Raw genomic sequence first — 288358 nt, 5'->3', positions numbered from 1 at the left:
ATGACTGATAATCTATTTTATTAAACAAGTCTTGGTTCAGAAACAGAACAAGCTAGTCTGTAAAAATGCTGATGTGTTTATTTAAAAATTTCCTCTTTATTTTTTTTTTTTTTCTACAGCTAGCTATTGATTATGGAATCAAGTTCTTGGAAACCAGTGCAAAATCCAGCACAAATGTGGAAGAGGTGAGGGAAATGTTATATTTTTGTAAAGTATTTATTATGTGATGTTGAACCATTTAAATGAATTTTATTGAGCAAGATTTACATTCCTTTATGGATCTAATGTCATATCTGTTTTCTTCAATGCTAGGCCTTTGTCACTCTTGCTAGAGACATCATGACCAGATTAAACCGAAAAATGGTGAGAATGTTCATATTATGATCATATAGAAAATGTTTATAATCTTATCCAAGAAAATTGTTTAGCTTAGTATTACTCATATTTGATATATATGATGTTAATATTATTAAATTTCCTTATTGTGGGATACTAACAGTCAAGTTATTAAATTTTTTTAAATGTGGCTTTAAGTGTAACACTAATGCTAACTGGCTTCTTGTTTGCTTGTATCTTTGTGTTTAGAATGAGAATAACCCTTCAGGAGGAGGAGGAGCAGTGAAAATCACAGAGAGTCGGTCCAAGAAGCCAAGCTTCTTCCGCTGTACTCTGCTCTAACCCGGCAACTTCTGCAGCCTCAGTGTATGAATGATTTAATTTCTCTCCGTGTGTTTGAGCTCAGCGCGTGTGTGACTGTGTGAGGGTTTACAGTACCTCTGGTTTATTAGCTGTTAGCTGCTGCTGAGAGCTCTGGACTTTAGCCTGCCTCATCTATACCAACTGAAGGCCTGAAGATATTGTACTAGACTAAAGACACATGTGCTGTTTCCAAAACATTCCTTTTAAACTAAAACATCCTACAATCTACCCATTAACCAACTGGGTCAATCCCAATTTAGCGTAGCCTGATTTGAATTTTGAGAACCTTTTGTTATCCTCAAAATTATTAATTTCATATAGTTCATTTATAGGTATGTTGATTTAAAAGGGTTTGTTAAAGCACCATTTAATGAAGGAAAATATATGAAGAGATTACAATATATCGAACTCCTGCTAATATGCAGTTTTTGGCAATAAAGATTGTGGAGCTGAAGAATCTTATGGTTTGAGAATTAAAAATTGGTCAAACCGAAGGAGATGCAATATATATATATATATATTTATATATATATTTTCTGTAATTGTTGAATGTCATGTTTTGTTATATTTAAAGTCACCATTTTATATGTACTTAATTTTGTTTTAGTTACTCTTCCAAAGCCGCAAAAAACTGTGGAATAGAAAGCAAGGTTCACAGGTCTTCGTCTTCCCCCTTTCCCCAACTTTACCATACTATCTTAATTTTACCTAATATCTTAATTTTAACAGAGACCAAAGTAAAAATATTTTGAAGCTGTGATGGATACTTTCTTTTTTGTTTGTAATCTCTCATATATTATATATTGAGCTTGAAAAAGAAAGACAGAAGAATAAATAGAGAGGGCTAGGACCTGTTTCCTATTGCTTGTTGAAGCAGCAGCCAGCTAGGCCCTGTATATGAGTATATACAGTATTAGATTTACTTATGGTATTATATTTTTATACTCTATTGACATTAAGCATCTTTTACTCATCACTGCGTATGCAGCACCTAAATCATGTTAACCTGTGCTTATTTGAGATTGATTTATTTGTTAAAACTTATGACATTTAAATGCTGTCAGTATTCTGTACGTTTTTTTTAATTCCCTCTTTTATAAGGCTCTGAGTGTGAAGTTGTGAAGTGTTTACAGCACCACTGCAACAGTATTTTCTTTCAAGTCGTGCACTGTAATCTGTGTGTGGGGGTCTCTCGTAGTACCACCTCACTTCATAAACCACTTTAAGTCCTACTTGTGATGTCAGCCACTTAAAAAAAAAAAAGAGTGCAAGATTGTTATAGCTTGAATGTGTTCAAGTGTCCTCTGAGTTTACTGGGCTATTACCAGGCCCAATGGATTCTGCATACTTTTATAGCTGATTTTATTCGGGGGGAAAATACATGGAATTCTGCTGAAAGGATTTAAACACGGTCAAATGTGTTAACCAGAGCTGAGAGCACTACACTCTTATTACCTTGGTGTATGGCAAATGTTCCAATTCTGTGTAAATCTGCTGATTTTTCAGTTACAGATTCCATGGGCCTGTTATAAATTCAGAACACAAAATTCAAACTGAAACGGAGAATCAACATAGATCGATTCTCCCAAGTTATACCTAAGAATGAATGAATGAATGATTCTACTTCTGTTTAATGGTGTACAATTGAGTTTGGTTCCCATTGTGCATCTGTTCGAAAGAATCCCTGCTCATTTTCGTGAGGCGTGCCATTTCCACCTAAAGTGTCAGTTTACCCAGAAATGAAAATGAAAATTAATTCACCCTCAGGTCAGTCCAAACCTGGCTTTCTCTGGAACATGAAAGGAAGTATTTTTGAGGCGAAAATTTTTTTTTTCATACGATGGAAAGTCAGTGGTTTGGTTACCAGCAGCCATGTAAATATATTAATTTGTGTTTTGCAGAAAGTCATACAGGTTTGAAATGACATGAGCATATGATGATAAAATTATCATTTTGGGTAAACTATCCCTTTAATGGCCGAGTAGTCATGTTTTGAATATGCATGCAGGCACATTTGCATATTTGTCAATGAAACATTGACAGCACTCCCACATGAGCATAAAGTCTTACTGACCATTCAATGGAAGCTTTAATGTCCTATTTTATAACACGTCTTCCTTGATTTTGTTGTCTGTAATATGTCAGAGTTAACTGATTATGTAAAAAGAAATTAAAATATCTTTTCTAAGTTATTTACATGTGCCCGATTACTTTTTTTATGATGCTTTACCAAATGAAATAGTATATTATAAGATATTTGGAAAGATGTGAAGTTGTTGAATAATAAACAGCATAACTGAAGTTAAATTTCCCTTTATTTGGAAAAAAAGGCATACTAAATATCTACAGCATTGAGGTAGACCCTGATTTCCCTTTTTGCATACCAGGTTTTGTCACTAAAATTATGTACCTCATAAATATAAACATATGAAAATATGCCTGCTAGCTAAGATGTCACTGCACAAGCATAACTAGTGTTAGTTAGATGTTTTCCATATTGGAAAACAATGAAAATCAACTTCTTTAAGCTAGCACTACTGCGATTTATCTTGCCACAGCATTCCAGCATGAGCGTTCATGTCTGTGTGCCTGTCCTCTCTCCGGAGGGTCTGTAGTCATTGGTGTTGACTTCAAAGGCCCCAGCAAGGTCTTTCACGCTACTGGCTGCTCGAGGTTTCTCCAGGAGGTTCCCTGTGGCCTTCACCTTTCGTGGGTTAGTGTTCAGACTCTTAGATCTGAGTGAGGGGTACATCCTGTCCTCTGATACATACAAGTGATCGGAGTCGGTCAGCTCCTCTCGCTTCTCTTCTCCTCCCTCTTTTGTGGCACTTTTGCTATTTGCCACCATCTCATCCTCGTCTTTCTTCTCCTCACTTTCCCCTTGTTGCATATTTGTCCTCCTGGTCTCCTTAGAATCTCCTTCTTCATCTCTCTGTCTTGATTTCTCTAAAGATCTCGTGGGTGAAAGTCCAAATGGGGAGGGATGAACTTTGTCATCATAGCGTGGAGGCCAGCGACTTAACGTTGGTGATCTGCTTGCTTGATCCTGTAGGCCATGGGGCTCTGAAGCCCACGTATTCCCAGGATTGCCCAACCTCGACTGTGCCATTGAGACGTACAAAGTACTGCTTTGGGATCTGTTCTCGTATGAAAGCGAGTTACTTTGAGCTTCAGTTGGGTACTGCCTCAGGGATTGCGCCCTTTCCAGAGGATGTGAAACCACTATGTCTATCCCAGCTTCTAGAAGAGCTAGTGGGTCTTTAGGGTGCTGAGTGGAGGTGAGTTTTGGGGATTGAGAGTCCTGGCCTCTGTCTTGTGACTCGCAAGGTGAGATGAGGATGTCCACACTGGAGCTGGAGCATGCCCTCGGACGGAGGGGCACCACATTCAGCGTGGGACCATAGGAAGAAACTTGTGGGCTTAGGAGGAGGTCGCTGCTGCCAATACTGCTGCGTCTCTCTGCATGGCCCTTTCTGTCCCCTGACATCTCCTCACAGCGGTCCTCTGCATCCAGGTGGCAGCGGTACAAACTGAAGCCATCGGCGCTGTTAATGCTACCACGGCGAAGCAGGCCAGATTGGTCCACGGCCATTGAGCTCCCAGATCGAGCACGGACAAGCTCGGAGCGGTCGATGCCAGTCAGCCGCTCCAGTGCATGCATCATGCGGCCGGAGAACTCCTCTAGCTGAGCCAAGCGCAGGTCTATTGTCTGCACAGAGGCTTTCATTGAGTGCTCTCGTTCATTCACCTCCTCTAGACGCATGGACATGTTCTCAACCCTGCAACAACAGTTTTTCCAAATGGTTGTTTTTTGTTTTAACCTCAGAGGTTATTCTAAATGTAGGTCTCAACAATAAGGATGGACCCAAAGTCAGTGTGCTAGAGTTTCCAAGCAGATGACAGAAATGTTGCATGCTTTTTCAGGTCAGTGATGCATGGCCTCTAAACTTTTTTTATTCATTGATCCCATGCATTCATTAAATATTTGTTTTTTCTCTGATGTATTCTACATTGTGATTGCAAATTCTGCTAACTTGCCATCTAGACAATGTTATCTGTCTTGAAATCATCAGTAAGGACCTGTTCACAGAGAACACATTTTTTGCATTCCACTGGATTCTTTTGCAGTGTCTTGCACATTATGGCATTCTTAAAAGAAGTTCAAGTAAAAAAAAAATTCCATTCTACCGCTCAAGTTTTTGGACCCCCTAATTGAAAAACAAAAAACCCAAAGACATATTTTTAAAAGGTAGTCACACTACAATTTTCATTACACTAACTTCCATTCTAGCGCATGGGAATGCAGAAGATAGGAACTGCAAGCTCATGTGAATTTTTTTTCATTCCAATATTCAAATTTGGTTAATTCTAACATCTGAATTTGTATCATGTCAAGACGTGTGATCAATAGAAGATAGAAGTTTTTTTTTAGTTGGATTAAAGATTAAAGAATTCTAACTACAAAGATGCAGAATTACATTTTGAATGTATTATATGTTGAATTAAGGTTAATTAACCATCATGAGGAAATCCATATTTACCACATATGTACTTCAATGGGAATCGATCTGAAATGTTATTTTTCTCTACAAAGAATACAATGAATAAGTAAAAAAAAAAAAAAAACATTTTAGAGAAAAATGCATTGCTAACTATAAAAATTGATCATTCAGAACCACAGGAGAACATCCTTATTGTTGAGCCCCAAAATGACATTTGCAGGTGCAGTTGCTGTTTTTCACTCATTACTACCTCTGGGAAGTAATTCGGATTCGCTCATCGTTGGAAGACTGCGCCTCGTCCTCCTTCTCTCTGAAGTACTCTGCCACACACTGTTCCTCAAACTCATACAGATTCTTCAGTTCCTCAGGACTCAGAGTCAACTCTGAAAAAATAAAAATGTTTTAAAATAGGTTGCTAAAACACTGATGTATTGAAGCATTAAAAATGAGAAGCAGGAATAATAACTCAGTCCACGGTCTCGCTCATCCAGCTCCCCTTCCTGTTTCTTCCTGCAGCGACAGCACAGGCGCTTCAACACAATGTATATGTGGCTGAAGATGATGAGGGGCGGAGGAAGCACTGGTCGGTCATGAAAGGTCATGATGAGCTGGTAGCGTTGGAACTTCCACACTTGGTTGGAAATAGATTTCACCTCAAAGAAAGTGTTACTGTGAAAGCAAGTAGTACTCTCAGTGTTATACTGCTGATAATGAATCTATGAGAACATATAAAGTGTGCTACAGTACTATGTGTTTACTCTTTGACTCACTTGAATACAGCAATGAGCAGGTTGACCAGTAAAATGTTGGCTACCAGTAAGTAACAGGCCATGATGGCAGGTGTGAGCCAGGCCCCTGGTATGCATGGTGGGAGCTTCCTGCCATCTTCATCATACATGTTTTCACCACAGGGTGCTGCCATATATAACAGAAGTTATGATGCAACCATGATGACTCTACAGTCTTTGATAATTCTAATTAATTGTGGGTATAGCAGAAAAATGTTACACTCACGATTAATCTCCATTGCATAGACTGAGAGTATGTAAAAAGAAAGAGAAAGGCACAGATAAAGATTATGGTGAACTAAACAAATATCTGTAACTTCACAATCAGCCAGCCATCTAAACAGTATATTATTAAAGGAAGTTAAATATTTTGTTAAAGATTTTTGTCCACTTTACATTTTAAGTGAAGAATGGAAAGATACAATACCATCCAAAATTCTTTTTTTTTTTTTTTTAAGAAATTATTCTATTAAGTAAGGATGCATTCAATTGATCAAAAGATAACACAATAAAGACAATAAAGATAAAAATATTTTACAATATGTTTCTATTAAAATATTTTAAACTGTATTAATATTAATCAAACAAAAGCAGCCTTGGTGAGAATAAGAGTCTTTGTTTTTCCAAAAATATGACCCTAGACTTTTGAAAAGGATGACATTTGCACAATAAATTATGTATTCTTTCATTACACCACTTTTTACATATTTCTGTACACCTACAAGCGTTTTACCAAACATTTTTAATATATATCTATATCTATCTATATATATATATCTATCTATATAAATATATATATATTTTCATTACCATTTATTAATTTAGCAGCTTGCAAATTAGTATAATACAGGCAGCAACTTAACCAAGCGAGACAACAGTAGTGCTATGACACCCAAAACACCAGAACAGTACAAAGCTACAGCAAAGTGTAAAAGTGAAATAATTTTTTTTTTTGGGAAAAAATCAACCGCTACAAGACATAAATGCCTCACAAAACTCACAAGCAGGGCAGGAAAAGACCAGCACTGTCACACACTCAGTCCATCACAGATGATTCAGTAGGGGGTGAATGCCATGGCAGTGTGAATGGTCACATGGTCAGGAGATTCTACACAAATCTTTCTGTATAGTTCACAGATACAGAGAGGGTGGAATGAAGATGAGATGTACCATTCACACATGAATCAGGAAACCGAATCTTACTATGAATTCTAGTCTTACGGTCTATCGAGTCAGCAAACACTTCTCCATAGATCATCCAGTAGGGCATGTAGAAGATATTCCTCGCCAGGCGCCACGTCGGCTCCTCGTCTGGGTGCAGGATGGCCTGACGTGACACGCCGAAACTCATGAGAACCACCAGCATGATCACCACAAAGTACAGCATGTCAATCATCTGCACACACACACACACACACACACACACACATAAAAATATCATTATTGTTAGGAAAAGAGAATACAAAAGCTTTTGAGCTATTAATATATAATTATTTATCCTGTTAGTTCTCACCATTTTACCAATCATCATGACATACGGTCCCAAATACTTGTTAACTCCAAAGATGTCGAGGACACGAATGTACCAGAAGATGATGTCTACGCAGTAGATGACGCGTCCGTAGCCCATGTAAGGCTCATTCTGCAATCTCAGTAACAGTCCCATGAGGAACATGGTGATGGCAGCCAGGTCAGTGATGTTCCAGTACTCCTCAAGCCATACGTTTATCTTCTGTTTCAGCTTTCCTGGTTCTGACATCAGGATCTACACACAAGCACATGTGTCCAATGAGGGGAAAGAAACACATAAATATACACATATAGCAACACATTTTTGTGTTTGTGTTATTCACCTGTCGCACTTTCTCTAGTCCAAGAGTGATGATGTAGGAGATGACAATCCATTCCTGTAATGATGGCCATCTCTCCATTTTCACCAGGATGATGTAATTATACAACAGCAGGTACACCAGGTAGGCAGTCTGAGTAGATAACCGTTATGTTTTTGCAGTTTATGATTTAAAAAATGTGTGCTATAACATAACATTTTTAATAGTGTGTTTTGACTTTGATGTGTGTTTTTTTTTTAAGTATTACACATACCGTATTGAACCAGAACTTAGTAAATGGAGCATTATAGAAATAGTAAATCTTCTTCCCAATAGGCACTCGTTTCTGTTTCTTTTCATCTTCCTCATCACCTTTCTTAGATGCTCCATCCATGCTCATGGTGCCATCCTGAAAATAATTACCCACCCTGAGAGTTTTACTCACTTTCACCTCATAAAGAACCATGGAAAAGTTAAGAACTTTTGGGGGGTTTTAGTCAACAATGGTGCATTTATTTAATCAAAAATACAGAAAAACTGTAATATTGTGGAAAATTATTAAAATAAAAAAATCCATTGTAAAATATTTAAAAATGTAATTTATTCCAGTCATAGCAAAGCTGAGTTTTCAACATGTCACATGATCCTTCAGAAATTATTCTAATATGTGACTTAATATTGTGCTTAAGAAACATTTCTGTGTTGAAAAACATCTTGCTGCTTAGTATTTTCATGTAATCTGTGATAATGCTTTGATGAATATAAAGTTAAAGTAAGAATAGCATTAATTTGAATTAGATGTATTTAGATCAATTTAATTTATCCTTGCAAAATACAAGTATTCATTTCTTTGAAAAAAAAATCGCAGTGACTTCAGACCTTTAAACAGTAGTGCACATATTTTTACCTTGCCAGATTTGTTTTCATCCTCTTTGTCTTTGAGCTCTTCTTTGTCTTTGGAGTTTTGGTAAGACAGATCATCTCCAGTTCGGAAGTCTAGGAGAAGAATGGCTGGAGGAAAGATGATTCCAAGGATTACCTGGGAATATAAATTAAATGATGAAAATGTAAATATGCAATATTTAGAGTCAGAGACTTATTAATGTAGTGTTTATGTAGTATGGCAGACCTTGAGTCCATTGCTCTTGCCCACCCGCAGGCAGCCCATCCACATGTCGGTGAGCAGCATCTGGCTGCAGGTGTGGGCTATAAAGTCTCTGTGTTTGGCAGCTACAGCCAGTTTCAGACAGGTGGAGTTACTCCAGTTCTTCAACTCGTACGTCAACAGCTTCATGGCCACCTGTTCATCATGCTTGTAGGACTGATCTAGCAGCTCATACGCTAACTGACCAAATTCCCTGATTGTGAGAGGGAGGAGAGAGAGGCTTTATGAGAGGTGACACTGTGACAGCATGATTTGGAAACAAAACAAAACGAAAAACTATTCTTTTCTAGTCTAGTCTATTCAGTCACATGTAACCTAATACTGTTTCGACCTTCCTAAAAATAATTATACATAAATTATTACACTACTGTTAAAATTTTTGTGCAGTAGTGTATGTATATAATTCAGAATTCGTATACTACATATTGTATACTGTGTAGTCAGTAAGATAAAAAAAAAAAAGAGAGAAATCAATACTTTTATACAGCAAGGATGCATTAATTGACCAAAGGTGACAGTAAAGATGCTATAAAAGACTTTCCATTCATCAAAAATTCTTGGGAAAAAATAAAATAATAATAATCATGGTTTCCACAAAGATTCGACGATACTGCTGTTTTACCATATTTTGATCAAATAAATGCAGCACTGGTGAGCACAAGAACGTTTCAAACAATCTTAGTCTAACTATACAATACTGTAATGTAATATAATTGCGCACTTTGAATTATTGTCCAGATCCTGCGAGATGTCGTCCACTAGTTCACTCCGTGAGGATTCGTGCGCCATCGCTTTATAGAGTTTACACGCCACCAGAGCTTTGGCCATGGCCTCTTCCCCTCTCTGCCAGAGAAACAGCGCCATCTTCTGGCGCTTCAAGAGAACAGCCCACACCATCAGCTCGTGGAAGGGGTACTGGAATCGACTGACCTCTGGGTCATCAACGTCGATATCGATTTCTTCCTCTTTCTTCTTCTTCATCTTCTTTTTGCCTTTAGGTCTTGGGTCATCGTCCTGTCAAATACAGAATGGAGTGATTGGGTCTCTGTAAATACTTTCAGGTTTTAGTTACCAGTCAAATTTCTGTTGTCTGGTTTGTTTTAGTGGATTACCTCCATACCCAGAAGTTTCAACGCTTTGGGCTAAAAGAGAACAGAAAGAACATAAAGAATCAGATGTGTTTGAGCATATTTGATTATTAAGACACATTGGTATATAATTGGTTAATTGATTGCATTTTTTTTTCTTAATTTCCCAAAAGTGTGGAAGCTGAGAAACACATCACTATTAATAATTATCAGTATTTTTGCTAGACCATAGACCAAGCAAGGACAACTAATCGGCCCATTAATTGACAAGTCAGTAATTTTTGTTAAATATTTCATAATTCTGCACTAAATATTGGAGTTTTATGGCCACTGGAAAAATCTTGGTTGGCCACTATGATATTATTTTTAAGATAAGCTGTTATGCTTGGTATAATGTGTTTGCAGGAGGAAAAAACGACTTTGTATTTTCATTTATGCATGAATATATAAGGGTATAAGGGGTTGGTGGCAACTCACTCTTTTCAGTCCAAAGAGGTTATTATAAAGTGTGCGGAAACTTTTCCTAGTATAGTGACACCGATACGCTCCTCCCATGAGGTACTCCAACACCAGCCCAATGTCAATCAGCGTGATCTGGTAATCTGGTGGTAGGTTTCCCTGGAAACAATAATGTCATGAAACTACTGAAACTAAAGTGAAATAAACCTATTTATGCAATGCTCTTGCAATCAAACACATAAATCCAAACACACATGCATTCACACACTGTTAAGAAGATTAAAGTCTTATTCTTTAGAACAAAGGGCCATACAATTACAGAAAAATACAGTGTATGTTTAACTCATGATAATCTCAAAGATAAGAAAGATCATAGCATACATTCTTAATAATGAACTTTACCTTTTTTACATCTCTGACCACAAAGTGCAATGTGTTGGTCGGCCCTAATTTCTGAAAAAAAAAAAAAACATTATAAAACCCATATACACCCGTTAAGCTTCTTCTCCAATAAAACACACAGATGTTTGTGGACTAAGTGCTTTCTTTCCAACAACAGCTTATACTGAACACAAACAACATTTTCAAACCATATTGCATGGAAAGAGAGGAGAGGACAGCAGTGAAAGCTCTATTAACTGGACATGTGGGTCAGATTCATCATTGGTTTTATCATTAAGACATAAAATGCTAAAACACTGTAAAACACAGCGAACATACATGGCCCTCTAATATTACATAATACTATGTGAATGTGTGCCAACTGTGTTATAGAGCTCTTCTAGTCGCGGGATTGTCAGGAAATGGTGGATGTTGACGCCATTTTCAATAAGGAGCTTCACAAAATCCACTCTGTCAAGCACGAGTGCGTCCATCATGGCCTGCTCCAGAGAATTAACCTATTTTGCACATCAACACACACAGACACACATGAGATTGAATTGACCAGCAAGAACATACACACACACACACACACACACACACACATATAAACAGAATTACTTGAAAATATATACACCTCCAGCAGTGTGTTCAGCAGTGAGTAAAGCAAATGCTTACTAGCACAGCATTACTAAAGAATAACTCTCACCCAGTTAAGCAGTTCTAGTTTCCTTGGGTCTGTCTCCTCTGGAGGATCAGGCTTAGTTTTGGCACCTTTGCCCCTCTTGGCCCTAGCAGGTTTACGCTTGCTGGCACGGGTGCTGATGGGGCTCTTTGGTTTATCCTGCTGGGCTGTGGATGAGCTGGGCAGGGACCTAGCAGACTGATGATATAGAAATGTAAATATGTATTTAATAACATACTTTTTTACTTTATTATTCAACGTTCTATCTGTGATTACTGAGTTTATATAGGCAATCTCTGTACTATGTTCCCATTAACCCAGCTGTGCGTGTTATCGCATACAGGCCAGTGTTGTCCATGGACGAAGATCTGATTGTGAGCAATATCCACACGGTTCCAGGCCAAAGCCAGACTCAGCTGGTCTGGAGCTGAAGCATTTGTGCCTGATAAACCCAAAGAAACCGAATATGCCATTAATGTCAAAACCAAATGTTGAAGATTGTTAATGCAATCATAGATAAAATATATCTTGTAATAAATATTGATATAAATAATATTACTAGTCTGATACGAACAAATTACTTTTCAGGGAAGTAACATTTTAATATGAGAATTTATCCTAAACCGTGTGACCATGGTCTGAACGAGAGGTCACCTTTCAGCAGAGCGGTTAAGATGGCCATCTCAATATCCTGCTGACCCTCTGAGGCTGTGCGGAAAACTGTGATCTGTGACGGCACAAAGAGTAAAAACTGAGGAATGCCTGTAATAACACAGTACACAATATGTAGTATACAAATTATGAATTATATACATACACTAATGTTCAAAAGTTTGGGGACAGTTCATTCTTTCTTTTGAAAGACGTCTCATGTTGACCAAGGCTGCATTTATTTGATCAAAAATACATATTTTAAAAGGTCATTTATTTCTGTGAAGGCAAAGCTGCCTTTCCAGCAGTCCACTGCTTCAGTCACATCATCCCTCAGAAATCATATTCGAATTTCTTATTATTATCAGTACTGAAAACAGGTCTGCTGCTTCTTTTATTTTTATTTTTATTTATTTTTTGTGGAAACTGACAAATTTTTTCAGAATTTTTTGATAAATAGAAAGTTTAAAAGAACAGCATTTGAAAATCTGAAAGTCCTTACTGCACTTTTGATCATCTATAAATACATTTTTGCATTTAAAATAATTTTACTGACCCCAAACCACTGAGCAGTAGTTTAACTCTATGAAGGACAAGCAGAAATCAACCTACATGGGCACAATCCTTAATGATAAATAAAAATATGAAATAAACAATTATAGTATTTGTTTATTTATTTTTCCAAACTGTTTTTTATTTTCATGGTTGGTCAGAAATGTATTATGTATTTAGTGTTTATGTGTATGTTGACAGAAAAGAAATGATTAGACAGATCAAATGTGAGCATAGAGAGATCATAATGATTTGATGATCACCAGAGGGGGAAGTGAGTAATCATGCACTGTGTTTAAAACATGCATTTATATATTACATTGTGCAAATGTTCTTTTTTTTTTTTACAAGGCTCCTAAAGTTTGGTAACATATTCACAGCAACAGTGATGTTTTATTTTATTTTTTATTTTTTTATGAACTTCAGAAACTATCTACAACTTGCTACCGAAAACAGCCAAGATGCACAAACATGTTTACTGAGGTGTTTTCTAAGTTTCCCATTACTAAAGCATTTGTTCTGCACACGGTTTTGAGGAACATACCTCAGCATCCCTATGCTTTGGAAATCATTTAACCTCATGTCTATATTTTCATGAAGGACAAAACACTCCGTGGGATGACATGGAAATGCAATGGCAAATAATAAGAGCAACATATAATGTGAAGAAGGCAAATGAGGCCAAATGAATAACAGTCATGTTTATTATCATATCTGGGAAATATATAACACAATATAAAACAAAATGTTTATCTTAAATAAACAGTATATGTTATATTATGTCAAAAAATATTGAAAGAAAAAAAAAAGAGTGAGAAGTTGTCTTCACTCTGTTTTCTTGCCACCCCAACCAATGTTTAACTCACCAGCTCTCTTTTCTTCATGCACTCCATCACCATGAGATAAATCTGCTGTGCCTGATTCCGGTTGTAGTTGAATGTCTTCTGTATGGTTACTAGAAGTTGGTCTCTAATGCTGTCATTAACCAAGCTGCACCAAAACAATGTAATGGAGACCAAAAGAAGGAGTTTTCAGAAACAGTGAGACTGATGATTTTTATCAACAGCACAATAACATATCAGTAAATCAAAAAAAACTCCTGTCAAGTAGTGAATATGTCTCATAAAAAGGCATTTGCAGAACTGCACCTTTAAAATTCATTAATAATCACTGAATGATCAATGTTTTCCTCACCCATCCTCCTCAGAGTACTTGTGAGCGAATGAAATGATATCTGATGCTCGTCCGCTGCCGTCGCACACTACCACGGGTACAGGAGGGTCCTCACGCAGACTCTCCAACACAATGGAGATTACATTCGGCCCTCCTTCAAGAATCAGACACACCAAAGGGACCCCCTGACCCAGACCTGTACAAACACACACATAAAACACACTCATGTACAAATATGCACAAAATAAGCAGCGATTAGGCATGAAGAGATTCTTTTGAGCTTGATTAAGGTGGTCGTGGTTCTGACTGCAGTATGGGATGACATCTGGACCTCCCTTTGCTGTCCCAGCCTCATCAGGACTCCAGGCATAGGATGACAAAGGGAAACCCAGGAGGTCACAGACTAGGTTTTCATCACTAGTCCAACATTCATGTTTCGTCTCCTTTTGTCTTGATGGATTCATTACAATAGTTGAACTTACTTCAAAAAGCTGTCTTGACTGCTAAAAGCTCTCTAAAAGTTGACTTACGTGTGTTGATCTTCTGCAGAGAGATGTGTTTCTCCAGCTGCCTGCGCAGGCGGACCTCCGCACCATACTTTCCGTGAGTGCCGTTGTCAGCCAGAATGAAGTGGGAATGGCTGTTGTTAAGCACAGAAAGTTTGCTGAGAGGGTTAGACATGGTTTGGTAGGGTCGCGTCACCTGGACAAAGCAAAAAAACACTCAGACTGAGTGGTGATACATTACTCAAAAACCTTACAGAAGGCAAACCTCAAACAGTCACTTATGTTGATTAAAAACGAGTACATGCGTTCCTGTGCAATGACCCGAACGGCTTACATCACGTCCGATCAGATCCTCTTTATTTTCCACAATACCCCATGGTGCAATTCCGATGGCGCACACCTTCCCACGAGACTTGGAAGAGTGGTCTTTCAGCGCATCTCCTACATGCCGAATCACTCCTGTGTAATGTGAAAAGAGGGAACAAACAGTCAATTATTAGTGTGTCATGTGGTGGAGTCATTCGCAGTTTCTTGCTCAACAGGAAAGCAGATGATTCAGTATCTGAAGCAGGAACAGGTGTCCCATTTAAGTGATGTCACCTGTCAAACACACACCTGTACTAACTCCTCCAGTGAAAATCCAGGCCCCAGTGGTAACTGCTGCTTTTATCAGGCCCTTTCCAAACACTTGTTTGAGTTTGGGTTGCAAGTCAAAGTTCTGTAGGCCTCCGTGCACAGAGATGAGCAGGGTGGGTAGCTCCAATTGCCAGTCTTTCAACATCAGATGGAGAAGATTATCAGGCTTTGTGTCATAGGACACACGGATATACTGACAACAGACAAGGAAGAGAGGAGAAAAAAACTATATGATCAAATGTTCAGGACAACTTTTAGGATGACTCCCAAACTGTATGAGCACATTTTTGTGCAAAGAAAAACACATCACATGATTAGCTGAAAAATACCATGGCCTTGTTGACATGACCTCCTCCTTGGAATTCAATGATGCCGTATGCGTCAGTGGGCGTGGCTTGCGTGTGCTTTGCAACCGACCATTTCTCTTGTGGAGGCTCGGTCTGCACACCCTGGCCTTCCTCTGCGCTCTTATTGGTGGAACCAGGAAGAATAGCCACATGTTGGTTTACCAGTTGACCGCAACAACACCTACAACAGTTGGCAAAAAGGAAGAAGCCAACTTTAACCGCCATAGCACACCTCTTTATTTCCTACAAGTTTAAATAAATTGTCTTGAGTGCCAAAAGACTATCATGTTGCTCTAAATTTGATTTCTTGTAGTAATTAGTTAGTCTAAAAGTACTTGAGTAAATGAGTAAATCAGCTTGTTTTTTTCTCAAATTACAGTGAGACAAATTTAAATATTACTGACCAGTGTTTTCATTTTAATATTAGTAATTTTGTTGTGCTTTTATCATTTTTATTTGTTTTCATTTTTTAAATATTTTTTTAATAATTCTATTTGGCTTTAATTTTATTTCAGGTTTTAGTCATTTTAGAATTTCAACTTATTTTATTTCTGTAAGCTGTTATACAACATTTCTAATTTTTTACAATATTTCTATTTAGATTTTTTTCATCCGATATTTGTATTTTATTTCAATTAACAAAAATGATTTGTAATAGCTTCGGTTTTAGTTTTAGTTAACAATAACAACACTGTAACTCACTTGTTGGGCTCTCTGCTGGGGAATATGTGAATGCACTCCCTTTTTAGAAACGTCCTTTCAATCCATGTCCTCTGAGCCTGCAAGACACAAAACAGGAGAATATGTTTCACTCATTCTCAGTCATTTAAAGTAGAATGTCAAAAAACATTTCCTAAATCTCTTTCACAATCCAAAAATAAACAAGCTGTTTTGTTAGCCGTTTATTTCTGACTAACATTGTGGAAAAAAGGTACAATTTGTAAAACTATTGTGATTATATATAGCATACCTATACCTATACAGTGCACAAGTATGAGTGTGTGTGTTTAGGGTTTTGACAATGGCTGTTAAACACTCAGGGTAAATGAAATCACTTTAGACATATTAAAATGATGAAGTCAACTGAACCCTTCTAGGTCAATGCACTGTCACATGCCTATACAGCAATACTTTTCCACTGACAGTTATTTATTTTCTATTCATATATTTTATAAAAATATGAATTGCAAAAACATCCCCAACAATGCATGCTCCAATAGCAAGCCAAACACAACACTAGAAAGGAAAAATCCTTTAAGAGCAAGAAATCCTGCACTGGAGGCAAAAATTGTCTATAATGGAACAAACCAAGCCTGGCTGGAGGAATATGTTACAGCACATAAATAATACCCAAATACACGCTGCACCTTTTGCTTTAAAATACCTGACAATATTCCACCAACAAATATTTGAGGTATAAACCACCACTGACATTATCTCTTGAGCTCAAACTGACTTGCTAGAATAGCACTTACTCTTGAAGAGAAAGACAAAAGGCTTCCATAATGGCAGGCTTTTTACGAAGTCTTCCTCCAGCCTCCCTTCAACTGACTGTGGCCTTCTTTTATAGAGCAGAGTTATGGATCACGTGTGCTGGACCTCAGTCTCAGAGTCCCATGACCACTGCTGAAGATAATCCTGCTGGAACCTCATGACCAATCCACTGGAACATCACAAACTAAAGCCTGCTCTGAGACGAGGGGCTCAACATGCTAATCTCTCCCATTAGCCCCTCCACACTTCTTCTTAATACCGTGTGTTGAGGTAAACTGGGAAAGATAGTTATCATTTGAAAGATAAAAGTGGCTCAAGTGCTTACTAGAGTGCTGTCGGTAATTTAGGATTTATATTGGAGAGAGTAATCAAGATTTAACCTGTTTCAGAAAGGTGTTCTAGAAAACGGTCTGTTGATGTAGCTGCACCGTATAAAGAAGCATCGCACAGGTATACAGCAATAAAGCACAAACGCTTTCATTCACAAAAAGCAGTATGGCTTAAACATGATCCGGCTCTGTCCAAAGTACATATGAAATTTGTGATCAGACATCTGTCGAAAGCTTTTGACAACTTTGGATTTTAGAGCTTAATGTCTCCCAAATCCTAAAGGGTTTAGTCATAGAAACACACATGTGTAAATTGCCATGTCGAAGGTGAAGCCACAGAATCACACAAACCACACGCAAAAAACAATAATTTTGGAATTTGTCTTTTTGGCAAAAAAAATGTTTTATGTATATGTATATGATATTAGACAAAAATATGATATACTTCAGATGATAGTCAAAAAACAAACAAATAAATGACATTATTTTTGGTGGAGAAATTGCCTTATACATTATCTAAATAGTGATTATATCTATACATGATCCTTTTTTGTGTGCGTTTAATCTACATATACGCATAACCTCATATCCGACATTGTGCCCAGACAAAGACTTGCGTGAAAATTAAACAGAAAGAGAAAACCAGAAAAATCTGCTTCCACTGATCCATAATTACAATTTAGTCTCTCAAAGCTCTCAAATTAACACATGTCCACCCCGTGAGCAGCTACATAAAGGAGCTCTGTGAGAAGCTCAACTTTAATCCTCATCTAAGCAAATCGACTCTGTAGGCAAATAGGAAATGAAGACTAATAAATAATAAATAAATAATTTCACATATTCTACATTGCAACGGGATTCATTTCCAATGGATTTTGTAAAAGGGATCTGGGATCTTGAGTGAATCGATAAACCATTCCATTTCAGAAGGGCTCCTTATGATTTTCTTCATAACACGTGCTTTTGGGTGTTATTATATTCTAACATTATTACAGACGATTAAAGGTGCTTTTTAACGAACACAGAATTAACGAACATTGTCACAGAACATGTTGAGTTGCAAATGCTGATTATGAGCATGTTTGAATTTGATAAAGGAAAATGCAGTTTGTACCAAGACAAGGATGGAACATTTTAGTTTAGAAAGTTTACGGAGTTGGAAGGTCCAGTGAATTATGACATTGCTGGATTTTTCATGAACTCTAGAACACCATATTCCATTCCCTTGAAAACACAAGCTGATTTGAAACTATTTCAGGTCCATTGTAAGCCCACTATGTGTGTTTTTGTCCACTTGCGTTTGGACTCGTTCCACAGAACTCTGCATTAATCACATAAGATTGAGACTTAGAGAGAACAGGGGTTTAAGCTACCCTGGCCGGTGCTCTTTACTGGGCCATTATCAAAGATTAGAGGACAATGCTGAGAACAGATTTTGTATGTGTGCATGTGCATGAGTGAACACTCACAGATCAAGACTGGCACTGGAATCAATGCATTCCCCAAATAAGTTTACACAATGCCAGTGAAACAGTTAACCAAGAGAGACCCCAGTTTTTGTTAACATTAAACAAACCTGCAACTTTATAATGTTATACTGCTTTTTTTGCAGTGCAGAAATTAGTTGAATCTTCAAACATGTCCAATCCTAAACAAATTCAAAGTGAACTAGATACAATAATGTCCCTTCAGTTAATAAGCTATCACCAAGTGAAGACATAGTCGGTCCGGTAAAAAGTGGGAATGACTCTATGGGCTCACAACCACATACAATTGTTTTTTTGTTAAAGCTACCAGAATTCCTTGCTGGCTCTGCTCCCAAATATAATTCAGTACATGCATTTGTCTTCATCAACTCAATGCAGCAGGTGGAGATTTGAGGGGATTCAATGCTGGTTGATGTCTCTTACCTTCTGAGAGCCAGATGATGTGCGTTTAATAGATGCACGCTTAAAAGACCCCTCTTTGCCCTTTTTCCCTCCAAAGCCCCTGTTATCCATTTTTATGAGCTCCTAAAGTCCAGCCATCACCGCCCAGCCTTCAAGACTCTGTGACCAGCAGACAAAATGAACAACAACTGAAAAGGGTGATGTCCAGCTCCAGCATTCCACAGCGAGACAGAAATAGTATGACGCTGACACAAAGACCCCCTTCCCCAACTGTATGTGTGTATGTAATCAGGCTTAATGGAGTTGCCCTATGAGTGACGCGCTTTAATGCAGGAGATTTAATAAATGGTGATTGGAGGTAAATCTGGGTAAAAGTCAAACAAAAATGGCTCTAATGCTAAAAAAAACCACACACATAGTTAGGTCATGACTTGGGAAGTATTAAACCGAAATGCAGGGCTTAGCTGTGACAGTGCATCATAATCACTCATGTGCCATTGTTCAGGTGATGGAATCAGCTGACAAAACAATCTATTATTAATACAACTGTTCCTCATCATTATCAGTTAAAAACACAAGATTATCAAATAATAAAATAGTTTACATGTGGCTCAAAATGAAAATGCAGCCAATACCGGTTTGTTCTGCTTCTGCAGCTGATAGACAACGTAATAAAAAAATAAAAAGACGTAATTCTTCATATTACATTCCTGATAGCACTTACGCCTGATTTAATGTTCAGAATCACTGAATTGTGAGCAAACCTTACACACTCCATCTTAATTTTATGGTTTTTATACATTTAAGGTTTATAGGGTCAGATTTAATGAGAGTTAAACTGTTCAAAAATATTTGAAGAGGTGGCCAGGCACCTAGTGTACATTCAGTGGTGTTTGTGTGTGTGTGTGCAGCAAGAGACTGAAAACTATTTGGTTCATTTCCAGATTAAGTTATTCATCCTGTTCATTTGAAGGAAAAAGCCCACAAAAAAAAAAAAAAAGAAAAAAGAAAAAAAAAAATTCACTACAAAAAACATTTAAAACAAGTTTATTAGAGAATAAGCTAAATAGTAACAAACTGAAAAACATTGCCATTTCTATGAAAATTATATAGATTTATTTATAACAAGAAAAATGTAATGTGACGTCCAAGGCCTTATGTGCTCCATATGTGTGTCAGTCCTTCACTGAGCAGGTTGATGTTTGAAGGATGGAGAACGGTTTCCTGTAATAAATTATATATACACAGTCCCCACCGCTGTGTGCCTCGTCTTCAATTCTTCTCATCCTTCCCATCAGCCAGCAAATTAAGTTCACTTCTCGGTCTCTCTCCACCTTGATTTCACTCAGCTGCATTAGACCCAGTGTCTATAAGAGAAACGGTTCAATTAGGAGCACTGCATATCGCAAACACCAAAACCATGAAAATAGTGAATCAGATGACTTACTTTTGCCATCACATGCTACGATTTTTACTTTGTCCACCTTGACCAAATCGGTCACCTCTCGGAACTCAACGTCATTTAAAACAAATGTCCAAACGTTATCGCAGAATCTGTACGTGTTTAGAGATCCCTGTGGATAAAACAAAGAGCAGTGATTCTTAGGGCATCACACCTATGCAGTGTTAATTTTGACACGAAATTTTAATTTAGTTTTAGTCTTAGTCTTTTGACTATAATTCTTTTTAGTTTTAGTCAAGTTTTAGTCATCTGATTTGTTTTAATTTTAGTCTTATTTTAGTCGACTAAAATTGCTTGGTATTTTAGTCGACTAAAATTGCTTGGTATTTTAGTCGACTAAAATAAGACTAAAATCAATAACAGATTTACTAGACAATTTTTTACAGCTGGTATAGGAAACAAACTTAAACAAAATATATAAAACACAAATTCAACTTTATTTCAACACAACTGTGTCTTTATTTCGATTCAAAAGCTTTCATGCAGCAACAAACACTGTCATGATAATGTAAACAATAACTAGCTGCCAATTGACCATCAATAAAAGAAAAATAAAGTTAGGTCCAGGACCTTAAAGCTTACAGCTGAGCTGAACAATAAGTGCATACATTTAAAGTAAATATTTAATAAGTTGGCAGCTAGGTGGATAAAAAAAGTAACAAGATTTTATAAGGTATTCATTTGTCTAGCAATATTGTATGTTTTAAATACTACAATATTGCTAGATTTGTATGTATAATGATAGGATGTGAACATTCATGTTTCACATGACTAATATAGAAATATTTGTGATATTGTCAACAAGTAGAACATTATAAAATATACTAAACATTAGTATTAATCAAATGTATTTATCATGATATTACGTATTAGTATTGTGCTCTCATCTAACTTGAAGAAGGGGCTATTTTACAGTACTTTTCAGTTCGTAATATTTAATGCTACAACATCTACGCACTGCACTATTCCAATTTTGCTTAGCTCAATAAACAAAAGAACATCGTTGTAAAATTACATTTGAGAAAATGTCCGGGTGGCTCGTCTGTAAATGTCTTTTCAAATTGGTTGTGTTCTTGCCACGAATGAGCGCTCTGCGTGCTTTACACTTTGTTTTGTTTTGTTCGTCGTCAAACGTGAAGTGAGCTGTGGACATTTTGTCGCTCTTTTAGACAGTAGGGACTTTAAGCAACAGCTGCGAATGGAACGGCTACAGCGACCGGAAGTTTGCCGTCACACCGCTGTAGCCAAGAACGTAAAAGTCACTAAGCAACGGTAAAACAGAACAGCGCAACGCAGCATTAATTCATTTATTGAGATCCAAAAAAATATATAATTTAAAAAAGCAAGAGAAGGATTGCTTTTGGCGTTAAATGACAATCTTTTGTCAGAAGAGGAGTTTTTAATATTGTATGATGTAAATAAGTCTAAAAACATAACATTTATTTACCTAACCTCTCACGTTGTAGCGACTCCGGCAAATCAGCTGTTCTCCCGTAGTAGACCGTTAAATTAGAACGTCACAAAGTAGCAGTTAAATTCGCGCAGGCGCAATACAACGCCAGAATGGCGTTGCCGTTCCACCAGAGGCTGTTGCTTAAAGTCCCTATCACCTCTTCGAATGCCGACTTCCCGGGAGCTCATAAAAACTGAAAACCTTCGCTTCACGTCTCAATAAGTCAGGCTCTGATTGGTTCTCTTCTCTCATGCAGTCTGTTCTGTTTTGCCGGTTCTTTTGCTCATTCCTCGCATCTCTGCCGTCTGCTGATTTGATTTTCGTCACAGTCTATTTTCGTCTCGTCCTTTATTCGTTGACGATAATGTCAATCAATTTAGTCATAGTTTTAGTCTCCATCAGTGCCTTCTATTTTAGTTTTCGTTTCGTTTTCGTCGGCAAAAATATATTCGTGACGAAAATAATGACGAAAATATTTAGTCAACGAAATTAACACTGCACCTATGTCCAGTTCAAGACAGAGCTAGATAGTTAGCCAAGTAATTTATACAAGCAGACAAAACTCAAATTTTTTTCTTAATGTTATTGTAGAGCATGTTGGCTTACCCTAAAATTGACCCTGTTGCGGACCCGGTTGGCCAGTGCTGTGTTGATCGCTTTGTCAAACTGTAAAAGGACTTGGAGGGCTAACTGTGGTGTGATCTGTTGAGTCTGTGGAAGGAGGGAAAATTCAGTTTAATGCGTTCTGTTAATAAAATAATCCATACATATTTAACACTAAACTAAGCTTCACAGTTTATTTTATTTTGAGTATGTTCTCTGGTTTGTTGAGTGGACTGATTCAAGAATCCCATCTTAAATTAGGGTAAATATTATGAGACATAATCAAGAACATACAAAGTCTGCATGTATGATTGTTATTATTTATCACAGACAGGGATAACTGAGTGTTTTGTCAGTCTGCGCTAACGTGAAAACTATTTCACGTAAACATCTTAGAAACCCTAAAACAGTTCGCTTATCCATCGCTGTAACAGATCATTCATAACGTGTTCTGATAAAGAGCAGCTGAATAACAAACACAGCTGGCGTTAGCTAACACTCATCTAACTTCAATAATCCGACACATCACTAATCAAGATCAGAGCAGTTCATAGAATGTAACGTTAACCCTGTGATTTAATAAACCACTGAAGGTAGACGCCTGTAATCGTTTTTATTCCGTTATCTGTAACGTTATTTATCCATCACATCATTCTACGCTGGCTAGCAATCGAGCTAGTTAACTTCACTGTGATTCAACACTCTTACCTGAATAAGTTCATCGAGACTCTCCTGTAGACTGTTCCCGAGTGTCGTGTTTCTGTAGAGTTGATATGCCATAGTGTGGTTCCAGTGCGAACGCTGTACGCCGTTGTGTTTAAAACAACCGTCGGGTCTTCGCTGATGCTTTGTGATTTGCCCGCTGGCTGAGCACTTCCTCAAAATCCAAACTTAGAGCGATCGCGCTACGGAAACTCGCGAGGGACATACATCTTCGCTCATGAAGGCTGGAGGATACAAATCAACATAGTTACAGGGGATCGTTCAATTCCTCTTTAACATGAAATACGAAGATTTAAGAAAAATGTATCCCAATCCTAAAACAATATTTTTCTGTTGATTGCTATAATTGTTTTTCATTAGACTTAAACTTTGAGTTCAACGAAGTGTCCACTCTTTATTTTCCGTCTGTTAAGTGAGGGAGAAAATAATAATTTTGGCAAAGAGACTTATGACATTTTCTTAAAATGCCAGCAGATGGCAGCAGATGAAAAATCCAGCCATAATATTTTACCTTTTGACTCGCATGAATGTCCCGTTTGTTCTTCTGTAGGACGCTGTAAACTACATTTCAGAAATCATTTTACATAGATTTTTATTTTTAATTTATTTATTATTATTAATTTTTTTAATTTTTTTTTATTAAGACTAACAGATTTCATATTTCCTTTTTTATTATAAGAAGGTCACATATAAAACTGTCATGGAATTTTTTTTTAATGATGTATGAATATACACTGTTTTAGCAAAAATATATTTATTTAGCATAGGTTACACAAAGTGTTAGGTTCATATACGTTTGTCTAAGCAACACAAATGAGTCACATATTTAATTTAAAAATATTTAAAGTGTCATTTTAAAGTGTTAAAACACCTTTGAGATGTGGTGGAAATGACTTATGGGAAAGAAATTACAAAGACTATGATAGAATACTCCTGTGATATTCAAAGATATTAAACAGCTCATTTAAATCTTCTGAGCATCATCTGTGGGCTTGTGTACTTTTGTACATTTCTGTACTTTTCAACTTTGTAATTCAAGTTTTAACATTTTAATAAATCAATTCAAGTTAATTAACTAAATTCAATCAAGACTTAAGGGTTTGATCCAACCAGAGCCAAACAAAAGCAGAAGCTGAGCCTAAATACAGCTCTCCGTCAACATTTTACAAAGACAAATGAAGATGCACTGATAAATCATAGTTTGGAAGAAATTTGGTAAAATACTCACTGCGCTTTAGCATAATAAACTGATGTTGATAATGAATGGAAGTGTTTATAGAGATATTTGAAACGACACACCCTTGTAATGATTTCATTTTTAAGAGAATGCAAATATGGCACCTGGTGAATAGATTTTAAAAAATGGTTTGCAATTATTTGGATACAATAAGAGAATGTGGGCTCGACACAAACCAAACCATCAACAATGATCAATGGTTCTGTTCTCTCTGTGTTGGAAAAATGGCATTCGTTTAGCTTATTCATCTCCTCTTGAGCGTGTGTTTGTGTGCAGTGGAGGATGGAGGGTCTGAAACGATGATGGATACGAAGAGGCTGGCAGAAATGGGAGCTGCATGCTTCCTTCATTTAATTACTGTGTCAAACTGAATTATCAGTAAACAACACCATACAGCACAGATTTATTCCTACTTCATTTATGCTGGACTTTTTGCTTTTCCCCTCAGTCTGATGCATTTGTTTAGTTATTGGTTGCCATGCAGAATATTCCAACATTTATTTATTATTGCACTTTTGCTGGATGATGATTGTTTCAGCAACTCTTGTTTTGCTCTGTACAGACTCTTTTCAATGGGACTGCAAAGACATTTTTAAATAAGCAAGATTAAGAAAAATTTATCCCTCTTAAAAATGTTGTTTCTGTAATTGTTCCAGTGGTCAACAGACAATACATTTATTAAATAATGCTTTTTCAATTTTTTTTAGATTTCTTTCAAGAAAGAGATTATCTGTGATATATTAATTAGGATTTAGATGTGAACAATACAAGATAGATAGATAGATAGATAGATAGATAGATAGATAGATAGATAGATAGATAGATAGATAGATAGATAGTCTTTGAAGGTCCAAATTCCCACATGACCTCAGTAACCCATGTTGTTTACTGGGAACTTTCACCCTCTTTTGACCTCTGACCTCTGGAATTGAGGTTGGGTCAATGCGACTCATTACTGTGAAACACAAGGCAGTTTACTGTGATACTTCATTAGTCATTAGTTGAGCTGATTTTCATTAAGAGTCTCTCTCATTTTACAGCGCCCAGGCTGTTACAGACAGCACAGCTTATCACCAATCATTACACCATTCATCAGCAGGATTTTCAAGAGTATGCAAATGTGATCAGCAAACAAATAATTAGACAAGTCAATGAGAACAATTAACACAACAATGCCCCAGAGACTGGGATAAGCTTAATTAATTTTTGTATGACAGCATGATTAACCACAAACTGGATTTTTTCTCAAACAGCTCCAGCATTATGAATGCAAACTGATTCTGATGCTATTAATACTAATAAACTAAAAGATGTCAGGTGATGTAGAGCAAAATTAACTCATGCAATCACTTTTAATACTTAAAAAATATATATCATTACTGTACTGTAAATGTACTGTAAATAAAAGATAAATTAAAACATTTCTAGCAGCGGCTGGTATTATTTTAATATGGCATCTTGGGGAAGACCAGGAAAACCTTTATGAAAGGCCTCTATTTTATTGAAAAATATCCTGTTCAGTTCAAATAGAAAACAAAAATCAATATGACTCCAGTGACAGCTCATTGTATTTGATGGACAGTGTTTTCAGCGATATATTTCCATGTTTCAGATGACTGCCCGTCAGACCACCAGACACTAAAGCTCCTTCTCAACAGTCGCAGTGAAGATGAGTGCAGCATCCTCCCCCACTGCTGGAGCAGGACAGATTATCCTTCTCTGCCTTTATTCAGTGCCATGGCTTCATTGTACCTCATTCTGCGACTGTGATGGCATGGCATTAAAAAGAATAGTCTATATATAGTTTATGATTAGAATTAGTTTAGTGACAATGGTTAATTTTATTTAGTAGAATAAATTGAGTAATTATAATATTTAATAAAAATCAATTGAACTACCCCCCCAGCCCCTATTGACTGATTAGTATAATGTAAATAAACAATCAAACTATCAACAAAAATTATAACATAATATAACATAAACAATAATATGGTATATATCCACACCAGTTGTTTATTGATTTGAAATGTTTACAATATTGTTTAAAAGTTTAAGGTAAGTAAATATTTTTTTATGTTAAAAAAAAAAGTAAGGCTGCATTTATTTGATAAAAATAGAGTAAAAGCTGCAATATTGTGAAATATTATTACAATTTAAAATAACTGTTTTCTGTTGTAATACATTTTAAAAATGTAATTTATTCCTGTGATTCTGTGTCAGTTTTTCAGCAGCCATTACTTTTTACTTTTATTTGTTTTTCTTCTGTTCCACATATCCTTCAGAGATCATTCTAATATACTGAAAAATGTCTTTTCTTCTACTTTTGTTCAAATGATTATTCAAGTAATGTATTTAAAAAAAAATATTTTATCTTTCTGGTCTTCTACTGAATTTATTGTTATTCAAATATCTTTATACACATAAAATAGTTTTCTCTTGCAGCATTAGGTACAGAGAATCAGTGGTGTCAAAAGTACTGACATTCATTACTTGAGTAGAAGTATAGATACTAGGGTTTAAAAAGACTTTTGTATAAGTTGAAGTATCAACTCAAGCTTTTTACTCAAGTAAAAGTGTAAAAGTACTGGTTTAAAAAACGACTTAAAGTATAAAAGTAAAAGTAATGTAAGGGGGAAAAAATGCCATTAAGAACAAAAGCTTAGGCCGCACCATAGGGGCCTATTGTGCACTACCCCACCTCCTCAAAAAAATATTTTTCTAAAGGCCATAATGACTATAATGTTATATTAAAATGTAAATGTTGAAAAATTTGGGATGCACTAGGCTACCTGTTTCAGCCGCATATATGAAAATACAAAAATGGTGTGCACATCCCAAACATCCAATTAGGACGCAGGTGCCAGACAACTGAATGATATAGACAAATAAAGAACAAGTCTGAACACTGAAAACTACTGCTCCAGAGGAATTTAATCACGCAACGTTTTGACCTTCAGGTCTACATCAGCCGCATATATGCCCATTTAAAATGAACGCACTTTAGTACAATCCAAATACATTAAAGGACTAGAGATATGATGACTAGTTACCAATAACTATTGTTATGGTCCAAAAAGTCAATCTTTAGAGGCATGTCATCAGTAACCTTTAATGGAATGTAAATGTACACCCAAGCTTAGCTGCAGGAATCTGCGAGGGCAATGGACAAGAACATTGGTGCAGGCTTAGTAACAATTACACTTGTATGGTTGTCTATTTACAATAAACATTATAGTGCTTTCAAAATGAATGATTAATCCAAGTGATTAATCAAAAACTAAAACTGAAAAATAAGTCATAATCCTGATACCTTCTTGATTGATAGCTTCTTGTATTCGGTACATCTGCTATGTACCTAAACTGTGCCTGAACCGATACTTAAAAAAAAAAAAAAGTACCATAAAAAAAAAAAACTATGGATAACTTTAAAGAACATTACAAATATTTAAAATAAATCCATAGCTTTCACCTTGGATGCTCTCATTTCTCAAGTTATGCTTCCCTTAATCTAAGGCTAATAAATGCATTTCACAATCTGGGTCATTATTTAATACAAAACCACACATAGTGTTTCTACTGTATCTCTGTCAATCACTCTGATATTTAGTTAAGATGAGTGCTGTCTGTTACTGTCTTTAATCCGTTCTGTGAATTAGTGTATGCTCATTCTTTATAAAGTAGCAACAATTTCGTTTTTAAAATACAGTACTGTACAAATGTCTTATGAAAAAATAGTATTTTCACCCCAAAAAAGGGTTTTAAGTCAGTTATTTATAACCTTTGTTGTAGTGTGTCAGTAGGAAATATCAGTTTGCCATTAATTTTAATAATAATCTAGTGCGATTATGAATGCACAAGCAGTTTGACAATGGCAAAATTAATGTTTGGAAATGTAAACTGATATTTTATACTGACACACTACAGCAAAATATATAAATAACTGTCCGAACACCATTCTTTTAAGTGAAAATACTAACGTGTCTAAGACTTTTGAACAGTAGTGTATGTATAAAGTACGTATGATTAAATTAAGTATATTAAAAATAAGTGTAATTAAAGTATGTGGTCGTTCATATGTGTTAAGGGCTAGATTTTCGCTGGAGGAAACGGCTGTGGTGTGGTGAGCGAAAACTCTGGACTGACTCTGAGGCGATTGGATACAGGTTCCATACCCAACCCTATTTTAAAGAAATATATTTTTTCATAAACGAACCCAAAACTGGCTGTGTCCTTGCCGGAGTGTGATGTGATTTGTGTCATGTGCAGATGTGATGGATCGCGTATGGACCAATAGGGTGTCAGAATGGTATATGTTTATACTTCTCATCCAACCACAATCAAATTCACTCCATCCGGATGGCGCGATTTATCTGGATAGGTTTTTTTTTTTTTTATGATGACAAGCCGGAATGAAAACAAGCCGAAATGAAATAGCAGTAACGAAGCTATTTTTAAAATGTAAGGAGTAGAAAGTACAGATACTTGCCTGAAAATGTAAGCAGTAGAAGTAAAAAGTCGGCTGCAAAATAATTACTCAAGTAAAGTATAGATACCCTAAATTTCTACTTAAGTACAGTAACGAAGTATTTGTACTTCGTTACTTGACACCTCTGCAGAGAATAAACCTCATTTCGGCATGCTCTTGATTGTCAATAAAGACTGTTTTTTCTATGCAAATAGCAGTATTTTATTTAAACCAGAACAAACACTTTATGAAATGCGCTATAATATTACGAATATAATAAAATCCTGGTAACATGTACAGGATGTATGGTACTGTAGATGTGAGTACCATGCCATCAAAGAAGAAGTCCACCACCCACCAATAAAGCAGCTGTCAACTCATAGAAGAAATGAAATACTGTCTACGCACGTTCATTTACGTTTACACACACCCTTAATCTGGAGGGAGGAGCAAAAATAATAATTTCCTGTGGGAATACTGCCCCCCAAATTAATTACTGCGATTCAGCTTTTTTAAATGGACCACTTAATAAAGTGGCAGCATAATTAAATTTCCAGCCCTGTGACCTTGAGAGCACTTCCTAGATAATTAATGATAGACGCAGATAATCAATGCAGATAATCCATCTGTGCGCCATCTACACATATGATTATATACACACCACACAGTGATACACTGACCTGTGTATAAAAATAAATAGTAGGCAAATAAACTAACACAAAAAAGTGTCATCAAGTACAAGTACACACATTCAAGGTTATGAAAATGCACTGGCTGCTGATAAACAATCATTGAACATCTACATACAGTATTTTCATTACTTCATTGACGATTTCCAATTTCCAAACAATCAAAAAAAAAAAAAACATTTTTTATAAAAACTAAAAAAAAAATAAAAAAAATATATAATATAAGTTCTGATAAAGCCAAAAAATAATACATTTTGTGACCTACATTTTATCCCGTCAACCATTTCATTAATTGTTTTTTGGGGGGGACCAAAAATGCAAGTGAGATAAGTTACTGATATCCATTTAATTTACAGTGTCAAAAAGAATAAAGAATTTTCATAAATAATTCTGATTATCTCTTTATTCACGACTTGTTCAACCTCTGCTGAACAGAGAACACATTCCATTAGTGTCATATAGATTATCATTCATAAACCCTGCAGAAACTACATTAATGTGCTAATTCACACTGATGATGAGATTAAGCAGAGCATAGACAGATGAAGTCCAATATTTTTATAGAACTACACATCGTGTGAAGTTGGAGGTTCAGTTAAATCATGAGAATTTTAGATTTCGCACTCGCATTAAACCTTACACTTTCTCTACTTTAGCATATCAAATGAATTTAAATGCTGTACAGATCTGACGTATTTGACATATTCATGGCCTTTGGTACTACAGAACTGGCCTTTCTGCCATTGTAAAGTAATAACTTGAATTGAGCCCCCTAAACCTTGTATGTGTGTGTGTTTAAGTGATGCTACCTGATTTATGGTGGGCACAACAGCAAACAATCCATTTACTACAATTTATCTGCCTAATCCTCCTCTTAACCGGAATGCCAATACTGTATTGACGAAATGTCAACACATTCACACCAACAACACACAAATCCAGTACAGTCTCATTCATCTCTCCTGAAAATGCAGGCAGGAACACACACACACACACACACACACAAAGTGTATGAGAATGCAGAAGCAGCTCAGAACACAGACACCTGGAGAACAACATGGCTGAGGAAAAATGAGTGCTGTCAAAGTGGCTCATGATTAACCTTATCTGTAAACTAAAAAAGAGCTGCTGATCTCATACAAGACATATACCACACACAAGCACACAACGAACTCTGAAACCTCATGCATATAGATGACATGCAGCGAACACACAAACTGGGTTTTCACATTTTTAATGCCAGGGGCTCCCAAATATGAGGATCTCCTTACGAGGGATCCTTTCCTAAATCATAAAAGATATTTATAGAACTATGGCTTGTATGAGCTATATATTTTCATGTAAATAGACAAATTTATACTGTGGGAAACAAACAGTACATTTGATACATGTTTCTAAAATTAAAATATCAGCTTTTTATATACATTACATTTACATTTATTCATTTAGCAGACGCTTTTATCCAAAGCGACTTACAGATGAAGACAGTGGAAGCAATCAAAAACAACAAAAAGAGCAATGATATATAAGTGCTATAACAAGTCTCAGTTAGGTTAACACAGTACGCGTAGCATGGGATTTTAACTAATATAATAAATAAAAAGAAAACAGATAGAATAAAAAAATAAAAGAATAGAGCAAGCTAGTTAGGGGTCTTTACACATACACACACACATACATATACAATTGCATAATAAATGAAAAGAAAATAGAATACAAAAAGATTAGAAAGGTAGTTCGATTTTTTAAAGAATAGAATTAGAATAGTGAGTGTTAAAGTTAGAGGGTCAAATAAAGATGGAAGAGATGTGTTTTAAGCCGATTCTTGAAGATGGCTAAGGACTCAGCTGCTCAGATTGAGTTGGGGAGTTCATTCCACCAGGAGGGAACATTTAATTTAAAAGTCAGTAAAAGTGACTTTGTGCTTCTTTGGGATGGCACAATCAAGCGACGTTCAGTTGCAGAACGCAAGCTTCTAGAGGGCACATAAGTCTGAAGTAACGAATTTAGGTAAATGGGTGCAGAGCCAGTGGTAGTTTTGTAGGCAAACATCTATATATGTAAACAAAGCCAAAATAAATTATTGAAATATTATTTTATTCCTGAAAAAATATTTTTTATAATTTCTTTGTATTAGGTTAATGTCATATCTTTCTTCTACTAATTATTATAAGAGAAACATTATCAGTTAATATTGATTTGCATATTTGTATTCATAGTTGTATATTTATAATGTATCTGAGATACAATACAAATGCGCTAACATTTTCAAATCATTTAACAAAAATTCCTCTTTACTTTAAAAGTAAGAAATGAAAAGCTAAATTCACATAAATAAATGAAATATTTAAAATGTCTCTAAATATGTGATTATATTATATTAAATTATGTAAATTTTTAAGATTTAAGTGTGTTAGTGTGTTTTGTAAAGAACTTTCTCTCTAAGGCTACATTTATTTGATCAAAATACAATAAAAAACAGCAGTATTGTGAAATAATTTTCACAATGTTACATTTTTCCTATTTTAATATATTGTAAATATCTTATGTATTAAAAAATAATTAATTTCTGTGATGGCTAAGCTACATATTTATCAGTCTTCAGCTTTTTTAGGATACTCTTTCTTAAAAAGAACAGGATTTATTTGAAATAAAGTCATTTATAACACTATAAATGTCTTAACTATCGCTTCATTAGCAATTAAATTTGTACTCAATGAAAAAAGATTTTTATTTGTCACTATTAAAATGTTAAAATACCCAACTGTGTATACCCAATATGTCCGATTGAACACCCTGAAGATCTCTAAAGTCTGACACGCCACAAAACTACTGACTACCTCCACTCGACTCTGACACTAGCGTAGGTGATAAATGGTCACGATTATTAAAAGAAGGTTACTTTTAAACATTGTTCCCTGGCAATGAGAGAGAATAGCAGCTGCTAAATCACTGTCAGGGGAACTAATGACAAGATATCATAAGACACGCAAGACACAAGACAAGATGGAGTGGAGCTTCTCCTTCCTTTAATCAGCTTTCAGCTTCCACCTCTCGCCACTCTCACGTCTTTATCAAGCACACAAATGCACTTATTCCTGTTCACGATGGTGTATCCATCACCTCGGTTTGTGCCTCTCTTTCTCTCTCTATGGCTCGACTGTGGACTGGTTCTGTCACTCAAGCGATTTCATGCAGACAGCATGATTATGACAAAGAATGGACGATGTCTGTTATGTGCTTATACGTGCTTTTGTAGCAGATTTTTGTAGACTTTAGCTCTTAAAACATCAGGTTTGTAATGATATTTTCTTTCAGACCCTGAAGATTAACCCTTAAAGAGGTCCAGGTTTGGATAATTAATAAGAAGGACACAGAGGTCATGCTGTGACACTCATGTCAGAGCCTTAGCAAGGGGACAGATATGTTTCTCTGAGTTAATCACACTCTGCGTAAGGGCCTCTAGATTAATCTAATTAATAAATGTCATGGTCTGTCCCAGCATAACTAATATTTTAAGCTAACGATGTCATAAATCCACCTTGCTAATATGGCAGGTGAAGAGAGGGTGGTAGGAGGAGGTGTGTATGTGTGTGGGGGGGGGGGGGGCAATGATGGAGAGATAGCACAGTGTATTTATGTGTGTACTTAAGAAAGCGTGGGTCATCAGTGGAGGCAGGATCTTGTATTAACCACTCACAAATACTTGATAGCATAAGGTGGTTATCATTTCATTTAGATCCAGTTTTTTTTTTTTTACTTTTATATTTGTTTGATATTTATAATAAGCCTTTTGTGGCAGACCATTTCCACAATGTGCTATGTATTGCTTTATAACACTGTCTAATTATTATATTCTTTTCAATAATAACTATTCTAATAATTGTTATTATTATTATTATTATTATTTTACCTGAAATCAAAATAGTTAACCCTGTAAAACATATTAAATCAAATGAAATAATAATATATGAAAAAATATTTAAGAAAAAAATATATAACATGGAGCTCATATTCAAAGAGGAAGATAAAGCTCCATGTTATTCAGACGCCAAAACGAGCAAAAATATTACATTTGGTGCAGCTGCTAATATTTCTATGGGCAAAAATTAAGATCAATTTAGATCTATAAAATAAAACACACAACTTACAAGCACTGTAAAAAAAAAAAAAAAAATCTGACCACTCCAACTCAGATTTTTCTATTGACTGATCACATCTAAATGTTTCAATTGGCCAAACTGAATTAGTGTGAATTTAATTTTATAAATTCAAATAGGCCAATTGAAAAATTTTGATGTAACCAGTAAATAGAAAATTTGAGTTGGAGAGGTTTTAATTTTTTTCTGTATGAAATGCATATAGTTGTTACTTCATATATTCCAATTATATTGGTTTTAGTAAGATGATATTTAAATGCGAAGTTTTATAAACAAAGCTCTGTAGTTTTTATTGTGGGAGGCAAAATATATAATGCAATGCAAATCAATGATGAACAACATATAATATAAAATAAAATAACATTCAGAAAAATCTAGATGTGTTTGATACTCATGTTTAACATGATTTAAAAAAATAAATAAAATGTATGTATAAAACCGAACCTGTTTCAGTTTGCTTGCTTTCTATGCTTTCTAGGGTTAAAGCCAACACATGATGCATAATTATGAAATTTGAACAAATTTATAAACTTTTTTTTTTAAAGAGAACAAAACTATTATTTATCAGCAATGTCCATGATTACAAAAAGGAACAAATACTTGGATTGCACTGATATTTGTATTATCATAAAGCATATTAACTACTGATCAAATAGCAAAAACAGCATACGATTCCATCTTGGGCAATGACACAAATGAACATCAAGATAAGTGTCTAGCTGAGACATTGCCATAATTAGAGTGGTCCATTTTACAAGTGTTCTAATAAATCTGAAATCTGCTCTGATAAATTTGAATAAATTAACAGCGCATTACCACACTACCATATTCGATTTGTGTAGTGCTTTTACTGTAATGAATATGCAAGTGTAAGTGAAAAGGCTGCTACTCTGAATCTTCTTAATTAGAATAGCTCCGCCCAGTAAGGTTTCTGAAAGAGTCAGCTCATTAGCATATTACTAAGGAAGCATTATACCCTCAGACAGACTTGACTCCTGATTAAGGCTCTTTGATCATAGTGATACTGCTTTAACTCTCCTGACATCATATAATTCACAATGCAATTATTTATTTAATATTCATGATGCCCACCAAGTGGAAGGGAGGGAGAACTGTTGCTGCTTTACTTTATATTGCATTCACAATGGCTTATAATCAGCACAATGTATCTCTATTTCCCATTACATGTTTGCAGCTCCACTATATAAATTAACTGTATAAGTTTAGTTTTAAAATAAAATAAATAAATTCATTTTAAAGGCTTTTAAACATAAGAAGATAAATTACAGAAAAAAACTGTACTAATATGGATGAACATAGATAACCTCATGGTTATTTCAGGAACTGAAGGTCATTCTGTATGACACAAAAAAAAGGGAAATTCGTGTCCATAAAGACGATTCAATAGATTAAATTTTGTGTCCTCAATGACGAACTGCCGTGAGACTGGGTTGGTGGTTTCCAGAGACCCCGAAAACTACGAGTGTCACAAATTTTGTCACGCTAACATAAAAACAGATATCATTCCAATTTATTATTATTTTTTTTTTTTTTAGATCTAGAAAGTGTTGAGAGCTGTAGAAGGTTTCATACCATTTGGACAAAGGGAACATTTTTTTTTTTTTTATTTGAGCAAAAGTCATTTTGGGTCAAAAAGACCCCAAAGACCATCTGAGGGTTAATTTTAAATGACAAAGAATCTATGAACTCACTGACAGCGTGCACACAAATCTTAAATCCAGCTATTTAATCAAAAATCATCTCATTAAATAGTTGGATTTTAATCATTTGATTTAATGGTCTAAAGTACATCTGGTGATCTTAAATAGGTCTGTCAAAAACAAACAAAACAACAACAACAACAAAACAGTCAAAATTAATAAATTCATATCCTATCATTTTTATAAAGAACAAACTCAAGGAGGGGTTTCTTCACACACACACACACACACACACACACACACACACACACACACAGGAATAAATTTCATTGAAAAAAGAAAGCAATATTGTAATAATTTTCCACATTACTGTTTCACTGTATTTTTTAACAAATAAATGCAAGCACTTCTTTCAAAAAAAAAAAAGTGTATGGACCTCAAATCCTTGAACAGATTACTTCTACATATCATTATTACAGGAATCTTTCACCTATACAACACAAAACTGTCAGCCCTTTATCAGGGCTGTTGTCAAATCATTCAAATCATTGCCCTCTGCTTTAGATGTGGCCATGTTGCTGTAATGCTGACAGCCACAGTCAGGCAAACCGTGGTTATCTTCATGAACTCTTGGTGACCTGTCATAGATGCTCCATCAAGTTCTTACATAAAAGTATTAATATAAAAGTTAATTAGTATTGTAAGTCAATTCACTCTCTAATCCTAGTTATATTTGAACATGTTTTACAGTAACTTTCAGATCAAGAAATGTAAAAATACAGTTGAAACCAGATATTTACATACACTTAAGAAAAAAACACAAAAACTTTTATTTCTTTACTGTCATACATTAAATCTGAGTAAACCTTTTCTGTTTTAGATCAATAAATATTAACATATTTTTTGCATTTGTTAAATGTCAGAATTGAGCGAGGGCGTACTTTTATATATTTTTTTATCACTTTCATTAAAGTCAGAAGTATACATACACTAAGTTTAATGTGTCTTTAAACAAAAAAGAAAACTCCAGATGATACCATTCTGAGCTTAAGAACCTTCTGATTCATTGATTCCATTTGAGTTAACTGGTGCCACACCTATGGATGCATATAAAGGCACACCTTAAACACAGAGCCTCTTTCTTTGACATCATGGGAAAATCAAGAGAAATCAACCAAGACATCAGGAAAAGAATTGTGGACCTCCACAAGTGTGGCTCATCCTTAGGTGCAATTTCCAGATGCCTGAAGGTCCCACGTTCATCTGTTCAGATAATAATACGCAAGTATAAAAAACATGGGAGTGTACAACCATCATACCGCTCAGGAAGGAGACGGATTCTGAGTCCCAGAGAGGAACGTTTTTTGGTGCGAACTGTGTGAATCAACCCCAGGACAACAGCAAAAGACCTTGTAAAGATGATAGCTGAAACTGGTAATGCCGTGTCATTATCCACAGTAAAACGAGTCCTGTACCACAATGAGCTAAAAGGTTACTCTGGGATGAGAAAACCATTACTTCAAAACAACCATAAAAAGACAGAGTGCAGTTTGCAACTGCGCATGGGGACAAAAATCTTAATTTCTGGAGAAATGTCCTGTGGTCTGACGAAACAAAAATTGAACTGTTCGGGCATAATGATAAATGGTATATTTGGAGGAAAAAGGGCTAAGCTTTAAAGTCTCAGAACACCATCCCAACAGTGAAGTATGGGGGTGGTAGTATAATGTTGCGGGGATGCTTTGCTGCAGAAGGGACTGGTGCACTTCTCAAAGTAGATGGCATCATGAGAAAAGAAGATTTTGTGGATATATTGAAGCAACATCTGAAGACATCAGCCAGGAAGTTAAAGCTTTGGCGCAAATGGGTCTTCCAAATGGACAATGACCCCAAGCATACCTCCAAATATGTTACAAAGTGGCTTAAGGACAACAAAGTCAAGGTATTGAAATGGCCATCACAAAGCCCTGATCTCAATCCCATAGAAAATGTGTGGGCGGCACTGAAAAGGCAAGTGCGAGCAAGAAGGCCTACAAACCTGACCCCGTTGCACCAGTTCTGTCAAGAGGAGTGGGCCAAAATTCCAGCAAACTATTGTAGAAAGCTTTTGGAAGGATACCCGAAACGTTTGGCCCAAGTGAAACAGTTTCGGGGTAATTCTACCAAATACTAAGGAAGTGTATGTATATACTTCTGACTTTGATGAAAGTGATTAAAAAATACATACAAATTATCCCTTGCTCGATTCTGACATTTAACAAATGCAAAAAAAAAAAATGTTAATATTTATTGATCAAAAACAGAATAAGTTTACTCTGATTTAATGTATGTAATGTAATGTAATAAAAATGTTTTTGTTTTTTTCTGAAGTGTATGTAAATATCTGGTTTCAACTGTATGTATTAAGAGTAAAGAACAGAATACAAACACAAAACCAAGCACGAAAAGCTATAAGAATATCTGCGTCCTTGTGCTGGCTGAGATTGAGACAACATGTCTTTACAGACCAGTCTCATCTATCAGACACAGATGTGTCATATGTTCTCCATTAGGCTAAATATTATTCATTACGGCACATCATCAACCTGCTCCCAGTCTCACCCTGTGTTTTAGTGGTCGAGGGTTAACTGCAGCATCTTTGACACATCCCACACACACACACACACACACACAGGCACATACATGGGCAGTCCATCAGGAGCAGTTGGGTCGGAGAATGTACATTATGGATAATTCAGTGCTTCCTTCCTCCATCTGTCTATGCCTTTCCAAATGTATTGATTACAACATTAAAAGACAATAGTAATCATACAGATTAAATTTTAACTTGTCAATTAAAGCTATAAGCTAATAACGTTTACTTAATTTTTCATTTTTAATATTAATAAGTTAAAAAGAAAATTGGAGGTTGGAAAATATTTGACATTTATTTTTTCTTCATATGCATAGCCTATAATATTTATGGAATTACCAACTGTGGGTGATTTTTTCTCAAATCAAATAAAAAGATAAAAGAACTCCATAATTTGGTTTATGATTTGGAAGTTCATCCTCCAATCAAAGAGCCTTGACGTCATCCCTCCTCAAACCAGTTATATGACTCATCTGCTTCGGTTTAAGACTTGCACATACTCTTGCCGTTGTAATGCCAGCACTTCTCCACGACTGCAGATTTTGTATATCCCACCACTATATTTCTTTTTACAGTGAAGACTTACAATAAAAAAATTATATTTAAATTATTCCCTCTCTGCAAAGCAATCAAACTGTTTTTTACATGTCATAAAATATGCTTCTCTAAAACATATTCTTCGATTTATTGATGATCTGAAAAAAGTCAGTCCCTTTAACCTATGCTGTTAATTAATTAATAGCCTACAATAAAATACATTTGATCTGTTATAATCCATTATGAAATGGCTTATAGCAAACTATCACAAACTAATTTAATGTATAAATTATAACAAATATTTATAACAATAAATAGCTATAAAATATGTAGCAGTGATCCTCCTCAAGCTGATGCTCAAAATTGTGAAGATATCTACTATCACAAACCTTCACCCTGAGAATAAGGCATTTATGGATTTAGACTAATTCAAACTCATTTTAAATATAAACGCGTTCAATTATTAAAATAGGCTATATAAAGAAGCTACATTTCAGTATTGCAGTTTGAATGCACAAATGCGCTTGTATGCACATCAACTCCGTTCTTCAGCAGTGAATGGGAAGTTGTGCGTGTGGTCTGAGTCAGGGGCGTCGCACCCGTGGGGGATGTGGGGGTTTTAACACCCACACTTTTCCCGGTGAGAGGGTTCGACACCCGCACATTTTCTGCAGTTTTTCCGCAGTTTTGCACAAACGCCTTACTACAGACGTTCCTCCGTTTCTCTGACCGCTCTGTGTCTGCGCTCGCCGCGGCTGCCTCCTCCCCCTCCCTCTCAAACTTGACACCGGCTTTGAGTGTGATCGGCTGATGATTGGCTGTTCTGCCTTAAGTCCCGCCTCTCTTGGGGTGTTATCGGTCAGCTCGTGCTGAGGAGGCGGGAACTTATGGTTATTTACATCTCCCTTTTCCAGGTACTTTGAATGAGTGTTTATGGTTTAGAGGTTTTTAAATAAGCTTCATATGTGTTTGGGAAGATGTTCTGTTAATCGTTTTGTTGACATGTCGAGTGTTTTCGGTATTATATTTCGTTTTTTAGACTAATGCTAATTGCTATTATTGGGATATTGTTTGCATACCTGTTGAAAAACTATGAAATTAAAGTGTATATTAATTTAATGTTTAAAAACAGTAAATTGTTACATTATTTATACCACCAGAGAAAAAGCTTTGTGTGTGCGTTTTTTCTCTCCTTTTCTGATTTTGCGTTTTTTTCTCCCCTTTTCTGATTTTGCGGTTTTTTCTCCCCTTTTCTGATTTTTTTTCTTTTCTTTTTTTAATGTAGGATTATTTTTTTCCCAGCCAAACGCTGCAAGCCGGAAATCCCGCACAGTGCTAGAGAACTTTGAGCCCTGCATTTTGTACCCCTCTGTCAATGTGTTCATCATTTTTATTATTTATAAACAAACCACATCCATCCCCCACACTTTTGAAAAGCTTGCTACGCCCCTGGTCTGAGTGACTGTGTTTACAAAAGCATGACTTTAGCTTATACAGTCAAATTGCGCATCAGACCTCCTAAAAACACGTAGTTAATATGATAATATCTACAGATCATTACACTCTAAAAATGAGCTAATTAAAAGTGATTTTTTTGTTTAATTGGTGCCTTAAAATTGAAGGAAAACAAAACGGTGCCAGAGTTACGCAGTCGCACGTTTTAGATCACGAGATAAAGATGTTGCAACAAAAATAGCCTAGCCTATGTAAACATTTTTTACGTAAAGTAAATGTAACCTAGCCTACATTTTAAATAAATGAATAAATATAGACTATGTTGTAAAAGTTAATTAGGAGTCCAATTAGGAAAACAAGTAGAAATAATAAAAAATAAATGTTATGCTTCAGAAGAAATTCGGAAGAATGATGTCGATAAAATATGAATTGTGGTTGCTGACGCGACAGAAAAAACTCTCTTCCTCAAAGTCACTGCAGCCTTAACTTTAGCCGGAGAGCCACTGAGAAGACATTATTTCCCCCTGAACTAACAGTCCATTTGCTGTGTATGTTTACAAAGTTCACATGCACAATAGCCAGATTCCAAAATCTCACATCCAGTCACCTCTTGCAAATGCAGAGATGAATATTATTGGTTCAGCGGGTCGCGTGAAAGGTGTAAATGAAAACAGTTTAGAAGACAGTGCATGCGCCCCTCCTTCTGAGGAAGATTGTCTTGTGACAACACAGTGAGCTCTTGAAAAGAGGGGAAAAAAGGGGAACAGACGCTCACAGACTTCACACACAGGGAACTTCGGATGAGACCATGAGAGAAGACTTTGAGGCTTTGATTTTGTGCTGAAGTTTATTGGCTTATTGGCAACAAATCACAAACTCCTAAAACAAACGAATGAAACGCACAGCATAGGCCTAACTTGCTCAAAACTTTTTACAAGAATGGATATTAAGGGAGTGTCAGCTGAAGCATCTGTTTTAGGCTATATTTAATATGTCTGATTTTTCACCTCGGATTGTTCGATTTTCCTCAAACTCGAAGTGTTTTGAACGTATTCATCACTGATTGTGAACTCGAGGTAGGTAGTTCACTCGGGAAAATGCCTCGTCCTGGAAGAAACACGTACAGCGACCAGAAGCCGCCGTATTCGTATATTTCGCTGACCGCGATGGCCATTCAAAGTTGCCCCGAGAAGATGCTCCCTCTCAGCGAAATTTACAAGTTCATCATGGACATGTTTCCTTATTATCGGGAAAACACGCAGCGCTGGCAAAACTCCCTTCGCCACAATCTTTCCTTCAACGACTGCTTCATCAAGATCCCACGGAGACCGGATCAGCCGGGCAAGGGCAGCTTCTGGGCTCTCCATCCCAACTGCGGTGAAATGTTTGAAAACGGGAGCTTCTTGAGGCGCCGCAAGAGATTCAAAGTGATGATCGCCTCCGAGCACCTGCAAAACCGCTCTGACGCGACGCATTTCCTCCAGCAACAAGCGAAACTCAGAATTACCTCTTTAGGGACACATCTACCTCAGCTGACCAACTACAACTTAAGTGTGTCTCAGCCCTCCACCTTCAAACACCCCTTTGCCATCGAAAACATCATTGCCAGAGATTACAAAATGCCAGGAAGCCTTGCTTTCTCCACCATGCAGTCCATATCCACGGGTTATCATACAGGCCTACACAATCAGCTGACCACGGCTTGGCCCCACATGCATAACAGTAATAATGTCTATGGAGTACCACTCAAATCCCTGGGTCATGGAGCGCAAAGTTTACCTTCGATCCCTGTGCCAATCAAACCTGCTCCAGCTTCGGTAGCGTCCATCCCGGCGCTGCACGCGCACCTTCCAGCGTTCCTCTCCGGCTCTCCACAGTCCCTGAGTCCGACGTCTCCCGGCCAGAGCAGCCCCGCCACACCGAGCCAGACCTCGCTGCTCCATTCACTCGCCGTGCGCTGTCAAGAGGTCACTTAAAACTTTTAGAGGGACTTGAAACTTTCCGATACACACACATCCACGCTGATTCACTGGCACCGAATTTATAAGGCAAGACAAAAAACTGACCTTATCAGAAACCTGTGAAACGATATAAAGCGATTATTTCAAAACACAGTGGAAATAAATCATCTGTTAAGTTTATTTATAGCTCAATTTGTCTATGACATTATGTCAGGAATTTAGGCTCATATTATTAAAGGTCAAGAATCATATTGAAAAATGCACAGAAAATGTAAGAACGAGCGTAAAGAGTTTTGGACAGTAAAGTTTATTAGAATTAAAATACGGCCATTCTCCATGTATATCATTTCACTTGTAACTTAAAAATTTGGGCTATTTTAAAGCTGTTAAGGCTCATCGACATCAAGTAAAGAAACAGAAAAAGAATGAGAATCGCTTGCACAAGCACAGATGCTGCAGCCTTTCGGTGTGGCAGTGAAGAAATATAAAAACTGAAATACTTCGAATGCACTTTTGGTGTGACGTTACTCATATCGCAAGAGATCTTGTTCCGTGAACAATGCTCAGCCTAGTTTAGCCGCTTTCAAAGCTGTTGTATAAAAGTTTTCTGTATAATGTTGACATTCTCTGATGTTGCATGCTGCTTTTTACGTATACCTGAAATAAATTATAAACTTTTTGTCATCAAACTTCATTGAAGTATCTTGAGACTGACATTTTAAATTGTATGAATTTATAGATACTGTAGGCTATTGTTAATAGTACAGGTTAAGATGTTTCAATACGGAAAAAAAAGTATCAACCAATAGCAAAATTAAACAACATGTATGAATAATTAAAAATTGAAAGGAACATGTTGGGCCCAATCACGGTCTTTGGTTAGAGATGAAAGGAAGAACTTTATTTAAATTCCGAATCGAGATTCATATTTTAAGTAAGTGATGTGCAATATGAACAAAGCTGCTCTTGCACATTTCCTCAATTAATAATGAAATAAAAAATAGAATTAAATTATATATATATATATATATATATATATATATATATATATATTAAGAAGTGCCTTAAGAAAAAGAAAACCATTTCACAAAAACAAATGTTACTCTGCTAGGACACCAGCGTGAATTTGAAGAGAATTGACTTCATTCATCCACAAAAAAATGACAATCTGGCTACGGCTTAACTTAGAATTATTTCTTTGTTGCTTCTTGGTTTGATATTTTTGCAGTTTATATAATTTTCATATTTAGCTTTTTTTAAATTTTGAAGTGTTGTTTAAGTTTCCAAATATTTTGAGGCCACATACATTTTATTTATAATCTATCAACTGTAAATGCAAATTGTGAAGAGATCTTCATTCACTTACCGTGCATTTTATACTTTTACTTGAACTTGTATCCATCAAAATAAAAAGCAGCTATTATTCTATACATTTATTTTAATCATTTCAATTATTCAATTAGCTGATTAAAATTTCAGACAACATTCACAAACTAAATGTTAGTAGGTTGTTTGTTCAGTATATATAATTTCATTCACAATTTAAATTCAAATAATGCATTAAAATAATGAAACATCCAAGGTAATTAGCATGTGTAATTTATCCATTTCTTAATGCATGTGGGTAGTGTCCTGAGTAATGAGGCAGCCTTAACCCAGGACACAAAAGATGGAATGGACGGGAACCTGTTATTCATAATAACTTTAGAAAAAACAAAGTCATCAAGCTTGACATCAACTTACAGAACTTATTTGGAGGGAAATTTTGCATGCAATATAAATAGCCTTATTTATTTCTCTCTGTGATGTTATTAATTTGGGGCGTACATATTTATGATTAAAATACCTGAACATGCTCAGGCAGGGGATGGCAGGGATATTTATATGGCCATAAATCAACAAGCTGTGGAGCCTGGAGAGTGAAAATCAACATAAACAGACTATGTACTGTACACTCATAAGTCTTTGAAGACCTGTTTAAACAAAATAATGGTTACCAACCTTCAATAACTTCCTTATTTATCCAAAATGTATAGATTCCAAGAATCTTTTAAATATTAGCCGTTATATGAATAAAAAATACAGCACTGTTGTGTGCCTGATTTCTCTCCTGACAATGATTCTTGTACAGGAAGCACAGTGCAAAATTATTCGAGCTAAGTCAAGCAGCCACAAGTGCAGGGAAGACCCAGCCAAAAGCCTGTGTGTGCATGAAATCACCGTGTCAACTTTTAATTCATGCTCCTAAGCAGAGACTGTGAGACAAATGACACCACTGGGGCTGTCAATAGCTCAAGTGACAACAGCTAAATGGTCATCCAATGACCCCTGGACTTAAGATTTTTCTGGATTTATACTAATACTAAAAGTAAATACTGTCAAAGTCATCTAAAACATTTTATTAACTTATAAGGTTGAATAAAACACTGAATTTTGTTATCAATGTTTGTAGACTTAAATCATTCTGCTTTCATCATCTGAAGAGATGACTAATCACAAAATTCAAAGAAAGTACTGTGAGTGAACATTCTCAAGCTTTCAAGGACTGTTTGGTCAGCCATAAAACATCAGCCACTGGTCAGGACCATTGTGTCCCGTCAATGCACTTCAGGCCTTTCAACATGTTGCCAGGCGACTGGATGCGCTGACACAGCGATGCTGGTCTATATGTGATCAATCTCCTGCATGTCTGTGCATTTGCTGTTGTGATTGGGCAAATGCGTTTGCTTTGTCTCACTAAGAGACCTCCAGTGAGAGGAACAGCAGTTTTTTGTGTGTGCAAGTTTTTTAGTTTACAACACACAATGTAAAAGTGGTTGATGAATGCCCAATGCCAAAAACACTAAAAAGTACAATAGTTGAGAGTTTATGCCTCCTTCAGAGGAGTAATCATTACCGGGCAAGTGAACAATAACCTGAAACTCAATTGTCTTAATCTTCACCTTTAACACATTAAATTTGCAGTCTGCAGTTAAAAGGTTTGGGGTCAGTTAGATTTTTCTTTAATATTTTATTTAGTAAGGATTATACATTAAATTGAATGACATTGATCAAAAAGGAAAGACCTTTATTAAAAACTTTTACATTATTACAAAACATTGATTTTCAAATAAATCTTGTTCTTTTAAACTTTCTGTTCATCAAAGAATCCTGAAAAACAAAATATATCAGGGTTTCCTTAAAACTGCTAGGTAGAATTATTTTAAAATTGTTAATTTTTTTTTTTTGAGCACCAAATCAGCATGATAGAATTATTTCTGAAGGATCATGTGACACTGAAGACTGGAGTAATGGCTGCTGAAATTTCAGCTTACCAATCACAGGAATAAACTAAACACATATTTCAATAGTCATTTTAAACTGTAGTAATATTTCCTCGTTCAAAACCATTAAAAAACGTACATACCGCAAACTTTTGAATGGTGTGCACAATACTGAGTCATGCTAGAAAAAGAAGGAGCTTGTAATAAGAAGAATCCCTCAAGGAGTTTGGTGTCAGAACACTCACTAATACAAAGTCAGATTCTGATCTGATAAGGTGGCGCCAATGACCCATACCTTCATAACAGCAGATGAATGACAGCCCCCTGAAGATGACGGGGCCTCCAGCTGCTGCTCTTGTGCAATGCTGAGAACATACATGCTGAAAGAATCATGCAACAATAAAATTCTATGAAATATTAATATACCATATCAGTATGCTTTTCCACTGAAACTATTATCGCCAGTATAATAATCAACTATTAGCAAGCGGATAAAGACGGCTAATTTGACATGACAAAGCTTGAGGATGTCACTTTTTCCTAACAACCAGTTCACAGTTTCACAAAAACAATGCAATGATTAACACCCCACCTTCTCTAAAGCTCTAAGGCATCTTCAGCTCTCAGGTGCTGTGATGTTTTAAACATGTGAGTGTAATGACAGACTCAGCTCTGCTGTTTCCCCTGCAGCCGCTGACTGACAGCTTGATTTAGACCGAGAAGGAATCTTCCTTGTTTCTCATAAACTAACACCTCTGCGACACTTCAAAGGGTCAGTCACGCCGGAGGTGACAAAGGGCAGCATGTTTCTGTGCACACAGCGAGATGGACAGATAGAGGGCTGGGGTCAGGTGCTGCTTCCAGCTTCCAGTCACATTTTCAAGGAATCCCAGAAGAAACACAACCATGTCTATCACAAATTATGATTTTATGAGTATTAAAATCCTTTTTCATTACAAGGTGCCCAAAGGGATTTCTAAACGAAAATCAGATTCTGAATCTTAATTTAGACTCAGATGATTATAATACAGTCGTGCAACTAACAAAATATTAAATTAGATATGTAAACAAGGCAGCAAATTACTTTCAGCTATGAAATGGTTCCTACAAAATCTTCTCCTAATGTAGCATTAACAAGAAGTAAGAGAACATTTTCTTCTGACTCATAACAATGGACTACACTTCTTTGATCTGTGTTAAGTCCTTCCCAAAGTCAGGAGCTAATAACTGACCTTTTGTAATTGGGATTAACTCCGCTGTGTTTTGTTCATGTAGCTCAATTGGTAGAGCATTGCGCTTATCAAGCGCAAGGTTGGGGGTTCGATTCCCTGGGAACACCTGGTAAAAATTGATAGCCTGAACGCACAGTAAGTCGCTTTGGATAAAAGCGTCTGCTAAATGCATATACATTTATTTTTAACTAACCTGTGCTGATTGTTGGCTTAAATGATGCTGACACCGTCTATACAAAATACACTAAATGTTGTGTTAACTTTTGAGTCTTCAAAATGCAAACGTTATGTCTCTGTAAATGTGCTGATCTGACTTTACATCATACATGAGATGGTACTTGAACACGCAGAACCCTAATGATAATGTGACTGACACCTGGACGGCCAGGGAACGGTGTGGTCTTCCACAGGTGCGTGGCCTCAAGAAAGAGGGTGGGCTGATTATGTAGAAAACAGTTAGTCTGTGAGAGTGAATTACTTAAGCCTCCATAAAAGCACTCTTTTTAAATAAGGGTCAATTTGATTGCTCCCTTTTACCCTTCAGCCAGTTATCACACAGTGGATGAGGGAAACCCACTTGGTTTTTATTCCAACAAGTCAAGAGCAAAAAAGAGAACTAGTCAATATTACACTAATAACTAGTTAAAGAGCAGAATGTGTTAATTTCATTTAGCAGACCTGCAAAATCATGTTAATCATGTTAGAAGTATATGCAAAAATTAAGTGAAATATTCATTAATATGCAACGTCTGGTTGAGTCGTCACTATTTTAATAAATACACATTTAAATAAACAAATTTCACATTTACATAATAAATTCTGTAGATTTTTATGTAACTTTTAAATTAACAACTATTGTTAGCAATTCCTGACAGCAGGATATACATTTGGAGTCTAGGACCGATTTTTTAGCTCAAACAAACACCAGACTTATTTTTTTCCTAGAAATTCTGAGACGTACAGATGGATCCACACAAAGGCCAACTGTACCTCGATGTGAGCTGTAATATTTAGGTCAAAGCAAATCAAACAGAACGTGCTGTAGCTGAATAGAATGATTTATTCAAGCCATGGCAGCGGATTGCTGTGACAACAGATTGCCTCCTGGTAAAGTTCCATTACAACAAACAAAGCTCTCAGAACTCATAACCCGTCTGATTCATGGGACAGTGTTTGAATATAGTTCTTATTTAATTACACGCTCATTATTAAAGTTTACATTTCTGATCATTAGTGGGAAGTCTGGCCATTGATCAATTCCCAGTTTAAAAATAAATTGCATTCATTTTTTAACAATTGCCCTGTTAAAAGAATATCTTGCATTTTTCTGAATCCATTTCCACTGTGGAACAATTTTGTCCTGAATGTTGTTGCATTAGATAGCTAAGAGCTATTTTTCAATATATATTTCAGGAACCGATCCCAAAGGTAATTTAGTGGATGTTTAAAGTCAGTTCACATCAAGTTGACAGAAAAGAGTAACAGAATAAACACACATGCTTTAAAAGTGCGCACATGCTATTTCTATTTCTTTAAAATAAACACCACTTGATATTTTGATATCTAATGCATAACATGAAACATTTTAAAGAGTGGTTTAGGTATCTAAATACGTTCAGAGACTATATTCAAAATCATAAAATACTGTCTCCCCAAAGATACCTTTTTTTGGTATCTCAGTAATAGACAGTTGAAAATCAGTCCAAAAGAACCACAATTTCAGCCCCTTGTATTTTAGACTAAGCATGTTGAATATTTATTTCTGTACACTGTACTGTGGTCATCAACCTAAAATGTTCGATTTTTTTATTTAGGGCTATGGTGCCCACTCCTGACTCATTAAAACACTCAGAAAGACCCCAACTCAGAACAACAAGAGACAGTTATGAGGGTAAGATAAGACGGGAGTAAAGCCTCTTACAGAGAAAGAGAAAGTCTTCCACCCTAGAGCTCCACAGGATTGAAGAAGGGGCGGTGTCAACATCTCATTGTGTATTGGAGTGGTAATTCAGAGCTTGGTGGTCTAATGTGCTTTAGAAGCACTTTTAATTTCCCAAGTTTGCGTTTGAAAGGAACAACGGGTAGCTTTTATTCACAGGTAGCTTTGAAGTATACAAGAGGTTCTGACATAGTCAATCCCTAATAGTCTGACCACTAAGAAAAAGAAATAGAGGACAGAAACCTCTCAGCTTTCCTTGCACTTGCCACCAAGTGTAAAATCCTTATAGCTATCTTTTACCAGCTGTATGTTGGAGTTTAAGTGTGGATCAAAAGCAAAGTAGTAAATGTTTCTCAGTCTTTACAGAAATGTATGATAAAAATGTATGTGCATACACTTATAATATAAACTTTGTGTATCCCTGCTTTGTGACTTGACACAAATGATCATCTCTGGGATCAGATTAGACTATCTGAGCTTGTGTTCATTTACCAAAAAACTATGTTTTTATGAGTAATCTATGCAAAACTGATGATCAATGGTTTACAGATGTCATGTTACACCAAAGTAAGGTAGCATAACAAAGAAGGTAAACTATTTCCTGCAGCAGAGCCAGAACAAGCAGACTACTGGGTCTTATTTTATAAACCACTGATGCATTAATATGAATATATAAACTATTTAAACACATTCTGTCAATGATATTTGATTTTCTGGGTATCATCATTATTAAATGTTGTTTTTTATCAAGCTGTTTTTTATTTAATTATTTTCAGTTCATTAGAATATAAATGAACTGAAAATAATTAAACAAAGACTCACATTTAAGAAAATATTAAATGTGAGTCTTTGTTTAATTATTTTCAGTTCATTTATTCTATTTTTCAAAGTGTTCTATTTTTGTTGTAAAGTAAACCCCTTTGTACTTACGAGAAACTAACCTCCAACTGAGGAGAAAATAAATGGGATGTGTTCATTACATACCATAATTCTTTAAAGTTAAACAACCATAAAGGCTAAGAACTCTGACCTTCACCATCTAACTAAGCAAGAAAAGCCAATGATGTGTGCAAGGCCCCACTCTCTCGTCATATGCTGATTATGATAAAATATGTCTCAGCCTCACGAAAAATAACCGTATGTCATCCATGACAACACAGGGCCAGTATTTCAACAAGAGCCAAATTTCTTCAGCACTGAAATGCTTTACTGTCGGCTGGAAAGCTCACACTGAACTAATCTGGGACTGCATTCATTAGACACTCAACATTCTACAATTAATACAAATACACATAGCCTATACACATGTGATACATATAGTTTTATGAGTCTGTAATTAATTTTTCTTACCATTTACCCTGTAAAAACCATTCGTCAGGTAACTTAAAAATAAAATCAACAGATTAGAATTAAACTAAATCACTAAATCAGCTCGATTACAATAGGTTACTTAAAGTTAATGGTTGCTGGTTACACTGTAGATTACGCTAAATTGCATTGTTTAAAAAAAAAAAAAAAAACATTTTTTTTGGCACATTTTTTAAATTAGAAAAAAAAAAAGAAGCTTTTTTTTTATTTTATTTGTAAGATAATCTCAGCCCTATTTTATGTATCATTAGCATTTGGATATGTATCCAGCATTTCTATTTTAGCACTTGCTTGGTTAACAAATAACTGACAGACGGACGAAGCCCATAGGTTTGAAGCTTCTCCGGCTGTTTTTGTAGGAGCTATGATGCAGAGGGTGCCATGCTTGCCTGAGGCCATGCCTCTCTCTCCATCACTGCCATATGTTTGCATACTTACACAAACATATGAGCTTTGCACCGTTTGCATCTATCATTATCCATTTGGCAGGACAAAATATTAAGCTCACTCTGGCCTAATTTAACTGCTTGGTGGATTATGTTGAAATTAGAAGATGTTGCTTTAAAAACAAGAACAAGATTTGAATTGAATTGTATTGCAGGAAACAAGAGGATCTTCTTTCATTATCAAGGGTCATTTACATTTCTATAACGCATTTGGACACTATGGAAACTGTACCATGATAAATTCTTTGCCATGCCCTTCACAGTTGTCGTAGCAGGTCCATAAACAGCATTTATAATAATCTAGCGGGACGGCACTCCCAGCTCGCTGATTAGCATGCAGAAGACGAGAGGATTGGAGAAGTGACAGAGGCCACAGGGCTCATTGATACATCCTAATTGTTCTTCATCAGAAACACCACGAGAGGTGCAGAAGAGAAAACACACATCAGACATTAACACTTCTGGGGGTCGCAGAGTCTTTCTGGAACTCTACCTCATGTTCCAGTAGAAAGTATGTAAGATGTAATGCTGGAATCTGAATCTGATCCCAAATTAATTCATTGTTAAATAATACAGAAAAACCTCTCAGGAGGCACGATATTCTGTGTATGACTGCCTGAAAGAAGCTGTTGAGCTGTGAACATTTGTGATAAAGAATTGTGGTATAATATCAAAATTAAATCACACTTACCTCTTTCCAAACCTGTATGACTTTTGTTTTCTGCAGAACACACACATACACACACACACAGTCTGGTCAGCTATCCTTGTGGGGACTCTCCTTAGGCGTAATGGTTTTTATACTGTACAGACCGTATTTTCTATCGCCCTTCACCAACCCTACCCCTAAACCTAACCCTCACAGGAAACTTTCTGCATTTTTAGATTTTCAAGAAACTTAATTCTGTGTAATTTTTTTGCTTCTTTACCCGTGGGGACCTCAATTTAGGTCCCCACCGTGACACGAGTCCCCATGAGTCTGTGTTTATTCAGGTTTAAGTCCCCAATAGAAAAAACAAGTACACACACACACATTTTTCAAAATATCTTCTTGTGTATTTCACAAAAGTAGGAAATTCATACATGTTTGATCTGGGCGAGTAAATAATGACAATTATTGAGTGAACTTTCACTTTTTACGTTAATCAGATATGCTTATATGACATAAAATTATGGCTCTATTAACCTTCATATATAGCAATATAAAGATTAGAAAACTCATAATTATACAATATTAACTCATGAATCTTAATTAACATTCCATACAATTATTAAATCATAATAAATGAACTTCTTCCACGCTTTTTTTTTAATTTTGGCTTAGTTTTGGTCACTCATTAACCCATTAAGTAATTAATAAATATGCTTTATCACATTATGCTATTAGAATAGTTTTACATGATAATGGGCTTCAACCTCATTCTGTTCAGAGGATAATGCTGACTTTGAGCATCTTTAATTAATTATATAATTTCTTTCATGGATGGTAGAATGTTCACCTAAGCATTTCCTGAGATGTAATTCTGTTTGTTGTGGCAATACTGTTTCGTAAAGAAAACAAAGGATGAAAAAGTAATTAAGTTCAGTAATAAAATCTCAAGCATCGTAACACGCAACATTAAATGCCCATCCAACTCCATCAATTACTCCAAGTGCTCTCTCTCTCTCTCTCTCTCACACACACACACACACGCGCACACACACACACACACACACACAGCGCAGGCTTTTGTGTGGATATGAGGAGTCATCTCACTCGTAGTCAGCACTGTTTAAATACACAATATCATTCAATAAAAATTCAATAAGCATTGCCAACAGTACCTTAAAATATCATACTAGTCTTAAACATGCAGTTGGAGTTGATGAAAACTAAAAAATTATGAAAGCATCAAGACATGTCTGAATCTAAAATTTGCATAATATTCTGTCTGCTGAGACAGCTCCATATGCCCAATTTTTGAAGGAAGAATAGATGTATCCCTTTTTCTATTCGTAAAAGAATCCTGAGAAAAAAATATATCACAGTTCCCACAAAAAGTATTTTTTCTTAATCGAAAATAATAATGTTTCTTGAATATCAAATCAGCATATTAGAATAATTTCTGAAGGATCATATGACAGTGTGTCTTTGCCATCACAGGACTAAATGACATTTTAAAATAAACTGGCATAGAAAATAGTTATTTTAAATTGGATTAATATTTCAGAATATTTCAGTTTTTACTATGTTTGTAATAAATGTAGCCTTAGTGAGCATTAGAGACATCTTATATTTAAAAAATCTTTAAAAATCCAAACTTTTGATCAGATAAATAATTCCAAACAAATAATAATCTGAAAAAGCGCCATTAATATAAGCAGCTCTTTGACCGACAGGAACCAGTGTCTTTAACAGTGGGCTGACACATGAGAGGGACAGTGTGCATGGCCTCCGCATAAGCTTACTTTGTTTTGGTTTTGGAAGGAAGCAGGATTGTTCAGCGTGGCAGGGCATTTATCATATATTTATCAAAGGCCGCCCACATTACAAACAGCCGTACTTGTTGATTTGATAAATAATTGAAGTCCACAGGTATTCACATTGTTTTAGGCTTAAATATGTTGTTTACTGATAGCGTGTGTGTAACAGCACTGTGCAGTGAGTGTGTTTGGATAGAGATGGTGAATGAGACAGAGAAAAAGAAGGAAAACTCACCCAGGGCAGAAGCACTTGGTGCGGAAATGAAAGCATCTCTGTCTCTGTCTCTCAGGCTGAGAGGGAGAGCGCTGCACTCTCTTTGTGGCCGCGGGGCAAGCGCAAGTCCCAAAAGAGCACTCAACACAACGTCTCCTCATGACAGAGAGGCATTAAACAACCCATCTCAAACGAGAGAGTCATTCTGTCATCTCATAAACCTCAAATAAGACGCTAAACATAAGAAATCAAGATATTCCAATAACTTGTTTCTATATTATTTTTGTTCCTTCATGTGCAAGCTTTCATAAAGCCGTGGGGCAGCAGAGGGGAAATCATATATTCATCTAAGAGCTCTGTGAGTGAATGCTCTTGGCCAGAACAACCTGTGCAGAAATTTCAGTCTCCAAATCAATTATTAGCACTGAGGGGTTGACATGCCCAAGAGGAATCAATGACTAGCATTAAGAAAAATATAAAGTCGATATAAACAACAACAAATTAACTCAAGGCACCCCTGTCTCTTAATTATACATCTAGCAAAGGGCCAGGTGTCAAATGAATAGGGACAGAATCACAGCATCTGTACGTAAAACAGAAGAAGAAAACTCAGTGTGCTGACAGCATTGCTTTAAAGTGCACATTTGAGATGCATATTTCCCCAGTCTGTCTGCTTTTATTTAAATAATATTTAATAGTCGCCATATAAATATAAATGCATTCTGCCTTTTATTGTTTGCTTAGTTTTCAGTTACAGCTTAGTTTACTCTTTTTAGTAGGATGAATAATATATATATATATTATATATATTTATATAATAAATTTGGGTATTTGATGAATATAAAGTTCAAAAGAAATAATAAATTCATTAAATTAATTTGTAAAATGTAAAAGTCTATATTTTCTTTGGTAAATAGAAAAACAAATGACACCAACATTTTTAACAGTGATGTATCTTGATCTAACTTGAATCTTAACCATGTTTTTGCTGTTGCGTGGTTCCTATGACTGCTTTCCTAAGGCATTCACTGGCTGTCTTCACCCCAATTACTCAGCTAAATAATTGAAATTAAAATAGCCACTGCATTCAGCACTGCAAGGATGGGATCATTCACCTCCGATAGCACCCACACATCAATAATCAGATTATCAGTGGCCCATGGATAAACAGAAACAGCTGGCCTTAGCATATTTAAGAGCTACTTTAGCCGGCTGCTATTAACTCATCTCTCTGGTTATTTATGTTCCCTGCTTCTTAATAAGTCTCCTGACAGTATTATTATAATTATTTCAGTCCAATCAGCAGTATTGCATGTCTGGCCTCATTTCCATTTGCCAGTGCTTTGTCTTTCACACTGTGATACTAATTCAATGAGACGTCTAGCGTTTACGCTATATGGCCTGCAGAGTTTGGCCTCCTCCCTTCAGTCCATTAGAACCATTGTGTATGTGTGAGTGTGTTGTGTCTGTATGACTGGGTTTGTCTGGGAGCACATGACTGATTGATCAGGGTTGCTCTATGGCTCAACTGAGTTTGCTTTGTAATACAAATATCTGTTTAATATTCTGTGAGGGTGTGCTGGCGGGCTTTACTAGAATTCAGCCCATAGCGATAGCCTGTAGCTGTTGTAAACAAGTTTCATTTCATTAAAAATTCTCTTATCTTGCCTGTGAACATCTATAAATATCAGATGAATGAGTTATGAGATTTATGTTATGATTATGTGAAGCTGGCGATAACAAAATTAACTCACTTTGACCAGGTTTAAACTAATAAACTTACAAAATAGATCATATATAGGCATATATAAGCATAGCTTTCAGATACCAGAGAGGGGAAATGAGTGATTAGAGGTAAACCAGAGGAGAGGAGCAATGACAACATCACCCACACTGATCATTCTTTCCTCCTTGCTTCTGAGGAATGATATTAATCTGGAAGATTAAAAACTGTCACGTCTGATGATTTACTGCCATCCCACCTTCAGAAAACACACAGCAGTGCACACTCACTTTTATTCATGCACTTTCAGACTGTGATCATAGAAATATAGTTGGCCTGGAGGTCGCCATTACAATAACCAAGGAATGTCGATTCGTCTACACAAGTTCAACAATACATTATGAAGACACCAAATAGGCTACCTTATGTTCAAAAGACAAATACATCACATTATTTTCTGCCAATCATATCAGCATTCTTAGGTCCTATGATATAACTTGAAATTAAATGTTGATTATAAACTTTGATCATAAAGATTATGTGTTTTAAAAACATTATATATTACTGAAACATTGAAATATATGCTTTTTTCAAAATAAAAAGAAAACGTGAAGGTTAATCAAGACAGGACAAAATAGTTTATTGCCGTTTCAATTGTTTATTATTATCCATACTTCATTTCTATAGATATTATCATAGCCATTCAGTATGTGAATGTTAAGGTTTCTTATGGTTTGTTATTAAATCGCTTGTTAATTTACAATAAAATGACACCTGTAATTTGACATAAAGCAGTGGTTCATCTACTGCCCTCTTGTGGAGGGTGCCTATGTTAAGACAGCAAATACTTTACAGCAGATGTTCACAGGTTTAGATGTACAACAGACAGCTGTTTTTCTACAATGACCAGCTGACTGTACATGGTCACACTTGTACTTATACAACGTGAATAACAAACGCTCTAGCAACTGTTTTCGTTATCTTTCTGGATAAATACTGAACTTGAAATTTTTTAGTACATTTTTTGTAATTCAAGTCTTCATTTTAAGGTATATTTCACTAATTTTGTTGTTGACACAGTATTTGTTATCATAGGTCCATGTCACTTTCCAGTTAATATTCTCAAAATGTTTACTCCAATAGTGTTTAATACACAAAGTTGAAGGATAAAGAATCAAATGTCAAAAAAAAAAAAAAAAAAAAAAAAAAAATATATATATATATATATATATATATATATATATATATATATATATATATATATATATATATATATATATATATATATATATATATATTAGGGGTGTAACGGTTCACAAAATTCACGGTTCGGTTCGATACGATACACTGATGTCACGGTTCGGTTCGGTTCGGTTCGATACGTTTTAGATACAGCAAAATGTAAAAACATCTCAACTTTTCAGAATGCCGCAAGCGCACCGCGGGTCATGTGACAAGAACTAACCAATCAGCTTCATCCTTTCCCGTAACAACGTTGAGAGCTCAGCCAAGATGAAGGATCAGCTGATCATAGTTGTATATGGATTGCAATTTTGAAATAAATTTAGTAGCAGCGCTAATGCAAGCGATTTTAGAGCTGCAAATCCATTTATCCTTCGCTGAAATTTCCGCGTCTCATGGAGAGAGCACGTCATTGTTGCTTAGCAAAGACAGACGCCTCATGAGCGCTTCTGCCCGAGCGCTTTGGAAAGGAGGAGAAAGACGCGCTTAGCGTTTTCCACGCGTTTTTAGGCACGATATGTGAACGGCCCCTAAGGCGCTCGCTCACTCAGCACGCGCTGAAGGCTCGTTGCAAAATGTCGAATGCCTTTAACAGACCAGAAATATAAGATCCTAAAATAACCAACAGGTCTGGTGTTTGGGTTGGATTCCCTGTAAGCTATAGTGTCTACATGCTGCAGGGATAGTTTGCTGCGTGCATGTTTCTCCTTTTTTTCGTCTTTTCCCAGATAGTACTGACGCATATATCCCAGATATTCCCGCTGGTTTTTTTTTTTTTTTTTTTGTAATCCCGCTAGTGTACCCTGTCATGTTGCAGATGCAACATACCGTTGTTTTTTTATCCACCACTCTCTTGCCATCACCATTATAGCTTAAAGGGAATCCAAAGTGCACCCAAACACCAGACCTGTTGGTTATTGGGGGATCTTCTCATTTCTAGTCTGTTAAACGCATTGGCTATTTTGCAACGAGCCTTCAGCGCGTACTGAGTGAGCGAGCGCCTGCTGAGTAGCCTAACATAAACATATAAGATGGTGTTTTTTTCTTCTTCGGGAGTGTCAGGGGCGTTGCCTGTTACGTTGTTTGGGTTATTGGGCTACCTTGTTGAACGCATATCATTATATTTCTCTCTCTCTCTTTTTTTTTTTTTTTCAAATATAATTAATTACTCCAACGAACCGTTCGGTATACATAATGCGTACCGCGTACCGAACCGAAAGCGTCGTACCGAACGGTTCAATACGAATACGCGTATCGTTACACCCCTAATATATATATATATATATATATATATATATATATATATATATATATATATATATATATATATATATATATATATATTATTGTTCTATTAGTAATTGCTTTTCTATATTTTTTATTATTATTAGTGTAACTAAAAATATAAGTGCTGCCTGAGACAAATGATAAATTAGACACTAACACCAAGAATAATTGAATATTATGGTAATCCCGCACAAAACTAATAACACTTCTCTAGCATACAGTAACGTTACTGTTTAATCTTCAAAATAAAGTTGAAGTGTTTAATTTCCAGTAGATGGCAGCAAAGATCTGCTAAACTAAAGCCCTTTCTAACGTTACCGCCACAAATTAAACTGAGAAACGTACAGCTTTAAATTCACATCAAAGAACATTTTACAGAAAATTATGCTGTTTTTTAATAAGCCCAGTTATATACAAACATACCATAAAAATACTATAAATAACCAAATACTACACAACCATAGCCTACAAATATTATTAAAAGATTTTGAATCTCTGGAACTTCAGACATTATTTTTACCCTTTTTAACATTTTAACTAGACTACATACAGTTTGTTCACAAACTTTTACCTCATAGTTTATCTATCACATTACCTCTGTCTTTGTCCTGTTTCTTCTTCTTCTTTTCTTTTTTAATCTTCCCTGTGCACCAGAGTGCTTCGGTCTTTTTTGTAGTGTAGCAAAATAGAGATAGCCTTAACAAAAACAGAAGAAATCTCGTTCGTTCCCTTGAAATTGTCCTGACCAAAGTATATACTGGGCCTAATTTGTGTAGAATAAACATTTCTGATACACTTGAATTGTGGAAACAAGACAGGACAAACTGTAGACCCACATCACATTCAAAAACCATGTGTAATTACACGTTTTTATTAATATCAACAATATTAATATAAAATTCATGATTCTGTATTCCTTTCAGTGAAATGGGATCAATTTAACTAATATTAAACAACAATCATACAAGAAAACAAAGCATTCAAAACAAAGCATTCTTATAAACGAATTAGCCTTAAACGAATGTGTTTAACAAATAATTTAGTGTAAGAAATGTCTTAGATTATTGGCAGCATAAAAAAACGAAACGATGTGACAGCAATGGGCAGAACAATATAAGTTACCGCTAAAATCCATCGAGCATATGAACTTGTTGCCCGAAACATATCAACAAGAAAGATGAAAACTACCCTGTAAAACAACAAATAAAAATAATAAAACTTCAACCGTAATACTGCATTTTGAACTATTTGTTTCGGAAAGTCTTCATTGCTGGACATCTGTTTAGTCGTCTCCTCCACAGAGGTTCAGGAGAGCTCTCTGGTAGTCTCCCTTAGTGTGCTCCTGAGGAGAAAAAGACAATGCGGAAAAGTTTGGATTAAAATGCTTCTTGAAGCAAACAAAGTGGAGAAATAAAAGAAGAGGGTGGTAAATAACAAAACAAATGAGAAAGAAAGAAACATTTGGAAACTTACTAAAATTGTCTGGTACAGAGATTTTCCAAAATTCCTTTTAAACTCTGTGCGGACCTTCATGAGATCAACTTCACCGCGGGAGACGATGATGCGGGTTACGACCTTATCTTTAACACTTTTACTCTGAAAACATCAAAATCTAAATATTTAGTATAGACACACTTTTTTCCGTAGAAGAAACTGATCAATACAACTCGGCTCAGCTAAGGCACATAACATTCAGTCAAAATTAAATATTCACCTTCATGGCTTCATTGAGTCTGCTGGCAAAATACAGATGTCTGTTCTCCATGCACTCAACTGCAGAAAGACAGATACATTTTAAGACATGGTTAAACGTTTTTGATAGGATATTCTCTCTTCAGTTCTCCTCTAGATTCTTGCCACATACATTTCCACAGGGCTTTCCACAAAACGTTCCTCACCAAACAGTTGAAGGGATGCCCAAGGAAACAGTGAGAGTGTGAAAGATAACTGAGCGAATAGGCATAACCTTCAAGAAATCTGCCATACACATTTCTATATCCTGTGTTCTGACAGTTCATGTGAAGAAAGGACGGCTGATAGATACCTAGTGTGAGGAAGGATTTTTCCAGATCTCCCTTCACCTCCTTTTGAATGCTCTCCTTAATGTCATATGGGCTGTATCTCTTGTACCTTTTAAACACTGAGGAAAAGGAGGCTTTGGTTAAATTCTTGCAGAAATGATAAGGGGACCTGACTTCAAATACAGCTCCGTTCAAGTCTCACCTTTCTGCAAGTGTGGGACACTCCTCTCAGAGAAGATTGAAATCCAGGTGGTCACATCAGTTCCCTTTCGATTCACTCCAGCTTCATGGAGAGACTAAATATTTCCATAATTGACAAAGGATTTTGGTTATTCCAGCATTCCTAACATGAGTCACCTGAACGCACAGTTGTATACTATCATAATATTATTGTAATCATGCTGAATAAAACATTCATCAATTGAATCAATTGTAGTTCCTCAGTCAGAAGGGCTCTACTAACTCTGGCATCATTGTCGATCTTCTCATAGTCCACCACGTTACTCGGCTCGTCTCTCTTGGCCTGTGGACATGAAGGAAATCGTTTGAGTACAGTGATACAGAATCTGCAATATGCAAGTTATGTTGCCAGTAAAAAAAAAAAAAAGACCTGTTGCATATTGTGAAAAACTAAACAGAATTTGATCATAATTAACACAAATAACTGTTATAGTTATCTATTATGTTACCTGTACAAGGGCCAGTAGCAGCTTTGCAAAATCGCCAGATGTGTCTCCAGAAACATCTTTCTCCAACTCCTTCTTAAACACTGCAAAAAGAAAAAGAAAGGGATATGAATTCTAGTGTATGTGTGCATTTTATGCCTTTTAATGGCCAGTGTCACTTACTTTCTCTGTAAACCTTCTTGATTTCCATTAGCTCTTCTTTATTGCGGGAGCAGACCATCTCAATAAGACTCTCCTCATCAGTGCCCAGACCCTGCAAAAAACAACATACTGTCACTTGAATACGATGATATATAAATATAAAACTTTTGAAAAGACTGGGGCCAGTGTTACTTTTGTTTTGTTGAGTGTTGTTTTGAAGGAAATTAGTTCTTTTATTGGGCAAGGATGCATTAAATTGGTTTTATTTTCAAATAAATGCTGCTCTTTTGGACTTTAAATTCATCAAAAATACTGAAAAAATATTGTATCATGGCTTCCACAAAAAAAAAAAAAAAAAAAAAATAAGCAGCAGAATTGTTTTCTACTGCGCCAGAATAAATTTAAAGTAAAATTTTAAAACATATTAAATGGTTGAATAGTACAACAGTTACTTTGAATTGTAACAATATTTCACAGCATTACCTTTTTTACTGTATTTTTGTAAAATAAATGCCTTGGTGAGAATACAAGACCACGTTTTTGATGAGTAGTGTATGTTCTTTTATTCATATTATTCATGCATTATTCAGATATTTTAAAATATGAACCAGGAGTTTAATTTTGATACTTCAACAGAGAATAGCAGTAAACAATCATTTTTCAGAAACAATCAAATACACCTTCACAGATGATTTGAGCTCAGAGGCATCATACTGTGCGGTACTCTTCATCAGTCCCAGTATCAGATGCTCCAAAGAGCCTGAGAGCGCCCCCTTCAGGGCACTCACCAAATCCTACAACACAAACAGTGTCAGGTCGATTGGAACTTTGGTACACAAGATATAATATATTTTGTAAATTTAAGAAAATGCATATTTTAACAGATAGTTCACATTTTGATGTGTTATGATGTATACCTTCTTTGCCCGTTTTTCATACTCAAATGCAATTTCAGCCCTTTGTGAGCAACTGCATTTTGTCAAAATGTCAATGATTTTCTGCTCATCAATACCTGAATGGATAAATGAAGGTGAAAGTAAGAGGAGAAGATAGGGATTGACAAAGGATTGACAGGAGCACCATTGCATCCCATTTAAAGTAGCAAGCTGAAAGTCAAAGCTCAGTTTATTTGCTAAATATAAAGACACTAAAACAAATATTTCAGTGAAAAAAATTACGAAATGCCACTGTGGACTTTTTTTTTAACGTTCCACTGGAAATATAATCTGTGGTGCAAAATCGAATTGACATATTCCTATACGCATGTGAAGTGTTTATGTTACCATCCCATACCTTTGGTTTTGATGGCTGTCTCGATTTCGGCTGCATCCTCCTCTGGGTTAAACCCAGAAACTGGGACCACTGTAGGGCATTTAGGTTCTCTCTCCTGAACATATATCAAGAAATATAGATACTGAAATATAATAATATTCTGGATAGAATCAGAAAATATTTTTTTGGGGCCAAAACAAACAATGAATCTTAACAGCCACTTCAGCATATAAAGAAGTGTATTTTGTTTGTTGAGTTTGTGATAATACTACATTTTGTGTTACAACTGCATACCCCTCCTCCATTACTCAATGTGAGTTTCGTCAAAATCTCAGACACTAAAGCCATTTTCCTGCAAAGGACGGAGAAGAAATTCAGTCATTCAAGGCGAACAATGAGTAGTTATAATAGGCAATACAATCTGTGTTTTAAGCCGCTTTAAAACACAACCTCGCCCTTGGTTTCAAAGGTCTAGTGATGGTTGTCATAGTCTTTAGCAGAACTGTGTAGATAAAAGCCCAGTTCAGTGTCATCACAGGCAATTATCTAAGTCAATTAGCATTTTACCCCCCTTAAAGGTGTCACTGAGAAAGTTACTTCTCATGTCACTAAAAAAGACAGAAAAGAGTTTTGTTGTGCTATTATTCCTAGCAACACTACAGCGGTTCCCTGCAGTGCTAACAGGAAATCATTTTCTCGCTGCACAATACATTATGAAGTGAGTTGTGAAGAGTTTGCCGGAACTTTGTTCAGACACACCCGGACAAACACCCTGTACACATTCCACAGATCAGTGAACCTCTGACCATCTCACACACACATACACACACACACAAATAAAAGTGGGGACATCCCATAGGCGTATTGGTTTTTAAACTGCACAAACTGTATATTATATGGCCCTTCACCAACCCTACACCTAACCCTCACAGGAAACTGTACATTTTTACTTTCTCAAAAAAACTCATTCTGTATGATTTATAAGCGTTTTGAAAAATGGGGACATGGGTTGTGTCCTCATAAGTCACCCTCTCTTTAATATTTGTGTCATACCCATTTCATTATACAGAGTTGTGTCCTGATATGTCACAAACACACACACACACAGCAAGACCACTACAGCTCTTTCTGCAGATTCCACTGGAGTAGAAAACGAGAAGCTGTACAATCAGCAATAAAAATGTGACAAGGCTAGTCTTTTCATAAGATTCCTAATCAAGAGATTCAGTTTATGTTTCTTGGTCTAATCAATGGAGAATCACAACAGAGGACCAGAGTCTTACCTTAGATGCTGTGGAGTGTGAAAGTGTAGCTGTGGAGTTCCAGTAGTATCTCTCTGTTTATGGGATTCCCTTTCTCAGCCAATGACTCCTCCTATCTACCCACTCCTACACCCACTCAAGATGCAGACCCAAAAGTTGTTTAGTTAATTAGTTATTCTATTACTAGGATACACATTCCTTATAAAAAATTACTATGGTTAGCACAATTTCTGCCATGATGTCAAACAGTAAAATTGTGCATTTTCAAAGGGAACTTGATATTAATCATTACTGCGGTTCATCATAAATATAGATTTTTTTCATATTACATTTATTTTAATCATATAGACGGTTTCAACGGGTGCACGTGCTTGGCCCAAAGTTAACTTCCGGTCTGTGTTTGTTTATCAGTCTGGCTATGGCGCATCTACAAACACAGTTAAAGTTAAGCTGATTAATTAGTCTATTAAATTTTTGATGTCATTTTTATTTCATCTTTCATGTCATATGCCTGATAAAACGGCGATTGTGAGCTCAGAGCAGCTTTGTGTACATCAGATACTGGGGAAACCTGTTTCTCCTGCTTTAAAGCACCTCCTGCTGGCAGAGAATGAATTTGCATTTTCAGTAAGTCTGATTTACGCAGCAAATGTATTTTTAAAGCAAATGTCACTGATGAGACTGCTTCAGAATAAATAACATTGGTGCTGAAAAAAACAACAACAACAAAAACCTTTTTCCCCCTGGACAAGTTACTTTTTACTCGGACAAGTGAATGATTGATTTACGTGTCAAGCTCATGTCAAAGCTTAATGTCGAGATAAATATTCCACTAATCCCAGTTAAACATTCATCAATGTTCAATATATTCTACAAAGATATTAACTAGATACATGACAATGATAGAAATGGCAATGCACCATGCAGTTTAATTGATCATACAAGCAATGAGAATGAAAACACTCAGTGATTCATACCGTTATTTGAAAAAGTCAATTAATCAAGAAAGTAAACGCATCTTTCTTGCTATTAAAAATGTAGTGGAGTTAAAACCACCATTAAGTCTTTCTGTGATGTAAATATTACAGATTACAGATTAGTTGTGAAAAGAGTGAGTTAAACAGCTATTTCTAAACCTTTAGCAGGCTCAACGTGTTCCTCTGGATCTACTGTATGTTGCACTAAACTACTTTACACATGGTGCATGTGCAGCATTGGGAGAACGAGAGCGGGTTAGAGATTCAGAGGATGTATGTTTGCTAAAGGTGGAGAAATATTCCTCAATCAACAGAGTTTCTGCCAATGTCTGACTGTGCTCTCACTGATAACAGTGGGCTGGGTTTTACAGCGAGAGCAGACAGTACATTATTACCTTTGTGGGGATATTTTGTCCCCACTGTGTAGGGAATCTATTCTGCTGATTTTATTCTTTGTGTGAAAGCTAAATGCAAAACCCAGTCAAACTAAATGAGAATCACTGTAACAGTTGCTCAGAATAGATGTACAGTAAAAGTCCATCTAACAGAGAGCAAGAGAAAAATGACAAGTGTAATTTTCCTCACAAGTTGTGGGATTTTTTAAAATAGTTTTATTGTCATCAGCACGTTCAACACACTATTTGTCAATGTGTGACATGCGCCTTTAATAAAAGTAATTTAGGGGATTAAACCTCTAAATACAAAAATCACAACATTAGATGAAAACTGTATTTCAAAGAAAACAATACTTTTGCATTTTTGTACAGGTGTATATACAAAACAAAGGCAAAATACCTCAAAATGAACAAATAGGAAGAAACAGACTATTTAAACAGATCTACTGGTGAACTGAAGAGTGCTTGTGGATTAAATCAAAAGAAGAGCACTGGTTAATCGGTTCAAAATGATGGAAAACTATACACAGGAAAATCCCAGGTCTTCTAAACAGAAGGATGTTTTACTTCAGTACAAACCGTGATCCACTCAAACGATTAGAATTACTCACAAATTAGCATATTATGGTGTGTACAGTGGGGAAAATACTTGTTTGATCCCCTGCTGATTTTGTAAGTTTGCCCACATACCGGTCTTAGTCCACTCTTTTTTTTAATTTTATTTAAAAAAAGCTACTTTTACTTTTTTTTTTTTCAGGATTTCTTTGGTTGATATTCTGTCTCTATCCGTTAAAATAAACATACAGACCCTTCATTTTTTCGTAAGTGGGCAAACTTATAAAATCAGCAGGGTATCAAATCAATAGTTTCCCCGCTGTATATCATACAAAACATTTGGTCATTTGTTAGTGAAAATATGACAACCTTAAAAGGGACTGTGTTAATGTGATACACTCCTTAACATACACATACAGTAGAAAGATGAAGTATTCATGCCCCAAAACCAAAGCGAGAGAAGAATGCAATACTGCCTTAGTGATGGGCATCTCAAGAATAATTGGCAAATTAAAGAAAGAACATTCCAGGCCTCTGGACTAGCACACAGATAACACAACACATTACACATGTCGCAATGATAAACAGCTGTAATCCATACTGAACCTTGATTAAATCAGAAATCAATGTGTTTAATTGATGAGAGTCTAAGAAATTGCTAACCATTTAAGTGCCATAATACTTCTTTAACAGCCAACCAAACAGTTAGGTATATAACCAGCACAAACAGTGGGATTGAGGATTGCTAAAAAAATATTCACAGAGAACACACAGGCCCAATCAGGTGTCTAAAGAAACAGGAAGGGGGTAAAAACATCTGGACGTAGGAGAGGTCAAACCAAAGCAAATTTCAAACTAAAAAAAAAAACAAAAACAAAAATGACAAAATTCTGCATTTAAAGCATTTCCATGCATTTTTTGTTTTCAAAACATGATTATGCCATTATTATTGCTTTCTGCTCAGTATTATTTTCAATGATTCTTCATTTACACACCTGACCCTGATGCTCGAAGAGGACAATTTCACAATTATTTCACTACTTTTTACACTTTTTTTTTTTTTTTAAATCAACCTTAACTATAACGCCGTCTCCTTGCAGTTTCTGACACGTTCACTCTCCTCCTCAACTATAAAACAATAGTTTCCCTGAGCAGTCCCAAAATACCCTTGTAATGAGGTCAGATAATTGATGGATTGTCTTTCACGGAACAGCTACGAACAAGTACAGGTAAAGCAGTGCCAGCCCTTACAAAAAAACATTAAACAGAGATGTCAGATCGGAACATCTCCACTAAGGTTATTGCTTGTCCTTGTATGTACGCTGTGTGCTAAATGCATTCAAATGTGTGTGTTGAAGGGGCACAAAAAAGCTGACACTAAGATCCAACATCTTTTAAAAAAACAAGCCTGTGTACACAGCTGCAAATTAAAGAAAGAAAAAAATAAGCGACCATTTTTATTCTCTCCTCTTCCCTGATGAGCTGCATTACTAGGTGCAAAAGACGTCTAGACGTTATCTCAAAAAGGGTCCGTTAGGAACAACGGCAACCACCTCCATCCCCATGACATTTAATACAAGCCGCTAGATCCTCTGGAATGTCAACGCATGCCCCTGATCTGTCAATCATCGCTCACTTTGACAGAAATCTGATTACAGGATCACTATGGCACAACAGGGCATCACACTGCCATCTACACAACAACGCGAGCTGGCTTTAAAAGACCGAGATTGAACAAAACACAAACAAGTATTTCAGATCTCACAGATCTAAAATAACAGCATGTTCCTTCAGGCTTTTTCGACTAATTAATTTGAACTCGTTTATTGCTGGGAAAAACACAAAGTGCTACCTTTCGTTAGGTTCTGTACATCATACATTGCATGATTTAACTAACCATATAACAAGTATATATGCAAGTTTTTGAGCTCACTGCCTCCGAATGTGCCATTTGATCCGAAAAGTTTCAGTATGATAGTGATTCAGGTCTCATTGTTTGAGTCCCATGTCACGCCTTGTCCAATGTCTTTTCCTGGGGCAGTGGTTTCGCCAAATGATGTCCCTGCTGAATTTGTATATACTGGAAGAGGCCAGTAAAGGGCAGTGCTGGGATGTTAGCACCAACGTGGGCTGTTCATTGTGGCACCGGAGAGAGAAGACAGGGATTTCAGCCCCAGACGGTCATTTCCTGTCTTCGTCTACCCCAGTCAGACACCTATGACTGTCTACGGCCAGTAGAGGGCGCTGCTGGGGCTGTCAAATGCAATGGGCGTTTCCACTGAGATCTCATGCAGTCAGAACAGGAGGCTCAAAGATAAAGCTGTGGCATGGAGGAACGCTCTGAGGCATATTACAAGACATCAATCGTTTTTTTTTGTTTGTTTTTTTCTTGCATCTGAAGTTTCCTCTTCCTCAGACCGCCAGCCTTCTGGTGCACGACCAGTGGGGCAAGTTCAAAGTGTAGCTGGACTCCGAGAAGAGCTTTGTGAGAATGAAGTGTACGTGAACTGAGGCTGAAGTGAGCTTAGAGTTCGTGTCAGCATGTTAGTATTATCTTTCCATCTCTATTTTCTGAATCTGTGCAGTATTAGGATAAGTCTCTATCAGGCCTCCTGAGGCAGAACCTGCTCAAATTCGGAGCCAAACAGCTCCTTATAGAGCGGAGGGAAGCGTGTGCGGACCGTCTCTGGGTAAAGAGCTCTGAATGTGTTCAGTTTCTCCATATGGTGACGGCATAACATCCGAACGGTGGACACTGTACAGATAAGCTACAAGAGGAAGGAGGGGAGGGGGGCAGAGCAGAGCATCAGAATTGGTTATTATTGATCAGATAAAAGAAATTTGACTTGGAAAACAGTGATCAGATGAGTGAATATAACTAGTATCCATAAATGTAACCGCAATCATGGGTTTAATGTACCTTTGCGAGAATTCCCTCATCTCTCTGGTTGTTCTGAAAGAGGTTCTGGAGGGCAGTCTTGATCTTCTGCTGGAGTTTCTCCACTCTGGTCTTCTCCTGCAGCCAGGAACGATCTACAGACACATGAAGAGTTCAGCACCTATGCAGATTCAGCAGGATTGGGCTAAATTTTTTAATGAACTGAAAATAATAATTGATTTGGTTACACCCCACAGGAATTGTCATTTATTTTTGCTGAATTACTTCAGTCTTTAGTGTCACATGATCCTTCGCAAATCATTCTAATATGCTGATTTGGTGCTAAAGAAACATTTCTTATTATTATGAATCTTTTTGTTTATACATTTCTTCAAAATGCATTAATAAATTGAAAAAGTAAAAAGCAATTTTATATTTTTGTTATTGTTAGAATTTAAAAAAACCTATAACATTCAAATTCAAATTGCAATTCTCAGTTAAGTTTGCTACTTCAGTTTAAATTCAGGCATTCAGGAATTGAAAAGGTATTTTCATTTGAATGTCAGGGTTGTGTGCACCTTTTATAATTAGAGATTGTACATATAAAACCTCTGATGAAACTTCATCTCCTATCAGTGAATCTCTGACATTGTGCGTATTGTTCTTCCCTCACCTGCAGACATCAGCACGTATGCTGAAAACAGGCCAATCTCATCTTCACTGAGCTGTAGAGAGGTCAGGCTCTTCGCAAACTCAAACACTGAGCTGATAAGTTCATCACAGCCTAGAAAAGCATAAAAAACAGTGGTTAATGCTTTCCATTTGCTGTTGCCTTTTCCTTTAAAAGAGGAATCCAGCTCTTACCCAATGCTTTGAAGACTTCAGGCCCGGCATATCTGCTGTCAAAAAAGACAGTGTTGTTCTGGGAGTTATACGCCCGACACATCCTCACGAACACAACTTCTAAAGAACCTGAGAAGCAGAAAAACACGCTCATAATTCAGTGGTTCTGCCACAGTTTGTCACAACACTGATGCCGTTTTGTGAACCTGGATATGTTTAGAGGTTTATCGGAGGTGTACCTGCTTTGAGCAGCACGATCTGATCGTTCTGACACAGCTCCATGAATCCATCAATGCGCTTGGCAAACTCAACCACATACTGCACAGCTTCAGTGACTTTAACCGCACACAGCTGCCACATGTCCTCCTGAGACTAGATGGCGCAGAGAGAGGGGCTGTTAGTACACACACCTGATTATTCCCCTCAGGGATCACTCAAGTGCATCCATCCATCTTTCTGTCCATCCATTTACATAAAAACAACAGAGAAATGTGGGGAGAACTGATTTGAGACACAAACTAAGTTGAGCCACTGAGATGATTTGTCTCATCTGACCATTTGAGATGGTAATAGTCCCAAACAGACATAACTAAACACCTTCTTTTGGTACGCGTCCAGGTCGGTCTGTAAAACTGTCTGCCAGTTGCTGGGCTGTAGCTCTTCCCGAAGATACTGGCACGTCTCCATGTGAGACTTGCAGATGTTCTCTGACAGATGTTCTGTGTCAGAAACACACAAATAGAGTCAAACAGCTGGAGCGGACACGCACTCCTGGGTTTGTGAACATCAGTCATATCGAAGCTGTATAGCATTGCCACATTTTCTAAAACAAAACCATTGAGGCTCATTTTAATCCTGTGCTAGCTTTGACTGGTCTGTGTTAATGAGGCACTTCTTAATAATGACATGTTAAATGGGACATGGAGGAGAGTTCACAGAGCCCTGCTGTTTCAAACCCCACAGCTGTCAATCATGCCCATAATGGCAGCATCCCGTATAATTATGCAGGGCGGCACTATGTAATTTCATTTGACAATATTTTCTTTCTTTGTAATTACATGCCAAATGATGCCAATATAACTAATAGCTAATCTATTATAAAAAATAAAAAAAATCATTTATAATGTATTCAGTGCAATCTTGCATAATAACAAATATAATACATTCTAAAATGAAAAAATAATCCTTAAAGTAAAGTAAAATATAATTTTTATTGATATATATTTTTGCATGTGATTAGTACTTTATAATTGTTACCTAGGTCATTGTCAGGAGGAGAAGATTCTCTGCTGCTATAGCAACAATACTGATCTAAGCCCGAGTCTGGGCTGAGGTCGCACACTGGTTCTAGTTTGATGCCGTCCATGTCTAGACCTGACTGGTCTGGAGAGGGCTGAATGTCCAGGTAAAATCCACCAATCGCTGAATCCGCCTTTCTCTCCTCTGGGGTTTGACCGTTCATGTATCCACTGAGGTCATTGGGGAGTTCTGTGACGCCATTGGTGGACAGGGCGTAAGAGGGCGTGAGTGGCTCCGCCTCTCCAGGAGGTTGAGGTTCCCGCCCCTTCTCCGTCTCATCACCCGCCTTCTCCTCCTGCTGCTGTTGACGGTGTTTCTGAACCTCTGCGAACAGACTGTCCCTCTGCTTCTTAGACATCCGGCCGAACTTCACAGCTGTGAATGAACACACACAAAAAAGATGAATGCTGTTATCATTAAATTACATTAATATCATAATGCACGTTTCAATATCATTTAATGATATTATCAGATACAACTTCTAAACATGTTGAACGTTTTTAAAAAATGAACATTTTTTAAAAGTATTAGAAGTATTTTTCATTGTTAGTTCATGTTAACTAATTGAAACTTATTGTAAAATGTTACCAAAGAATCTAACTGGTTTGTTCATGGAATGAGTAACAAGGTTAACGAGAAAGAAGCCAAAGTCTTTATAAAAGGGCTGAACCACTCATCTCTTAAAGCACTGCAAAAGACACACATGAAATAAATTACAGAATATTCTAATAAATGCAATAACATTAGCATATGCCATTGCTTAATAGCACCAAATGGTAGAAGAAAACGGTCTATGGAGAAAATGAATGGGATTTTGACATTTTAAACCCTACTCTCACATTATAGATCTGAGGAGAATCAGATACCCCAGCAGTCACATGCACATCACTCAGACGGCTGTGAGAGTTGAGAGCCTACCATCTCTTGACATGCCCACTGCCAAGCATTTCTGCAGGCGACAGTGCTGGCAGCGGTTTCTGCTGGTACGGTCGATCAGACAGCTCTTCTGCCGAGGACATGAATATGACACAGTGCCCTGCTGACTCCTCCTGAAGAAACCCTGAGAGAGAGAACACAAAAATAGGTCACCTCAAGCTTGCATCTTTGTAGTTTGCACTGCAGCATGTTTCATAATGATTTATTTACTCGTGAATTATTACAGTAACTAAATAACACATCTTTCGCTACTTCCATGCAAACAAGGGAATTTTAAAGGAACATGTCATGAAATGTGCAATTTTATGCCTCTCTTTCCAGTGCAGTGGTGCGTTATGGGAGCTCCAAATGAACTCGTGTGCATGAAGAATGCATGAAGTGTAAAAGCCTCTCGAGCACACTGGTGTGTGTGTGTGTGTGCACCTTCTACAGTGGTTCACGCTACACTCAGACAAACGTATTAATAAGGCATTGATGTGCATTGTGAATGCAAAGCACTCTAGTTTTATTTATTTATTTTTCTTGTGTGTGTAAATGAGAAATATTTTGACCATTACAACATGACTAAAAATAAAACATTTGGGAGTGAAATATACTAAATATACAAATTTACTCTTTGTAACTGAAATATTAATAATCTACACTACCATTCAAAAGTTCAGGGTTAGGAATTTTTTTTTGTGGTTATGGCAAAGCTGAATTTTCAGCATCATGACTCTAGTCTCAGTGTCACATGATCCTTCAGAAATCATTCTAATGTGCTGATTTGGTTCTCAAGAAATATGTTTTCTCACGATCAATGTTTAAAACATTTGTGCAGTTTAATATTTTTATGGGGAAACCATTAATATTTTTGTTATGAATTGTTTGATGATTTTTTTTTTTAAACAACTGCATTTATTTGAATTACATATCTTTTGTAACATTATAAAATGTCATTACAGTTACTTTTGATCAATTTAATGCATCCTTGCTAAGTAAAAGTATATATTTTTATATTTTTTTTAAACTAAACCACAAACTTTTGAATGGCAGCACATAGAATAAAACTGCTTGATCAAGTTTATGACAGACCTAATTACACATTTTTAAAGAAACTGATTGATGCATTGGCATCTTACTGACAAGACATGACTATGAGATGTGTGTAAGTGTGTTTTTCTTACCTTGCATCCCTCACAGGTGATAACACCATAGTGAATCCCTGATGATTTATCTCCGCAGATTTTACAGGGAATACTCTCAATCTGAGCTACAAAGAGAAAGAAACACACTTTCAGCAAAAAACAAAAACAAAAAAAAACTACAATATTTACTCCTATGTCAGCTTAACATGCAAAGACAGCTTTAAATAAGACATTTGTTAGTTATATTCCTCCAGAACACTGTGATGCTTTTAACATTTCTCTGTTTGTTTGAGCGGTTCAACCAGCCAGCCAACATAGCAACAACGGCTCAACCAATGGCATGACTTTGTGTAGGTCCAAACAGCCAAAATCAGGCAGTGTGCTTGGGACACTTGTTTGGAAAAAGTTACAATTCAATTTACTGCTGCAGAAAAGACTAAATTAAGGATTTTGAATACAGACAAACTATTATCAATCTCAAATCAATAGGACGCGTTGATAAAAAAACGTTTGACAAAGCCCTTTGCAAAAACTCTTTTCTTCCTTTAAACTGATCAACAGAGACCATAATCACATCAAGACAAGTTCCACAGCTTGTTCCTGACCTTTGAGTTTGCTAATGCAGCGAGAACTAGGCCTGAGGTTTGCTGTGCAGAGGGTAACCTCAGGCTTTAGCCAGCAGAACAACAGTAAAAACTGTTTTTAAATCACATAAAACACTCCATTTATTCAAGCAGAAAATATGTCTATGACTGTTGAAATCACCCACGGGGCTGACATCATCTGGAAGTACAATCTGCTCTTTAAACATTCAACATTCATTTGGGTATCTACAGTATGACAATGCCATCCCCCCTCATCGCTTCACGAAAGTGCATTTCGGTGAACACTGAAGCCAAAATGCACTCCTAGTTGGAGATGGCACTGGTGTGTGCTGGATTGTGTGGGGTAGTCATCGTGCACGAGCCCCTCAGCATCTCGGCTGTGGTTGGTTGTGGGAGAGCACGCAGAGACGGTGTGCAAGGCTTTTTAGAGGGGTGCAGGGGGAATAGAGCAGGAGGAGAAATCCATTTAGAGAAGAGCGATGCAGTCGTTCCGGCAGCCCTGAGGCGCATACAGTACAGGATGAAAAAGTAAAATGCATCCCATCACCATCAGCGCACTCGCTTTTCTCTCGGTCAAATACGCTCAGACTCGTATGTTGTTTTTTTCCAGCTGCGGACTATATTTGCAAGGCCATCAGAGCAGTTTGAGAATGACTATTTTCTCATGATTACAGAAAGGGCTAATCCCCTTTGGTTCTGCGTGCCGTATTCATTAAGGGCATCCTCGCTCGCTCTCATTAGATGTGTAAAACCAATCGGCAGTAATTAGTTACTTCGAAGCACAAGACGCTAATCTAGTCTGAATTATGGATTAATACATCAAAGGCACATTCTCCCAGAGCTGCCGCTGAACTCTTGCAGCAGTAGTTACCGCTGTTCGGCTCTGATGCAAGAGCACGACTACAGAAGAGGAGCGTTCACGAGGATTGTGAACACATGAATTCTGCACAACACAAGGGTTTGCATGAAGAGTTTCGACTGCGGTGGATATTCTTATGTATATTATAGATACTGCCTACTATACTGAATAGCACAATCTGTCAACAGCCACATCTCTACATCAATATAGGAGACTGAAAAACCCTGGGCCCACCACTAGATTTGAATAATTTCTGAATCACTTTTACAGACAAGCCAACCAATATTTTACAGGTGTGTCCCATAATCGACAAGAAGACTCTCTTCTTCTTCTGTTTGCAAGCGTGGCCTCCTCCTCATGAGATGCTGTGGTTTAACATGTTTTTTTTTCCATCCCGGTGTGAAAGTGCTGATGTGCTGTCAGGGTAGGAAACATAAAACACAACACCCGACCAAAGTCAAAGCCTGCAGATACACACACAGACGCAGGCGCACGCATGTTCCCTCCCGCTTCTGTAATCTGTTGACAACACTGACTCACATGGGGTTGAGATAAACACTCCATCATAACAAAGGAGAAAAGAACATTCTGGTGCATATTAGCCTTAAACTGAGCCATCATCGAGCATAAATGTTTTTTTGCCAACACCTAGATATTATTTCATTATTATCTTATTACCTTGTACATATTCATTCATTATCTGCAATTAGAGTTAAAAGAAACACAAAAAAAAAAAGAAAAAAAAAAAGAGCAAATTATCTGGTCCAAGAACAAACTGAATGGCGAACAAGCCCTTTTAATTCTACATAATTAACATTCATGGTTAACCTTAATAAGACACTAAATGAACCCACTGTGTCCTCTGTGTCTGTGAGGTTCGGTCTATCCCATCCCAGCATGTCAGCTCTGAGTGAAACTCTTCAAACTCTTATTAACCTTTGGTCAAGATGTCAGCAGATCAGCCAAGAAAAAGCAGTGCTTTCACAACAACCTCTAGCTTTGTTCTTAGACAGAAAAAGATTGTTGATAACTGAACGTTTTTAGCTGAACTGAACACAGTGAAGTGCTGAAATAATCTCTAATCTGTCTGAAAGAGAAGCAGCAGCAGCTCGCACAGATGTTCCACTGGCCTATACTTGATCACTAATAGATAATGACAGCTGCCAGCAAGACTTTGCATTGCCTGTGTGTGTGTGTGTGTGTGTGTGGTGGTGATTCAGAGTGGGGGTGGGGGGATTAAGTAAGACAGCCGTTGGTGGAATAAACAGCCAGTCGCTTCTGTGGCAGTCCACCCCTGCCTGCCATAAATAGGTCAGTGGAACAACATTCTGCAATCATCCAGCATGGTAACATTCCCATGCCATGCCAAACACCCAACATGGCCGCCCATGTAGGAGCTGTCAGAAAGATGCCATCGCATCACATCACACACTTACTGACTTATTAATTATGCTCACGGCCGTTTCAGACTGACTGAGATGATCCCTCAAACCCGCACTAATGTGCATTACTTCAAATCACAAAAGATCTAATATTCACTTTGCAATTCAAAGTCATAGAAAACATGTAAATGAACATGCAAAACAGCACAAGAGACGAGTTGTTTTGAAAGCAAAGCAGCCACATTATACATGCAAGAGACATTAACAGCTCAACACATTAAAAAAACATTAACACAAGAGCTCAGAGACATTTCTCTCATGTGCATGCTCTCATTTCCCCGGCTATCCCAACATGGAAATCCCTCGCCTACCTTTCATGGCTGTGATCATTAAATACATCCTGAGGCTCTGTGGCCATGCAGAGGACCGTCAATATCCTCGCCTCAAGAGCGTGTGCAGGCTGGGACGTAAGTGTTGTGCTGCTGACTGATGGGAGCGCTGCTGTGCCTCCCTCTGCCTCGCGTCTCTACCGCATGAGAATCCATGTGACTGTGACATAAGGACTTAAAACCTTTCTTCCCGCCCCCTCAACCCATGAATGACAGCTTTATCATCCAATGGGTGAGTAGTTAGTGAGTTTTTGTGGTTTAAAGGGTAAGGGTTGGTTCTAACCTCTCACTACTCCACAACGTGTTTTCATGATACCATACTGTAAGCAGGAAGTTGTCTGTAGGTAAGGTTTCACAGTGTCAGAGCAAACTGAAACACTTTCTCTTCCTCCATGAAAGTGTTTCATGGTGACACACAGGGCATTGGTTGCCCTGTCGCTCTTATCACACCATCTGTAATGATCGACTTCTTTTCTGATTTGTCATCACTATTATTACTTAGCAATAATATAGAACTTAGTAATATAGAAAGGAAACTAAAGGCATATACATAATGATGAATAAATGTTTTGAGGTACACACTGGAGGTACTGGTGTGCCTCAATACACCAACATATATGTTTATATTTAACAAAAGTTTGTTTATATATTAAATATATTTATATATAATATAAATTATATGAATAGAAATGTATACATGAAAATATTTTCAAACTTCACACATTTTATGTGTGCATTTATATATATAAACATAATAAACATACACAGCACACACACACATATATGATGTAAACAAAAACTTTTATTTTGGAATGCGATTAATTGCGATTAATCGTTTAACAGCACTTATAATAACATTTCATGCCAAATGTAAAACAGACTAATTATCATTAGAAATTCTAAATGCATTTTTCATTCTTTAAATAAATGTATGAATTTTATCTGTATATTTTATATGTTAATATCACGTACATAATTATTTATACTATATATATTCATAATAATTTTACATATATACATATATATATATATATATATATATATATATATATATATATATATATATATATATATATATATATATATATATAGCTTAAATTTAAATAAGTTACTTTATTCAGGCTTGTGTTGATTTTACTAACTTACTGTAAGTAACTTACAAGTGTATATATGTTTTGTAATGCAACAATGTATGCTGAACACATTAAACATACACAATTTTGATAAAATTCATGCGAAATTCAATTATACATTTAATGTACATTATTTTTAATATAACAATACAATACAATCAATGAGAATATAATGTAAATTATAAGTTTTCATAAACTATGATTCATCTTTAAATAAATATATTTGTATTTTCCATATTTCATAGCCTATCCATATACACAATTATCAGCATTATAGCAGTCATAGATCATTATTTAATGAGCATTGTTATAGAATTATCTGCATTAGCTACTGAAAAAAAAAGCCTATATTGACTGACCCCTAGTTATAATCACTGTTTTTTTTTTTTTATCCCCACATAATACAGCCATATATAGTAAAGTCATCAGCAGCGCAGCAGTGATTTGAAATCGCATGTGTTTGCCCACAGGATAAGTGGCATATTTAAAAATCTACCCATATGTGTGTGTGAGGTACAAACACACACACACACACACACACACACGTAGCCTCACACAGGTCTGGCTGAATCGGAAGAGAACAGGGCCATCTGAATGCTGACGATCTGGCCAGAACCCAGCACAATACACAACTCCCTCTCCAATCCACCATGGCCAAAATGTCTGCTCAAACAAGAAGTCACACAGCTAACTAAACCAAGTACCGTGCAAAACCATCTCTGCGGTTGTGAAAATCACTATTATGCAACACACAAGCTCTAGGTAAGAACCTGCTGGCTAACCTCATCAGGCAACACGTTTAAAAGATGTGAACTCAAAGGGACAGTTCTTTTACTCACACTCCAAAGCTGTATGCTGTATATGTTTCTTCTACAGAAAACACAAACCATTAGAGATTGTTTCTTTATTTATATATCTTAGTTTCATAGTGTTTTTCCCCCAGCCAATCACCTCACAGACCATAGTCTGAGAGCAACCGCTCTAAACACAAGCCTCTCAATCCTGTTTCTTCTAGAAATATCTCCCACATGCTGTCCAACTGAGGGCGGTTCAGTTGAAATAGAGATGCTGGAGCTGCTTCTGCAGATCTCATGTTTCGCGGGTATGACAGCAGTGTGAGGATGGGGTTCTGTTGTGCGAGACACTTTCACAGAAAGATTCATCCCATCACTCACTGGGCTGGGTTTAACTTCAGCAGGACAGACACGCTAATACATGCTCCCAGCTGCTGCTTGTTTGCTTGGTGTCTCCACCACAAAACACACACGTGTAAACGCCCACAGTTCTCTTTTGAGAACGACTAAATAAAATCTGAATGCAATATGAAACTAAGCACTGGAATGGCACAGTGAATGCAGTACATCTTAAACCGTTTTCACACCCTTTCTAAGTATAACACTTTCCTTCCAGTACATTCAAGTACACAAGGGACAAGTCATCCAGTAAAGGAGATTTCACATCATTCAGTGCACAAACAGGAAGTCTCTGTTGGTAAACCACAGAAGCATCCCGCTAGTGTGCAGTTATTTTCTTAAAGCAGCTCCTCTCACCTTGACCAGCATTTTTCTATCATGTTGGCAAAACTTTTCAACATGAAGCCAATATATAAGAAATGTCTCTCTTCTGTTTCCATAAACACATACACGAATATGGATTCAGTCATATAATTAAAAAATGTTCAGAATAATCTTAAAATGTAAGCGTATATGTACATGCTGTATACATATATACACACACACACACACACACATTTTTTATTGTATAAGAGACAATGTATATTTATGACAATGACGGCAATAACAAAATGATTTATAAATTATGTAGAATAACAAATTGTATTTTTATATATACACACACGTTCATGTGTGTATGCATGTATGTTTGTATGCATATATATATATGCATATAATACTCATGTATTGTGTGTTTGTGTAAGAGAGGGTGTACATGGTAAACATGGTTTAGGGTGAGAGGAGGTGAGAAACATCAGTTACACCACTGACAAACTGGTAAACACTGCTTTGAACAAGCAGTTGCACAGCTATCTCACAATAATCTTACACTAGTTACAACTACTACATTCACCCTTTAACTTAAGAGATAAAACTACATCGGAAACTGATAGGTGTTGGTGGGAGAGCACTTTTTAAACCAGCATTTATTATCACAGTCATCTGATTCTAGCATGCTCACGTTAACACAAACAATCTGATTAAACCATAAATGAGGTGGATGCCAAAGCGGGCGTCAATATAGTTTCAGTTTCTTGAAACAGCCTCCTCCTTTCTTTAATTACTTTCGTAACCGCTTCCCCGATCATTTGGTCTTACGTGCAAACAGAGTGTTACATAAAGATCTGAGGCCACAGGAATGTACTGACATAAGACTATACTTACATGTGTGTGTTTTCTTGGCTGAGGACACATCTGAAAAAGACAAGAAATAAAAGAAATTTTAAACAGGGCTTGTGATAGAGTTCATACAGCCTTGTCTCTGAATGTAAAGCAGTACTTTTTTTTTATTTTTACTAAAAGCATAGACTCTTAAAAACATTTTGCTTCAAAACATGGAAAGAGAGTCCAGGTTTAAAGGGTTAGTTCACTCACAAATGAAAACTAGACTGAGTTTTTTTTACACTTAAAGCATCCCAGGTGTATTTGACTTTCTTCTCTCAGACGAATCCAGTCAGAGTTATATTAAAAATTGTCCTGGCTCTTCCAAGCTCTGTCATTGCAGTCAGCGTGTGTTGCAGTTGAACGGTCCACAAGTCGTCAAATAAATGTGCAAATTCATAATACCGTATTTTCCGGACTATAAGTCACACTTTTTTTCATAGTTTGGCTGGTCCTGCGACTTATAGTCAGGTGCGACTTATTTATCAAAATTAATTTGACATGAACCGAGAGAAATGAACCAAGAGAAAACATTACCATCTACAGCCGCGAGAGGGCGCTCTATCTTGCTCAGTGCTCCTGTAGTCTATACTGAAGACATAGGGCGCCCTTTTGCGGCTGTAGACGGTAATGTTTTCTCTTGGTTCTTGGTTCTAAATAAATGCGACTTATAGTCCAGTGCGACTTATATATCTTTTTTTCTCATCATGACGTATTTTTGGACTGATGCGACTTATAGTCCAAAATATACGGTAAACGTGCCTCCCACCACTCTGGGGGTGAATAAATGCCTCCTGTAGTGAATCCATGTGTTTAAGAAAAATATCCATATTTGAAATGTAATAAACACTTTTCTCATTCCGGCAGATGACGCAGGACGTATGCACAGAGCACGCGACTCAGAGATATGCTAGTCTCGTGAGTTTGTTTATAGCAGCAAAGGAAGCAATGTTTCCTTACTTTAGCTAAGGAAAACCAGTCACCTCTTTATCTTTGCAAATCCTCGGTTTGTACTTCTAATTCATGAACTGCGTTTTGTTCATGCAACGCCAATGTACTACGTCATCTGCCGGAACACCTTCTGCGTATGAGAGATAATGAAAAGTGAGAGAAAAGTGTTTATTACGTTTGAAATATGGATATATTTCTTGCAAAATACATGATGGATTCGCTACAGGCGGCTGTTATTCACCCCCCGGAGCCGTGTGGGGCATGCACATTATGTGGCGACTTGTGGACTGTTCAACTGAAACAAGCGCGGACTGCAATGATAGAGCTAGGAAGTTAGGACAATTTTTTATATAACTCTGAGTAGATTCCTCTGAAAGGAAAGTCATATAGGAGGGTGAGTAAAACACACAGTAAAACACAGTATAACTGTTTTTAGCAATTAATTGTCTACCATGAGAAAACCAACTAATTGAACATTTTTCATGAAAGACATAAGGTGGTAAATGACGGGAACTTACAGATGTTAGATTTAGGAATTCATTTCATCACGGATGTGACCGTGATATTGTTGAAAATCTCTGTACTTGTTAAATGACTGGAGGATCTTAAGAAGCTTATAATTGCTTGATGCTTAAACCAGAATATTCAATAAACTGATGATGAAAGGAGCTTTCTCTTTTCCATTTCTTATTTTCAGCTGGACCAGGACAAATTTTCTGGCTTGAGGCTTTTGAGGAAGCACGTTCATTCTTCCCCCTCCAGCTGAAAATCTGAATGATGAAAAGAGAAAATCTGATTGCGAACCTTTATTTATCCATTAAGTTATGAAACGAAACAAGAGAGGTGTTAAAAAAAAAAAAACTATCCCGCTTTGTCTGGTTCCCATCTTCACAATGTTAAGAAAGAAGCAGCTTCAGATCTGATGATGCTCAGCACTGGAAAGACAGCGAATCTCCTGTCATTGTTCTTTCCACTCATTTCTAATTGGTTTAACTACTCGGTCTCACTCGCAAACAGTCTCCCCCTGAGTCTCTTTGTTTCTGTCTGTTCACATTTCCCTGTAATTCTCCTTCCATGCTCCAAGGAACAAAGAGCATGAGGATGTGCATGGAAAAAAAATGGCTGAGGCTTGAGAGGATTAGACCGCAATAACAATGAAACATTACAGGAAGCAAAGGTCAGAAGGACAGCTAGTATCCAGTGAAATGCACTTGCGGTGAAATGTTTTGCCATCCAAATTGTTGGGTTAAAAAGATTCAAATCAATCATTTTAATCATCCATCTACACACACACACACACACACGCACACAATTATATACACTCACTGCATAATCAATCATACTAAAATGTAACAGCTACACAAAAAAAACAACCGGAGAGCACATGACCCACTGGGTTTCAAAATGCGTGTCAGTTGGCGGGATGCAGGGTGCATACTGGGTTATTAATTTTTTTAGGATGGCTTTTAGGGGAGTGTGTGTGCTTTCAATCTTTGAGAGATTAGTCAGAGCTGAAATCCCACAGAAACTGCCTCAGGATTGAGCTAAAACTACTCATTTGGTGATTTTCTCAATCCCGTTTAAACCGGACGCTGGGAGGACTAGCATCATCCAATAATGTGCCAAATAAACCTTGCATAATATCTCTAATAGATCGTTCACTTCTCAATTTTACTTTTAACAATTAATAAGTGAAACCACCGATGATGATTGTGTTGCTGAACAAACAGATGGCCTCTTCAGCTCAAAGCCTGGGGGTCTGATTACATCATTCACTGGTTTATCAAAGCTAAACACAACATGGATGTGTACTTATGTGATTTTGAGTTATGCAGAGTTGAATGGGTTTGTGCACGGTTGGTTGAGTTCATTCCCACACTGAATAGTTTTGAGGCCCTGCTCATATGAGAGGTAAAAGCTTGTCAAAGTCAGTTGGTGTCAGAAACTTAATGAGAGTTTGACACAGTGACTCTGTGAACCAACTGAAGAGCTTATGACTCATGGTTAGAGTTGCACTTTGCTTTTTTTCAGGTGAGCTGACCATGTTGGGGGAGATGTGAGTACATAAATATTTGAGGTTTTAACTTGGAAACACTTAGGAATCTGATATGTTTTATTCATTGTTCAGGCGTAATGTTTAATCAGATAAGGACAGTATTCTCACCATGTTTATGCTGTCCCTATTTATGAAAATAGCCTTTTTTTTAGCCTTTCATTTGAATGAAGTCCTGATGATGTGGAGTCTTTTGTTTGACATGACTGATGAAGTATTTATAGCGCTCAAAGAACAAATCCATGATAAGAAGGATCTTCAAATCAAAAACATGTTCCACAAGGATTCATTCCCTGAACAAACAACACAAATCCCAAAACCTTCTCCCTCATTCGCTGGAATTATACAGCTCTACAAGCTAAGCTGCTTACCAATGAAGGAACTGACCAAATCTGTATAAAATGAATATAGATTATAAATTCACTACCGTTGAAATGTAAAAATATTATTATAATTGTATAAAAAATATTATAATAGTAAAACTGTAGTATTGCAAAAAAAAAAATATATATATATATATATATATATATATATATATATATATATATAATTCTAGCATATTTTAACATGTAATTTATTCTTGTGATTCAAAGCTGAATTTCAGAAGCCAATAATCCAGTCCTCAGTGTCATGTGATCCTCAAGAAACATTTCTTTTTATTATTACTATGAAAACAGTTGTGCTGCTTAATATTTTGGTAAAAACCATGATGCATTGCTTTCAGGATTCTTTGATGAACTGAAAGTTCAAAAGGAACACTATTTTTTTTGACATGCTACACTTAATAAAAAAAAAAAAAAAAAGCATTTCTTCAAAACACCACACTATAGTAAGCATGTCTAAATTCTTCTTTTATTATGGGAAATTAAATGAATAAAAAAATAAAGAAAAAGAGGTAAGGTAAACTTTTGTCGGTATGTAATTCTCAATGTTTTTGCAAGATAAAAAAATAAAAAAATAAAAAAATATATATACACATACACGTGTGCGCGTGCGCGCGCACACACACACACACACACACACACACACACACACACACACACACACACACACACACAGGACCTGCTTTTCTTACACATGGTTTCTGGACCACGAGTTAAAGCTGGAATGCAGGCCATAATGTTGTTTCCACTCCTCTCTGTCTTGCACTCTGTTTGACTCTTGCAGTCCTCTTTAAACTCTTAACTATGTTCGCATCAGCAGCTGTCAGTTACACTGATGACAGGTATTCTCTGCAGTTTGAAGATCACACTGATATTCATGACAGGCTCTAGCACAGGCTGAACACACTCCCTGGGGTTCAGACATACTGATAATCCCTGGAATTCATTAACGTCAATCAAAAATTAAATATAAAAAAAATGGAAATGTTATATAACGGATAGTTCAGACTCTGTATCTTGATTGGAAGAGCTGCGTTGGAAGCTACTGTTAAATGCAGATAAACCTTTAACTGTGACCACAGACTATATTAATGTGCCAGGTTTCTACTTTATTTGGCAACTGTAAACAACAGCTAGCTAATCTACTTCATTACTTAGCAGAACAATGATTTACCTAGATAACTGATATCAATTAATGCAATTAGCTTTTATTCATTAGTTAAATTGATGAATTACTTAAATGATTATTTATTAAAATAAGAAAAGTTGTGCATTTGTACTACACAGTACACACTTACCAATTTATACAGCCTCAGACCGTGACTAAATAGATTAAAAATGTGACAAAAAATTGCAACCATATTTTAAAAGATATAACTGGCAATGATTGATAGATGATGTTCATTAGACATCATCTCGTTTCAGTGCCACTCCGCATTTTCTGCACGCAATAATAATGGGTTTTCAAAAACGACATCCGTTACGTGATATACAGTATAAATAAATAAACAAACAAAAGACTTGGGATATGAACTGATCAACTTTCTCGTTTTATCTTTGGCTGCATTCTAAAGATTTTCTATTTTGGAACATAATGAGATACTGAGCATGTGAACATGTACATGGAATTTATTGCTATTGAAATTATATTTTAACTCTGTTTAAATGGATGAACAAAATGATCTGAATAAAGAGGAGTTCATTTTGGTGAAACGAGATGTTTTGAGAACTTATAGCATAATTGAACTGTTTTTTTTTTTTTAAACCAGAACTCGAGCTCATGGTAAGTTTGGTGAGAGGTTTACATCTGACAAACTCAGTCGATGATTTGTTCACAACTGAGCTCAGAAATGACTCCCTCAATGAATAGCTGAATCGTGTTCTCCTGTTTTTCGTTTGTATTATATTACTAGCTTGTGAGAATAACATCAGCCTTTTTACTCACTGCCAATATGACAATGTGTAACTGAAAATATATATTCACAGTCACAACTTTCTGGAGCAATGGACCATTAAATAACTAAAGCGCAACATGGAATAACAAAGTTTATATGTCAACACAAAAACCTCTATTGTACAACCCCATTTAGCAGATGTTGTGGTCTTCTTTATACTGGCCTTCTCTTTATTTGAGCTCCACACAGTCAGTGCTGAATTAAGGCTATAAGATGACGGTCCAGAGGAAATGGAGAATGGCAAGCATCAGTCAGTGAAATGGCAGGTAGAGTTTCACATCATATTTAATTGCCTCTCCAGTCCATTTCTCTCTCTCTTTCACATCCTTCAGACCACTCTTTCTTTTGTATTTTTCCATCAGTCTATTTCTGGCTGACAAGCTTCCAAGAGATGATGATGGCATTTACGTAATAGGCACAGACGAGCACACACACACACACACAAACCCATGGAGATCCAGACAGCACTTACACAAACACTCCCACTGTGCATTACAGCACAGCACTGAGATTATGCCAAATTGGGTTAGTAGAGCAGGACTGGGTTACACAGAACAACAAACACACACACTGAGAAGGTACGAGAGGGGAGGAGAAGACAAGAAAGAAGTTAAAGGGAGGGGAACGAGTGGTCATGAAGTGGACAGCCAACATCAGCTCTGTTCATTGCTTATGACCAGCTTTGCATGTTAATCTCTGCGAGTAAAAAGCATGCTGATGTGCCCCTGCCGGGCGTAATGAGGGGGCTATCGGCTCCTGCTGTGGAGAGGAAAATAGCGGTTATGTGCCAAATGGAGGGAGAGAGCGAGAGATCACTGAGAGATCATGGAGAGTGTGTGTTAGCAGCAGGGTAACAGAGCTCAAACGTCCAAAGGGATTAATAAAACCTGGTTTCCAGGGACTCCGGGATATGTGAAGTTTAACCACGCACAACAGCCAGAGAACTGGAAAATATTTTCCAGAGTTTTTTTATTAGCACGTTTGTCAAACAATTCAAAAGATAAAGTGGGGTTCAAGAGTCCAATACCTCTTTGTGAAAATGCTTCTATTTGTTTTCAACATTGATAGCAATAAGAAATGTTTCTAGATAGGCAAATCAGCATGACTAAAGGCCGCTACTACTTAATAAATAAATAAATAACATTTTTATTTTAGAAAATAAATTACAAATTATTAAATGTATTTAAATGTAATTTTTTTTTTTAAATCCTTGGCATAATTAGTTCCATTTTTACTTTAATGAGAGTACCACCTTAACTCCACAGGTTTTTGATAAATAAATAAAAAGTTCTCCAGCATGACTTGAAAAATGGAATAAAGAATTAAATGGAAGAAAGAAAAACGGACCGTCTTTGTGCAGAGGAGTTCACATGATAGATGTTACAGCTCTGATTAATTACTGACAAACAAAACAGAATAAGAATAAAAAGTATCTTCATTTTAGGTCATAGTGTAAATATTTACAATTCCTCAAACATCCTGTTTATATCTTGAATGCCATGTTTTCAGCATGATCTCAGACTTTTGGCCCCCACTTTTGTTTAAACTATGACTAGGAGCAAATGCTGTTCTGTCAATAATCTATTCATAAAACCATTTGCTATGTCCAGATGCATAGTGAGCAGACGCCAGTATAAATTCTTACGTAACAGATTGCTTTTATGAATCACCCACGAGATGTCACTCTCAACTGCACTAAAAGATGTTATCACATTTAACAGCATGAGAAAAGGGTCATGATGTCTTTACAAAGACTACCGCCCCCTCATGGCACAAAAAAATGACACCAGATCAAATCCATTCACTACTGAACCTCCTTGAGCATCATTCTAAATAAACAAGCAAATCAACATTTTAAAATCTGTAAAACCTGCACGTTTCCTTCTTATTGAAAATGTCTCCTGTCTATAAAGTATTTCTTACATACAGGCAAGAAAATGAGAGCAGAGAAGGAGAGGCAGAAATAGTAGAAACAACTCAGAGAGAATAAAATGCTCTTTGAATGTAGACTTTATATAATCCCAATCACTAAGGATTAGCTTCATTTTACATAAGCCCACGGCTCAGCTCTCTCCTCCCTCCCATCCGGATGCTGCATCTGTCAAATTACTCATTTCAGCCATTGCCAGGTTTCCACGAACAACAAATCCACTAGCATCTCCTCTCCAAATGACTGCCGCTTAAAAAAAAAAAAAAAACATTGATGTGTATTGATGCATATTGCTATATTACTAATAGAACCCACATTGTGACACTTGTGAAATCCCAGGTGAATAACCAGAGTTTGCCATTTCCCCCACTGAAGGGAAGTGGTGTGACTGAGAGCAGCTAATGCATCTGAGTCACCAACACATACAGATTTACAGCCAGCCGTAACATTACAGGTCAATTCAAGTCAAGTCACCTTTATTTACATAGTGCTTTACAGACATGTTTCAGACATGATGACGAAGCATTTTTAAGAGCTGTTCTGCTCAATCAAACTTCAACTGGTTGCTGAAGGTGGAAGCGTGTGTGTTTATAAGTGCAGCGAGAGAGCTGCTAGATTCGGTCCTACTGCTGCGGTGTTTAACAGGATGGAGGATGAGTTTAATGGAAAAATGTAATGGCTTTATTGACGTCACCACCGCTTTAAAATTCCACATCGGTCTTACTCTGGATGCAGATTTCCCCGGGCCTGCTTCTTACGGCTCCGCTCACTCTCATGATCTCGAATTCATCAAAGATTGCTCATCAGCACAACGCCCTCTGCCTTTCATCTAATCCACAACACTACTGTCTTCACATAGGGGGAAGGCATTTCCTTACAGATGTTATCTCATGGTCCGCTCTCACTTTTCATTTATTAACAAATGCAAACGAAAAGCCTTACAATGCCACAGACACCTGATGAAATGAGAGATGAGAGATTTGCACACACAACGCCTAGTTTTAACTGATGCGTTTGTTGGGGCAACTGGTTTGCCCTGTTTGGATGTGGCTAGTGTCACGCCTAAAACTTTGCTTGTGTAATGTACACAGACGTACCATGCTCTATTGTCACTCACATTTTTAAATAAGCGGCAGAATTGGAGTGGATTCGAGGAATATCAGGGAGAAGTGAAAAATGGAGGCTACACTTTTATTCAGCAAGGATGTATTCAATTGTTTATAAAAGTGGCAAAGACCGTTGCATTGTTATAAATATTTCAAATTAATGCTGTTCTTTTTCTTTTCATCAAAGAATCACCACATAAAATATTAAGCAGCACAACTTTGTTTCTTGAGCACCAAATCAGCATAATAGAAAGATTTCTGAAGGACCATTTGTAAGGCTGAAGTAATGCCTGCTGAAAATTCAGCTTTGTGTTACAGGAATTAATGACATTTTAAAAACAAAAAACAGTCATTTTAATTTGTAATAATATTTCAAAATGTTACTTTTTTACTGGTAAGATTTCGTGAGCAAAGAAAAAAAAAATCCAAATATTTGAACAGTAATGTTTTTTTTTTTTTTTTTGTAAAAGTGGATTTGTATGTTAATTTAAAACATGTAGTTTTACTTAGAGTATTTATAGATTTATTTATTTTTGTTTATTCTAGCTCTCATATAAATTGTATTATCCAGCCAAGTTTATTTTTTATAAGTGTTTTACAAGACATTTTTGTAATCACCTTCTAGAAATAAAAGATGAGTTTGGTTAATTGTTTCTAAATTATATAATATTCTATTTATTTAGAGCTTCCCACTGTGATCACTTACCCTATTTACAGTAGTGTGACAACATATCCTACAGAACGTGCGTTCAATAAACTGAAACGTTTTTCTGGGCAATGGCAAAACAAGAACAGGAGAAGAGAACATACTGAACATTTATCAAAAGCTGAACTAGTACTTCTCTATGGTCACTGTGGTTACAGTATAACTTCAACAAGAAGGTCTGTGGTAACAACCCAGAGGATGTAAATAAGCCCTGTGAGATTTATGAAGTTACATGAATGCTTCACTAAATATTCCTGACACATTTAGTTGATCAAGATAAGACGGCCCATTTTAAAAGGTCTAACAAATGACAACACTGATCACAAGAAAAAAAGAATCCCAGCTTTATGAAATAACAGATGTTCTCCCGCTGTACTGTACTCACATTCCAGCTCATTTGCACATGTGCTGCGTCAGAATAGATCATTCACCTGCCTTAACCAGTGGGAAAACTGTCACTGAAGACAAATAGCCTGGTTTTAATCCAGCAGCTCAATGAATGAGATGATTACTCTTACAGGGCAGAGGTCAACTTGCTTTTTCAGAACACTGAGAAAAAAAGACACGTTCACTTGAATAAGACTGCATGTGTAATTAGAATTGCACAGGTAATTATCTAATTATCTCCGAGCAGAGATGATGTTGAATAAATGTGTTCATACCTTTCATACCCCACATAATAGACCTGTAATATACCCACAAAATAAATGCTACTAGGAAACATGAAAAGTTTAATGTTGTTATTGATTATAAAGGTTTTTTATAACTAAACACATGTGAAAGGTCATCTTAAATCCCCTCCTCCTAGCTAGAGTCCCCCCAGTGAATTTTGGCCATTTCCACCACTGCATTCATCAACAAGAGGGCCAAAAAGAAATTAATTAAGGCATGCAAGATAGATAGATTATTTTGTAATGAAAAACTTTCTACAGATTACAATGCTTTAATATTTAGTCACTACATCAAACATCGTGTGTCTATAGATTCTCATGTTTTTTTGTTGTCAAAATAAATATTTCCACATATAGCAGAATTCAGATAAAATACAGAAAAACCTGAAATAAAAGAAGTCATCTTAAAAAGATCAAGTGTTACTATGTTTTATAGAACAATGACTTCCATGCTGAAAGTGTACATGCATCAAAATGATGGATAGTCTGATTTTAAAACTGAAATAGTGAAACAGGCTGGATTTGGCTGCTATACAGTATATACTGTGCATTAATCTCATACTAGCACTAAACTACGAACACAAACTAAAAGTCTTTTACACATGTGTCTTTAGATGCACTGCAGTGGCCCAAACAGTAGAGCTCGGCGCTAGCAACAGCAAGGTCATGGGTTCAATTCCCAGGGATGGATTGGATGCAATCTTTGTCACTTTGGACAAAAGCATCTGTGAAACCCATTAAGCGCTGCCCTTGTGCAGGTATCACAGGCCACATTAAAGAAAACCAGATGCTCCCTGAATATTTAATTCACTCACTTCTCTGTGCTGAATTAACAATGTGCTGTTTGAGATTATGGTTTGTCTGCCAGCTGCTCTGACATCATTCAATAAAAGTGTAACTTCCTGCCAATGCCACGAATCATGCAAGCATCCAGGAATGCGTGTGTGTGTGTGTGTGTGTGTGTGTGTATTCCCCCAGCTGCACAAAACAAAGGAAGATGTTTTGTCCAGCTTGCCTGACATGACACTCTGATATATTGTACAGAGATTATCGCACTGTTTAGACTGGAAAGCAGCTCACTGGAAAATAGGATTCAACACAAAACATCTTCTCTTGGAAGGTCAGTGTGCGTACTGACAGCCGATCAGATTAAAGAAATGCTTCGACTAAACCCAAGCACTAAAGCTTCTGTCACAAGAATGTTGTGAACATCATCAGCGATGATGAAATAGTCACTCGGAGAAACGTTTCTGCAGAGGAGAGAACTTGGCTGCTTTAGCTGACCAACTGCTTGTTTGATAAGTCTTAAGGAAGCCCTGTTTAACTGGGATGGGGGGGTTTTCCAAGTAAATAAATTATTTGCAACACCTCCAGGCAGCTATTTCAGGCATCCAAGACCACCTCCCATCTCCTTGAGTGTAAAAATATGAAAAATTGCAACAATAAAGCTTAGCAAACCCACATTTAAAAGCTTATTTCTGACATGAACTTTTCCTTACATATTGTTTTTATGCTCAAATAGTATTAATAAGTGTATATTTCATGTTGGGACTGTATGCGCTCATTGCTTAGACCAAGTGTGCATCTCAGGTCCCTGGCTGTTTCTATGGGAACTGGAGTTTCTAATGGCAGCTGCAGTAATGCGATGACTTTACCAACCGGTGATTGTCTCTTTTTTTTATTTAGTTGGAAGGCAGGACCTATTATTATGCACATTTAACTTTCTCCAATTCATAGTACCGTAATATAAGTAAACTATCTGAAAATACTATGTCAAAACTATGCAATGTTACCTTTATTGTTATAGCCAAAGCACTTCATAAAACAGAGGTTGTTTCAAAGCAAATTTACAGAATTGAACAGGAAATTAACAAAATCAACGAAAAAACTTAAAAATGAGGTAAATCCAAATTTCTGCAAAAAAGGCAGCTGTAGCTAGACAATAGTGCCATTATTCAGCTCCCGTTCAGTTCAGTATAATAACTGTGTAATGTTAATTACCTATAATTAGTCCTTGTAATAGACCCCTTACTAAAACATATACACCACTTAATTTTTGATGTACAAAGATCAAATTATCAAATTACAAGTGTGCTTACTTTTTTTCACATATAAATAACAATAATTCAATAATTGGCTTTTACGTCTTCATGACTGTACTAAAGAAATGTAATAAAATATTATCTGGAACATATTTTACTTTTAAATTTTCAGTATATTAACGTATTATTTCTACACACTATTAGTGGTAGTCGTATAAACCTGAAAAAAAAAGTTTCTTTTATTTTGTTAAATATTAGGGCTGCCAGTAGAATAAAATTATTTCAGTTAATTTTATGATCTTTAGAAATCAGGACCGCAGTTTGAAAACCTCTGTGCTAGTCAGCATCACTGACAAATTAGCTCCACTCCTATGGAGCACAAACTTCAACTTTTTTGACCAACTATAGAAATCACCTGATTATTACACAATATATACCAGAATGGTTCATGAGGAACCCGCGAGCTGAAGCTGCTCTTAATGTAAACAATCTAGCAGCTTTCTGGTATATGCTGCAGGGGAAACATGAGGCCATCGATGGGACTCGAACCACGGTTACAGCCCAGCGGGGAGTACACAGAGTACAGTGCAGAGTATTCAGATAAACCCAACCAGAACGCTTGCACCCCATTCTTCTGGAATCTGACTGAGCAACAAGGTAAAAACAGCAAAAAAAAAAACACCTTTTCTAAGAATGTCAGCTTACCTACATGTTTCTCTCTGACTTAGTATAAGTGGTTTACAAAGAGAATCATTTTCAGCTCAGGTATGGAGATATTTCACTTTGCTGTAAACAAGTAAATCTTTGATTTTGTATTTGGCATTTCAAACAAAATACAAAACCTTGGAAAGAAATGGAAGCTTTATACATAACAAACGGACAATTTCCTCCAACTACCGACTTTGTTAAATGAGTGTAAAGTGAGATTCCATGCATCAGAGTGTATCATGCAATCAAATATTCCACCAGATGGACAACACGCTTCTACTCTTCTACTAAAAGCAGCAGTTAGTGATTAGTATCTACCTGAGACCTTGCCTTCATATCAAAAGCTCCTCAACAACCACATTTACAATCACGTCAGTGTTCTGTACTCTTGAACTTGTCTAAATCCACAGCAATTCTCAGGTTACTGTCAGGCCTGGTAGCAAAAGTCTATTAGCCTAGAGTGAGAGAAGATACTACATAACTCTCAGTTTGATGCAAACACCTACTCTAACCAAACATCATGCTATGGCCATTTTGCAACTATGATTTGGAGGGTGTGTAAAGTACTTTGCCTAGCAGCATTAGATGGGGCGCACCTGTAGCTGCAATTATGCCTGTCACCACTGCAAAAACCCTCTGTCACAGTGCAAAACCCTAGGCTAGGGTGTCTGCTCTCTTTCTGACAGTATGTTTCATAGGTTACATTCACACTGCGAGCCAAAGTGCTAAATTAACAATTTTTTTTTGTATAGCTGTTTACTAGATAAACATCGCATTAGTGGGGTTGCATCAACCCACAAACTTGAAAAACATCCCACAAGTCGGCTCAATCAGGCTCAATTTTGAGGCCCACTGCACAATAGCTTCAAGTGGACATTAGATGCTCTGCGATGGCCTTGCACATTTTTAGCAGAGTGCTAGTGTGTAGCAACTTGTCCACCCTGAAGCCCACCACCTCCACTGGGGTGAAGAATTTGCGGAAACCGAGTTATGTAACTCACATCAGTTTGGGTAGGTATTCCCTGCACTTGTGTAAAATATAGAGCTTTTAGAGAGACTGCTGAGAGGAAGAGTCTCAGCTGCTGAAGGGGAAGAAGACTATCTTAAAGCGATAGTTCACCCAAAAATGTCAAACACAAAATAAGATATTTTGACAAATGCTGAAGAAAGTCATTCAGGTTTAGAACAACATAAGAATGAGCAAATGAGGACAGAATTTCCATTGTTTGGGCCTGGGTGTGAGGAATAATATCAGAATAATTTTAAAGTTGCGATGTGACATATTTTCTTCCGTATTGTGATTTACATCCAAGTAAAACAGATTATTTAAAAAAAAGAAAAAATGTAGGGTGGAGACTAGTCTGATCCATCATTTGTTGATTGGATGGAGGCAGATGTGAATGCGAGCTTGAAAAGAAGAAAAAAAACCCTTACAAATGAAACACATTCATGGATGAATCATTCACAAGTTCAGCCAGATGACTTTAGGGTGAATATTAATTCCATGCTGACTTTATTGGTCTTCGTGTTTCATACTAACACCCTCACATAAAATCAGCCTATTTAACTCACATGGGTCAAAGACAGAGAAAATTTTTCATGAATTTACCAAGGAGAAATGGATTCATGTGGATCTTTTTTCTTTTCTTTTTTTTTTTTTTTTTTTGATTTAAACTATGTTGTAAATCTCAGCCAGTGTAAAAACTCAATAAATGAATGAATTAATTAATTCTCCTGCGCACCTTGAAATTAGTCTTTAATACTGAGCGACTCATTTGGCCTATCCTCAGGGACAGTTATCTTAACTAAGCAGGAGAATATGAGAATATAAGTTCGCGGGTTAGGAGTAGCCTAACTCTTTTCCCGAGTCTAACTGAAATTCCCCGAGCAGCCGGATCCATAACCGTAGCCTACCTGGCTCCGTCCTCTGGTTATGTAACAGGGACACTACACTAGACAGTGTGTCCGCGAAGAGAAAACTGTGCAACTGTGTCAAAAACAGGGAAAATATGGCCTGCTTTAAAAACCGAACTATGACATGAATCCCAATTTGTTTACACGAGCGGTAAAGACGTGAAAATACCCCTTCATTTCCTCTCCTTGTGTGTGTGACTTAACCTGTTACATAACAGCGCGCGCGCAAGCACAGCACAACGCCTGCCAGACACACGGGCGGAGTCTCAATACCGAATGAGCTGCCTATTTAGACTGCATATGAAGGCTACATGGTTGCATATGGTGCCCAAGAATGCTGCATTCATAGACAGCTCAACTAGGTTTTGAAGCACAGCCGCAGACATTTCTGCCAAAAGCCAAGCTGACCCGAAATCTGCTTTGACTGTGTCAATTATGATCGTCTACCGAATGACACAAACAGACATTTCTTTTGACTTACATCCACAAATAAGAGATACAAAAGGGGTGTGGCAGTTCCATGTAAAACAAACGGCTTTGTGCTTATTTACATGAAATCACCACTTTGCTATGCAAATGTAGTCTGTGCTTACAGTGGCCTAACATACAGTACATTGCATTTAAGTCTGTGTAGTAGTGCTGAAACACGGACACGTTGGCCACAGGGCTGTCTATAGACTACAAACACAATGAGAGCAGAAGATAAAGCTGTGACAGTCGTGAAAAACAACAGCACTTCTTCATAAACTACTTAACAGCATGTGATTAATATCAGAAATTACAGATAGCAAGTAGCTCTGAATGTTTGGGCTCGCCGACAAATGTGTATATCATTAGTTAATATGCTAACTTGACTTCCACCAGGCCTCCATATATAGGTAAAATAACATGATGTTTAATCTATTTAATCAATTGTAAATTCAGCGCAAGTATGAAACAGCTAACGTTAGTTCTAGCTTAAGCTAACATTTGATCTCCGTCAACTTGATTAAGCTGGAAAATAATTCAGAAGCAAGTTTCGGTTCTTTTCCTTCAAGCCTTACCCTTGTTGGTACTTGAGCAACTCTGTCGCCGAACTGGTGCTGGTTTGTCGGTTTCAGCTTTGCTGTCCAGTTTCACCGGGCTGTCCTCCACCGAAGCGTCCGCTTCAGAAGCGCTCTTGCGCGGCGACGCGACGGACTCTGGCGGAGACTCCATGTTCATCTGCGGGCTTCAGTTACTTATACAAAGGGATCGCTTTGTTAAACAACTCGGATTCGTTTTACATCGTCTTTTTGTGCGGATTGTACTTGAGCGTGTGACAGATCTGTTAGTGTTCATGGGAGCGGGTGTGGCCCTTCTGTCCACAGACAGCGCTGTTGAGCGCGAGACACGGTCACGGTCACACAAAACATACACTGACATGCTCCAAACATTCCAGCGAAGCCATAAGGGGCACATTTCGCTTAAGATTTATTTACATGAGTGTTAATTAGTTGCTTGCTTCATAATTGTGTTAGTTGCAAGTATGAATCAGTTAATACTAATGTAAATGTAGCCTAATTTAGAACTTAAATGTAATTTTCATCTAAAATGAACCACAATAACATTTATTTTGTACATCTCTTCGTTGTAAACGCAAAAATGCTAATTTTTATTCATTAAAATAAATAATTAAACTATATTGTATTTAAAATCTTCTTCATTTGTTAACGTTTACTGCAATTAAACATAGCCTACTTAAAGGGCTCAATGAGTCGGAGTTGTGAATTTATAATCACTGCGATTCTTTCCAACCCATTCAGTTAACGAATGAATCGTTTAGACAGACACACAATCAAATATAGATCAAAATCAGTTCAACCGGTTCGACTCATATTTGTTCATCGGTGCACTTTAATAATCTTTGGCAGGTACTGCTCATATGGACAACTGAGTGAGGCTCGTCGTTAATATTTGAGTTATATATATATTATTTTTTAGAATATGAATTTAACAATGATTGTCAAGTTCTTTGTATCAAGATGCAGGATGTTATTAATAAATGCCCGTATTTTCTCAGTGACTCAAATATTGTGTCGCCTAGACTCTTTCTTACACTCACACTCTCACACACTCTCACACACACACACACACACACACACACACACACACACACACACACACACACACACACACACACACACACACACACACATACATAGCATGCTTGACATGTGATGAGCGAACATGCTGCTGACGTACTTCCGCTAAACACCGTTCCAGAGCTTCAGACCCTGCAAGAATCGAGGCGCATGTGTGGTCGGTCGTGTATTAAGAAGTTTATCTTAAAGCTAGAATCACAATATAAGAAAGACAGAAAAACAACAGATTTATGACGAGACCAAAACATTTATTAGGTATTAGGTCTTTTCTAGTCAGTATATAAAATATAGATCTGCTAGATAATACTTAAGGTTTTTATGAGAATAAACATGACTATATTATATAATGCAAAACAGAGCTTTGTTAGAAATGTAATTATATTAAAATGTCTTGAAAATAATGTGTAATGTTATATTCCCTTATTTTTTAGCCAACTGGATTCTCTTAAGTTTTGAATTTTAGGTGCAATACTATAGTTTTAATTACAGTGGCATGAACCCATGATAGTTTTTACAATAGAGAGTACAGTCATGAGACTGATCTGAGATAATGCAGATTTACTGTGCTGCATTGACGTATGAGGTTGTGATAAGAGTTACAGTAAACTGAATGTTTCTCAGAACAGCTATTATGTAGAGAGGCAGATGAGATTGGGGAATTATTTTGTACCCCTGACATTCCCAGTGTTTGCAATGGATAAGTGGAGATTATTTATGACATTTGGTGTCTTTAGTTGTTACAGCTGTCTACACACGGTGGCATTGACCTGTGGGTGTATGTCTGGTCAACTGATGTATAGGAAATAAGAGGACATGGAAATACGGGCATGGGATAACCAACCTCTCCTTTCCTGCCCACACCAGGCCAACTTGCACCAACATACAGGAAGCCCAGTTACTTAGCAACATGGAGAGGATCTATTCACTGTACATCATTGTGGGAAAACTGTGGAATACAGCCCAATCTTTCATTGCCATATAGACACACACCCTTTAACAATTTCTTGGTTACTTCCAAAACAAACAAGTAACCATGAAAGGTAAAGCTTATATCATATTCTCCACCTCAAATAGCAGGTGTGGTCTGTAATTGTAACTTTTTTTCATAGTACACTATGACTTCCCTCTGCAACGGATAAAATACCATTATGTGTGTCTTTAAAACAATACGAGAGAACAATTTTGTAGGGTTATAATTTTTAAGAAGCTGAGAGCACCTTTTGTGTATTATGTGTGCTAAACTGCTCAAGACTCATATTGCACAGCAATGTATGTTTTTCTGGCAAGTGCAAGATAATCAAACAAAATATTTATAAACGAAATCTCTTTTCCATATTTGTTTTTTATCTCATCAAAAAGACCTCGAGCAAAACACAAGAGGAAGTGCTTAAAACATAAAAAAGTAGTTCTTACTCCAAAAATTCAAACACATTAAAAACTTCAGTGAGATTAACTAATACATTTGCGAACATATATTTCTATACATAATTGATGCTTTGAATGCTAGGCAGCATATTAAAGATGTGGGCATGCAATTACATGGTTCGACTGGCTGATTTAAATGTTGCCCATTTTGATGAAGCGCTGTGATTTCTGCCGTGCCATCCGATATTGCGTGCGTGCAAACTGGGCACTGTCAATTCCTTGTCGCAGTCTCTGTGGAGTGTGAAGCAAAAGAGGTCAAAGAAGCCACTGCTTCTTCTTGACAGAAAAATGAAGAGCAGTCATTTTGTACTTTTACTCAGCATAAAGGCATGTAGGCTTGAAAGAGATAAAACTAGTGCAACCTGTGGAACTAGCTTAATCACATCTTGGCATCTCTGAAACAGCAAGCTAAATGTACAGTGTCATGTTCAACACTGGGAATTGACATTTTGCTTGCCAGTGTCACATGAATGAAATTATAGGAATAGGTTACTCAAAAATGAGAAATGATCTTAAAATGTACTAGCCCATCCAAGATCTAGATGAGATTGTTTCTTCATTTAAAACAGATCAGTTGCTCACCAGTGGATTCTCTGCAGTGGATGGGTGCCATTAGCATGACATCTTATAAAAATATCACAATCCACAATGTTTTTTTTAGGCTTTCTGAACTCTCATTCTGATAGCGCCCATTCAGTGCTGAGGATTATGTTATACTACATTTGTCCAAATCTATTCCGATGAAGAAACAAACTCATCTATATTCTACATGGGCTGAGGGTGAATGCATTTTCAGCAAATTTTCAATGGTGATATATCCCTTCAAAAGCTAAATCATTTTCAAGCAGCAGTTTAATCTACACACACACACACACACACACACACACACACACACACACACACACACAAAAACCATATGTCTTGTGATTTTTACCTCAGCCATGTCAGCATGTCTCATGTGTATCACTTTGACAGGCGTCTGTCCATCCTTCCTAATGAGGTTTAATTTGTTGTGTTCCTGCGCCAACATCCAGATGGTTGTCAAGCAATGTTAATTAGTTGATCATGACTTTATCAGTATGTTTTAAATTATACACTTATCACGGTGCTGTTAGGAAGCATGTAAAAGGAAGCCATTTATATACCCGGTAATATATCTTCAAATCTCCTCCGTCTGTGCTTGGAGGGCTTTGAAAGTTCTCAAATTTACATTCCCATTCTTTATTGAAATGTCCAATCACGTCGATCTCCTTCACACACATCACTCTCCTGCATGATAAGTAAACCAAGACACAGCAAGAACATATGGAGGACGGAAAACTGGCAAAATGCCACCATTTCATCATTTTTCGGTTGTTGGAATACCTGTTGGTGATAATGATGTTTGTTTTTTTGCGCCCTGGGTACACATAGTGCTCTCTGAAGATCTCTCCCTTCAACTGTTTAATCTCAGACCTCTGAAAAACATGCACACTCATACAGCACAATACACAAAACACAGTAGTGACTGCACCCCAGTATTTTCAGCAATAATGACCTGAATCAAAATTAACTAAATAAATGAGAAAATGCATTAAACCGATCATGGCAAAGAGGAGTATTGATTTATTCCAGATTATTTGGGTCAAAACACAGGCCTCAAGCAACCTCTTCAATGAATACAATTACAATACAGTAAAGCCACAGTAAAACAAACAATCACATGACAGTTATGAACCATGTGTCTCATTTAAGATATAGCATATAAAGTATATAGGAAAATACATCAGACATTAATTCCAAACATGCTCTGTAAAATGCCTATTTAGTGCATATATATATATAAGTTTGCATATATTAATATGCATTTTTATGTATTCATAATTTTTGCATTATATTTTTAATGAATGACTTTTATATAGACTGTGATATTGTGTTAACGGACTTGAGATTCATGAAAATATAAAGACATAAATTCAAAGAAACTAAAATGAAGTTTAGAAAAATAGATCAACTTTGGAAGTTCCATCCTATTCCATCCTATTTCTAACAAATCTAATAATTGTTTAAATATTAATAATGAAAATCTTTTATTGTTTGCCAGTGTGTCTAATGTTGAATGTTTTTTTGTGAATTTCAAATAATAGAGTTTAGAAAAAAATATGATATTGACTTATGAGTTCATGTTTGGATATATATATAACTACTAAATACAATTATATACTGATATAAAACTGACAGAACTAACGAAAATGTCTGAGGTATAATGCTGAAATTATTTTCAATAAAGAAAACAAATGTTTTCTAGATAAGAAAAGTAGCACATTCATAAAAGTGCACAAGACAGACAACTTCAGATGCAGACTTAGGATAATATATCATTGTCTAAACACAATGATGTAGCATTCTACTGTAGGTGGACCAGGCTAGACTGAGTCCAGCACTTGATATCCAGTTTGGTTCATTTAAGTGCTACAATATCTCTGTGTTCTCACATGTTTTCAGTAACATATTTAAGGTAATAGTTCCAATCCCATCTCCCACCCCCAATTTACATTTCCTCAGGCTGCATTTGGGAAAGGACAGAAAAGAGAGAAAAAGGAAAAATTAAATGAGTAGGCAAACAGGAATTAATTTCTTCACAGCATGGCAGGAGTCAGTTCAACCTCCGAGAAGGTTTTACAGAGGGGATTTTAGAGAGAATATTTTAATCATTATTATTATCATTATTCCACAAATCAGAAAGTGCTGTTAACATTCAGGAGAAAGAAAAAAAAAACTACAATTTTTTAGGAATAAAATATTTCATAAATAAGGATGATATATGATATATATGAACGAACCCCTCTGTAAAAACCTTCCTAAATCTATTGCATGTAAGTCCTAATGAAGTTGTAATGACGACTTGATAGCTAGGACTGTAACTGTAGCTAGTTGGGGACAAGTGACCACTGTGGTGCATCGATAAGAATGCAATTGGATGCTGTAAATCTCTTCGATGGTTTTATTGACACTCAGCAGAGGATTATCTGTCTTCATGTACGTACAGTAGGTGTGTGTGGTTCTACAATAAACAATAAAAGAAAGAAAATATCAGAATACAAATAAACAACAGTGCTGACATGATTCAATTAGCAAAGGTAATAACTTGTAATTATTATACATTTCCCTTTAAGTAGCATTAGCTGCTTATACATATCAAATAACCAAAATAAAATACCAGATAAAAACATTATCTTCTTATTGCCTTAAAGAACTGTCTTCATACTGCTAGTTATCACTACTATCAAACCAAAAAACCTATGTCTCTACTTCTCAACCATAATTACACTCAGCTAATAACTATAAAGTGAGAACACATATAAACACAATATTAATATAAAAATAATATTAATAGGCATTAACATAATGCTAGCGAACTTTATGCTAACATACTGCATTTCAATAGAGTATCTCAGAATAAACTCTTAACAACCCAAGGCACCGAAATACACATGCGTAAACATTTAGATCAGGGTACTCACATGTCTCTGAACGCACACATGCACAGATATTGACATGGAAGACATCTATTCACCTCAGTAAATTCTACAATGCGTTTACCGGCCAATCTCACAACCAACTCAAAACGAAACTAAAACTGTTAGCGCTAAAACTGTGTTCTCTCTGTGACCCCGAAACGAAGCCGCTGATTGGCTAATCCCCATAACAGTAAGTCCTTCTTCACAGCCGCCCCCAAATTTGCAAAGTCAAATTTGCTGTCCCATAGAAGGACTGTTGGTCTCAGGTGCTGTCTCAGGTATGGCAGGAAGTTGAACAAGACGGGCAACTGGCCTGATGTATTTCCTGTCGTTCACCTGGATCTCCGCTGTCCTTATCCTCCCATCTGCACCTGGGATAACCTTTGTGATGCGACCAATAGGCCAGAGCGCCCTCGGGAGCTGCGGATCAATGATCATGACGACAGTACCAGGTTGTAATGGGGCCACGTCTTTCTGCCACTTGGTGCGCGTTTGCAGGGCTGGCAGATAGTGCCTGATAAATGCCCTCCAAAATTGGTCGGCAAGGACCTGTGTATGCCTCCAGCGGCGGCGGCTCAACAGCTCGGACTCAGGATACAACACCTGGGGCAGTGAGGGGTCGGGCCGCCCCATCACAAGCAAATTGGGGGTTACTGGATCAGGGTCCGCGACGTCACTGGACACATACCCCAAGGGCTTAGAGTTTAGGATGCCCTCGATCTCAATCAGGACCGTGCGCAGGACTTCTTCTGTCACCGTCTGCATCTGAATTGTTGCATACAGGGCAGCTTTGATAGATTTAATTTCCCTCTCCCATGCACCACCAAAGTGAGGGGCACTTGGAGGGTTAAATCTAAACTGGATCTGATGTTTGGCCAGTTCTGCCTGTAAAGTGGGGTGCAGTGCCTTGAAAGACTCATGGATTTCCCTCTCACCTCCTCTGAAATTCGTGCCCTGATCCGACAGAAGCTCCGCTGGTTTTCCCCTGCGTGAGATAAATCTGCGGAGGGCCATCAGGAAGGAATCCTGGTCGAGACTAGTCAGGACGTCGATATGGACAGCTCGGGTAGTGAGGCACTTAAATAGTATACCCCAACGTTTCTCATTACGCCGTCCGATTTTGACCGTGAAGGGCCCGAAACAGTCCATTCCGGTAGAGAAGTAAGGAGGCTTCATCAACCGCAAACGGGCGGGAGGTAAGTCTGCCATTTGTGGCACTGCAGGCTTCGCTCTCCATCTCCGACAATCAGGACAGGAGAACTGGTGCCGCTTCACAGCTTCTCTTCCACGAAGAATCCAGTATCGTCTGCGAAGTTCTGCAAATAATCGCTCTGAGCCTGGATGATGGAGGTCTCGGTCAGCATCTTGAATGATAAGTTTAGTCACCTGGTGAGCTGGATCCAGAACTATGGGATGAATGGCTTCTGTGTCCAGCAAGGTAGTCCGACGCAGTCTGCCTCCAACCCGAATCAGCTTCAGTTGATCATCATATTCAGGAGCTAATGTAATCAAACGGCTGGTGGAAGGGACGGGTTTTCTTTCTGAAAGGTGTTGAAAGTCTTCCTCAAAGCAGTCTAACTGAACTCGTCTCAGTAGGTCTATCTCAGCATCCTGATAGTCTCGTGCAGATGGCATTGACTGACTACCTGCCGCCCCATGGCGGAACCTCACAATTGCCTCGATCATGTCCCTGAAACCATTGAATTGGCTGGCATCAAATAAGGGTGGAAGAGGAACGGTGATGATGGAGCCGCAAAATGTGGCCTTGCGAAGCTCTGTGACATCCAACTGCTCAGCCTGTGGCTTAGTAGGCCATTGCTGAGGTGACAGGCGCAAAAAGGCTGGGCCATGGTTCCACCGGCTCTCTCCTGCCAGCTCCCTCAGGGTCTTCCCGCGTGTAATGTCATCTGCCGGATTACTTTCAGAATCCACATACCTCCATGCTTGAGCATCAGTCAGCTCCTGGATCTCAGCGACTCTGGTGCCCACAAACACCTTAAACCTGCAAGAGTCTGACTGAAGCCACGTTAGAACCGTGGTGGAGTCTGTCCAAAGCACCACTCCATGTAGTACCAGGGTTAGTTCACGCTGCAACAGCACTGCTAGCTGAGCTCCAGTCATCGCTGCACACAGCTCTAATCGAGGTATCGACTGTTGGCGCTTGGGGGACACTCTCGACCGTGCAGTCAGAAAGGCCACCTCCACCTTACCACCTGAACCCTCTGTACGAAGGTACGCAACTGAACCGTAAGCTTTCTCAGATGCGTCACAGAATATATGAAGGCTTCTGACAGAACTGGGGTGGTCCAGAGGGGGACTTGTGTAGCACCGTGGCAAGACAATCTCTGGAAGGTGTTGCAGCTCATTCTCCCAAGTTAGCCAGGCCTTGAGGGCATCATCTGGCAGCGACGGGTCATCCCACTCCCTCTCTTTGTTCCATAGGTGCTGCACAATGATTTTGGCCCGCGTGGCGAAGGGAACTAGAAAGCCTAGCGGATCAAAAAGCCGTGCCAGTGTACTATAGATGTTCCTCATAGTCGGTGTGGGACGGTCAGTGACGTTACACTTGTAGGCCAGAGTGTCTGAGGCGCAAAGCCATCTGAGTCCAAGTGCAAGCTCCTGTGGATCCTCCATTGACTCTGTAAGCCATAACTCGCTGTTCTGGGATCTTGCTCCTTTAGGAAGGTGACTGATAACTTCGGGAACATTACTAGCCCACTGACGCAGCTCAAACCCCCCTGAGGCCAATAACCTATTCAATTTGTCAACCAGCTGTCTTGCTGCTGTAGAGGAGGAGAGGCTCTGTAAGTGGTTATCCACATAAAAGTGGCGCTCGACGGCCACCCGAACATCCTCCTCTAGCTGGCTGTGGTCTGTCACATGCTTCTGCAGTGCAAACGTTGCACAGCAGGGGCTGCATGTTGTTCCAAAGGGGAGGACCTGCCACTCATAGACGCCGGGTGGTGCCTCTTTATTCATGTCCCTCCACACGAAACGAAGCAGAGATCTGTCTTCTGGCAGTAACCTGATCTGATGGAACATGCCTTTTATGTCGCTGCTTATAGCAACAACATGCTCCCTGAATCTCAACAGGACACCTAGCAGGCTGGAGGTCAATGTTGGGCCTGGCAGTAGAAGCTCATTTAGGTTGTAGCCCTTGTATACAAAGGAGCAGTTAAATACAAGCCTGTTTTTTCCATTATGACTCACCATGTGGTGAGGTATAAACCAGGACTCTCTTGATGTGCTCAGATCTTCCTCTGCTACCTTCTTCACGTACCCCGCCTGTTCCAATTTCAGGATCTCTGCTGCATAGGCTGATGCTCGTGTTGGGTCTTTCATCAGACGTCTCTCAGTGCTCCGCAGACTCGCCAGTACAGCATCTTTGGGGGCGTGGAGACACGGCATGTTATTAACACGAAGCAAGGGGGTGGCGTAACGATGTACTCCGTCGACTTCCACCCTCACTGTCTTGGTTTCCAGCATGCGAACTGCCTCTTGATCTTGCTTTGAGCGGACCACTACCTTCTCACTCCTGAACGGCAGTACATCCATTTTCCATAGTTTCTCCACGTGATAAAGGAGCTCTGCAGAGGGTGACTGTGTGGATATATGCAGACACTGCTGCGGCTGAAGATGCTGTCGGATGATCTTGGTTGGGCCCTGAATAGTCCAGCCCAACTTGGTCTTTACAGCAGCTGGTCCGCCAGGTGGACCCATACGAACCGGCTCTACTGGGGTGATCAGGTGCGTATAGTCTGACCCAATGAGGACCATGGGGTGAACGCATTCCAGTGTTTGCAAAGGAAGTCCCCTCAGGTGCTTATATTTGCGCTGAAGAGTCTTCACCGGTTGTGAATGCTCTGCAAGGCCCAATTGATCAGCAGTAAAGGCTCTCCGGATCTTGTAAGTCTTTTGGGGGTGCCTAGCAGGAGAAATTGAGAATGAGACCGACATTCCTTGTAGAACCCTAAGATCCTGGCGCACCGTCCTTAAAGCAAGGTTCTCTGACTCCCCTTTAAGTTTAAGCTCCTTAGCGGCGGCTGGAAGTAGCATCGTGCGCTCTGACCCATCATCCAGTATCGCGTAGGTCTCCATGGCATGCTGTCCATTGTGTAGCACAACCTTTGTCACCTTTAGGAGCACCTGACTGCTGCCAGACGGCCTATCAAGATAGAGAACTTCATTAGCAGTACTCACTAAGCATGATGTGTTCTCTGTGGCTGGTGTCACTATGGCTGGTCTAAAGTTAAGGTCATGGAGAGCTTCCAGATGTCTGCCATTACAATTCTTGCACCTGGCCTTAAGTTTGCACTGTGCGGCCTGGTGACAACGACCACAACGCCAGCACCGCCTGTTTTTCTTAACCCAGTCTCTCCGCTGCTCAGTGGTTAACCGGCTGAAGTTAGTGCACTGGTTCAGATAATGCAGGGCGTCGGTACAGTATGGGCAGGGTAGGGCGACTTTGCCTTGTGGATTGGCACTGGTAGATGAGAATACTGGGACAGTCGGGCAACTAGAAGATTGTTCAGCTCCATGGAGGACTGTGGTTAGCCTGCCAAACTTCGAGTCCTTCCGTCTATCCCTCTTACTGTCTGGGTTCTCTTGGGGTCGGGACTCATATCCATACTCCTGAATCTGCAGCTCAAACTCCAGCCAGCGGGCGAAGTCTAATAGCGTAGGGACACGGATGCTGAGGGGATGTAGGTATCTCATAAACCCAGACCGCAGATCTTGTGGAAGCTTGGACATAAGCCTAGTGACATGAGACCCACACTGAAGCTCAATATGACCTTTCTCTCCAAGCTGGTCGAGCATGCCAACCAAGGCTCTCACCCTGAGAGCAAATCCTTTAAAGGCAGTGATGTCCTGACTACGAATGTTAGGCGCCTCCATCAGGTCTGCGATGCGCCTTAATGCTAGCTGGTGAGGTTGCCCATAATGCTCTGTTAATGAGGCCATAGTGTCAGTGTAGGGTTGTGTAGAGTTGGTGTATGAATCTGCGATAAGGAGCGCTTCTTCAAATTTGAGATGATCAACTAAAATCTGATATTTAAACCTCTCCGTAGCATCATGGGGGAGTAGATTTTCCAGGGAGGTCTTCAGCCTAGCAAACTCACGAGGGTCCCCTCTATTAAAGTCTGGGATGGTGGGTTGAGGACCCCGATATATGTACTCTGTTGCTCGGCGAGTGTGAGAGTCCTCGTGTCTCGTTTCATTAGCTACGCCTGGCTCATGAGGAACTAAAGGGGGTGATATCTGTGGACGGACTTGTGGATCCGTTGGTTGGTGTGACCTCCCCATCTGACCTGATGCAACCCGATTATCATTGCCAAATGCCGGCATTCCAGGAAGCTGATCTTGAGTGATCCCCATCTTCTTAAGGCATGTCATTAGTTCTGCTACTAACTCTGTGGACAGTGTGGTAGTGGATAGCTGTGGCTTCTCCTCATCATCTGCCACTGGAGGGGGGGGAAGGGGCCAGTCTTCATCGTCCACTTCTACTTCACTGGGTACCTGGACAGGTGCTAATGTGTTATGGACCGTAACTTGTGTTGTGGGCCTTGGTGAGCTAATGGATGAAGCGAGCACTCCCGACTGCGCGTGCGGGCTGTACTCCTCGGGGGAAAGCGCAGTGTGTTGTGATGGATCTGGGCCTCTTCTTGAACTAAGCTGTGTTTGCATCTCCATTATGATAAGTTGAAGTCTTCGGTTATCCTCCCTAATCTTTTGCAGCTCATCTAATATTTCAGGTGAAGCCCCTGAGTTTACTCTGTGAGACAGTGGGTCTGGGGTGCTCTGATAATGGGGTCCTGAGAACGCTGAATCTCTGGGATACTTAGGGCGAGCACCAGTCTGATTCCACTGATCATAAAGCTGGGAGGTGCATGTTAACAGCTGATCGATCCTGTCACCACCATAGTAAGGCTCCTGCATCTGATGGTGGGGCTGTGAGGAGAGTGCTGCAGCCGGGGAGGGTCTCTCCACAACAGGCAGGGAGACTTCATAATCAGCAAACCAGGCTGGCGGACGTATCTGACGTCTCGGGCGGGTATCAGTAAGTGGCGTTGCCTCCTCTCTCGGATATGGGAACATCCTCACGCACAGCGGTCACAAACTGATCCGGCTCGAAGGACCAATTTTGTAATGACGACTTGATAGCTAGGACTGTAACTGTAGCTAGTTGGGGACAAGTGACCACTGTGGTGCATCGATAAGAATGCAATTGGATGCTGTAAATCTCTTCGATGGTTTTATTGACACTCAGCAGAGGATTATCTGTCTTCATGTACGTACAGTAGGTGTGTGTGGTTCTACAATAAACAATAAAAGAAAGAAAATATCAGAATACAAATAAACAACAGTGCTGACATGATTCAATTAGCAAAGGTAATAACTTGTAATTATTATACATTTCCCTTTAAGTAGCATTAGCTGCTTATACATATCAAATAACCAAAATAAAATACCAGATAAAAACATTATCTTCTTATTGCCTTAAAGAACTGTCTTCATACTGCTAGTTATCACTACTATCAAACCAAAAAACCTATGTCTCTACTTCTCAACCATAATTACACTCAGCTAATAACTATAAAGTGAGAACACATATAAACACAATATTAATATAAAAATAATATTAATAGGCATTAACATAATGCTAGCGAACTTTATGCTAACATACTGCATTTCAATAGAGTATCTCAGAATAAACTCTTAACAACCCAAGGCACCGAAATACACATGCGTAAACATTTAGATCAGGGTACTCACATGTCCCTGAACGCACACATGCACAGATATTGACATGGAAGACATCTATTCACCTCAGTAAATTCTACAATGCGTTTACCGGCCAATCTCACAACCAACTCAAAACGAAACTAAAACTGTTAGCGCTAAAACTGTGTTCTCTCTGTGACCCCGAAACGAAGCCGCTGATTGGCTAATCCCCATAACAGTAAGTCCTTCTTCACAGAAGTGGATCTTTATTGCTCAGTGCATGAGGAATAGTCTGAAATATGACAATGCTATGGAAGCAAAATAGTCCAAAATCTTGAAATTGACCAGTTCATGAAAAAAAAACAATGGTTTTGCCTTCATTTGTCAAACTGACTCCAGTCCTTCAAAACAATTTGGCTGTTAGTAGTTAGTGGTTGTAAATCAAAACGGAGGGTTATGCTGATTAAAATCCATCTCATCAGGGTCTAGTAGTCTGGTCAGTGGGGTCGACAGGTGACCTCACCTGAAAGAGGTCATAGCCCTCCGACTCATGGTGGTCGTAGGGCCGTATGATGCCATCCTCTTGTATGAGACGCACCGGCCTTAATTTAGTCACCTCTTCAGTCGATTCGGCCACTCTGCAAATCAAATCATCAGCAGCATGTTACATAACTCTCACAAAGATAACATCCTGGGATCTGGTGTTTTTTGTTCATATAAAATGTGTGGGCAATGGGTGAGTCATTCTTAACAACAGGTAGTGAACAAAATCTACTCCAATGAAGTTCATGCCCGAACAGCCTCGAACAAATACAATTCATCTCAAGAGTCATTTAAAAATCATCAAACTACAAAGTTTCTTTGTGCTATTGCGTGCAGTGTCTCGATTCCTGAGCCCTCTCTCACCTTTGGTTACTTCTACAGTGGGAGCATGGAAAAGCAATATGATTAGTTCATACAGACAGAGCAGATCGATTCAAGTGTATAAGATGGAGAGCAGAATGAATGGTGATGATTGAGTGCATATATGCTAGAGAATCACTGGAGGGGTTGTTGGGGGCATCATTGTTCGAGTCGTGAAAGGTTTGGCATGAAAAAGCCAGGGGCAGGAACACCACAGACTGGCCAATTAATTTTTCCAGGGCAGAATTAAAGGCGTGGGTGCACAATGTGTTTGGTTAGCCTGGTCATCGACTGCCTTTGAAATCATAATGCTTCTTTTGCTATTGGTTGGAGAGGGCATGGTCACACTAGGCAGTGCTGTATCATAGAGTCCAGCGCAGTGAGCTCATGCAGAGGACTTGGTCTGACAAGCAGAGCAGTCAGAAAGAGGGACATTATCCAAAGTTCACCCACAATTAACCTCATTTACACAACCCCATGTAACATTCTTCCTTCTGTTGAACACAAAAGATGAATTTGTCCATATAATGAAACTCAATAGATCCTTTTCACATTAGGTGTCACTGCAGGTGTCAACAGCAGAAGTCGAAAAAGTTTGGTCAATTTCGAAAACAGCGGCAAACTGACACAACCACAAATATCATTTTTGAATTTCCATTTGCTCCAATAGCTAAAGAAGAAAAAACTATGCATGATAGCATTTCTCCGACTTTATAAAAGAAGAAAAAATATAAAGAGACTGATTTCACTGGTCAGACGTGAAATGAAGCAAAAGTATATATGCTTTACTAGATTTATGATGTTAATTATAACTCGTCGTCACTTACAAAGGGTCCACGGAACATTTTTTTAAAATAACTTATTTTATGTTCCACAGAAGAATGAATTTCAAACAGGTTGAAGGTGAGTAAATGACCATTTTTATTTGTTTGAACTATTCCTTTAACTATGATTATAAAGACATCACACACCATTTGAACCTTTGGTTTCAAAGGAGCATATTACATGAGTATATGTGCTTATCTGTACTTAATTTGTACTGTGCTCTGCTCATCAGACTTTCCATTCCCCAAAATGCACCAGTGAAAGGGGTGTGGAGATCAGAAGCAAATGTAACAATGATGGGAAATAGGCACATGTTAATTACTCCAGTTATAAGGGGATTCTTGAACTGTAGATTATGGCAGAATGCTCTGCGCTACAGCTCACATCCTTTGCTTCCCATGATGCAATGCTTACCTTTCAACCATTCATTCCCTGTAGATTGAAAATTCTTTCATGCTGCAAAATTCACTTTTGTTAGACCCAAGAAAACAAGCAAACCCTACTGAGTGAATGCAGAGGGATCATTCACCGTCATGTCTTTGGGTAACATACATTCACACTTCAGTCATTCAGTCCTGCACATTTGTACACATTTACACGCATGAGCTTCCAAATACTCACTGAACTAAAAAGAACAAACACATCCAGGAATTAACTTATGAAAAAACATGAAAGAAAGAGTCACAAAATTAGTTGACACACAGAAAAACAAAAGCAACACAATGTGAGAAAAAAAAAACAGACAACATAGACACGAATTAGGACACCGACACTCAGTTGACAGCTGACAGTATATTAGAAAATTAATGGATATCATTAATCTAATTTTCTTTTCCAAAATGTGTATGTAAAGTGCACATCAGTACGAATGACAAGATTTCTACTCTGCAAAAATGACTAAACGTGTGCCCTCGTAAAACCACTTGTGGTATTATTATGACCACATACAAGATTTGGGCTCAAAATGTAGCTTAAACAAAAATCATTTAGAAGAAATAATTATGCGCTTAAATGTTTGAGGTCAGTAAGATTTTCTTTTTTGTTTTGTTTTTTAATAAAAAGTCTCTTATGCTAAACAAGGCAGCATTTACTTGATCAGAAGCAGTAATATTGTGAAATATAAAAATTAAAAATAGCTCTATTTGAAATATATTTAATGTGTCTTTGCTTAATATGCCAGTATAGGTAAAAAAAAAAAACCTTACTAACCCAAAACATTGGAGCGGTGGTATATGTGTACATGGCTGTCCGAATGTGTGAGTCTGTGTTGATATGTGTGGATGTAGATATAATATTCATCTGCATCTGTCTCACCTTTGAATGCCCTGAAAAGTACTGCTTGCCATGTCTATGATGCCCCCTGTAGGTCTGGCCACCACTCCAACCAGGCCTTTCCCAACGCCCTTGAAGAAGCCTGCAGCCCCCTCTTTCTTCGCCCCTAAACCAATGACAATATATTATGCATCACTGTGAAGGTCGGAGTTATATGTATTTGTGCATTTTCAACTCCCAATCATTTTTGGCATTACTGAATACACAAAAGATCAAAGTTATCCAAGTGAGCGTTGCATGAGCAGTAAACAGCCATACCTTCCACTGGTTTAGTCACAATTCCTGTTACTCCACCAACCACTCCCTGAAGGAGAACAGAGGAATGACAGAAGTCAGTTCATGCTAACAAACAATGGAGTGCTATTATCTATAATGCATAAAATGGAAAGCCAAATGCTTTGATGTCGTCTTGGATTCTTTTCTATTTGTGTACCTTCAGGAAACCCTTTCCACCTTTAGCCAGACTCTCTCCAAAGTCTTTAGTGGGTCTGTTCATCTCCTCCCTCCGTTTCTGCTGATACTCTTTGTCCATAGTGATGGCAGCCAATCCTTTTCCTACTGTGCCTGTTATACGAGACACCATGCCCGCTGCGCCCCCTAGAAAGATAATGTCGAAAATAATCATGTGCATTAAGGATCCTCTGTGTGTATACTGTATGTGGGTTTGAGAGAGAAAAGCAGGAAAGCAGGGAGTCTTACCCACGGTGTGGCCCAGTAAACTTCGAACACCGATAACAAAACCTTCTGCAAATTCCTCGGGTCCTTGAACAGCCCCCTACACACACACACACAAACAAATGTTATCAATCCACACAAATCACAACATGATAACCTTGTAAAACCTGACACATGAAAGAACTGTCAGAAATGTAGAAGATTTTTTAAATCGAACTGTAGAACCACAGGACAAAAAGCTTTTAATATATAAAAAATATATTAAAGTTATATAAATAAATAATATATATATACATTTAATTAATAATACAGCAGGCTGCATATATTAGAATACATGCAAATATCAGTTCCCACTCTAAGAATATCTTAATAAAATGGTTTTGTTTAATTTAAGGATTAAATGATTTAATGGTCACTTTAGTGGCCATAATACAGCATTACATGCATTACAGTGGTGACTGACATTTACATTTTTCCTAAAATTCCTGTGGTATCATATCTGACACACTCTTTTCTATGTAGTCAAAGCTGTACTTGTGTCTGTCATTTGAAAGACAACACACTCACATCTGTAGTGAATGAAATGATGTGGCCTGAACAGATAGATAGATGAACAGCATGTGTCAGACCTGGATGGGCTCGTAGAAGAAAGCCTCCACTCCTTCTGATAAACCTCGGATCAGTCCGAATGGATTTCCAAGAACATCCAGACCCAAAACCAGCACGTACATCTGCGTTAGGAACTATGAGGAGAGAAACAGACTCTGAACATCCTTCTGGTACAATGATTTCAAGTGGAAATGTAATTGTGTTGGAGAGCGTTTGCTCATGTAATGAACTCTGACATTGCACGAGGGTGTATTTAGATCACCCACTTGTTCAGAGTAGTGTCTGATCACCGTCCACATTAGTTTCTCTCGTCGGTAGAACTGATATTTCACCTCAAAGTAAGCCAGTCTGTAACAAAGAGTGAGACAAAAGGATGTCAGTCGACGCTAATGTGGAAGACATTATTAGGGTGCATGCACAGCTCAAAGTCTTACTTGAAAATCAGATCATCTACATCAGTTAGTGTGGCACCAATGCTTTTGAGCAGGAGGTTGACGGACTGGATTGCAACCATATCACCCTGCTCAGATTCATCTCCGCTGGAGCCCAGAGACAGACTCAGGTGCAGCTACATGAACACACACAGTCATAAACTATTACCTCTCATTTTACAGTTTGATGTGGCTACCTGTCAAGGAAATCCTTGAGCAATTTATCAATCATTTGACATTACTACAAAAGAATAAACGCATTTAAGATTTCTATTATAAATAAACCTGGTTCTTTTGAACCTTCTATTAAATCAAAAAATCAAAGATCACAGTTTTTCAGGATGTACAATAATAAGAAAATAATTAAGACATTTCTTAAGGATCATGTGACACTGAAGACTGGAGTAATGGCTGCTGAAAATTCAGCTTTGTCATCATTTTTTGTCAAACAATTATTTAAATTCAATGTTATTCAACATCTCAATAATACTGTTTTTCTGTATATTTGACAAATAAATGACTATGTTGAGAAACATTTTATCGACCCCAATGTACTGAATGGTAGTGCACTGTGTGTAACAGTCCTGCCATGCTATAATGCATGTGAGAAACTGAAACTAGAGAGCAGGTCTTATCTGAGATTTCTGTGACAAGTGAGCCTGAAGAGAACATGTGCTGGAGTGGACAGTGGTGCTGGTTCATTACTTTAATAGGAGAGATGTGGAAATGCTCAAAGAAGCTCAGGCCTGAGGTGTCTGTCATGGAGCTCTCCATCAGCTGAGCCTGCAGCGCCTCCAGATCCTTCTCTATCAGCTTATTCTGAAGCAGAGAGAAACACAAACTCATGTCTCCAGTCCCCTCTTCAGTCACATTACATAAAGCCACACCATATTACCACACAAGAACAAAAGAAAGTAATTATGGAGGAAGTGGTTGGTACTGCAATCATTATGGATTATTTTATTAGTAAAAAAATGTGACTGACAAAAACACATGTCAGAAAAAAGCAGTAGTTACCTTTTCTTTACTATCCTGGGAGTCGGTAGCTGGGGTAAATAAGGCGAGGATTGCTCCCAAGAAGCCTTGATCGATCTTCACTGCCATCTCCTGCACTAATGCCATAAAGTACCTACACAAAAACAACCAATGCCAGTCAAAGGCTGGATCTACTTATTCATTACTCTACTATATTTCTCAAATTAAAACAACAATCATCAAAAATAAAAGTCATCAAAACTATAAAATAACTGTGCCATCACTTACTTAAACTGCATGACTTGGCTGTGCTCATTAAACCTTGTGATGATGCTAACGTCGATAAACGGCTTCGGCTCTAAGGATAAACGGTAAGATATGGTGTGTTCATGTCCACTCACTCTAAATGTGCACTCAGAAGCGAATTAGCCTAAATGAAGCCTTCATATGCTAACTGGTGCTCGTACCTGAGTCTTGAACAATAGATTTTGGAAGAGGAACAGGATGAAACACGGTAGGAAATATAGCTCCCGGAAGCTGATTATCCACCTGGAATGGTGCACATAACAATTGAACAAATGCCAAAAATGATGGAAGTGTGATATTCAACAGGTACATTGTGTGTGGGCGTTACCTGTAGCCAATAGAGCTGTGCACGTAAACTCCTCTGGTGAGGCGACTGTTTCAACTCAATACGAATGCCAGGCAGGAAGTTTCTCCTGATAGGGCTGGAAAATGGCTGTCTCATCACCATGGGAAATCTTCCAAAGTTCACCTGTTATAACAAAAACAAAAAAGAGAAGACGGTAATGTCTCAGCATCATAATGATCTTACTAATCAAACTTTATTTCAGTAAAATCCTTTATTACCTCTAGGCCAGTTTCTAGTCTAGTCCAGCCTGGTTCACTCTTGCTGTTGATATGGTCCTGGTAGGCTTTCTCCAGCAGTCCAATGTTCTTGTGGTTAAAGGACTTCCAGCGGTTCTTTGGTCTCATCTCCCAAACCACACCAGAACTTAAAAACACAGTTCTTAACCATCAACAATTACAAGAGTGGCATTTATGTTCCCCTTTAAAAGTCCATAATCATTCTGAATGATTCATTTTACGGCTGCTGTGTGTGGGTTTAGTCACCTGGTGATGCCAACGTATGCGATCTCCTGCCTGATGTCATTGTTGATGAGTGACAGGCCCAGGTTCTTTAATGAAATGTTGACTTCTTGCTGGGACTGCTCCAGAGCCTCTGCCTGCTGTGCTTTTGAGACTATGCCAACATCCTCAGTGAAGATCAGCACCCGCTGTCGGCCGTCCAGGAAAGACACCCAGTATATCTGAACTAAGCTGCTGTAAGCAAACTGCCCACATTCGTCCTAAAGAAAACAACATGGCAATGACATGACCAGTAATATTAGCAGATCACGAGATTCACTAACCCAGGATTTCTCTCTAACCTTTACAAGGTCCAGTTCTCCGCTGTGGTCATCACAGCTCCAGCAAAGCTTCCGCTCCCCTGCTGGATCATCCCATGCAAAACGCTGAGCTTCACCTGGTCTCAGTGCCCAAGACTCCTCACAGCCTCTGCACAAGCACAGAGACACAGTCAAAAGTACCATTATTTTGGTACCACAGTTGATAAAAAGGAGCATTTGTGCCTGATAATCATACAGGTGTGCTTCTGAATGGTCAAAGGCACTTTGTCTGAATGCATGAAAACAGCCAAAGAAGTGTAAAAATACTGTACTGAATCTGCAAATTAGACTTTTTAAATTTGGGCTTACTAAAATATATTTTAATATAATTTCAAATTTAATGTATTCCTATGATGGCAAAGTTGAATTTTTAGTCCACTCTAGTACTGTATATCATTTCACATGATCCTTCAGAAATCGTTCTAATGTGCTCAGGAAACATTTCTTATTATTATCAATGTTGAAAACAGTTGTACTGTTTGTGTGGAAACAGTGATATATATATATATATATATATATATATATATATATATATATATATATATATATATATATATATATATATATATATATACATATATACATATATATATATATATATATATATATATATATATATATATATATATTTTTTTTTTAGGATTATTTGATGAAAAAAAAAAAAAAAGTAAAAAAATCAAACAATTTATTTATGTTTCTAGTAACCTTTTTTTGCCATGCTTGGACAAATAATAATAAATGTATTAATTGATAATAAAAAAAAATCTTATTTACCCCAAACTTTTGAACTGTAATGTATTTTATTTGTTATTATTAATTTATTTTGTGTGGAATTTCTTTCTTTCGTCTTTATTTTCCTACTGACTTAATAAACAATGCAATGTAGTCTTCAAGTATTTCTCATGTAAGTAAACATTGTTCTCATGTAATTATGTTTTTTAATAACAATTAGTTTTTGTTATGGTATCATAACTAGTAAAAAAGATTTGCGTATTAATTATGGTATTGATACTATTAACTACTGAAACATGGGTATCGTGACAACCACAGAAATGTTTTTGCAGGGACTTTCTAATCAGACATATTCAGACTTTTCATTCATCAAGTATATATGAAGTGAAATACTGGAGAGGTACTGACCTCTGTCTGAAGTTGACAGTGGCTGCAGTTGTGTGATTCAAAACCAATGCAGGTGCAGCTCCATCATAGTAATCAGCGAAGCTGATGACAGTGGAGTGGTCTGCAATATTCACATCCACTATCACGCCACCATACTGATGGGAACCAAGATTAGAATTAAGCGATCAGTATGGTTTGATAAAGTATATTTAGCATCATGTTTCCAGGCAGATCATGTTCACCTGTTCCATGCGCAGCAGAGTTCCGTTGTCCTGCTTGTTGAAGAAGAACGATTTGGAGCTAGATTCAGATCCCACAACCCGTACACACAGCTTCCCTGTGCTGGCCTCAGGCCAAAAAGGCAAACACTGTAACACACACAAACATACGCTAAACACACACATGGTGTAGGGATACTTCAGCCTTTAATAAAAGACGGATTCAGCACTGACCTCTGTGGAGGTGATGTAGTGCCACTTGCAGCTGAAACCGTTGTTGTTTTGCACCTCTCCAACCTCCAGCTCAAACGAGGACTTATTGACTAGCGTGTAGAAAGGACTCATGGTAACAATACGTGTCAGATTAAAGCTGCTCATCTGGATGCTAACCCCAACCTGGACATCAAAACAGATTCTAGACAAATGTAATCACTCTCAGAGTGCATCTCTGCTCTTATTTCATTAAATGTTCAAAGCATTTACCAAGTAGTCCCCGCTTTTGTTTGGACAACGCACACATCCGTAGCTACCAACGGTGTCCAGCGAGAAGCCATTGGACCATGAGCTGGTGGACACACAGAGCTGCAACTAAAAGGAAGAGCAGCATGTACATTCAAGTACAAGTACTTCCAGAACATTTCGCACCAAAATCTAAAACAGTGGAGTAAAACATTGGCTTTCTGAACATTACAGCCCAAACACATTAAGGTTCATGTTGACATTCATGATTTAATTGTTTTAGATATATGGCTTATATAGCTGTATAGGCATATCCATCAAACCTTAGCCCAATCCAACCTTATTCTTGTTGAAGAAATTCTTCTTTTTGAAGGAGAACAGAATGACGTCTCTGAAGTCAGATGGGTGTTTCACATATGTATCTTCTGCACGATACTGCAGCACACGGGACGTTTTATTGATGATCCAGTATGGACTGTAAACGGAGAGGACCATTTTGCCATTCACTCGAGACACATGCACACACAGGTCCACGGTCAGTCCTTCTTGTGTGTCGCAGGTGAAGCTGATGGACAAGAACTCAGGCATTTCTTTGCTAATCCTCATATTTCCATTCCAGTTGCGACCGTGGTACTTGATCAAAACAAGCTTCATTAATTCACCGCCAACATTCGAATTTAGCACATCCGCAGAACTGCCCTCCTGAAGCTCGGAGAAGTCGGCCGAACCCTGTGGGAGATGAGATGCGTTTTTAATAAACGACTGCTGGCTAATATTACACTGATTTTAAAATCAATACAAATGTGTCATATACAAATGTTTGGATGAGTATGATTTTTTTAGACTTTTATTCAGCAAGGATGCATTATATATTTTTTTTTTTTTTTTTATTACATGCATATGTATTTGTTGAGTAAATTAATAGAATGATTTCTGAAGAATTATGTGACACTGAAGAATAAAAATAGAAAACAGTTATTTCTAATTGTAACAATATTTCACCATATTACTGTTTTTTTACTGTATTTTTTAATTAAATTGATGCAGCCTTCCTTCAAAAACATAAAAAGTGTCAACAAGCCGCAAAATGTGTATCCCAAATGTGCTGAGGCATCTGTGTATCAAAACAGCAATGTTCTGCACCTCCAGCAGGTAACGTATTGAGTAAGGTAGCAGGTTTTTGAGAGTGACAGCTGGGTGCAGGTGGATGACGTAAGCAGGGTCCCAGTCCCCTTCCTCATGGCTGCCGATGTGGCTGAGGTCATCAGGCACTGCCAGTGTGTTCACCACCAGTGGCAGAAAGCTGCTCTCTGTCGCGGGACACTGCAGCACTGCTTGCACCTCTAAGCTCACGTGCACCTGCTCCTTCCATGCGATGCATGTGGTGGACGCACCATACAGATGTTCTAAAGGACCGACAGGCAGCAAGAACAACTGACTCCTGAAGTAATACACAGAGCACAGAAAGTTACATCATAAAGCACAAAACCAATAAAAACACACTGCCTGCAAAGAAAAGAAATCTATATATATATATTTCCAGTTACAGCAGGACAGAGTAGCAGAATTCTTTAATGTATTTATTTTGGACCATTTTTAGCTTTGTATTCATATTCACTCTAAGATGGCAAATTAAAGCTACAGTTATCCAACCAAGAGCAGTTATGTGGAAAAAATCTAAAGAATGTGTTTTTGTGTTTGTGTTTAATTTATATTCTCCAATTAGCAATTTCATATAATGTAGACGTTATCTAAAGCCCACCGGTGCATTAAATAAGCAACTAGCAAGTGTTTCCGTTTGGATTAGTTCATATGAAATTAATTCATAACAAAGCATAAAGTTGATTCTAGACTATTGTTCATCATGTGCTCCACATGTGCATGCCTAGGTTGAAAAACTTTAAGTTCGACACCTCTGATATAGTGACTGAATAGTCTTTAAAGTTGCTCCTCACGAAATTTGACTTATATGAATGCAAAATTCACTAAAATGAAGTAACCAATTACACTTTTCCCCCATTTATACCTGTAAGCTTCTAGAGGAACATGACACTCCTTCTCAGGCTCGGCAACCCCTACATTCACCATCCCTCCAAGTTCAGAAGAATACTTCAGAATGGCAAAAGGCACCGAGAAATGGTTTTTAATCTGTTAACACATAAAAAAGAAATCAATGTCACAGGGATTTTGACAGGGTCATTTTCACTAATGATTTCTTTATCCAGACAAGTAAACAGATGCATGCACTCTGTAGTTAAAGCGAGCAGACAAACCTGTAGGGGGGACCGTACTGTGATGACCTTGTTGCCCTCGCTGGCATCGATCTGAAGCAGAACAGACACAGCATCCCGTTGCATGGGTCCTCTGATATTATAGAGTCTACGGCCAGGCTTACCCAACGGGATATTTGGAATCTCACTGTAACCTGAGGGAACTGCACAGGGGACATTTATGAATTTACCTATAATCCATGACCTAAATATGATTAGACTATAGCTGAAATATTATAGGATAACATCAAAAATATATAAAGGTAATTTAACAAATAGAACAACCAGATCTGACTTCTTTTATTTTTGTATAGGAATTTAGATTAGTTAAAGACTTTAAGAGTGACCTGCCAAGACAGCATTTTTGGGGATTAAAGACCTGCTTGAACTTTCTAAGAACATATTATGCCCAAAAAATGCTGTCTAGGTAGGTTTAGGTGAGGCATTACCCAAGGCATTTGTAGAGTTTACGAGGTGTATGTTGTCCGTGTTACTGACCTATGCTGAGATTGAATAAGCAGCTTTCCTGCCTCTGCAGGGCAGACAGTGGTGATGAACGCTCAAAGGATGAATGTTCGAAATCCACACTTTTATCCACGGCCAATTCATGCAGTTTACCCAGCGAGGACGAGCCAGTCAAACGCAGGTTAGCACTGTGCTGAACAATGAGAGGAATGCCTAATGCATTGCGGATGGTGTAGGGAGATTTCTCCTTCAGAGAATGGTCAAACGTGGAGGCTGTGCTCTCTGAGAACGCCTGACGAGAGAGAAATGTAATTTTTAGACGTGTAGCATATATTACCATTCAAAGGTTTGAGGCTGATGAGGCTTTTTTAAAAGTCTCTTATGCTCACCAAGGCTGCATTTATTTGATCAAAAACACATTAATAAAAACTAAAATAACCTTCTTATTCCTCTGATGATAAAGCTGGCCAAACTTTAGTTTAGGGACCAATTCTTAACAGACTATTACTAACTAATTATTTATTACCTATGACTTTTGCCTCGATAAACTCCTAATTTGCTGCTTATTAATACTAAGTTAGCTGTTAGGTCTAGGTATGATAGGATTATGGGATCTAAAATATGCTCATGCAGAATTAAGCATTGATAAGTATTGATATTTTCCCGACTATAAGTCACAATTTTTTTCATAGTTTGGCTGGTCCTGCGACTTATAGTCAGGTGCGACTTATTTATCAAAATTAATTGGACATGAACCAAGAGAAATGAACCAAGAGAAAACATTACCGTCTACAGCCGCGAGAGGGCGCTCTATGCTGCTCACTGCTCCTGTAGTCTACACTAAAGACATAGAGCGCCCTCTCGCGGCTGTAGACGGTAATGTTTTCTCTTGGTTCTTGGGTCTAAATAAATGCGACTTATAGTCCAGTCCAGAAAAAAATACTACTAATAAAGATTCAATATGCTAATAATATGCATGCTAATAAGCATAACTAGTTAATAGTGAGAACTGGTCCTTAAAATAAAGAGTTACCGCAAAGCTGAATTTTTTACAGCCATTACTTCAGTTTTCAGTGTCCATCAGAAGTCATTCTAATATGCCAATTTGACACCATTAAAAAGAAAATGTAAAATAGCCAACGTATTAAAAAGATTAATTAATCAATAAAAAAACAAAAAGATTCAGGTGTAATTCAAAAATGGATTACCTTAGCCAGGTTGATGAAGACAGTGAGGCAGCACTTGGACACTGTGATGTTCATGGTGTCTTTGGAACATATGGTGATGGCTGTGCGAGGGTCTGGCAACATAATAAAATCATCCCCAGGAACTGGACTTTTATCCCGAACAGGGTTATTCTTCATCTACACACAGAAACACAAACAAATAATCACCAACAGAACAACCCGCAACATATCTGACAGGGTTGGAGCTGGGAGAAAAAAATAGATGCAATTCTACTTACATCTAATTTAAGGTTCCACCTCCGTTTGCCGTTGTCCACTCTCTCAAGCAGTGGCTCCCAAACTGCATGAGTCTCATTGAAGTAATTCACCTCCAGTGTCATATCTGCAGAGACACTGAGCAATGACGACCAGTTCTGAGCAGTACCGGTGAATGAGGATTCTGCAAGCAGCAGGGGAACAGTCCGATGCCCCAAACCTGACTCCAGCGTGACCTGCACCACCTTCACCTTCATCTCAAAGCTCTCTCCATCCTTACTGCTGTCCACATCCTTGAAGCTCTCGGTGACCTCGGAGGCTGTATCCACACCAAGGAACCAGTAGTTTGCATTAGCCACATTCATCAAAGACCAGAGGCTGTTTAGGTCACCTGACGTCTGCTGTGACGGCTCTTCTTTAGGTTGGGGCGCCATGGCAGCCGTGATGGTAATGACAGTGTTAAGTATGATAGGAGAGATCTAAGAGAGAAAAAGCATGTTAGTTCAACACAGATTAGATCATGTTTTCCTGGGATATGTGAAACATGAGATGTTTGAACAATATTGTACATATTTACACAGAAAATAACAATACAATACAGTTCAGAAGTTTGAGATCAGTAAGATTTTTTCAGAAAGAAATTAATACTTTTATTAGCGAAGATGCAATATATAAATCAAAAGTGACAGTAAAGTAATTTAAAGACATTTACAATAGATTTCTAGTTCAAATAAATGCTGTACTTTTTCAGCTTGAACTGTACTTTTTGTACCTCTATATTTCTATTCAGTCCTGAAGGAAAAAATATTACCACAAATTAAACAGCACAATTGTTTATATATATATATATATATATATATATATATATATATATATATATATATATATATATATATATATATATATATATATATATATATATATATATATATATATATATATATATATATATATATATATATATATATGTATATATATATATATATTTATTTATATTTATATATTATTTATATCAAATAAATGCAGCCTTGGTGAGCTTAAGAGACTTCTTTTAAAACCATTAAAAAATCTTACCAACCCCGAACGTTTGAAAAGGTGGAATACATATTCCTTTCACAAAATATTGATATGGCAAACAGATAACACCCACTTTCACTATGAACTCCTCTACAGTTACTGAACCAGTTAATGGGGCATCGGTTGGCATTTTGGTCTCAAGTTCAACAGAGCATGGTCTCAGCACCTGCAGTGAAACAAATTCATGATTTGAAAAGCATTACATACAATTGCAATTATTACTTCTGTCTGTAGAGACTCTCACAGCAATGCATCAGCGCTCTTCTCCACCTAATTGACCAGCTTCACCCTCCTTCACGGCCAGTGTATGTTCGGCACAATGCCACTTCTCTTTCACGGTTTTCGTGTAATTGCACAAACGTAACCTTCAATGCTGGCCACTCGTCAGTTGTAGTTATTAATAGCTTTAAACCTTTTAGCATACTGTATGTAAAACACGCACATCCTTGGGTCGCGTAGACTCATCCAGTCTGTATTTTCAGGGTTACAGTTTAGATTTGCATTTGCATTTGCAAGCAAACGAATATGATAAAGTGCTCACTTTACGAGCATTTTCAAAGGAAACTTTAAATGCATGTACTACGTGGAAACATGTTTTTTTCAGTAGAAGAAGAAACAAAACTAATGGCGTATAATTGAGGAGAATTGGAACAAACCCCAAGAACCCCAAATCCGAGGGATATAATACTGCCTTGCAAACACTAAAAAAAAACAAGTTTGAGGGTTGTTTGGATGACAAATGGATCTGGTTAGACGCATTACAACCAGAAAAAGCCTTTTTCAGGAAACAATGTCTCTTTGTGGAGCTTTATAGGATGGGTAATGAAGAACAGACACTTGAGTGATGGTGCAAACTCTACTGTATGTAGTTAATGCATGCACTAGGTGGTGTAGATACTCTTAGAAATGGAGGTTATTTAAACAATTACACAGCCTGCAAGACATTTTTCACTGCACCTCTTAAAGCGCAATATAAGCATCAGAATTGATTCCTGTTGTAAAAATAGATTTAAAACAGAAAAACAAGTAAGCATACGGTGGTCTCAGCTTTGTCACCCTCCGTCCTGATAAAGGGGCAGGCGAGCACTTTGAGGCTTCTGATGTTGGCCTTCATTGCCTGGCCCGTGTCTTCAGACAGGAAGCTGAAATCACACTGGAATGAGGCCACCAGCGCAGGAGCATCTGCCTTCATCAGGTTAGCCACAAACACAATCTCTGGGTCCACCACAATTGCTCGCAGTCTGGTTCTCGGAGCTGGTGTTGATGATAGATGAAGTATCAATTTACAACTGATCAGGAAAATATATATACTGACTGTAACTATTTCCATGACCATTCATTTTTTGTTAATGTTGACTTTTCTAGGACTCAAAATCACATTTTTCAAATTCCCTGACATTTCCTGGATTTCCAGAACTGCGAGAAACAATCATTATTTTTGCAGTTCTGTTTGATGCTTCTGGTGGCACAAAAATGGCACACTTAACCTAACTTAATCACATGTTTGGACGTCAATTGATTTTACACCCTCAATGACAAAAAGTTATTCACTTTTTTAGTGTAAATCTAAAATTTTTTAATGTGGCTTTGCTTAATCTACATACATTTAGCATGCAACTACTCATTCTTTCATACCTGCATTAGGTTCACTCTGGATTTTGGGCTCTGAGACATATCTGAGTGGCAGCTGATTGGTTTTCTCTCTCTGTGTAGGTGGACTTGAGGGCAGGGCTTGCACAAAAAAGTCGGCCACAGCCAACAGGAACTCCACGCTAGCGCACAAATAGAGCTTCTGCAGCACAGCGACCACCGAGCGCTCATCCGCACTCTGAGAGTATGTCATATCAATCATGGGCTCTGACGTCTCCTCATCACGCCTTCCCAGCATCCTACAGGGCAAAATAATACGGAGTGATCAGACCAGAGGGATGAGGCAGGACTGTAAAAGGACTGTAAAACTGTTTAGCAGATGCTTTTTTCTTCTGAAATGCTCAGTCCGTAAATCATTTTAAGTAATGTCATAGTGATTAAATGGGTTTCTTAGTTGTAATCTGTTATAATTGAGGGGGACAAAATCATTCATTTTTATATACATTACCAGTAAAACATTGGAAAATTGTGTCTTTTAAATTTAAGCTCACAAAGGCTATATTTATTTGATCAAAAACACAGTAAAAACAGTAATATTGTGAAATATTATTACAATTTAAAACAACAGTTTTCTATTTTAATATATTTTAAAAAGCACTTTATCTCTGTGATGGCAAAGCTGCATTTTCAGCAACAATTACTACAGTCACATGATCCTTTAGAAATCATTCTAATTTGGAGCAACATCTTAATTATACCAAACTTTTGACAAGAAATGTGTGTGTGTGTGTGTGTGTGTAAACTACCTGGATGTGACTCTCTGAATACCGCACCTCCTGTCATCTAGTGTGCATGTGGTGAGGATGGTGGAGACCTCCATGTTTCCATTAGTACACATTTTGCCTAAAGTCTTCATTTTACACAGCATAAATTCACCTAAACATGACTGCTCCTCATGAACAGAGGGCTAGAGAAAGCGAGAAAGATCAAACGATAGAGAGAGAACCAGCTATAACACCCTCTTTATGAATGGGCTGTAACCACTGGTCTACATATATAGATCAGTGGCTGTAACTGTAAACAGTCATTGATGTTCATGAATCTGTAGGCTCCATACGCACCTTTGCAGGATTTTTACTGTAAAGAGTAAGGCCAAGGGACTCCACATTAAAGCTGAATTTGACACTCTCCAGCAGCTCTGTGTCCCCCAGTTTACTTTCAGACAGCTTCTCCACAAGAACCTCAGAATCTACACAAGACACAAATAAATCAAGAGCATCTTCTAGGAGAAAAATCATAATACAGAATATTAGTGTGTGCGTCTTCCCTCACCAGTCGCTGCACGAGCTCTGACAAGCACGCTCTCTTGTTTGAGGGCTGTCTCTGAGCCGATCGGTGTGTCAGATCGATCACTGCTCGCCTCTCCGATGTTCTCCATCAGGATCCGCAGCAGGACAGTCAGGTCATCTTGACTCAGAGCCACCTGGAACACAGTCAGAAAATGTGAGAATCTTCAAATTTTCCCACAATCACTCAAACTATTTTATTAATTATTACCAGATCCAAGAAAAATGGACCAGCCAAAACTAGTAAACTCCACAGAGAGACAGAATGTGACGACAGATTCATTTCAAATGGCAATTATGTCAATAAAGTTGCTGTTACACTGCAACTCTAAAAAGCTGAGAATATGTCCTGGCATAATGTGAACAGACCTTCATGGGCTTCAGATCTCCATCCACCTCTATGGCTGCCATCTTCTGGTACCATGATGCCGCCAGGTTACGTTTAACAGACAGAACGAGGTTGACTGGCTCCAACAGTTTTAAACTTGGCTGATTTGAGTCCTGCTCCATTGAAATTCTGAGAATATTAAACAAGAGGATGTATAAGAGGATAGTGTATAATGGACAACTAGAATATGGATTTTGAAAATTGATTAAATGAATTCTGTTAATTATCAGATCTTTAAATGGACACATATTGGATATATATATAAAAAAAAATAAGTCTGAGAATCCTAGATAAGCTTTGAGGCATTGGGCTACCTGGAAAGTTTTAGCTGTGTGAGCTGTATATCCATATTATCGATGACAGCAGGCAGCGGACGACCTTCTACTGGGAGCAGAGAGAAGCTGTTCTCCACAGTAATGAGACCCAGGTCCGCCTCCACAGCATTATGGGATGTGGAGGACTGAGGGATTATGATAAGGGGGGCCTTCAGCCTGATGTTCATGGAAAGTCTGAAACTCTTCTGAGCAAAATCCCTCACACTGGAAGCTGCTTTCTCTGCGGCCTGAGCCGTGGCGGCGCTGAGAGCCTCTTTAGCTGTCTGGAAGTTATTACTGAAATTCTGTAGAGAAAAAAAGTGAGGTATGTTTGTGTGCTTGAATCAGCAGGCCATGTGTGCAATTTAAACTCACCAGTAATGACATGACGAATTTGTGAAGGTAGACCACTTGAATACAGCCCACGTTGAGTTTGACTTTGCCATCGACCTTTGAAGTATCTGTATACCCAGCCCCCTCGGTGGCTTTGGGTGTCAGACTCATGCTGAAGCTGAACACCTCGTCGCCTACGATGGAGATGGCCTGGAGAACCAGAAAAAACAGAAACTAAATAAGATGTCTTAATGCACTTTTGTTGTACCCTGTTTATTTAAAAGCCAAAGTAACAGGAAATTAAAATGTATCAAGAGGAGTAAACTGTAAAAGTGTACTGTAGCGGTCTAGCTAGCTTGCCTTCTTGTGGATTGTTTTAGGATCCACATTCATGATGATGAAGTCACGCAAACGTGCGGACATGTGCATCTGAGTTCCTTGCATCTGTAGAGAACCGTCCAAACCTACAAGAGGAAAAGATTTATATAAATACTAAATCAAAATCAAAAACAAAATTGAAATATATCATATAAAAAAAAAAAAAAACATATTTACATTTTAAAGAAGATTCTGCATTGTTTATTGTAGTTTCAAAGTAGCAGTAATGTAGTAATACACAAGAACATTTTCAAAGCAGGAATGCATTCTAACCCTGAATTTTGATGTCAGCCATGTTGCTCTTCTGGTCACAAACCAACACATTAAATGCTCCGAGCTGCATGTTCACCATCAGGTCAATGATGTCACCATCAGAGGGAGAGCTCAGTGCAGCTGAGACAGAAACAGTCCTTCATTCATACATCTTCAAAAATGTCACGTTTGTCCGTTTAAGTGATTGCGTGTCTGTGTTTACTGGATTTAGTTGAGGTAGTTCTAGTGTCTTCAGTCTTTTTGCTCTCTCTCTCAGGTGAGGGCAGACTGCTGTTGGACAGGGCAGTAGACAGGAAGTCCATGGTAGAGAGGAGAGCCTCAGTATGCAGCATCAAGTCTAAAGAAGAGAACACCACCTAAAGACACACACAGACAATATGAAGGTCTTCTGAAGTTAGCATCTCAATTTCCAAAACGGTTTATTATCTAACATCATTTACACGTGCTTACACTGATCTTCTGCTCAGTATTCTGGTAAAGGCTTGCAAAGTTGGGCCCATTTTGATCAGCCTACAAAGACATGAATCAAACAAGGTTAAGATCTCCATCCATGGGTCCTGGGAAGCTTAGTGAAGAATCTTAGAAGTAAACACTGTAATTCTAGGATTAATAATGGAGGATCTATAATCTATCACTATTGTGTGAAATATTAGATAGACAGCAAGTATACATTTAATCATAAATTGATTAGTATGCATTCATATCTCTAGACTTTTAACAGAACATTTAAGTGGAAAAGACACTGCTATAACATTTTAGAGAGAAAATACCCCTTAAGAGATAAAAGAAGAGCCACTCCACAAATGTTAAAAAAGCATAATGGTAAATGACTGGATCTAATTGTACTGATGTCACTTACCACTTAACACAAGAAGTTTTGACAATTACTGTACGGTATGTTTTATAAATAGTGCTTTTGTGCTCATATGAGTGTAATTCAGAAAGACACAGTTACCTTAAAGTACTTGACTTCGAGAAGATCTGCCCCCGACTCTGCTGAGGAACTGATTATACCGAGCGCTTCTCCATTTGAATCTGAAAATAAACAAATAAATAAAAACTCATTCATCTGAACTATTAACAAAAAAATGTGCTTTGTACGTGCCACAAACCAGTGAACTCGAGGGACTTCATGGAGATGGTTTTAATGTATGTTGTGGCCTCCATGTCATATTTTCGAACTTTAGTGTCGATTCCAAGCTGAGCTACATGGAGAACCAAAAAGGGACACTCTTTCCCATTTTTGGACTTTTTCAACTTCAGCATAACCTGCAAAGAGAGAGATACAGGATTCTGAGTCCACTCCAGATTCTCAGTCAACAAATGTGGAGACAATAAGAACTTAAGAGAGCTTGATTACCTCCTTGATTTCAAAATTGAGCAGCACATTGACAACATTCTCAGTGAAAGCACCATTGGTCAATGCAGGTTGTGTCTCTGTCCCTACAGGAAGTGTCTCTATCTGTTCTTCATCTACAGCTTCATCTATGGAGAAAAAGAGGGAAAAGTGAAGCCCTTGAGGACAAACTTTAATGGACAAGTTTACTGACAGGTTAAACCTTTTCATACTTTTAGCAGAAGCTTTTGTTTCCTCCACTGCAGCAGCCCTGCTTCCCTCGCCAATGTTCTCTGCTAGGATTCTCATGAGGACCCCAATATCCTCCTGGCCAAGAGCCATCTACAGAAGCCAGAAAAATACAAATCTTCAGTTTGGGTTCCATTTTAGATTTTACATGAAACACTTTCGCTTCGTGAGAAACTCACATCCATTGACATAAGTACTCCATTGAGCTCCATTCCGGGAATTGTGTTGTACCAAGTGGCAGCCAGATTACGCTTGAGTAAAAGCTCTAGATTTATGGGCTTCAGAATCTCAACATCTAGACGTGCAGCATCACGCTTCAGAACAGTCCTGAAGAAAGAAGGCCAAATAAATCAGTCAGAAAAAGTTAGAAGTCACCACTTAATCATTCTGTAACACCAAACAGGTTGAGAACTATTTTATTTTGATATAAAACAAAGATATTAGATTTTTTTTTTTAAAACATAAATGTTGCCATGTAAATAGAAAATAAGCTAAATTATTAAAATGACAAACTAAAACTGAAATAAAAATAAATATAAATAAAATAATTGTTTAAATAACAATAAAAATGAAAAAAGCACAAAACAATACTTAAGCATGACTTCTTAAGCCTAAAACTTAAAACTAAAATATTAAAAATAAGAAAAGTTCATTTAAAATATTAATATACTATAATAGTACATTAGTAATATTGAATATTAACACAGCTACGAAGAATGACCTCAACATGACACACAGTTCTTTATCTTGACTGTATAATCTGCTTTAAATCACATAAATTAATTTTGAGATTTCTGGGGAATATCTCCAGCTTTCTTTGCTACCTAGATAGTTTGAGCTGTGTGAGTTTTACATCCATGGTCTCCAAAACTGCAGGCAATGGGAAGCCCTCAGCTGCCAACAGTGAGAAGCTGTTCCCCACAGTAATGAGACCCAGGTCAACCACAAGTGCATTATGGGATGTGGAGGACTGAGGGATTATGATAAGGGGGGCCTTCAGCCTGATGTTCATGGCAAGTCTGAAACTCTTCTGAGCGAAATCCCTCACACTGGAAGCTGCTTTCTCTGCGGCCTGAGCCGTGGCGGCACTGAGAGCCTCTTTAGCTGTCTGGAAGTTATCCACAAACATCTATGGAAGACAACCAACAGTTAGTTTCGGCTTTGTCTGACGTGACATGGCAGTTTAGCAGAAGTGAGGGAAGGTCTTAATTTAACAGATTGAGATACACAGTAGGGAAAATTCATGCAGGGATGCTCTTGTACTTTAAAACGCCTGAGAGCGATATTTAACAAAAATGTGCAAATTCAGCAGGAGTGGAAAAAGCAGTGCTGGAGTGAAACAGTAGGAAAGTTGATGATTAAATTGTCTGGATATGGCAAGTGAGCTGTTTCTAGTAAGCATGTGGAGTATTAAAGTTAGAACCAGTAAAATCAAGGCATCCATATCGTGCGAAATTCCAGCTCAGATTTTGGTCATTTCTACTTTAATATATGAGACACAAGCACACATGCAAATCCACGCATTCGCAATCAAATCATTTAAATATGTTGTGCTATGTACTGCATAATCTAAAATCCAGTTCTTTAACAATATCTCGTAGTAAGAAGACTAATATCTCACAGTTAAAATTAAGAAGCGAATGCTAATATACTCAAGACATAAATCTAAGAGAAAACAGCATTGAAGCTGCAATATGTAATTTCTGCAACAGTAAACAGAAGAGTAATCTGTTTAGTAACACTGACCTCTTTCTAAAAAAATTTATATATATATATATTTTTTTTTTTACCAGTATTAATTATTATTATAAACTTACCACTAGAACAGTGGTTCTTAACCACCCATGCCACACCCCATTTTCCAACACAATTTCTTAAGGCCTCCCCATAAGGCACAGATAATTTGTATTGCTGGTGTGATTATGATGAAGCTGCTTGTTTTATTGTTTTATGTATGGTTTATTAGGATAAGTCAATATTTGGCTGAGATTCAACTATTTGAAAATCTGGAATATGAAGGTGCAAAAAAATCTAAATACTGGGAAAATCGCCTTTAAAAGATGTTCAAATGAAGTTCTTAGCAATGCATATTACTAATCCAAAATTACGTTTGGATATATTCACAGTAGGAAATTTAGAAAAAAAAAGGAACATGATCATTACTTAAGATCCTTATTATTTTTTGCTTAAAAGAAAAATCTATAATTTTGACCCATACAATGTATGCAGCAGGCACAATGATATTACGAAGCGTATGAAAATAGTCCCAGCTAGGCAACTTTCAATAAGACTATTTTCAGGTGCTGCATAATATCATTGTGGTACGGAAGCAAAGTTCCTTGATTATTAAAATATTGAAACTCTTTGGTCATTTTTGAGTGAGATGCTAACAGTCTAATCAGATTCAATGATCTATACTAAGAAAAGCTAAAAGTGCTACCGCCAGACCCAGAGATCGGCTGAATGGATTCAAAAATGATAAAACTCAACTGTTTAAATCTAGGGGAGCTGGAAAATGAGCCTATTTTCAAAAAAGTGGAATGTTCCTTTAAGACTGGTTTTATGGTCTAGGGTCATATATATATATTAAAATTAACTGTAAAAATGCAGTTAATAATCAATAAAAAATTTTCCATTATTAACTGCATTTTTACAGTTAATTTTGTAATAATTTTTTAAATACGAGAATATATATTAGAAGTTTGCTGAGGCCTAGTTTATCCCCACTGTACTAGAAATAAAAAAAGCCAGTCATAAACATTGCTTGTGAATGTTGTTAACCTGGATTAATGTTTCCATCTTACTTAAAAATGAAAAGTTTAACTGTGTGTACAAAACAATCCAGTAGAGTTTAATGAGGTGAGGACATATTTCAGTGTGTGCAGAGGTGCGTTTGAAGATAAGCTGCGAAGCAAAAGACATTAATGCTGCATGCCCAAGCCTGTACCTCATCAGCAGAGGGATACTGATAGCTAAAAGAGTCCTGAAAAGAGGAAGACACAGTTACCGAAAACTATGAGGGGGGGAAAGATGCTCGAACAAAAAGAAAAAAGAAAGAAAAGAAAAAGAAAAAGGGAGAGACATAATCATCTAGACAAAATACAAATGAAAATACTGGTTTTTAAAACTCCGTCCCTGTTTCTTTTGCAATTACCAAGAAGTGACTTTTATCATGGGTATACATTTTAGATGACTGAGTAATACAGACAGTATATGAAAGCAGATCCGATATGAAAGTTAAGTGGATTAACATGAATTCTTACCAATAAAGACACAAGGAACTTGTGCAGGTAGACGATCTGGATACAGCCAAGTCTCAGGATAACTCTCCCATCCACTTTGGAGGTGTCAGTGTAGCCTTCACCTTCAGTGGCCCCGGGATACAACGTCATCTTGAAGCTGAACACCTCTTCTCCGACGATTGACACCGCCTGGTAGCATTAACAAAAATAGGACTGGAGCACAAAAACCTGCCATCTGCAAACATGCCAAAAACAATAGAACTGATCCCTCACCTTCTTGTGGATGGTCTTAGGGTCCACATCAAGAACCACAATGTCACGCAGACGGGCACAAACCTCTGTTTCTTTGGCCTGGACCACCACTGACGCATCGATGCCTGACATAAATGAACGTATCATATTTGGTTAACTTGGTTTGGTTAACATATTTGGATAATTTTAAGATATTCTGACATTTAAGGACAGACATTTTCGTTTTTTCTACCTTGAACCTGGATGTCAGCAATGTTGCTTCTGTCATCGCACACAGACACTCTGAAAGAGCCGAGTACGGCAGACAGCTTAAAGTTCACAACCCCAGAGTCCTTCGAACCCTTAGACACTAATAAAACAGAGACACTCCAGTTAAAACACTCAAATAACACATAACGTGACATATCTGAAAACACTGCTGTCTGCAACATGCTTTAACACAAGCAAAGCAGATACTGATTCAGACCCCTGTTAGTACATGGCATGTCAAGACCAGTGCAGTGCAAAAATTAGTTACCCATAAAAAAACCTACAAAAAGTGGAGACAGAGACAACGTAGATGCATGAGCAATATTCAGGGGCTACCTTACAATTTGACAACAATCAAAACACATTAGTTTTCACACATATTCAATATAAAATGTGTAATGTTGTACCTGTCTTCCCTGCTGCTGCACTCTCAGCTTGTCTCTGGGTTTCTCTCTCTTTAGAAGCTGTGAGATCTTGTGGTATTGCTGAATTCATGTAGTTGATCGTAGACAGCAAAGCTTTAGTGTGCAGCAGGAAGTCTAGTGAGGAAAACTCCACCTGTGAAATGAAGTAGATGAAATTAAACCATTTTTTTATTTTTGTTTCTGAATGTAAAAATAATAATGTAATAATGTGTAATAATGAACATATTGTGTGTGTGTGTGTGTGTGTGTGTGTGTGTGTGTGTGTATATATATATATATATATATATATATATATATATATATATATATATATATATATATATATATATATATATATATATATATATATATATATATATATATATATATATATATATATATATATATAGGTAAATAAATATTTATACAAAAACATTTTCAAATTATTATTTTGTATTTAAGAAATAGTAGAATAATTAATTGAATAACTTAATAAACATATATTAAATTGATAAATATATTGAACAAATTAGCAGAAAAATATATACAGGTAAACGAATGCTGGGATTAATGGCATTCAGTTATTTGGTATTGTAAACTTAAACATACCTTCAGTGTCTGTTCTGTATTATTAAATAAGGTGTGGAAGCTGGGTCCACTGACATCAGCCTAAAGGACACAAAAAAGCCACAAATGAAACCACTCAGCTAAAACAACCCATTTAAGACAGTCCTCTATATTTGATAAGCAGAATGCTTGTGTTTACTTTGATGTACTCCACTTTCAATAGATCAGAGTCATGCTTGTCTGAAGAGGTCATTAGATGAAGTGGCTGGTTTTGCACATCTGAAACACATACACACAAGAACGACATCCCTGAAACAACATGAAGTACTTCAAACCACAAAACCTTGGTCAAACTATGCTTGTGTGTGTGTGTACCTTTTATCTCGCAGTAGTCTAGGCTGATCTTGCGCAAGTAAGATGTTACAGTGAGTTCGAAGGTTCGCATCTTGCCCTTCGCTCCCAGTTGAGACACATTAAGAGCCAATACGACATCCTCCTGAGCGGCCTGCCTCGTAAGCTCCAACAACACCTACACAAACAAACACACACACATATACATCACCTCACACTGAAATACACAATGGTCAACACAAACATAAACAGGAATCATACACAAAATAATTGTCATCAACTGATGGACTCCTGAATGATTTTTTTTATTGAATATGGGGGTCTTGCGAACCCTAATGACAAGTGTCAGTGTCATGGTGTGAACAAAGGGATGAAGAAGAACATACCGCTTTGACTTCAAACTGAAACTGCACTTCGGTCAGTTCCTCTAAGGTTGATTTGAGAGAGTCGTCATCTGCAGACTTCTCACTGGTGTCTTCATCAGAGTCTGAACAAACATTCACAGAAACGATGAGCATACATAATCAGCGAGAAACTGAGTATGATTATATGAATAGAGTCAATTAAAAACAAAAGACTTGTGTGGCATTCATTTAAGATTTTATTTTTTTTATCTGAAAGCAAGTGTGAGCATCCAGACGAATTCTGACCTGACTCAACAGTGTAGGACAAAACTGTGGGGTCTAAACCCAAGACCGTTGGCCTGGCATCAGACAGCGGCTTCCCCAATATCTTCAGACGAACATCATCATTATTACACAAACAACAGGAAATTACAAAGGAAACAAAATATACTTTTCTCAATCTGTTTGCTTTGTATACATAAGCAGATAGCTCACACTCTCAGCCAACATTTAATGTTTTTGTGGCATTATTGAGAAAAAAATAATATCTGTATAATTGATTTAAACATGGAAAAAGTGTTAAAGGAAGCTGATTATACTACAGTCTTACTGGCAAGTACAGTCTTACTGTAGTCAACAGGTGACATTTTTGTAAGTATTTAGAATAAGTATTAAGTATTATGTTTTTGAAAGACGTCCTTTGTGCTATGCAAGGCTGCATTTATTTGATCAAAAAATACAGCAAAACCAGTAATAATATTAAAATAGTATAACTATTACAATAACGGTTTTCTGTTTTAATACATTTTAATATATATTAATATATATTATAAAATATATATTTCAGCAGTCATTATTCCAGTCTTCAGTAATCACAAGATCCTTCAGAAATCATTCTAATAATCGAATAATCTAATACTCTAATAACCATTCTGACGTAGTGCCAAGAAAGATTTCTTATTGTTATCAATGACCATATTTTTGTGGAAACCATTCTTTTTATTTAAAATAAATGTCTTTCCGATCAGACATGTGATAGGTAAAGAGAGAAGAATGAATTCGGCAAAAGATGCCGCCATGCACTCTATGCCCTACGCCTGAGCCTTTTGTTCAGTTCACATCTTTTGTAAAGTTGTCAACGCCAACCAGACATTGCTGGGTGGAGCTAGTGTAAATAGACACTCCGGGTTTTTTTATGTTCTTGGTGAATATACATTAAAAACCTTTCAACATTTGCTTCACAAAGTAAACTAGTAAGGGCTTTTTCTTGTTTGTCGAGGCTTCAAGTTCACTAATAAGATACAGCACAGGGCTCATTGGGTAAAGAGACAGTGATAATGTCTTTCCTGTGTTGAGTAATCTGTGGAGACTGAAGCTGCACTGTCATGCTCACAGAGCAACTAAATATAAAACCAAGCAGCATTTCAGACTTAACAAATGACTATGAAAGCAATACTGCGATTAGTTTTAAAGTCTTGAAATACTCATGGCTTTCAAAAAACAAAACAAAAAAACAATAGTAAGTGCCAATGAAACCAAATACCTGTGTCATTCATGAGTCAAACATCAGCCAATACAGGATAACCTGTTGTTTCATTTGAAGAGTGTTTTCTGACCTTTTCTGTGGGGGTGCTAGGAGGAGATGAGGTAGACTGAGGCAGAGGAATACTGTCCACCAGCTCCAGAACTCCCTGGATCTTCTGATCAGAAATCTTCACATGAAGTAAAGGCAGCTCTCCTGACACTTTGAACCTGGAAATGAACAGACTTTAGTGCATGTATCATGATTAAGAGACAGATGCAATAGAAAGCAAGCGCTAACCTGGGCATACGGGAATCTTTATCCACCATACATTTAGCGAGTTGAAGTGTGAAGTCCATCGGCTGCAGGATGTGCTGATGGGAGATGCCTTTAAGACGAGCATTTTGCCATTCCTCTCCTTCAAAGAGAGCCACAGTTAAAAAGGTTGTTTGTGCAGGTAGTTTAGTTTCTGTGTTGCACTGTGTTTACCTGATTTGCTGTAGAGTATCTGGACACTGCGGAGCTCCAAGGAAAATCTTTCATATGCTCTATCCATGATTTCCTCTAGTGATGAGAAACTGGCAGATACCTGCTGATTGGTGCCCTGGTCTACACTGTTTAACTACATGCACACACATATATTTACAGTCAGGCATTATCGGCACATTTTACTTTTACATTTTACTTTCCTCTCTCACCTGCAGGTAACCAAAATCAACGATCATGAGGTCTGATTTGACATCGTGGAATCCAGACTTGGGCAGCAGCAGGTAGGAGGGTTTTAGATCGATCCTCAAGTCCAACACCTTACGTGTCTCAATAATGTGCGACAAGCCTGGGTTCAGATAAAGACACAGGCAAAGCGTTACAGATGACTACTGACATACGTTTCTTAATGTGACCATATCTCTGTGGAGCTGAAGTGAAATGAGGAGACAGTTACCAGTGGCTGTCTTCTCCTTGATCTCCTCAAGTTTGCTGAGTGTTGCTGAGGTGATGACCTCCAGATCAACTCCTTTCCCCGTCTTAAAGAATTCTGTGATGCTGATGACGGTCAGCTACAAACGAACAGTACATTCATTATTTTGGAGTCATTTTTACTGTCTAAATATATGCATATTAAATATATTCTATATTAGGTTTGTAAAAACAGTTTGCTTATATTATTTTAATGTATTAAATTAAGATTAAATTAAATTATGAGAAAAAATGCATTATATTTAATCTAATTATCTGGATACTTCGAACTTAATATAAAAAAGCAAAAAATATTACAATGAATTAAGTACAAACACGTGTAATAAAATAAATATATATTTATATAAATACACTATATTTAGTCTAGCTAAATGATTGAATTGTGTTTTCACTGCATTATTTTATCATATTAAATTTAGTACTATATCTTTTTTTGTAGATATAAACACATACTTAAGCACATATGACAGGTATATAAATTATTATATGAAATTTGTATATAATATTTGATTATATTATTATATGAATTGTCAGTTTGAAGTTATCTGCACAAGATGCAACTTGATTTGACTGCAAATGTAGACACATGAATGTGATTTCTGTCAAGGCAACTCACAACCTACCATATTTGTGCAACTAGATTAAATAAAATATATGATTAATTTTAAGATGCACTTAGTCCAAAACTCCAATAACTCTCTCTGAAACCAAGGGATAACTACAGGTTGTTTGTGTGTCTCTTACAGCGTCATAGATGATCTCTACAGGCTGTGAGTGGACTCTGAGGAGCTGGTCAGCGGTGCTGTCCTCTGGATTGAGCTCAAAGAGCACGCTGAGCAGAGAAGAGTCAGAACCTCCGACTGATGCTATGAGAGACGGCACCTTCCCCTGCTGCTGGAGACCAGTCACAGACCAGTGCTCCAGCTTAGCTTCCACCCTACACAACACATACACATCCATTTACATATATTTGTTGGCAGTGCTAAGGGTTTCCCTGCATGTATTTGTACTGTTCATACCTGATGGCCTGTGCTCCTGGTCTCTGTGAGATGGATGTACTGAGGTCAATCATTTGCACTTTGAGGATCTCTGGAACGCCAGGCTCTTCTCTGAATGTTACTGAGGTGCTCAACAGTTTAAAGTTGACGATCACAGCTACATACTGCACATATGCACAAATATACATAAACATATGCCTAAAATAAGGTATTTTACAAATGTTTAGTCAATGTGAAACATGTTTTGTGAAGGTGCGGTCACATTCGTGAAATCTTGTGGCCATTAACGGTCCATTGTCAACGGTGTAGTTATGTAAGAAGCACATCTCACACAAAAGTCACTGTCAAACGAAGGCCTTGGTGAAATTTATGATTGCTTGAATTCCTATAGAAATGACTGGACTCTGTTCGCACTAAATGTGACCACGACTGTACAGTTGTATGTACATATTTTCCACTCACATGTTTTGGTAAGGCAAGATTATGTGAGCTCCCACTGTAGCCGATGGCTGTGTAGAGTTTTGTTTTCTCTTCAGGGGTCATGATGGAATCAATACCTGCTAATACATGTGTACATCAACATGGATGTACAGGAAACAAAAATGCATTTATTCATAGCCAGCTTAGATAAAACTCTCACTCTCAGGCTCTTTATCCTCTTCTTCCTCTTTCTTCTTCCCTTCTTTTTTCCCAAAAAAGCTGCTGAAAAAGCCTCCTCCACTCTGTTTCTGAGTGGCATCCTTTTTAGCAACCAGCTTCTGTCCTGACCGAACCACCTGTGGAGAGAGAAAGTAAACTTACTACACCAGATTAAAAATATAAAAGCACCAGTGAGTAGGTTACTGTCATTTTGTCATACCTCCATCTGAACCTGCTGTCTGGCCAGTACAATGTTGAACACATCCAGAACTTTCTCCAGCTCCTGAGGGAAGCACAATAAAAAAAGAAAGTCAAACAAACAGTGAAAGATATGTTTTCCAAACTAATTTAAGAAAGACTAATCATTCATTTTAAAATAATACATGTAATAGCATTTTTTAAGAAATCATTATAAATTATTTGATTAGCATAAAAATCTAACAAAGTTAAACTAAAAACTGAACTGGAACTGAACCGGTTGTGCAAAGTAGAGCAAAACCTGATAGCCCAATGTATTTGATGCTATCTGGATAAACTCTTCATCTATAGTTAATACCTGGATCTGTTTCTCTGTGTCTTCTCGGACTTTACCCTGTGTGAGTTTGATTTTGTATGCAGCTTTGTAAGCCTTAAGTGTGTTCCTGTGCTTCTTGATGTTGTTCCAGTCCCACATCTGGTTAAAGCGCCTGATATGCACTTCCAGGATGCTGTTGATGCTGTATTTCCACCTGACCAATCAAAAAGGGCTATGTCATAAACACCAAGCTCCAATCGACCAGCCATACGAAACATTATCATATGAAGACATAAAGCACTTACCATTGCCTGGTGTTTCTGTGGACTGGAACATCAGGCCTAAACTTTCTGTAGGGGCCGTTCTTCACCATGCAGTCTATAGACTCCAACAGATCCACCATAGACAGGTACTAGAAAGACCCCAAAATCTTACTAACCCCAGACTTTTGAATAGGAGTTTATGCTTGAGACACATGATGGTAGCCATATTCTTATACCTGAGGCTTGGTCATCTCGATTGCAATGTTCTGAACCTCAAGGTGCAGGTTTGCTTTGGGTGATTTTAGCTCAACTTCAGCATTAGGGTTGATGCACATCCTTGCAGAGGCAAATATTGGTTTGAAAACTATATGAAAAAACAAATGAGTTCACCCTGATGCTGCCATGATTTATAATCCTTATCCTAAGTTGGTCACAAACCCTTTAACCATCGAAATCCTTTCATTATATCTAACTGACAAAAGCTCAGTGCTCTCAAAGGCATGTTCAACTATCAGCACTCTTACTGACACTTGTCAGTTTAATTTTGGGGCTGTAGAAGAAACACACTGTGATTACACTGGAGTTTGTGTGCAGTAAGGAGGTGTGTCATGTGTGCTGTTTGAGATCACATATCCTGTTTAAATAGCACATGAAATTGAAGTTGTGGAAGCTAACACACAGAAACACACACACCCAACAAATAATGGAAAAACAAAAGGGTTTGCAAAAGAGAAAGATAAATCCATCATTACTTTTTTTTTTCTAATTACATTTTAGTATTTAATTTCTAAGGCTTTCACCATCCATGTTGTTCTTTTTTTGTCTATTCTTATTATTCTTTTAGTATCTCTTCAGTTGAGCATGACGCCAAATCATACTAACAAAGCTATACTAAAAAGCTCCAGGCCAGGTAAAAATAAATATAGCCATGATCTTTCTGTGGATAATACATACTGTACTGATAGCCTTGCAGTTCCTCATTTTTTGTGCTGATTCCTGCTTTCAGATTGTCCTGAAAACACACACACACACACACACACACACACAAGCGTTTTTGAGATATGTTTCAATATGTTAAAATGTAAATACATACAGTGAGGTGCAAACGTCTGAGTACTTTACTTTTTCAATTCCTTTATTTTCATTGCAAAAAAACAACAACTTTATTTCTAAATTGTAATGTCTGAGTATTCAGTATGTTTCCATTTGTTTTAATCACAGCAACACTAGGGCTGCATGAACTCTAAATGTTTGTGTAAAATGTGATGATCATGTTATCTAGCAGGAATTGAGAATAATCCAAAGCTTCAGAGAGATTCAAGAAAATCCCCCACAAAGATCATGCAGATCACACCCTCAAACATACAGGGATGTGCATCGAAAACCGCTGTCACAGTGCTATACACACCATTTGGCTTAGCTAACTAGATACAATCTGCAAGGTACTGACACCAATTCCATGCCCATTTTAAGATACAGGTATTTCTACCTTTTGCTCATGAATAAATACACTAATTTACCTATTTATTTATTTACGTATTTGTGTATGTATGTATTCAACCTCAAAGCAGACTAGTTTAATGAAGGACCAGGAACACAGTGTGGATGTTTATTTAATAAAGTAGGGGGTTTAATAGCGGTTGGTCAGCACATTCAGTCCTGGACTGATACAGTGGATACAGAGCATGTGCAGACCACAGTTAGTTATGTCTGTGTTATCTGGTAGAGGCAGTCTATGTTAACATAACTGCAAAAACAAGTTCTGTTGCTGCTTTGAGAGACTAACAGATATAAAGCGAGCGATTAAAAAGTGTGAGCGAGAGATTAAAAGATAAAAAAAAGTGCTAGGAGCCAAGCAAACCCAACCATTACTGTGTTACATGGATGCCACAAGCCTTGATAAGAGATAAGTCAAACGCTTACCCAGATGCCTCAAGCTTAACTCACAGATTAACCGTTACAGCTTTCGGCTGCTGAGCTCACGTCAACAAGATCAAAGATTTTCAGTATAGCTGTTTACAATAAACTATAACGGTTCGTGATATGATCATAAATGAAAAGTGATCAAGCTATAAAATATTAAATACACACAAACTTTTATAACGTGTCTTATCAACGCTTATCATCAGCTTTTATTATGTGTTTTACTATGTGTTTCTTTCTAGTAGCTACAGTAATTGCAATGTAACTGCTAAACCATTTAAATTGCAAACTTTTCAAAATACACCTTCATTGACTAAAGAACATTTTGTACTAACTGTCTGTAAGCACCTTCAGATCTTCCCACACTTTGTCTGTACAAGTTCACACTTAAATAGAAGCAGGTGGGTTGTTTCCTTGTATCTTTGAGGCATAACAGGATGAAAAAATGTAATTTTAATGTAATTAAAGGGTAAGTTCATCCAAAATTGCAAGTGCATGAAAGCTTCTGATAACCATAGTTTGATGTGCTCTTATATGTTGATGTATATGCATTGATGAATGAATATATGTGAATAAAAGCCTAAATTAAATCAGTTTATCATAGCAATTTAGCAATTATGTCTCTTCAGAAGACTTGGAATAAACCACTTGATTCCTTTAACAATGTATTTACTGTAGGAACTTTATGAAGCATGACATTTTTGGTGTAGTGGACAGAGGCCCAGAAATCAAATATGGTTGAAACAACATGAGGGTGAGTACATGTTTTGAAACTTTTTAATGTGGTGCACCATTACAATGACAGCATAGTAGTCTTCAACACATTACCACTATTTCCTTCCATGAGCCTCTGTAGAAGATTGGGCTGTTCACGTTCCAATAGGCACAAAAACACTCCAGACGGCATAGCTTATGTAGAGGACACACAGAGAGACACGTGTTAAAGACACAACCCCAGTTGTGCCTTGAGATCTTATTATTACTACGGAAAATAAAACATATACTCTTGTGGTTCACCTTGTAGATGATCTTGGCTGCTTCATTCAGAATGCATGTCTTCCAGTTCTCATCTGCTGTCTATAAGAGAGAAAAACTAAAGACGTACTGAAATACCAGTGTGCAAATAAGAACTTCTTATTGCATATGAATTGTATTTGCAAGTGATCTTCACTTTGTGACATTTATATAAATGTGTTTTGAGAGAGCACCTGTAGACTGAGTTCTGAAAGAGTCATGCCCATAGCAAGAGGCCTTTGTGGATCTGACACCTGAAGCATAGATGGGAAATGAAAACATAATCTAATTACATAAATAAAATAAAATCTGCATCATCATTTATAGGCAACATATACATTCAAAAATGCCTGTAACTGAAGAGCTGAAATGTATGGAGAGTCACCACTTACATCATCCTCATATCTGATGTGAATGCTGGTGATTTTGACCTGAAGGTTTTTGATAACTTGTGTAGCCAGTTTCTCGGCAAACGTGTCCTTTTTTTCTTCCTGGGGCTTCTCTGAGATTAAAAACCAAAAGAAAACATAAAGGGTTTATTGTAACTCCATCCCATTTGTCATTCTAATGCCTTAAACAATCTACTGCTTATGCAAACATATTTACTCCAACAGACAGAATAAAACTAATTAAAATATTTGCATATATTTGCCACGATCACTGTCGATCACAGTCGCCCCAGGCCACCCACCTGCTTTATGTTCATACTTTTTAGATCTCCTAAATGGTTTTTTATGCTTTTTAAGCTTACGTCCTTTGTCTTAAAGAGCGCAGCATTGGGAGAGAGAAAAAAGTTGGTGAGGTAGAAAAGAACCATAGCGCAGCAATAAACACACGCACTTGGATTAACAAACATAGAACTGCACCAAAGCACACCAAGTAGTGAGGAAGAAAAAAATGTCTAGACATATACACCTTCAGGACTGGCCTGCTATAGGAATGGGTCTGTACATACCCCGTGGTGGATTCTTATACACATAACTCTCCAGACTAAACACAAACTCTCCAGCCTGAGAGCCTGTCGTCCATCAGATGCAGCACAAAGCAAACACACACAGCTGTCAGGGATAGAGATCTGAATGTATGGATGAATAAATGGATGGATGGATGGATGGATGGATGGGTTGATACATGAATAAATATGGGGTTTATTGTAAGGATGCACCAATATTTAAACTGTTATTTTGAAATTATTTTCATCCTGTGGCCATTGATAGATTAATCTATTTAAAACATTACAATTAAATGAATTAATTTTTTTAATGTCAATTAAATATTACAATTTAGAATAACTGTTCTCTATTTTAAAACATTTAAAAATGTAATTTATTACTGATGGCAAAGCTGAATGTTCAGCAACCATTTCTCCGGTCTTCAGTGTCACGTGTTCCTTTAGAAATCATTCTAATGGTGTTTTAGAAAGATCATTATTTTTATGTTAAAACAGTTGTGCTGCTTAAATTTTTGTGGAAATCAAGACTTTTTTCAGGATTTTACAAAGAATAGAAAGTTTAAAATGACACCATTTATTTGAAAAAACATATTTGTTCTAACATTACAAATGTATTTACTGTCACCTTTGATCAATTTAATGCATAACTGCTGAATTAAAGTTAAAGGGGTCATATGATGCGATTACAATTTTTCCTTTCTCTTTGGAGTGTTACAAGCTCTTGGTGCATAAAAAAGATCTGTAAAATTGCAAAGACTAAAGTCTCAAATCAAAAGAGATATTCTTTATAAAACTCTGTCACGCCCCCCTAAAATGGCTCGTTCTAACACTGTCTATATCACGATGTGGGAAGATTTGCATAATGCCACCCAAATGTTCATACAAAGAAAGAAGGCATAACTTTTATTCTTACTGTTGTTGCTGCCGCCATGCCATGGAGATACTTTGATTTCTTTGTGAAAGCAAAACTACTTTGTTTGGTCTTCCAAAATAGGACACAACTTGAAATCAGTGGTTAAGTTGTATTTACAACACTGTTCCAGAACAGTTCAACACAAATATTCAGATGTGTGCAACGCATTTTATGGAGGATGCGGACTGTTTCCTGAACCTGCAGACTAGCCTACAATGCATCTGTAGCACAAAGGCTCTTTCTATAAAGTGGGGCCGTTCCAACTTTGCAAGGACAGTCTGGCACTTCTGACTCACAGCCTGTAAGTACGTTTTTTTTTACATTTAAATAATTTGCCAATGATGATTCAAACGTGAGTTTTGAGCAGTGTAGAGTAACACTTGTTGTTTCTCCGATCACAAATGCAGACATGGTTTTATGTTTACGCAGAGCGATATGCAATGCAATTAATAAAAAGATAGTAGAAGTCATTAAAATCAGTCATTTTGTCCCAAATGGATGCAACAAATGTTTATAATAGGTTTTATTGATTTTGTCTCTTCTAGTGATGTCCGGATTGCGAATGAATCATTCTATTTAACCAATTTGATCTTCTTCAAATAGAACTGAATCATTTGAAACGGTTTGCATCACAGTGTTAAGGGGCGTGACATTTCCAGTACATGCTTGAGGTATTCGGCCAATCACAAGGCACTGGATATCTGGTCAATCAACATGCACCTCACTTCCTAAGAACGATGAGCTTTGTAAAAATCAATGCGTTTCAGAAAGGCAGGGCATGGAGGAGAAACAGTAATGTTCGTTTTTTGAAGCTTAAACCGCATAAACACATTGCACCAAATACACAAAATAATGTTCTTTTTTAGCAACTTCATATTGTCAAGTTTTGCTGACACCAAACTTTTGAATAGTTTTACTTGAACGTCATAACAATATAACGTTCAGTATAAAAGATGGATAAATATTTATATTGGAATATGCTATAGAAAAATAATACGGTTTCTATTAAAAAGAAGTGCTCGTAATAATAGGGACCTCTGGGATGCTGGTCATTCCCTGAAAAAGAGTGTTTGTGTGGTCTGGAACAAACTGTCTTTGTTTTGTTTGCTTTTTCTGTGTGGGTTTTCCCTCTCACAGCTTTAATATTGTTACACGCACACAGCAACTCACTTCACATGCCCACTTAAAGAGAAAGTGCTCTTAAATGTTTACATTTTTGACATATTATATTGCTATCCATTAAGTTAGTGCTAGAAAAGGATCTAAACCTTAAAACCGGCAGAAACAATTACACATGCAACACCGGCTGAGGAAATAAACTGATACAATACAGAATTAATGTGCAACCTCGATTAAATGAAGCAATGAATGACGAATGAAGTTGAAACAGACTGATTATGGTATGAATGGATGGGATTGAATGAAATGATGAACATCCGTTAATAAAATAACACTTCAAATAGCTGCATACTGTATGAATTGTACAGAGCGCATGACTACAAACATGACTGCACATACAAACAGACAAGGGGTTTCCTCACCTCTGCGTGCAACCAGCTGCAGGGTTTCTTCAATGCGCTGAAGCTCCTTCTGTTTGGCCTCCTGCAGGTAACGCTCTTCTTTAACTGGATCATACTTAATCGCTTTAAAAACACAATACACACGCAGTTAGAGGCAAACACCCATTTATATCATTTACACCTCAGAAGTCTTTTAATTTATTACTAATCAAGACTTTCACTGTGGCTTTGTCCCGTGATTTGGAATCCACTGGTGAAGCTCTATCAAGAAGGACTGATTCGGACCAATTCATATGAGAAACAAAAACCATAATGCCTGCTATTGTACATGCTACCACTGTTTATCTCTTCACTAGAGTAATAAAAGAGACAGTTATGAAGTAGACCAAACACAAATGTCATATAAAGAAATTCCCAGTTGATATTTTTAGTCTATAGACACCAAATGGGTCTGTGGAGTTCCTGTGGATTTCAATTAAATCCATTAGAGATACAGTCTATTCATCAGAAATAGCTTTACTGGAGAGAAAGATTGCACACACAAGGAGTTTTTCTTGGTGTTAAAGCTTTTCAATATACCCATAAATGCAAAAACAATAATAATACATAATAATAAAATTAAAGACTAAAAATATGAAAATTATGAAGACTGGTTACGTCAGAATATAAATAATTCAAGGTTATGTACATATTGACAGTATTATGGATAATAATAGTGAATTTACAGGATATTGCACTGCACCCAGTGCATTATATCATTCTGAAGCAATCCAACTTCACAGCACATCTTTGAGCAATGTTGTTTAGTCTACTGTATGTGGATGACACACATTTTCCCAAAGAAAAAGCTTTTCTTTTGATTGGCATGTAGAAGCTGACAGAAAGGAGCATGCTTAATTTTTTTTACTGCATTTTACTTACAGAAAACATGCATAATTACATGCAATACACAGAATTGATCAGATCCCAAAAGAAAAACTTTTTTAAAAAGTTACAGAGATCAATACCAAATTTAAACAAACACTCCCAAAACTCTTGACTGATACCCTCTCAATACATGCTATCAAAGGCTCTCCAAATATGATTAAACATTTCCATGATTAAACATTGTGACCATAGGTAAATATAACATTTTCCATAATAATCAAAGAGTCATATACACACAAGAGCAGCTTATCGGTCCGGGTCCCAAGCCACCACCCTGCTACCCACCTTCTACACCTGGCTTACCATTGTAAGGTGAGGAAAATATCTTAGACTCAGCTGCAACATGTAAAAGACAATGTCAGTCGAGGCAGCCCAAGTGATGTATAGAAGATTTATAATGCATCAAAGAAATTCAGTTATTCAATATATTTGTATTGTACATTATTACATCCACACATAGCTTTCAAATGGGTCTATGATAATAATGATGCAAGTGTTTTTTTTGTTTTTTGTTTTTTTTAAAGAGATTGTTCAGTGTCGATGCATAACATCCCAAATTATTATCAGGACTTTTCAGGGATCTGTACATTTTATCTTAGTAATTAATAAAAAATATTATTTATAACAAATGTTTATATATTACTTATTATAATTACATAGTAATTTGTGTCTGGTGCATGTTTTCATAAATACGATTTATTTTTCAATGATAATTGCATTTTGTTTGTTTAGTGAAATGTTGTATAATGCAATACACTACACACCCCTCAATAAGAGGCAGGAACCCATATAGGTTATAAATAAATCATGCAATTATTCCTTAAGAGGAGGTTATAACAAAAAATGCAAAAAAAAAAAAAAAAACAAGTGCCATGAAATAAATAGCATGGTGCTTCAAAGTAAGATATATAAACAATTTAAACTTCCAGATGAAAAAAACATGTTGCATTAAGGGAACACACACACACAAGAAAAAAAAACTATAAGCACTCACTTGCACCGGGAACCACCAGAAGGTATAATCCATCTAATGTGGCCACCACCGCCTCACTGTACAGGTTTTTCCAAGGGATCTTCAGAGTCAGTTTACCTTAAGAGCAGACATTTTCAATTTAATGTGACTATATGAAAGATAAAAGCACTTGAATTACACAAATGTAGATCCTCTGAAATCATTAGCATTATGCTTTTCCATGTGTCTCAGTTACAAGTAAGACACATTTACAAGTAAAGTACAATACAAAAATGGTTATTTTACAGACTTTTGTTGAAGAATGAGAGCAGACAAAAAAAAAATCAGAAAATAAAACTTGGGCATTAGGAATTTTGAAAATTTGAATTTGTTGCATTACATATCAAGGTTCATTGGTTAATTTATGGCTAGATATCTTATATACAATCAGCAAAACAAGTAGGTATTTTTTTAAATGAAGATTTTGTAAAATGCTGAAACTATGGAAGGAATTTCACAGAGCTAATCAGAGTAGCATGTTGTCCTTGTTAACCAATTACTTTTTACAGCTTGACATCTCAGCACACTGTCCAGCTGATGTTTAAAGTCATCTGACTGGATCATGTGATAAGATGAACTGATTTCAGCAAGTTCCCGCTTACTGACAAAGACATCTGTGCTGTCATGTTTGCTGAATTTGCACAAAACAGGAAGTGTGATTCATTCAAACTGAAACTTTTTCGCCAGAATATTAGAAAACAACACATTTGACATTTTTCCATAACACTACACATGCGTCAGCACAATTTGCCGGAGAAAGTGAAAGTTGGATACTCACCAATCTGACCAGCCTTCACTTTAAAAGGGACGTCGAACTCGCTCTAAAGAACAAAGATAAATTGGTGAAATGGGTCTGAAATGCAGATTTCAAGCATACAACATTAGAAATCTCTTTTTGTGCACACATACATAATAAAAGTCTAGTAACATCAGCAAATCTTGTGTTAGCACGTTCGTGATTCAGCAGATGCTTTCGAGTTTTTAACACTTACCACAGTGTTAGACACAAGACACACACACTCTCTTATCAAGATAAATATGGTTATTTTATGTGTGTGTGTTTTACTATGTTTCATAATTTCATCATGTTAATAAAAACACAAATCTACATTAAAATAACACCTAAAATGTAATTAAACTTAGTATTGTCCAATACATTCTTACCAAAGCATTTTCTTTCACCCTCAGATTTTCTAACACCACATTTCCTAAAAAATAAATAAATAAATAAATACAGTACATTTTATATCATGAATACTATATGAAAATATATATTTCAAACTGTACATAATGTATAATGCAGTCTATATTCATTTATCTCTCAAAGGCATCCATACAAACATCTGAGAAGTGTCAAAGATAAGAAATGCTACTATGAAATACATTAACAATTGAATCCAGATATGACCGGTCACTTTTGACATTGACTATAATTGGATTGGCATCGCAAAAAAAATAAGTAAATAAATGTCAACCAAAGCAGCCTATCTGATGCTGGGATGAAGATGTCACCATATCAAACAGCATGCTGTCACACCTATGAAAGCTGACTGTTTAATATACTAAAACATTTTGCTCCTCTCCTTCTCTCATTTTAAAAAACAGCTGACCATTTTTGCCATGAAATGACATCTTTAATTCTGTGTGGTGTAAATCCAAGTGCAGCAGATTATCAAAACAGAAAATTGAAGGACGGGGACTTGGTTCTATGCATTGGCTGTTGGTTGGATTTTCAGATGTGAACTCAAAACCAGAGGCAGATGAATGGAAGCTTGCAGGGGCGAGTTTAAGCAGGTTTGGAGAAGTCCTAGATACATCACTAGAGAAAAGTCTTTTTCATCAGAAGATCCGTTGAAACCGGCATGTTAAGACACTTTGATAAAAAATTATGAGATTTACAAAAGGACTATTTGTTCACAGTAGGATCTATGACTTGCATTTAATAAACAGATGGGGTGAATTTTTGGTTTCATGCCAACATAAGTTTGTTATGATTCTAATGAACGTGGCTTCCAACTATCCTTGGAATTTATCTGAAAGAATCTAGTCGGAGTTGTTCCGGCCTTGACACATCCTGTAAAGTGACTACATCAACACAGCAGAATGACAGTAATTTGATCAGGAAAAAAAACACATATTTCCCATCAGTGATTGTGTATGATCCTGTTTACACAGACTGTTTATACTCTAAAATGGAGTTATAAGTGTTGATAGGAGTAATGGGGGATGTGAGTCACAGGGGCCATCAAGTTAAATCTGTAGTTATATAGATTAAGGTTTTTCCAAAGATATTTGACATGGAATCTGTTCCTAATTGCCCCAACAATGCGACACTCTGTATTCCCAGTATAATGTAAAGAGTAAGTGTAGAGCACTTAACATTTTCCGGAATATTAAAGACATGATTATTATTATTATTATCTATGAAATTGTGGTCCACTTCACCTTGAGCTTTACTTGCAAAAATTCAACAGAACTAATTGTTGAGAAGAGAACCATTTTCTGTCTCATAAAATATAAATGTAGGCGGAAAGTAAAAGGCTTGAGTAACGATGATGACTGCAATCCTTTTAACATATTAAAGGCGGAAAGCAAACAGTATAAATGATGAGCGTCTTTTCATCTCCTCCGAACGACTTGACAGACTGCCAGTCTTACAGAACAGAACCCGAGAGGACCGAGAGACCTTAATGGACACGGTATTCAAATTACAACTAGCTCGCACTGCATATCGATATAGGACGTTTTGCAAGACAACAAACCAGAACAGATTACGAGCGTTTCTCTGCATTAATTCTGACAGGCTGTTTAGACGAATAAACGCTTAACGTTACCTCCCCATATGCCGATCTTGAGCTGCGACTTGTCCAGGTTTTCCACATAATCTCCTATGAACCTGTTCAAGAGATCACTGACTAAAGACTCGAACACCATGTTGAGCAGAGATCGACAGCGACCCTGTCTTAGATAACGTGCTAAGATGTCACGATCATCATTTGATAAGGTAACTTCCCTCCCGGGATGACAGGCGTACACAGCAGCGACATCGACTCATTCGGTGATCCGCTCGCGCTGTCTGCAGCATCAACTGCGATTACTGGATTATTAGCAGGCTGGCTAGTGATTAAAGAACATGGATCGAAAAGTGAAAGAGTACTGAGACGATGGCCGATGTTCATTTGTTTACCAAATGAGAGACACATAGAGGATATTCGTTTATTTTATGTGCAAGATATAAAATTACTGTTTACTTTAATTTGTCACTTTATGATATCCACATTCTACAATTTACCTAAATGTAAATTCTTCCGAAATAGTTAGACATATGTATTTATCATTAACGACTTTTATTCGCTGATCTATGTTGAAGTCATAGGAAATACTTTGATATAGACACCATTAATCTGTTATCTGAAATAAAGATGGATGTGCCTGACTGTGACCGTGATGGGATTTTCTCACCACATGCCCCCATCACACTAACCCCTGTGTCCCCTAGTTGTGGTTTTCCTTTAGGAGGGAGTTTCCGAGCTCTTGAGCTCTTCATAAGGACTGGTCCACGCGGTCCTCGGGGAATCCAGCTGCAAATTGATCTTGTGATGTTTGAACACGTGGATTTTTGTCTTTGTGCTGAATGTTTTGAATCCAAACATGTTGTCTAGAATCTCAAGCCTGTGATCAGATACTGAAAGACATAAGCTGCTGTTGTTTGTAGACAAACCATCCAAACTTGGTACAGTATCCATATTGCATGTACAGATGTTCAATGACAAAATATAATTTAGCCAAAACCCTTTATAATAGATGTAGATAATGAATCATCAAATTAATAAACAATCTAATAACTATTCCTATTGTTAGATATAAAAGAAAAAGGTTATACGCAGGATGCTGTAAGAAATCTGTTTAATAATCTGTTTAATAATGAAAAAATAGCTCCATCTATGGGTGAATTGCTTTAAGAGCTTTTACTGTCCAGCTTGAAAAATAAAAACTAAACTCATATGTTTCAGAGAAATATATCAAACAGTCATTTTAAAGATATTACAAGTGCACAAAGATGAAGTCAGCTGATGGGCTCATTTCCTACAGCACACTATGGAACGGAATATAGTCTACTTTATTGTCCCATATGGGAAAATTTTGGTTTGGTTTGTTCATTGTTTCTACTATGAAGTCATAATCTGGTTCCTAGTCTTCCTGACCAGCACAAATGGGACCTCAGACACTGTCATAACAAACATTGGTAACTCACAAGAGTGTGTTTTCAGTCCCATCCTCTACACACTGTTCACACATGACTGTGTTGCCTCCCACAAGGACAACATCATACTGAAGTTTGCTGATGACACCGCAGTGATAGGACGGATCAACAGCGGGGATGAAGCGGCCTACAGGAGACAGGTGTCCAGTCTTGTGACATGTGAGGACAACAATCTTACCCCTCAACACGGACAAGACAAAGGAGATGATGGTGGATAGTTTGAATTTTGAAAAAGAGAAAAACTCACCATCCATTGATTATCTGAGAACTTGAAGTGGAGAAGATGAGCAGCTTTAAATACTTGGGGGTCCACATCAGCAAGGGCCTCACCTGGAAACTCAACACCCCCCAGCTGGTTAAGAAGGCACAGCATCTCCTGTACTTCCTGAGGAGGATGAGGACGTTTGGCATGTCGCCTAAGATCCTCAACAATTTCTATAGCTGTGTATAGTTGAGAGTGTCTCAACCAGCTGCATCACTGCGTGGTATGGCAACACCATGGACCGCAAACGTTTGCAGGGAGTGGTGAAGACCACTGAGAAGATCATCAGGACTCCACTGCCCTCTCAGCAGGCCATTTACCATCACACAGAAGTCCACAGAAGAGCTGCATCCATCGGTCCAAATAGTTTCATCTCATTTGCACATTTGTAATGTTGGTATTACTACTATTGCATATTTTTTTAAATTACTCATGTTGAGTCATCTCAATTTATAATGCAGTTGCACTCAATTTGCACATCGCTGCAATATTGTTTTTTGCACATAGGTTAATACTGTACATTCACATATATAGATATACAGTACATAGTCTATATTCCTATTTTCCTATTCCTAAACTTGATTTTTCTCACTTGGGCATATGAAAATAAATGCTTTGAATCCTTGAATAACTATACCAAAATTAAGTGATATTCATACTGTAGTATAGTGGCTGTAGACCTGTTCTCTGAAGCCTCTGGTCTGCACTTTCTATATTCCTAAAATAGATGTGAATAAATGTGAATTATTGATTATTCAGAAATAACATTCTTTTAAACATTAAACCCCTAGTAATCATTTCAAACTTTTTGCCCATTTAATGGTGTAGATAGAATAACAGTATGAAGGAGCCATAGATTATACAATGGTAACATCACAAAACACACTGCAAACAAAATGACCATGCTGTTATACCATACTTTAATCCATAGAGAGCAGCATTTAAGCACTTACAGACAAAAGCTAAAGTGGTCTGATGGCTGATTTGATCCCCTAAAACCGGGAAGACGATGTACAGCTGCACATCAAAAACAGAGAATGACACTGGAAATGTGTAATAATTGTAATATAACAAATAACATTATGGTTATCAAAATATGAGGTTCCAAAGTAAACTGGCTATTAATAAATGTCCAAGCTAATGTTTGTGTGGGGAAAATGTGCGGCGTTTACAGATAGGTATTCCCTACTTTGTGGAGTTATTGTATGTTATATATTAATCATGTTATGTATGTTATAATTATTCATATTAATTATTACCATTACATAGTAATGTTTATATGGGTTGGTAGTTTATGTGAATAAATACTGAATGTAGGCTAATACAAATTTACAATAAAAACTGACTAATACACAGTATACATCTAATTGCAAGAAGAAGAAGAAGAAGAAGAAGAAGAAGAATACACAGAAGAGGATATCAGGACTACAATCCCCTGAATCCCGGTCTGCATGACGCATTTCCTCCGCATTCCCTTCAGCAATCGGATGAGCTCGGTAAATTCCGTAAATCGAGAAGGGATTACTCCAAAGAGGCAGGACAAGACCGTAGTTTACTCTGCATCGAAGCGGCTGCGCGCTTGCAATGAAACTGCGGTAAGCAAACTCACCGGTAAGACACAGTGTGCTCAGATTCCAGCGTTTTGTGAATTGTGCACAGAAATATACACGATCGCTGTGTATTTTAATGTGTTATGTATTAATACGGTAAAACCGAACGCACATGCAGTGTTGAATGGATTGGGATTTAGAAGTGCGTGGAAATAAGCAGTGTGTGCTGGACAGAGACGTGCACAGAGTCCTTATATCTCATCTGACACAATACACACGCTTCACCAGTTGCTAATGAGGAGAATTAATACACGCGCACACTAATCGATGGGAACACTGTGGATATCTGCATTGTAATTGGTAAGTTAAACTATTAAACGTTTGTCTCTGAAATGCACAAAGACGGATGATGACTGATATTTGCATTATAAGGCAATTGTTCGTGTTTGGTGGTTTGTGTAAGCAATAGTTTTTATTAATTGCCGAATTGTTTATCTGAAGACGTGATGCTTATATTTTTGTGGAGTGCAACTAGAAGCCGCCTTATTCAGCCCATAGCCTACTGTGTTTGATAAAACTTTGCCATTTTCGAAGTCCATTTGAAAATAGTGGACACTTTATAAATAGCGGAGTTTTTAATATTTTCCTTGTTTTAAGAGTAGACGTAAACTTTTTTTTTTTTTTTTTAAAGAATGATTCATTTGTAGTGTGTTTAAATCGCAATAAGCACAGACTCGAGGAATGAATCCTAATTAAATGTATTACTTCCAGGCTTTTCTCTCTCAATCCGCATTTCTGTAACCATTCCATTCCCGCAAAAGTAAATACTCTTACGTTGTTTAAAACACTCTTAAAACAACTATCCACATTAAGCCGCAGCAGTGGGATGAAATGCTTTTGTGATGTTCGAGACACATGGAGCCCATGCTGACGCCACACCCCTCTGTGTCGTCACATCTATTAAACATCCCCTCAGAGCTTCGTTGTGTTCTTCGAATGTTTTGTTTGTCTTTGATTACATTCCTCATCTTTTTCCCCCATAATTTACTCGCTATTCATTCATTTGTTAGATTTGAGTATGTTTCGAGTTAATCAAACATAAACCAATGTTTGTTGGAAACAAAATCAAGCTGTAGGGGAGATAGATACCTTGGGTTTGGAGTAAAAGTTTACAGAAAACTACAGTTTCTTTTGACCAAAACATTGTTTATGAGTTTTTTTTAATAGCTTAATTTTAGCTGAAAATCCAATTAAAAGTTATGTTTCAGATTTCCATTGTGACGACTTACCCCATATAGTGTTACCACATGTCTCAAATGCTGCTTTTGTATTTTTATGCTTTGTTATTCTCTTGGCCATTTTAAAACTGAAAATGACTTTATGAAAAGGAGATGTTACGCAAAGATGAGTGTCCTCCTTTTCTGGTATTTATGAGAGCTTTTTTGCGTAGATAAATCATCTGTTTTGTAACTTTTCTGAATATTTGCTACTGAGTTTAATCCTTTTGCATTAAGAATTCTGTTCATCTTTATATTGTTCATCAGGGTCAAGAAACTTCATTTTTAGATTTTGTTTTAGAAGGTTTCTCCTCTGTTACATCAGGGCTCATGTATCCAGCACATTCTAAAGGTTTTTATGCACTTTTCTGAGTGAGTGTAATTCATCCTCCTTGCTCTACATGCCTTGGCACCCCACCTTGTAATCTCTCTTTGAGACACATGGTTTTGCAGGACTGTGTGTTTTATTTGTGTTGTTTTATTAGCACTGTAGATGTCCTTTTGCTTTTAAAGTCCATCTTCCAGTATTCAGTGTTTGACGTGAAGGAGACCGACAGGTCTGCTTACTGTGTATGTGCTGATGGACTGCTGGTGCTGATGAATCCAGTAGCTTAGGAAAATGCATCAAGTAGAGTACTGTCTGCGGCCCTCTTGACAAACTGCAGCTGCTTCTTAACACAGCTGTCACTTTTATTAATAGCTGACCCATGGGTCATAACTTATTGGCAAGGCCATTTGGCAATAAATGTACACTGTATAGGTGAACAAGCTCATTGACTTGCTGTTAGCAACTCATCACTTGGCAATGTCGTCATTCCAACAATGTCCCACATGTTCTTTTTTAAAATACCATTTACTTTTCCAAGGCCAGAACAAGATGAGTGTGAATGTGAATTTTCTCCGCTCCAAACATGACTGTAAAAAAAGAAAAGGGTTCTCTTAATGATATGGATCAGTAGTTTTCTATGGGGAGAATTAGATGTCATATGAGACCAGTGAGTAAAGTGTGCTCTTTTATATTGGAACCTTAAACAGTCCATTTAATATGTTCTCTTTTCTTTAAATTATGAATTGTCTCTTATCATGAAAAGTTCTTTTTGGAGTTCAGATAAGCCTGTTGCTTCTGTGAACAATATTACATGACAAATGAGGCCTGTCTGCTAATTGTACCCTTCGTTATATTGATGTTGACCAAGCTGTATGTCAGCCCACAAAGCTATGAAAACTCTGACGCGTTTCAGCATACAAGCCTTCTTCAGGGAGTCGACGAAGGCTTGTATGCCGAAACGCGTCAGAGTTTTTAAAGGTTTATGATGACCAAGCCATAAAATAAAGTCTTTTTAATTTTTCTTAAAGAGAGTGCCTTGGAATTTCCTATTTGTTCTATCTTATGATTATCTTATCAAAAGAGCACCTCAAGCTAACATTTTGAGTCCTGGAAGCGCCCCTCCTATAGACATTTGATGAACAAACCTAACTGTTTAGTTTAGCTTCATAAGTTTAAGTAAAGCTTAAGGTTTGGTTAGCTCGTGAAAGACAGAACAGGAGCCTTGGAGTTTGAGCTTGGCTCTGGGGGCCTGAGGCTGTTTCTACCCCCACATTCTCTGTGCTGAAAAAGGATCCAGGTCTGTCTGTTATATCAGGAGCTCCTGCTATTGCTGCCTCCCCTTCGGCAGAATGGTTATCTGACCTGTTGTGATCTTTTGTGCACACTGCAAGTTGCTTGCCAGAAAGGGCAGGTACAATTCCTATCCAAGCTGCTGTGAGGGTTCAAGCAAGCTTCTCTCACGTGAACACATTCCACTGGGGCAGTAGATGAGGGATCAAAGAATTGTGTTGAAGCAGTAAACAGTGGTCTGATGGATTGTTGGGCAATGTGTTAGGTAAAGGACATGTCTCAGGTGTTCCATTGTATTCCAAGGTAAACCATTGTATTTGTCCTGTCACTTTGAATGGAGTGTTTCTTTGGCAGGTTTTTTTGGGAATACAGAATATGTTTGCCCTTTGACATGAGGCTTAATATGGTTACTTGAAATCAGAGAATGGAGAAGGGCTTTTCTGAGCCAGTCTGCAGCTGACTGGGTGGCATATGCTGCATAGATCTGATGTTCACAGAGTCCCTGTATTGTAACTGGAACAGACGTGTAAAGGAAGGGCTGCATCCTTATTTAACAAAGAGTCTATGGTACCTAAAACATAGTATATGGACAAAAAGCATTGGGGCATCTGATCATTACACCAACCGGGACTTTAATGATATTGCATTCTAAATATTTAGACAGCCACTGATGTTAGACAAGAAGACCTGGCTAACGATCTCTGTTCCAGTTTACCCCAAAGGTATTTGAAGGGGCTGAGGTCAAGGCTCTGTGTGAACCAGTGAGATTCTTCCACACCAATTTGTGCAACGGGGCACAGTCATGCATTTTTCAAAAATGTTGTATTTAAATATTTGGGCTCATTCAAATATTTTTTTATTTAAATGACATTTAATGAGAAAGACAATGTTTTTAACAATCAAGTTTTTGTCATCATTTCGGAACAAGCTTATGATTAGGCATTATACACCATGATGTTCTACAACACTACGTACACTACGAAGACTGATCAGTGTATGACAACAAAGTATCACGAGAGGGGTTCTAGAGCACATCTTTAATAAAGCGGCGTGGAGATTGGAGAGGGAGCTGGTGATTCCAACCGACTAGATCTAATTTACACTATACAGTAAAGACTATGCAGTGCTATTTCATTTGATTTATTCAGTTTCTGTACCTGGACACCTACAAATTTGAAAAAACGTAAATATTGTTTAATTTGTATATTTGTTTATTTGTGCTATTTACACAATTTCAAACAGGGCCTTCAGGTAAAACCTGCACTGGACCACCGCAAACCCCAGCTGCTTGTCAGCTTCAATCACCAATAAAATGTTGTTGCATGTTTTTTATTTTTTTTACAAAATAGCCGTCAATCGGCCTTGGTCTGGAGCTCCGTGCAAGATCTCACCTCATGGGGTAAGGATGATCGTGAGAAAGGTGAGGGATTAGCCCCGAACTACACGGGAGGATCTTAAGGCAGTTGGGACCACAGTCACCAAGCAAACCACTGGTAGCGCACTACACTGCAATGGACAGAAATCCTGTCTCACTGCTCAAGAAGGCACATGTACAGGCCCTTTGTCTAAGTGATTCAGAGAATGCTTGGGATAAAAAGTGCTGTGGTCAGATGAGACCAAAATTGAGCTCATTAGCATTAATTCGACTTAATGAGGGAGAGAAATGCTGATTAAGACCCCGAGAACACCATCCATACAGTCAAGCACGGAGGAGTAAACAGTATGCTTTGAGGCCTTTTTTCTGCTAAGGGTACAGGATGATTTTGCCACATTGAGAGGCAAATGGATGGGGCCATGTACTGTAAAATATTGGACGAGAACCTCCTTCCTTCAGCCAGAACAGCGAAGATGGGTCATGTATGGGTTTTCAGCATGACAATGACCGGAAACATACCACCAAGGCAACAAAGGAGTGGCTTAAGTAGAAGCACATTAAGGTAATGGAGGGGTCTCCAGACCTCAATCCTATAGAAAATCTGTGGAGGGAGCTGAAACTTCGAGTTGCCAAACAACAGCAAATACATTTTAAGGATTTAGAGCGGATCTGTAAAGAGGAGTGGACTAAAATCACCCCTGAGACGTGTGCAATCCTGGTGACCAAATACAAAAAAAAAGTCTTACCTCTGTGCTTGGCAACAAGGGGGTCTGCACCAAGTACTAAGCAATGTTTTGTTTGGGGATCAAATACTTATTTCACTCACTGATATGCAAATCAATATCTAACCTTTACATACATTTTCTGTATTTATTATTATTTTTTTTTTTTGGTTTTCTGTCACTCTCTGTTAAAAAAAAAACCTACCATAAAAATTACAGACCCTTCATTTCGTTGTATGTGGGCAAACTTACAAAATCAGCAGGGGATCAAATTAATATTTTCCCCATGTATTATATTTTATACATATACAGATGTATGTGACCTTGGACCACAAAACCAGTCTTAAGTCACTAGGGTATATTTTCAACAATAGCCAAAAACACATTGTATGGGTCAAAATTATTGAGCCAAATACAGTACAGAACATACCAACACTGGAGTCAGCCTATGCTTATCGTGTTTGTGTTGTCTCGCATCACGTAAATGTTGAGAAAAAATATCCACATGAAAGTTGGCTCCTCCAACTTATAACAATAAGATAACATTTGATCAAAAATAATTCCATTTACCATAATTCCATTTACCATCATCCCTCCTCACCAAATCTTACATTTGGCACAGTGCAATCAGGTAGAAAACATTCTTCTGCTATCTGCCAAACACAGACTCTCCTATCAGACTACCAAAAAGAGAAGAGTTATTGGTCACTTGACAGAACATGTTTCCATGTTACTTGGTGATGTGAGGCTTGTATGCAGCTGCTCAGCCATTGAAACCCATTCCATGAAGCTCCTGCCACACAGTTTGGTGTTGAGAGCACTTTAGGGACATAAGCCTCCATTTGAGAACAACCTTGCAGTCACATGGCCAAAATTCATGCAAGAGTCATTGACTGAAAGAGCGTGTATGTCGCCCACAAGTGCTGTCAAAAGTAGCATCTTATAAGAGAGCATTTTTAATGAAATCAACTGCAGTGGCTCCTCAGAGTGAGGTAGCTTATTCCTCCGTTGCCCAACATTGGCAGTGGAGGACAGTGGAGTGACACAAATCCCCACTGCCCATTAGGACAATATCATATTTAAGACTACGAGGGGTTTGGGGCCAAATGTTACCTCCCATATATCCTGCAGGCGATTTGTGTGTTTTTATTTGTGAGGACAACACCAGTGTGATTGCAGTCGAGATCTAGTGTTGTGTTGCAGATATGAAAAGCCACACCTGGGTGTCCTGCTCCATGGCAGCAACACCCCCCCTCCACCTCCACACACATACACACACACTCACTTTCTCCCTTCTCAACGTGGAGTATTTTTTTAAAGGGAGTCATGAGAGCTCCAGCTGGATTCAATTACACCTGGACAGCTCTGTGTTAATCAAACGCTTGGAAATAGCCTTTTATTTGTGCAGCATATTCTTGGAGTTCCTTAATGCATAACTAAATGGATACAGAAGACTAGAGCAGATTATCCAGGCATGTAACCCCTGACTGGCATGTTTAGTGGAAGGCTATGTGGTTAAATCCTCAGAGGTGAATCTCGTAGTGCGGGACATTATGTCCATAACCAGATCTGTGATCTGTCACAGCTGTGCACTCTGAGGTCATAGTTGTGGCTCAGGAAGTCATATGATCCTTACCTTAGATGTGGGCGGCATCACGACTATATGGTTCTTCCTGGCAGTCCATAAGTAATTTGTTAAAGTATGCAGATGCAGCTCTAGTGGCTGTAAATTGTACCCTGTTTTAGAATGGAGCACTGCTGGGTCTACTAATATACATACATTATAAGTAATAGCCTCATTAGCTGGCAGTGGTTTTAGTTGCTAATCCCTGTAATCTCAGTAACCGTTCAGATGCAGCTGTCTAGCGCTGCTCATTTTTCACAGGAATAGCTGCTTTATGAAAGTGTACAGTGTGTAAAATGTTGCCTCAGTCTTGTTAAACGAGCTGGATTGTCAGTGAAAATACAGTCATTAAAGCAGCAAATGACTAGCAGGAGACTGCTGATTGGTTGCTTGGCTGCAGCAGGAGATGTTTTTTCAGATGTTGGCATTGAATGAAGTCTATTTCTGTTTGCTAAATGTTTATTTTATGTGCCAGTTCTGAAAAGCTGTGGAATGGAAATAGTCTTTATTAACAAATATCTATATAATCATGGTTATCATTATATTTCCATATATAAGTGTTCAAAGGTTTGCTGTCAGTAAGAATTTTATTTAGGTATTTATTTATTGATGAATTGATACTTTTAAGCAAAAATACATTAAGTGACATTAAAGACTTTGCAATATTGTTTCAAAGAAATGGTTTTCATTTGAACTTTCTATTCATAAGAGTCCTGTCATCAAAATATTATGAAGCACAACTGCTTCCAACATAGTTTATAACAACAAATGATTCTTGAGCATAATAAATGATTCTTGAGCACCAGATCAGCATGTACTGTAAGTAGGCTGATTTCTTAAAGATCCCGTTTTTTTTTTTAATGCTTTAATTGTGCTTACAGTGTGCAATATAACATGTTCATGTTTCGCGTGTAAAAAAACACAGTATTTTTTCACACAATTTACTGTCTACACTGTCATAAAAACAGGCTGATGACTTCCTTGTTCTATGAAGTCCCACGTAATACGTAACGAGTTCTGATTGTGCCAGCGGTTCCTGTGTTGTGATTCGACAGCAGCTGAGCGCACGCTGCACGGAAAGGTCACGGTGGCCGCAGCTAATCCAGCATGTGGTTAAACAGTAAACTATAGATATAATCAACAAATAATTTAAACTGATCATTACAAACACCAACAATCGATGGTGTCCGGTTGAATTACTAATCTTTTAAAAAAGATTTGTCAGATTAGTTTTAATTACCATCTAGTTAATAAAGCTAAACAGCGTTGACCTTTGTGTAATAAGTTACAGAAACTTTTAAACACACCAACTTAATAAAATACACTTACAGTTTGTTTTCCATAAACAACGCCTTCTCCAGACAAAGAGGGAACTGCTCCATCTGGCCGGCATCTCAGAGCCGCAAATACCAGAACAGCAAGGCACAAAAACAGTTTCTTCCCCCAGGCAATCTACCTCATGAACAGTTAAATGTTCCCCACTTATGCTTATGCAAACAAAAGTGCAACATCCTTATATTTATTTGTTACCCCTCCATCCTAGTACATCCCTGCATCTTTTTCAATCCTATTCCATTATCATTTATAGCACAATTGTTTATACACTTATGTATTTGACTACCTTGGTTTTTTTTTTTTTTTTTTTGTTTTTTTTTTTTTGTCTGTGTGTTGGTGTCTCTGTGTACTGGAAGCTTATGTCACTAAAACAAATTCCTTGTATGCGCAAACATACTTGGCAATAAAGCTCTTTCTGATTCTGATTCTGATTCTGATCTTTCAAGAATAATCTTTGTGCGAATCCAGCATTAAACTGATTGAGCAAAATGTGCTGCACATAGTTTTACATGTGGATTATAGTTTTTGGGAATTGAGTAAAACATAAATTGTAACCATTGATCTCGAAGTACAGCGTCCCTGGGAAGCCCAAACAAAGATGATTGGACTCCGAGATGAAAATAACAACGTTTCGACGACATGATGACAAACACAAACGCAACTCTTCCTATTCTCTGTGTGAGGGCAACAAGGCCATGCCCCCTTTTTTTGTGTATTCATTTGGGCAGAGGTTAGTCAAAAAACTGTTCTAGTGATGTCATTAAATAAGGAAGTAGAGGGATGTAGTCCAAACTGGCCGTTTGATGTAGACGACTTCTGTTAAATAAAATATCTCGCTTGGCATTGAACTTTGAGCTTTAGAATTGTACAGATATTATTTATACTCTAACAACAACATTACACACTAACTAAAGTTCAAAACATGGGATCACGAAGAAGGGGACCTTTAAGGACCTTGTGACAATGAAGATTCAGCTTTGTCATCAGAATAATAAATTACTTTTTAACATATAAAAATATTTCACAATATTTTGTCAAAGGCTCAAAACACAAAAACCTTAGCAACCTGAAACATATTAATGTAGTGTATGAAGAAAATATTTCAGATATTTTAGTAATTTTGTTTTTAAAAACATCTCTGATTCTCTGCAAGGTATTTTAATCTAATCAACAATGATGAGATGTCAAGATGAGTGTATTTAGACACTTGCAATGTTTTGGAGTTTTGTTATTGTCTACTGTATATAAAATGTATTTCCTGTAGGGTCCTTTACTATTGGGGGATTTAATAATGGTCTGAAACATAATCTTTGTACATTTTTATTTATTTATATATTTATTTTAACCAACTGCATTAGCGATTGAAAGGATTGGGCATAATTCAGTGTATGGATGCTCTGCTAGTCTCCTTTAGGTTTTGTGTGTTTTAAGTACTTTAAGCAGATTATAAGTACATCAGGTTGATTTCTTCAAAGTGTAAACTTTAGTTGAATAAAGAGTAATAAAATTGCTCTACTTGTTTAAGCATGCTGTCAAGGCTGACCGATAAAAGACAGGGAAAGTGTTCAGGAAATAAATTGTGTATGCCTGTGCAGGTTTTTTTTTTCAATAACATCCATTTACCCGTATTAAATACTTGTAGATGTCACACTGTGTGGATGTTCCAGTTGTGTATAGCCGTGTCAGTCACATCATCCACGTGAGGTTCTATGCATATAGATTTTTTATTTCTCTTATAGTTTAAAGTTACAGTTTGTTTTTTGAGTACATTGAACTCTCATCCCAAAAGACCAAGAACAATTTGATTTCTCATGATTCTTTAATGACCAATTTCTGTGTTGTTCAATACATTATATAACTACTCTCTGCTTTAATGTGGGCTGAATATGGAGTGAATGTTGCTTTAAATGAACGTGTTATCCTGCTTGGTCATGCTGCATGTACAGGGGGGGTATTCATTCTGTCTGTCAGTAATGGTGAGTCATTGGGAAGCGGTGTGACACACTGATGTGTTGCCAGTATGGTCATGTGAACTTCACTGCCTACACATGCAAGTCAGGCCAGTGATGGCTAGGGTTGCACGATTAATAAAAAAAAAGAAAAAAAAGAAATAGATAAATAAATCACCTCTGTTCATACATAAATATGATCTCATTTCTAAATGACGGTGATTCACTTGCATGTATTCCCCTGCATTCAGATCACGTTGCATTCATGTGTTGTGGAACTAAACGTGCGATTACCTGTGTCTGTCCTTCTTCAGGTCAAGTCATATATTAGTTTATATTATAATATAAAAAAAATCTAAATGTAGATCTCATTCTGTTCGCCTTCAGTGTTCATTAGAGCATTTTCAGTACATTCATAAGACAGACATGAGTACCTAGTGTTTAGAGAGTTTGACTCCTAATCCTAAGGTTGTGGGTTCAAGAGTCTCAGGCCTACAACACTACGAGTGAGGTGCCCTTGATCAAGGCAGCGAACCCCCAACTGCTCCCAGGGCACCACATCATAAATGGCTGCCCACTGCTCTGGGTGTGTGTTCACGGTTTGTATGTGTTCACTGCTGTGTGTGTGCACTTTTAAATGAGTTAACTCACTCACTCACGTCACTCACTTACTTACTGTTATGTACTGAAGCTTTGGAAACAAAAACCAATGGTTCCAAAACATAAATATTAAAGGTGAAGAGAGAAATGCTACACATTATGCTGCCTTCTGTGTTGTTATTACTAAGCAACGGGTAAACTAACATCTGCTGGATTGAGAACCACGGTTTGGACCCAAATAAAAATAATATGAACACAGTCCAGTGGTGGCTGGATGAGGGGGAGCAACCGAACTGTGGTTCGCACCAGGCAATCGAACAAATTGTGAAAGCACCCTTAATGATGGCTCATTCATAAAGACATAATGGGTTCACATAATGGGTTGCAATTTTGTTGTGTTTAACATCAAGTATTATATGCTCTTTAACAAGCCAAAGTATACTAATATAGATAGTGTTTAGGAAAAGCTCAGTTTTTAAAGGCCTATTAAGATTTTCATTGTAAAATTAATTTTTTGCTCATTTATCATTAAAACAACAGAATTACTCTGAATAATACAATGATCTGTGGTATTTTTTTAAAGTGTAAAAAAATGTTAGAGCATTACCGTATTTTCTGGACTATAAGTACTTTTTTTCATAGTTTGGCTGGTCCTGCGACTTATCAGGTGCAACTTATTTATCAAAATTAATTTGACGTGAACCAAGAGAAATGAACCAAGAGAAAACATTACTGTCACCAGCCGCGAGAGGGTGCTCTATGCTGCTCACTGCTCCTGTAGTCTACACTGAGCAGCATAGAGCGCCCTCTCGCGGCTGGAGACAGTAATGTTTTCTCTTGGTTCTTGATTCTAAATAAATGCGACTTATAGTCCAGTGCGACTTATATGTGTTTTTTTTCCTCATCATGACGTATTTTTGGACTGATGCGACTTATAGTCCGAAAAATACGTGAATGTAAATGGTCAGGACCAATATCGGCCAATCATCATGCTAGTTTTTTTTTATTAGTTATTTTTATTAACATTCTGTTACATTTATTTAACATCTTACAGCTTTTACGTTATTCACTTTAAGTTGTCTGTTAAATTTTTGTTGTTGTTGTTGTTACTTTTAAGTCTAACACTTTATTAGAACAAAATAAATAAATCCTGTTTTTTTTTTTGTTTTTTGTTTTTGTTTTTTTTAGTTTTTTTTTGTTTTTTTTTTACTTGAGAGCAATAAATGTTTTGGATGGGAAAAAAGAGAGTCGGTGTGAGAGAATCGTGCTTTCAGTTCCCATGGAGAAAAATTTTAATTTACATTTTAGCAACAATCGTGCAGGCCTAGTGACAGCCATGTCTGCTGTTCATCACTTCACTGGCCTTTCCGAACATCATACTTTAACAGTCACTCATTTTTTTTTCCTCGATACATATCTCCTTTTTCCAGAGTGCTCTTGGCAGAAAAAGGATGTCTGAATATTTGTAATTATGATTTAATTAAAATGGCCACTATACTACTATTTCTGTATTTTATTATGGTGCTATGAATATGATGGTGATTTTATTATCTTCCTTTTGTGATTTAAATTCATTCAGAAGCTTGGCGTAAATGATGAAGAGCTCATTTTCTGTATATATTTAAAGTTGTCTGGCAGAGTAGGTGCTATATTTTTAGTTTAAAAATGATTTTCTATTTAGTATGTGGAATGAATGCAATCTGAGCTAATTAAATCTGCATTGTCATGTAACATACATTCACTTTGCTTCCCTGCCATTCATGACTACACTCTTGTGACCTAATAGAGCAGTAAAGTGTCCATCAGATGTCCATTTCAGAATCTTTGTGGTAAGGCTGCACGATTAATTGAACGTGATTCTGTGATTAGCAGTAAATCTCCATCACCTGCTTCCAGGTGGAGCACAATTTACTACACAGAGCCATAGTTCTCTGACAAGCTATGCAAAATCACTTTCATAATCGCAGACAATCAATGAAAGCAGTTAAATCTTCTGTTTATTCAGCTGCAGCAATGGCCTTTGGATGGATATTTACTGCTGATCACAGAACCAAGCTTTACTGAAAGATACGCATGACAATCACGGCTTCTGCCTAATCACGATTTATTGCCTTTGCGATTTAATTTCAATTAATTGTGCAGCCCTACTCTGTGGTAGTGGTAGATCATCCAGGTACTTTTCAGCTACTGTTTTTTTTTTTAGCACAGTAGGAATTTTTGTTTGCATGATGTTTGTGAGTGATTAATCAGTGCTGCAGAGTAAATGGTCTGTGCTGGACTCTTGTCGACCTCTGTAGTGGTTGAATGGCAGCAGCTGCTGCGCAGATGTTCCTACCACTCACTGAGGTCACTTACCACACACACATAATGCAACTCAATACAGCAGCAGCTCTATGACCCTCATCTGCTGTCTGGGATAGTCACACCAGTCTCACGGTGAAGTGTGTGTGTGTGTGTGTGTGTGTGTGTGTATAGTGGTTGATGACTTGTAGACAGTGTTCAAAGGGAAAAAAGTCATGAGGTTCTTTCATATGCAGTTGTTTTCAGATTTACAGTAGAAGAGCATGGTCCTTATCTTCTGATTCTCAATATTTCTTCTTTAAGCTGCTATTTTTGTAAGATGCTGTATATGTGTTAACATGTTCTTTTTAAGCTCTAACTTGATTTGCTGTCAATTTTACCTTTTATTTATTAGACTGATTTGTTAGTTTAGCAGTTTAGTGTAAATACTTGACTTTTAAGAGTCTGCTCCAAAATCGTGAGATCATTAGTAGATAGACCAGAGTTAATTACTGTGGCTTTAACTCATTTCTCATCAGGCTCTAACACAGACACACACACACACACACACACACACACACACACACACATGTCTGGTCAGCTATCCTTGTGGGGACTCTCCATAGGCGTAATGGTTTTTATACTGTACAGACCGTATTTTCTATTGCCCTAAACCTAACCCTCACAGGAAACTTTGTGCATTTTTAGATTTTCAAGAAACTTAATTCTGTGTAATTTATTAGCTTGTTTACCTGTGGGGACCTCAATTTTTTATTTTTTTATGCATTTTGAAAGTTTTCTTGCTCCATTATTTGCTTGTCTAATCATCACTCTTTCTTATGGTTTCCATAGCTGTGAAGATCTGCAGTGCTTCAGAGTTGCATACATCTCAAATTTACAGTAAGACCAAACCCCCTGTATCTCCTTCAAATTTAAGAAAATGCTAAGAAAATAACAAAGCAAGTTTTGTTGTGAAGCAGTGTAAATGTCGACTAAAACTTGCTAATAACAAATGAAATCTGTTTAAGTTAAAGGACTTAAATTACTAAAACTTCAATAAAAAATGAGTGCTTCATAGAAATATTTAGAAGCAAACTACAAAAAAATGTTGCAGAATGACTAAATGTGAAAACATAAAATAAAAGTTAATTAAAAAAAAACGAATGTACTAATAAGATCATTCATAATTTACAGGTTTAACTAAGCTAAATTAAATATTTTATCTGGACTATTTGAAGAGTTCAGATGGTTAACTTAGTGGAGTTTAGCGGTGTAATCATATTTCAGTAGCCCACAGTTTGTATAGTGATACTGGTGACAGACATGACTCATGTCTACATGAGTGTATGACTCTGAGAGAATACAGCTGCTGAGTCTCACTGATATGAGGCCGTGGAAATTAATTGGCTGGCGGCATGTGTTTCATTACTGTAAGAACTTGAGAGAGTAATCAGACTTTAGTCAGACTGCTATCCTGAATGCAGCATGTGATCCTGTTGAAGGTCAATAAATGGAAGGACATTCTCTGGAGTGTTGTGATTTTCAGGCTCTCTAGAGTCTCCGGTGGGCTGGATGAGTTAGCGCTTGTGGATCTATATGATGGAAACATTGAATGCAGAACTCTGTGCTGTGCAAAAGCAAATAAATTGTTTGTGATAATTTACTGGAGAAGCTGTGGCTGATCAGACAGAGACTTTAAGAACTTTGTGTTGTTCCAGTGGCACTCAACAACAAGTGCTGGTATAAATCGGGTGTTATCGAATTGAGGTGTTGTATTAAAGGTAAAGTGTGTCATTTCTGCAACACCAAATGGAATTGCATTAATGAAATTTAAATAAAATAGTTTGCCGCTAACTGATAGATAACAGCAATAAAAATGATATTTTGCTATAAAGTTTTAATAATCATTTATGTTATGCATATGTTTTTCTTCAATGTTTTTCGGCATTGTGTAAAAAATCATATTTTAAATGAGTTTTGATTGAGGTAGCAGTCTGAATTGAATGTGGTTAGATAAAAAGGTTGTTTACTGAAAAATGATGGCAACAAATATCTTTCTATTTAAGATGCTCCTAGGGCTGCACACAAACCGTGTGATCAAAGTAGTTTTGATTCATAAGAAAATGATTCTAGTGAATCTTTTGTTTTAATTCATCTTCCTGAAATGGTCACAGACTTCAGCATTTGTGAGTTTGAAGCAGTCTGATGAATCCTTCACTGAGTACACCAAATCATTTTAATGAATTGAACCCCAAGTTATTCCTTCAGTGATGTCCCTTAAGCAAAGCAAGTCCTTCTTTACGTAATATATGCATATCGGACATTTTGACTGTTGCATCTCCAACAATGCACTTCCCAATCTATATATATGCTCAGCGCTCTACAGCTTGTCCCTGACATACTGGGTCAGATCACACTGCCAAACTCATGCCTGTGTTCATTGTGCCAGCTGTGCTCAACGGCATCCTCAATCCCACAGACACATATACAGACCAAAGATTAGCTAGATGCTAAGAGAAACTCTGACTTTAAGGTAATAATTCTGCTTCTTTATTGTTTATGGATATCATACTGATTTTGAAGTGGGGTTAAATGGTGTTATAATTATCTTTCTGTTCCAGTAAGATCTGTTTGAACCACAAAGTGAAACCATATCCCCTGGCTAGTATTATGTGTGTTTAAACTAGTCAGTGTTTCATTAATGGCAGTTTGGATGGTGCTGAAAGAGTGAAGGCAGCTGACTGGAAGTTCAGGTGATAACAGTAAAGACTGTGTGTGTGTGTGTGTGTGTGTGTGTGTGTGTGTGTGTGTGTTCGAGAGAGAGAGATGGACAGAATCCAAATATCTTTCTTATAGCACACACTGCGTCACACAAGAAAATTAGTAAAAGAGACTTATTATACTATGTGTATTAGAGGACTAAGACTAAATTTGAAGCCAAAAGTGTAAAAATGTGATTGTTAATGTTTGTCCTGATTCAATGATTTCCACCAATTATTTTAATTGTACAGTACCATCCGAAGTAAGTTTTTATAAATACTTATTTAGCATGAAAGCATTACCTTCTTATTTTACATTGTTGCAAATAGTTTCTGGTAAAAATAATTTTGATTTCAAATAAATGTTCTTCTCACAGATCCTCGCAAATATTACGAGAAGTGTGTGAGAAATGTGTCTTAACACCAATGATTTCTCAAGGACCATGGGGTACTGAAGACCTCACATGAATAAATTTAATTTTAAAACCATATTGAAGCAGAAAACTGTTATTAAAAAAATTCTATTTCACAATATTACTGTTTTTGCTGTATTTTTAAATCAACTAAAAGCAGCCTAGATGAGCATAAGAGAAATAACGAAAACATGAAAATCTTGCTGCAAACTTTTGAACAGTAATGTCTATTTAGATTTATATTATTTAGTAAAGGAACACTTCACTGACATTCAGTTTCTTAGAGTATCTGCTTTTAGTAACACCGAAAATGGTTAACAATAATTATGAGGGTGTTGATTAGGTCTAAATCAGTATCATTCAAACACACACACGTTCTCCAGCTTGTTGTCTTCAGTTCTCGATCACTCTCATTTCCCTCCTTCTCTCCACAGGTGCAGAGTGTGTAATACATAAGCTGGCAGGATGGTGGCGCTGTCTCTGAAGATCTGTGTGAGGCAGTGTAATGTGGTGAAGACGATGCAGTTTGAGCCTTCAACGGCTGTGTACGATGCGTGCCGGGTCATCAGAGAGAGGGTTCCAGAAGCCCAGACGGGTCAAGGTGGGACACCTTTCTTCCAGTGTTCATTGAAGTATAGTAATGTTTACATTGATTGCAAATCTGGTTATCATTTTCATATTATTTTGGCAAATTCAAGATCTAACAGAGTGTAGGTTGTGTCTCAGCTTCAGAATATGGACTGTTTCTATCAGACGAAGACCCCAGGAAAGGCATCTGGCTGGAAGGAGGCCGGACGCTGGACTATTACATGCTGAGAAATGGGGTAAGGCCTTTTGATCTTCGGTCTGTCTCTATTTTACAAGCTCCTGTCAAATGTTCTGTGACATGTCTTTGCACTCTTGTCTTGTTTTGTGATGTGTCTTTGCCCACTTTTTTATGCTGAAAGATGAGAAGAGGTCTTAACCCTGCTCTTTGGTTACTTTTATAGTCTTCGAGTATGTGAGAGTAAGCAAAGGCTCCCCTTGGTGTCTACACTTACGGAGACGAGCTCCAGTGCTGTGATTAAAGACTTTTGTCACTGCAGCATGTGGTTTTTGTTTATATTTGTTTACACTTGTGAGTCTCTGTGCTTGTGTAGAGGAGTGTTGTATATAAAGACAAAGCTGAATGCTTGTTCCCAGGAAGAAATCAAGATGTGTGTGTACAGTGTAAATTGAGATGTGTTAAATGAAGTTTTCATCAGTAGCGTTTCATCTTTTGTTGATTTAAAAGCCCTTTTTTTCCCTCCCTCATACACGTTCACAGATTGCATTAAAAAAAATGCTTCACATACGGATTCCATTTAATCTTTGTTTTGTAGATAATGTCAGTCTTAGGTGTGTGGTCTATTTATTTTTGTAAGCTTTTTACTTTAAAAAGCTATGTCTTCCTTGCATACTCATGCCCATTTATAGTCTTTTTTTTTGCCTTCGTACTGCACAGATCTGATTATTATTTTAAAAAAAATTGCAGCTGGGTGATGCTAAAATCCAAGACGATGTCAAAATGGCTATGATGCAGAATTTAATTCCGAACCAGTGCCTACAACCTAAGCTTTCCTTAAACTTGAAACTATTCGTTTGATGCAGTCAGGAAATGCTGGTCAAGTCCCTCTGTCTCTCTTTCAGGACATACTGGAGTATAAGAAAAAACAGAGACCTCAGAAGATAAAAATGCTGGATGGAGCAGTGAAGACCATCATGGTGGATGACTCCAAAACTGTGGGAGAGCTGCTTGTCACCATCTGCAGTAGAATAGGTCAGTGATGCTCTTTTAATATCTGATATAACTGTCATATACAGTTACTTTCTCAGGTTTTGTTGAGGGGGCATGCATGGTAATCCTGACTCACTTGGTTATGCCATAGACATGTTTAAAAAGAAAAAAACCCAGTAAACTGTTAGTCTAGTGGTCTAGTTTTAATTTAAAGTGCAAGGTGACCTGGATTCAAATCCCAATGGTTTGCGCATACCTGTAGGTGCATTTCCATTGGACTGACCAAATATAGACATGGGCACAGTTGCATAAACATAGACACTATGTTAAGACTGTGTCTTACAAACTAGTTTGACCAACTAGGCAGTTAGCCAACGGGTAATCAGTTTAACTTTTTGGATTAACATTAGACAAATCTATCTTTTTGTAATTGACTATGAAATGTTATGACCTTTCTTAAAGAAAATAGATGACTAGCTTTTTAAGACGACTAAGACTAGTCGAAGCAGTTTATGCAACACACCCATGGTTTCTGCCACTGCTTTTCAGACCAATACATTTTTCTCCATATACTCTACAGTTCAAACATTTGGGGGCTTTTTTTCTTCAAAAGAAATAATACTTGTTTTATTCGGTAAGGATCGGTAAAGACATTTATAATGATGCAAAAAAAAAATGTTTTTTTCAATGAAATGCTGTTCTTCTGAACTTTCTAGTCATCAAAGAATCAGAAATTCTCATTACTTCTCTTTCCAGGAATCACAAACTATGAAGAGTACTCTCTGATTCAGGAGGTGGTGGAGGAGAAGAAAGATGAAGGGACTGGCACACTGAAGAAAGACAGAACTCTACTGAGGGAGGAGAGGAAGATGGAGAAGCTCAAAGCCAAACTGCACACAGATGATGACTGTAAGTAACAGATGGACACTGATTTCTTATTCAGCGGTGGAGCTGTAAATGGGCCACAATAAGTCAATAAAGTTGAGGTTTAGAATTGTTTCAGGATTTATCTTTGCTTCCCGTCCCCATTACTGTATTATATATTATTTTCTTATTACTTTAGTCTCTTAAGTACTTTCTTATTTTATTTTTATCTAGGTAAAATTTATATATCCTTCAGTATGCATATACATGTGCTAAAATTCTGAAGTTTAGTGTCAGCAGCAAAATTCAAGATTTCAAGGGTACTTGAAACAGTTTTACTTTATAAAAAGTTTCTGTTTTTCTCACAGTAAATTGGCTGGATCATGGGCGTACATTTAGGGAACACGGAGTCGAGGAAAGCGAAACTCTGCTGTTGAGACGAAAGTTTTTCTACTCCGATCAAAACGTTGACTCACGAGATCCTGTGCAGCTCAATCTGCTCTACGTACAGGTTCGGCTCACCTCTGGTCACTTATTAAACTTTGGTGAAGGCCACAATGAGCACCCAGCACCCCTGGCTTGGCTTCACATTCCTCCCACAGTGATATTGCCCTAAATGATCTGTTTCCATGTATATGGATTGAAACGCTGTAAATCTCTTATTGACAAATAGCTCTAAAAGCCTCTTTGAGTGGTGGACTGTATGCTGTTGTACACATCGTATTGATCTGCAAAGCAGTGTAGTCCCTGTTACCTCCTCCTGTCAGGGCCTCGTTTACAGATCTGGATCATTTCTGCTGTGTGATTTCCAAAGGCTTTGATAACGGATGTGTCTGCCTGCATGTGTCTCCTCAGGCACGTGATGACATTCTGAATGGTTCTCATCCCGTGTCGTTTGACAAGGCTTGTGAATTTGGTGGAATTCAAGCTCAGATCCAGTTCGGGCCTCATATAGAACATAAACACAAATCTGGATTTCTGGAGTAAGACCACATCTTAATACTTTCAGTTATGGTGCACAGTGTTTACTGGCCCTCTGCTTCATATTGCTGTGAAATGATGTGTAAAATCCAGAAGTTGCAATGAATATATGGTCCATTTAGTTAATGAGCTTAACAAACTCCAATCAGAAGATGCATTTTAATACTTTATGTATATCGTATAACTCTAATGCCTGTTTGCATTTGTATATTGTCACTAATGAGCTTGCTTTGTGCATTTCATTTCTCTAAGCTTGAAGGAATTTCTACCTAAGGAATACATCAAACAGAGAGGTGCAGAGAAGAAGATCTTTCAGGTGGGACAGTTTATCCTGCGCTTTAATAAATGCATATTCCTTTTTTGTCCACAGTTGTCTTTTTCTTAAACTTCACTATTTGTAAGCAAAGATTTATGAGATAAATTCATTGGTTAGACGAGTAAACGCTTTATGAATTTTACAGGAACATAAGGCTTGTGCGGAAATGACTGAGATTGAAGCCAAAGTGAAGTATGTGAAGCTTGCGAGATCCCTCAGAACATATGGAGTGTCTTTCTTCTTGGTGAAGGTAAAGTGTTTGTGTGCTTTTTGTATTTCTTATGTGTTTGCCTTCACATCCTATTCCCGAATCAACTCATGTATTGTAAAGGTGTTTTTGAGATCAGCAGTCCTGAGTCACTTTTGTACCCAAGTCCAGAAATGTTCTAGTCTTCATGTTGCCAATCAGTGTTCTCGTGAGAGCTTTCATCATTCACGAGGAATTCCAGCTCTAGGATGATCCCATGGCTTCAGTGCAACCCCCCTCCCTCTCCTGTTCCTGGCCGGTGGTGGTCTGCATGACTCATGCACTGATTACAGTTCGGCTCTGCTTGAGTTATAAAGTTAAGGTGGAGCAGATGTGCTTGTACCTAAAATTAAAGATCATATGTTTCTGATTTTAGTTTTGTTCTGGCTTTTATTTATCGCATATGGCCAATATAATTATTCTCTGTATTGATAAACTCAAACTGTTTCCATGTTGTTTTTTTATCTGGGAATTAATAGTAAATACATTTGTGCAAAAAGCTAAAGTGAAAAAGCTTTGGCAATGATTGACTGTCCAACTTAAAACAGTTTGAGCTCGGCCTATCCATCTACTGGCAGCTCAGAGAGAAATGGTGTGGAGACAGAAGAAGGATGATAAGCTTAAGAGAATCGGAGAAGATGCAGGAGGAATTTTATTGTGGATGAATATGTGGTGTTATACATTTTGGTGGACTATTTTTATTGTTCTGAACATAGTGAATTAATCTCACTCTTTTTTTTTTTCTTTCTTTCTGTGTTTGATTTTGTTTCTCAGGAAAAAATGAAAAGTAAAAATAAGCTGGTCCCAAGGCTGCTGGGTATTACCAAAGAATCAGTGATGAGAGTGGATGAGAAAACCAAAGATGTGGTTCAGGAGTGGCCACTTACTACAGTAAAAAGATGGGCCGCCTCACCTAAGAGCTTTACACTGGTACTTGCATAACATACATATTCTTACGGACTTACATTCGACTTTCAGATGGCTCAGATATCTCAGGTGCACCTCCTGTGCATTATTTTACTGTCACTTTTGTTCAATGTAGTCTGTGTGTGTGTGTGTGTGTGTGTGTGAACTCTGTTCCCATATGCAGGATTTCGGAGAGTATCAGGAGAGCTACTACTCTGTTCAGACCACTGAGGGGGAGCAGATATCTCAGCTTATAGCTGGTTACATCGATATCATTCTCAAGAAGGCCAGTATTTACTCTTTTAACTGCGTTTCCCTCATGAAATATTCATTCATGTTCTTTCCTGAAAGAGATTCTCCTGGATTACGAATGGTTTTTGTATTAAACATTAACAGTGTTCAGATAACAGTATGCACAGTGTTACAAGATTAAACCTTATGTGAGAGTTTGTAAAAAGTGTTTATTCACTTCTGTTTGGCCGTACAGAAACAAAGCAAGGACCGCTTTGGTTTAGAGGGAGATGAGGAGGCCACCATGTTAGAGGAATCAGTTTCTCCGAAAAAGTAAGACATGCACAAATTGTGTCGTCAGCGATAAGAACCATATTTCCTTTCAAGGTTTTGTCATTTCTTGCCAAGTTGTCTTTTGGAAATACTTGTGTAATCAGACCAGTACAGCATTACAGAAAACCACCTTATCTCATATTCTGTTAATCTAGATGGAGCTGAGGTTACCTGCTCCACACTGTTTCTATACTGAGCCTGTTTTAATGAGTGCTGGCATCATCTCTTCTTGAATAACTGCTGAATGCTGTAGTACAAACGCTAAAATCTCTTTACTTTGTTGTCATTCCTTTTATCTTTATATGTCCCTTCCTCTCTCTCTATCTATCACAGATCTACTATATTACAGCAGCAGTTTAACCGTGTCGGGCAAGCAGAGCAGGGCTCTGTGGCACTGCCTGGGATCTTGAGGTCTGGTTCTGCTGGCATAGAAACTCTGAACATGGGTACCATGCCATCTCCACAGCAACATATCACCACTGGACAGATGCATCTTGGACATATGCCACCACTGGTGAGTCTACATATACAAATGCTCAGGATCATGGACCAATTAATCCGCAAAGTTCATTAAAACCACCTTGCTGTCTAGCAGCATTTTAGCATCAGACCCTACATAACGCATAGAGGTTGACCATAGAGCTGTCACAGTTTAGATCTGTTGGTGGATTAATGTGTGATTTCTGCCATCTTTAATTGGGCGATCAGAGTGCAGCCCAGCAGGCTCTTGTGGGAACCATTAACACCAGTATGCAAGCGGTGCAGCAGACACAGACAGACCTAGAGGAGATGGAAGAGCTGCCACCACTGGGAGATGATATGGTGAGAAAATGTGTACATGACACTTCACATTTACTTTCCTGTATCCATTACCAATTTTTTAACTTTAATTTGTACTTTTAAAGTTTTAACTTTTTACATTTAAATTTTTTTTATTATTATTTCAGGCTTCTAAATTGTGGATTCAGAACAAGATGGATGAGTCCAAGCATGATATTCACTCTCAGGTGGATGCCATTACTGCTGGAACTGCCTCTGTGGTTAATCTTACTGCTGGTAAAGTCTTGGCTGTATTAAAATGTATTTAATTAGTAAGATGTTTCACAACACTTACTATACTTTTTTTTTTCTACTGTCAACACAAGTGAAAACCTTGACTGGATTTTCAAAATGTAAAAGTTTACGCTTCATCTGCACTGTAGTGATTGTAGAGTTTTCTTTTCTTGTTCCCAGGGGACCCGACAGACACCGATTATACAGCAGTGGGATGTGCCATAACCACCATCTCCTCTAATCTGACGGAGATGTCAAAAGGTGTGAAGCTGCTGGCGGCTCTGATGGAGGATGAGGTTGGCAGTGGGCAGGACCTCATGAGGGCCGCCAAGACCCTCACTGGAGCTGTATCTGACCTGCTTAAAACTGTGGAGCCTACATCGGGAGAGGTGCGAGCAAAGAATGTGCTGCGATTTATCATTCTAGATTTTCCCAAAATGTATATACTTATGAATGCCGTTTACATTTCTGTATCCACTGTATGGTTTCATCTTGAGGTACGCAATTATGATTCAAATAATTATTTTCCCATTTCCTATGGTAATATTTCTGAATATTTTCTTAATTGTCAAGATTTTGAGTGACATGTCTATGTTTAATGGCGTGTGTGGTGTGTTTTTATTTTATTATTTTCATGCAGCCACGACAGACGGTTCTGACTGCAGCCGGCAGCATCGGTCAAGCCAGTGGAGATTTACTTAGACAGATTGGAGAGAATGAAACAGACGAGCGCTTCCAGGTACGCAAGTGTCTTTTGAGGTAAAAGGTAGATTTGTGTTTTTATAGCCCTGAGCATTTGTGTGTGTGTGTGGTTTTTAGGATGTGCTAATGAACCTAGCTAAAGCCGTGGCTAATGCAGCAGCCATGATGGTTCTGAAGGCCAAGAATGTGGCACAGGTTTCTGAAGACAGCGTCCTGCAGAACAGGGTTATTGCAGCTGCGACCCAGTGCGCCCTCTCCACTTCCCAACTAGTGGCCTGTGCCAAGGTGGAGTGCACAGACACATGTTTATACAGACTGTTTAAGATAAACCTGTGCATGGCATTTTTACACTCATATTTTTGTTTTATCAGGTTGTGAGCCCTACTATCAGCTCCCCTGTGTGTCAAGAACAGCTGATAGAAGCAGGGAAGCTGGTGGATCGTTCAGTGGAAGGTTGCGTGAAGGCCTGTCTGTCAGCTACCAGTGATGAAGAGCTTCTGAAGGCCGTCAGCGCAGCGGCTGGTATCGTCTCACAGGCTCTCAGTGACCTACTCGCACATGTGAGGAACTACGCCACACGCGGGGAACCCATTGGACGCTACGACCAGGCCACGGACACCATCATGACCGTTACAGAGAGTATTTTCTGCAGCATGGGTGACGCTGGTACGATGAGTGCATCATGTACACAATCATTCAAAAGTTTGGAGTTGAGGTTTTTTAGTGATTCGGAAGGAAGTATATTATGCTCACCATAAAATTTACAAAAACTATTTTCTGTTTTGAAAGTCTTCAGTGTCATATGATCCTTCAGAAATCTATCTTATATGCTGATCTGGTGTTCAAGAAACATTCTTATTATAATAAATGTTAAAAACTGATACAGTGGTATTTGAATATTTATTTGAAATACGTCTGTATACAGTAAATGTTTTTACTTTCATTTAACTTTAATGTGTCCTTTTTAAGAATAAATGTCTTCACTTTTAAACAAACAAACAAAAAAAACCCTATGGACTCCAATGTCAGTACAGTGAATGGTAGTCTTACTTGTTTATTTATTTGCATAGCTCCTTTATGCTATGTAAATGTAGAGATTTACTATTCTGTTCCGTAGGTGAGATGGTACGACAGGCACGGGTTCTTGCCCAGGCGACCTCTGACCTGGTGAATGCCATGAGATCAGATGCTGAGGTGGAAGTGGATGTCGACAACTCCAGGAAGCTTCTCACGGCTGCCAAACTGCTCGCAGATGCCACTGCTCGAATGGTTGAGGCTGCAAAGGTGTGTGAGCAAACCTTGGCTCACATTAAAAGTGCATTATTAGACTATACGTTAACTCTCCAGTTCTCTATATCAGTAGATCTCTAGATCTTTTTTTTTACTGTAATCCTGCTGTAATTCTGAGAAAACTGCTTGTTTTCTAACTTTTTTTAATTAGTAAAAACTGATCAATTAATATTCAATTGACCATAATTAATTTTTGTTACTTAAAATGTTTCAAGAACTGTTTGTAAAAAATAAATAAATAAATAAAGAGTTAGATTAATATTCACTATCATCACATTGTTGCAGTAAAACTAAGAATTAACTTATCTAATTATTTGTTAACAAGAGTTAAAGTTTTCTCTCAGTTAACTCCTAATTACTGCTTATTGATAGTGAGCAAGGTAGTTGTAGTAGTTAGTTTAGGTTCTAGGGATCTAGAATATGGTCTTGCAGAATAAGGCATTAACATGTGCTTTATAAGTTGTAATAAACAGCTAATATGCTAGTAATATACATGTTAATAAGCAACTAGTTAATAGTGAATAGTGTTCACTAATCTAAAGTATTAACAAAATAATTTTTTGTGTGTGTGTGTGGGGGGGGGGGGGGGGTTCTTCAACTTTCTATTTATCGATCCATTCTTATGCTACTTTTAAAAACCTGACTCTGGGCCCCTGGTTGAGAACCACTGTCCTATATTATTAAACCTAGCTCATACCAATGCTTGAGTTTGTTTGAAAATTGGAGACATTTTTGCACTAATCAAGTTATTTTGAGCATCTTCACTTTAGCGTCTCTCGGTTTAATAATCTGGGTTCTAATAGACCACCAATAGACTTGTTACATGTCTTTGTCTGTGTTTGTGTTTAGGGAGCTGCTGCATACCCTGAAAATGAAGACCAGCAGCAGAAGCTCCGGGAGGCTGCGGAGGGCTTGCGTGTGGCCACTAATGCTGCTGCACAAAACGCCATTAAGAAGAAACTTATAACAAGACTGGAGGTCAGTGACTTGCTTATGATTTTCATTATGAGAAAAGTAATTGAATTTAGACAGGATGGTGCGAACTAAGCCAGTAAAACACTGCACTGAATGTCTGCTTTAAATGTTTTCAGAACGCTGCTAAACAAGCTGCTGCTGCTGCAACTCAAACCATTGCAGCATCCCAGAATGCAGCAGCCTCTAACAAGAACACTGCTGCCCACCAACAACTTGTTCACAGCTGCAGGGTTTGTAGAAGTATTTTTTAGAGAATTTCCAAAGTGTTAGTAATGTTAGTCCTCCTATTGTGTTTACTGTGTTGTGTATTATTGTGTGGTTAGGCTGTAGCTGACCATATTCCTCAGCTGGTACAGGGAGTGAGGGGCAGTCAGGGGCAGCCAGAGGATGGTAGTGCCCAACTTGCCCTCATCATTGCCTGTCAGAACTTCCTTCAGGTAACCATCAATCCATAATCACCTGTCACTCATCTGATAACATCACCATTCTATAAAAGTGCTCTTTCAATACTAAAACCTCTAATTCTATGTTCCAGCCTGGAAGTAAGATGGTGTCTTCAGTGAAGTCGTCTGTGCCGACTGTGACGGATCAGGCAGCATCCATGCAGCTTGGACAGTGTGGAAAGAATCTGGCCACCTGCCTGGCTGAACTCCGCACTGCTGCACAGACGGTACTGAATCTGTCTTCTCCACACATGTAATTTATGAGTCAAAGATACAAGAGTGTTTTTTTTTTTTTTCTTTTTTTTTTTTTTTTTTAACTGTGAAAGGACAGTTCATCCAAAAAAGAAAATTCTGTCATTTTCTCACCCTAGTGGCATTCCAAACCTTGATATCTTTCTTCTGCGAAAGGCAAACAATATTTTTAAGAATGCCGGTAAACAGTTTCGGTTCCCATTGATTTCACTGTATGTACAAAAATAGAATGGAAGTCAGTGGGAACCGGAACTGTTTGGTTACCAGCATTCTTCAAATTATTATCTTTCCTGTTATGTAAGATTCATTTTTTGACTGGACTATACCTTAATCAGATCCTGTCATGTGATGTCTAGGCTCATGAGGCGTGCGGCCCCATGGAGATCGACTCTGCCCTTATAGCTGTGCAGACGCTGAAGAATGAACTCCAGGACGCTAAAATGGCAGCATCCGAGAGGCTGCTGAAACCTTTACCTGGGGAATCGGTGAGTTGAGAGCCAATTTATTATCTGTGATGCTATGATTATTTTGTCCTTGGAAAAATAGACATATCAACAACTATACATTCATTTTGTGGTCTAATTTGTGTGGTTTAGTTGGAAAAATGCACTCAGGATCTGGGTGGCACATCTAAGGCTGTTGGTTCCTCAATGGCCCAATTGCTTACCTGTGCAGCACAGGGAAATGAGCATTACACAGGTAATACAGCTCACCCTCATACGCAACACATTAATTTGGCTAAATTGGGATATGCTTTGCAGCTCCGTTATTTTATGTAAAGCTAATTATAATCACTTACTTCAGCCCTAATAATTATCATTTCTTGGGGAAGAAAATAAAGCAAACAAAATTATTCATTTTATTTTTATTTGAGGATGTGTGTGTCAAATTAAGTAAACTTCCAGGAACCTTTAAATATTCCTTTAAATATAGCGAAGTGAACTCAAACAAACATATATTCTGGCTCTCTCACATACACATACACATATTAACTCCAAAACATGAACTGTATGTGTTCACAGGTGTAGCTGCCAGCGAAACTGCCCAGGCTCTTAAGACATTAGCACAGGCTGCGAGGGGTGTTGCTGCCACCTCATCAGACCCCGCTGGAGCCGCAGCCATGTTGGATTCTGCTCGTGAGGTTATGGAAGGATCAGCTAAATTAATTTCTGAAGCCAAGGAGGCGCTGGTTGCTCCTGGTGATGCAGAGGTTCAACAGAGGCTAGCGCAGGTGAGGGCGGAAGAGATGTCTTTTTTTTTTTTACATTACATTAAATTGAATCATTTAGCAGTTATTATTAAAAATGTTAGCTTAAAAAATTAGGAATGCATGCATCATTTATCACTGAGGAACCACCAATGTTAACAATGTTAGTTTATTCAAGTATAAACTAATTTTGATCAATTTAATGCTTCCTTACTGAAAGAAGTAAAAAAAAAAAAATATATATATATTGATATGTGTGTCTCTGTTTTGTGTGTCAGGTAGCAAAGTCTGTGTCCCACTCACTGAATGCATGTGTGAACTGTCTGCCTGGACAAAAGGATGTTGATATGGCTCTGAAAAGCATCGGCGAAGCCAGCAAAAAACTACTTGTAGAGACGGTGAGCTACAAACAAGGACTTTTTGTTTTCTCTTATCATCACCAAATGTGCTAAATGCTAATGCTTATAGATAAATATGCTCCACATAATTTGTACCTTGGAAATTTGTTCTATAGCTTAATGCACACTCACTGTGCATTATAGTGCATGCAATTAATAAATGTAAACAGTTCTCGTGTGTGTAGTTGCTGGGTGTTGTAAAAAAGTTTCCATTTTTATTTAGATTTATTTTATTTTTACTTTATTTTTGCAGCTTCCTCCCTGCAGTAAGAGCTTCCAGGAGGCTCAGAGTGACCTGAACCAGACTGCAGCCGATCTGAACCAGTCTGCAGGTGATGTGGTCCATGCCTCTAGAGGGACCACTTGCCGGCTTGCAGATGCTTCTGGAAAGTTCAGTGAGGACTTTGATGAGTTTCTGGATGCTGGTATTGAGATGGCTGGCCACACTCAGGTATTACGTGTGGAGCTGCAGGACAGAACATGAGAATGTGAATAAGTCTTATTTTTACTGAAATAATAAGTAATGTTTGGTTGTTTTAGAGTAAGGATGACCAAATGCAGGTGATTGGGAACTTGAAGAACATCTCAATGGCCTCCAGTAAGCTTCTGTTGGCTGCCAAGTCTTTATCTGTGGACCCTGCAGGAGGCAATGCAAAGAACCTGCTCGCTGCTGCTGCCAGGTACTTCACCCCGTGTTAATTCATGCACGTTTCATAGATGCTGCTCTTCCTGTATTTTTAACTTGCCTGCGTTGTTTATTCAGAACGGTGACTGACAGCATCAATCAGCTGATTACGCTGTGTACCCAGAATGCCTCAGGACAAAGGGAATGTGAAAATGCTCTAAGAGAGCTTGAGGTATTATATACAAACAATGCACACTATAAAAATGTATTTTAATATTTAGAAATTGGGATATTGTCTATCTTTTTTGGTTTACAGGCTGTTAGGGGCCTGCTGGAAAACCCAAATGAGCCAGTCAGTGATCTCTCTTACTTCGACTGCATTGAAAGCGTCATGGAGAACTCTAAGGTAACAGAAACATGATTATTATTAACTATTGGAGGTTTTGTTTGGAATGCTATCCAGACCTGTATTGCAATTTTTTTTATTTTATTTAAACCTCTGATACAATTGCAAACAAATAAATATTTTAAAGTTTTATGCCGAATCAGCATTTTAGGAGGATTTCTGAAGAGTCATTTCATGGCTGCTGAAAATTCAGCTTTGCAATCACAGGAATAAATTACATTTTAAAATTAATTAAAATAGGAAGTATTTTTTTTAAATTGTAAAAAAAAAAAAAAAATTACTGTTTAATCATCTACCCTGCCTTAAGTGTTAATTCATATCAATATGCATTTAACTGATATGTGATAACTAATCCGTAATCTATCTCTTTCTGATATATAGATACTCGGTGAGTCTATGGCCGGGATCTCTCATAACTGCAAGACAGGAGATGTTCCAGCGTTTGGAGACTGTGTGGGTGGAGCCTCTAAAGCTCTGTGTGGTCTGACCGAAGCAGCTGGACAGGTAAGAAACTAGGTCCTTCCATGGCATATTTCGTTCACAACCATTATGCATTTTTTACCTTTGAACACTTTGTCTTTATGTATTTACTGATAACACTTGTTTTTTTTGTGTGTCATTAGGCTTCTTACCTAGTGGGTGTGTCTGACCCCAACAGCCAGGCCGGACACCCAGGCTTAGTGGATCCTATCCAGTTTGCTCATGCTAATCAGGCAATCAAGATGGCTTGCCGAAATCTTGTTGACCCAGATAATAGTCCTTCACAGGTAGTGTCATCGGGACATCGGGCATTTAGTGTTTGGACTTAAGCCCAGAGCTTGTCTTTCTGCAACATCTTCATCTGTACTTTTAAGGCCAAAATTATAATAAATATGCATGTTGCAGGTGCTGTCAGCTGCCACCATTGTTGCAAAGCACACTTCATCACTATGTAATGCTTGCCGACTGGCCTCTTCTAACACTGCCAACCCTGTGGCTAAAAGACACTTCGTGCAGTCAGCCAAAGAAGTGGCCAACAGCACAGCCAGCTTGGTCAAAACAATCAAGGTTAAATCAATCATCTTTATAAATGAATTCAACTTTTATCCACTCCAGTGACATCAAATGATTGTTCTCTGACATCATTTCCCCTCTTCACTCCCACCATAGGCACTGGATGGAGATTTCTCAGAGGAAAACCGCGAGAAATGTCGGATTGCAACAGCGCCCCTCATTGAAGCTGTTGATAATCTAACCACGTTTGCTTCCAATCCGGAGTTTGCTAGTGTTCCTGCACAGATAAGTAAAGAGGTATGAAGTTCTTCTTCATTGTGGATGTTATTCACAATTGTGTCCTTTTTGTTGGTAATGGTTTATATTTTTCTACTCCCAATTTAGGGTTCAGCTGCACAGGAGCCAATCATCCAGTCAGCACGCTTCATGCTTGACAGTTCCAGCCATCTTTTGAAGACTGCTAGATCTTTGGTTGTGAACCCTAAAGATCCACCTACCTGGTCATTACTGGCAAGCCATTCACGCAACGTGTCAGACTCCATCAAGAGCCTCATCATGGCTATCAGGTAACATACAAATTCTCACATTTTTGTAGTTTGTGTGAAACATGCAGAATAAAAATGAGCTACTATAAATGTTCTTTTTTTATACATAATTTAATAATTCTTAAAATTTTAGAAATGGATCATGTGATTTTATATTACAGGAATAAAGCCCCTGGCCAGAAGGAATGTGACTCTGCCATTGAAAATATCAATAAATGTATTCGAGATATTGAGCAGGCCTCTCTTGCAGCTGTCAGCCAAAGTCTTTCTCGTAGAGACGAAGTTTCTTCTGAGGTAAAGTTTCACCTCTGTATTTTCTGTAGTATTTTTTTCTGGAAAATCTCTTAATTAATGTAGAAACAACATAAAAACTACAATTTTCTTTTGATGGCATCTAATTTAATTAACAACTTTAAAGTTCACTTAAATTTAAAAGTTCACATAAACCCATTGTAATAAATGTCACATTTAAATGTGGCTTTAATGTAATGTAGTGTGTTGTTCTTAGTTTGTGTGACCCTGGACCACAAAACCAGTCTTAAGTGTCAGTTATTTTAAATTGAGATGTATACATCATCCGAAATCTGATTTAATAATCTTTCTGTTGAGGTTTTTAGTTTTTTATAATTGGACAATATTTGACCGAGATACAATTATTTGAAAATCTTGAATTTGAGGGTGCAAAAAAATCTAAATACTAAGTTTAAAGTTGTTCGAATGTATTCTTAGCGATGCATATAACTAATCAGAAATTAAGTTTTGATATATTTATGGTAGGAAATTTACAAAATATCTTCATGAAACATCTTTACTTAACTTAATGATTTTTCACATAAAAGGAGAAATCAATCATTTTGACCCATACAGTACACGTTTTTTTTTTTTTTATGCTATTGCTAAAAATATACCCAAGCTACTTATGATTGGTTTTGTGGTACAGGGTCACATATATAGTAATGTAGTGATGTTTCTATCTTTGTCAATATCAGTTCTCTTTGAATGAAAGCTGTTGGTTCATTTTCCCCACATACTAAGAAAATAATTACATAAAGCATTTTGTAGCAACATTCTTATGTGAGGATAGAAAAATTAAAGTGTTTTTTCTAACTGGGAGTCTTTAACTATTGTATGTTTCAGGCTTTGCAGGAGCAGTTAACATCATCTGTTCAGGAGGTGGGTCACCTGATTGAGCCGATTTCCACAGCAGCAAAAGGAGAAGCATCCCAGCTGGGACATAAGGTGACTATCGTTAGAGAGCCTTTACAGTCTAAAAGAATTTGTCATAAAGTTTTCAACTATGCCATAAGTATTAACTCAAATGTACGTCTGTCCCTCAGGTCTCTCAGTTGGTCAGTTACTTAAATCCTCTGGTCTCAGCTTCTATGGGCATGGCATCCAAAATCTTGGATCATCAGCAGCAGATGAACCTTCTGGATCAGACCAAGACTCTCACTGAGTCTGCTCTGCAAATGCTGTACGCTGCCAAAGAAGGTGGTGGAAACCCGAAGGTACTTCTTTCATTCATATGTGCGTTTTCTGCACATAATTTCAATCTTTCAACAGATCTATTAACTCATTTGTCTTCAGGCGGCTCATACCCATGATGCCATAGAAGAAGCTGCACAGTTAATGAGGGAAGCTGTTGATGACCTCTTGCTGACCCTGAATGAAGCTGCTTGTGAGGTTGGCTTGGTCAGCGGCATGGTGGATTCGATTGCTGAAGCCATGGGCAAGGTTATAACCCACGTATTTTCACATTATAAACTGCCTTGATATGCTTTATAATTCCATTAAAATTTTAAATAAATTTGACATTTTTAATGTTTTACATTATTTAAGCCGTGTAAAACCATTCAACGGTCTTGTCATCCTGTAGTTAGGTGAAGGTACCCCACCAGAACCAGACGGTTCATTTGTGGAGTATCAGACCTCCATGGTGAGACACTCCAAAGCTATTGCTGTCAGTGCACAGGAGATGGTAAGCACTCATAGTTTTCTACATTTGATGTGCTCCATATATATTTCTTTATATCATAATGATTTATTAATGGATTTTAGTGTCCAATTTCAATGTATCCCTTCATTCTCCCTCAGATCACTAAATCAGTGAGTGCTCCGGAGGATCTGGGCAGTTTGGCATCTCATATCACTGCAGACTACAGTCAGCTTGCCATTCAGGGACGCCTGGCTGCCTCTACTGCTGAACCAGAGGAGGTATACGACACACAAATGCACGGACACTCTGTATTTCTCTCTCACTCACACACGCTGACCCTTGTGTTTGTTGGTGATTGTAGATCGGCGTGCAGATAAAGACACGAGTGCAGGAACTGGGGCATGGCTGTATTGTGCTCGTTCAGAAGGCTGGAGCGCTGCAGATCAGTCCATCTGACTCGTTCACCAAGAGAGAACTTATTGAGTGCGCACGAACGGTCACTGAGAAGGTATTGAAATTGCATTACTCACAGCCTCCCATCTAAGAGCTCATGGTGTTTTCTGTTGAAATGTCAGTATCTCCATATAGTAGCATTATATATATATTGTGGGTTTATTTTCTGTAGGTGTCCATGGTGCTTTCAGCATTGCATGCTGGTAATAAGGGCGCTCAAGCCTGTATCACTGCAGGCAGTGCTGTATCGGGCATCATCGCTGACCTGGACACCACCATTATGTTTGCTTCTGCTGGCACACTCAATGCTGAGAACGATTCAGACTCCTTCGCTGATCACAGGTATCACACAAACATATAGTACAATGGGGTAATTTACAGTCTGCAGACATTGGTGATGCACTAAAATAAAAATCATTGGCAGAATTAATTTTTGTTCTAAGAAAAGATTGTTTTAAAAATAAAGTTAAATTTTCTGAAAGCAGAACAATAATAATAATTATATATAGCCATGTAATATGGTAATTACAGCATGCCAATATACAGCCATATCGCATGGCTACGAGTGGAATATTGCGTTTATACAACAGCTCAACAGCATGAGTACATAAATAGGTAAGAAACAACAATGGCGTGTCTTTAAAGGGATAGTTCAACAAAAAATGTACTCACACCCAAGACATCCTAGGCATGTCTGACATTCATCTTTCAGACTAACACATTCAGAGTTATGTTCAACATTTTCCTGTCTGTTCCAATCTGTATTATTTCAGTGAAAGGTGACCCTGTTTCTGAATCCTAAAAAACTATCCATTATTATAAAACCACTAACACGACTCCGGGGTGAAGCTGAAGAGAAACAATATGTTAGTTTAACAAACATGTCGGTTGTTAAAACTTTATCACTTGTAATGTCCAGCTTCTGGTCACTCATGCAGGCTCGCTTACAACAAGGCGGTCGAGCATACGACATAGATGTAATGAAAGGCGCAATGTTTTTTTTTTCAAATACTTTTTACATTTTAAGTTGACAGTTTAACAGCAGAGTTCAAGACTCTGCTGAACCAGTAACGAAGGAACGTTGAGTTTTTGTATTACTGCATTAAAAGTTCACTGTATTATGCATCCGAGTATTATGAGAGAAAGATGGACTGAGGAAGTGTGATTAATTGAATTTTCAATTAAATTCAAGTTTATTTGTATAGAGTTTTTCACAGTACAAATTGTTGCAATTATATATATATATATATGTATATGTATATATGTATGTGTGTATGTGTGACTCTGAACAACAAAAACAGTATAAAGTGTACATTTTTCGAAATTGAGATTTAGTAGAGATAAGTTGAATAAATAAGCTTTCCATTGATGTATAGGTTGTTAGGATCGGACAATATTTGGCCGAGATACAACTATATGAAAATCTGGAGTCTGAGGGTAAAAAAAACAAAAAAAACATCTAAATATTGAGATAATCACCTTTAAAATATGTTCAAATGAAGTTCTTAGTAATGCATATTACTAATCAATTTAGTTTTATATATATATTTTACAAAAAATTTACAAAACATCTTCATGGAACATGATCTTTACATAATATCCTAATGATTTTTGGGAAAAAAGAAAAATCTATCATTTTGACCCATACAATGTTTATTTGGGCTATTGCATTTGTTTGTATATTTTATAATTTGCTGTATAAGGTGAAAAGAAAGAGACTGGGTAGTAATACTAGAAACATGGGTCAACACAGGAGATTGGTTTGCCACAATTGACCAGCCAGAATTATGTATTAAAGAATAATGCTAACAAATAGCTATGCAACAAGGCACCATATGAAATCATTCATATTTACGTAAGCATTATAATCAAGCTCTTATCATTTGTATTCTCTCTCTCTCTTTGTTTTAGAGAGAATATTCTGAAGACAGCCAAAGCGCTGGTGGAGGACACCAAGAACCTTGTTTCAGGTGCAGCATCAAGTCAAGAGAAGCTGGCCCAGGCCGCCCAGTCTTCTGCCAAGACCATCACTCACCTTACAGATGTGGTGAAATTGGGAGCGGCCAGCATTGGCCCGGATGACCCAGAAACACAGGTGAGAGACTTGGAGAAAGTGATGAAGACAGAGGAGAAGTCAAACACAGGGATTTGCCAGCAGCCGGTGGTAAGTCATCTTTCTGGAATGTGCATGTGTTATTGTCATTCATCTCCTCGTAGGTGGTGCTGATCAACGCAGTGAAGGATGTTGCCAAAGCTTTAGCTGAGCTCATTAGTGCCACCAAGTGTGCGGCAGGAAAAGCAGCAGATGACCCCTCCATGTTCCAACTTAAGAGTGCAGCCAAGGTACGAAACACTTCTGCATAAATATTACTCTCCTTTTCCATCCTACCTCAAGAGCACAGAACTTGGTAAGAAACACTTCATCTAGGCAAACAGCTGTTATATATTTGTCTCTGAAACTGTAATCTCCCAGTTGTCCTTCAGAAATCTGGCTGCACGGATGGAAATGTCTCCTAACTCAGATATGAGTAAAAGTGTTCTGGTGAGAAGCTCATTCCAGTGTGTGCCATTTAATCAGATTAATTATTAATCAGCTACTATAATTACTATTGCACACTTAGTCCAAAATATTTTGTGATAAAATGAATTTCACTATTATTGGCATACTTCTGCATGAGTTTGGAATCATTCATTTTTAGGAATCAACTAAATGGTGATTTTACCAGTTTAACCTTAGATCAGTGTTATTTTAGAATTATGCACTGTTATAGTATTTATTGATATTTTGGCTTTTATTTTATTTTATTTAATTTTTATTTTATATATGTGTGTGTGTGTGTGTGTGTGTGTGTATATTTCAGTCAACGAAACCAATATGTCTTTATAAACTGAAAGGATTTCTGGTTTTCAAAGGCAGATATGACTGCAATAGTGAATTTTGCCATCAGATGTTCTTCTGTAAAAGTTGAATAAATGTTCACAGAGGGAGTAGTGTTTTCAGATGTGAAATGTAAATGTATGCCTTATGTCTGTGTGTTCAGGTTATGGTAACTAATGTAACATCCTTACTGAAAACGGTGAAGGCAGTGGAGGATGAGGCTTCAAGAGGAACCAGAGCTCTGGAAGCCACTATCGAGTGCATCAAACAGGAACTCACAGTAAGTTGAACACACAACTTACTGTTGTGTTTTGTTTTTTTGTGTGTGTTAAGGCAGTCGCTCACCGGACGAGCAGCGCAGCACCATGTCTAGAACAATTCGCTTCTCGTCCGGTGTGCGACTGCCTTTAATCATCAGGCATTGGGGGCAGTCGTGGCCTAATGGTTAGAGAGTTGGACTTGTAACCTGAAGGTTGCACGGTTCAAATTAGTTTCAAATTAGTATGGGTCATCATACTTGACCACACGTCATTCCACTTATCAGGTCTTTAAATTGACCTTAATTTTGACCTGTGTTTTGTACAAATCTTGCTCCAATATAGACAAGTGTGGTGACAAAACGATTCAATTAACAATTGTCATCATCAGTCGTTTCAATCTAAAGAAGCCCCTGAGAAATCAACCTCTCCAGAGGAGTTCATCCGCATGACAAAGGGCATCACTACAGCAACCGCCAAAGCAGTCGCAGCAGGAAATTCTGCTAGACAGGAAGATGTCATCTCCACAGCGAACCTCAGCCGCAAGGTCATAGCTGATATGCTGATCACATGCAAGGTGTGTGTGCATGTACTTGTGTCCATCTGTGCTTTTTCATCTATGGATTAGCGAAGGTGTTTTTGGTGTGGACTTTCATAATGGGCTTTAATAATTTCTCCCCTCAGCAAGCGGCATATCATGAGGAAGTAAGTGAGGAGGTCAGAAACAGAGCTCTGTTATACGGCACTGAATGTACCAATGGATATATAGAGCTCTTAGAACAAGTCCTACAGGTACAAACACAGTCATTTACACACATAATGCATCTGCATTGTGCTTTGATGGTCCCTTTGTTCAGGATCGGTCTTAACCGGAACTCTTTATCTCCGTATCTGTATTTCAGGTCTTACAAAAGCCAACAGGTGATCAGAAACCAAAATTGGTGACGTTCTCTAAAAAGGTTGCTGCAGCTGTCACTGAACTGATTCAAGCAGCAGAGGCCATGAAAGGTAAGAGACATTTCATAACACACCTCTATTAAGACAAAAACAGTCTCACTCCCTGTTGTTTGGAGATATACTGTGCTTACTAAAGTTTCCTGTCTTTCCTGTCTCGCTCAAGATGAGGGTGAGTACCAACAAGAGACCAGTACAAAATAATTCTGTATTTCCAATCTTCATTTATAACTTTTTCTTATTTAACCACAGTTGTGTCATGTTTATTTGTTTTGCCTAGTTTCATTTGTGTTCAACTCTGTGACAAAATTATTACTCTCAGGCTTGATTTGTTTTAAAAGGCACTATCCATTTCCTATTTACCTGGCACACGTTCAGTTATTACAGCATGCCTGTGATAATTCCAGGCCTTGCCAAACATTAGTTAAGTGTGTGTGTGTGTGTGTAGGCACTGAATGGGTTGACCCTGAGGATCCTACGGTGATCGCTGAAACAGAGTTATTGGGAGCTGCAGCCTCAATCGAAGCAGCCGCCAAGAAACTTGAGCAGCTCAAACCAAGAGCCAAACCAAGGGTAATGTTCATGGCTTAATACACTACGCTAAACTGATGTATTGTTAGGGCACTGTGTAGTTCTGTGATATTTCCATTTATATGTAATGTAATATGTGAATACTTGTGGTCAAAGGTTTAGAATAATTGAGATTTTAGTGATTTTTATTTTTATTTTATTTTTTCGAAGAAGTCTCTTTTGCTTACCAAAGCTGCATTTTAACTCATTACTTCTGTATTCAGTGTTAATTGATCCTCCAGAATTCATTTAGAATTTTCATATAAATGTAATTTATTACAATGAAAAGTAGTTCAAAATATTACTTTTTTTCTGTATTTTTGAGTGAGAATATGAGACTTATCTATAAAAAAAAAAAATTCTTTACTTTTGTTCCAGCAAGCTGATGAGAGTTTAGACTTTGAAGAGCAGATACTTGAAGCAGCCAAATCTATTGCTGCAGCAACCAGCGCTCTTGTAAAATCAGCTTCAGCAGCTCAGAGAGAACTCGTAGCCCAGGGCAAGGTAAGAAAAAATAGCGTAAGCCATAACAATGTTTATTAATCAGTCCGTAAAATGATTATTAATAGCAACCGTTTCTTGACTTTTTTTTATTTTTATTAACACCGTTTTTATAGAATCATAATGGCCATCTTTTTCCTTCCTGAAGGTTGGAGCCATACCTGCCAATGCTGTGGATGATGGACAGTGGTCCCAAGGGCTAATATCTGCTGTAAGTCCTTAAGCATTAAAAAGTGCCAGTAAAATGTCTTCTTATTATGTTCCTGTATGACTTCTCTGTTTGCTCACTGTTGCAGGCACGCATGGTTGCTGGAGCCACCAGTAGCCTCTGTGAGGCAGCGAACGCGTCAGTCCAAGGTCATGCCAGTGAAGAAAAGCTCATCTCTTCTGCCAAACAAGTGGCTGCTTCCACTGCACAGCTGCTGGTGGCGTGCAAGGTTAAAGCAGAGCAGGATTCAGAGGCTATGAGGAGGCTGCAGGTAATACACAGTTACATTTCATTCTGATATTTTAAATAGTAACTGCACTGTACGTGTTTCATTGCTTAAATTGCTGTATTCATTGAACATGTATTTCATAGGCATATTTCTTGAACTTCTTCTGTGTCATCTGCAGGCGGCAGGCAATGCTGTGAAACGGGCCTCTGACAGTCTGGTTCGAGCGGCCCAGAAAGCTGCTTTCAACAAGGCGGATGATGATAACGTGGTGGTCAAGACCAGGTTTGTTGGAGGAATCGCTCAGGTAGGATTAACAGCCTGAATTCTTAAAAATAATGAATAAAGCTAAATATATATGATCAACAACAAGGTGTAATCTGGCCGCAAAGGAACAAAACCCTGGGTTGCCTTATATAAAGAAATGTTATTCCCAAAACATTGCGCAATACATAAATATCTGTTAAGTGTGTTATTTTGTCAACCTGGCAACGCTGTACACTCTCTTTCCACTATAAACACGCCTGCTTTCTGAAAACACCTGTTAACTTGCAGTTTAGCCATCTCCACTTCAATATTCTATTCTCAGAACATTGTAATTCATCAAGTGTTTATTTACACGAGAGAGAAAGAAAGCGAGAGAGAGAGAGAAAGAGAGGAGAGAGGCTGTGCACGTATGAATTAACAGTGAAGCTGTGGCTTTAATTCCTTTAGAAACAATGATGTTACCAGCTCCTTGTTGAGAAAGATAATGTAGCTCTTGAGCGATTAAGCTATTTATAGTTTATAAAAATATGCAGGGCGGTGCTAAAAAGTTTGTTCCTGAATGACTGATTGCACGCAAAGTGTGATCTGTGTGAGTGAATGAGCATGTGAGTGCGTAAGATATGGAAGACATTATTTTATTTGTAAAAAGTAAAGAGTGCATTAATTTTTGCAATGATAACCTACCATCAATGTTAAGATGATGGTATTTATATATATATTTATATATTAATATGAGTACATTACAATATACATTTATTAGAATGAGTAAATTATTATTTATGGGCTTAAAATCTAAATGCAAACAATCAGAATGTTGTACCTGGTGGGTAGTGTCCGATGTAAACATTAGACATATGCCATTACCTATATTGTACTGTGGTACAGTTATGGAGGCCCTTCATATTGCAGAGGTCAGCTGCTTATATTTAGCATTGGCCCTAAAGTATGCAGTGTTTCATAAAAAGCTGTTTTACTAAATTCTACTGAGATAAAATTCAGTGCAGTCCTTTATCGTATCGTGGCATCTGTATTGTGATCTGTATCATATCATTACTTTGCTGGTGATACACAGCCCAAATAAATAAATAAATAAATAAATATATACTCCCATATTGGCTTTATTCGGTTCATATTTCATTTGTGTTGTGCTTTGTCTGTTTGGCTCAGATTATTGCAGCTCAGGAAGAGATGTTGAGGAAAGAGAGGGAACTGGAAGAGGCCCGTAAGAAGCTGGCACAGATCAGACAACAGCAGTACAAGTTCCTGCCAAGTGAACTCCGAGAGGATGAGGACTAAACAGAAATGCTGGCTTCCCTTTCATCAATTTCTCCACCATTTATTTTTGCCTTGAGGACACAGATGAACTTCTCTATCAAGCGTCACCTACTGAATTGATAAAGGGTTATTGATTCAGTTAATTTTTTTACATCTAAACTCTTGAAAATTTGAAGCGGTGACCGTCTTGTCTCTTTAACCGTGAATGTGTTCATGCCTCCTCCACACCATCATGAAGAAGCTTTGTATTTCAGGCATGAATCTGAACTTGTGAATGGGTGCATGAAGACTTTGGAAGCACATAACTGTGTGCTCAGAACAGCCAGAAGTACACGTTTGAGACTGCATTGAGGAAGAAATGCATGAACTCTGTTTGATCTCATTTATTAAAACAAAGCATTTTAGGGTTTCAGACAAGATGCAGACTTTAATATTTACGTCATTTAACGTCAAGATGAAAAGAAACCTAACTCCAGTTGAATGTTTAACATTTGTACATTTGTAATGGTGAGTTACTTTTTTTTATGTTTTACTTTCATTGCTTCGATGTTCGGAAAGCATACAAATAAACTCTATTTATATAGACAAACAAAAGTGAGTAAATGTGCGATGTAAAACAAATCCACTCCGAATAAGAGTCTAAAATACATTTTCTCCAATTAATGTTTCTTGCTGCCCATGTGCATTATGAGAATGTAATGACAGGATGTGATTCATGTATCAAATCTGGAGAAAGACCAGAAGTACTGTGAAAGTTACACCTCTAACCCCCTAAAACCTTAAAAAAATGACCTTATACCACAGCAAAATATTGAATAAAATCCAAATACTGAATGTATGCTCAGTTATAAAATAATTGCTTCTGTTTGTTGTCTGTGGGCACAAAGACAGGGCTGAATGAATGTGTTGTACTTCACTTCATGCAGAGCCTGACATACTGTATCTCGGACATTTACGTATACAGGCTTTTCTTCTCATACTGAAATTCATGGCCACTACAGTATTTTACAGTGCTGTTTGTAGCTGCTTAGAGGATTTTTCTTTTTTTATGCACATCCTCTAAATTTTCAAAGCCATTTGATGCTGGTACGACTTTCTCATTTTTAGCCTTATGCTCTAGCATGTCACATTTATTCTTGTATTTTGGTCATATGCAACCCTGGAAATCTATTCTCAGTGCTTTATTTCTGTACCACAGCAAGTCTTCCGTGTCTGGCTTTATGAACATTTAGTTTCAGTGCCTTAGTTTATCATTGTCAAATGAACATATCAGTTCTCTGACTGTAGGAGACGAGGTCTGGTGTCTATTCTGACATGCATTCACCATTGTGTGTGTGTGTGTGTAGCAACGTTGCTGCTAATCTGTTAATGCTCTTGTGCTCTATGATGCTCAGAGTTGGAAGCGTATGAGTTGGAGTTTGGAAATTACTGCAACAAGTTTATAAAGCGGCCTAAAAAACTCACTTTAAGCAGTTCCCCCTTTAGCTATAGATCTGCCTGGAAAGTGTCTGTATGCTTCATGTTGCTGTAGATGTATATGGCTTATTTTCAAATATATGTATGTTAAGACAGCACACACTGTGATGCAATTCTTATGCATGCTCAATTACATTTAATGGCAGAGTTGCAAAATGATCAACATTGCTGGCTCATGCATTGTGTAGATGACTAAAGAAGAGTGTAAAATATTGAGAAAGTCCTGAAAGTGTCTCTGCATTTTGAGAAGCCCAATTGACTTGTTTATTTGTGGGTGTCTTTGAATGATTGCCTGTAAGAGCATTGCAATTAAAGAAGCTTCTGCCTATGTGGAAGAACATCTTAACTTAAAATAAAGGCTTTCAAAGTATAGTTCTCTTCAAATTATATTCATTTTCATATAGAATGCTTTTCTTTTACCTTGCCTTAAAGACAATTGGCAATGAAACTGTAAAATAGCACTGAATAGTGTTCAAGATGTAACTATTGCAAACCTTTTTTTATCTTTTTTTATTCATACTTTATTCATTCAGTTTAATTTTAAACACTGTGAAACATGTTAAGTGTAGTATCATAAAAATTAGTAGTAAAGTTGTAAAAAAATAGTTGGCTTCTGAGAGGCAATGGTATAGTGCTAATAATAACCATTTAAAATCTGTTCATCTAAAAAGTATGCCAAATACTCAATTTTAGTATTAATTTTAATAGTTATTTTTGAGACTAGGAGAAAGCTTTCCTGTACCGAGTTTGAGTTTAAGTTAATGTTCTACACAGTCATCTGTAAGTATAAATAGTCTCAATTTAGAAGGTTATAAATCTCTTGCAAATAGAAGCAAGTTTGCCTTCTAGGTACCTTCTGCCCTTCTTTACAATATAGTAATGCGCTGTGATATTTACATACATTTAAAAAGACACTTACTTTACATCTCAGTCATTTGTAGAAGTGAGTAACACAAACATTTTCTCGTATATTTAAACCAAGTACTCAGTGTTATGTTCCTGTCTGCAGTTTTGCTGTTGTTCTGACCTATTCTTTACGATTGTGAACTGCGATGGAATAATCTGGCACTATAGATCAGTTCAATATGACGGTACTACACTAAACTCAAGCTGACTGCCCCTTTAAGCCACTGCTCTTTGGCATGGGGGTAGGGCAGATATGTAGTATGTCTTGGTCAGCATGAGGGTATGGGGCTATATTGGGTGGGATCACATAATGAGGGAGGTGCTAATTTTAGTCCCCCTGTGGGGAGATGGTCATAGCAGATATGCATGTTTAAAGATTCACAGTTGGTACAATAAGAGTTGCAATTGGTTTAGCCAGTAAAACTGTCAAATTTTCTCAAAAGGTATGTTTTCAAACATTAGTCTGTATAATTTCTGTGGGAAAGGACTAGAAGGCTTGTGTATGGTTATATGTGAGAACATAATGTTTAAGGCTGTTTAATTGCTTTACACGATGAAAGCAGCTCTGCTCTCTCTAGCACACATACTTTTTATTGTGGATCTCAGTAAACCATAACCAAGCCTGTCAATTTGACCAGTTTTCATTAGTACTACATTTTAATTTTACAGCTTTCTGTAAATTAATTTAGATTATATTGCTCCAAATTACAGAATTCAAATGCTACAGAATAGTCCTAACAAAGGTATATGAAAAATCTTGCAGTTGAATGAAAAGTATTTAACAGGTTGGGGTGCCAGACGTAAATGCGTTGTTGAAAGGTTTTGCCCCAGAGGAAGCTTTGCACGTCTGCTTGAATGTTACCGGCTATAACGTATTACCCCAGATCATTCTGAAAGTCTAACTGCAGAAAAGCAGTTGAGGAAAAGAATGAAACTAGACGACACTTTTAGAAAGCAAGGTTCTTTATTGGTGTCTTTGGTTCCATGATCTTTATCATCTATGGAAGCTTTCCATTCTCTACAATGGAAAAAGTGTTAATAAAATGTTTGATACATTATGAAAATTGTTCTTTTAAGAACTATAAGGAATCTTTTTATAAATGAACAGTGTAGGTGATAATCCATCTCAAGGCAGTACAGAATATAAAGTCTCACAGAAAAACTTTCAGCACCTTAAACTCTTAATGTTAAGTCAGAGAAAAGTCCTATAATTAATTACTACAACAGCCCTAAAAATGCATATACAAGCAGTTTAGTGCAAATTAAGTACACATAGTTTATTAGTATTGTTCATTACATTTGTAATACACAATGATAAAAACGGTTGTGTGTTCAAGATTAAGATGAATTATGTAGCCTATATAGCCAAGCTTGTCTTACAACAGCTAAGAAGAGACTGTGGCAGGTGCTTCCTTCAGGAGGGGAAGGGTAAAAATAACCTCCTGGAGAAAAGTTCATGGTGTGGGAATGTGAGAGTATAAAACATTTATGTTGAGGGCAAACACCTCAGCTCAGAAAGACTGTATGATCTTCTTATCAAAAAACAAAAACACTTTAGATTATGACTAAGACGCTTAAAAACTAGAACAAATATGAAGTAAATTAACAGATCTAGCTTGCAAGTATAATAAATCTGAACCTGAGTACCCTCTTAGTCCCAAGTGAAAATTTATTAAGTGATGTAGCAAAGCCCAAATAGAGGCGTTATGTGGTGTTTGTATCTTCGCGGCATGGCTGACAACTGTAGCTGTGCCACACGACACGTCGTTGTGATTCCAAGAGATTTGTGGGGGTTTTACCGCGGCCGATTAAAGCCAGCACGGTGCTTGGCGATGAATGCAAGCGTGCTGAGAGATTGCTGTTCAACAGCCACCGTATCTAAAGCTCTTCAGATTATGAACAATGCCTGAGGGACTCGTTGACATGCCTCTCTGTTACGAGACTGACCCAGAGATACTAACGCCTTCCCAGAGAATCACTTTCATGAGCCCCTTGTGTGCTGTATAAAATCAATAGTTTTTTTGTTTTTCTCTCTCTGCTTTTCTTTGTAAAGAGCTCAACCGGGTGGGGGTGGGGGTAATCATATTTTTTATTTATCCCAGCCCAATATTATATGTTGGTGCTCACGTGTTCAGCGTTTTGCATCAATTTGACAGTGTAAATTGCTTTCTGGACAGTTTTCCTCCTCTTCCCTCATTTTCTGAATGTTAGAAATAGGAAGACGGCCCCCTTGTAAGACGTCTTGGCCCTCAGATCCCATATATAGGCATTTTAGTGGTCAAATGTCTGAGGGCAGCGAATCGCCATCCAGATCCTTAAAAAAAGACACGACACAGGAGGAACCGCTAAGGGCCATTCCCAAAAAAGTATTGGGTGTCTTGCGGAACTTCTCAGGCTCCTGTGAAGGCACATATTTGACAGCCTACAGCTAGACCAGCTCGCACTCCAGCTCAGCGTTCAGTTCAGCACAGACGCTCATCGCCTCTCTCAGTCCAGTTTTTGGTGCGACCACCCATACACAAAAGCAGCCATGGATGCCATTAAGAAGAAGATGCAGATGCTCAAGCTCGACAAGGAGAATGCCTTGGACAGAGCAGAGCAGGCTGAGGCCGATAAGAAGGGATCAGAGGACAGAAGCAAGCAGGTTGGACTTAAATCGGGCGCTCATGCATCTGGGTGGCTCTTTGCACCTTTATAAATCAGACTTTAGCCTACATAGTCTGCTTTTATTTTCACAGCTAATTATGCTGTGGCCTATGGCATAATTCTGTTTTAAACAAGTTTTTCTATTTCTATTCTATCTTCTATTTAATTTTTTAATTCTATTTGAACTGTTTTTCATATCGGATGTCTCACTACCACAGTGGACCATCTGCTTTATTGGCCTGCATGGTTAACTGACGCATGAAAGATGTTAACTGAACAAATAATGTACAGTTATAGACGCAGCTGGCAACTGTTCTCGTCTCTCTCCATGTGTATTGACACACGTGCTTCTCCTGCAGCTCGAGGATGACCTGGTCGCCCTGCAGAAGAAGCTGAAGGCAACTGAGGATGAGTTGGACAAATACTCAGAAGCCCTGAAGGAGGCTCAGGAGAAACTGGAGCTGGCTGAGAAGACAGCTACCGATGTAAGCATTATGTGCACATAGGGTTTCCCATCTGACGTCACGCAATCTGTGCCCGCCCCTTCTAAACAGACAGTCTGTTCAACTTATTACATACACCTGATTTAATTTTTACCATCACGTAGAACCTCAAGGTTTTTTTTTTTTTGTTTTTTTTTTGCCGACTAAACTTTATCGGGAACTACAAAACATTGTCTTTTGAAATGACACAGGCCATTCTTAATCGTATATGCATCACGTGGTACAACGTGCAACGAATACCAAGACGCATATGGGAAAACAGGCTGCCATATGTACAGCTACAGGAGAGTGTATGCAAACGGCTGTTTTAAATTTAGCACTGCGCTTTATAAGGAAAGCGTTTGGGGTTCGTTTGCCCACCTACAAGCGTCTTAATAGGGGTTCGTATAGAATTTCACCTCACCGTTGCTGCATAATTAAGACTATCAGCGATCATCCATCAAGCTAGTTTGATAAACTGAAACTATTATATTTTATTAAATAAAATAATAGAATATAGCTGGGACTATAAATGAATAACAAACCACACAATATGATAAAACAGCCTATTATGTAGATTTATATTTAATATATCATATTTATATAATAATTGTAATAGTAATAGACATAGTGAATTATTCAACGACTTTCAGGGAGGCAACGTCTAAAATAATTTCTGTCACTAATTTTGTGGCCGCAGTCCCGATAAAAAGTAGCTTTGGCGCCCCTAGCGAAGTTAGGTAACATTAAACTATCTTTAATCATTAAACAGACTTCTAAATAAATCAGTAAATATTTTACTGAATAAATATCTATTTAGCACACCTTTGTGGCCAATTTTTTACCATTCAAAACCATTCTTTTTTATTTTTTTATTTTTTTTTGCTGTTTAAAAATAATATATAGGCTGCTTGTAGGCTATATTTGCCGTTCCTAGGGAATTCAAAGCCTGTTTTGAGAGAGGGCTTCATTCGAAATGAAGCCTAGGATACCCAGTTTCACACTGAAACAATTATACAACTATGGATTTCCAAACAGATTGTGCACGACTCGTATTGCGGTAACATTCCACCAGATGGCGCTGTACTCCTAGACATTTTGCACATAGTTAACAGGTTGCACTGAGTTCAGTCAGAGACAGTTTATGGTTCAGTGTACAAAAGAGTGCAACATCTGCAGGAGCAACAAACTGAAACCAATAGGCGGAGAGATTGAAATGCATTTAACAACAATGCAGTTTTTATAATCTAATTTATCAAATACATTTTTATAGTGTACAGACATAGGTGTAAAATTTCAAAAAAACCACTCTAAATTGTTTGTTAAAAACGTTTCCAATGTTTTCGTCGTTAGAAAGTTCACAAAAATTGATCGTGAACTGGCGCTTAATAGATGGAGAGAGCGGTGATGCTTTTTGCACACATCATTATACTGTCTTTATAGAGACACTAGCATTTGAATGTTGTGATTTATCGGCCAATATGTAATGATAGGCCTATATGACGTTTAAAACCATATTATGTAAAGTTGTAGTGATATTTCTCCCGAAAGCGCTGTTTAAACCTATGTGGATTTTTGTTATGAATGTATACCAGACGTACAGTATTAGTGCGCTGTGAACTCATTACTAGTCGTCTGTGCGCAGGCTGAGGGTGACGTCGCCTCCCTGAACAGACGCATCCAGCTGGTTGAGGAGGAGTTGGATCGCGCTCAGGAGCGTCTGGCCACTGCTCTGCAGAAGCTGGAGGAGGCTGAGAAGGCTGCTGATGAGAGTGAGAGGTGTGTGGGAAAACTCAAAACAGACCCTTAGGCTCTTAAAAAAGTCTGGGAAAAAAATTAGTCAAATATAGATTTTCCATTTCCCCGTTTTATTTTCCATGTCCAAATTACAATTTAAACCACAATATGGAATTTTTTAAACAAACATTTTTTTTTAAATAAACAAATAAATTAACTGTTTATTATTGTTTTTATTACAGTGAACTGAATCTCATGTGTAATATATCTTAGAATTTTAATTGTTAGATATAGTAGAGACCAAAACATTTGACATACGAGTCCAAAATACCAAATTTAAGGGATAAGTTTCAAAACTAGCTACTTTTTATGTTGTTAATCTAATTAAGTTGATCATTTATTAAACATATGCAGGTCTCATTAGATTAGATTAGATTAGATTCAACTTTATTGTCATTATGCAGAGTACAAGTACAGAGCTAATGAAATGCAGTGATTTTATGATTACATTCAAACTCTCTCCCTCTCCCTCTCTCTCTCTCTCAGAGGCATGAAGGTGATTGAGAACAGGGCCCTGAAGGATGAGGAGAAGATGGAGCTGCAGGAGATCCAGTTGAAGGAGGCCAAGCACATTGCTGAGGAGGCCGACCGCAAGTATGAGGAGGTCGGTTTTCTCTCTCTTTCTTACTCTTATAATGTATTATAGACACATACAATAAAATTATGAATAAGTAATTTCACATAAACAATGTCTTCCCCCTGGACAGACTAACACATGTACACTTCTAATGTTTTCTTTGTGGTGGTACACAGGTGGCCCGTAAGCTGGTGATTGTTGAGGGTGAGCTGGAGCGTACTGAGGAGCGTGCTGAGCTCAATGAGAGGTAAAAACAAACAAATGTAATACTTTAAAAACATATTTGCTCATCTTAGCTTCTGTGTGTCATTTTTTGTGGCAAATCCTCTGTGACTCCCACTTATAGTAAGTGCTCTGAGCTGGAGGAGGAGTTGAAAACTGTGACCAACACCATGAAGTCCCTGGAAGCCCAGGCTGAGAAGGTAAGCGTGTAAATGTTTGAATGAGTGTATGATCATCTGGATATATTTGTGTTGTGTGTAGGTGTTTACACAGACGGCACATTAACCCTCCCTTCTGTCTTTCCCATCTACAGTACTCTGCTAAGGAGGACAAATATGAGGAGGAGATCAAGGTCTTGACTGACAAACTGAAGGAGGTGAGTTCATTGATTCAGCTACCATCTTCTGTGTGTGTGTGTGTGTGTGTGTGTGTGTGTGTGCATATAAGAGTGCCTGACGTCTCTCTGTCTTCCAGGCTGAGACTCGTGCTGAGTTTGCTGAGAGATCAGTCGCCAAGCTTGAGAAGACCATTGATGATCTGGAGGGTATGTCAACTTGTACCTTACTGTTGCTGTTAGACACTGGTTAAATCCTTAGTTACATCCTTGGAATATCAGGTTTAAGTTCTTTTTGCGTTTATCTGTTACAATTAACAGTTAACATAGTGATTTACCTTTAAATTAGTAGGATATGCCTTTAAATTTGTAGTGGTACATATCCCCAACACTAGAATGTACTGTTTAAGTATTTATACAATTGAATTTTTCTCATGATTAAGGAAGGTAATTTCACTTCATTTTATTTCTATTTAATTACTGTTTTCTTAGTTTTTTCTTTTATCTGTTTGTCTTTGGCCACTTGTCATTGTTCGTTCCACATTTGCATTGCTTCTTCTTCCTTGTTTTTCGTTTCTTTCCCACTCCTCTCCACTCAACACTTCTCTGCCGTTCTGGCCTTTAATTGGCTACTCTAGATGAACTGTATGCTCAGAAACTCAAGTACAAAGCCATCAGCGAGGAGCTGGACCACGCTCTCAACGACATGACCTCCATGTAACTATCCCCTTCCCTGTTACTCATGTTCATGTATGAGATTGTGCACACTGGTTTGGTTTAACAGCATGTCCAGTTTCTCTGTCTGTTACTATAATCTAGTTTTCAGGTTTTCTGAATGATTTTAGACTGAACCCAGTATTAAGATTAAATGCTGCCTCACATAAACCTTTCCGTTGATTTACTAAGTATGAAGTGATGTATAAAAGATGAAATTACCCGCAAATAACACAAACTGTGTTTCGTCTGGAAAGCATGATGACTCTTTTTTTTTATCTGTTGCATGCCCATTGTTGTTTGATATCACCATCTCTCGTTTGTTTTAACCAATTTTTTTTTCATTTTTCATTTAAGTTATATTTTACATGTAAACATTATGTTTACATTTTTGCAGCTTGCTAAATTATTTTTAGATATGAATAAAATAAAACAAAATTAATCTCAAAATGCCTGATGTGGACCTTTTCTCACTTGCATGAACATACTTGTTGCAAGATATATATGTGTGTGTGCTTGTATTTATGTGACACCGACATATCTCTTTCATGCCATTTACTGTTTAATATCACCATGTCTTGTTTGTTTCAACTCTTTTTTTTTTCTCCCCCTGCACAGTTAATTTTTTTACATCTCATCTCTGGCTCCGGGCACCATATGAGCGGCAACTCCTTCATTTCCTCAGTGTTTCTCTATTTTTCCTCTGTTGCTGCTTTTCTCCATCACACTATTCTCAGTGGGGATGGAGCACTCAGTTCTATCATTTGTACAGAAATTGTTTGCTTTCTGTAAAATAAAACTTCCATCTCTGTAAGCTCCCCACTCCTTTCTCTCCTTTAGTATGTCTTAACTCTTTTGATTTCATATGTCCTTAATTTATTGTCGAGAAGCTTGAATAAAATCCAAAAAAAAAAAGCTCCTTCTCATCACCTTATGTTGCTTCTCTCTTTGGCATATGTAATTCTCCTATTCATACCATCACATTTAAATTAACTGGGTAAATGCTTTTGGAACTAACATGTTCTCCTTAGATTTTCACTCTTCTCTTCTCTTCTCTTCTCTTCTCTTCTCTTCTCTTCTCTTCTCTTCTCACCAGACTCCCTCTATCAACAGCTCCGTAAAATCCAGGTATTTTTTACACGAGTTTATTTTAACACTCAATGAATTCTAACGTCACAATAGAATGTTTTCTTTTAATGGTGAACACCCTCAACCTTTTCAATTTATTTTACATAAAGGGAAAAGTTTACATAGAAAGGGGAAAGTGCCTTCTGCATTATATAACACACCTTGGATCATTACCAAAGTCGTGTTGTGTTGTAGGAGTAGACTATATTTACTTATTCCAAGAATCCTTCTAAATTTAATTTAATTTAATTTAATTTAATCCATCTAGAATCAGAAAAAACATTTCTAGATTAAGTATCTGAATTATACACTTGTAAAACTATCAATTCATGTTTATCACATTTACAGTTTTTCTGATTTTTCTAAAACACATTTCTTGATTTCTTATTTTCTCAAAACCTTAAACACAAATCCAAACCTCAAAATCAAACAAAGCTTTCAAATCATACACACTTTAGCCAATGAAATATACACTACAGGTAATTAAGATGGAGAACACAGTTTCCAGTGCATGTAGTTACCAGTGGTGTCAAAAGTACTGACATTCATTACTCAAGAAGAAGTATAGATACTAGGGTTTAAAAAGACTTTTGTAGAAGTTGAAGTATCAACTCAAGCTTTTTACTCAAGTAAAAGTGTAAAAGTACTGGTTTAAAAAACTACTTAAAGTATAAAAGTAAAAGTAATGTAAGGGGGAAAAAATGCCATTAAGAACAAAAGCTTAGGCCGCACCACAGGGGCCTATTGTACACTACCCCACCTCCTCAAAAAAACATTTTTCTAAAGGCCATAGGCCATAATGACTATAATGTTATATTAAAATGTTCATGTTGAAAAATTTGGGATGCACTAGGCTTCCTGTTTCAGCCGCATATATGAAAATACAAAAATGGTGTGCACATCCCAAACATCCAATTAGGACACAGGTGCAAGACAACTAAATGATATAGACAAATAAAGAAGTGAAGTCTGAACACTGAAAACTACTGCTCCAGAGGAATTTAATCAAGCAACGTTTCGACCTTCAGGTCTTCATCAGCCGCATATATGCCCATTTAAAATGAACGCACTTTAGTACAATGCAAATACATTAAAGGACTAGAGATATGATGACTAGTTGCCAATAAGTATTGTTATGGTGCAAAAAGTCAAACTTCAGAGGCATGTCATCAATAACCCTTAATGGAATGTAAATGTACATCCAAACTTAGCTGCAGGAATCTGCGAGGGCAATGGACAAGAACATTGGTGCAGGCTTAGTAACAATTACACTTGTATGGCTGTCTATTTACAATAAACATTATAGTGCTATCAAAATGAATGATTATTCCAAGTGATTAATCAAAAACTAAAACTGAAAAATAAGTCATAATCCTGATACCTTCTTGATTGATAGCTTCTTGTATTCGATACATACGTCTGCTATGTCCAGTGTTCGGGCGGGGGGAACGAGTTACAAAGTTGGTAAAGCCTATCACAACATTGTCAATCGCATCGTCAATCGAAAATGCTAATTTATTCAAACGTCTCGCTACCGAACTACCTACAGTAGCTTAATTTGTGGAGGACGAAGAAAAAGCACTCATTTGGTAAATGAGCCAGTGAGAAATAATAACTTTTAAGTAGGGTCCAGTGCCTTTTCGATATTTTTAAAACGGTACTCCTAAACAGTGCCTGAACCGATACTTTAAAGGGGGGGGTGAAATGCTCGTTTTCACTCAATATCCTGTTAATCTTGAGTACCTATAGAGTAGTACTGCATCCTTCATAACTCCAAAAAGTCTTTAGTTTTATTATATTCATAAGAGAAAGATAGTCTGTACCGATTTTTCCCGGAAAAACACGAGCGGCTGGAGGCGTGACGTGTGGGCGGAGCTAAAGAATCACGAGCGCCAGTAGGCTTTTGTGTTGAGAGCATGTGGAAGCTGTGACATTACCTTGAGGAAAAAAACATCATCCAAAACAATCTATGGCTTACAGTCAGATTCAGCCGTTTATTTATGATCCAGAATCAGATCCCGAGGCTGAAACTGAACGAGAGCAGCAGCAGCAACGACTCGCTCCGAGCGGGGCTCGAACCCGGTCTCCGGCATGGGAGGCGGACGCACTAACAAGGAGGCAGAGATATTTGAAGCAGTTTTACTCACCGCCTGCGGTTCCAACACACGATCGTGACTCTTTTTCGTTGGGATTGCATCATCCTTAAGAAATAAACGATACGCAAATCCGGCGTCAAACTGGGCCTTGTTTATAAAACAAGCATCTTCGAAATGCAGGGAACAAACAAAAACACTTGCACAATTCCGTTGATGCTCTGTAAAAATAAACTTTAAAAAAAAGAACCACAAAAAAAACTATGGATAACTTTAAAGAACATTACAAATATTTAAAATAAATCCATAGCTTTCAGCTTGGATGCTCTCATTTCCCAAATTGTGCTTCCCTTAATCTAAGGCTAATAAACGTATTTCACAATCTGGGTCATTATTTAATACAAAACCACACATAATATTTCTATTGTATCTCTGTCAATCACTCTGATATTTAGTTAAGATGAGTGCTGTCTGTCACTGTCTTTTATCAGTTCTGTGAATTACTTTATGCTCATTCTTTATAAAGTAGCAAAAATGTCGTTTTTAAAATACAGTACTGTGCAAAAGTCTTATGGAAAAATTAGTATTTTCACCCCAAAAAGGGTTTTAAGCCAGTTATTTATATATTTTGCTGTAGTGTGTCAGTAGGAAATATCAGTTTTCCATTAATTCCATTAATAATCTAGTGCGATTTTGAATGCACAAGCAGCTTGACAACAGCAAAATGAATGTTTGGAAATGTAAACTGATATTTTATACTGACACACTACAGCAATATATATAAATTACTGGCCGGAACCATTCTTTTAAGTGAAAATACTAACGTGTCTAAGACTTTTGCACAGTAGTGTATGTATAAAGTACGTATGATTAAATTAAGTATATTTAAATAAGTGTAATTAAAGTATGTGTTCGTTCATATGTGTTAAGGGCTAGATTTTCGCTGGAGGAAACGGCTGTGGTGTGATGAGCGAAAACTTTACAGATGAGAAACCGAGTGATTGTTTATTAAACAATGCATGATCAGCTCTCTCTCCACCTTCAATACCATGACTTAGGTGCCCTTGAGCAAGGCATCAAACCCCCAACTGCTCCCCGGGCGCCGCAGCATAAATGGCTGCCCACTGCTCCGGGTGTGTGCTCACAGTGTGTGTGTGTGTGTTCACTGCTCTGTGTGTGTGCATTTCGGATGGGTTAAATGCAGAGCACAAATTCTGAGTATGGGTCACCATACTTGGCTGAATGTCACTTCACTTAAACACATACCTTGTGTCCTCTGTTTATTTAAGTGCGCATGCGCTACTCCATTCGCGGTCTGCGCCTCTGTGGATTGAAGAGCGCGCTGAAAGACGGGAGGAGACCGGTCTGACGCTGGTTTCATGTGAAATTTAAGGGGACTGACTCTGAGGCGATCGGATACCGGTTCCAAACCCAACCCTACTTTTAAGAAATAAGAAATATTAAGAAATATATATTTTTTGATAAACGAGCCCAAAACTGGCTATGTCCTTGCTGGAGAGTGATGTGATTTGTGTCATGTGCAGGAGCGATGGATCACGTACAAACCAATAGGGTGTCAGAATGGTATATGTTTATACTTCTCATCCAACCACAATCAAATTCACTGCTTCCGGATGGCGCGATTTATCTGGATACTATAGTTTTTTTTTTGAATGATGACACCCGGAATGAAAACAAGCCAAAATGAAATAGCAGTAACGAAGCTATTTTTAAAATGTAAGGAGTAGAAAGTACAGATACTTGCCTGAAAATGTAAGGAGTAGAAGTAAAAAGTCGGCTGAAAAATAATTACTCAAGTAAAGTATAGATACCCCAAATTTCTACTTAAGTACAGTAACGAAGTATTTGTACTTCGTTACTTGACACCTCTGGTAGTTACATGTATTTAGTAAATATAATAAAACACACACACACACACACACACATAAACAATAGAAGTTGCACGTTTATATCACCACAGGCCAATTATTCCATGCACAAGAACATGGTCTTAGAAAATAAGAAAAACTGTCAAATGTGCTCTTTCTAATATTCATGCAGTGTGCATGTGCAACCCTCAGGTACACTAATATAAATGTTTTTTTTTTTTTTCTTTTTTTTTTTGCAACTTTCTAAATTATTAATATAACTGAAAAAAGGAATAATCTCAAAATGCCAAATCTTGCTTGCATAGACAGACATATAGATAGATAGTTAGATAGATAGATGTCTATGTGTTATATAGAATATATAAACACATATATAGTTATATGTGTGTGTGACAGAATTTATTTGAGTAAACGTAGTGTAGTCATGGGCCTAGTGCTCGCTGTGAGACTTTTAAATGACTTCCGGTTCCGCCTCCGTGTGGAGGGTCAGATGCGAGAAGAGGATCCGTGTGAAAATGGAAGGGGATGCAGTTTCTCCAAACATTTTTGGGCAAAGTAAAGCTGGATATGTCCTAAGTAATGTTGCCGAGGTCGTGGAGAGGATTTTGACATTTGTCCCGACTAAAAATCTCCTCCGGATAGCAAGGTAATGATGCTAGCTAAGTGTGGATGTTTTAGCCTGTTAGCTTTGAGCTAACGTTAATCAGAAGACCATTACATCTTAAACGGTATTATATAAACTCATTTTATAAATGAACAGGATTACACGTTTACTCTTTCCTGCCAGAAAATACTTTAAAAACCTCCAAAGATCTTAATTAACGATAGTTGATTATATAGATCTGCATGTCATTTGTCACTCAGATTCGTAAACGGAATGCAAATAAATTAGTGGGGACCAACGTTATATAACTTTTGATTTTAGGTGATGGATTTATTTGGCTTTGTCAGCTGATCTGTTAAAGCTGATCCTAATCGTGTACAATACTAACACCAGGGTCTCCAGAACAAAACATTGGTCCTTTCAATTAATAACGTAAATTATATTTGTACTTGTTACATGCGTAGAGTAGATTATTATTGTACCTTTTAACAACAATTACTGACGGTCATTATGACGCTATCCTTCACTATATACAGTAGACTACGACGATTGACGATATACAAACTACAGTGTGTCTAAGTATTCTTCTGTCTTTAGTATTGTTTGTATTTCAGTTTGTAAGAACATTTCTGCTTGTTTTGGTAATCGAGTATTGATTTTTTTTAGACCTAACTTTACAATAGTCATAAAAATACATCTATATTAACAATGGAGCATTAATAAATTATCTAAAGCAAGTAATCTTACGGTTTTATTAAATAATACAATTGAAACACAATGTAATAGTATATATGTTGCAACATGCCACCCAACATTCTGTCTTACTTTAGTCAAATATTTAAATATCTTTTAGACAACAAATCATTGATTTATTACAACAAAACACTGTGAATATCTTAATTTCTGTATTTCCATATGAGCAACCATTTGTAGACTGAAGTCTGATGAAAACTAAAATACACAATTCTAATATCAATATCTGTTTGTATGTTGATATTGGTGTTTCTTCTTCTGTAGTGTGTGCAGGCTATGGAGGAATTGTGCACGCCGAGTCCTGAGGACGCAGCAGAGACTGACCTGGCTCTCAGCTTCTGGCTCATCCATATACGAGGAGCACGTTTTGCTTAGGACTATGGCTGAAGACTTGGAGGTCTGATGGTCTTTGCTGCTTTTTTTTATGTTATTTATTTTTTGCCACAAAGAGAAGTTAAAGTTCTTATGAATTCTAGAAATGACAAAGCATATTCTGTTTGTCTTTTCTCTGACTCCCTGCAGAAGATCTATCTGCTGCCCCAGACAGCTCTCTTAATGGTGGATGGAGAAAACTTCAGTTGGCCTTTTAGTTACACACACAAAAAGGGTAAGTTACGTGATTATTTGTGTTTTAAAAAGCCCTGTCGATCCTGATGAGGAGATTCACCTGCTCTCTTCCATCCTTTCTTGCTACAGCCAGGAAGTGTGAGGATGAAGTAGAGTCAAACCCTGTTGAGAAGCTGCGACGCTTGCTGCCGAGCACTTGTGATGTACTAGGCATTGTCGCATCAGGAATTGTGGGTAAGATGAATTGTCCCTGTTTCCCCGTGTTTTGCCATGATCGAATGGCAATTGCAATGTCAGTGCAGCAGTGTAACTGTCATTTCTTCTGCTGTGTGCTACAGTGACCCCCAGTGGTTCACCCAGCAGCCCCCCAGAAGAGCACGAAGATGGTGAAGCTGGCTTCAGTCTGCTTTTCCCTGCCATGGATGGGGTCACCATCCGGCCTTTTCACTTCTGCAAAAAGAGCCTCAGTGAATCGGCAATGGAGGAAGCAGGTGAGTTGTTAAGATTGTAGCAACTGGTGCAATTGCGTTTTTTTTTTTTTTTTAATCAAAAATACAGTAAAAGAAAATTGTTAAATATTATTGTAGCTTAAAATAACTTTTATAAATTAATATATTTTAAAATGTGATTTATTCCTGTCACTGCAAAGCTGAATTTTCAGCAGCCATTACTGTAGACTTCAGTGTCACATGATCTTTCAGAAATCAGATTTCTGTCTTCATGAAACATTACTTATTATTAGTGTTTAAAACAGGTTCCTTAATTCTTAAAATAGAAAGTTCAAAAGCTAATTTCTAATTTGAAATGGAATAATTTGTAATATTAGTGTTTTTTTTAAACTATTTAAAGTTACTAGTTCACCCAAAAATGAAAATTTTCATAATTTACTCAACTTCATTCAATTACAAACCTGTATGAATTTCTTTCTTCAGCTTAACACAAAAGAAGATATTTTAATGAATGTTGGTAACCAAACAGTTGATGGCACCCATGGATTTCCACAGTATTTTTTTTTCTAGATACAGTGGTTGTTACTAGGTCAAATGCTTGATTACAAATATTCAAAATATCTATTTATTTGTTCTTAACAGAAGAAAGAAACTCATACAGGTTTGGAAAGACATGAGGGTCAGTAAATGATGACAGATCCTTTACTTTTGGATGAAATATTCCTGTACTCGATCTTTGGTGAACAAAAGTATTAGTTACAATGAGAAGTCTTCCTAACCCTAAACTTTTGAATGCTAGTGTATATAGATATTGGTTTGGTTGGTTGGTAAGCCATGTCAAAATACTCTGTATTTGATTTTCAGGGTTGATCAATAACCCTGATCTAAAAGTGGTGCTGATGTTTGACTACGAGACCTGGAAAGCTGGAGGGCGCTGCTTTCTTAAAAAGTTACTGGAACCTCTTTCTCAGAATAATGTACTTATTGTTGGAGGACAAGTTGAGAGGACCTTTTCCAATAACACAACCTGGTAAGTAAAGAAAGTTCTTGATTTTAGATGAGTCAAGTTAGTTCCTGTATTTTATTTTATTTGTATTTTTTTGTCATGTTGTAAGTAGAGGTTTTATGGTCCAGACTTCATACTTCCCCTTCCCTATATTATTGTCCAACTGTTTCCCCCCTCGTCTGCCCACTGTTTGAACTACTCTGAGATCTACTCTGCATGATTTCACACTGCGCCTTTCTACATCATAATAATTAATTTGTAATTTAACATTTTGTCATTGTCACATACAGGAATATATATTTCTCAGCCCATTTCCTCTACTGTCTCTCTACATTATTTCTAATATAATCTTCATCAGTTAGGTTTGTGTGTGCTCTGTCTGTTTGCAGCTGTTCTCCAGGCTCTTTTGGGGCAGTAGGACTGACCTTCAGTGGCTCCAAGATCCAGGGTGCCTCAGTGCTGGTGGACCAGGACGTAAGCAGCTCGAAAGCAGCAGAGGCCACTATCCAGCGGCTGAAGGCTGCTAATATCCCAGAGAGAAACACCATGGGCTTCATGTTTGCCTGTGTGGGCCGTGGCCACAACAGCTACAATAACGAGCGTAACGTGGAGGCCAGCGCTTTCCGGAAGATCTTCTCCAACATTCCTCTCTTGGGATTCTTTGGTAACGGGGAGATCGGCTGCGACCGTATTGTCAAAGAGAGCTACACCTTGAGCGAGACAGATGCTGAGGGACTACAGCACTCTTTTACTACAGTCATGAGTCTGGTGCATTTTGGCTAACACAAACTCAACTCAAGGCAAATGACTGGGAATCCCCTTGTTAACGTGGTCTTTCAGGACAGATGCTGACTGCTTGTTTAAGTTAACAGAGCAGGTCCGATGGTAAGCAGGTATAATTCTCCTTGGTTCTTTCCTTTTGACTTTTTTTTTTTTTTCTTAATCAGGATGTCATTGGGACATTCAGCATTAAAAAAAAAAAAACAACAAAAACAATTTGGGAAGTGAAAACCTTGACCTTTTACTTCAGTTTATACATAAAACATTTTCTTTATGTGTAGAGCACAGCTTTAAATTTGTCAAGCTTTCAGTTTTCTTGTGGGCTGTATGGCTCTCCGAGGCCTTATGAACAAATAGATTGTAAAATTCAGGCACTTGCTAAAAAAATAATAAATGAAAAGGTAATTGTGATAGAATGGCTAATGATGTAGCCTTTCATCAACATTGGTACGGCTTATGGGACTTCTTCACTTCAGATATGTGCTCCAGACTGGTTGCTGGCCTACATTGATTGTCCAAATTACCATGTCCAATAGTAAGTGCAGGAAGGGTATTCACAATGAAAGACATATCTAGCCCTTCTCTGTATACTGTTACAATTGACTTGCTTGCAGTTTTTAGTGTCTAGATTGGAGTAATAAAGGACAAGCGGAAAAAGTGGTATTTCTTTGTGATATATCAGTGTATTTACTCTGCCTGTCCCTATCAAAATCCAGTTTAATTCCAACAGGGTAATGCTCCATTTCAATATTCATCAGTTCAGTTCTGTTCACTAGCGAAATAACACATTTTGTTGATCAGAGATACGTGAAGTCTCAAAGTGCTGTTTGCCTGTGTTGTGGAGATATATATTTGCTGCAGTATTTAGAAGGCTGAATTAAACTGTTTTTTGCCAAATCTTTTTTCCCCAACTTTGTTCGGATCATATACATAATACTTTGCTTAAAGGAAAGTAAGTTTTACTACTCTTACATATGTTTTCATGGCAATGTGTTGGTTTTTCTTCATCTGCTGCTGGGTCGTGCAGATATGAAGTCTGCATGTATATAATAAAATCAATGGTGTCATCTGTCGATGTGTGTAGTGTGGTGCAGTCCATACCCTTTTTACATTTCCAGGTGTACATGTGCAGAAGTAAACTATATGACATGGAAGACCATGGGAAATTGAACTTTTGAGTTCCTATTTATTCCAACATCAAGATGAAAACAATTCTAAGATCAATCAAATACTGAGAAATGAACTATGGCATTCAGAAGAGAGAAATATGTCAAATTTAGGCATCCCATCTCTCCAGTGTTTCCAAATTGTGTCATTTATTGCCAGGATAACATAACTCGCAGTATAGTGTTGCGAATGAACTTGATTTAGAAAGAAAAAACGACTTGATTGATACTATTAATTATTGCAGTCAGTGAAAAGGGTCTAAGAATTCATCAGTGCTTTCTCATTGTTGTTTCTCCAGTAGATGGCTCTCTCGTGTAACAGAAGTGTTTCTCGAAGGCGATCAGTGGAGTTATTTGTTAATTCCAGTCAAAAGGATCTAGGAATAAACTCTAAATACCAATTCAATTGATAATTGACTTAAATCTTAAAGTCTAAATCTCAAAATGAATCGATCATTTACTGTTAAATTAGTGTTGAACGTGATATTAAACTAACACAAAGATATTAGATGCAGGGCGATGAGCTCCAGTTCTTTGTTGTTGTAAGTGTGTGGGTTAGAATTATTAGATGTCAATGCCAAGCGCATCACAACAGACAGGCTGTTTCCTGTTCTTGTGGTTAGGTACCCTGGTAGCCCGGAGCAGGTCTCGATCGGGGCAGTGGTCAGATAGCGACCTGCCTCAGGACTGATGCAAAACGAAGCCACTTAGTGTTGCAGTACAAGTCCCTCAGTCCCACACTAATTCCCATGGACACAATGCACAGCAGGTGAAAACCTCTTACAGGTGAAGAGTGGGTTATTTTAAAGACCCTTCTCCAAAAAAAAAAAAAAAAAAGAGTGAAAACATCTGTTTTGCTACTAACCCTCTTTGGTCATATTCTATATACACTGCCACTCAAAAAGGCCCCGGTGGAATTTGTGGTAAATCTGGCTTTCAGGAACAAACACAGCGTTATGGAGGAACATGGCATCACGATGTGCACTAAAAGTGCAGATCTGTTGGGGTGCAGGCGTTTTTAAACCAGTACATTGTCGCCTCAGGGCTTTTGGAGTAAAGTCATTCAGCCTCACTTTAAGACTCTTTCCCTGTTGAGAGCAGACTTAGAAACAGTAGAGACAGACCTGAGCTCTGGGACCATTGTCATAAAGAGCAATGTTTTGTAGGTCACACACAGGGGGTGGGCCACTTTGCTCAGAGTTAGACATCCCAAGAGTGCAAAATGTAGTCAGGCATTTATAGAGGAAAAACTAAAATATGAGGTAGAATGTCTATAAAACAGACTATGCATCTGTAATATTAATCTAGTACCCGCAATGAAAAAAATGAGAAAAAATTTCACTCAGAAATCACTAGAAGGCTATTCCACAAACACAAAGAAACAGAAACTAGCACATTGAATTAAATATATTTTAGTGTATAAAAACTAAAATTGTAAATTTTACTCCAATGATATTTGTTTTATTTACAACTTTTAGATTATTATTGTTATTATTATTATTATTAGTGTATAATTGTACACAAATAATAATAATGATAGTGTATAATTTCCTCATCAACACTGTATGGTTAACTATGACAAATATTGAAAAGGAATCTCATAACATTATCAGTATGAAACTTAGCATAAAGTAGTTTATTTTGTAGTGAGACATTGATAAAAGCAATATTAATGCAATATAAAAGAAAATATTGTGTTAATGTTAGAATGTTCAGAGATTAGAAATTCTAAAAGTGCACATATGTATAACTGTCAAATGCAAGTGTTCAGTTTATTGATGCTGATGTTGCTGTTTCATAGCATCTATCACACAACAGCCAATGTATAAAAAACTTAAAAGAATAAAGAAATATATATAAATAATACCTTTACAATGTAATAATAACTCTTTCTATGTCTACTTAATAATAATATTTTTATTTCTTGTTTGTACTGTAATATCACATCCACCTCACTGATCTGAAAAAGCTCAGTTCCATTATCATTCATGGAACTGTCACAACATAAACATGACACCCCACTTTCTTTAATGAGCATCACGCTAATTAGCTATTATTAATTCAACACAATTTTGTTGTGAATTAAATGTATTCAAATATTTACACGAGGTTGTTAATTTAATGCAAGTCAGACGTACAACGACAAGCTAAAAGCACGACATGCTAACGTGACAGACTGTTGCTAATTGTGCAAAGAGCCGGTAAATGAGAACTGATACTATTAGTTCCCTAGCCAAACCATATATTTACAAATGAAAATCAGTCATACATATTAATTCTTACATATTATCTACATAATATAATCATTGCAGTAAACTGTTACTTTGCTCTCATTAAAAATAAGTCAAAGAAATAAACGGTTAAGACACTTGGTATTTATAATAAATAAACGGTTAGGACACTTGGTATTTATAATAATTCATTTCAAATTATATTAATCATTTTTCATTTGTATAATGAATTAAACGTCGATTTTCACGTTACAATAATATTTTTATATATAAAATTATTACAATTATTATTTAAATTTAGCTTTGAAAATTATTCAGTGAAGCGATTTTAAACGCAATACCAGCTGGTCTTGATCTTAAATATCAAGAGTTTTAAAAAAAGAGCTATCAAACCCACATGCATGGACACGCAATGACACCCTGAACGCAGTTCTCGAATGCAATGTCTCAATAATTCAGCAGAGCTACATTACCACTGGGTGGAATAATGGACAGCTGAGAATTCTCAAGGGAGACGGTCTACATGTTTCATCTGACTACCTTTGTCTCTGGGTCCTTTAAGTGTTTGTGGTTTCTGACCTGAACTTTCCTTAGCTGGCCTCATGCTTCTTTTAGTCTCCCCCACAAAGTGCAAATTAACCACTTTATAGCCTAAAACCAAATCAGTATTCACATTAAAAACATGACTCATGATAATAAAACCACAGACAATTATTTTCACAACTCTCTGAAGACTCGACCTTCATATTTCTCTCAAAAATAGTAGAAAAGATGCTGCTGTCTGCAATTAGAAAAATAATTAGTGCAGGAAACCTGATGAAGTGCTTTCAGAAATCCTCATATCATATCAGCTCTAGTTTCTGTTTGATGGATTCTTAAGTGAAGAAAACTGGACCTGAAACTACCTCTGAGATACTTTTGACACAGATGGAGGGAGACAGTAAGTTGGGGAAACAATGAAAGGGTTGAGTGCAGATATGTGACATCACGAGCACTTCCTGCTCTGACCATTAGACGCAGAACTCAATAATTCACATCTTTCATAACCAGTGCACTTGAAATTTAATCCCATGAATATTGCATGACCACAATCAGTTTGTGTGTGTGTAAATTTAAATGATTCTACATTCTTTAGCTTATTTTGCAAACACACATAGATGTACCTAACAAGTAATTTATTTAAAAACAGATGGATTAGGGCATCAGTATGAAATATTATTTCCTCAGTAATGAATCTCATGCTGTATCTATTAAGATCTTATATTACAGACAGAAACATTCTAAAGTTGAGGAATGTTGTAGGTTTTCAGATAATAAGAGATAAACAACAAATGATATTATAAAGCCAGTAATGATCAAATAATTTGACGTATTCCTTTAGATTTTCATATCTTATAAAGTCCTGGCTTTAAATCAGTGCCAAAAGAAGCATTTTTGACATCTTAAAAGCTTAGATGTTTGCAGAGAGAGAAAAAAAAAAAAAGCTGACAACATTCGTTCCTTTGTTGTCTATGAACTTCTGAATTCTATATAGCATTGAACGGCTGGATTCATTGCAAAATCAATATACAAGTAACCCAAACAAGAATATTGCTGGATGTTGTAGCATTGCACACAGTATTTAAATGGCCACCCCATCGAATCCCAAACCATCTTTCAAAGAGATATGAGCCAGGAGGAAAATGCAAATAAATTATACATCGTATTTTAAAAAGCTTCTCAGGTTTCTTTTTGAAAACATTCTTCTTAAGTGCATGGCACCCCAGCCCAGAGAAATTCCTCGGTTGAAGACATCTACTCCAGAGACTGTTACCATGGCTACAGAGGAGTTTTTACACTTCACATTTACATAAAAGTTTTCCGCTGTATGGATTTTATCCTCTACTTCCCGTAGAAGAACTGGGTCAGACACACAGAAGCAAAGCTGGGAGACTAGAAGAGCTGGAAAAAGCCAGGAGAAAGGTACAAGAGTATCTTAGATTATTAATTTGTATTCTTAATGAAATACCAACTTTTTGGCATTGAATAAGATAAAGATGTCCCTTTGAGGGTACTTCCCACTGACCAGCTGAAGTACCTATAAAAAATGTTTTGCATTATTTTGTGTATGATGAAGATGCACACAAACACACTGGGCTATGAAAATGAATGAACAGCTGAAACAGAGGAGAACACTTCATTGAAATTACAAAATTACAATTAAAGACTCAAATATGGAAAATTGAATAGAAAAATTATACATCTTCATTGCCACTATTTTAGTTACATTTATTCCTAAATGAATACATTTTACAATTTATTGCCCATGACCTAGAAATTACATAAAATTTATTTTTTAAATATATTGTATATTTTGTTTATATTTATTATAGATAGATATAAATAAATATTAATTAATTTAAAACACATTTTAATTTTGTTATCATTAACATTTTTTAAAATGACAAATGAGCCTTCAGACACAATTAAATATAACTATTACATATATATATATATATATATATATATATATATATATATATATATATATATATATATATATATATATATATAGCTCTCTACTAAATTTCTCTAACTTAATAAACTGTTGTTTCTGAAAGATATTGTTTTAACTAGCTAAATGTTGTTCATAAAGATATTCTTCATAAAAAAATTTTTTGCAGGGTTAACTCTATGATCATTGTGTCACCCCACAATAAACCGTCTGTAGGGAATACATACAAACAAACAGTCTCACAACTGAACATACTTTTAAAAGAGTTGCACTTCAGTGATCATCCTGGATGGTTTCTTAGAGAGCTCTGTCAAAAACAGCTCAGTGGCTCTGTACTCCCCTCACCCATACACAGGGCATGAGGGTCTGTATGGGTGGGTGGGGGTAAGGGATCGGAGCCCAGCAGCACTTCCCTGTAGCCCCTCCTGGGAGCCGCCCATCAGCTGCGCTCAGCTAAATGCACTCACATATGAATATTTCAGTGCCATTTAATGCTCCTGCTGCAGCCCCCGAGGAGCCCGGCATCAATTTGTGAACATGCCGTTAAAAGCCAGGACGTATAATCCAGAGTGAGAGCTGCTTTCCTCCCCACAAGGCCTAAAGTCCCCAGCTACAGCTTTGGCAACTTTCTCCTGCCAAACTCTGCTGATTTCTCCCACCCCAGTTTAAAAATAAATGTATATCTGAGTGAGAAGCAGACAAATGGTCTGGTTGTTTGCCCCCGGTTGGTCAGTTTTCCCAGAGCTCTTGTTGCTGTGCAGTCTGCTGGCTGAGAGGCCAGTGATAGTCTGTTCGTCTTCTGGCCCCATGGTACACTCGCATGGAGCAGGACAGTTAGGATAATATAGCCACGCTCACACCGCCTGCCTGACTGCCCACTAGTCCCATGGGCATCTGAAAGCACAAATTGCCATATTTAGATATATACATGCCATTGTTCACTCATCAGGTGTGAATACATGAGCACGCTGCACTTAATTAAACAGCTGGAATCCTAATCAGTCCTAATCTAACCATGAGTAGAAAGCACAATGAAAATCATTGCTGGCACTGGAGCCTTGCAGCACACTGAACAAGGCTCATTTTTGCACACATGAAGTTCAATAGTGATGCCACAGAACAGCAACTCAAAGCACAGGAGTAAATCAACAGCAGAATAACTTCAAAAGAAGAAAATATGCATTGGCATGACTTCACACCCAAATATCCCAAGAATACGGCTGAACTGACAACAGCATTATAAAGATAAACGGTGCAAAATTCCTACTGACAGTTGTGCAGGTCTGATCTGCAGTGCAGGTATTTTGCCAAAAGAGGGTTAAACAGTCTATGGATTACATTCCCCATCCTGTATTGTGAATGTTCACATTGTGTTCAATAGAGGCAGATTTGTTTGTGTGTATTTGTCTACTACTGAGTGATAAGATTGAAAATCATGAATACTTTATTCAGAAATCCACACAAATCTGAACGGTTCACAAACATATTACTTCAAGAGATTGTTTGGATAATAACCATTGGGATTTTAAGTACTGAAAACAACTAGAAAACTAATAAGAATGAACTATGCAGGAGTGAACGCACAATTTGTCATGTTGGTCCGCAGAGGAGCTGACACATATAGTGACACATACTGGTAAAAGCTCTTAATGAAGGTGCAAGAGCTGTTCTGTGTTGGCAGGGGCAGAGATACACAGTCAGCATTTGTAAAATAAAAGACCAGACTGACAGCAACACTGTTACGATAATAATGGCATTACTTCCTCTGCCAACAATGCAGAAATGCCCTAAGGCAGCGATAAAAAATTTATACTAATTATTATTTGAATGCTGCATTAAATCAGACGTATGTTAAATTATATATCAGCAACATGATTCTACATTCAGAGGAGCATTCATTGAGGACCAGATTTTTTTTTCTTTTTTTTTTTTTCACCAGTTATTCTGAGCTGGGGCTAAAATCGCCCATGAGCATTTATATGAGTTTCATTGTTTTAAAAAAGAAACCTGGGAAAAAACTCTGTGTGCATTTAAAACACAAATGAACAGAAAATTACAATAATATTCACTGATATTTATGGTTATGGTGTGATTTATTTATTCATTTCCAATTCAAAGTAGTGTGCATTGAATTTTGACTGTGGTTTTGGCACATGTAGCTGTTCTGGGGCTGGCTGTACACACAGCACTTTAAGTCTCATTTCTGATGAGAGCAGTAAATAATTTAGGGCTTAAAGCTGCCATTAGCCACACTTAAACTCTGCTAATGCAGACCCCTGACAGCTGGCCTATCCCCATTGGATGGGACCATGGATCAAATGGTTCTGAACAAAATAATGGGCTATACTGAAGCACAAAATCTGTCAATATAAGCATGTGTTGTTTGTTTTTGCTTCACCATGTTTGTTGGTTACGCTGTGGTATTCCCATTACACAGAAGGTTACACGACATATGACTTTAAATGCTTTACATGCATGTTCAGTGCACATTAAGAATTTATTAGACGTACAGGACTTTACTATTAAAAACAGTGACCCTGTGGCAGACTTATAGGCTATAACAGGGGTGCCCAAACTCAGTCCTGGAGGGACCAGTTTAGATCCAACTTGCCTCAACACACCTTCCATGAAATGTCTAGTATGTCTAGCAAGAGCTTGATTAGCTGCTTCAGGTGTGTCTGGTTGGGGTAGGAACTAAACTCTGCAGGACACCGGCCCTCCAGAACCGAGACTGGGCACCCCTGGGCTATAACATTATTTCTTGCCCATAGCATTTCAATTACAATTCTGGATGTTTATTTTCAATCATGCTTTATCCTTACTTTGACAATTAGGACCCACAATAAATATACTGAGCTTTGTTTGTTCAGGTGAACATGGACATTTCATTTTGCTATATAGGCTAATGGTATGCTAGCCTAAAATCCAGAAAATGTCTGCGTTCCAAACCTCTGTGACTGACTTTCTTCTGTGATATAAAAATGTCTTGAGTAATAAAACACCATATCAATGGCAAGTTACTGAAAAATGGGGTCAAATAACATTCTTACAAATAACAATTACATTGAAAATACCCAATTTCCTTGAATTTAAATACGTTTTAATTTTAAAAACACCTATGTGTCTGTATTCAATTGTGCCGTTTCGTTAACTTGATTGAACTTCATTAACCTGGCTTTTATGCATGTTTCTATGTGAATTGTGGGATATTTGGGATACCACATTAAGTTAACCATGATGCAACTAAATTTTCCGTAAAAAAAAAAAAAAAAGTATGTTTTTGATACAAACGTCAGAAACATCCTGACACTTTAAGATGCGCCTAAAACATAATATTGATTTTTGCCTCAAGTCATATATGATAGAATATAAAGATTAGGATACACACGAATGTTTCAGTTGTTTGTGTCAATTTTCCCAAATTAAGTTAACCATGATGCAACTAAATTTTCCGTAAAAAAAAAAAAAAAAAAAAAAAAGTATGTTTTTGATACAAACGTCAGAAACATCCTGACACTTTAAGATGCGCCTAAAACATAATATTGATTTTTGCCTCAAGTCATATATGATAGAATATAAAGATTAGGATACACACGAATGTTTCAGTTGTTTGTGTCAATTTTCCCGGAAGTGACTATTTTTTTGGAAATTGTTTTACGATATTTCATATTTTCGCAAATATTACAGTGAGAAGGAATAGTTACCTGTGGCACTGAAGGAAATAATTAATGTCACATGGCAATCGACAATTATTTTCTGATCATTTTACAAGGGGTGACACCTGCTTGGTCTCCGGACGCCTCTGGTCGTGCTCTGTCTGTCAGTAGCTACTGCATCTCGTCTATTGCCTTGGGGTTCAGACTGAAGAGGTGAGAGGGGGTTCAGCGAAAAATCGGCAGCTGTCAGCAGGAAGTGGCTGTCACTGGCAGCAGGAAGTGGCTGCCAATAAAACCGGATGGCAGCTGTCGCTAATACCCGGAAATTGGAGGAGGCTGCCGGCGGCAACAAGACAAATAAATAATTATATACACTTATGATTATGTTTAATACTTTTTTTAAATAAGTATAAAGGTCAGTATTGTATATTATTTGATTTAAAATATTGATCAAATATAAACAAAGAAATAAGATCATTTTGCTAAACGTTAATTTCCAGCTGAATGTTTATGCATGTATCATTGTTTGTGTGAAATAAAACAATTTATATTTATATACGAGAGTGGCACTTACTTGGTGTATGTTGTATATTTATTATAGGCTATATACACAAATGACTGAAAAGAGAGAAGTCTCTCAGAGACCTTTATTTAAAATCATAATTTGCGGTTATATTTGTAGTATTTCAAGAAACAACTATATATATATATATATATATATATATAGTATAAAGTAGCTGTTAAATTTGTGACTGGGTTAGTAAGTTGTCAAAGTCAGTGCTTTACAATGTAAACCGTATAAAATATATCCAGTAAGCAAGCAGACTAAAATATCAATCAGAATCACTAACAACAATCCGGAGGTATTTTCAAGACTCTTAGATCAGAACTGTTGAGGTATACAGAGTTACTTCTCCAGCATCTTGCACCAATCACTGTAAAACCCAGGGTGGATGCGCATCTCCCCTCATTTTCCTCTTGCAACATGGTCAAGTCAAGCATTGTTTATTTATATAGTGCTTTTAATAATCAAAGCAAAGCAACTTTACAGTATTAAATAGGAAAATAGTGTGTCAGTCAATAATGCAGAAGGACATTAGTAAACTCAGTTTGTAGTCAGTTTAAAGGCAGTTTATCATTGAATTCAGTGATGTCATCCTTCAGCTCGGTTCAGTTTAAATAGTATCTGTGGAATCGCTTGCAATCATGTCAATGATATCACTGTAAATGAAGAGACCACAACGAAGCAAGCCAGAGGCGACAAGGAACCAAAACTCCACCGGTGACAAAATGGAGAAAAAACAAGGTCTTTACAGGGGATCTGTATCTGGGGCTCTAGTTGTCCTGGTCTCCGCTGTCTTTCAGGGCTGTAGAGGTCCTTTCTAGGTGCGATCCACCATCTGGTCTAGATACATACTCTATCCGGGTGACTGCAGTGACCTTTGAATAAGAAAGAAACAGATTAATATAATTGAAGATGTTAATATCTATACGATGTTTGATAGGGAGCCAGTACAGGGTTTACAGAACTGGGCTAATCCGGTCATACTTCCTGATTCTAGGAAGAACTCTAGCTGCTGCATTTTATTATTCATAAGAAAATGGTGACTTTAATACCTAAATTGTTTTATTAACAGTAGACATGCATGCACAGCCATATTAATGATTATTCCCATTGCATCTTGTCATCATGTACAGAGCAGTGATTACATTTTCATGCATAATTTGCACACCTGGTAAGCAGTTGTTGTAAACTCGTCGCAGTGTCTGCAGGGTGTACATTGTTGAATTCCTGACATGGCTTAGACTTGTTCTCCATTTTGTTCCACCTGTATATTGAGATGAGGAGCATGAAAACAGCATTATTACAAAAGATAAACATTCAGACATGGCAACTGAGAAATGTAATGTTATGACACCTTTTTAAACCTCTAATCAAATATGTAAAAGAAGATACTCAGTCAAGCCAGCTGGATTGTGCCCTCTTTCGAAAGGAGTCTGTATACAGTACAGCAGACTTCTGAATTTGGAACAAACCAAAGACGGACTTAGTAATGTAGCATCACCCCTCCTCCAGGATCACGTAAAGAAGAATTTTCAACAGGACAGCATCTGGCAACTATTGGGTATTACAAAAAAATAAAAAAAAGGTGTCAGTGCCATGGTTTTGTCTCAAGATGCACATCAGTAATGTGTTTTTTTTTCTTTCTAAATGCATGTTTACAAAAGTTACTTCAATGTTCTAAATTTAACTACAGCCTAATCCTGGCTTAATCCAAGCCTTGTCTGTGAAACTAGACCTAAAAGTTATAAGGAATTATGAACCGGTCCATTATATTTTGTATAGATAACAATAAAAAAAAAAATTTAAAAAAAAAATTGTTTTGCATTCACATGCTTACAACTTCAACTGGTACACAGAACAGTTCTGCACATGCATAGTATTAGAGAAAACACACCTCAATAGTGCAAAAAAAAAAAAAACTTATTTTAAGAACTCTTAAGTTAATGTATATCACACAATCTCCTGAAAGACTTAACATGCAAAAATATATGGTTGGTGTTGCAAATGTATCTTCTATCATTCCAGTCAAACAACATTCTTTTATATTATTCAATAGACTGTTAACACGCTAACAAACGTTAATATTTAATGGTACGTCAAACGTAATTTGAAGTTAATGGTAGGCCCCTAACAAGGTACACAAACAACGTTGCTACCACTAATTAGATTTCATTGAACAATTAAACCAAAGTAGACACCAAGTCTACCAAGTCGTTCACCAAGATACCAATTAAAATCAAACTTACAACGCAAAAAAACATTAATTACACCGATGACCAATTTCTGAACTTACCGTTTGATCAATCGCAACCATTACTGAAGCGTTTGGGTGCAGTTATATCTGATTGGTTGTGCCCACGTTGGTCGATACTGATTGGCTCCCACCGAATGGCAGGTCCCGCCTACCATCCGGCTGACAGTTACTGCCTTCCGGCTGTCAATGGCAGCCACTTCCTGCTGCCAGCTGCCGATTTTTTATCTGAACCCCTGCTGGAAGAGGTTGTATGGGTTTCATTATTAAGCAGAGATTAGAATTCTTATAAATAACAAAACAATCCCACATCCTTTTCTTTTCTTGTTTATCATATTCTTGAGGAGAAAAAAGAACAGAAAAAAAAAAAAACCTGGCTATGTGTTCTGTACTAGACTAACTGAGACTTGTCATGGCACTTGTAAACTGTTTTTGTTCTCTTGTTGATCTGATTACCTCTGTAGTTCTCATTTGTAAGTCGCTTTGCTAAACGATTAAATGTAGAATGTAGGCTAAATGTCCCTTATGTGAGAGAACTGAAATAGTTTTGAATGACACACCGTTTGAAATGTCATGAGAGCTTCAAAAATAAGGTAAATTATAAAATTATTCTAAAGCTTTTGTTCTTCCACCAGTTTTCTCTATATGTAGGCTGCTGCTCCAAGCCGACGCAGTTGCCCTAAAGTGAACTTTCATCACTGCTTTTGGGCGTCTAATCAAAGTATGGATGAAATATTCTTTTTCTCATATTTAGCCATAGCTGCTACTTATAAATTAAATAAATTTCCCCTCAATAGTACATTCTGATTTATCGTGGTAATGAACAACAATAACATGACATCAATTTATTTTAGAATATATCTGAAATGGTTAAATATCGGAAACATTTTATTTCAAAACAGCAAACAAAATTAGATATAGCCTAAGCCTCTGGAGACTGTGAAAAGTCTAAATAGGCTAATTATATGGTAAAACTGTTTGAAATGCGTAAACACAGCTTTGTCTTTTCTATTTTGGATTTATATATTAAAATAAATCGCTGTCATTCATTTTACCCATCTGTTTAAAAAAAAGTATAGGATACGATAGTCTGTCCTCCAATTTCGCGTTATTCATTTATATGAATATAGCCTAAGATTTTTTTTTCGGGATTGTGGTCTAGCTTTTCAACCAGTAGATGTCACCCTGGACTACTCCGATCCTATAATGAGACGCTTGGTAAAATTAATCTCACCTTTCCTACAGGTATGGGTGTGAATCCAGGAACCCATGAAATACCTCACAAATTGCCTACCCCACGTATAATAGTAGTACCATCCCGCAGCCAACCTCACAATAAAGGCTGCATATTGAGATGTTTGCATATTTTTCTGAAACAACACGCAGTTATCTGATCATTTCTAGGGAGTAAAATGTGTCAATATTGGGTGCACTGTGACTTGTTGCCCCCTACTGACGCGTCCTGGGTCGGATTTGCGCCTGACGTCATGTCTCGTGCTGCAGACAGCTCTCTTCCTGCGTTCACCCCCCTCTCATCTCTCCTCACTCTGGACTGAAGTTGCGGAGCAGCCGGGAGCGGACAGTACCTTTTCTCTATTTCTGTTTCTACAAGCAATCTTCTCTTCCCGCAAACTGTATGGTGGATATAATATTCAGCTCTTCTTTTTTGGATGATATGGGGGATCATTCCAAAAGTAAGTAGCTATTTCGGCGAAAAATAAATAAATCAGTAAATAAAGAAAGAAAGAAAATCTATACAATACTAAATATAACATGTTAGGCTACTTCGTGAATAAAATTAAGTGTTTAAATATGATTCAATGCTGTTGCATTTTCTTATGCAATTTGCTTATGGAAAATATTAGGCCTACTGTTTTTTATGGGCTACTGATTCTGCAGTATCTGTCATCTTAAAAATATGTCTTAGTCTTTTTACTAATCCAATGTTATTGTTTACAAATGACGATTTTAATTTGTTATTAGAAAACATTTGCGATGAACTACTGTGTAACAGCTCAAAACAATGTTCTTTTTCATGTTCAGAGAAGTCCGGACTTGCGATGTGTGTAGGCTGCGGCAGTCAGATCCATGACCAGTATATTCTGCAGGTCTCCCCCGACCTGGAGTGGCACGCAGCCTGTTTGAAATGTGTGGAGTGCAACCAAAACCTGGACGAGACGTGCACTTGTTTCGTACGGGACGGGAAAACGTACTGCAAGAGAGATTATGTAAGGTAGGTTTTTGTTTTTGTTTGGGTTGTCACGGAAAAAAGTATGAACTATTTCATAAAACTAGGTGCACATGTATTTTCGTGAAATATTCATTGTAAATTATTGTAAATAAAGAACGAATCTTGGACTCTAGGTCTTGTCTGGTTTTGTCATTGAACTAAATTATTTTATAATTATTGAATTATTATTATTGAACTAAATTATTCTACATCCAACAGATTGTTCGGTATAAAATGCGCAAAATGCACGTTGGGCTTCAGCAGCAGTGATTTGGTCATGAGAGCTCGGGACAGTGTGTATCACATCGAATGTTTCCGCTGCTCGGTGTGTAGCCGGCAGCTTTTGCCCGGGGATGAGTTCTCCCTCCGGGACGAGGAACTGTTGTGTCGAGCAGATCACGGTCTGGCCCTGGAGCACGGAGCAGGCAGCAGTCCTCTCAGTCCGGGAAACATCCGCAGCAGAGGATTACATATGGCAGGTCAGTATAGCACAATAAAAATAAATTGACTTGGGCATATTCTATTATCTTCGTATCGAATACGGACTTACAGAAATTATTGTATTGAAAAACATACAATTATTGTGGAACTGTTAGAGCTTGTTTATTTGGAGCGGTAATGGATCATTTAAATGTCAATTTTGGAACTGAACACACACTGAAAACTGAAAAGTAATTATATAGGCTACTGTGGGAGGAATCGTGCAATGATATGTTACATAATAGCTAATTACAGTCTGATCCGCTTGATAAGTCAACCACTGATAGATAAGCTTGAACGGCGCAGGACCTGAAACACTGAGAGCTGCACAAGACTCAACATGCTCTTTAATTTCCTAATTTAGAAATACGTAGGCTATTTGCAAAATAAATAATATGTTAAGCAATACATTATTTGTTAAATTAAACGTAGCCTAATACTGATATTAAAATTATAGGCCTATATATATCAAAGTCAGATTCATTAAATTGAAGATTTAGTGAAAAATGTCTTTTGTTGCTTGATGATATTAAAAATACAGGATTTGTATCCACTGAATATTTGTCCGTCCGTCTGTCTTCAGTTCAGACTATATTTCCAGTTTTATTAGAAGTGTTTTTATTCTTGGGTAATATTCAAAATGTAAGTGTGATATATAAATTATTTTTCAACGGAATTATTCTTATTTTTATTCGCTAGCATATTGCATGTACTTTTCAAATGTAGGCCTAATCATTATTATTTTTTTTTTATTTTTTTTTTTTGCTCAGCTAATCCTGTGTCGGTCCGGCAAACTCCTCATCGGAACATGCACAAGCAATCGGAGAAGACCACTCGGGTGAGGACGGTGTTAAACGAAAAGCAGCTACACACTTTACGGACGTGCTACAACGCAAACCCGAGACCAGATGCTCTAATGAAGGAGCAGCTGGTGGAGATGACCGGTCTGAGCCCACGGGTCATCCGAGTCTGGTTCCAAAACAAGCGCTGCAAGGACAAGAAAAGATCTATACTCATTAAACAGTTACAACAACAGCAACATGGCGATAATACGGTAAGTGTCTTGCTAATGCACTTTCAGTGTGAGAAATTTATCGTGCGAAAAAAAAAAAAACGACTTCGACCAGTGTGGCTCTGAGTGATGCCTGACACTTGATATGAGCCGAGAATGATTTTAACTGGGTCTGCAATTCGACTGCAGTGTTGGCAAATCACAGACTCCTCCTACTGTGTGTGATTTGGGGAATGTTTTAAAATCGGTTTCATGCTACATAATGCAATATAGTTGTCTTTTACTAAAAAAACAAAACATGTCCCCTCATCGCCGACTTTTTGCTTCAGAATCTGCAGGGTATGACGGGCACTGCGCTGGTTGCAGGCAGCCCAGTCCGACACAACCCCTCAGTGCCAGGACACCCGCTGGAACTGCAGACTTACCAGCCACCCTGGAAAGCGCTCAGCGAATTTGCACTTCTGAGTGACTTAGATCAACCTGCTTTCCAACAGCTGGTAAGTTGGGGAGGAAGCTGCATTTGACTTTATTTTTATGATTTTCATACTTTCACTTTAAGCATAGCCTACAGTCAAATTAAGATTAGCCCGTTGTTGTTGCTTTTATTATTATTATTATTATTATTATTATTAGGCTATTGTTATTAATATGTTTAGCTATATATTAATTTATAGTTAATGTTGTCTCTCAATTTCAGGTCTCTTTCTCGGAATCCGGTTCTTTAGGAAACTCATCGGGCAGCGAAGTGACCTCTCTTTCTTCACAGTTACCGGACACACCGAACAGCATGGTACCGAGCCCGGTGGAGACGTGAGAGCGACTTGCGCGCCAGTTTCCCGGGAAATTATGAGAACAGCTCAAATCACGGGCGCGGGAAATTCCACTAGCATCACCGGACTACCATCAGAATTATAGCAAAAACCTGCACTGGGAACAGAGGAACCGTTTTTCCTGAAATTCGTCAGCAAGTCCGTGGTGATGCTGGAAGTGAAATGATGGAAAGCTAAACACTAAATGAGGAACCATGTTCTCTCGAAATGGATATTTGTTACTCGTTATGACTATTGTATCTGTGGTTTTTGGACATTTTTTGAAAACATCTTTTCAAAAGACTCGATTTCAGAAGATGGGATTTTTTTTTTTATTTCGTTGTGAAATTTATTGTCAGAGCATTTGTGTCTCTGAACAAAATTAAGTTATTGTTATTTATTGTCACATCAATTCGCAAATAAATACATAAATACTTTAGCACAGAAATGCCGTATTTATATTTGTGAATGTAAAATGCGTGAATATGGCTAACTTAGTCTTATGAAAATGCGGAGAGGTGGAGTAGGCTACCTAGCCTATATTAATTCATATTTTTTTATAGTAGTAGGCTAGACCACTCATAATTATATTATATAATAGACTAATTATTACATAATAATAATAATAATAATAATAATAATAATAACAATAATAATTCGGAGAAAACATCTCTGACTTGTTAGGGCCCGAGCACCTTTTGCCCCGTTTATTATTAGCCTATTAGCCTACAGATTAGGCCTACTTTTAGGCTAGGCATATAGGCTACCATCATTTCCTTCAGCGGGAAAAAACATAAATGACAACACATATCGGTTTGGTCAAAATCAAGTCATAATTAATAAAGACACAGTCGGTTGATAATAAAATAAATAAATTAGCTAATTTGCCGGATCAAGATCACACATCCCTAAATTATGTCGTTTTTTTCCTTGTCAGATCAGATCTGTAAAATGATTAGTCCACTTTTCCTCGTCAAATTTAAGTGTATCGCTTGAGCACTTATCTACGTGTGCCATTACACCAACAAACCATATTCACATAACCGGAGACTGATTTGAAGAGATTTTTCACCAAAGCATTAAATATATGCACAGGAAATTGAATTGAATCACGCTGCTTTTTAAAAGTGCTTCTAAAATTATTTGGTTATTCGTTAACAACTCAATATTTTTTAAAATACATTCATGAATTAAATTTGAGTGAAGAAGAAGAAGAAAAAAAAACGCTATAGGTTTTTATGATTTCCGTCATTTCAGACCTAATTGTGAGCGCCAGTTTACGACATACTGCAAATTTCAAGGAAAGCAAGACTTATTCCTAAATCAGATCTTCTCTGAGAAAGACCTTGATACCAGACATAGATTTGGGTTAGTTTTCAGCTACTTCTGTACAGTCCAACCCTTTCTAAATCAAGAAAACATGCACACATCCCAAAAGAAGGCACAACAAAAAAGCTAGATGTTGCTAAAGAACAGGGGTTTTCATATAGGCCTCGGATGCTATTGTTCGGGTCCAAAGACACAATATAGAACTTTTTGGCTGGTTCTAGTGAGCTATAATCAGTCAGTCAGAGACAGAGAGGAAGTAAGGCAATGATAGGAAGCCATTCAAGGAGGTTTTACCTGAATGTGGTTCTCCGCTCTCTGAATGTTTTGCAACCCATTTCCAGCTACATTTAGCTCTGACCACTTGTCATCTGATCATTAGAAATGAGCAGTTGTAAATGGGGTTTTGCTGTATTGCCAATTTCACTAATTTATACTGAAATAGTTCTCTGATGTTTTTTTTTTTTTTAATTTTTATAACACTGTGTGTATGTGTGTTAATGTTAACACATACCTTACAGCAACATTTCTAACCTATTTCTTCCAATAGAACTATAAATTAAGCAACCCCACCTAAAGACATACTAAAAATCATGAATTCCTATTAGGAGAATAAACTGACACAAGGACACTGCATGCAGGACAATATGGACCTGCATTAACACACACACACACACACACACACACACCGTTAAAGACATGGAGGGAGGTCAAAGCCACCCACTCTACAAAAACAGACTATAAAACAGAGTTCACAATGGCTTCAGCATTCACTCTACAAGAAGGCTCTGTGATTGAGTCTTAGAGAAACACATGCTTCCGGCATTTGATGGAAACAGATATCCAGACTTCTACGAAGCGGCTTTGCAGAACGACACAATGTCTCTGCATAATCCAAGATACAGAACTAGCGGCACAGTCACCAAAAGTTTGGAAGCTTTCTTCATATGTGGGCTGGATCAGATCAGACAGTGCTGGGATTTTGGTCACACACAGGTACGGGATAAGAGCTCAGGCCAAATTAAAGTGGATGGTGGGGGTGAAGCGCTTTGACCATGGCTCCATAAATAACCCGGATTTATTAGATCTTAAAAACACTTTTAACAATACCGACCCTAATGCATTCTATGTTTGATAATGCACTCAGGGCTTTAAGAGCAGGATAAACAGACCCATAACTCATGTTTTTATCATTCCAGCATGGGTAAAACACAGAATGTGCTCTACAGCAGCACTGAAAGGGTCACCACAATATCGCTTTCAAATTAATGGCTATACCATCACAACAAACATACAATCCTCAGATTGGAGCCACCCCTCCAATTTTGCCAGCAATTGTTTGTGTGTTTACGTGTGTGATAGATATTCGCTTTGTGGAGTCATACAACATTATAACAGTCTGTGGAAATGATAACGTAGGAGCAGTGAAGTCTTCTGCCAAAGAGTTCCCCGACATACAAATCTAAACTTGAAATTAACTATCTAATTTAAGTTTGGAGGAACATTATTTTTTGACCAATCACTCCTTTAGAGGTATACCTTATCAAATGCAACACATCAGGTTTTTTTTTAAGCAGCATAATAATGAACGGCAATATATTATTCTACACTTGTCACTGGGTGTAGCCTGAGTTACTGAGAATTTCATGTGTGTTAAAAGAACTGCCTCTGATGACGTTCCTGGCTGTTTTTAATTTTGCATGTTTTCTGAGAATGAATCAAGGGTTCAGTTCTCTGCCAAAGTGCTCTCAAAGGATAATACGAGGAGGAATAAATCATAAATACAGCATGAACATCAGGAAATAAATGTCGTTTCAGAATATTAAAAACTAACATTGATTATGTACAAGGTAATGATTCTCCTTAGGATATTATGATGACTTTATAATTATAGAGATAGAACATATTAGATCAATGGTAAACCAAAGAAGAAATAAAATGTATTTTGTGGAATCAAAAAAAGACATACTGAAGATTGTATCAACTGCTTGCCCATACAGAAAAAAAAAAAAAAATAATAATAATAATATTGAATATATATATATTCTTCTGCATTCAGTAGAAGAAAGAAAGTCATACTGGTTTGGACTACATGAGGATAATAAAACTATTACAGGATTTTCAGGATACAGGATGTTCCTTGCTGCAGATCACATGGTCCATCATCTTTGTCCCATGGTCCTGACATTATATTACACACACACACACACACACACACACAGAGAGAGAGAGAAAGAGAGGTAGGCACTGAATGAATGGCTTGTGTCAGAGACTGGCCTTGGGGTCAGCATTGCTTTCTTGTGCCAAAACTGTTTATGTTATCCTGGGGGAGAAGAAAGAGGCCGAACATGTTCCCTGCCAAACATTTATCCTGTCTTAAGCCTGCACCCAACACATACCAGGAGCCTACACTGACCGAAGCTGCTCTTAACATCAAACACTAGAGATGGGCTCTCGTAAAATCCTCTGTGCTGAACTTCACCCAGGATAGGAAAACAGAATACTAGCAGCGAGTCAATGCTCTGAAATTAAAATGGCACAATAACTAAGAGATTCTGCATCTTTGTTCAGGAGTCTTTTGTTGAAAGCACACTGTCTTATACAGTTGTTGACAGGAATGTGTTTTAGGTGCTCAGAATAATCAGGACATTTTTGAAGTGTTCTTGAAGTCTGAAGTGTTTTAAAAGAATATATTTAAATCATGTATTTTTATTAGTTAAATTATTCATTTTTTTTTTTGTTTTTATAATAATATAATTCAAAACCATCTCAGTGATTGAGGTTGAACATGATAATATTTGGGTTAAACTGTAAACAACTGTTTACAACTGTTGGGGTTGTAAATAAACCAAACATGTATAGCAATACGTTTTACAAGAAAATCATATTTCAGTCTTTCTACTTCAAGATTTCAGAGAAAATTATTTCAAAGTAAATCCTACACAATAATAAAAAAGGCTTTAGAAACAAATTAAACGTAGAAATTTCTAGTAAATTTCACAAACAATTACAAAGAGTAAAGTAACACATGACATATAGTATTACATTTTAAAGTAGAAAAACTGAAATATTTTCATACTCCTCTACTTTTTATTTACAACTTCTAAAAACACACACACACACAAATATATATATACGTGTAAAAAAATATATATTTCCCCATTTGTATTCAATATGAAAATCAGTCAGAATGACTAATATCATAATATTATGAAAGAGCTTGAATGCCATAAGACATCCTGAGAAGACTGGCTCTTTACATCCTGAGCAGAAACTGTCATAATCTTAATCAGGGCCTAAAGCAGAGAGCCATGGAGGGTTTTTTAACAAACCGTCTCTCTTAAGTCTGGTAGATAATAGACCTTCTTATTCTCAAATGAAAGCTAAACTCACTTCCCAGAGCACAGAAAATTAGCCCTAATAAACTCATTATGTAATTAGACTCAGCCATTAAAACCCTAAAACCGCCAATGGAGTTTGAGAGCTTGAGTCAGACACTCGGCATACATAAACACAGATGTGTTTATTCAGTGTTTAGAGGATCCAGTCAAGATCATGGCCAATATGCATGGTTTTAAGACAAGCCTTTGATTTCAGTTGAGCAAGCTTCCACCGCTAATACCCACTTCCTTTTCTAAATGCCATAGGTATGTGTTACCCAGCCGAGTGCAGTGTCCTGAGGAAAGGACCAAGTGTTGATACAGTGAGAGAACGGGATGCTGGGAGAGCTTGCTGGTCACACTTCACGCTTTGCTGGACTCACTGAGACTGGTATTAGATAACGTGTCACTGCCAAGTACCTGTCGGTACTGCATGGCTAACGGAGGACAGAGTGCTCTTTATGTAAAGATTAAGAACGTCAGGTTTTGCCTCCCGAAACAGAAACAGAAAGATTTTGCTTTTAGCAACAACCTCAGCTTAATAAAATGAATCAGAGCACATCAGAGGTATAAAAAGGTTTGAAAAAAAGATTACAACAAGTTGAGTTTAATTTTCATTGATGGAGGACAGGCAGCCAATGACACGCTACATGACATCACCACTTCAACATACAGCAGCTGTAGTCAATACGCTCAGAAAGCACTTGCACATTTGTACAGCATATCACAAACTCGGATGGGGGAAATTAATTAAAGCATTATTTGAAGTGTTCACACACACTTTTCATTACAGAGAAGGCAACTCGTGTACAACGAGACTTTCAAAATTCCTTTTTATCATTGTCACTCTATAAATTTGCACTACATTTGACGTGCAAATTTACACTACGTTTAGATTCTGAGGGCAAGAGATGACCTCAGAAACCTTTACAGAGGAATCCATGGGAATTGTGACCACAATAGAGAAGTCGACATTCGATAGCTTTCTTTTCAGCATAAGCCAACTGCACTAGTGCATCATGGGAGCAACGGTTAATTTGTCTTTGAATGACAGGTCAAGAGAGCTAATTTTCTTTCCACCCACGTCGCAACAAATCACGGCTAATTGGCTTATTAGTAATTCTTGGACTCTCCCAGGGTCCTGCAACAACTGGATGGAAGTGCTGCATCTACATCAGAGCATTAGTTCACTCCTGACAAAGGCAGAATAAAAGAGAAGGAGAAAAAAGAAGATGCTAATCTTATGTCTTAAACTTAAATATTAATGTGTTTTACTATACTATTCACTTTCACTATTCACTTTATTTTTAACATAGGAGTAAGCAAAGATATTTTAACATGCTTTCAGTTCTCTACAAAAGATATACATAAAAGTCTGTAATGCTGCTTAATGTTGCAAAGTGGTATTTTTAATCAGATTATTTTAATTTACCATTGTAATCATGAACACACTGTCAAGACACCCTCATTTTTAAAGTGCTTCATACAACAGAGAATGTTTCAAAAGCAGGAAAGTAACAGAAGCAATGATGCAAATGACGCAAACTTTAAAAATGAGTCAAATCCTATTTCTGCTATAAATCAGCTGTAGCAAGTGTCATTATTCAACTCCAGTCAGTTCAGTTCAATAACTGTGTAATGTTCATTCATCATGAAACAAGTTCAGTTCAAATTATAAGCAGCTATATTGAAGACAGTGTTGTTATTCAGCTCAAGTCATTTCAGTGTTCAATTCAATAACCATTTTGATTTTAACAAATTTCAAATCAGCTATAAACAAGACAACAGTGTCATTGTTCAGCTCAATTGTCAGATTACCTGTTAGTGTAAATACAGTCAAAATTATGATTTTACTAAATATGTTTACTATTAGTGTATATATATATATATTACTATGGGTCTTATAAGCCCAAACTAAACAAGATAAAAGATAAAGACAACAGCTGCAATGACCCCCCAAAAAAGCACTGGTTTGCAGTGTAAAAAAAGTTTGAAAAATGTATTGAAAAGTTTATTTAACAAATAAATAACATTGGGAACACTGCATACTAGGCATAACTGCATCACTTTACATGTGCATCTCATTCAAAAACATACTGTAGTTACCATAGACCACACTATAAAAATTGTATTTTAAACAAGATGCAAACACCCCCTACATAGACAATTTTCTATGAAAACATCACAGTATCTGTTAAGATGATTCAGAGTTTCCAGTTATCTGGTTGACGCTGATTTAATTTTAAAACCATCAGAGATTTTTTCAGCAGTAACAACAAAGCTTTAACTACACTTTGGCAAAAAAAAAAAAAAAAAGTTTGGCACTCCCTTAAGGTCTGAAGGTATGAATTCTGACAACATGACTATAGTGTAGAAGGCTCTGAGCGGCAGAGTGGCAACACAGCCTGATGATTGTAGCCAAACCCATCAAACCACAGCCTGTACCTCAACACTGTTCCTGACCTGACATGTCAGAGCTTTTGAGTAGCAGTTTGGGAAAGTGACAGGCTTCTGCTTCTCCTATTACAGGTCAACTATGTGCAGTTGACTTGGTGCAGCTCCAAGACACATGTGTACATATACACACACATGCACAAAAACACACATGTGCTCACACACTGTTACATTCCTTCAGGCTTGCTGTCAGAGTTCACATCCGATAGTGTTAGGCTGACTCAAGCGGACTCTACCTTGGAATCTCTCTCCAGTGGGTGTAGTTCTGATGGCTGGCAGCCACTTACAACGGCCATATTGTTCATCTTCCAGTAATTCTGCCTTATCTTGTAGTGGCGGGATTCAGTTTCACAGTGGCTTCTCACTGAGAGGCTGGGCCTGTGTGTGTGTGTGTGTGTGTGTTTGTGAAAGAGGGGGGGGGGGGGTAGACAGACAGAGAGGAAGCCAGTGTACATATGTATGTGTTAATGGATGAGCCTAATAAGTGTGAAAAGCGGAGTGCTGATTGGAAGCCATCAACAAACAAGGTGCAACAGCAGCTAATGAAGAAATACAGTTTCTTTACTCATGCACAGGTATGAGCAAGCCTTGCCTTTCATAGCAAATGAAGCCTACCTTACCTAGAAATATCAGCCATACAAACAATAACACTGAGATTACATCATTATTTATAATTAAATAATAATGCAACAATTAATTATTCTTCTAATTACAACTGGGTCAATGCAAATGAGTCTAAAATCTTTTTAAGAATGTTTTTTAAGAAATCTTTTTAAGGAAATCTTAAAAATATATATATTTTTATTTAAATTGGTTTCATATGAAACATATTTATACCATTTGCAACAAAAGTTACGTTTAAAAAAATTTAATGTAAAAAAGATATTTACTAAATCTATTTATTAATTTATTTAAATTAACATTTAAATTGAATCACTCTAAATATGTTATGTTATGTAACCATCAGGTAAAAAGTACATTTTTAAACACCTTAAAGTTTACATAAAATGAAAATTCATCTGGTGAAAAGGACAGACGTCTCTTGCATAACTTCTCTAATCATTTAGTCCACTTAAACCACATTCAATTCATATATATATATATATATATATATATATATATATATATATATATATATATATATATAGCAAAAGCTTGTAATATATTTTCAAGGTAAAAAAAGTTTTTCTTTCTACAAATTGCGTGAATAAGTAAATATCACTACATTTCACAACCTCTATTAAATACTTTCTACATTGATTTGGCAGACAAATGTTTTTCCAAGCATTTATAATATTTTTAAAACCACTTCACAGATATATGAAATTTCACTGGATTAAGTGTCAATCTAATGATTTTCTTTTTAAAAGATTAAACACACACGCACACACACACAAAAATTTCTTTCTTGTAATATGACAGAACACTTCTCAATGATTATGCATCTGAAACGTATTGGTGATTTCAACTGAGTGCAAAACATTACAATATTTTTAGAAATTGTGTATCGTTATATTATTTAGCGTGCATTTTTATGTGAAGATGAGAAGATTATGTCTGTCTTTTTCTATGCATAACAATCCAGTCTAAGGTAGATACAGAATTGATTGGCACCAAACCTCAGCAGTGTGTGTGTGTGTGTGTAAGGGACTACCTGTAGACAGGGGGCCCCCCTTGAATGAAAGTTAAGATGACCTGCATTGTTCTGGGAGGGAAGAACAGGACTTCCAGTCAAAAGCAGCCAAGCGGAGAAGAGGATCACATTGCCCAAACAGAGAGAAGAGATTTACTCCTGACATCTTTCTTTCACTCCATCACTGGCTCTCTCTGTCTCCCTCTTAACATCTCTTGTTCTCTCATTTCATTTCAGGGTTAAATGAAAACAAAAAACATAAAAATATTGTCCAGTAAAAATGAGAAGTCACACATTGGAAATTTAAATGAAACAATTTCAGTGAATATGAATTCTGAGATACACATTCAATTACAAATCAACAACATTCGTCATAAAATGTTAAACTGATCATTATCAGAAAGTGTCAGTGTTATTTGTAGTGTACACTTTATTGTATTTTAGTGTATTTCTTTTTATTTTTAGTTCAGTTAACTTATTACTCATTTCAGTTAGGCTATAATTAGTGTTGTTGTTGTTTTAGTTCATAATAATAATCCTGGTGTGTTGCCAAGAGTGCCAAACAGTCAGGATTCTTCTAAGAAAGAAAGAAAGAAAGAAAGGCTCATTGATAGCCTGATGGAGGCTTAAAACACTCCAGTCATGGGCCAGTAAAACAAAATATTTCATGCGAGAACCCTGATGGTCCAACTATGAAGCACAAAGGAAGCATGCAGCAGCACTGACACATGAGGAGATGAATGGTGGTTCCTAAATATTAGAATCGACTGAGTCAATAGGGAGATGCTCGTATCTCAAAAATGCCTTTTGTTTGGTGAATGACTCCCTGTATGTGTGTGTATCTGCCAAGACGTCTTAGAGATGGAATATATTGTTTTAGTCTGAGACCACGGAGCCATAGATGCATGAATGAGCTGTGATGGTGTGTGTGTGTGTGTGTGTGTGTGTGTGTGTACCTTTCTCTCCTTACTCTTACTGTAATATGACACAAAGTAGAAAGGATAAAGGGACATCGTATTGCAGACAATGAATCAATACAGTACACAACAATAAAAATCAAATGATTTTGGTTTATGGAAGCAAGAGAGCTAATTTTTACAATCACAAGAAACTTCCGGAGATAAAGTGAGTAGTATTGGACAGGTCATGTGATTTCAACATGTTGTCTTGCTTGAGTGTAAAATAAAACAGCTCCTACTAGGCTACTGATATGTCTGCAGTCTTCATCTCATGTGACTGAACATGATTTTAAATATTTCAAAAGCACTATTCATTTCTTTATGTATGAAACGTTTTGATGAGAAAACATTTACTGCGTGAACCTTTATAGTGATTGGCTGTAAATATTTACTTTCATTTCTAAACTGAATTTTCTCCAGGTTGTTCTGGCTGCTTACCTTCTTCAATGTTGATTCTGTGAAAGACAATTCCTGTAACAAACAGTGCAAAAACACTCTCTGAACTTGTGAAACAGCGTCTTCAGCCACTTGAGAGAATAAACACAAGACTCACAGAGCCGCTGCCACCTAGTGGACTCCAGCTTTACGTCACTTCTTGACTCCAGTTCCCAAACACATCCTGTAACAGTACTGAAGTTTCTCCACTAACAACAAGATGCTCTTACACACGTGGGCAAGATTTTAGCTCGAATGTGAGGGAGGTGTATAAACAATAGTTTTAACAACATACTAAAGTGTTTTTTTTTTTTAAATTGTGAGGCAAATTTTGTTTTATGATTAATATAGTTCATACAATCAAAATATCATGATGTGGGGGTGTATGACTATATTTAAACAGATCTGTAATGATTAATTGAGTTTCAAGGATGAATAAGAATTTAGCAAAATTTAAAACAAAACAAAATAAAATAAAATGTAATGAATCCTTTGAATTGCATTCTTTGAATGATGTCTTAAGGATCATGTGACAATGAAGACTACACTCTTCATGGCTGCTGAAAATGTATTAATTATTTCACATATTAAACAAATTACATATTAAACAGTTATTTTAAATTGTAATCATATTTCACAACATTATAATACTGTATTTTATTTTGATCAAAACAAATTGCCTTGGTGAATCTTACTTACCCCAAAGTTTTGATTCTGAACTGTAGTGGGTGTGCGTATGCATGTGTCCTATATGATACTTTTTACCTTTGACCCTCTCCAACTGGATGACAGCTTGCAGTGCCTCAGTATTCCCCTTTTCTCTTCTCCTATTACATACACATCCTTCTGCCTGCACTCGCTCCAATCCTTCCTCCTACTCCCCCTTTTTTTTATTCCCGTGTTCCTAAATCACTTTTGTTATCTTCACTCATTCTTATCCCTTACGCTTTGGCCTTTATCCTTTGTTCTCTTTCCTCCTCCCTTTGTTTTTCCAGTCTCTCTCATCTTTTCTCATTTTTCTGTGTTGCATCTATCACCACTAATATCATGAATGTTGTCTGTTGATCGCATCTGATCCGATCAATAGACCGTTTCTGCTCTTTCTGCCTCTTATTACTGGACGCCAACATACTCCTTGCTGTCCGATAGCAAGACTCCATCCTTCTCACTGACTGCATCTGCCAAAGCCAGAGCAGTGATTGATCTGTGTGTCTGCCTGTGTGTGTGAGGAAGAAGGACAGAGAGAAAAGAAAGGAGATAGACGACTTGTCCTCCACCCTCAGTGTCAGAATAAGGGGGAGATAAGAGATAAGAGAGGAGGAAGGGTCAGGAGAGGTCAGGTGGGTTATAGGAAAGGTCAAGCTGTGTTGGTCTGTTTATTTTACCCTGTCTCTGATTTCCTGCCTGCTCAGGATTCAGCCCATTCACATCTGTCCGCTAAACAACCTGGAAACAGCCTTTGATGTGTCTGCCAAAAACACCACAGACACATCACTTAAAGACTGATCTATCTGGATTCAGCACAATGGAGATCATAATAACAGAGAAGCTATTTGTTTAAATCCACTTTCCTCTTTCCTACACAGCACATGCTTAATAGAAACAGAGAGAAAAACTTATAATCGGTTTTGCGGCTTGTTAGAAGTTATCTGTATTATGTTTAGACACTATCTATCTATCTATCTATCTATCTATCTATCTATCTATCTATCTATCTATCTATCTATCTATCTATCTATCTATCTATCTATCTATCTATCTATCTATCTATCTGTCTGTCCGTCAAAATTTTCCATTGTAAAAGTATTTATTGGCACGATATTGCCAAAGCTTTATACATTAAACAAGTTATGGCAAGAAACAGAAACAGAAATATAAAATAACATATAACAATACAAATCGTATTAAAATAAGGTACTAAGTAATGAATAAGATACAAAATTATTATAAATTATAATATCTATGATTTTTCTTGGTTTTAGCCACCATTTTTCCGATAAGATTTTTATAGCATTTGAAATAACTAACATAAAATATTACTTCAATAATTAAATTAACAATTAATTAATTAATTAAATGCCCACTGAAACATAAACTGTAACTGTTTGTGCTATGTCTATTTATCCATCCATTTATCTTTTTATTTTCTAATGGATAAAAAAGATATTTTGTTTTATACATTTAGTTCTGTAAGATTGTGGTTCATGAAGGAGAAGAAGGAGGGAAAGCCAAAGAGAGCGAGACAGGAAGAGAATAGTTATAATCCAAACAGAGGCGCAGATCCAGAGAAATCAAACAAAAACATATACATCAGAGGAAACACACCGTCATACTCCCAAACAGTTCAACCACACGCACAGACAGAAACACACAGCCGTGCCAAACAGCTGGGCTTCCTCCAGTCTCACTCACATATCAGCATTTCTCACACTGTCACAGTGATGTGGGAGCAGATAGTATCTGTGTGTGTGTGTGTGTGTGTGTGTGTGTGTGTGTGCATGTGCACGTGTTGAATGTTTATAGAGCTTTGGCGCCAACATGCTGAACTGCTGCCCACGTATAATAGGTTAGACCCTCTCAATCACCCAAGCTGACAACAGTGGGCTAAATTAAAATTATAACACTGCAAAACACTCTTTAAATCACAATTTCAAGAACTACACACAGGAAAATCCTTTCACAGAGAAGAGAAAAACTATGTGCAGCGCTGTGAGGAAACACACAGTATTTACAGGTTTAGTGCCATTAGTTCAATCACACATCCCTGTGTGCCCTATAGAAGAGCACTCATCTCTCTCTCTCTGTCAGCTCAGGTATGGAGCTGCTGACACTGATAAATTGCTCTCCGCTAACAGGAGGCAGACAGACGCCAGGCGACTCCACTGATCCAAGATCAGTCATTCAGCATCCTCATCAGATGAACACTTTGTGTACAAAACATGATCTTAGAGGGCGTAAGAAAATTAACAACCTAGTTAGGAATCTCATGTAGTTATTCTCATCTGTATGTGCCCTCCTTTCAGAAACAAAGTACCTAAAAACCATCTAGGCATACATAAGGTGCAAAGAGGTGATAGTCAAAGAAATGATCAAATTTTCCCGTTCAAAGCATGATGATCTAAGCCAGGGATAGGCAACTCCAGTCCTGGAGGGCCACTATCCTGCAGAGTTTAGCTTCAGCCCTCATAAAAACTCACTTGCCTGTATCGATCTAGTAATCCCGAAAACACTGATTGCCTTGTTCAGGTGTGTTTAATTAGGGTTGGAGTTGCCTATCCCTGATCTAAGCAATACTCGACTTTCTGCATAATGATACAGTAAATATATATATATCTAATCTAATTAATCTAATTAATTATTAATCTAATCTAATTAATCTAATCTAATTAATCTAATTAATTATATGATGTGGTATAATCATAATAATCACACATCAAATTTGAAGAAATTACTCCCAAAAGATAATTTAAAGTCATTGTTGTGTAAAGCATCAAACAGGCATTACAAAAAATAGGTTCAGTAAGAAAAAGGTTTTTTTTTTGGGGGGGGGGGGGGGGTGACCTATAACTTTAATAATTTTTTATTTTATTATTATTACTATAAAAATATTAAATTATTTATACTCTAAATAATAAACTAAAACTGCCAGTAGGTGGTAGTAAATGTCTTAACGATTAAGTAATCGAGTCATTTATTCATTCATGTGATTTGTTCAAATGGCTGATTCATTCAGGAGTGAAGTAAATGGTTCTTTAAGAATGGTTCACTGAATCATTAGACTTGTTGGACTTGAAGCGGGTCATCACCATCAGACCGATCGGTGTGTGATATCAAAGTACCGCAAGAGCTTAGAGAGCAGACAACTCCTTGTGCTTCCGAATCACTCTTGAAGTACGTTGATGTCATACACTGATCAGTCTGTGCAGTGCCACTTCAAAGCCAACGCATATGCTAATGGTTCAACGCACCAAATGGTTCACCAAATTCATTCAAAACGTGAATTTTAAGATTAATTGTTAATATTGATTGAAAGATTTGAGAATCATTATTTCCATGATAAGTTTCACAAACACTCCTCCTATGTCATAATATGTTTGTTAGAGCCATAGTTGGCTTAGGATGTTGGCAGCCAATTAGCAGAAAAGCATTTGAAAGCTGTTAGACACATGGATCAAACGCAAGCTTTTTGCTTCAATCAAATAGAGTGTCTATGAATCAGACTCATCTGTGTTTTTGTGCACACACACACACCAACAATGACATTTGACATCCACATATGACGTTTCACTCACATTCTGACACCAATGGCACAATCCAATCCATCACATTGTTTATTTATGTAAGTTCAAATGTTCTTTTGCAATATAATAAGATGATACAAGACAATTGAAATGAAAATAATTTGATTCATAAGGACAACAGCTTCAAATGCAGCCTAATATACAATGACTTGTTACAGGAGAGAAGGAAGTACATTTTTCTCATCTTAAAGTACACAGCCTATTGTGTAAAATTATAGACAGCAGAAACAGAACCTTCTTCAATGCCACAAATAATTCACTGTTGCTAGAGTGGTTTTCCTTTTTTTTTTTTTTTTTTTTGACCACAAGGTATTTCAATGTATTTTGAACATCCAAAAATCTAGAATATGCAGAATGGGCAAAACAGGGACTTCTCTTTCACATGTAGCATATATTATTTTCTTGTTGTCCAAATTCAGTCGTGTTTGTGGATTCATTAGGATTATTAAAGATGAAACCACTCAAGTATGTGACTATTGCACTCCAGATGGGCTTTGTGTGTATTAGAGTGAATTTAAGGGTTATGGTCATGAATTCAGGCCACTGACTTGATCAGAGACATGTTGAGTGGGGCCAGGGCTTTTGAACTGACTCTTGACCCCAATGCTTCTTGGGTATTCCCTAAGTGAGCTCAGAGCATAGCCATTTAACAAAAATGAAACTGCCCTAATGCTTCTATGTTATGTTAGCTCAATTGTTCATCATTTCAAAACACCCTTCTAGCTCTGATTCTGATCACAATGACAAACAGTCAAAACCGATGACTAGATCTCAGACTAATCACAGATGCCCCACATGGACGTGTCCTCAAATAAAATAAAAGTTTTAAGGTTAATACGTCATTATCTGCAAGAAGATTTTTTTTTTATCACCATGTGTATCATCATAGTATCTTCAAAACTACCTCCACTTCTGACAGAGATATTGCTCAACGAATACACATGAGTGAAGGCACATAGATGTTTATTCACAAGAAACAGCATCACTTTATCAGCCTTTATTTATGGATGGGAAGTGAGTAGTGTGTATAGATATGAAACTCAGATTATAGTTGAATTACATTGCATTGGGGAAGGAGTTCACAGTATAGTGGAGATTCTTGTTCTTTTTACTTTAATTGAAATTGATCAGTTATCAGTTGTTTAACCAATTTGTTTGTTTAACCAATTTCTTAACTTATGTAAAAAAAAGACCCCACAAAATAATAATATGACAAGCAAAATATAATTAACTCAAATACACATTAAAAAATTAAACATAAAAATATCATATAATAATTAAATATATACATAACGATATACTATACTGTTCAGTCACTTATGCTCACCAAGGTTGCATTTATTTGATAGAAAATGGTAAAATATTATTACAATTTAAAATTGTTTTCTATTTTAATATATTTAATAAATTATTTTTGGTCTATATTTGGAGCTCAAGGAACATTACTTATTATTATCATGCTGAAAATGGTTTTGATCAATTTAATGCATCCCTGCTGAATGAAAGTATTGATTTCATTCTTCTGGTACACCACTCAGGAAGCAAATAAAGACAATGTAATAAATCCCAGGATGTTCATCATGTAATTTCCACTTTGACCATATCTTATCTGAATATTCCCATAAACTACCCTGTAATCTTGCTTAAGTGTCTTATGGTAAAAACAGATTTGGTTATGGTATACAGTTCGGAAAACCCAAACCTAAAGTGTGGCATGAGTCATAGTTGTTCTTGCGATAGTCCTATAAATCTCAAACATTAATAGAGCTTTCTTCAGCAGTCGCCCGGTCAAGTATGCCTACAGTGCCAGACAGGGGTCAGACTTAGGGTCTGAATCACACTGACAAGAGTCCAGATATACAGTGACTTACTTACATTAACAAATGAACTGTTGTTCAACAAGTGGTACATTTGTTTTTGTTACAGGAGGTGACCAGGTGCCAGCTGACCCCTGACTGCGTCACAACAACCGAGACAGACCACAAGCATGACATGACTCATGTGTAACTACGCTTAATAGGAAAGCATGTGAGTCTAAGGTCTGGACAGAAGGATTTACTCTAAGAGAAAAAAAATGTGATACACAATTTGTTAACACTTTACAATACGGAACACATATTCACTATTAATTAAGAGTTTTCCCTCAATTATTTCCCAATTTGCTTAATAATATGTATATATAGTAACATAATAATGATTTGATTAACAGTAAGGTAGTTGTTAAATTTAGGTATGGGGTAGAATTAAGGGATTTAAAATATAGTCATGCAGTATAAAGCCATTGATATGTGCTATATAAGTACTAAACAGCTAATATGCTAATATACCCACAATTTTATTACATATTCAAAGTGATCAATTATCAGTAAATTAAAAAGGCATGAACCATTTTTCTGCACTATTGCTCAAATAACATTAAGCTTTTGGTCATGTTAGATCCTCACAACTATGCAAATATAAAAGGAGGAATAAGATAATGGCGTTCAGTTTATTAGATATGGTACTGTCCAAATGTGTGGGGTCAGTAGGAATTTAAGGTGGAGTTTATGAAGCCTCTTAAGATGACCAAGATTGCATTTATTATCTCAAAATATATAAAAAAGTTAATACTACGGTCATAAAGTCTTTTATCTGAAATGTCTGCCTCTCTTTCTCATCAAATATTTTTGTCATGTGACGTTAAATATTTTCAAAGACATAATTAAAAACAGTTCTATACTTGTGTAAATGAATCTATAGATAATAAAACCGTATTTGTTAAAAGGCTAGAGACTTGTGAAAGCGTAAATGGAAAGAGAAACCAAGTGGGAAGCAGAGCAAAAGAGGAAAAAGGAGTAAAAGAACTGTGTCTCTCTGAGAGACGCCAGATTATCTGCTTCACTGCTTGAGTGAAACACATTAGCAAACTGGATTATTCAGCCCAGTGCTTCAGAGAGCAAGTGCTGAAAAGAAAGCGTGTGTGTATGTGTGTGTGTGTGTGTGTGTTTGGCAGGGGGGGGGGGGGGGTGTAGTCCTGTCCTGTCTTCAAGACATACCTCTTCAGCTGCTGTTTGAAAGGCACCAGGGGTAGCTTTCTAAAACTTCAAAAATGTTGTAAAACACACCGTAATACTTCATTGTTTAACTCTCTGTATTTCATCAGGATCAGCTGGAAATGGAGGTTATTTGACTACAAACTAGAAGTGATTATTTAAGTGAGGGGTAAATGATGACAAGGTGGTTTTAGAAGGTGAAATCTGAATACCTGTGGCAGGGAGGGGGAGAGAGACACAGTAGACCACAAGCTGACATTTCGTTAAGTGCCCCAGTCAACAGCATATTACCGCCTCTGAAGAATCATTGAGCCTGCCAGGGTTATGTGACCTGTCACACAGACTTACATCATGAAGAGGAATATGTTACAAAACCCTACACAAAGAGAGAGAGAGAGAGAGAGAGAGAGAGAGAGAGAGAGAGAGAGAGAGAGAGATGAGAGAAAATAAAATAGGAATCATTGGGATGCAGTGGATGAGACTTCATCCAGTGAAGCATTCTAAATAAAGGTCGTAAAAGGGTAAAGACATAGTTTGATAATGATAATGATAAAGCCAGTGTTTTTTAAGTAAAGATAGTCCTCTCGTGTATGGCCTAAATATGCAAGAAAGTATGTGCACATGAGTTATTTGCTTACAAACAACTAAAAAAGAGACTCAAGACAAGCAAATAAACACAAAAGCATGCACTGATAAATACACACACTTGTTGAGAGGTGAGGTAATCTTCTAACAGAGCGATCAATGATCACACAGCCCTCAGGATAGCACTCATCCATCTATCATCAACTGAATTATTCATACACAACCAACAGTGAGTGTTTGTTTGTGAGAGTGTATGCTTAATAGGACCGTTTTGGAGGATTTGCAGTTTATTCTATTTGTTTATCTTTAGCACAAATTACCGATCCACCACACTGTTATGTTTCTATCATATCACAGCCTATTGTTATCTTACTATTATTTCACAGGAAAAATTCTGAAAGCGATCCTTCTAAATGAAACACACGTTAACCACACACACAGTAAATACACAAATCAAAACAGTTCACACACAGATCCCAGCTGGCAATCGTGGTACAACCGAGCACAAGGATAATCCTGATCAATATCTAGACTTCCTGATGGATCGGTTTTCAGGATATCAATTTACGTGAGTTTCAGCACTAAGACTACGCATTTATACAATTAATATTATTATTTTTTTAATATAGAATATATATAGAATATTTTATTTAATATCAATATTTATCATATTGGTTCACGGTTAAGTTTACTTTCGGATTTAACTTATTTATCTAAATGAGGACATTACTTCTATAGTTTTTATATAGAGATAAAAAAGAAGAAACCTAGTTTCTAAACCCACCCGTACCCCTAACCCTTCCCCTCACAGAAAACATTCTGCATTTTTACAGTTTCAAGAAAAACTTTGTTTACTTTATTTTCATACCAGTTTTACAAATGAGGACATCACCAAATGGAGGTTTCTGCCAATTTTGTCCAAATTTGACCCCAAAATATGGTTAAGTAGGTAAACACACACACACACACACACACACTTACACACACACACACATGTATTACTGACAGTCAGGAACACACTCATCAGTCTCATTCACACGTTGAGAGCTATTCTGGTCCACTTCCTGGTGTGACTGAGACATAATATATCTCAAGGCCCTTGTCTGCAGTAGGGCACAAGCACACTGGCAGCAAAGGTCAATGCACACTACTCCTTATCTCCATCATTTAACGACACACTCCAGTTCTTGTGAACAAGTCTCACCACATCCAGGGCTTAGTACATGCATTAAGACAAAGTTGCATGAATATATGAATATGTATGGCCTGAAGTTTATGTGAAATACTGTATCTGGATAATTAGAAAGCCCCACATGTCTTTTCCATATTTAGGAGAAACAGCACATATCTGACTTATTAGTTACCATCTTTAAGTAAAAATTGTTTCCTCATAGGTGGAGCCAGAGAATATCCTAACTGATTATATAATGTAATGAGAGCTGATACACTGTTAAAAAAAGTGTTGTTTAACTAAGTATCCATGCTACATTTTAAGTTTAGTCTACTTGAAGTCTTAATTGACAAAGATTACATTTGAATAAAATTACAGCTAACTGCAGCTATTGTTTTATCTTATGTAATTATCTATTCTTGTTAGTTAAATAAAAAAATGTGCTAGTTATCTCTGATTCATGTGATGACACTAATAAACCAAAGGATGACGCATGCATCTAAAGGATCACAAGCATTAAATGCATCACAAGCATCAAAGATATTAAAACAAATTAAGTTGCCTATAATTTTTCATTAATGGGGTCTTAATGAGAAACTTCTTTCAAAAGAATTTACCAAATATTGAAAATTCTGTATCAAACCAGTTTCCATATCAAACCTGTATGACTTTTTCTTTTTGCAGAACTCAAAACAAAGAAGATATTCTGAAGAAGGCTTCATCTGTTTTTGTTCAATTAATGAACTCAACTTCTTTTGTGGTCTACAGTTGCTGCTGGAAGAGGTGCTAGTGAGGCCAGCAGGGGGTGCTCACCCTGTGGTCTGTGTGGGTCCTAGCGCCCCAGTGTAGTGATGGGGACACTATACTGTCAACAAGCACCGTCCTTCGGATGGGACAATAAACCGAGGTCCTGACTCTCTGTGGTCATTAAAAATCCCAGGATGTCTTTTGAAAAGAGTAGAGGAGTGACCTCGGCATCCTGGCTCAATTCTCCCATTGGCCTCCGACCATCATGGCCTCCTAACAATCCCCATATCTGCTGATTGGCTTCCTCACTCTGTCTCCTTTCCACCAGTGTGGTGGGCTTTCAGGTGCAATATGGCTGCCGTCGCATCATCCAGGTGGATGCTGCACACTGGTGGTGGATGAGGAGACCATGACCATGTAAGCGCTTTGAGTGTCTAGAAAAGCGCTATATAAATGTAAGGTATTATTATTATTATTATTATGTCCCTGTATAACAAAAGGCTTAAAAAACATACAAAATGGTGTTTTAGGAAACTTAAAAATTGCCAATAGTTTTCTGTAAGGGGTAGGATTAGGTGTAGGGTTGGTGTAGGGTGATAGAAAATACAGTTTGTGCAGTATAAAAACCATTACGCCTATGGAGAGTCCCCGTAAACCACAAAGGCAAGTGAGCGTGTGTGTGTGTGTGTGTTAGTCCCTCACAAACTCTCACTGAGGTGGTCTCTACAGCTTGTGTAACATGATCCTTTCAACAGAAAATGCACAGGAGAAGAGGGGGAGAGAGAGACCCGACAAAAGCCCCTAACAGCAGTGCTGTCCAGTGGGTAAAAGTGGAGTTATGCCGAATGGCTGTGTTCGATTGAGGTGTAATGCATTCTGGGAGCTGGTGGTGGGAGCAGGACGGATGGCGCCATGCTGCTGGCCCACTGATACACTACACCAGCAAACACAGCCCAAGGGAAGCAGGCACGTCAATACACACGCACACACACACACACACACACACAGTGCACCTGCAGGCCAGCTGGAAACCCAAAAGCATCTACAAAGGTGATGCTGATAAACATTGCAAGAGAATGTGTATGATTGTGAAAGGATAAGGAATAAGGTGTGTGCATGCTGCTATTTGTGTGTGTACTAGTATTTCAGGGGGTAGCAGGTGACAGTTCATCCACCTCAGAGCTGGCACCAAACCTGTACGTATTTGTGAACCCCTCCTACTCTGAAGGTCATCCCTGATGTCTTGGGAGGGAGGAAAGCCAGATCGATTCTGATAAAAATACACCTGCGAAGGACATAGACACACCCTGATATAGATACTACTATCTCATTAAAACACTTTATCATCTGTAAGGACACTACTATCTAGGTATAAAGCCTCATCTAACATATTATGTAAAAAATGGCTGGGTAGACATATAGCAGTGGGGAGGATTGTGAGTTCCTGTTTCTGGATATTTCAATATCAAGTCCATATTAAAATGAAGAAGGTGGTCAGAGACATGCCACTTCCTCAGCCCTAAATACAACTATATAAGGAAAACCTGTAAAGGCAAAGATGGCAGCTGTGTGCACAAGTTCCGCCCCTCGTGCTGGAAAGCCAATCATCTGCTTTTAACAGTCAAGCGGGGAAACATTTAAGCCTATCGTCTGGTTCCACTGACATAGCGCACAGTTGAGGAACCCTTGCGCATGCGTAGTAAAAGTAAAACCTGTGGGGAAAAAGTCATTTTAAACCTTATTTTGAGGCAAAGTCATCAACATTTTTCAGCGATTTTTATCATATTTTACTGCTGTTTCTATACATACAGTTTTTATGTCCCGGTGACCAGTGAAAGTGCAGTTCTGACTCTCTGCCCATTCATTTAGATAGGAGCCTGGTCTTGTTAGTCTGAAATAGCTGCCCGGAGGCATTGCCAAGATGGCGGCCGAGTGGCACGACTTGCCTGAAAGGACTTTGACTCAGTATATCTTTACAATGACCAACACTGAAAAATCCTTATTACTAGCACTGGAAAGACAATTGTAACCAGGAGAGTTACTAATGCTTTGAAATATATATACCGTATTTTTCAGACTATAAGTCGCACCTGAGTATAAGTCGCATTAGTCCAAAAATACGTCATGACGAGGAAAAAAACATATATAAGTCACACTGGACTATAAGTCGCATTTATTTAGAATCAAGCAACCAAGAGAAAACATTACCGTCTACAGCCACGAGAGGCTGCTCTATGCTGCTCAGTGGTAGACTACCATAGACTGTAAAAGAAATAGACACAACGACCCCATTGGAACTCAATTGAGACAAGTGAAGCCCATTTTTAGCGTTTTTTAGCACTTCCGTTTCTGACGCGCAGACTCAAACGAAGCTTGACGACGTCAGCAACCTGTCTGACAGATGTAAATCTTCTAGTAGCTGTGCGTACCAACTGCCATCGTTAATCTTGCAGAGACGGCGAGATTGAGCGGGGAGTTCTTTGTCGTGAGTGAGCAGGAGTAAGTATTCTGATTAATTATTTTGTATAGTATTTTAAAATGTAACGCCATTACGGCATATTAAGTTAATTGCCTGCGAGCTTCTCCTCCTGTCTTTACGGTAATGCGACAGAGAGACGAGTGGTTATGACGCAATAGTTACCCTATTTTTTACAAAAACTGTTTATACGGGGCCATAATGTAACATAGAAGGTAATGGAGCCCTTTATACATTGTCGTGTATCTTTAGAAATAAATAATGGACAAACAGAGTCTTTAAACGCCTCAGATGTAAAGTTATTCGCTGTCAAAGTGACGCCAAAATGAATGGGAGTCAATGGGAATGCTAACGCAAGTGAAGTTCTGCTAAAAGATGGCAGCCCCCACCCGACTTCAACTTCTGGTCGAGTTCCTTGCCCCCGTAGACTACAGGAGCACTGAGCAGGATAGAGCGCCCTCTCGCAGCAGTAGATGGTAATGTTTTCTCTTGGTTCATTTCTCTTGCAGGACCAGCCAAACTATGAAAAAAAGTGCGACTTATAGTCCGGGAAATACCATATATATATATATATTGTATTGTGTATCTTACTATTACTCTGTAAAAAGTAAAATAACTGCCACCAAAAAATCTTACATTAGACTGATTTTTTTATGCAAAAAAATATACATTCTAATAACTATGAACAAATCAACCTGACTATATTAGGTTACACCAACATAACAGGACAAAAAGTCAGTTTTACAGATAGACAAGTGAGAAATAGGATAACAAATGCATTTTTGCATCAAGCTCTAACTACACGTCTTTCTAATTTAATTACCATTTTCAATATCACATTCTCTCATTTTCAATATAACTGCATTCATGTGAAAAAAGACACAAGAAGTCCATGGTACTAGAAAGGTACTTAGTCTTCCCCTCATCGAAAGAGCGCATAACTAGAGAGGGTACATTCAACAGACACACACACACACACACACACACTACGTCAGTCTGTCTGCAGCCTAACCACAATCCTCTTGTCTGCTGTGGCGACCGCAAGCAGTCAACAATGCCACACTCAGCATCATACAGCATAACAGAACAATCAATACATGCACACACACAAACCACCACCACACTGTTCATCACATCAATCGATAATTATGTACACCACCACATAGCTCAACAGCAGTTATGCATACTTCTTAAATTTCTATAAATGCATAAATACATATCTATATAAATATTCACTAGTGCATACTGCCTGCACACACAATCTCTTTGACACACAAGGAGAAACACAGAGGATATTGCCAAGCACATGGCCATAACGAGCTACCAATAAACTGGCTTGCTCAGTCTTAAATATATATATATATATATATATATATATATATATATATATATATATATATATATATATATATATATATATATATATATATATATATATTTTTTTTTTTTTTACCTGATCCAATCTTAAAAATCGTGTTATTTCAAATCAGATTTTTATTTTATTATATTATATATATATTTGTTTAACTGATAAAAATAAAACAATACATTTCTATGTTATCACATGAAGCACATTTTTGGGTTACCTGACAAAACATTATTATTATTTTTTTTTGGGATGTTAATTATGAAATGTTGAACTGGTTGCATTGACAGTTTAGTTAAATAAATGTGTGATAGTATTACTCTTATCTACCCTCCCCCATAGCAAAATCTAAAATCATCCAGCCGGTTTAGTTTAGCAGTGCTGCAGAGAATAAAACTACAAATCTGTCAAATGGTCAGCACTTCAACCAAGCTGTTTGTTTTTCTGTCATGATGGGGACTTTCCATGGACTTCTAATTTGTTTCATTATATTTTCTATTGCCTAAAACTGGCCATCACCTCAACATTTTCGCACTTCAGAATTTAATTTAAGACATTAATTAGTATAATCAATAAAATAATTGCATACTATTAGGCTACATATGTATTATAGATTTGTTCATTTATTCACAGATTCACAATGCTAAGGCAATAGTTTCCATCCACTAAACCTGGCAATCACATAGGCCTAAATATTTTATACATTTTAGAATTTTAGTAAATGTAATAATTTATTTGTTTATTTTTAGATATCTATTATTAAATTTGTTGATTTGTTCACAGAATCTATTCATAAAAATCATCAAAAGCATAACTTGCATTATTATCATCATTACACGCGTATTTCACACGTTGGACGTTCACCCACACACAGGACATGCTTTTAGGACCTCCTCTTTGCAAAGAGGCTGTTTAGCTTTTCACACGGTATATTGATTCCAAAGTGAGATATTTGCTCAAGCAGACACTTGCTCGGTTTTGCTTTGTTGACCCAGATCAAATGTGATAAAGCCCCTTTATCTTAGGCAGCGGAATTACTCTACACTTGGCACACTCTTTCAGATTAGGAGGGTTATGTCTCCCTCTTTTGGCTGAATTTTGCGATAGCAATCATCCTTCAGAAAAAAAGTGATAAAGGAAAGTTCATTGGTCAAAATAACATTGAAATCTCCCTTGATTATACATTTGGGTATTTTTATTTAAAAAATTTTTATTGTGAAATCATGTAAACTAGTGGTTGTGTGGAGTATTTTTACAAAAAGTTTATAGGATTCAAATTAATCTGTAAATTAGTTCATTTAGGCTAAATAAAAATAAGACCAGTGGCCCCTCACTGTAGAACACAAGATCAGGGGGCGTGGTCGGAGCCACATCTTAGGGGTGGAGATGTAGGCTTAGGGGTGGAACTCTGTTAGGTTTAGGGGTGCAGATGGGTGGTTTTAGGAATTAGGGGGTGGAGACGGGTACGTTTAGGTATATATAAGGTGGGAGGAGTTCAATCTGGATCCAACCACGGCACGCCCCCTTGATCTCGTGCTCTGTCTGCAGTGAGGACCATTTCCTTATTACTGACCTTGAACGTTTAAATACGGACTGTTTAAATAATGTCAGTTGTTGTTTCAACGCTGAAACAACGTTGATACAACTTTTAATGTTGAATGTTTGAAAATGAACCCACCCATTTAGCTGGGCTAAATAAACAACCCAGTTTGCTGAGTAAAATTAACCCAAAATGTGTTCTATCCTATATTTACCCAGGCCTTGGGTTAAAAATAACCCAAATTGGGTTGCTTTTAACCCTGTGTTTTTAGAATGTATGAAAAGTAACAACTGCAAATAGTAAACAGATCAAAATAGGATTTTAACAAAATTGTGACTTAAATGTCTTACAGTGGCGGAGCGCGACTAGTAATCAGTAAAGCTCGCAGCGCCCTCTGCTGGTGAAAGTAATCGTTGTTTTGAACTGGACAAAAAAACGCCCTCTCGGAACCAATAGAATCCCAATTATAACCAGTAAAACCATTACAAATTCTGTGATTCTATTTTTTTTTTAGCAGGATATTTATTGATATGTTCCTTATTGCCCTAAAAAAACAAGTGAAATACCCACCGAAATCTCTTTTCCTCAATGGTGCAGTGTTACAAAAAAATTGTAAACAGTTTGCTCTCCCTTAATCTTGGTTCGTTTAGCGTTCTCTGGAAAATTTCATTGTCACCTCTGCAGAAACCGCGGGCTGACACTTGCATATGCAGCATTACTCTTCCTCTTTTAAAGAGCATATGAAGACGTCAAGAGATCAAAGTTGACCACTACGCAGTTTCTTCCTTATTTCAAACACTTCACTTCACAGTGTAGCTCGTCTTTCTTTACCCTTTATAGCAACTTTAATGTAGTCTGTCTCAGGGTCACCAGCACTCATTACTTCTGAGTAATAACTTTACGTAATATAGAAGATGGCTTTACTGTTCTGCGATGCCTTTTGGGTAAGTTATTGTTCATAAGTCTTAAGATTTCTCATACGGGAAATACAATTTCCTATATTTCAATTTTGCATTGTATTATGTGTTTTCTAAGCCGAATTCAGAAAACTTAAGTGTCTACTCTTGTACTGTCTTGTCACTTTGTTTTGCTGGTCCCCGCAACATGCATTTACTTATAGTCATTTTACATTTGACTTATTCTATCTACTACCCTATCCCTGACGTAATAGTACTCTAATGAGAGTTAGTTAGAAGACATTTAGTAACAAAGTTGCTTATATTAGTAGAATGTCCAAAATTCAAAATAAAGTGTAGCTTAGTTTTAAATGATAGATTTCCTTGTAATAACATGAGAGCAGTTAAATTTAAAACTACAATCTTTAAAATCCTATTCAAGACCATTTTCATATTTAACACAAATACTTATTTTTAATGGTTCTCCAAAGAATAGTGTCCTTAGTGCTCAGAAAATATATACATACCCCGAATTATCCGAATGACTACTATATATGTGTCTAATATATCTCATATGTTGCATGTTTGGTGTCTTTTCAGGGTACTGACTTCACTGACCAGTCAGGATATGAGGCAATATTGCAGAGGTTACAGGATGGCAGGCACATGTGCAAAGATGTAGAAGAACTGTTGAAAATGAGGTGTGGAGAAGTTATTTATAGCGGCGTGTCTCTGTGAATGTCAGTGTGTGACTTCTGTTCTCCTTCGCAGAGCACTAGCAGAGGAGAAGTACGGCCGAGATCTGGTGGCAATTGCTCGGAAGGCAGAAGGTCAAACCGAGATTGGGTAAATTGGTTTATAAATATCACTCAAACAAATTCCATTTTAAAACACACGCCCTTCTCTGGATTCAAATGACATGTTGATTTTAGGGAATGACACTTCTTCAACTATTCCTAGTAACTGCCTCATATTTATTTAAAACTTTCTTAGCTTCAGTATGCAGTATATGTGTCCAAAGTGTATAGATGTGAAAGAAGTGTTCATGTACTCATTACATTATTTCTCTTCCATACCCAGAACATTAAAGGCATCGTTTGACAAGTTAAAAGCAGGTATGTGAAGTGATGCGATTCCCTTTCGCCTCCATCCTAGAAAAATGCTTTGAATGCTGCGTTCTCAACCAGATTTGCATTGTTTTCCAGAAATTGAGAAGACTGGAAACCTGCACATCCATCTCTCTGAAAGCATAAAGGAGGAAGTTCAGAAAATAGAGGCATTTCGAGAGCACCAGAGGGAACAGAGAAAAAAGGTAGGAAATAAATCAAATGATCCAGGATGTTATGCACACAGCCTAGCACTTTGCTGATGTTTCCATGGTCAGTGTGAAAGAGGAAGAAAACTGGCATTTTGGTTTGTAAGCACAAAAGCATTGTACCGTAAATGATTGCCTGCATTAATTCAAACATCATTAGTTGTATTTTGTAAAGAATGAATGGCAATGATTAATCATTAATTAATTTAATAATGCACGTGATCGAGGATCAAAGCTCATGTCTGTTATTCCTAATTAGCTTGAAGAGATAATTGAAAAACTCCAGAAGCCTAAAACGCTGTTGCACAAGAAGACCATCGATGTAAGTACAATAAATCTGATTAAAACTAGTATCTATTTACCAATGCTAAGTCCTCATGTCCCCCCTTTCATTAGATGTTCATGGCGTAAATGACACATCATTCTCAGGGTCCACCCAAATTCAGTATCAGCCAAATGAGGAAGAGAAAGAAGTAGAAACTGAAAGAAGAAACAGAGCCATGTGGTGACTGTAGGCTACTTGTAGAATGAATTTGGACATGATTAGACAGTACACAATAAGACAAATGCAGACTTTGGGTTTGAAGCATTAGAAACATTTCTTTTTACCAGCAAGAGATGTGTAGAGAGAGACAGGAAAGTACAAGAGAATAGAAGCAGATGGTGACAGTCAATGAGAGAAAATAAGAATAGGTTGGTTGGTTTGTAGGTATGTTTGCTATCTCTGGATATAATAAGACTTGAACTTCCTGTGTTGTACAACCACAGAAACACCACAGATCGTGTGATACGTTTTTAGACACATCTGTATAACGAGTTCTATACTCTCCTCTCCTTTCACTTTTGTCTTGCACTTTTACTGCCTTTGAATCAATTTTCTTCACTATCTGTCCTGCAGTCAAAAAGGTTATATGAACAGAGGTGTAAGGAGGCTGAAGAAGCTGAGCAATCAGTGGGGAAGAAGACAAATGTGAACACATCCACCCACCGGCAGTCAGAAAAGGTGTGAGAGCCTAAAAAACAGTAAACATGTAATGTAACTTTTTATACACTAAATACTTAAGTAAGTTAAATGTTTCTATATTTTCCTAAAGGAAAGTGTTCACTTTAATTCTGGAACTTTGGACAGTTGTGAAAAAATTACGTATGGCAGGTTTGTAGTCACAGTAAGGGCTAAATGAGGATTAAAGAAAGACAAACTTGTTTCAGTCTGACTGGCCATCATTCCACCTCAGTGTTGTAAGAAGCTGTACTACCATCAGTCAGTGTAACACTTACATTCATTTAGAATAGAGACTTTGTGACAATTTTGTCAATATGTATACCAGTTATGTTATGATTATGATTATTTGTACAATATATGTTACACTGCTCTTCAAATAAGTCAGGTTCAGACATTGAATATGACTATTTATCATTGTGCTGTGTTGCAGGTGATGAACAGGGCCCGATTATGCAGGCAAGCAGCTAGCCTGGCAGGTTTGTGCCTCCAGACTTAACTGTTGTTAGGATCCTGTTGGCAGTAAAAGGACAGATGCATTGTAATCTCTTTCTTGGAAGAAGTCAAAATAAGTCAAGCATTTAATCAGCAATTGTGTGTATGTGTATGAATCTGGAAAAATACAGTAAAAATTATATTGTGAACATTTGATATAAAATTATAATATATTTTAATTATTTTTTGTGATTAGAAAAGTAAAGCTTCAGCTGTCAGTCTTCAGTATCAGATGAGAAAATTTGGTGCTCAAGAAACATTTATTTTATTATCAGTGAATACTATTGTGCTGCTTCATATATTTGTGGAAAACATGCTACATTTTTCATAATTCCTTAATGAATATAAAGTAAAAAAAAAGATGTTTTTACTGTCACTTTTGGCCAATTTAATGCATCCTTGCCATATTAAAAAGTATTAATTTCTTATTTAAAAAAAAAAAAAGTACTTACCCCAAACTTCCGGATGGTTGTGTAGATATGAGAGCTTAAAATATGTTACCCTGGACCACAAAACCAGTCTTTAGTTACTGGGGTATATTTGTTGCAATAGCCAAAAATATTGCATGTGTCAAAAGTATTGTTTTTACTTTTATGCCAAAAATCATTAAGTTATTAAGTAATGATCATGTTCCATGAAGGTATTTTGTAAATTTCCTACCGTAAATATACCAAAACTTAATTTTTAATTAGTAATATGCATTGCTAAGAACTTAATTTGGACAACTTTAAAGGTGATTTTCTCAGTATTTGTATTTTTTTTTTCTCCCTCAAATTTTAGAGTCTGATCCTAACAAACCATACATCAATGGAAAGCGTATTTATTCAAATCACACTAAAGACTGGTTTTGTGGTCCAGGGTCACATATGTCTTGACATTTTCCAAACTTTCTTATTTGTCTTATTTCTTATTTATTTATTTATTTATTTTTTACATGTTATTTACATTTTTCCGCCAAGTTATTTTCTTACATAGCTCATGAATAGACAGCTGACTCTCTGTTTTATTTTCTTTGCTGGTTTAGAAAAGCAGTACAAATTGAATGTTGATCAATTAGTGAAGACTTGCCAGGACTGGGACAGGACATACAGGAGTGCATGTGAGGTAAAGAACATGTACAAAAACATGTATAGACTGCGGGAAAAAGTAATGTATACGGAAGGAGGCGTGTATAAAGAATTAAGCAGAGCTTCATGTTTTCTTAAGGGTAATGATGATTAAATGAGAGAAGACAATCTCACAGGCATGGGATAAACAGTTATAGCTTTCTGTCTTAGAGCTGGAGAATATTTACTGATGTGGTACAAAGATGTAGATGAGTCAAGAAAATGTCATTACCAAAAATAGTACCAAAAAAAAGGAAATGGTTCTTAATTTACTGGCTGCATTTTAAAAGGAAGTAACTTGAAAAATACATATTTTTTTTACTTTGTACTTGTCTGTCGCTTTGTAGGTGTTTCAGCAGCAGGAGTCTGAGCGCATTAATATCTTACGCTGTGCATTATGGGATCATTGCAATCTGATATCCATGCAGTGTGTCCAGGATGATGACGTACATGTCAACGTTTCTCCATCTTTATACACAAGTCTATCCAAATTCTGTTTATAACTCACAATCATAACAACTGTTTTCTTTTGTGTTGTAGTGCTATGAAGAAGTAAGAAAGCTTTTAGAGCAGTGTGACATCATCGCTGACAACAACTGCTTCATTAAAATGAAAAAGACAGCCAGTTGTCCTCCAGGTAAATTCACCATCACCAACAGTTACAGAGCCGATATAAGATGATGAAATTCTACATCAACTGACAGTCACTCCTCAATGTCTCTTAAGCTCCCATTGAGTTTCAGAGTTACTCTGACCTGGACGCTAATGGAGGAGTCAGGGGGGTTGAAACGAAAAGGTAAATGTCATTAACTTACAACTACATTAACTTATATTTTATGTTTTTTGTAACTTGATTGTGAAACTCTATCTATTATATCTGCAGATTATCTGCCGTTCTTCCAGGGACTTCTTTCAGTGGTCAGTATCACTTCTTTGAAGTCTTAAACTGAGAGTTAAGTCCGTATGCAAAGAGCATTAAACTAATATACTCACAAGCACTTTAATAAACAGTATTGAACTGAAGATTGCTGTCCTTGCTGTACATCACAGGGTATCCAGACGCAGGCAGTAATTCGGCCGGAACATACACATCAGCTCAACAAACAGGAGGAGTAACTGAGAAGTACATGGTGTTATATGATTTTAAAGCTCAGGTAAATGAATACAGTAACTATTTATAGTTATTATTTTTTATCCCAGAAGTAAAGACAAACTTGCATTTGTCATTTAATTGCTGTTAGTAAAACTTATTATTATAACAGACTCCACGGTTGTGCACAATTCAGAATTGAATTTAGCATGCATGCTTTTTAAAGTTTCTGTTTAGTTTCAGAATTGGAATTGAGGTAGTGGTCAGGAACTACTATTGAAGTAGAAATTAGATGAATTGTAATTCAAAGAAATGTATATAAACATCATAAATGTAATTTTTAACATAAAAATTAGTCTTGTTAAAGATCATTATTTTGTGTATATGGTGTAACAGAATATGTTGATATGCTTTAATGTTCAAAAAACATAATTTTTCAAATGCTGTACATTATTGTAGGTCCTCTATGCCCCGCCTCTCTCAAGCGCATCGTTTTCTCCTTCCGACAAGCGCAGTCTGCTCTGATTGGCCAGCTGACCAAGAGCATTGTGATTGGCTTAATATCGCAAGCATTCGTCGGAAATGTAACACCCCTTCCCATAATCACAAGCTTCATCTTTCAAAATAAATATAAAGACAGTTAATAATGTCCTTAGTTTTACCATCAGTTCAAGCCCGAAAGAGGAACAGAGTGGTGTGAAAGACACAGTTGGTGAAGCTTGTACAGAATGTGTTTGCAGTGCACAAGCCACAGATGTCTCTCTCTCTCTCTCTCTCTCTCTCTCTCTCTCTCTCTCTCTCTCTCTCTCACAGACATACACTCAAAGCGCGACACGCAAAACACCGCATTTGCAAACAGCAAATACTTAAACTAATAACAAACCATACTTCCAGTCGCTGATTCAGAAGCACGAGATTGTCGTAGCAAAGTCTGAATCATCTCCTCTCCTAAGTTTACGAAACAATCGTCCATAAAATGTGTTGCTGTACTGTTGTAAGTAATCTTAAAGATTCCTAAATTCATCTACTTTCAGAAAGCCAAATAAAGTGATTTTTGCTTTCGTCTAGAAACACACAGCATCAGTGGCGTAACGAGCCAACACCGGACCCTTAAGCAGGATTATCAAGGTGGCCCCTCCTACTACAACACGTGATGACGCTACGCGCACCAAAAAAACAAAAACAAAAAAAAACACTGGTGTCGGCGCACCATAATAACACATTGTTACTGTTACTGTCACTGCTAAATACACATAGGCATAGGTCCAAATACATAAAAAAGATGCTCACTTACATTATAGCTGCATTTTCCGGGCTTTCCTCTGTGCGAAGTTGTCGATCATATCCTTAAGGTCCAGATTGTGCGCACGAGCATTCTCAATTGACAGTATGGCAATCCAGAGAGATGACTCTGTCCCATTGAGCTCCTGAGATAGCTTTTTATCAGTTTTAGTTTTGAAAAAGAACGCTCTGCAGAGGTCACTGTCACTGGGATGGTGCAAACCACTTTGGTGTTTATAATTTGACGACTCCAGAACTGTCTCAAGTTCAAAGTTTTTTACTGTTTTGCACGCAATGCCATGTTCACCCAGGGATTCCCCAGTTCCAATTAGAAACAAATTACACCAAATTCATCATTGTTCGTTTCAAACATTTATTTAATTTTCAGTCAGATATGCTGTTGTCATTATTTATTCAAATCAATTCACAAAATTTTTTAATGCGATCAAACTAAAAGTAGTAAAATGCGATAGGGGGACCCGGCTGTCAATCAAAATCTTCCAGTAAAGCGGGCAGGCCCCTGATTGGTCCGGGCCCGTAAGCAACCGCTTACCCTGCTTACCGATAGTTATGCCTGTGCACAGCATCTACCTGACATGGCTGATTCAACACTAACTGCGGTTATCGAAACCACTCCTTCGTTCTTTGAGTGAACATCTGGGCAGCATTACGCAAATATTTCCACATAGTGACGTAGACATGTGAGGCGTGTTTGAATGAGCCGTTTTAGGAGGGTGTGGCGGAGTCTTAACTTTGATAAAGAATATCTCTTTAGATTTGAGACTTTAGTCTTTGCAACTTTACAGATCTTCTTCATGGACCAAGAGCTTGTAACACTGGGCTCATATGACCCCTTTAAAAAGTTTAAAGGGGTCATATGAGCCCTTTACATCTTTATAAGTTTATATATACATATATAGTGTTTACAGTCTGACTGTAAGAAATGTATTGTATACTCAACTCTCTGTCCTTTCTAGGAAGATGATGAACTGTCTGTCAGTAAAGGACAAGTTGTCACAGTCACCGAGCAAGGCGAGGATGGGTGGTGGAAAGCATGGAGGGATGGAATATCCGGGCTGGTCCCTGGAACGTACTTGACCAAAATCTCTCCACAGAGCTACAGTACACGTCTTACTGCTGCTCATCCTGAACATAATCCCATCAAATAGAATTCAGTAGTCATCAACACTAAGTCTGTGAATTAGTTCTGCATGCAAATGGATGTAGAGTGATGGATGTATCAGTGTACTAGCAGTACATCATATTGAAAGATATTAGCTTTCTCGACAAGCATCTTTAGAATTATTCTTAAACAATCTATAAGTGAATATAAAATATTCTGCAGTTGTTTGTCTAATAAAGTTTAGTCCATTTTTTACCATAGTGTATAGTTAGGATTTATGAAAAATATGATATTATACTTGTATTAGAACTATGAATGATAAAGTTTTCTTTATTAAATGTATACTGTTATGTACATATTTATTATTAATTTTGTAATATTGCTATAATTTATCATAGTTTATTTGTCTGGTAGATGTTGTAATCTGCATGCAAAAAAGGACGTCAAACCCATATGCCTCAGCAATGCATTCAGAAATGTAAATGCATTAAAAGCTACATTTAACTAAACAGAGGCATAACTTTAATAAAATCATGAGTAACCCTGAGTATAAATTCTGATTATGTTTTGATTAAAAAGCACACCAAATAAATGCACATAAATATGCAAACATCTGTTCTCTCTAAGAAAAAAAAAATACAAAGCTGTCACTGGGGTGGAATAAATATATAATCAAACACAAGGTTAAGTTGTTATAAAATAAAATTGATTGATATTTAGTTGATTTAACAATAACATTAATTGAATTAAAGAATCCTTAAACCAAGTAAATGCACAGAGATATGCAAAGATCTGATCTCTCTCTCATGTTATGTTACTCCATAAATGTAATAAATTAATGCAAAAATGAACTGAGCATCCATCCAACATGATTCTCTGCTTGTGGCCTTGATTAGAATAAGTGGTTTGGAGATGGATGGATGGATGAATACTATGTCAAAATGATGTGAAAATAAATAAAAACATTCAATTTGATCTTGTATTTAATTATGTATTATGAATTTTTATTTGTGCAAGTTTAGTGCTGAGTAGATATTCATGTAAAAATTGTATGATGAAAAACGAGTGCAATAGCCATGCCTGACATGTAATTATCCTAATTGTTTAACCCATCAAATTCTATACTTTCCATCTGACCAAAGCTCTGAATGTAGTGTCTTTATATTGAGTGCTTGAACATAAGAAGACAAAGTACATTGTTCCTTAAACTTGGCATATCAAAATAAAGGGCATGTAAATCATTGTTGTTTCTTTGCAGATTGCCTTTCACAAGCTGTTGATTCTTTTTTAAACCACATATTCATGATGCAATGAATGTAATGGAATTGTTAGCCCTGACTTTTGATAGTTTTATTTATTTTGTTTTCAAATTTAAAAAGATGTGTATATTCTAGTTGCCTTTTAAATATTAATCCAGTTTTAGGAGATTTGTTTTCCATCCAGATACCCAACCCTAAAGCCAAAGCATTATGCAACATTATCTGCTCATTTTTTTTATTTTTTAGATATAATAGGTTAATTGTAAGCTAGTAAAATAAAGAAGTCATTTTCAGTACGTAAGTTAACTTAAATTTTCAGAGAATGTCTTTATATTAACTATATTAATTGAAAAATCTATGAATAATATATACTAATTATTTCTTATAGTCTTAATAGCAATTTCTGAAGAGAAAGAGTAAAACATTGAAGTCAGATATTTTCCATTTGTCCCTGTACTTTTCCATGTGTTTTGCATCAGGTTTGTATTTGGTGTGTTGTTGTTGTTGTTATTGTTTATATATACATCTGCAAATTAATATTTGCATATGCTGCTGACTAACAAATGGCAAATTTGGGTTTCTATATATTTAAGGAGTCTGCCTTATGACTGTATTTACTGACTTGCTTCCCACAGAAGAGATGAAGATTTTATGGATTGCTCTTTTCCTGTCAGCTCATTGTGAGCTGACTTTAACTTTGAACAGGAAACACATTTTTATTAATAATGCCAAGACTTGGAGAGATGCTCAGATGTTTTGCAGAGAGAATTATGCTGACCTGTCCGCCATAGACAGCCAAGAGGAACTTCTAAGGTTCAAAAACGATTCAAAGAATCAGATAGCTGCTAGCACACACAGCTGGATTGGACTGAGCAAGCCCTCTGTTAATGGAGGATGGGTTTGGAGTGATGGAAGCGTAAACATTTCTATGGCATGGAGGACTGGTCAACCGGACAGCCCCAATACTGCATTTTGTGGTAAGAGTTCAGGTGGTGAATTGTATGACTACGATTGCGGAAAACAGTACCCCTTTTTCTGCTACGAGTGGGTGCCTGAACTGATCCTGGTGATGGAGAACAAGAGCTGGGAGGAGGCTTTAGAACACTGCAGGACTCAACACTCTGGCTTGGCCTCTCTACCAACCAGTTTGCATCTCTTCCAAGCCAATAGCAAGACTGCAGACTTGCAAACCCCCAGCGTGTGGACAGGTTTGCGCTTCCTGGCAGGCTCCTGGTTCTGGGTCAATGGGGAGTCTCTGGGAAATTTGGTCCAGCTGCCAGTTTGCCCCGCCAGTCCACTTTACTGTGGATCTCAAAACCTGGCAGCTAAATATTGGGAGAACAGAGACTGTTCAGAGAAACTCAATTTTGTATGTTATAAAAGATCAGATTAAGAACCAAAGCATATATATGTGTGTGTGTGTGTGTGTGTGTGTGTGTGTTTGTGTGTGTGTGTGTGTGTTTCAGTGAGTTGTGTCTGATTGTTTAAAACAAAACAAATGTTCTTAATAAAATGAAAATGTGTATTTAAACTCTAATTATGTATATATATATATATATATATATATATATATATATATATATATATATATATATATATATATAGACACGTTACTATACATATATAGCTCACTTGTTAACTTTATATTCTAAAATATGTTAAAATAGCCCTTTATTTCACTTTAGCGAAAGGTGAATTAGCATAGAGTCTACAGTTTATGTAAAAGAAGTAGCTTTCTGTATATCTCTATATGCTATATAAATTAGGGTGCTGCTTGATAAATGCCTGACGATGCACAACTTGGCACTGTGAAACACAAACTATACATTTAATGAGCTTGTATTGATGTCCTAGATTTACAGAACTTTTAGAAGCTATTTTGATATTATGTTCATCAGTCTGTCACACTGTGAAGCATTTGAAAACAATAATGTGTTGTCTGTGAGTTTTACAAAGAACAATATAATAGTTCAGCATCGGAAACAAAGATCTTTTGAAGATCAATAAACTGTTTTGGCAAATGTACTCAACAGTAAATGGAAACACTGAAAATAAATTGCAATAAAAAGTATGCATCTTTTTAATGGTTAAAATATAACAGTTCTTGTTTTGCCCTTCATTTTCACACCACACATTATGCACAGGAAGCTAAAGTTAATTTATTGACAGCCAAACCCTCCAAAACCCCATGACATTTTGTTCACTGCTGTTAGTGTCCTCCTGCAGAGTTTAAGTAAATACACTGATCAAAGCCATTTTAAACGAATGTTTAAAAACTATTTTCTTACGTCATGCTCAAAAGTGTTTTCAGAGAGCTTGTGTTTGTTTTGTCAAGTGATTTTTGGAGAAACTATAACTAATGAAAATGAAAAGTATGAATATTTTTTATTTATTTTTAGATTTTCTGAGTTAAATGTCTGAATGGACAGAGCTAATACAGTCTTAATGTGCAATATGATACATAAAAAAACAATCACTTAATGGATAATTAAAATTTCTTCGATTTATTGACCCAGATCAACATACATTACAATAGGTACTCTGTAGTTAGTGTTATACTTCTGCTGGGAGAAATGAAAAGCATGAATCTATTAAATAATGTATAAATATGTGTAAAACATGAGTGTTTTCATGCTACAGTGTGAGTATTATTGAGCTTTTATGTCAGTGACCTTTTCAGAGTAACACTTCCATTAAAGTGGCATTCAAAAAACTGTTCATTTGAAAAGTAAATGCATGAATTTTAAGTAAATTTTTTTAATTAAATATTTTTGCTGGTCCCAGGCATTGCACAACCATTTTAAGAAATAAAAGTCTCCAGAAAAAAAGCCTTTTTATCATAAACTGAAATTATAGATATTCTAGTGAATTTTCAAATGCTCAGTTTAAATTTGATATTTTGTTAGACTTGCGCTTTTGATTGTTTTACTGCCAAATACCTGACTGGCTTTATGTTACGTATCCTTGTTTTTAATTGCAAGTTTAATGCTGCTGGTAGATTTAAAAGAAATGATTTACTTTAAACCCTTTGCATTACAATATTTCTCTAAAGATAAGCTCTAAATCAGAATAAAGGAAAGTTGTCAGAAAATAATTTAAATCAACAGAACAATCTTTCTTCTTCATTATAACTCAAAGGGATTACTTCTACAACAAGTACTGTAAACAAGGGAAAACTATGTCAACCAGTGACTTCAGTCTTTGGCCTAACAACCACTTAATAACACATTATATCACATTACCATGACACATGGAATCAATTAGTGTAAAAAGTTTACAATATAATAAACAAATGAATGATGATTTTCTGCTCATCAGACTCTAACATCAGTAGTGCTGAGAATAAAGAAACAATTCAATACTTCTTTTAGGAACATATTCTTCACAACTAAAGCGGTGTGAGGCTATTCCAGCTGTCAAAGCTTTGATTTTATGTCAAACAAATGTATTGAAACTGGTTTTAATACTAGTGTAGAAAAGTGGTAGCCTGATTCAGTTGAAATATGTACAGTACACTGGCTAGGAGGACCAGCCGTTCCCATGATGCCATGCGGTACCACTCAGGCATCTATACCCGTGTTGACAAGCAGTTCATAGGCGGGGTCATGACCTCTGCGGCAGAGGACCACACACGCACACAGCAGCCCAAGCATCTGTGTGGAGAAAAGGAAACAATGGTCAAAATAATGCTGGATACTGGCATTAGAAATTATGAGAACATATTTCAAATATTCTGCATTAACTATGAACATCAAGCAGGCAATAATGCCCATATTATTTATCAACAACAAAGTGCATTAATTAAAAAAAATGTTGCATATCCCATTTGTTAGATATATGTTCACTGCTGTCTTACAATGTGTTTATGTTTGAATACAATGAAATCACGGTTTGTATTTTCAAAACTTCTATCCCCTGTTATGATGTGTGTTGAGTTGAGCTATGATGAGTATAATGCACATTTCACGCTTTTTAAAATGTATATAATGTAAATATTGTATTTTATTGGAGAGCTAAAATTCCAGTGTATTGGAAGGATTTTGTGATTGAGACAGTGAACTAGGAACTGATTGAGACGCACCCTCCCTTTTCCCACCTCCTACTTGAAGATAATTACTGGATTGGTGAGAAGGGTCATCTGACATCATTTCAGACATGCTAATGAGCATAGGGCTGGTTCTAGTTTTTAAAATATACATAACTACGAGATTACGAGGAGAAACATGTAAAAAGAACGTTTTTAAGTGGTTAAAAACTCTGGGGTTCTTGTGCTACAATAACCTGCCTTGTCATAAAATAAAAATAAAAAACACATAAACTTAATTTAATTTAGCAGCAATTTCTGAGAATATAATATAGTATCTAAATTATAGTATTCATTGTAATATTACATCTTATTTGTATCTGTAAAAAGTATATGTTTTTTTTTTTTTTTAAAGATAAAACAACCATTTCGTTTTTTTTACTTTTATGCTTGGCCTAACAACAAGAGAAACAACCAGTGTCAAAGACAGCAGCAATTCTTAATATTCTTGAGATAAATGTGTCTTCAAGTTAACATTTAAAACTCACTTGTTTTATTTCCCGGATCCTAATTCACCTTGAATTTGAAATAAAATTTTCATAAATGAAAATATGTATAATTGGTTCTCTTCTGGATCTTACTGTTGGTGGTCTTTACAAAAAAAAAAATAATAATAATAATAAAAAAATGAAACAACTTTTATATTAGAGAAATCATGTATTCATGATTATTAGTCACTTTTTTTCTATAAACCTGGGTCAGATATATATATATTAAAAAGTGTAAGTCAAGAAACTCACTTTAAAATAATAAATTGATATTATCCATGTAATGACTTCAGTAGAAAAAAAAATCATAATAATACAGCGCCACACACTAAAATACATTGAGTAATATCGCCATCTTGTGTTGTATATCTGGGAATGAACTTGTAATCAGACAAGTGACGCTCACTGCAGATTGAAATGGGTCAAATGGGTGGACCTCTGCAGAACAAACGGGTGGAGCTTGGCCTAGTTATAATTAGGATAGGATGTGGTTGGACCTTCAAGCTCCCCCACAACCAGAGAAGTTTCAGTTTTATGTTAATGTTTTCTACTTTCATGTCTCGCAAAGGTCTCCTACAAAACGCCTACAAAGTGGCGCCATCTACTGTAGCAGAACTAGTAGAACTATTTATGTCTCAACAGAAACTTTTATCAAATATCCAGGAAAGATTAGAAAATAATTGAAGCTCAGATCAATCTTTCATGTCCAAATATTTATTATTTATTTAGTAGCCAAGTAATTACTATGATTAGCTGATTTCGAAGAAGAAAAAAAACGTGGTGTTTACATTATTTTTCACTTCCGGTTAAAATTATATAGACCACTCCTTACGTGACAAACGACCACTTAATTTAAGTGTATGACTGTGGTTGACCTGCACCGCAAAGCTTTTTACCTGTATGGCAGCGAATGCTAATGCAGCCAGTATGACGTACAGCATAATGTCCTTGAGTTTCTTTACTACAAGAACTTCACAGCCCTGCAACAAGAAGTTCAGTTTGTGTTACATGTTATTAGTGTTATATTCCACCTCTACTGTGTAATTCCTATGTATGTCTGCACTATCATATATGTTTGCACTATATGCCCGTACTTTCTTCTGCACTGGAAGCTCCTGTAGCCAAGTCAAATTCCTTGTATGTGTAAACATACTATAGGTAATAAAGCTCTTTCTGACTTCTGACCTCTGACTTCAGTTAGACTTAATTAGTTATCATTTAATAGTTTGGACTGAAGGTCTGTAGAAAGTGTGTGAGGGTATTACCTCTGGGTAGAGGTCTCCTGGTCGCATTAACGTCCCAGTGCAATTACTGATGGTGGGTTTGCAGCAGCTCAATGGCACACTGTTATTTTTGGACTCAATAAACCAGTAAGTGTTCATCCAATCGGAGTAGTTATGAATGCCACAACAGTGAAGCTAAAAGTTAAAGATTGTAAGAAAATTAGTTTAGAGAGATGGAAAAATGGTTGGGAGAAAGAGACCAAGGAACTAACGGTCTTACCTGTCTCTGGACATAGTCAATGGCCCTGCTTGGAGCATCTGTGTTGGTGCCTTTATATTCATTATATACTTTTTGAATAGAGTGATTGACCACAGCCTCGACCTTTCAGAAAAAAAAGACGTTTCAATATTTTAACAATAACACTTACAATAACAATAACATCTGCACATGTACGTATCATTTAATTATTTCCCACCTTGGCTCTGTAAATATAGCCAAGCACCACTACAACCACCTCTGTGGCAAATACCAGTAGCAGCACTGCCGAGAACTGCAGAAAAATCAGACGAGAACAATCAGGAAAGAGTCTGCATGAAAAATCATAAGAGCTATGTATGTGAAAATGAGGGGTATCAGACTGTAGTTTACCGTGACCAGGCCACAGCGGCTTTCTCGAATGGTGGCACAGCATCCAATGAAACCAATGACAAAAAGAAGCGTACCCACAGCAATTATTACCATGGCAGGGATAAAAGTGTAGATATCCTCAAAAAAATGATCATAGTCATCATAAGTGATGAAAACATAGGCCCCAATGTAGCACAGTATACCTGCGGCAGCCTGGGAAAGGTGCAACAGAAAAATTGTTAGTTCGTTTATTTTTTTCATTATTATAATTTTATTCAATCTGTCAAATCATTTAAAAGCAGTTTTAATTCTCAAAAAACAAAAATGTGGAATATGTTAGATTTTAAAATGTTTTTCATTGACATTCTTTCCAAGTTTATCTTTAGTGTTTTATTAAAATTGTTACAATTAAACGTCCCAAGGTTACGCATGTAACCCTAGTTCCTTGAGGGAACGAGACGCTGCGTCGTAAAACGCTTTGGGGGAACGTCCCTGACGAGACCGACTCTGAATATCGTGTGCAATCTGTCCAATGGACGAGCGTGACGTCACGGAGCGGGGTGACGTAGCGACCAGGAAGCTATATAAGCACGTGCCGTGCAGCTGGCTTCAGCTTCGAGTAGGGAAGCAAGCGCCGGCAGGGGTGCCGGGAGTATGGCTCTGCGACGCAGCGTCTCGTTCCCTCAAGGAACTAGGGTTACATGCGTAACCTTGGGACGTTCCTTTTCGGGAACTCGAGCTGCGTCGTAAAACGCTTTGGGGAACGATATGCCAACGCTGCCAGACTACCAAAGCCCTGCCTAGTGTGTATCCGAAGAGCACAGCTTAGGACGAGAGAACAGAAGAGCCCGGAGTGGCTCGCATATCAAGATCGTAGAATCTGACAAATGTAGAGGGCGTGGACCACCCCGCAGCGTTGCAGATGTCCAAGAGGGACACACCTGCTCCGAGTAGAGTGAGCCTTGGCCCCCAAAGGGGGGGGGAATACCAGAGGACTCATAGGAGATGTTGATAGCCTCGACTATCCAACGACTAAGGGTCTGCTTGGTGGCAGGAGAACCCCTATTAGAAGGACCGTAGCATACAAGCAATTGGTCGGACTTTCTCCACAGGGCAGCTCTGTGGACGTATGCGTTCAGTGCTCGCACTGGACACATACAATTTAGCTTCTCTTGGTCTGGCTCCCGAAAGGGAGGAGGACAAAAGGCCTGCAGTACGATAGGTTGTGGCGTTACAGAGGGAACCTTTGGAACATAACCCGCTCGAGGGTATAAGAATGCTTTGGCCATACCAGGGGCAAAGTCTAGATAGGTAGGGGCCACCGAGAGGGCCTGGAGATCTCCAACTCTTTTTAGTGAGGTGATTGCCAGTAACAGGGCAGTTTTAAGTGTCAGATGTCTATCTGAGATATCTTGTATTGGCTCGAATGGAGCTTTACAAAGAGCCTCTAGAACCACAACCAAATCCCATGGGGGAATACGGGACCGTACTGGAGGTCTCAGCCTCAGTGCACCTCGGAGGAAACGTGTAACTAGGGGGTGTCTACCCACTGACTGATCATTGAAAGGGACATGGAAAGCAGCTATGGCCGCCACGTACACCTTTAAGGTGGAGTGGGATAACCCCGCAGAGAGCCTAGCTTGTAAGAACTCCAGAACTGTACCAACTGGGCAGTTAACAGGGTCAAGGAGGCGATCTCTGCACCATGAAGTAAAGAATGACCACTTCAGGGCGTACAGTTTCCTCGTAGAGGGAGCTCTGGATTGGAGTAGGGTCTCAACAACCTCAGTTGAGAGACCTGCTGCTAACAGATGTGCCCCCTCAGGGGCCACACCCACAGCTTGAACGACTCCGGGCGAGGGTGAATTATCGTGCCCTGCGCCTGTGAGAGTAGGTCTGTCCTGATCGGTATCTCCCACGGAGAGCCGTCGAGGAGCGAGACTAGATCTGAGAACCATACTTGGCCCGGCCAGAACGGGGCTACTAATAGAAGACGGACCCCGTCCTGGCGTACTCTCGCCAGAACTCCCGGGAGCAGAGCGATAGGGGGAAAAGCGTACAGACGAAGCCTCGGCCAGGTCTGTACCATAGCGTCCAGTCCCAGAGGAGCTGGATGAACTAGAGAGAACCAGAGGGGACATTGCGATGTCTCTCGAGTCGCGAAGAGGTCCACCTGAGCTTTGCCATACACTCTCCATATCTGCTTCACCACCTCGGGGTGAAGCATCCATTCCCCGGGCCTCGGCCCCTGCCTCGACAGTATGTCTGCTCCCACATTCAATCTCCCAGGAATATACACTGCTCTGATCGAGAGGAGTTTGCCCTGGGACCAGAGAAGGATCTGGTATGCCAGCTTGTACAAGGGGCGTGAGCGCAGACCCCCCTGGCGATTGATATAAGAGACCACTGATGTGTTGTCGGTGCGCACCAACACATGGTGACCTCTCAGGTCTGGGAGGAAATATTTTAATGCTCGATAGACTGCTAACATCTCTAGGCAATTGATGTGCCACGTCAGGTGGCGACCACTCCACAGACCGCGGGCAGGGTGGCCACTCATGACCGCACCCCAACCGGTGAGGGACGCGTCTGTCGCTAGCGTTACACGGCGACGAAGAGCTCCCAGCACCGGGCCCTGATTCAAGAACCAAGGTTTCTTCCACATGTCTAAGGCACGAAGGCATCGCCGCGTGACCTTGATAAATCGAAGTGGATTTCCCCTCGGGGAAAAACCCTTGGACTTGAGCCACCACTGTAGGGGTCTCATGTGCAGCAGGCCAAAAGGTATCACGTTGGACGCAGCTGCCATCAGCCCTAACAATCTCTGGAATTGTTTGACAGTGAGTGACTGGCCTTCTTTGACTCTCTCGACTGATGTGAGGATCGACTCGATCCGCGCAGGAGACATACGTGCCTGCATCGTGGTCGAATCCCACACTACGCCTAGATAGGTGGTTCTCTGAACTGGAGAAAGTACACTCTTCTTGGCATTTAGTCTCAAACCCAGCTCCCCCATATGTGCGAGAACGACATCTCGATGTCGAACCGCCATCTGCTCTGATTGAGCTAGGATCAACCAATCGTCGATATAATTTAGAATGCGGATGCCCTGCATACGGAGGGATACCAGAGCCGCATCTACACACTTCGTGAACGTGCGGGGTGAGAGTGCAAGGCCGAAGGGAAGTACTCGATATTGATAAGCTTTGCCCCCGAAAGCGAACCTCAGAAACTTCCTGTGTTGTGGAAGGATGGATATGTGGAAGTATGCGTCTTTGAGATCTATGGTGACAAACCAGTCCTCGGATCTGATTTGAGCTACAACCTGCTTGACAGTGAGCATTTTGAACTTCAGTGACATAACTGAGCGGTTCAGGAGACGTAAGTCTAAGATCGGACGCAACCCCCCATCCTTCTTTGGAACTATGAAATACCGGCTGTAAAATCCGGATTCCCTGTCTAGAGGAGGGACCACCTCGATGGCCTCCTTCCTTAATAGGGCTTTCACTTCTTGTTCCATAACCAGAGCCTGCCGGGGGCCGACCACAGTCGGTGTAACCCCGTTGAATTTCGGTGGTGGATGACCGAACTGAATGCAATAGCCTTTTTCTATTGTACGCAGGACCCAGTGAGATACATTTGGCAGTAGCTTCCACGCTGCTAAATAATCTACTAAGGGAATCAGTCTCTCGAGACTGACCTCTGGTGTAAGAGGCCCCCGAAGGGGCGGCGAGCATCCCAGCTCCGCTGCGCTCACGGGCGGAAATAGCTGGGAGTAGTACTCGCTGGAGGCCGCTGCGCCCTGAAACTCTGGCAGGGTTGGCAGGCCGACCTCCTGAGGGCACTGAGGTGAGGCGGGCACCGTATACTGAGGTGGACCGCGCTCTACCCCAGTAGGGGCTACCCTCTGGACCCTGATGTCAGGATCTTTTCGTCGAGGACTTCCGGGCCTCGATAACTGTTCTCAAATCGGGCTTTTTAACTCTGGAAGTCCCTGACTCAGAGCGTCGCTGGGGTCCTCGGTCCCGACGTGGGGGAACACGAGCGGCGACACTCTGTTTTTGCGCTTCCCGGTATGAGGAGCCGGTATGTGGCGTGGTGATCTCCCGCCCAGATGCACCACGAGAGCGACGAGGGAGGAAATTCTGGAACGCCGCCGCCTGCTTGTGTGCCTCCTGGAACCTGTCGACGACAGTATTGACTGTGTCGCCAAACAGGCCCGAGGCTTGGAGCGGGGCGTCCAGAAGGCAGACCCTGTCTCGTTCTTTTATCTCTGACAGGGTCAGCCACAAATGCCTCTCCGCGGCCACTAAGGCTGCCATAGACCGCCCAATTGCGCGAGCGGTCTCTTTAGTGGCGCGGAGGGAGAGATCAGCGGTCTTTCTGAGTTCATCGATATCTTCAGACTTAATCCCCTCCCCCTCATCGATATCTCTCAGCAGGTCGGCCTGATAAGCTTGAAGGACTGCCATGGTGTGAAGGCAAGCCCCAGCCTGACCTGCTGCCACATAACCTTTGCCCACAAGCGATGATGTAACTCGCAGCGGCTTAGTGGGCAATGCCGGAGCCTTAAGGGACGATGCCGAGCCGGGTGACAGATAGCCCGCGAGCGTCTGTTCAACCCGTGGCAACGTCCTATAACCCCGCTCTCCCAGCCCCATCACGTTGCCATAATATAGTGAATCGGGGCCAAAGAGGCGGGTCGAATACGGGTGTTTCCACGATCTCGATAACTCATCATGGAGATCGGGAAAAAATGGTAGACTCCGGCGTGGAGGTGGTTGCCTCGGCCGCAGAAAGCGTTCATCTAGCTTGCTTTTCTGCGGCTCAGTGTGTTTTTCTGCAGGCCACTCGATTTTTAATTTATCAACTGCACGTGTAACCACCTCCAACAGCTCCTCATACTGGGGCGACAGGGGTGGCGAATCCCCAGCAACAGTCTCCACGTCAACCTCCTCGGAGGAAGAGAGGCGAAGAACTGATCCCTCGCCCTGGGGGGAAGAAACCGACGAGCGTGCTTCCGAACCCAGGGTTTGGGCGCCTGATCTGGCAGATGAGGAAGGAGATAAGGACTGGCCCGTCTCCATTCCATCTGACAGATCCACCTGCGAACCCCACGAGTGCAGCAGCCGCTCTGCCTCGGCAGAAGCGGGGCCAGCACCGCGAGGAACGCTGGTGAAGGCTCCCTCCTCGAAGAGAGCCCTCCGGGATCGAAGCGCCCGCATTGGCAATCGCTCGCAATGCGGGCAGTCGGCCCCCTCGAGAGCCGACTCAGCGTGCTTCGATCCCAGGCAAGCCACGCACAAATTGTGTGTATCCCCACCCGTGATGTAGCGAGGGCAGGGAGGAACACACAATCTGTAACGCGGCTTGGAATCGCCCTTCATATACTTGGTCTTTTGCTTTGATTTAGGCATTATTGAGCTGTATTAGCGATCTTTTTATGGCTAAGAGACAGACAACAATAAATAGGACCAACGGGACAGACTGTTTAACATGCACACACAGAGCGCTTGCTGACAGAGCGAAGCTGAAGCCAGCTGCACGGCACGTGCTTATATAGCTTCCTGGTCGCTACGTCACCCCGCTCCGTGACGTCACGCTCGTCCATTGGACAGATTGCACACGATATTCAGAGTCGGTCTCGTCAGGGACGTTCCCCCAAAGCGTTTTACGACGCAGCTCGAGTTCCCGAAAAGGAACTGTGTATTATGATATTAAAATATATAGGTGCTAGTTATATAATTAGAATATCATCAAAAAGTTGATTTATTTCACTAATTCCATTCAAAAAGTGAAACACTTGTATATTATATTCATTCATTACACACGGGTTGATATATTTCAAATGTTTATTTATTTTAATTTTGATGATTATAACTGACAACTAAGGAAAATCCCAAATTCAATATCTCAGAAAATTAGAATATTACTTAAGACCAATAAAAAGAAAGGGTTTTTAGAAATCTAGGCCAACTGAAAAGTATGAATATGAAAAGTATGAGCATGTACAGCACTCAGTACTTAGTTGGCGCTCCTTTTGCCTGAATTGCTGCAGCAATGCGGCGTGGCATGGTGTCGATTAGTCTGTGGCACTTCCCAGGTTGCTCTGATAGTGGCCTTCAGCCCTTCTGCATTGTTGGGGCTGGCATATCGGATCTTTCTCTTCACAATACCCCATAGATTTTCTATGGGGTTAAGGTAAGGCGAGTTTGCTGGCCAATTAAGAACAGGGATACCATGGTCCTTAAACCAGGTACTGGTAGCTTTTGCACTGTGTGCAGGTGCCAAGTCCTGTTGGAAAATGAAATCTGCATCTCCATAAACTTGATCAGCAGCAGAAAGCATGAAGTGCTCTAAAACTTCCTGGTATACAGCTTTGTTGACTTTGGTCCTCAGAAAACACAGTGGACCAACACCAGCAGATGACACGGCACCCCAAACATCACTGATTGTGGAAACTTTACCCTGGACCTCAAACACGTGGATTGTGTGCCTCTCCTCTCTTCCTCCAGACTCTGGGACCCTGATTTCCAAAGGAAATGCAAAATTTACTTTCATCAGAGAACATAACTTTGGACCACTCAGAAGCAGTCTAGTCCTTTTTGTCTTCTTGACGCTTCTGACGCTGTCTGTTGTTCAAGAGTGGATTGACACAAGGTATGCAGTAGCTGAAACCCATGTCTTGCATACGTCTGTGCGTAGTGGTTCTTGAAGCACTGACTCCAGCTGCAGTCAATTCTTTGTGAATCTCCCCCACATTTTTTAATGGGTTTTGTTTCACAATCCTCTCCAGGGTGCGGATATATCCCTATTGCTTGTACACTTTTTTCTACCACATCTTTTCGTTCCCTTCACCTGTCTATTAAGGTGCTTGGACACAGAGCTCTGTGAACAGCCAGCCTCTTTCAATGACCTTATGTGTCTTGCCCCCCTTGTGCAAGGTGTCAATGGTTGTCTTTCGGAGTAGTCAGCAGTCTTCCCCATGATTGTGTAGCCTACAGAACTAGACTGAGAGACCATTTAAAGGCCTTTGCAGGTGTTTTGAGTTAATTAGCTGATCAGAGTGTGGCACCAGGTGTCTTCAATATTGAACCATTTCACAATATTCACATTTTCTGAGATACTGAATTTGGGATTTTCCTTAGTTGTCAGTTATAATCATCAAAATTAAAAGAAATAAACATTTTGAATATATCAGTCTGTGTGTAATGAATGAATATAATATACAAGTTTCACTTTTTTGAATGGAATTAGTGAAATAAATCAACTTTTTGATGATATTCTAATTATATGACCAGCACCTGTATAGTGTTTTAGGTTTGTCGCAGTTGCGTACTGTGTAGGAGTGAGGAACATGGAGAAGCAGGAGATTCATGAATAATAGTCTTTAATAGACAAACCAAGGGTTACACAAGATAGACAGGAGACACACGTAGGACCATCAGGAGATGAACAATACAGGACAAGGAAACATGGTGCAGACAACCCTAAAATACAGGGCTCAACGAGGGGTAATTACAAGACACAGGTGAATCAAATGACAAATCAACAAGAGGAAAAAAACTGGGTCACGGAGAGCACATGGGAGAAAACACAACAAAACAGGTCCATATTCCATGTACAACTATTTAGGTATTTTGGCTCTAACAATCATATTATTCATATTATTCCAGTTTCATTATTAAACTCAATATAGATATAAATTTACTTAACACAATTGATGACTTTTAATATCTAAATGTTGTTTGAGGCAAAAAAATAAAAAATAGCTTTACAATTTTGAGAATAAATGAAGCAAAAACCAGAACAAAATTTCAGGGAAAAAAAACAAGTGTTACATTATTCCTGCTCTACAAAAATCTCCATACAAGGAAGCTGGAAGGTGTAGTCTTGATTCTCTTTGCTATTACAGACGATATTGTAGTTCTTATTTAATGAATAGATTTAATTATAGCATATGGATCTTTTATTGCGTGTATGCTAAGCCTAAAAGCTGAGTTTTCATTTGTGTGATTTGACATTCTTTCCTTTAACCAAATATATTGTAGCTAGTGCTCTGACGTGACAAATGGGGACAAAATAGACAAAACCAATGTGCAATACTGCGCTTGGAATCATTCAGTGATGCTTTTAGTCAAAATCATGAAGGATTTCTGTTCATTGAAAGCCTGTCGAGTATGCATGTTAACAACAGCTCATTCGCAGTAGCTTGTGCATCCCTGTACAGCTATGCCATAGTGCCCGCCCTCCACTGCATTCATTCAAACTATCATACTGTAGGCAACTTACCCAAAAAAACAGATTTAGGAAGACTAAAACCGTCTTCGAAGAAATAACGCCACATTGTCCCATGATCACGCCGAGGCCAGGCTATATATTTTAATCGAAGGAGAGAAATTCACGTTAATAGCAGATGCATATCGTGCGATTGTGAGGCTCCGCAAGTCAATAGAGCATCCAACTGGACAGCGCCAGTCACGTGTCCCTCTGACCTCAATATCGCGAGCTGCGCTGTCTGTTCTCTCGGCGACAGTCCAATGCGTAACTCTCCTGCTACTGCTGGCATTAAGAAACTGCAACAGCCCGTGTTCCCTCGGTCAAATTAAATCCACCTTTCTAACTATTAGAAATGCATGAAATCATGAACAGCAAATCTAAGGAAAATATACGGGCAGATTTTGCACATCCACCTCAACAATTACTCCCCTCTTATGCAAAACGTGAGGTAGTATAGGCTGATAAAAGTGATGTATTAGTCATTAAAATTGCTCATATTTTTAAATCACGTTTGAAAAAAAAAAAAAAAAAAAAAAAACTTGAATAAAACTGAATACAATAATTCATCCAGGCTTCTTATACAACATGTACAATTATAACCTCTCCTCAGTTCAAAGGTCAAAGAAACCCTGTTCAAAATATAATTGTTTTTATGACATTCATCATACCTATTTCTTTGGTTACCTGATCATATTACTATGAAAGACAAATGTGTTGTGATGTGTTGTGTTGACTAAATGGAGAAAAGGCAGGTCAAAGATGGTTGTTATCATTTGTATTGTCTACAAGATAAAAGCTTATATAATTAATTTCAGTGTTTGAATTTTGTCAAAGCTCTTGGGTCCCCCTAAATAGACCCCCCCCCCCCAACACACACACACAAACTCCCCTTTCAATTAATTAATCAATCAATCAATCAACAAATCAATCAATCAATCAATCTTATATATGGTTCATATTTTTTGTCTTATCCTCTTATCAGTGGAAACCTAATTCTATGATAAAAGTGTTTACGATGCTCTGTGAATTAGGTGTACCAAGCAATCACTAAGCAAAGAAGTTAGCAATCACTAAGCAATGAAATTAAATATCTAGCCTAGGCATATGCAGTATAGAAAAAAAAATTAAACCTTGCAATTTTCTGGGATTTTATTGATAACAATGATAAGATGATATTTTGCTGAGTAGACTATGTCGTGCTGCAGGACTGCCATGGACAGCTGACTCCTAAGGGTTTTTGATCTTCTTCTGCATAGTCAGTTTACAGCAGGGACAGAAATTAATCTTTTCTAACAAGTTTACAGTCATTTTTACCCTTTATGGGCATTTTTACTTTTATAAAGCCATTTTAATTCTAGAAGTGTGCATTATCTTTTGGATCAAATTCTTATATTTAATCAGTAAAGTACTACAACATTCCTAATCTCAACAGAATCGTGTGTGATTAATTATAATGAGCAACGCTATAAAATAAGATAAAACATGAGCTGGTCTAAATTAAATACAGCAATCAAATCCTTTTATGTAATTTTCATTTTCAATAATTTCATGTTTCAAGTATTATAGTTTTATTGAAGAACCAAGGGACCCCAAACATATATTTTTGGGGGTTATGGAGGGGGTCCCTCAATGCCTATTGAAGGTCTGGGTCCCCCCAGCTCCCCCTCAGTTTGAACACTGATTCATTTATGTCAGAGACAATTATGGTCAACTAATTTTCATGTTGACAAACACAGACTTAAATTTGGCAAAGTATTGTACATATTTAGAGCACATTTGGCAACCTAACCTAACCCTAACTGATATTCAGGTACTTTTTGCACACAATGTTTGTACAAGAATCATATTCAGTTCTCAGGGAAAGACAGGAATATGCTAATGAACAACGTATTAGTTTTTATCTTGTGTTGTTCATTTTATGCATAGTCTTTCAGTGTTTCAGAACATTTATAACTTAACTTTTATTTTGTCATTTATGTTAGTTCTTGTAAATTTAGCATTTTGTCATTATAACTTTATGAACTTGTTGAGATTTTTTATTTGTTCAGGTTAAATAATCTTTTTTTTTTAGTTTTGAGTTAGATTTGCATTAGATTAGACATAACAGATTATAAAGTTGTGCTTTGCTCCACTTTTTAGTTTATGGAGTGTTGCTTTTCTCACCCATGTAATTTCTTTCTGATGTTTTCTTACAATATATTACTGTGTGTAACGTGTTCAGTTTTCATATATATATATATATATATATATATATATATATATATATATATATATATATATATATATATATATATATATATATATAAACACATTTGGTTACCATCTGAATACTGAATTCTACAATGAAAACCCACTGAATCATTCTCTAAATCCTAACCATTCACTCACCTGCTGTTGAGGTTAATAAAAAAATACACATAGGCTAAATACTGTAAATAAAAATACTTACACTGGGTATAGAAATTTAGATATCAAAAATTGACACTTTTATCATTGTAGTTTCATGCAGGAGCAACTGACTTGACTAATTAATTCTTTATTAAATACAAATTATTGGAAAAAAAATTCTGGACATCCTCTAAAAATAAATATACAAGTATAACTTGTTGCATTTCTTGTGACATGCAGGTGGTTAATAGTTTTAGTTAAGAAACAAAATTACAGTTGATGAACAAGCGATTACAATTTCCATGTGAATGAAACACGTTGAAGATCTCAGCCGATGGCAGTCATTATTTTTTATTGTCTTGGATGTAGCTGTCTAATATCTTCATTAATATTGCAGTCCCCTAGAACGACAAGAAACAGTTTATGCAAATCATCTGTCGATTATATTTAATCATTGATTATTATTAATCACATTATATTGATTAGCCTACGTCAGATTATACAATGTTGATAGAATTGCGCTAATTACATTTTAAGTCAAACAAACACATAAATTTAAATAAAATTTTAATGAAAACTATTTACAACAGAAGAATATTATCTCTCATATTCTTTTCAGACAAGAGTAGAAATTACTTCAAAATGAACAGAAGATCCAGTCTCGGTTCTTACCGGAACTTTAGCGCGGATCTCTGGAGAGTCGAGGCGAGTCTGAAGCGCGATCCTCAGCATCTCCTGGAAGAGGTCTGCAGGCTCGACCTGCTGGGGATTCAGGGCAGCCTCGACGGCTTTCATCGTGGAGTCATCCTCGGTCGGCAAGCGTTCGCTGTCCACAACACTCTTCTTACCCATAAAATGACCTTAAGTGCCAAATCACATTTCTGTTCCTGGTAAAAGTCACTAAATATGTAGTACAATAATAAGTCGTGTATGCATCTCACCTGTTGCCCATAAACTTCCTCTCGGGTTAACTTTGATCTTTGCAACTTTGTTTCTTAGTTGAGACAAGTCAAGGCTCACTGAGGACGCTATTGAAATGTAAAAAGAGAACAGCACAAGGTATGTGAGGAATCCACAGTGACAAAAACTGGCTTCACTTAAACTGGCCATTTCTAAACGCTGTTGGTGTTTCGCTCTTTCTCGTTCTCAGCGCGCGAACATCTATTATGACTGGAGGCGTCAGATGTTGGTTTTATATCGCGCGGATGGGAGGGCTGGATCTGGATGGGGTGTCGTTTAATAATGGTCCAGCGAACAGTAACTGTCATGTGCGACGCTGTCGATCACTGCAAATAATGCGCGTGTTGGGAATATGAGGGAAATATGGAAAAGTAATTATCACTTGCCAACACCTGCCAACATTTTGCAGAGTCAAATTTTCCTGACTGCAGCGCTCACTTCAGCACCATGGACAACACTCACATCACAAGCTGCTGCAGCAGAGGAAATGCTGTGACATGGTTTCCTAAAAGAGTTTCCGTGATTTTAACAGTGTTATTAGCTACCAAGTAAATTTAAAGACCATTTTCTCCAGCCTTGTAGATATTTTTCCCCCTAACTCTTCATTCTCAGTCTGTTTAATTTCCAAAACAATGCCACATATAAATCATATTTTAATAGATTAATTAATTAATTAATTAAATGGCCATGTTGTACATGTTATTTTTGATTGAGTTCCTGTGATACTAGCAATAATTTATTTAATTGCTGGCTGTTAACAATACAGATGATCTGTTCTTTTATGATTCACACTGAAAAAAACGGTGTAAAAACAATTTTCACTCAGAAATAGTAACAATTAATTAAAAAGAAACAGCAAGAATTTAACAGGAAATTTAGAAAGTAGAAATACTTATTTGACAGTTTCTTGTTACTTGTTTACATTACATGCAACTTACCCTAAAGCAAACCCTAGCCCCATTAAATACATGTTGTTAATTCTTGTTAGTCATTACTTACATTTGTAATTACACTGTAACAGGGACACCTTAAAATCAAAATTGAACCAAAACTTGTTAACTTGTTTTTAGATTCATGTTCATATAGAGTCAATGACACGCCTTACTCTCTGAACAATTCTTGCTTAAAAATTATACAAGTAGGGAAATCGGCTTTGAGAAAATAAAGATTTGTATCAGCTTGTCCTCATCTTGTTCTTTTTCTCTCAAGGAAATCAATAGGTCTCCCTGGGAAGGGTAGGGTGAAGATACAGAGTAAACTTACGAAAGGCTGAAGGTGAAAACGCAATCCATTACCACTAGTGACACCTCTTTTCCCTAAGGCCTGACATCCGGAGACCCTAATGGTGTGACTCCAGTGAACAAGCATTTGATTAAACTCTGCAGTCTGAAACAAATGGGCCAGTGACTCACAAAGGACATGGCATGCCATAAAACTCAGATGTGCGGAAGCAGATGATGGCTGATTAATGCTGAGAATTTAAAGTTGTTAACCTTCCTGTTTCACAACTTTCTTTTTGAAAACCCATAATAACTTAAGGCCTATACTTAAGAACATAATGAAGTAAGTAGAGTGCAGAGAGAGTGTTAACCTCAAACTGTCTTGACTCTCACCCCTGTCATTTTAACATTTAAACATCTTTTAAAGTGTGAAAGCAAAATGCAGAGTGATTCATGTTTTGTGATGCTGAATGTGATAAACACAATCTAATTATCACTTTGCATTGGTGCTTGAACTTTTCTTAATAAGATGCAAGGGGGAGAATGATCAACTGAAATAACATAGGCAGATCAAATCATTTTCAGATAAATGTTTTTAAACAGCTAAATGGCAAAAACTTTGAGACTAATAACGTGAAAGGTTCTAACTTACAAAGTAGAAAGACATGTCACACAATACACTTGTCTTCTCTTTAATGATTTATTTGTCACTAGGTGGGTCTTTCAACCCATTCAGCCATAGATAGCGTGAAATAAAAGCAAATCATCTTTTGCACTGGATTACTCTCTGTGAGCATGATGTATATAGAAAATGGCACTCCCTAGTGAAGCAAGAGGTGTACTTCACACTTTTATTAATAGAGTCTTAATTGTGCTGACATTTTCTCACTTTTCCTTATTGTGAGAATGTAGGTTCAACATTAGAATTTGAATTGTATTAGAGAGGGGGACAAAATACAAATGCATTAAATGATTTTGAACAAAAGCAATTTTTGTTTTTAAATGCATTGCTGTGATTTCAGAAGTTATCAGTGTTGATTTATATTTATTTTTGTGTGTGTGAGGAATCCTTTTACTGCTCATTATGGTTGTAAAAAAGCTGGCCCTGTCATTTTAGTGATTCACATATTACAGATAAGAGAGTGTTTTCACAGGTTGAAATCCTATGCCACCTGTGAAAACATAACATACTTCTTCCATTTAATACGTGTTCAAATGTTTTTAATCCTCATCTCGAAAGTGAATGTTTTTAACAGTGCCCAAAAATGAAGACACACACCCATTTCTCTTTTTTTATTACATTTAAACATGTTTGCAATAGTGTTGTTACTTACAATCAATGAAGCAAGAAAACTGTTGTAAAGGGCTTTTGTATTTAAGTGAAGAGAACAGCCTCTCTAGTTGTATTATTCCACAATTTAATACCACTGCCTGTTTCAAAAAATATGATTCAGAAAAGTTATCATTCCACCATTATGGAATAATACTGATTATTGTCTCATGCTTGTTTGAGTAAGGAAAATTCAAACAATAATTAATCACAATATTTCCATCTTTATCAGTCACCCTGCTCACCCTAACAATGCTGAGTAAATATTGCCATACTCAAAATATTTCTCTTTATTATCATGAAATGCTGTTCTAATTTCCTGTAGAGATGTTATACTATGAAGGATATTACTATGATTGTAAAACAAAAACAATTAGGTGAGGCTGATAAATTTATGAGTAGCTAATGAGTCTTAGCGAGTAGTGCGAGTAATCTCTGGAACAACAGGTCTGGGCCAATTTTTCAACATCTGTCATTGTTTACTGGGGATTGAAAGCTATTGGTTACATTATTGTCTTTACAAAGATACTGTTGTCAGTTTCAGTTTCACAACAACATCATCTGAACACTGCATAGTGTAAGTTTGCTCTAAAGAAGCACCTTGATGGACGTTTGATAAATATTTATCAATTTAATTGCTTGGCTGGTGTCCATGACAGCATAGGTACATCTGAGAGGCCCACATAATCTTATCAAAATAATATTTGACAATCCATATGTTACACTAATAGATAACAGCTAAGGAACACGAGGGTTCATGTTATTGTGTTTTGTATATTGTTTAGCAGTCATATTGCCTCTCGCATTATAACAAATGAGGATCAAAAAAAAAAAAAAAAAAAAAGAACACACTTAACTTCAGTTATTATCCTTCCTGAAATCTGAAACCATTTTTATACCCTCTTCTGAATCAGGCAGACTTTAAAGAAATATGACGCCATGCTCCCTGCTCCTATGGGCTGAATCAGTTCTCTTTATAACTGAGATGGCCTTCTGCAAGCAGAACTTAATGTTTCTTTTTTTTCTAATATGAAGACTTGGTGAAGCATATCAGTCTTTGTATTATGCACAGAATACGTCTACAGAATATGCAGCTGGATCTATTACCCACACCCAGATGAGTCTTGGTAGGAGTTTCCACCTCACACCATGGAGAATGCACACCTCTATTGCACTGTTTGCATCTCTTGCCACATCATTAAACCCTTTGACAACATACACCTGCTCTGGGGCATTATGACTCACGTTCAGCCAGACAGAAGAACAACTTTGACTGCGTCATTCACTGATCGTGTCATTCTCTGAATGTCAATTGATGGGATAGTGCTGGTCAGTTATTAATGGCAGGGAAGCACATTATAACTACTCAACCCCATGTTTTAAAGAAGTCACAAATGTGATGACCCCCGTTTTATTTCTTTACATTTTAAATGACTCCCTCACACAAGTGAACATTTGGCATGTTAAATTCATGAGATTAAATATGCATTTCACTGTCAGGAAAAATGAGTTTTCCTCTGTGTGGATGTAGCCTACTGTTTTTATAATGTATTGACCGCAGATGGTAGAAATACAACAACAGAGGCTGATTTGAGAAGTGCGTGTTGGTTGTATTGATTGTGTATCGATTATGTAAGTGATAATGTACAGCCAGCAGGTCTTTATCACAAAATAAACATTAGATTTACTCACCCTGAATGGGTTTGTTTTACGATAATGACCTCCTGACTGTAAACTACATTATCGTGCTTATTAAAGGGGTAAATGGAATATTAATGCTATCACAATGTATAAAGTTGAATTATAATATTTAGAAAAAATATAAAACAGAAGGCCTTGCAACTAGACGAACACTTTAGTAATATTAACGTAATAATAAGGCCTACTGAACTGTTCTGATGTCATTTTCTCTATAATCGATAACTGAGATATAAGATGGGACCAGTTGCATTTGTATAGCCTACAAAATGAAAGTAGTGCTGTATATACAGTTGCTTTTTCTGTTGCTAGTGTTCCTATTTGTATTTTATATTGCTAATTGAGAATATACTACAGTAGGTTACAATTATTTAAACCATTTCTAAATTATCTTCATCACGGATACTTGAATTATTTTACATGACCACAGAACCTTTGATCTAATCTGAAATCTTTCAAAAAGCATTATCATATAATTAGCCAGTCGTGATTTCATTCGAGAATGTTTAGCCTTTTCTCTTGTTGAGATGCACAGCGCGAAGGCTGCGCGATTGCTATCTGAATGTCAGAGCAACACACAGATCACACACGGTCTGCAGTGCCAGATTATACCCTACCAGTGACAGTTACCACAGTGATGGCATAGACACACTGGCTGCATCCAACTTTTTGTGGAAAAGAGATAAAAGTAGTTAAAATGCCAGGGCTACGTTGACATTTCAGAAGCTTCGGATGCTTCAAATACAATTCCCTATTTAGTGCAAAAATTACATCCTGTGAGTCATCATGATTATCACCATGAAAACAATGACAGAAAAATAGACCAGCATATGGGTTTTCCTAGAATATTTCATCCTGACATTTTACTGACTTAAAGTTTCAGTCGCGTATGTTGATGTTTGAAAATTAAGATGCGGCACTATAAAACTGGTGCAGGCTGCAGAGAAGTGGGAAAAGAGAAAAGAAAGTGAGCAAGGAAGGATTTTGAAAATTATTTGTTGAAATGTTGCTGCATCGTGCTGCGCCTGCTTTGAAGACACGCTGTGTCAGTGTAACAGTAATGAACATGAATGGTTGGCCTATTGTTGTCTTGGGCACTTCAAAATACACAAATACCAAAAGAAAAACAGCATTAAGGGACCAGTGGATGGAGTTTATTTTTACAGAGCATCAACGGAGTTGTGCAAGTGTTTTTGTTTGTTCCCTGCATTTCGAAGATGCTTGTTTTACAAACAAGGCCTAGTTTGACGCCGGATTTGCATATCGTTTATTTCTTAAGCATAATGCAGTCCCAACGAAAAAGGGTCACGATCTTGTGTTGGAACTGCAGGCGATGAGTAAAACTGCTTCAAATATCTCTGTGTTGTTAACTTAGCTATCGGCGCGTAAGCACATCAAGTAAACAACATGCGATGTTGTCATCAAACTGCACTTTCCACATGTACAGCTTAAAAAAAAAAGTGGAACTTAGTCATTTTCCAATACCGCTGAGCAAATATATACAGTTTCAGTACATACCACATGGAGACGTCGTTGCTGATGCTGCTCTTGTTAAATTTCAGCCTCTGGATCTGATTCTGGATCATAAATATAAGTCTAAATCTGACTGTTAACCATGGTTTGTTTTGGTTGGTTCTTCCCTCACGGTAATGTCACAGCTTCCAAACGCTCTCAACGCAAAAGCTTACTGGCGCTTGTGATTCTTTAGCTCCGCCCACACGTCACGCCTCCAGCCACTCGTGTTTTTCTGGGAAAAAACGGTACAGACTATCTTTCTCTTATGAATATAATAAAACTAAAGACTTTTTGGAGTTATGAAGGATGCAGTACTACTCTATAGGTACTCAAGATTAACAGGATATTGAGTGAAAACGAGCATTTCACCGCCCCCCCTTTAAGTTTATCTTGATATTCAAAAAAAAAAACTAAGACTAAAACTGAAATAAAATGTAATAAGTAGGCTATATATTTAAAATCAACAAAACTAATAAAAACAACAAAAACAAACAATACTAAAACTTGTATAATTTAACAGAATATTAACAAAAACTATAATAGTACCTGGATTTTACTAAAATAACATTGCTTTGGTGGATGCATTGGTAGGTGGTTATGGGGTGGGGGGTGCTCTTCTGAAAAGAACTAACACTCCACTTTGTATCTTATCACATGTACCTCATCATGATGTGAGCAGGCAATTATGCATAAGTACATGCTAGAGTGCTATAATTAGGCTCCCTCATAGGCATTTGCAGAACCTCAAGCTAGAATATATATTCATTCATTCGACTAATTTATGACAATCAAAGGATATGGCAATGTCTTATAACCAATATGTGAGAATACGTTAATGCATTCATTACTCTGCACACTCTTTTCAGATCCTGTCTGGGTTTTGGAATGTTTCATTTTGTATTCATAATGTTTTCTTCATATGTGTCAGTGTTTGCCCACACAGACCACTTAGATGGATTTGGTTTTAACTTTGATTATCTGGATTAATATATCTTACCATATGTTCATTCACCACCCCCATATTACCAAGAGCAGAGGCAAAATAGACCGGAGACCATAATCATGTAATTTTTTTTTTTTCAATTATTAAATGAATTTCATTTCATTTTAAATATTTTAATATTTGGTCATTTGAGGCAGATTTAGTTTCATGTTAATAAAAATAATAAAATGTAATAAATAAAATAAAATAACACATTTAATACTGTTTTTCAATGAATGCATTACTTGTGTGAAAAATGGGTCAAAAAGGCTTAAAGCTGCATTGAATCAGTTTTGCCTCGTTGTCGCCGCTCTGTTTAAAACTTGCACTTGCAGTTATTTGCTGAATTATCTTTACGTGGGCTGTTACCAACATCAAAATTGCATGACTATATTTAGTGTGTACTGGCATTATCTGTAGATTTCAATAAGAGTTGGGCATAACACGTTACTGTAATGTAATTATGTTTTCCGGTAACTCAGTAATGTAACACATTACATTTTAAATTTGTGCAATTTTATTACAGTTACTAAAGTCAACATAATTATTTAACTTATGTTACAAATGTAGTAATAAATATTCTGTCTTTTAAAATCACGTTTTGCATTGGGTCGAAGGAGACGCCGGCGCAATCACTTGCATTTTCTTTTCCTGATAACAGCAAAAATAACTTAAAATGCTCCGCCATTATTAGGTTTTGCACTTGCATAATTACAGATTATCAAAGACTAGTTTTTGCCAAAGTTTAATGCTTTTTCAAAAGTATCAAAATTCACTTTTGTTGTAACATAAATGTGTGTTGGATGTGTGTGTAAACGTCCCTATTTTAAAATCCCCTTTCTCAAATCAGGCTGTTCTGAGATTCATGTCAGAATGACATAGTTCTTCACAGGCCCCTCCCACGATGGCTGATTGACAAGGCCATGTTTCCTTAGACCTGCCCTGAGTGAGCTGAGAGCTGGTCGCAATGGTGTCGACTCTGGTGCAGGGGAAGACAAGAATGTAACCAATTAAGTGACTGAGGTGTTAAATTAAGCGACTGTTGTTGGATGAACATAGCTGTCATCATTTACTCCCAACATCTGAGCGACTAAAGACGCGGTGACCCGAGTTCAATTCCCATCTCACAGTCCTTTGCCGTTCTCACTACCCTCTCCTCTCTCCTCCCAGTAATTCCTGTCGTCTCTCTACTGTCTCCTATCTTAATAAAAAGGCATGAAAAGCATAAAACAAACAGGTTCTGGGGCTTATTGTGATGTAGGCCTACATCATGACTGTCACAGTGATAAAACCTGTTAAAACAGTATCTTGACTACAACTGTAAACAAGCTTCTCTCATGAACAAGGTGAAATAGAGCAGATTAATTCAGTTAATCTGGCATGATTACGTTATTGTCTTAATTCCATT

At 37.4% G+C, this 288358-nt stretch overlaps 15 protein-coding genes and 1 long non-coding RNA gene across 32 annotated transcripts in view; 8 read left to right on the top strand and 8 right to left on the bottom strand.

Moving 5' to 3' along the window:
- Positions 1-2891, top strand: part of LOC128016994 (ras-related protein Rab-8B-like) — a 5242-nt gene extending 2351 nt beyond the window's left edge. Inside the window, exons 6-8 of the mRNA XM_052602027.1 lie at positions 120-185; positions 313-363; positions 586-2891. Coding sequence (XP_052457987.1) covers positions 120-185; positions 313-363; positions 586-678 — 210 coding nt within the window. The 3' untranslated portion in view covers positions 679-2891. The remainder of the gene's footprint in view (positions 1-119; positions 186-312; positions 364-585) is intronic.
- Positions 2892-2996: 105 nt separating this feature from the next.
- Positions 2997-20072, bottom strand: LOC128016993 (transient receptor potential cation channel subfamily M member 1-like). Of its 2 annotated transcripts, XM_052602026.1 has the most exons (27): positions 19195-20072; positions 16164-16240; positions 15444-15642; positions 15094-15307; positions 14813-14937; positions 14503-14674; positions 13994-14168; positions 13666-13789; positions 12251-12323; positions 11938-12038; positions 11621-11794; positions 11295-11429; positions 10933-10983; positions 10549-10689; positions 10096-10125; positions 9705-9997; positions 8948-9176; positions 8726-8857; positions 8093-8227; positions 7843-7971; positions 7503-7754; positions 7211-7385; positions 6216-6236; positions 5972-6116; positions 5668-5870; positions 5452-5584; positions 2997-4478 (listed from the first exon to the last, which is right to left on the bottom strand). In XM_052602026.1, the coding sequence occupies exons 1-27, from the start codon at positions 19282-19284 to the stop codon at positions 3275-3277; spliced, it is 4932 nt and encodes a 1643-aa protein (XP_052457986.1). In that variant the 5' UTR covers positions 19285-20072; the 3' UTR covers positions 2997-3274. The 2 variants fall into 2 exon arrangements, 1 of the variants encoding a protein (XP_052457986.1); XR_008184341.1 differs by lacking the exons at positions 2997-4478; positions 5452-5584; positions 5668-5870 and adding an exon at positions 6991-7111 and having other exon boundaries at positions 5991-6116.
- A 132-nt stretch (positions 20073-20204) lies between these two features.
- Positions 20205-23605, bottom strand: LOC128016996 (transcription initiation factor IIA subunit 2). Its single transcript, XM_052602028.1, has 4 exons — positions 23400-23605; positions 22695-22799; positions 20621-20747; positions 20205-20540 (listed from the first exon to the last, which is right to left on the bottom strand). Exons 1-4 carry the CDS (start codon positions 23469-23471, stop codon positions 20515-20517), a joined length of 330 nt encoding a protein of 109 aa, XP_052457988.1. The 5' UTR covers positions 23472-23605; the 3' UTR covers positions 20205-20514.
- Positions 23606-40686: 17081 nt separating this feature from the next.
- Positions 40687-42873, top strand: LOC128016317 (forkhead box protein B1-like). The gene has a single exon (XM_052600803.1). The coding sequence runs from the start codon at positions 41348-41350 to the stop codon at positions 42224-42226; it is 879 nt and encodes a 292-aa protein (XP_052456763.1). The 5' UTR covers positions 40687-41347; the 3' UTR covers positions 42227-42873.
- A 15365-nt stretch (positions 42874-58238) lies between these two features.
- LOC128016316 (annexin A2-B-like) lies at positions 58239-63132 on the bottom strand. The gene is made up of 13 exons (XM_052600802.1): positions 62792-63132; positions 61803-61860; positions 61530-61623; positions 61154-61248; positions 60917-61030; positions 60258-60348; positions 60099-60178; positions 59873-59932; positions 59612-59705; positions 59433-59528; positions 59103-59161; positions 58862-58984; positions 58239-58730 (listed from the first exon to the last, which is right to left on the bottom strand). Exons 2-13 carry the CDS (start codon positions 61854-61856, stop codon positions 58671-58673), a joined length of 1020 nt encoding a protein of 339 aa, XP_052456762.1. The 5' UTR covers positions 61857-61860; positions 62792-63132; the 3' UTR covers positions 58239-58670.
- Positions 63133-64335: 1203 nt separating this feature from the next.
- On the bottom strand, positions 64336-94354 carry LOC128016992 (nuclear receptor ROR-alpha B). 2 transcript variants are annotated; one of them, XM_052602024.1, is made up of 11 exons: positions 94004-94354; positions 78545-78574; positions 71820-71905; positions 70636-70777; positions 69676-70092; positions 69016-69137; positions 68658-68790; positions 68440-68547; positions 68249-68359; positions 67618-67730; positions 64336-67465 (listed from the first exon to the last, which is right to left on the bottom strand). In XM_052602024.1, the coding sequence occupies exons 1-11, from the start codon at positions 94161-94163 to the stop codon at positions 67301-67303; spliced, it is 1587 nt and encodes a 528-aa protein (XP_052457984.1). In that variant the 5' UTR covers positions 94164-94354; the 3' UTR covers positions 64336-67300. The 2 variants fall into 2 exon arrangements, with proteins under 2 accessions (XP_052457984.1, XP_052457985.1); XM_052602025.1 differs by lacking the exons at positions 78545-78574; positions 94004-94354 and adding an exon at positions 74998-75534.
- A 2051-nt stretch (positions 94355-96405) lies between these two features.
- Positions 96406-148867, bottom strand: LOC128016991 (intermembrane lipid transfer protein VPS13C). Of its 10 annotated transcripts, none has more exons than XM_052602014.1 (85): positions 148626-148867; positions 146956-146999; positions 146570-146612; positions 145774-145869; positions 143874-143975; positions 141423-141485; positions 141159-141227; positions 140860-140969; positions 140662-140721; positions 140471-140530; positions 140282-140362; positions 138485-138542; positions 137767-137894; positions 137573-137679; positions 137310-137481; positions 136974-137036; positions 136755-136890; positions 136577-136671; positions 136136-136278; positions 135861-136053; positions 135082-135196; positions 134837-134973; positions 134628-134760; positions 134439-134556; positions 134233-134368; positions 132923-133004; positions 132659-132759; positions 132297-132450; positions 132121-132200; positions 131964-132023; positions 131358-131508; positions 130934-131050; positions 130723-130826; positions 130471-130638; positions 130155-130190; positions 128032-128336; positions 127387-127534; positions 127192-127300; positions 126983-127107; positions 126735-126891; positions 126578-126657; positions 126073-126132; positions 125825-125978; positions 125623-125742; positions 125332-125435; positions 125014-125181; positions 124639-124943; positions 124306-124453; positions 123923-124073; positions 123712-123839; positions 123397-123557; positions 122636-122889; positions 122037-122254; positions 121074-121166; positions 119947-120402; positions 119690-119845; positions 118515-118773; positions 118020-118180; positions 117773-117894; positions 116890-117187; positions 116086-116475; positions 115771-115875; positions 115522-115683; positions 115312-115437; positions 115091-115224; positions 113933-114059; positions 113616-113851; positions 113352-113496; positions 113116-113256; positions 112949-113030; positions 112770-112839; positions 112524-112635; positions 112212-112325; positions 111510-111643; positions 111342-111423; positions 111096-111209; positions 110491-110566; positions 110225-110388; positions 110050-110095; positions 109774-109897; positions 107255-107369; positions 97874-97965; positions 97654-97777; positions 97443-97526; positions 96406-96739 (listed from the first exon to the last, which is right to left on the bottom strand). In XM_052602014.1, the coding sequence occupies exons 1-85, from the start codon at positions 148723-148725 to the stop codon at positions 96641-96643; spliced, it is 11253 nt and encodes a 3750-aa protein (XP_052457974.1). In that variant the 5' UTR covers positions 148726-148867; the 3' UTR covers positions 96406-96640. The 10 variants fall into 10 exon arrangements, 9 of the variants coding, with proteins under 9 accessions (XP_052457974.1, XP_052457976.1, XP_052457975.1 ...); XM_052602016.1 differs by having other exon boundaries at positions 123424-123557; XM_052602015.1 differs by having other exon boundaries at positions 126983-127101.
- A 2928-nt stretch (positions 148868-151795) lies between these two features.
- Positions 151796-193715, top strand: LOC128016990 (talin-2). Of its 4 annotated transcripts, none has more exons than XM_052602010.1 (59): positions 151796-151912; positions 165500-165547; positions 168254-168420; positions 168546-168643; positions 169488-169617; positions 170332-170484; positions 170808-170950; positions 171295-171422; positions 171673-171736; positions 171882-171986; positions 172758-172913; positions 173074-173175; positions 173377-173453; positions 173787-173967; positions 174162-174275; positions 174401-174509; positions 174687-174895; positions 175147-175245; positions 175326-175493; positions 175580-175874; positions 176326-176492; positions 177348-177476; positions 177590-177703; positions 177797-177910; positions 178009-178143; positions 178525-178653; positions 178765-178867; positions 179191-179399; positions 179654-179773; positions 180027-180224; positions 180314-180453; positions 180537-180630; positions 180715-180804; positions 181186-181308; positions 181428-181571; positions 181690-181851; positions 181954-182094; positions 182182-182363; positions 182504-182636; positions 183480-183581; positions 183680-183850; positions 183930-184076; positions 184219-184320; positions 184437-184556; positions 184640-184786; positions 184904-185073; positions 186643-186826; positions 186949-187074; positions 187205-187273; positions 187773-187889; positions 188258-188443; positions 188551-188658; positions 188769-188874; positions 189269-189393; positions 189769-189894; positions 190040-190102; positions 190188-190370; positions 190507-190632; positions 191760-193715. In XM_052602010.1, the coding sequence occupies exons 3-59, from the start codon at positions 168285-168287 to the stop codon at positions 191886-191888; spliced, it is 7701 nt and encodes a 2566-aa protein (XP_052457970.1). In that variant the 5' UTR covers positions 151796-151912; positions 165500-165547; positions 168254-168284; the 3' UTR covers positions 191889-193715. The 4 variants fall into 4 exon arrangements, with proteins under 4 accessions (XP_052457970.1, XP_052457973.1, XP_052457972.1 ...); XM_052602012.1 differs by having other exon boundaries at positions 151855-151928; XM_052602011.1 differs by lacking the exon at positions 151796-151912 and adding an exon at positions 152016-152227.
- Positions 193716-196601: 2886 nt separating this feature from the next.
- LOC128016989 (tropomyosin alpha-1 chain) lies at positions 196602-201835 on the top strand. The gene is made up of 10 exons (XM_052602008.1): positions 196602-196893; positions 197255-197380; positions 199023-199156; positions 199661-199778; positions 199928-199998; positions 200098-200173; positions 200287-200349; positions 200448-200517; positions 200946-201024; positions 201640-201835. Exons 1-10 carry the CDS (start codon positions 196780-196782, stop codon positions 201641-201643), a joined length of 855 nt encoding a protein of 284 aa, XP_052457968.1. The 5' UTR covers positions 196602-196779; the 3' UTR covers positions 201644-201835.
- A 4729-nt stretch (positions 201836-206564) lies between these two features.
- On the top strand, positions 206565-211363 carry LOC128016988 (F-box only protein 22-like). The gene is made up of 7 exons (XM_052602007.1): positions 206565-206777; positions 207753-207885; positions 208011-208095; positions 208185-208289; positions 208394-208546; positions 209369-209534; positions 209900-211363. The coding sequence occupies exons 1-7, from the start codon at positions 206587-206589 to the stop codon at positions 210291-210293; spliced, it is 1227 nt and encodes a 408-aa protein (XP_052457967.1). The 5' UTR covers positions 206565-206586; the 3' UTR covers positions 210294-211363.
- A 4884-nt stretch (positions 211364-216247) lies between these two features.
- LOC128016987 (uncharacterized) lies at positions 216248-222894 on the bottom strand. 2 transcript variants are annotated; one of them, XR_008184338.1, is made up of 6 exons: positions 222696-222894; positions 221757-221956; positions 221571-221666; positions 221152-221277; positions 219886-220173; positions 216248-217075 (listed from the first exon to the last, which is right to left on the bottom strand). It is a non-coding gene; the product is annotated as an uncharacterized LOC128016987 (long non-coding RNA). The 2 variants fall into 2 exon arrangements; XR_008184337.1 differs by lacking the exons at positions 216248-217075; positions 219886-220173 and having other exon boundaries at positions 220942-221277.
- A 1197-nt stretch (positions 222895-224091) lies between these two features.
- Positions 224092-227624, top strand: LOC128016985 (insulin gene enhancer protein isl-2b-like). The gene is made up of 6 exons (XM_052602006.1): positions 224092-224347; positions 224697-224886; positions 225103-225362; positions 226134-226417; positions 226705-226872; positions 227073-227624. The coding sequence occupies exons 1-6, from the start codon at positions 224290-224292 to the stop codon at positions 227187-227189; spliced, it is 1077 nt and encodes a 358-aa protein (XP_052457966.1). The 5' UTR covers positions 224092-224289; the 3' UTR covers positions 227190-227624.
- Positions 227625-253345: 25721 nt separating this feature from the next.
- Positions 253346-262136, top strand: LOC128016984 (proline-serine-threonine phosphatase-interacting protein 1). 2 transcript variants are annotated; one of them, XM_052602005.1, is made up of 15 exons: positions 253346-253533; positions 254086-254186; positions 254257-254331; positions 254566-254600; positions 254691-254797; positions 255060-255122; positions 255699-255803; positions 256234-256279; positions 257320-257399; positions 257749-257847; positions 257942-258038; positions 258128-258197; positions 258285-258319; positions 258452-258555; positions 260754-262136. In XM_052602005.1, exons 1-15 carry the CDS (start codon positions 253504-253506, stop codon positions 260868-260870), a joined length of 1164 nt encoding a protein of 387 aa, XP_052457965.1. In that variant the 5' UTR covers positions 253346-253503; the 3' UTR covers positions 260871-262136. The 2 variants fall into 2 exon arrangements, with proteins under 2 accessions (XP_052457965.1, XP_052457964.1); XM_052602004.1 differs by having other exon boundaries at positions 253347-253533; positions 260750-262136.
- Positions 262137-262805: 669 nt separating this feature from the next.
- Positions 262806-263608, top strand: LOC128016315 (snaclec 5-like). Its single transcript, XM_052600801.1, has one exon. It carries the CDS (start codon positions 262906-262908, stop codon positions 263545-263547), a length of 642 nt encoding a protein of 213 aa, XP_052456761.1. The 5' UTR covers positions 262806-262905; the 3' UTR covers positions 263548-263608.
- Positions 263609-264635: 1027 nt separating this feature from the next.
- Positions 264636-277046, bottom strand: LOC128016983 (tetraspanin-3-like). The gene is made up of 7 exons (XM_052602003.1): positions 276870-277046; positions 268599-268790; positions 268426-268500; positions 268230-268331; positions 267992-268144; positions 267623-267706; positions 264636-265807 (listed from the first exon to the last, which is right to left on the bottom strand). The coding sequence occupies exons 1-7, from the start codon at positions 276930-276932 to the stop codon at positions 265715-265717; spliced, it is 762 nt and encodes a 253-aa protein (XP_052457963.1). The 5' UTR covers positions 276933-277046; the 3' UTR covers positions 264636-265714.
- A 2339-nt stretch (positions 277047-279385) lies between these two features.
- On the bottom strand, positions 279386-280392 carry LOC128016314 (neuromedin-B-like). The gene is made up of 3 exons (XM_052600800.1): positions 280187-280392; positions 279918-280105; positions 279386-279646 (listed from the first exon to the last, which is right to left on the bottom strand). The coding sequence occupies exons 1-3, from the start codon at positions 280353-280355 to the stop codon at positions 279590-279592; spliced, it is 414 nt and encodes a 137-aa protein (XP_052456760.1). The 5' UTR covers positions 280356-280392; the 3' UTR covers positions 279386-279589.
- Between the last annotated feature and the right edge of the window lie 7966 nt (positions 280393-288358).

Source organism: Carassius gibelio, chromosome A7, assembly GCF_023724105.1.
Source record: "Carassius gibelio isolate Cgi1373 ecotype wild population from Czech Republic chromosome A7, carGib1.2-hapl.c, whole genome shotgun sequence".
Taxonomy (NCBI): Eukaryota; Metazoa; Chordata; class Actinopteri; order Cypriniformes; family Cyprinidae; genus Carassius; species Carassius gibelio.
Note: the sequence above shows the minus strand (reverse complement) of the source record. Positions and strands in the feature narration are given on the sequence as shown.

Bases quoted from the DNA above. Each gene is read 5' to 3' on its own strand.
- LOC128016993 (XM_052602026.1), bottom strand. From the start codon at position 19,284: ATGGATAACAGGGGCTTTGGAGGGAAAAAGGGCAAAGAGGGGTCTTTT. The intron at 11,795-11,937 runs GTATGCGATAAC...CTATATCATCAG, and splicing joins TCCATGGACAACACTGGCCT to TCTGCTAGGTCCCTGCCCAG. The intron at 10,984-11,294 runs GTTGGCACACAT...TTTTTTTTTCAG, and splicing joins TAGAAGAGCTCTATAACACA to AAATTAGGGCCGACCAACAC.
- LOC128016996 (XM_052602028.1), bottom strand. From the start codon at position 23,471: ATGGCATATCAACTCTACAGAAACACGACACTCGGGAACAGTCTACAG. The intron at 22,800-23,399 runs GTAAGAGTGTTG...CTCCTTCCACAG, and splicing joins GTCTCGATGAACTTATTCAG to ACTCAACAGATCACACCACA. The intron at 20,748-22,694 runs GTAAGCCAACAT...TTTTATCCACAG, and splicing joins GCAACAGGGTCAATTTTAGG to GGATCTCTAAACACGTACAG.
- LOC128016317 (XM_052600803.1), top strand. From the start codon at position 41,348: ATGCCTCGTCCTGGAAGAAACACGTACAGCGACCAGAAGCCGCCGTAT.
- LOC128016316 (XM_052600802.1), bottom strand. From the start codon at position 61,856: ATGGCTTTAGTGTCTGAGATTTTGACGAAACTCACATTGAGTAATGGA. The intron at 59,706-59,872 runs GTTAGTAGAGCC...GGAAATATTTAG, and splicing joins AGATCGACAATGATGCCAGA to TCTCTCCATGAAGCTGGAGT. The intron at 58,731-58,861 runs GTAAGTTTCCAA...TTTTCTCCTCAG, and splicing joins CTCTGTACCAGACAATTTTA to GAGCACACTAAGGGAGACTA.
- LOC128016992 (XM_052602024.1), bottom strand. From the start codon at position 94,163: ATGAACATGGAGTCTCCGCCAGAGTCCGTCGCGTCGCCGCGCAAGAGC. The intron at 70,778-71,819 runs GTAAGAAAAACA...TCTCTCTCTCAG, and splicing joins TCACCTGTGAGGGATGCAAG to GGTTTCTTCAGGAGGAGTCA. The intron at 70,093-70,635 runs GTAGGCTCTCAA...GTTCATTCACAG, and splicing joins AGTGGGCATGTCAAGAGATG to CTGTGAAGTTCGGCCGGATG.
- LOC128016991 (XM_052602014.1), bottom strand. From the start codon at position 148,725: ATGGTGTTCGAGTCTTTAGTCAGTGATCTCTTGAACAGGTTCATAGGA. The intron at 131,509-131,963 runs GTATGTTTAAGT...TTCATTTCACAG, and splicing joins ATACAGAACAGACACTGAAG to GTGGAGTTTTCCTCACTAGA. The intron at 110,389-110,490 runs GTAAGACTCCCT...TTATCTTTCTAG, and splicing joins TTTACTGGGCCACACCGTGG to GGGGCGCAGCGGGCATGGTG.
- LOC128016990 (XM_052602010.1), top strand. From the start codon at position 168,285: ATGGTGGCGCTGTCTCTGAAGATCTGTGTGAGGCAGTGTAATGTGGTG. The intron at 180,805-181,185 runs GTAACAGAAACA...TCTGATATATAG, and splicing joins GCGTCATGGAGAACTCTAAG to ATACTCGGTGAGTCTATGGC. The intron at 187,890-188,257 runs GTAAGTTGAACA...TGTCATCATCAG, and splicing joins GCATCAAACAGGAACTCACA to TCGTTTCAATCTAAAGAAGC.
- LOC128016989 (XM_052602008.1), top strand. From the start codon at position 196,780: ATGGATGCCATTAAGAAGAAGATGCAGATGCTCAAGCTCGACAAGGAG. The intron at 199,779-199,927 runs GTCGGTTTTCTC...GGTGGTACACAG, and splicing joins CCGACCGCAAGTATGAGGAG to GTGGCCCGTAAGCTGGTGAT. The intron at 200,350-200,447 runs GTGAGTTCATTG...TCTGTCTTCCAG, and splicing joins TGACTGACAAACTGAAGGAG to GCTGAGACTCGTGCTGAGTT.
- LOC128016988 (XM_052602007.1), top strand. From the start codon at position 206,587: ATGACTTCCGGTTCCGCCTCCGTGTGGAGGGTCAGATGCGAGAAGAGG. The intron at 206,778-207,752 runs GTAATGATGCTA...CTTCTTCTGTAG, and splicing joins AATCTCCTCCGGATAGCAAG to TGTGTGCAGGCTATGGAGGA. The intron at 207,886-208,010 runs GTCTGATGGTCT...GACTCCCTGCAG, and splicing joins CTATGGCTGAAGACTTGGAG to AAGATCTATCTGCTGCCCCA.
- LOC128016985 (XM_052602006.1), top strand. From the start codon at position 224,290: ATGGTGGATATAATATTCAGCTCTTCTTTTTTGGATGATATGGGGGAT. The intron at 224,348-224,696 runs GTAAGTAGCTAT...TTTCATGTTCAG, and splicing joins TATGGGGGATCATTCCAAAA to AGAAGTCCGGACTTGCGATG. The intron at 225,363-226,133 runs GTCAGTATAGCA...TTTTTTGCTCAG, and splicing joins CAGAGGATTACATATGGCAG to CTAATCCTGTGTCGGTCCGG.
- LOC128016984 (XM_052602004.1), top strand. From the start codon at position 253,504: ATGGCTTTACTGTTCTGCGATGCCTTTTGG. The intron at 254,187-254,256 runs GTGTGGAGAAGT...TCTCCTTCGCAG, and splicing joins GAAGAACTGTTGAAAATGAG to AGCACTAGCAGAGGAGAAGT. The intron at 258,320-258,451 runs GTCAGTATCACT...TGTACATCACAG, and splicing joins TCCAGGGACTTCTTTCAGTG to GGTATCCAGACGCAGGCAGT.
- LOC128016315 (XM_052600801.1), top strand. From the start codon at position 262,906: ATGTTTTGCAGAGAGAATTATGCTGACCTGTCCGCCATAGACAGCCAA.
- LOC128016983 (XM_052602003.1), bottom strand. From the start codon at position 276,932: ATGGGACAATGTGGCGTTATTTCTTCGAAGACGGTTTTAGTCTTCCTA. The intron at 268,791-276,869 runs GTAAGTTGCCTA...CACCTTTCCCAG, and splicing joins TCCTAAATCTGTTTTTTTGG to GCTGCCGCAGGTATACTGTG. The intron at 268,332-268,425 runs GTGGGAAATAAT...TTTTTCTGAAAG, and splicing joins GCTATATTTACAGAGCCAAG to GTCGAGGCTGTGGTCAATCA.
- LOC128016314 (XM_052600800.1), bottom strand. From the start codon at position 280,355: ATGGCCAGTTTAAGTGAAGCCAGTTTTTGTCACTGTGGATTCCTCACA. The intron at 280,106-280,186 runs GTGAGATGCATA...TTGGCACTTAAG, and splicing joins AGGAAGTTTATGGGCAACAG to GTCATTTTATGGGTAAGAAG. The intron at 279,647-279,917 runs GTAAGAACCGAG...TTGTCGTTCTAG, and splicing joins AGATCCGCGCTAAAGTTCCG to GGGACTGCAATATTAATGAA.